This window comes from Hemicordylus capensis, chromosome 2 (assembly GCF_027244095.1).
Source record: "Hemicordylus capensis ecotype Gifberg chromosome 2, rHemCap1.1.pri, whole genome shotgun sequence".
In the NCBI taxonomy this organism is placed as follows: domain Eukaryota; kingdom Metazoa; phylum Chordata; class Lepidosauria; order Squamata; family Cordylidae; genus Hemicordylus; species Hemicordylus capensis.
Window position 1 is genome coordinate 326,759,637 of NC_069658.1, and position 255,952 is coordinate 327,015,588.

Below are 255,952 nucleotides of genomic sequence, written 5' to 3' on the forward strand. Positions count from 1 at the left end.
CATTAGCCCATGCGCTGGTTCTCTGCAGCTGGTGGTGACGGCAAGGAAGGTAGGCTGCGGTGAAGGGAGGAAGGGAGGTGGGCAGGCAGGGGGAAGCTAGCGGCAGTGGTGGCAGCAGTGGGAGCCGCCAAGAAATCTAGCTGCTGCCACTCGCTTCCATCATCGGGTGGCTGAGCAGTACAGGTGAAACTCGGAAAATTAGAATATCGTGCAAAAGTCCATTAATTTCAGTAATGCAAATTAAAAGGTGAAACTGATATATGAGACAGACGCATTACATGCAAAGCGAGATAAGTCAAGCCTTAATTTGTTATCATTGTGATGATCATGGCATACAGCTCATGAAAACCCCAAATCCACAATCTCAGAAAATTAGAATATTACATGGAACCAAGAAGACAAGGATTGAAGAATAGAACAATATTGGACCTCTGAAAAGTATAAGCATGCATATGTATTCAGTACTTGGTTTGGGCCCCTTTTGCAACAATTACTGCCTCAATGCGGCGTGGCATGGATGCTATCAGCCTGTGGCACTGATGAGGTATTATGGAAGACCAGGATGCTTCATTAGCGGCCTTCAGCAATTCTGCATTGTTTGGTCTCATGTCTCTCATCCTTCTCTTGGCAATGCCCCATAGATTCTCTATGGGGTCAGGTCAGGCGAGTTTGCTGGCCAATCAAGCACAGTACACTGTATACTTTTCAGAGGTCCGATATTGTTCTATTCTTCAATCCTTGTCTTCTTGGTTCCATGTAATATTCTAATTTTCTGAGATTGTGGATTCGGGGTTTTCATGAGCTGTACGCCATGATCATCACAATTATAACAAATTAAGGCTTGACTTATCTCGCTTTGCATGTAATGCGTCTGTCTCATATATCAGTTTCACCTTTTAATTTGCATTACTGAAATTAATGGACTTTTGCACGATATTCTAATTTTCCGAGTTTCACCTGTATATGTGTGTGTGTGTATGTATGTATGTATGTATGTATGTATGAAATTTATATCCCACTCTTCCACCGAGGAGCCCAGAGCGGTCTACATTGCTGTTTTGATCCTCGCAACAACTCTGTGAGGTAGGTTAGGCTGAGAGATGCCTGACTGGCCCAGAGTCACGCAGTGAGTTTCATGGTTGAATGGGGATTTGTGTATGTGTGTGTGTGTGTGTATGCCACTTTTGGTATAAGTTTATGAAGATTGAAAAGGCAACAATATTCATATTCATTCTCTTTTATCTTTTTCCTTTTCCTCATCAAATTCTTTTAAAGAAACAGCCTAGCTCCTATTAAACCCCATATGCCAAAGTGCATATTATTTCCCTCTACATTCCCCCCCCCCTTTTTTGACACTGCACAACATGTGTGCTTGGTGATGATGTATCTGCTGACGCTTCTTCATTAGTCCCCCCTCTCTCCTATTCGGGCGGGGGGCGGGGCGGGAATCTACCTCACAGCTCATATGTTGCAAATTGGCATCGCTGCCTCTAGTGTCCTCAGGCTGTGGCTTTAGGCACTGAGCACTCAGAGATGTTCCTTGCCATTGGCATCAAGCACCAGAGAGGCATCTCCTGCCCTCGGTGAAGTGGTTCTAGGCTTCAATCAAGAGGGGAAATGGGTTGCCATCCTTCTTAGAGTGCCTCTGAGGCGTCTCCTTGCACTTCATTAGGAAGGATGCTGTCCCTCCAACAGCCCCTTTTGACCCAGTTTGCCCATCTGGTTTGCCAATCCTGAGGCACTGAACTACTGTAGAACGTGCCTGGAAAGGGACGGCTCATTTGGAAATTGCTGGCAGGGCAAGGCACTTCTACCATAGGGCAGCAGAATGTGCTGAAAGGAAGGAAGGTGGAAAGATTCCCAGGCATCTTGGAAGAACATTCTGCTTACATCTGTTCCCGGGAGGCTTCTGGGAACTTCTGCAAGATTTTATTGTTTGTGGAATTAAAATAAATCCTCACCTGTGTTTTGCCTTAGGATCCTAAAGTACTCCAAGTCAGTGGGAAGTCAAGCATTATACTCTGTGTGTGTGTGTGGGGGGGAGGGGGTCGGCTGTGTTGTCAAAACTGTGTCAATCCCCCTGTATATGCCTACCTATAATGAAACAGACACATGGACAGTTGTCACATCTACATGCCGTTTTCATGCTTTCTCCCTACACAGAAAGGCTGGTGAAGTAATGGTTGAACACAGCAGGTCAGTAGCAAGGGAAATCAAAAAGAATAAAAAAAATCACTTCCAGACTGCCATGTCCATTTAGCACGAGAAACATGATAGAATTGGAGAAGGTGGATGAAAAACAGAAGTTGTGAAGGGAGGGTTATTGTGTGTGTTGCTTGTGCCCCAGTATTAAAACGGTTTGAAACAATCTTAACTTAGGCAAATTAAGAAAAACCAGGGTTGTGAAAGCAGAAGTTTGTTCCTACGTCTATCTATGAGCAATATTTCATCAGACACGAACACAAACCTCTTGGGTTCTGCCTCATAAAAACTCACGCTCTCTTTCAAAAGGAATCGAGTATTTACTGATGCATGTTTGCATAGAAAATTTCCTTGCAAGCTGGTTGTTACCCACGAGGGGTGTCTTGTCTTCATATTTTGGCTCGAGAGATAAATTTTTTAGTCTTGTCAGTAAATGCGGGGACTTTTTTCTAAAGAGTAAAAAGTACCAAAACATTTAACACCAGTTCTTTAAGTGATAACAACCAAGCTTTTTTAAAATCTCTCCCCCCACCGCCCACTAATTTGGCAACTTCCAGAAAAGGGCACACAGTAGAAACAGTTGAGACAGATGGACGATGGGTAGAGGCATGTGAGTGGCTGAGGACACTTGAGCTTGTGGGGTACAGTGATGTGCAAGCTGTGCACTGGGACTGGGCGGACCCCAAATGTGGCTTCATCTCTGAGTCACCTCCGGCTAGATAACCTTCTCTCTCTCAGTCTTTTGATTTCAGCTCTATAGTTGCAATATGGGGATCCTGATATTGGCCTATGTTACACATACAGCATCATGATTGCTGAAATCATTGATACAGAGCTCTTGGGACCACTGAAATGATGATGATCGTGCCAGAAATTCTGAGTTTCTATAGGTCTGTGTGCATATGAATGAAATGAAGGATGGGAACATAAATTATATCCAAGGTGTGAGCTAAAACTGATCACTGCCAGGAGATTACAGATAAACAAATTTGGAAGCTTCCCAGACTGAAGTTGGGATCACCACCTGTGAAGCGGAATTCACTGCCTGTAATCCTCATCTTGAAATCCGATTGCAACCAAGCCACAGTCCTAAAAAGCCTTCTGGTGCCACCTTGTGGTTGAGCTTGTAATGCTGCAACTTTGATTTATCCAGCCTAATAGATGAATGGAATACATGCAACTGTGCCCGGGGTGCAGCTATAATTGAGAGGATAGGTTCAAAGAACCCAGGCTCCTCAGCTCCTGAGGGCCCCCAGATCCACCCCTCCCTATTTTCTTCATTATCTCCCTCACTCCAAGGAGCCACCGGGGAGAGGGGTGAACACGGGCCAACTCTCCCCTAGCTACGTCCCTGACTGTGCCCCCATCCCTTCTTTTTTTAAAAGCTATCTCATCAAGTATGTAGCTTTAAAGCTACTTGAGCAAGTAAGAGTGGACAAGCCACGCAAAGTGCTTAACCCTTTCCCTGCCCTCATGTTCCCCCCACCCAAACACCCTTTGTGATGGCTTTTCATAGACATTTTTAGAATCCAGGGCTTCAATTGCATGTTTTTCTTCTAAAACATGCTTTAAAAACCCTGTATAGGGGGAAGTTGCAGGACAGGGCTGACCTCATGATGAGATGAACTGATGAGGTCACTTCAAAGGGTGTATAATCAGGTGGCAGTGGCTGCTGCCACTAATGCCCTTGCCATGGCACCTGTCCCTGTGTCTCCTAAGCCCTGCCCTCTGCCAACTGGCAGCAGCATAGAGAGCTTCCTTCTCCTCAGTGTGCTGGCTTTGAAAGAAGGGCGGGGACAGAGGAGGAGGGGAGAAGAGACACAGTCACTGGGGAAATGATGAGCCTCTTCTCATGAGCAGTGAGAAGGGCTAGTAGGCGGCTGCGGGGAAGGCGGGTTAAACCTATCTTCCCCGCAGACAATCGTCTCCCTTTCTCTGGGCAGGCAGATTGCCTGCCCAGATGAGCAGCGGCTCTCCCAGCAGCTCTGAGGGTTGGGGTGCTGGGATGCACCACTGCATTTTGCCCCGCCCCCCAGAGGTCCGATAATGCATTATGATGACCCCCCTCCCCTCCCTGAGTGGTTGCAGCCACGGCGGACGCATCAGCAGAAAAATGAGGTTAAGGGAGCACTCGCTTCCTTAACCTCATTTTCAAGGGAGGCTACTTAGGTGGGTTTGCTATTGTGTTGGCGCTGGGATTGGGCCGATCCCGGTAGTTCACACGCATGTGCAAAACTGCCCAGTTTTGCACGTGTGTGTGAATAGCCTCGATAAGTTCCATCAAGAATAGCACTTCTGTTGTGTTGGGTAGTATCATGTTTGTATGCATGTTATGGACATTTACTGAATGGTGCCTGTAGATAATTCAATATTGGCAGTTAAAGGTGGAGACTGCAGCTTAGCATCATCTTCTGGTTCACATTTCAAAGGCACTTCAAAAGAGGGTAACCTGGAAATCTTGCCTTGCATTTATTAACATCTCAGAGTCTTCATATAAAATGGTCAGGCTTGGAAGAACAATCACACCATTGTGGATTTATTCCTACAGTTCTTAGTCTGAAATATTTTATTTTATTTATTTATTTAAAATATTTCTACCTCACTCCTCTAGTACACTATTGCTCGTGGTGACTCACGACATGTACCTTCATGAAGCTCACAAAATAATGTTCTCTCATGAAGTTCACCATGTTCTTTACCGTGGGTTTCCTGTGAACTCAAAGTTGTACCAAAAAACTGACACAAAAAGTGGGTTTTTCCCCCCCAGACATGTTGGGCTACACTCTAACATGCAGTGAAAACCCTGAATCATGTGTGAAGTGCTCCCCGATAGCTTGCAGGGACTTTGGGGTAAATCTGCCTGATATGTGAATGCACACCCTCCATTCCAGAGGAGATGCAAGATACAGAGCTTTAAAAGCCCTGTGTGAAAAACGCCCATGGGTTATTATTATGCACCTTCTGGTTGTCCAGATCCAAGTCAGCCCAACTACTATCTAAAAGTATTCCTAGGTGGAGGGCTCTTTTTTTCTTGGTATGAGCTTGGTCAAGGAACTTCAAGGGGAGTCATAGCTAGGTGCCTATATTTAGCAGTTCTTGCAGTAGTAGCTCATCCCACTATTTATTTGTCCACACTGGGAGCAGAACCTAGGAACATAGGAAGCTGCCCTATACTGAGTCAGACTGTAGGTATATCTAGCTCAGTATTGTCTACACAGTCTGGCAGAGGCTTCTCCAAGGTTGCAGGCAGGAATCTCTCTCAGACCTATCTTGGAGATGCCAAGCAGGGAACTTGGAACCTTCTGCTCTTCTCAGAGCAGCTCCATCCTCTAAGGGGAATATCTTACAGTGCTCACACATCAAGTCTCCCTTTCATATGCAACCAGGGTGGACCCCGCTTAGCTAAGGGGACGGGTCATGCTTGCTACGACAAGACCAGCTCTCCTCTCCATTAGACCAGCTCTAATCTCCATTAGAAGATCTCACAGAAGCTCAGAAGAATGAGGAACATTGAGCGTTGGGGATCCCTCCCACTAATTTTGTTTGTTTAAGTTTTGTTCTTGCAATTTAGTGCACGTCCAGCTTAACAAACCTCTGCAGGTAATTTCCCACCCATCCCATCAAGATTCCCGTGGAGCTTAGAATGGAAGGAATCATATCTGAGTGTGGTTTTCAGTGTCTCCTCATCCTCTTAATAAATTGCTTCCTGAAAATCCCTCTTGATATATCGCTTCCTGAAATTGTGCTGAACTGATTCCCTTTCCTCCTGCCCAGCCATCTGAAATGACTTGACTGTGATCCTCTGCACACTTTCCTGGGAGGAAGTCCCACTGAACTTAGTGGGACTCCCTTGCAAGTTGATAGGCATTTATTCCGTTATTGCAAACACAATGTCCTCCATTTTATTATTTTCTTTTTTATTGCTGCTCTTGTGCTCTTTTGCTTGCAAGGAGAGATGAAGTGCTATAAGTGATATAGCACAAATATTGCTTATATATTATAGACTATAATGACCATAGATTATAAGGGGAAATCATTGAGATGCTTATTGCTGGTTTGTTTCTTGTCCAAAAGGGGTCAGAAGCATATGCATAGTAGACCCTTGTGAGGCCATTATATAATCTGAATTTCAGGCAAATAAGTTTTGGGGATTTTTGAGCAGAGATTCTTTGAAATTCTGAGGCTTGACTTCTGGCCATTTAAATTGCTGTGATCGTTACAATCTTGGAGGTGAGGGAAACAATGTTTTCAATGCTTCCCTTTGATACTGTTTTGAGTTCAACATTTGTTGCAACATCAGATCAAGAGCAGCAACAGCAATCATTTGGAAGAACACAGAAAGAGACATAGAGGGGGTTGAGGAGGTGGAGAAGGCTTCTTTCCCTAAAGCCTAAAGAACACAATAGCTTAAAAAATTAAAAGTGGATAAAAAAATATATAATATCAACCAAATAGCTTTGAATATATATCCTTCTGGATATAGAAGTACTTCCCAGACCTCTAAACCATTCTCTTGTGCTCACTTGCCTGATCTCATAAGGGACAGAGAGAAGGGCAGATTCATAAGGGAGGAGCATTCCAAAGACTATGGTGATGCAAGCAATATTGATGTGCTATGCGCTCTCCTATACCGGAATTATGTCCCACTTGGAAGTCAGATCCGCTATGTTCCTTGGGATTTACACCTAGGTAAATGTTTAGAGGATAGGAGCCTTAATTAACCTAAAGTTGTCCATGCTCTTGGCATTCCATTTCTAAGGTTTCCCTGCTTCCACTCAAAATTCCCACTTGCCAGCTCACTTGCCTAGCCTAGTTGGGCTGCAGCTAGGTAATTCTAGGTTCAGGACTTAATGGCGGCTCCCCCCACCCACATTACGGGGCCCCAGGGCAGATTTGAGGCTGTGCATGCTGCTGCTTCTGTTAAGATGTCTTTGCACATTCTCAGAGATTCTTTCATCCTTGGTATAGTTTCATGCCTTCCTTGTTGCTGTCTCTCCAAGCTGGAGAAAACTTTACCCAATTCACACACACACACACACACACACACACACACACACACACACAGAGCAATGTGTATGACTTCAGTAGTGACCTGCACAATGAATTGTGTATGTGTGGGGTGGGGTGCTGGTGCTTGCATGTGCAGGGGAAGACCCTAGGGGAAGGGGAAGGCCCTTCATGGCTCCCAAATAGTCACATATGAATTTCCCTGGTTTGTGCAACATAGATAAGAAACAAAATATGCCAGATGACTTGCAGATATACCTATTCGAGATAAGATATATACCTTGCATGATAGTTTGCTTTGGTCATTCTTCACCTGTCTGTGATCACATAGTAGGCTCATTCTCACAATGATGACTAGGGTAGGAAAAGAACAGGAGTGGATGCAGCTCCTGAATTAGGAGCTTCCCCTACCCTAGCTGTGTGCACTCCCATTTTCTGCTTGTTTCAGAGTTACAAACAGGATTGGAGGCACTGGCAATGATGGTGTGCTAAGCAGCAGCTGGGCTGAAATGCTTTCCCTCCGACCTCATTAAAGACTTGGGTTACGCTGCTGGGCTGGAGGGAGCCCTGCCTCAACTGACCCAGCTGCTGTTTAGCACACTGTCACTGCCAGCACCTCCGACCTCATTTTTAATTCGCAGAAGATCAGGAAATGGGGATGCATGTAGCTCCCAGACTAGGGTAGGACGCTTATCCTATCCTAATAAAAACAGTGTGAACAAGCCCATTTATTCAAATCTTTAGCCACACGATTGGAAGGAAATATGGCAATGGCATCATGGATTTTATAAATCCATGTCTGACTAAAGAAGCTTTGAGTGCTCTGCCTTCATTTTGGCTTAGCACCATTTCTAACCTTAGCTTTAATTAAGGTAAGAGAAGATGAGAGATGCAAGTGTCAGCACTAAACACTTTAAGCAAAGAAGCACGTCAGGAGGTATCTCTCCACACATAGCAATAAAACCACAGGGGGTTTGTGTCCAGGAAACAACAAAGGCAGCTGTTTTCTAGTGGCTCAGCCCGGCAGCCTAGCAGATCTGCTGGTGGGAATCAGGCCTCTTCATTAAGCCAGTGACAAATAAAGAGGTTCAAACATGGTTAAGGAAGAAATTACTAAGGTTTGCTCTAATATAGATCCTCCAAGGAGTCTGCAGATACTCCCAAGGGCCACAAACACACATTTGTTGATTAATCTACTGATTAAATCTTGCAGCACTGCAATACCCTCATATAATTCCTAGGTATAGCAAAAACAACAACAACAACACACCAAACCATTTATGAGCTTCCCAGAGGCATCTGGATGACCACTTTTAAAAGTAAAATGCTAGATCAGATGGCTCTTTGGTCTAATTTAGAAGGATCTTCCTATATTCTTACATCACCATTTATTAAAACTTCAAAGAGCAAACTAGGTAATTTCCCAAATGTTGCCATGTTTGTGTAGCTCTTAGTCTGTACTGATAAATCTCATGTGAATGTCTTATAGATTGAATAGAGATAGTGGGAAGAAAAGTCATTCACCACAGGTGCAGGATAGCTATGTGAGATCAGCTGTTGTTGGGATGTGGCCTTTGGCAGTAGCCTGCACACAGTGTAAACAAAAATGTCAGTTCTTGACATAACGTGAGGATTTACTTACAGTGTAAACAAAATGTCAGTTCTTGACATAACGTGAGGATTTACTTGCTGTCATTAGCAGATGTCTAAACCAGTGCCGCTTCCAAAGATTCATCATTACTGCTGCTAGTAGAGGTAAAAGCGGATGCCCAGAATGCAATTAAATATAAGAGGGAGGGAGGGGAGGATGGAAGTAAAAAGTTTTGAGAAAGATGAATCCAAGGCTTCTCAAACTTGGGTCTACAGATGTTGTTGAACTACAACTCCCATCATTCCCTGTCACATTCATTGTGGCTGGGGATAATGGGAGTTGTATCTGGGGACACGAGAGCCCCTGGACTACTCTGCAAATCTGGTATTGGCATCAGGAGGACAGCTCAAGCCCATTCCAAGTTGTGCCGCTGATTTGCTTTGTGACTTTGGACAAGAGACATCTTGTTTGTTTCTACTTCAGTTTTCCTTCTTTTAGGATTCTCTGCCAGATGCTTCCAGATGAATTGTCCCTCTTATTCTCTTTCTCTCATGTGCTGTGTTTTATTTGATTGTAAGCTGCAGGTAGAGCGATGTCTCCTTTAATTTTAGTATGGTGCCTAATAGTAGTAATATGTGTGGTATAAGTAATAGATGATGATGATGACGATGATGATGATGATGATGAGCTCAAAGTGCCAATTAATGTTACAAAAAAGCCAGAACAAAAGCAAAACACCATGTTTGTCCATTTGCCACCATCAGAGACAGGATAAATTAATTACTCTTTTTCTTGGTACAGGACATTGAATTATGTTTGGTCTCCTTTCCTTGGAAGGCTTTCTGAAAGTACACATCTGAAAGTCTTCAGTCTAGATTTAATTTACTGTAGACCTGCTTTAATGAGTGTGCTCTGTTAAAAGAGGACATGATGAATTCTATTTAAGTGTCCCATCTCACTGAAGATTTGGTTATGGAGCAGGATGTTTTGGAAACTGGAGATAAATGGTGATTTGAAGTATAAATTGTGGAGTTAGTGGGTTCCTCTAAAATCAAGGCCACATACTTCTGTGTTAATTTACTTGGCATTTCACCTTTACACAGAGAGATATAAAGAGTGAATTAATGGTCTTGGGCAAAGCTAATGTATGGAATTTTTTGTGACAATGAGGGAAAACTTACCAAGGGAAATGTAACAATACCTTATTATTATTATTTATTATTGTTCTTCAATTTATATTAATATTTCTATTAATATGTTATAGGAATAATAATGTTCTCATCTCTGCTGTTTTTGCATTGGCTTGAAAGAGGTGTCATTTCAGAATTGGGTGAAAATAGTCTAACCCACCGTCATGGAAAGCAATGGCAGAAAAAGCAACTGGTTTAAATGCTTCCAGTGTATTTTGTTCCAAGCATTTTTTGAAAGTTGTGTACCCCATGGGCAGGAACAGCTCTACAATACTACGTATCTCCAAATCTCTGGGCAGAGTCCCACTTCTGTTTATTTTATTGTATTTATCTATTTACATTGATATCCCGCTCTTCCTCCAAGGAGCCCAGAGCTGTCATGCCTCCCTTATCATAATATTGGGGATAGAAGTTCGATGAGAATGCTTTATTTAGATTGTAAGCCTGTGGTCAGGGTTTTGTCATTATGTTTCATACTGTATAGCAACTTGCTTTTTAGACATTTAACAAATAATGATTGTTGTTATATACTGAAGTGAGGGATTTACCATTATACTGGGCTTTAACTGGTTTAAGAGTAATTTTCTCACCCCAGGGAACCCTGGGAATTGCAATTCTATGATGAGGGCTAGGGGACCTCTAACAGATTAAACACAGTATAACAACAATTATTAGTTCTAAATCAGTTTAAGTCTCTAGATGATACAGCTTTGAAAAACCATCATCTCGGTTAGGGTTGCTTGAAGTGGGTCAAGAAAGAATATGTTAGCCAGCAGATGGCATGCTAGGTCTTCAGGCATGAATTAACATTGCAGACAAAACGTCCAGGGAAGTGTTATTTTTGTTGGCTGCCACTCTTTAGGGATCCTGCCTTGGAACAGGATTTTCTTTTTTGGAAGGCTGGACCCAGCCCATTAGGTCTTGGTCAAAGACCTGGGAATTTGGCATCTTGCTACACCTATAGGAGGGGGATTAAACTTTCTCCTATATTTGTCTTTGAACTATATTAATTATTTTTTTGGGGTAAACCTTCTGTTCAAGATGAGAATGAAAATGATTACAATTTTCATTTGTGCTCCAAAAAGTGTGGAATTTGCAAGTGGAGGCACTCTTAACTTCTGCACCATATAAGCAGTAAAGGCTTTGAATAGTCTCCTAAACTATCCTGTCTTTACAAATTATGCTTGATTCACCCATGCCCTGCCTTGGTCTTCCAGCTTGAAACTGGGCTGGAGACAGAGAGGGATGCAGCCAAGTAGAAATTCAATAAGTGCAGCTTCCCCATTCACTTGCTAAAAATGTACAACAACAAATATTTATATACCACCTTTCAACAAAAGCTTCCAAAGTGGTTTACAGAGAGAGAGAGAGAGAGAGAGAGAGAGAGAGAGAGAGAGAGAGAGAGAGAGAGAGGATGGATCCCTGTCCCTAAAGGGCTTACAATCTAAAAAGAGACATAAGGTAGAAACCAGCAAAAGTCACTGGAGGTATTGTGCTGGGGATGGATAGGGCCAGTTACTCTCCCTCTGCTAAATAAAGAGAATCACCACGTTAAAAAGCCTCTTTGCCCAGTTAGCAGGGCAAAGGTACCTGTTTAATTTCTGCCTTTCCCATCCCTAGAAGATACAGTGCTTCCCCAGAATGCCAACTACTATAGTAAATGTCCAAACAGAAATTCACCTTCAGCTATCACTCCTCCGCTGAGCCTTTCTCCCCACTCCATTTGGGATGATGATAATGCAAGGGCTTTCTTCTCCTTCAGCCCAAATGGAAGAGGGAGAAAAGGATTGTCAGGTTACTGCTCTTCTTGGCTTTGTGTTCTCTACGAATATACTTGAAAATTCTCTTCTTTCTACTCCACCCCCATACCAATCCTGGGCTGCATGTGAGCACCTCCATGAAAGCATGTGATCAGATACAGACTTGCCTTCAATGGCATTAGCTACAGTACATGACACTTTCACTCCTAGTTCTTTCAAATGACTTATCAAAAGCCACTTTAACCCCTTCTTATTCCTTCGTCCCCATATGCAACTAAGCATAAGCATATGCACAAGGCTGTCTTTAGAGCGCCTTGGTGGGGTGTGGGGCCCAGGGCAAAAATTGATGGATATTTCCCCATTTCCTGCTCCTCCTCTTTCCGTTGTCTCCTTGGTGCAATGTTTAAAATGCAGCTATTGGATGGTTTGTTTGCCATTTTGGATCCAGGTATGCATCCCCTAGTCCACTGAAATCAATGGAACTTAAGCATGTGCTACAGTTTGTGTGCAGGACTGTAGGTCAGATATAAACGTTGTAGTATATACATTCCTGAAACTCGCCCAATAATATGTCACTGAATTCAATTTGAAGCTCAGTGTTAAGAGGCTAACCCAGAATCAAAGCCTCACCTCGCTTTGAACTTTCCCCATCAAATACGTTAGAGACAGGGGCAAGTGTTTACATAGCCATTAATGAGATTTCCAGAAGGTTTTCTTTCTAACACTGTATCATCTTTGCTGCAAATGAAAGAAGACAGTCCAAGGTTGGTGGACCTTTAGATGACAGCATACTTCTCTTTCAGCAGGTCAGACCTGCACAACTTCTGATCATTAAGCTGTACAAAGTCATGGATGGTGGCCCATTAGGGGTGCAATAACCTCCTGCTTTTGCTGTATGCCTGGGACCATAAAAGGTAGGTGTGTGTGTGTGTGTGTGTGTGTGTGTGTGTGTGTGTGTAGTACCTGGCAAGTCATAGTACATAGCTGGTGCTTACATTCAGTTCAATGGATCATATTTGTAACTAAATTTCTTTTATTTTGTTGTTTTAGTATTTTAAAATATATATTTTATTGGAAATTGCCTTGATTGCCTTAGCAGAAAGATGGTATATAGAAGCAGTAAATGAATGAAAGAATAAATAAGTTGTGGAGGTCTACAGTAAATAATAATGGTATTATTATGATAGCTTTTTTCTTAAGTGCTCAAAGTAGATCTCATACTGTGTATCAGTAATCTTTACAATAATCTTGTAATGCAGGCCAACTATCCTGTATTATAGATGGCATATGAAGATGGTGTCTGAGAGAGAAAGAGACTTGCCTTAGTTCATGAGTGAATTAAGATTTGATCAACACCACTGTACCCCTCCCTCCCCTCTACTCTCTTTTTATGGTTCATCTGTAGGCGCTCTTATTAATAGGCAGTCAACAGCACAAGTAATATGTCGGGCCTAGAAGGGTCGGGACTAGGGATGTGCACAAAACTGGTTTGCCTGGTTCAGTTCGAATTCGAACCGGGTTTGAACCAGGAGGGGGTGGTTCGGTTTTGGTTTTGCTTGAACCTCGCCCTGGTTCGCTTTGAATTCAAACTGTTTTGAACCGGTTCAGACTGGTTAGGACCAGTTTGAACCTCCAAAAGTGGGTGGGGTGGTAGGTGACACCCATGGGTACCTGCCACCCAAACCCCAAAGCAATCGGACACTTGTATGATTTTTTATGTATTTTTGAAATATATATTTATTTTTTATCATAGGGTATAATGGGACTAGAACCAGCCCATTATTCTGTATTGTGGAGCACCCATGGGTGACAACAACCACCCAAGCCCTGAAGCAATCAGATGCCCCTATGATTTTTTATGAATATTTGAAATATTTTCAATTATTTTTCTCATAGGGTATAATGGGACCCAAACCAGCCCATATCCCCTATTATGGAGCACCTAGGGGCACAAAAGTGGAGTGGGTGGTAGACACCCAGGGGTGCATACAACCCACAAATCCCCAAGGCAATTGGACACTCCTCCGATTATTGGTGAATTTTAAAATTAGTTTGGAATTCCTCATAGGGAATAAAGAGGATTGCAGCAAATGTATAGCTTCATGTCGGGGGGAAAGGGGTGTCCTAGAGTGGAGTGTGGTGGGTGGTAGTGCCCAAGGGGGGGGGTCAGGAAGCTATCAGAATTATTTGAAAGGAATTGGGCAAAAGGCTGATTTTAAAGTGATTTTTGAAGTTTACGCGACTTTAAGGTTTTTCTCCAAAAAGAAGCATGGAGCTGTTAGCAAATGTATAGCTTCACATCGTGTGCAAAGGGGTGGCCTAGAGCAGAGTGTGGTGGGTGGTAGTGTCCAAGGGGGGCAAGGAAGCAATCAGAATTATTTGAAAGGAATTGGGCAAAGGGCTGATTTTTAAGTGATCTTTGAAGTGTATGTGTCTTTAAGGTTAGCAATGAGAGTGGATCCATGGTTTGTCATTGAAAATCTTATATGCTACCAAAGAATCTACACTCAGAACACTTCAGAAACAACAAAACCCAGTAACCCATGGGTTAGCAACCCATGGGGATGGTTGGCACCCTTGTTCTGGGCCACCCTATCACCCCCCAAGTGCAGTTATGGGGCTGCTGAAACCTCCATTCTTCCCTATGGAGAAAAACCTTAAAGCCACTTATGGGGTGCTGGGGTGGCCCAGAGTGAGTGGTGGTGTAGTGCACAGAGGGTGATAATCAGGTGTCCGATTGCGTTGGGGTTTGGGTGGCAGGTACCCATGGGTGCCAGCTACCAACACACCCACCTTTGGAGGTCCAAACCAGTTTGAACCAGTTTGAATCGAACCACCCCCAGTTTGGTTCGAATTCGAACCTGCAGCTCGAACCTGATGACTGGTTTGCTTCGAATTTGAACCATCGAACCACCCTGGTTCAAATTTTAACCGGTTCGAGTTCGAACCGGTTCGCACATCCCTAGCCGGGACAGCCAGGCTTCTGGTTTCAGTGAGGCAAACAGGGACCAAGGAGCTAGGGGTGGAAGATGTCAAAGACAGGCTGGTAGTCAGGTATCAGATTTGGCAGATGAGAAGAATCCGAGGACCAGAGGCAAGAGATATGGCCAAAGACAGGCTGGTGGTAGTCAGGTACTGGGTTAGACAAACAAGGCGTGGCAGTGTGAGAGTCGGGGCTAGGCGAGGTAAGTCTGTGCTGCAGCTCAGTCCAACAAGTTGATCAAACCGAGGAACCAACGCCTGATTACCTGAAGCCAGTTGGGTCCCTGTTAGTTCTTCCAGCTGGACTGAACTGAAGGGTTGTATCACTGGTTCTGGTCCCTGTGTGAATGGTGCTGCAGCCCAGCAGGGATCAGGCTGGTGATTCTCTAAGCCTGTCCCAGTGGACCAGGGAGTAAGCATCGGGGTTCCTGGTCCGAGACCCCTGGTGACTTGCACCATCGTCTTAACAACCCACTCCATAGCAGTGACCCCAATGCATGGATGCTTTGGATAGGATACCATTTTCTGCCAGCCACCAGTGCAGTGTGACAACTCGGGGTGCTTGGCTTGCACTGGCACAGCAGTAGGGATCACTTTTGCCACTTTTGTCGAACCGCTGTATAAGTAAAGGAGGCAGCGGCAATCCTGCTGTGCCACATCCCAGTTCTTCAAAAGAACAGTCCACGGCAGTACAAGTGAGCTTTTCTTCAAATAAATACTTAGGGGTTGGAAAGGGATTGCCCTGGGGGAGGGACGGCTCCATTGTTAGGTGGTGCTGGCCATAGTCTGCATCTGAGCAGCTAAAGTGAATCTTCAAGATCAAACTGTGTTGCTGCCATCTTTAGTCATGCCTTTAGTTCTTGTCCACAGTGTGTACAGAGTGGGGGACGTGTCTGCTTTTTAGGATTTTGTTTGAACAAAGCCTTAAATGAGTTGTGGTCACTCCCAGGTTTTTACTCCAGGTGTGGATTCCAATACAGGCTTGTCACAAGCAGAAGTGCACTTAGGTAATTTTGGAGCTTGGACCTAAAGGCCTTTGGAGCCCCCTCCCCACACAGTGTTTTTAGCACATTTTTACCGTGACCACATCACCCTGGACAGATTAAAAAGGATTTGGGGGCCCCCAGGGGGTGTGGAGGTCCTGGACTTCAGCTCGGAAGTCCAGGAGTAAGAGTACCTCTGGTCACAAACCCAGCAGACTTTTTCATTGTTGTAGTCAATTTTTTATTTGAAGACTTTTCTTCAGGCCAAAGCATCATGGCTGGGGATAGTGGTTTTAAGAACACAGGGCTTAGAGGGTGCCCCACACAAACTGGGAGTGTGCCCTGCATTGCAGCCCACAAGCCTGCTGCTCATTTTGGGAGAGGATTGGGAGTGATGAGCAAGATTTTGTTCAGGGAAGCTCAGCTGCTTTTATCAGTCTTCTCACTGTCTGAAAACCACAGCCTTAAAGCAACAGTGGCCCATTACAACCAGGGCTATCCTTTACGTGCCCTCCAGCTTCCAAGTCTTCTTGCTGAGCTTCTCACCAAGAATAACCTGCAGTGCTTGCTTGATCCTGGCTTTGCACCCCAACCTGAAGCACCCACATATTTCACTGGGCTCCAATAGTGAGTCTCCTCCCCCCCAGCCCCCGACTGTGCAATGCAGACCTAAAGGAGGTTTGCATGGATTGTATGATGAATGGGTATATAAACAGCAGTAGGGGCACAATATTCCAGTAATTTTTTTTAAAAAGCCAGTCTCTCATCTGATCCATATTCTTCATCAATCAATCATCATCATCATCATCATCAGTTTATCACCTGGAAACCCTGGTCTCACTCCCTGTCAATCCCCCATTTTTATGCCCCCAAAGTGAGGCCTATTGAGGTTTTCACTCTATAGGGAAACCTCTGCAAGGACCTGAGCACAGAGATGATTCCTCAGTGAGTGCAGCTAGCTTGCTTTCCCACAGTCCCTACGCTAGAATTGGCTCACACCCAACCTTGCAGCCAAGCACTTGGCAAAACCCAAAGTGGGCTGCCAGTTTAGCAGGAGTCCAGCTTTCCCCTCTTGGGTGAGAAGATGGGTTTCCTCATTTACTTGGAATTTGCTAGTGGTCTCCAGCCACTGTCCCTTCCTTAAAAAGCTTCTAATCTAAAAAGACTGAGAACAAATAAACCACAGGGAGCAGGACAGACTTTCCAAGGCCACACAATAGAGCTGTGAAAGATCTAGGGCTATGATTAGCAGCCTCTTTTTTTTTTTTTTTTTTGCATTTTAAATTTTATTGGCTTTTACAATAGCTTTACATTCAAATTACATTCATTTATTTAATTAAGTAAATATTGACTTCCCGCTTACCTATCTGCATGGTTCATGTTAACTATACATATAAACCATTGCTATAATAATTCAAAACATAGATACTCCACATTACTATTCAATTTTACCCAACCAACCCTGCTGTTATTACTATATTTCAGGGCTATGAGTAGCATCCTGGCATTTAAAAATAATTATTCTGTGACCAGAATATTCTGTTTCTGCAACTGGAATTAATGAGGCAATGCTGGCAAATTTGGGCCCGGCTTTATGGAGGTGTCTACAAGGGAAATGGAATCCGGGACTGGAGGCATTGATTCCATATTCAGTGAGTGTTGAGAATGGCCACAATTTGCAGCTCTTGGTCTGCTCATTGACACTCATGGGAACATAGAAAGCTGTCTTATACCAAGTTGGACCATTGGTCCATCTAGCGCAGTATTGTCTACACTGATTGGTAGAGGCTTCTCTAAGGCTTCAGGCAGGAGTCTTTCCCAGCCCTACCTGGAGATACCAGAGACGGAACCTGTGATTTTTTGCATGCAAGAAGATGCTCAACCGCTGAACTACAGGCCCATCCCTAAAAGAAATAGCAAACAGTGCTTACATGTAGTCACCCATCAAATGCAAACCCTGCTTAGCATGCTCATTACCACAAGGCCGGCTCCTTTTGGTGAGCTACTCCAGAGTCAAAAGACAAGGAGCAGTTTTGTCTTCCCAGGGTCTAGCACGGCCACACCAGCAGCACAACTTTCGTTTTTCCTGGTTCTTTTTCAAAGCTACAGTATTGAATGGGTTATTAGCTTTCATGGGTTGTCAGCAAATGGCCAGCAGATGGCACTAAAAAGAGCACAGTGTGCCTTGATGTCATGTGGGTCTGAGGGGTGTGTGTGTGTGGAATTGTGTGAATGTGAGAATAAATTGGGGAAAGCCCCCTGCCCTGGCGTGGCTAAAAATCTGGGGCATTGTTAGGTACTGAAAAGATCAGGGGCCCACAAACCTTCGCTCAGGCTCCAACTTCCAATCCCCATTAATATCTGTTCCCAAAATAGAAGAAGAAATGGAGGGAAGGTGTTCTATCCCTCCCTTCCTCCCTCCCCCTCCCTTTTCATTACAACATGAGGCTCTGAGAGGAGGAGGGGCACAGGATACATATAATGGAGGCATGAAAGGGGCTGGCATTAAAAACTTGAAATTCCAAGCCAACACATACTTCCAGCCACTTCCTTTACCATAGTCACAAGAAGGTCAGTGGGCGGGAGGGGGCACCAGGCTACCCAGCAAAACATGAAGTACATGTGCTCCAAGAGCCCAGGCCTAGCCACACCCCTACTATTATAAATGCTTGCATCTTTGGGAAAGAACCAGCTTCTGAACTTGTCTCTGTGTGACTCCCTAGTCAGTGAGGCAGTCAGTTCCCAGCTTCTGTGCCGATCTGCTTATTTTTCTGCTTGCTGGTGGCTTGCATCCCAGCTCCAGACTCCTTCAGAGAGACTTCTCAGCTGGCGTTCTGGTCTGCGATTGCTTCTGCCTTCCGATTGACCCTCTTGACCAGAGGTACTAAATTTATATGCCCACTTCCTAAGCTGCAACCCTCCTGCAAGAACTGCCCCAGAGTGCTCCCTCCTGGTTTCTGTCTCAATTCTGTTCATTTTGCCAAATAGTTTCAGTTGTAGTACATAACCCCCTGGCAAACAGACCTCTGTATTCGCCCTTTATCTAATCACTTATCTTCATAACTGAGTTACAGAAGCGTCACCCACTCCTTCATGTGACTTGTATTTGGTCACTGACAACTGCAGTTTGCTATAGACCTGAAAAGTAAATCTTGTGTTGGCTCCTGTTTCCCTCACTCGGGGGGATTTTTCCATTCTATATCCCTGCTGGTGGGTGCTAACTAGGGACACATTTGCACTAGCATTTTATTGATCTCTATCTGAAGAGATTAGATAGGCTGTGCTATTTAATGTGTACAATTTGTTTGTGGTAGTTCAGTGTTAAATATCATTGTAGATCTTTGTTCATTCTGAGCATTCCTGAGGTCAGCATTAATGTGATTATTTTGATGGTTTTATAGCTTCTGCCCTCCTGATCAGTGTCCTTTGCACATGCAGCATCCTGCTTCACAAAAAAATTGGTTATAGCCATAACATATTTCTCAGCTTTAAGTGTGAACCTGGGGGAAAAACAGTAATTACTTATTACAGAAATTATGTATATTGTGCGCTATTGAAGAATACTGAAGCACAATCAGACATTCTACAAGTGGAACTATACATACACAATTTGTGAGATTATGATAAGCATCAGAGTATCTTTTTATGGACCATATTAAAGGTGCACCTATGCTTTCTGTTCAAAGCTTAGTATTGTGTATGGTTGCTTTTGTGTGAGAGAGACAGACACCTGCCAAGAACATATATTTTATCTCAAATTGAGCTTTACTTTCCAAGCAAAATGAATGTCTGGTATTAAGCAAAGTTAATCTAAAGATTGTTCAAAGAAAAAAGTAGGATTTGTTCCTCTTCTTATGTCTCTTTTTATTGTCAATAACAAAACAACAAATGTCAAAATATCGGCATAGATCAGTGGCAAAATAAAAAGTGCTGGTTATTACCTATAAAGCCCTTAATGGCTTGGGCCCAGGATATTTATGAGAACGCCGCCTTCATTATTGTAGTGACCAGCCAGCCCTCCCCTAAAGAGTTACCTGGAAGTGAACCCTGTCCTGACTGACATACTGGTGAACTCCAGAGCTCAGCCAAACAGCACACCAGGTGGGTGGGACCTAGAGAGCCGTTGGGGGGGAAGAGAAGACTCTTTGTGAGAAGAAGCAGGGTGGGAGTGCAGAAAGGAGGACATGTGTCCATGAGAACTGGCTGCAGTAGAATGTCCCTTCTGCAAGTCCTGGGGAAGCCAGGAGGGCAGGCAGCTTGGATTCTCATCCAGGATATGGTGAGTTCAAGACAAAGGAAGCCGGGACTTTGGCTTTGGGAAGTTTAGTCTAGGGAAAGTTTGTTTAGTCAGGTTTAGCATTAGACTTTCAGTTTCTTTTGTGTGCATTCAGTATATCCCTGATACTGGTCTATTATTGTTTACCTGTAACATAACTAAACTAAAAAACACTAGCCTTTGCCCATCCAGCCAGGGAGTTGTAAAAAGACTCTGTAAGCTTTTAAAGGTGCGTTTGTATTTTCCTACACACCTGTTCCTTGCAACTGCATAACCACAATTTTTATAGTGTGCTGCCCCAACATCATTCAGGGTGCTTTTTGAAGTATTCTGGTAACTTACTGAGTATTTTTACCTGTAACTAAAAGCTGAGAAAACCTCAGACGGAAGAAGTCTGTGGCATTTGAATAAAGCTAGGTTTTTTTCTTCTTTGCATTTTACAAGCCTCTCTGAGTGGGTTTTTAACTCAGGAAAGGGGGAGTGGTTACGTTTTTTTTTTCCTCTGGTGCAAACATGCCTCAATCAGTCATTGGCTATCAGTTTTCGCCCATGTGTAGGTTTGCACATGGAAGGTTTTTGTGGGTGTTTTTTTTGTACTTTTCAAATAGCAAAAGAAAGAGAGCTTTTTCCTGGGATTTCCACCACAAGCCCAAGGAGGGTCAAACTCTTTAATAGAGAGGGGTGGTGGCAGCCATTTTTTAACCTACCAAAAGTAAAGAAGAATTTTAGGAGTAGCCTTTGCCAGAAAGCTCAGCAGGGATGATTCAGCATTTCTTTCCCTCATGTGAGCTTGCTCTGAGACAAAGAGGCTATTCACATGATGGGATAAAATTGAGCTAGCGGAGGCTAGTGCGATTTCCTCCCATCGTGAGAATCACTGGGCTTGGCTGCGAGCCTTGTGGTTCTTAAGCGGGTCACCCGCTAAAGCACCCCTTCCCTAAGCCCAGGTTAGCAGAGCAAGTGCTCCGCTAACCCAGGCTTTCTGATCGTGAGTTGCTGTGGCTCCGCGCCAACTTGTGAGTAGACCCCTGACTGGGAGGCTGAACAGCAGCCTCCTGGCTCAGGGGTCTCTCCAGCATGCCCTGTGTGCTTGCACAGGGCATGCTGAAGCTTGCAGGGGCCCCGATCCCCTGTGCAGCCCCCGATCCCCCCAGCAGCCACTGGCTCCGTAACAGAGCCAGCAGTCATGTGGGCGGCCAGTTCGGCTACCCAGAGCAGACTGTCTGCTTGTTTGCAGGGGGAGCGGGCTTAGCCCGCTCTCCCTGCAAACCTCATCCAGGCTCTTCTCACTAATCGTGAGAAGAGCGTCAAAGGCTATAATCCGCTACAGTTATGAACCCCACTGCCTATTAAGATCTTCAGGGTGCCACTTGCTCATCTGGTGACAACTCAGGGGCAGGCCTTCTCTGTAGTTGCCCCAAAGCTGTGGAATGCACTTCCTGCTGAGATTAGAGCTGTTGTTTCCTTTACCTTTAGGAAACAACTGAAGATACATCTTCAGCTAACCTTTTAGCTATTTAGTGGTTTTTAGCCATTTTATTTTGAACTTTTATATATTTTAAGTTTTGCTTTGTTGTTGTAAACTGCCTAGAGACTTTGGTAGTGGGTGACATACAAATATGCTAAATAAATAAATAAATAAATAAATAAATAAATAGGGGCCCTGTGTGCAAGAACTGAGCATGCTCCCCATTAGATAACTTCTCCAAAATGACCAGTGGAAACTTAAAAAGACTGAGAACTCCTGAATGACTGGACAGGAACTTCTGAAATTTCACATAGTGTTAATTTAAACTACTTAATGCTATCGTATGATGATAGCATCAACTGTATGAACTTTCACGGTTATTGGTTCATTCACTGATTTTTAATGATTTTTTAAAAAGTTCCTAGAACTTTAAAAGTTACAGAAAGACTTTCTTTCATGGCAGAAAGATGACAATGTACTTAGTGTCATGTGTAGTGTGGCCTTAAGTTTGTATTTCATCTCTCTTTTCTAAACAGATACTGGTGCTTAGGGACTCATGCCACATCCACTGGACAGGTGGAATTCTCCTCCTCCCCACAACTGACACATTCAAATTTTGGAGTGTGACACACACTAGACTTGAACCAGTTTGTTGTTCCCTCTCCACAGAGAACCTTGGGACTAACAACACAGCTGTGGGAAAAGGCTAGAGTGGGAGTTACCAAACAAAACTTCCATCATCCCCAACCACAATGGCCTCCATGCATTGTAGCTGGGGAGATCAGGAACCCCTGGGCTCAGGGATCTGAAAATTTCCAGAACTCTCTCCAAATTGGAACTGCCAAGATAGGACAGGCATAAAGCACATACTTGTTTGTAGTGTAGACAGGTGCCCACCAGCTACATCTCTCTCCAGTACTGTAAGATGACACTGCCCCCACCGTTGCAGGCAGCAATTTTGACATTGCCTGTGGTTTCTCTATTGTGCTGCGATCACTGTCTCCTTGGTGATAGCTAAAGTCTGTGAATGGAACTGCCCAGGGTGACTGGTCAGCACCCCAATGTCCAGGCTTTATGTGGGAATTAGCTCTTAATGGGGCAGCTCCATGTCAGTTTTAATTTGTGCAAATGTTTGGACTCAAGAAATGACTGGACTGAGACAAGATTTAAGTTTCAAAGATAAAAAAATTTTGATTGCAGGAGGTGGTACAAAGGAGAGAAATATGTGGTCAAATCACGATTACTATCAAAAACACATATAACTGCTATGAGGCATTTTAGCTTAGAATCCTAATTGTGTGAGTTCCCAGGCAGGCGAGAGAAAGAGGCTTTTTAGAGAAGGAGGGGATTGGATTTAAGAAAGAGGAACAGAGATAGATTCTGGGCCCAAGGAGGGGTGAAGACTCATATCACCTGATCTGTATGGAAGGCTCCAGGGACCCCCGATGAACTTCGCTCCTCAGGAACAGGTTGGGCCAAGGCGGGTGCAAGAAGGTTGGAGGGGTTAGTTGTTGGAGGCAGTTCCAAGAGGGTGCTTCCTCCTTTGACCCAGTTTCCCAGGTTAGCGAGGAAGACTGGGCAGATCAGGCTAGGCAAGAAAGCTGATCTGGAAAATAGCATGAAATACTGAAGACCCTTGCGTGGTGGCTGTTAGTAAATTGCCCAAAAAGCTGATTGAGCAAGCGATGGAGTCCCAAGTGAAGCATATGAGGGAGCACACAGGATCATGTAACTGGGGATCCTTATACCCAAAAACATATCCTGGGGGCAAATGCCATTTGACCCAGGTGTGTTGGGAGGGACTGCCAAGGATCCCTTTGTTGCTGATCTTTCTTCCTGAGGATAACAATGTGGGAATTGCCTAGGTATGCCAAGGCTTTTGTCATGAAAACAGAGTGCATAGACGTGAGAAGGGGGATCTGCATAAATGCAAAAGTCCAGTAACCTAAAGTCCAGTTTTTAAATTTTAATGTGTTTTTATCTATTATGATTTTTATCTTTTTATGAATTTTAAATGTGTTGTATTTTATGTTTTAATTCTGTACACTACCTAGGGATTTTTTATACTAGGTTGTATATAAAATAAATAAATAATCTAATCGTGCTTTTGATGGGTGCATCTCTTAGGTTCGTATAGCTTGCTCAACTTTCTTTGTGGGTTGAGGGGGGATTTTACTTCCACCAGGAAGTTATTCACACATGGCTTTATGCCTCAGGGTGTCTAAAGAGCGAATCACAGCAGATTCACAAGTTGTTTACTTCAGGGGATTAAATTGACAGTTCACATAGCTGTCGGTTCCTCCTCACACTCCCTGGCAGATTTTCACACCTACCTGGTCCAGGTTTCCCCTCCAACCACTCAGAAATCACACCACAGAGGAAGAGGTGAGAGAGCTTTTAAAAAATATTTTGACAGCTAAGAGCACAATACCAGCATAACAAGTTTCCAAACAGCTGGATCAAACAGCAGGACACTTAACCCTTGCCTTTGTGAGCGACTGCCTTCATCACATAATGTTTACGCCCCCCCCCAACACCGAATAGAATCAGCTTAGACAACAAAGTGTTTAGGTTACATCCATTCTGCATATCTAAAGCCTATGTTAAACACAGCAAGACACATTTTGCAGTCTGTGCTTGTGTTTAATTCAGAAATTTCTCCCTCTCCCTCCCCCAGCAATTTCTCCCTCCCCCTCTCTCAACAGAGTATCAGCCAATCTGCAACAACACTTACAATTACAAATCACTTAGAGCAGACCATACCCAAAACAGCTGTCAAACTCCCCTTCACTGAATTTTGAAAAACACTGATTTACTGGCATGACCACCCCAAACAGGGGTGTATCTAGGGAAAATAGCACCTAGGGCAAGCACTGAAATTGCGCCCCTGTCCAAATCGGGATGATGGGACTTGTAGTCAACAATATCTGGAAATCCCTGTTAAAAGGAACACTGTACCATCTAGACTAGAACACTGTACCATCTAGACATGGTTGTTGATCAAAACCTGAAAACGAGCCATTTCTGTTAAAGACTTAGTACAACAGTCAGGAGTTATGTGAGGATTCCAAGTGTCATTTTCTCTGTCTCCAGGGCCTCCACACCCCAGGCCCCCAAGGATTTAAGTGATATTTCAAAATAAGTATGCTGCCTGGAAATACATTTCACTGAGTACACACACGTACACTTCACAATATATAGTGATATACATTGAGTACTGTATATTTGTGCTACTTTTAATGCCTAGAACACACTAGAAACACTAATTATTAAAATGGCCCCCCTCACTACAGATTAGCAAAGGAGACTTTCAACAATGCAGTGTGAGCCTATGTTTGTTTTCTCAGAATTCTGAACAAATTCAGTAAAGTTTGATTCCAGGAAGTTTTTCACATAAGGCTTTTAAAGCCCTTTAACACACATCTCCTCTGGAATGGAGGTGCTGCATTCACAAGTTGGCCAGATTGACCCTGAAGTCCCTGCGAGTTATTGGGGAGCAGTTCACACATAAGAAAAATAAAATAAAATAAAATAAAATAAAATAAAATAAAATAAAATAAAAGCACAACACATGCTTCACAATTCTCACTCAGACCTTCTGGGTTGCCAAACAACTTGAACATAAGTGCATTTATAAATGAATGAATGAATAAATGAATAAATAAATATAATATCGTTTGTTCCTGAAGTTTTTGTAATTTTCTGCCATGAAACAAGCCATTTATAGGCCTTTTAAGATAGTTTTTGTTTTTAAAGCAAGCAAATTTTCCAATCTGTTTTAAATTAAATATTCCGAGATTTCTCAGTCTCTCCCCCCATATCAAAGCCCTATGGCAAGCAGATCCCTATATATGGGGTGGTGGGGGTAACCACAAAAAGGAATTCACATTCTATGTGGCAAAAGCTGTGCTGGATGGTCTGGGCAGAGGGTCTTCTGCTGCAGAGAACTCTGGCTGGCTGCCTCCTTGCTTGCTTGGGGCTTGCTGAGTTCAGGCTTCAGGGAGGCCTGCACAGAGGCCTCTTTGTAAGCACCGCCCACCCACTGATCAGCTGAGAGGTGGGGAGAGAAGGAGCTGCGTCCCAGTTTGCAGGCAGCTCTGATCCTAGGCTGGAGGGCAAGGCAAGCAGGAGGGCAAGGCAAGCAGGAGGGCAAGTGGCTGAGGGGACTTGGGGCTGGGCCGGTGGGCAGTGGGGTGGGGGTGGCAGGCACTGGCGTGGCGCCCCCTCTCAGTGGTGCCTAGGGCATGTGCCCTGACTGCCCCCCCCAGTTACGCCCATGAGCCCAAACATAACAGAGAAAACTGCTGGGCAAAACAGAAGCCCCAGGGTTTCCCCCCAAAGCCTCTGAAACTAGAAGATTTTAAAAAACTGGACATACTTTTGGCTAAGCCAGAATTCGCAGCCTCCATTCAGGGGGAAAAACAAAGTCCTGTCTGTCCTGGTCCCTGATAGCCCACACGGACCTTGGGGTAAATCCAGCTAATATGTGGACTGGCACACTCCAATCAGGAGTGGATTCAAAATAAAAGCCCTGTGTGAAAAGCCTCCAGCCTTATCTGTGGTCTTCTTGTTGAACTAATTGGCACATTTGCTAACTGCTATCCCTTTTTGTGGAAGGAAGGGGGAGACAAGGCAGTTCACCCTGAGTGCAGAGTGGCCTTATCAGAGAGTTCACCTGCTTTAGTTAATTTCTGGGGTCTACTTAGAATTAGGGGTGTGTGCATCTGCTCCCCTTTACAATTTGCTTGTTTAAGAGCCAAATCTAGGAGTGACTGGCCCACTGTCACTAAGTGACCTGTCCCCATGTGTATAAATGGAGAGCTCATGATGCTGTGAGACTCCTGAGCATATACAGAGTGAGATCTCCAAGCCTGGAGACTCAAACACGAACAAGGGGGCTCCTGGGAGCCCACAGAAAAGGCTTTGCTGACAACAAGCCAGTCAGACTCAGTGGATTGGAGGATGCGGGTGAAGAAGAAGAAGCATCTTACAAGGGCAGCTTGGTTCTCCCAAGAATAGATGGGATGACCCTGACAAAGCATTGTGCTCTTTCTAAATATACAAATGAGTGGGCTTCCAGGTAAGAGAGATATCTTTCTGTTCCAGAACAGGAATCTGTAATGACTGGAGGCAGTTTGAAACCCAGCAATCCAGCAAATGAAGCAAGTATTTCAGCATCTCTAAATGCCAAATTCTTTCACTTCTTTGCTTTGTTTGGCTCTGTAAACAACCTTTGCCCCAGCTTAATTCTAGAGACAGTAGGAGATCATGCCAAGGTGCATCACTTCAAAAGAGGCTGCAAGTTACAACTTACAGAAGTAGCACAGCAGATTTCAAAACTCCCAAAGCAAACACTCTCTCCTTCCCTCTGTCTTTTGGAGTAGCTTACTTTAGGCCATTCAAAAATGGAGCCCATACATTGAAGTGCATAATGGTCAAGGGTGGCTTGAAGTTCCCCCAGAGAAGCCTGTAAGGTAAAGTCTGCCGTCAAGTCGATTTCAACTCCTGGCGCCCACAGAGCCCTGTGGTTTTCTTTGGTAGAATACAGGAGGGGTTTACCATTGTCTCCTCCCATGCAGTATGAGATGATGCCTTTCAGCATCTTCCTATATCGCTGCTGCCCAATATAGGTGTTCCCCATAGTCTGGGAAACATGCCAGCAGGGATTTGAACTGGCAACCTTCTGCTTGTTAGTCAAGCATTTTCCCGCTACGCCACTTAAATTGGGTGGCTAGAGAAGCCTGTAGGGGAGATGTAAGTCACTTCACAAATCCACAATTCCCAGTTTCAGTGGGGAGGGAGCCATAAAGATTACATCATTACAGATTATGGAAGGCCATTCCTAGTATCTGATTGATGCTTCATCAATGGGAGCTAATAACAGCAGATTCTCCTGATTGCTAGGGATATCTCTTCTACTTCAGGAATGTAACACCTCACAAAGTGTGGAAGAACCTCCAGCAGATAGGTGGAAGCAGAAAAACATTGGAGCAGGTTTACAGTTTTGATTCAGAAAGGAAGAAATGGAGCTGTGAGTTGATGGAAGGTGAAAGTTGGCAGAAGCTTCTTATGGCTCAGGGCAGTGGAGAGTACATAACAATAAATATGGCTGTCTAGAAAGCTTGAAGTCCTATCTGTCTATCTATCTATCTATCTATCTATCTGTCTGTCTATCTAATTTGCACACTGCCCCAAACATTCGTCTCTGGGGGGTTAACAATAACATAAAACAAGTTAAAACATAGATAAAACTTAAACAATTTAAAAGTCAAAAACAGATTAAAACATTTCAAAAGCTGAAAAAGCTTGGGTGAAGAGGTGGGCTTTCAAATGCTTTTTAAAAATTGCCTTTTATGGGTCTCCTAGTAATTTCTCATCCAGGCAATGGTCACATGCACATCCACTTACGTTATGGGCTTTCAGACTACTCACTGAGATCATTCCTATAAAAACCATTTAAGTCTGATTCAAGATTCTAGTGTAGGATAACTGAGGGACGTATTAATATCTGAATGTGTTTCCAACATTCTTCAGATTCTTGAAAGCTGTTACATTTCACTGAGTTCCTTATCTATGAATACTAACTGGACTGGAAGCACACGCCACTGGTGAAGTGAAAGCATACCTTGTGACTCTCCAAAAAAGAGGGTCTGCACAGCAGTCTCATGAATGAGGGTGCAGCAAATTCTCCTGAGACTGTTTGTTTCATATGATAATGTTGGTAGATGGTTACGTTTTGTATCGGTTCTCTGGGTAAACTGGAACAGATGCATTGTAAATTAGCAAAGGGTGTGTTTACCTGTGTGGAAAAACTATTGTTTTTTCTTTGTACAAGTTGCACGTGTCTAAAGTTCTGGTTTACCATTGTCCAAACAGTTCTAATATCTGTACATATTGGCACGTCATGGCATCTAAATATCCTTTCCAAGGCCTTCATTACAACCCTACCACATGCTAGTCTGCAGCGAATTTCTTGACTGCTGGATCCTTTACTGTTGATGGTTGATCCTAAAAGGCAGAAGCTATCCACCACTTCAGTGTCTTCATTATCAATTCTGAGGCTGGTTGCTGTGCCCGTTGTCATTAGTTTAGTCTTCTTTACCTTTAGTTGTCCCATTTTTTCACTGTGCTCCTTGTCTTTCATTACTAGAACTTGCAGACCATTCACATTCTCAGCTATGAGCATAGCGCAAGTTATTGATGTTTCTTCTTCCAACTTTAAAACCACTCTCATCTTCTTCCAATCCAGCTTCTCATTAAACTTACTTCTCATTAAACATGCATAAGATCACTCCGGAAACCTACCAGATGAGTGCAACACAGAAATTGTCCAATTAAGTTTATTCTTTTTTAAGGAAAAGGGGGAAAAACCTACCATGTTTTTTGGGCAACTTATCCAACGCTCATCATCCTATCCTCTTTATGACAATATATGATCCCACCAGTTTTGTGGACATTTAATTTACTAAAACCTAGGATGCACGCTTTCCAAAGTGTCCGAACAGCTTTCAGAAAAAGAAATAAATTTACTTATGACAGCACTTATTCTTGCAACCAGTGTACTATTATGTGTTAACTGATAGGAAATAGATTCTTCCGAGGAATTCATCTAATTGAAACCATGAAGAATTTCTGTATGCAATCATACTGATTTTTGTGTGTCCTAACATGTCTTGCAGAAACTGCCTTAATAACCTTGTCATGAGATACTGTAATACATGACAGTTCTTCCTCCACCTCTTCCCCCATTTCAGCAAATTTGTATTTGAATGGGAGACAAGGAGCCGGGTCTCATGATCAGTGAGACCCAGTTTGTGAAGCTCAGTGGGGAGAGCAGGCTAAGCCTGCTCTCCCTGCAGATGATCAGGGCGGCTGCCCTGGGCGGCCGGATCGGCTGCCCACACGATTGCCGGCCCCGTGACGGAGCCGGTGGGGGCTGGGGAGTTCAGGGGCTGCGCGGCCACCAAAAGTTCCAGTATGCTCTGCTTGAGCATACAGGGCATACTGGAGAGAACTCCGGAGCCGGGAGGCGGCTTTTCGCCTCCCCTCCGGGGGTTTACTCGTGAGTGGCCTGGGTTAGCAGAGCGCTCGGTCCACTAACCCGGGCTTAGGGGAGGGTTAAATAAGCGGGTGACCCCCTTTGACTCAACCGGGCTTGGCTGCGAGCCCGGTGAGTCTCATGAGCAGTGGAAAGCGGGCTAAGCACCTCTGTGAGCACCATAAGATAATCCCCTTAGAGGACTGGGCCATAGCTTACTGGAAGAGCATCTTCATGCTTGCATGCAGAAGGTCTCAGGTTCAGTCTCTGCCATCTCAATGGAACATAGGAAGCTGCCTTATAACAAATCAGACCAGTGCTCCGTCTAGCTCAATATTGTTTACACAGACTGCCAGTGGCTTCTCCAAGCTTGCAGGTGGAAGTCTCTCTCAGCCCAATTTTGGAGATGCCAGGGACAGAACATGGAACCTTCTGTATGCAAGTGCCCCCAAAGCGTCCCCACCCCTTAAAGGGAATATCTTGCAGTGTTCATGCATATAGTTTCCAATTCAAATGCTAACCAGGGTGGACCCTGCTTAGGAGCAGGGACAATTCATGCTTGCTACCACAAGAAGACCAGGTAGGCCTGGGACTCCTGCCTGAAAACTTGGAGAAGATGCTGCTAGTCAGTATAGACAAGTCTGAGATAGATGAACCACTGCTCTGACTTGGTATAAGGTAGTTTCCTATGTTCCTACAATATAGTGAGCTCCTGTGTGTGTGTGTGTGTGTGTGTGTGTGTGTGTGTGTGTAACCCCCCCCCAATATCTCATATTCATATATATAGGCTTCTGCAAATCCACCACCCCCTCCCAATTTTTTGAGGCTGGTTACAGGCCTGTGTGTGTGTAAAAGGGTTTGCAATTTGCAAGCATTCCTCCAGATATAACCTGTTATCTCTCTCTCTCTCTCTCTCTCTCTCTCTCTCTCTCTCTCTCTCTCTGTGACTCTAGTTGTTTCCTATCCCTATGAGGTTTCATTCCCTATGTTTTCCAATGGGAGTGTTTTCCTGCATTTACTAGAAAGGTAAAATTTCCCAGTGCTTGGGGTTTTGGCGGGGGAGTCTAGACGAGGTGTGGACTCTTCCTGTGAAAACAACGTTTCTATCTTTTGTGGTTTGGTCTGGAACTTTCATGCCAGTGAGTGAGAGAGGCCCAAGCAGCTTTAGATAGATTAGATAGATAATAGTGAGTAACAGGCGTGTAACAAGGATTGGGCAAGGGGAGACAGTTGTCTGGGGGCCCCACTGCCTGGAGGAACCCCCCATAGGCACCTCAAGTGACTCCCCATTGCCCCCTGCCCAGCCCCAAGGCCCCTCAGCCACTTGCCCTGTTCGCCGTCTCTCCAGCTTGTTCTCCTGGCCGGCAATCGAGCAGCAGACAAGCTACAAAGAGCTCCTTTTCTCCTGCCTCTCAGCTGATCGGCGGGTGGGCGGGGCTTCCACGGAGGCCTCCGTGTAGGCCGCAGTGAAGCCTGAACTCGAGTAGGGCCCAAGCCAGCCAGGAAGGAGGAGGCAGCCAGAGTGGCCACCATTGTTCTCTGCAGCAGAAGATCCCTTGCTGCCCTGCCAAACACAGCATTTGCCAGGTAGAGTGTGAACTCCTTTTTGTGGTTACCTTCCCCCCCCCCCCCCCCATATATAGGCATCTGCTTGCCATAGGGCTTTGATATGGTGGGGAGGGACTGAGAAGTCTTGGAAAATTTGCTGGCTTAAAAAAAACCTATCTAAAAAGTCCTATAAGTGGCTTGTTTCATGGCAGAAAATTACAAAAACTTCTGGAACAAACAATATTACATTTATTTCATTCATTCATTCATTCATTCATTCATTTATAAATGCACTTATGTTCAAGTTGTTTTGCAACCCAGAAGGTCTGAGTGAGAACTGTGAAGCATGTCTTGTGCTTTTATTTTATTTTATTTTATTTTATTTTTCTTGTGTGTGAACTGCTCCCCAATAACTTGCAGGGACTTCAGGGTAAATCTGGCCAACATGTGAATGCAGCACCTGCATTCCAGAGGAGATGTGTGTTAAAGGGCTTTAAAAGCCTCCTGTGAAAAACCTCCTGCAATCAAACTTTACTGAATTTGTTCAGAATTCTGAGAAAACAAACATAGGCTCACCCTGCATGGTTGAAAGTCTCCTTTGCTAATCTGCAGTGAGGGGGCCATTTTAATCATTCATCTTTCTAGTGTGTTCTAGGCATTAAAAGTAAAACAAATGTATAGTACTCAGTGTATATCACTATATACTGTGACGTGTGCATGTGTGTATTCAGTGAAATGTATTTCCAGGCAGCATACTTATTTTGGAATATCAGACTTAAATCCTTGGGGGCCTGGGGTGTGTGGAGGCCCTGGACTTTGAGTGGGGCGGGGGCATTTTAAAATCTTGTCTCTGGGCCCACTCCAACCTTGCTACGCCCCTGGTGAGTAATATGAAGTGTGTCGTCAAGTCGATTTCAACTCCTGGTGCTCGCAGAGCCCTGTGGTTTTCTTTGGTAGAACATAGGAGGGATTTACCATTGCCTCCTCCTGTGCAGTATGAGATGATGCCTTTCAGCAGCTTCCTATATTGTTGCTGCCCGATATAGTACCAGCGGGGATTCGGACCGGCAACCTTCTGCTTCTAAGTCAAGCATTTCCCCACTGTTGGGAATTCCCTCTGGTAGGAGACTTTCTTTTTCATTATAGCAGAGTGCACAGAGCACAACACAGCGGAATTTGGTTAGGCATGCATGTATGCTGAGAGTAAAGTAACTTGGAGCCAGTTCATAGTTTCAAATCAATATATATGGTATTTATTAGAGAACTCCATTCTAGACAGGAAAGTGAGGACTTAGGATCTCTAATCTATCTATCTAGCTGGATGCAGATGGATTCTGCATCTCTGCACACATGGTGCAGGCGAGAGGAGCTTGCATGTTGCAAGGTAGAAGGAACAGTAAGGGAAGAGAGGAAGTGACAAGGCAGGCAGGCAGGCAGGAAGTGTCCCTAAGAGTAGCAGTCTACATTCCAAAGGGATAGTCTCAGAGCATTAGAGAGGGGATGACCAATGTCTTGACCCTCTAGCCCTCTGACTCACTAGTCTGTCCTCCACTGTCATTGAGACAAGAGACAGCGCAAAGTCCTTCACTTCCAACACCCAATGCACCACTTAAGGTGACTAGTGAGTAATATAGTGAGCTCCAAATACTTGGGGGAGGGGAGTCAAGCATTTCTCCACTGCACCACCTAAGGTGACTAATGAGTAATATAGTGAGCTCCAAATACTTGGGGCAGGGGGAGTGACTGAAGCGGCTGCAAGTGGGGCATTGGAAAGTGGGGGAGAGAAGACAAGGGATCAGGGGTGACCCTTATGCCTTAAGGGACCTGCCTGGTGGTTTGGCTTACCCCCTCACAAATTCACCTTGGGCTCTCTCCTCGAACCTCTCTGTCAGTCTGTCACCCACAGCTTGATTACGATCTTCCTGGGCAAAATGCTCTGTCAGATGGTAGAAGGGAGTAATGGTAGGGGGTGACAGAAGAGGCTGCAAGTGGGGCACTGGAAAATGGGGGAGAGAAGATAAGGGACCAGAGGTGACCCCCTATCCCTAAGACTTTCCCTTGGTGGGTAGAACTGCCGCTTTCCCCTCTCCCAGCAACACACACACCCCTTCATGTTTGAAACTCAAATATTCTCTCACACAGTTTTTCACATTGATTGATCAAAAAACCCCCCACAAATGGGTGAAACTTGTAGGCAACACAGTTCCCACCTGTGCCAGTTAGTGTAACAGAGATTTTTAAAAAAGAGCTCTCTTCACAACCTCAGGCAGTGAGAAAGAAAATTGTGCCACAAGTAAGTCCCGCCTACATAACTGGATGATCCAATCCTGGGCTCTGTCCTGTTTACAATCCAAGCTCTATGGTTAAGAGGGGGAAACACCACATTGCAATTCGGATGCTCATCTAATCACATGATAGTGACTACTCCAGATTCTAAATCCTACATTACATCTAGTATTTAAATCTAGGGTAGAGAAGAATGTGCGGTTTTCCATTCGGATGATCATTTGTACATGGGTAGTCCAGGAGGCCTCAATACCATTATCATGGATAGATCTCCATCTTGTGAAGTTTGAACTGAAGGTGGACCCACAACACCTCTGCAGGGGTGAGAGACCAATTAGGATGGTCCATCCTTGGAGGCTTATGAATCCTGATGGATTCCTGATGACTAGGGGGGAGTTTCCTGCTGAGGGCGTGGATGATCCTGGTCTCCCTTTGGAATTAGGAGATGGATCAGGCCATTGACATGATTGCCCCTAGGCGTCTTCTCCTGACCTGCTGAGCCCAAGTGACTCCCTGGTATAAAAGTGAGTTGCGGACAATGAAGCAGGCTGGTAGATGGCTTGAGCGTCGGCAGAAAACTCAGGATGAATGTGACCGAACACACGCTAGAGCTCACATTAGGGTCTACTCTATAGGGATGAGCATACAGGTTCAACATCAAACTGGTTCGATGTCGAACCATTTCGGTTCAACTGTTCAGGGTCGAACTGAACCACCCCCTGTTCAGTCCAACCCCGAACTGAACACCCCCTGACTGTTCAGGTGGTTCACAATTTTTTTTGGGCCCCCCAATTTTTTTTTAACCTGCTCCCCTTTGGGGGAATTCCTTGGGGTGACGGGTGTATGTGTGTGTCCGCAGAGGTTCTCCCTTTTCCCGCCAGCCTCCGTAATCACCCCCTCCGGCCGGTTCTTCAGCCTGTTTGGGCCTGCAGAGCTCGGTTTGCTGGCCATTTTGGATGCCACTGCGCATGCGCAAATGGCCTCTGTAAGGCCTGGCATGACTCAAACTTGAACTGAACTGGGCCAGCCAGTTCTATGTACATCCCTACTACTCTATGGTGGTGGCAAAGAAGAAACCCTACTTTCTCGCCACCATTGCGTCAGCTCAATGTTGTCCAGTGGAGCTTTTTCTAGTGGTTCGGGGCCTCCTAAGTGAGGACCCCAAAGACCATCAAACAGAACCCTCAGCAACCCATCATGACCAATTTTTGTTACATTTTGCAGATAAAATCACTCATATCCATTCTGACTTGGATGCTAAGATTTTTGTGGCACTGGAATTGTTTGTTGCCAATGCACCATCTGGTCTTGTTATATTGGATGGTTTTCAGACTGTGTTGCCTGAGGAGCTGGACAGGTAAGGAGACCCTCTCTAGCTACCTCTACTCCCAATGCCCCTAGTGGTCATTAGAATAGTCAGTGCAAAAAGTCAATGCACTGGAACTCTTATCTCCAACAGTTTTCTCAGAAGCAAGTTACATGAAGTCTAATGAGATTTACTCATTAGTAAGTGTGCATAAGATTGCAGCCTTAGAATTCCTGATCAACATGGGAAATCTTAAGATTGACTTTTTCTGATCCATAGGGAAATAGTCCAAGCCCAAATGATTAGACTCTGATAGACTGTGTGTGTCTGTTTTCTATGAGAAGCTTTAAAATGCATATCTTTTCAAAGGTTTCCTTATACTGGGAAATCTGTGGTTTACAATGTCTATGGAAGCAGCCCTCCCATCCTTTTCACTTTGTCCTCCCAATTTATTACTTGTGTGATTTATTACTCAGTTTTTGTTAGCCAGCTTTTGGCATCTTAGTAGAACTATACAAAAATATAATGTAGAAAAACCCACCAGTATCCTAGACAGTACCATGTAAACAAGTATCTAAAGGGTTTTATCATCAGGAAAAGAGGTCATAAATCAGATTGCCCAGCCTATCCTTAAAGCTCACATTTCCCAGTCTCATTTATCATGACAATAATGCTATGAAGTAGGCCACTACTATCAACATTTTATGCAAAGCAAGGCTCAGAGATAGTGACTTTTTTAAGGCCACCCACTGGGTCCATGGATGACATAATTTGAACTGGCATTTCTCTAGGCAGTTCAGGATTTAGGCTGCCTCTTTTGGTATGAGAAATAGTATTTCCTGACAAAGGGGTGTGGTGTGTTTTGTGGGAGGTTAAGTGGGCTTGCTTGCACAAGAACGGCTTGTTGGAATGAGTCTTGGACACCTGCACCTAGTAGTTCTTGTGCAAGTTTAACCCATCCTTTTTTTGTCCACACCAAGGTGGACTTTGTGGGTTGTCCCTCCTACTTTTGTGGGTTGTCCCTCCTACTTTTGCTGGCTCCTAAGGTGCTGCATGTGTGCATGTGCAGAAAGCAACACATTTTATTTTCAATGTAAATTTTGTCGTCATGAAATAGTGCACTTCCTGCTTATTGCAATTTCATCTTCTTGAACTTCTGGAGCCACTCCCCACCTCCCACATTCTTCTCTTGAAATCCCCATAGAGCTTGAAGCTTGGATTGGAATACATCAAATATCTCCTTGTTGTTTGGTTTGGTTTCCTGATATCTTAATATTTTTCCCCCTGAAAATCCACTGAATTGTTTCTCTTTTCTCCTGCCCAGTCATCCCCCTCTAATGACTTATTGGCTGGTTTATTTAATTAATGGGCTTATAGCTGGTTTATTTCTTGTCAGAAGGGGATACAAATCATGTAGGGAAACAGGAAGCATTCTGGGACCTTCCGCCATTATGTTGAAGTGAACATGTCACATCCTCACTGGACTAATCTCCGGCAGCTCCTGATCCCCTCTCAATCCCCTTTGCTGCCTAGAACAAAAGGAAATTGACTTCTTCCCTAGAACTGTCAACTTCCCATCTCACGGGGAGTGCACTACCTGAAATCCCCTTGAACTCAGCTTGGGTGTCAGACTTAAAGATTCTTAAATCTGCAGGAGATCCCTTGGTCCAAAAGCTGTCAATCTGAAATATGTGACTCAACCCTGACTGGAGGAAGAGCTCTTCCCACCACCACCAGGTGCTTTCCCCAAGTAAATGCTTAAAAGTTGTCTATGTTGCTTGCTTGCTTTGTCAGCTATCTTTCCAGCTATCTTTGTCAGCTATCTGCAAGCGGCACCACTTTGAGTATAATGCTTACCTGTAAGTACCTAGGAACATAGAGAGCTGCCTTATAGAAAAGATAAGCTGCCTTATAGGAAGAACAGCTGCCTTATAAAACATAAAAAGCTGCCTTCTACCAAGTCAGACCATTGGTCCATCTAGCACAGTATTGTCTTCACAGACTGGCAGTGGCTTCTCCAAGGTTGCAGGCAGGAGTCTCTCTAAGCCCCACTGGTGTAAGGAGGCCAGTGGTGGCCCTTCAGCCCGCTGCCAGTGGAGCTGTGTGGCTCCATTTTTGAGAAGCTTAGCCAGCACTGGCTTCCCAGCCTGGCTGGGAATGTGTCTCTCTACCTTTTAAAGCAGGGAGAACCACTCCCAGCCGTGCTGCAAATGCGCCACTGGCCGGAATTTCCTCGGAAATGGGGCACACAGCCCTGTTTGCGAGCGGAACCATGCCCCATGTATCTTACATCAGATACAGTGGGTGTGTCTGGGGCGTGAAACATGGCCCCTGAGCATGGCGGCCCAGGTTCTTTTAATCCGTTGCACAATGGTGACTCCACCCCTGCTCATCTCCTATCTTGGAGATGTCAGGGAGGGAACTTGGAACCTTTTGTATGCAAGCATGCAGATGCTGTTCCCAGACTGGCCCCATCCCCTAAGGGGAATATCTTACAGTAATTCAATTAGACCCTCAAAATAGGTGTTAGGTGTTAGAAATGATTTTTCATATTATCATCTTATATCTATCTGCTCTTCTTTAAGCTTTGTTCCTCTAGCTTAATAAAACCATCTTTTATAAAGAAAGGACTAGTCCTGAGTGTGTGGTTTTGGAGTCCTGGAGTCCTTTTGCCCCCTGTGTGCCAATAATTTGCCCAAGATATTTGCTCATGAGTAAACCTGTTGGAGGGGAATGAGGGCAGCCTTAACCGAGTTCCTGCTCTGTGGAGAAAGTGGGGGAAAGCTAATGAGAAGTTAAGATGCCCTAGAACTACGGATTCTGACGGGAAGGGAAGGGAAGGGAAGGGAAGATGTTCTAAACTGTCTTGAAAAACTAAAAACTAAAAATCAACAAATTGTCAGGGCCAGATGGCATCCACCTGAAGGACCTCAAATGTGAAACTGTGATGTGATCTCCTAGCAAAAATATGTAACTTGTCCCTACAATCAGGCTCTGTACCGGACAACTGGAAATTAGCCAGTGTAACTCAAAAAGGGACCTAGGGGGGATCTGGGAAATTACAGGCTAGTTAGCTTAACTTTCGTGCTGGGTAAATTGATGGAAAACATACTTAAGGATGAAATGATTAAACATATAGAAGAAAAGACCTTGCTGAAGGAGAATCAGCATGGCTTCTGCAAGGACAAGTCTTGCCTCACTAACCTTTTGGAGTTCTTTGACAGTGTCAACAGATGTGGATAAAGGTGATCTGGTTGTTATAGTACACTTGGACTTCCAAAAATGTTTTGTCAAACTTCCCCACCAAAGGCTCTTAAGTAAACTTAGCAGTCATAGGATAAGGGGACAGGTTCATGTGTGGACTGGTAACTGATTGAGGGACAGGAAACAGAGGGTAGGAATAAACACTGTTGATTCAGTGCACATGAACTGTAAGCTAGGGGTCATTAGGAAGAGGATTAAAAATAAAAATGTGAATATTATAATGCCATACAAATCTATGGTGAGGCCACATTTGGAGTGCTGCATACAGTTCTGGTCACAGTATCTTTAAAAGGACATTCTAGAACTGGAAAAGGAGCAGAAGAGGGCAACCAAGATGATCAGGGGCCAGGAGCACCTTCCTTATGGGCAAGGCTATAGCATCTGTGGCTTTTTAGTTTGGAAAAGAGGAGACTATGGGGAGATAGAAGTGTATAAAATTATGCATGAAGTAGAGAGAGTGGACAGAGAGAAATTTTTCTGCCTCTCTCAAAACACTAGAACCAGGGATCATCCCATGAAACTGAAGGCCGGGAATTTTAGGGCCAAGAAAAGGAAGTACTTCTTCACACAGTGTGTAATCAGTCTGTGGAATTCTCTCCCATGGGATGGGGTGATGGCCACCAGCTTGGATGGCTTTAAAAGGGGCTTAATCAAATTCATGGAGGACAGGTCTATCAATGGCTACTAGTCTGGTGGCTATAGGTTACTTCCAGCCTCAGAGGCAAGATGTCTCCAAATACCAGTTGCAAGGGAGCAAGCAAGAGTCCTCTGAATACCAGGCAGCTGTACGGGAGCAACAGCAGGAGAGAGGGCATGCCCTCACCTCTTGCCTGTGGGCTTCTCAGAGGCAACTGGTGTGCCACTGTGTGAAACAGGATGCTGGGTTGGATAGGCCTTGGGCCTGAACTACCAGGGCTGTTCTTATGTAAGAAATGGAGGTGGGTCATTCAGTGCTCTGTTTCAGGCTGCAGAATGTCATGGGCCAGTACTGAAGGAGGGCCTGGTATTCTAGCTCCATGTGCAAGCTTCTGGCAGTGGCTTTATTGATGAAACAACAGTTAGTGTCTTGAGAATTGAATGGTTCTTTCAAAAGTGCCTAGAAATTGTAAAAGGGATTTTTGTTACTCATTCCATCAAGGATGAGAATTTGTGAAAAGATTAGTCAAGGAGACATAACGGGGATTAGCTAATCAAAGAGAAAGAACTGAACAAATCCACACAGAAATCCTTAATAACCTTGCCTGTAGAAGAAAACTCTGAGACTGTTTACAACAATGTCAACTCACAGATCACTAGAATCTTTTATAGTTAATGACAGGGTTTCATAACCAAAATCTTAAATACAATGAATGAATCTAAAATGATTGCTTTCAAGTGTTCAATAATAAAAATTGATTGGGCAGGCTTAAATTGTTGTCAGTTGATGTTGAAAAAAAATTAAGTATGGCAGCAAATTGCAAAAGAATAACAAAGTGCTTGAAATGGGTGTGATTAGTGAGTCTCTTTGTGCAAGGACACTAAACATATGGAGAAATAATTTAAAAGCAAACTGATTGATTGATGATTGATTAAGTGCAGTCAAGTCGATGTCGACTCGTAGTGACCACATAGATAGATTCTCTCCAGGATGATCTGTCTCTCAGTGGTGCATTCATTGCTGTCATAATCGAGTCAATCCACCTTGCTGCTGGTCGTCCTCTTATTCTCTTTCCTTCAACCTTTCCTTCTTATTCTCTTTCCTTCAACCTTTCCCAGCATTATGAACTTCTCAAGGGAGCTGGGTCTTCTTCGCATCATGTGTCCAAAGTATAACAGATTGAACCTGGTCATTTGTGCCTTGAGTGAAAATTCTGTTCTATGACCCATTTGTTTGTTTTCCTGGCTGTCCATGGTATCCTCAAAAGTCTTCTCCGGCACCAAAGTTCAAAAGCGTCAATACTTTTTCTATTCTTGTTTTTTTCGAAGTCCAGCTTTTGCATCCATAGAGTGTCACAAGAAAAACCACTGTCTGAACTATTCTAATCTTCATAGTTATAGACATGTCATGGCATCTAAATATCCTTTCCAAGGCCTTTCTTTGCATTTATTCATAGTCCCATTTTTTTTCACTGTGCTCCTTGATTTTCACTACTAGAATTTGCTCCACATTCTCAGCATTTCAGAGTGGTGTCATCTGCGTAGCACAGGTTACTGATGTTTTTTCCTCCAGCTTTAAAACCACGCTCATCTTCTTCCAATCCAGCTTCTCTCAGTATATGTTCAGCATATAAGTTGAATAAATAAGGAGAAAGTATACATCCTTGTCTTACTCCTTTGCTGATCTGGAACCAGTCTGTTTCACTATGTTCTGTCTGGACTGTGGCTTCCTGTCCTGTGTATAGGTTTCTCATGAGAACAATATGTTCTGGGACACCCATTTCCCTAAGGATATTCCACAGCTTGACATGGTTGATGCAACTGAAGGCTTTTCTGTAGTCAATGAAGCACGTATTGACTTCTTTTTGGTATTCTTTGGCTTTTGTTCCTCTGCATTTCTTGAAAACAGCTTGAACATCCGGCATTACTCTTTCTATGTAGGGCTCTAATCTGCGTTGGATGATCCTGAGCATTATTTTGCTAGCATGTGAAATTAAGGATATTGTGTGATGGTTTCCTCAATCTGTTAAGTTTCCTTTCTTTGGTTTGGGTATGTATACTGATCTCTTCCAGTATGTGGCCACTATGTTGTTCTCCAAATTTGCTAGCAGTTTGGTTAGAGCCTTGATCGATTCTTCTCTAATAGACATAATGGGCAAACTGATGATCCTTTAAAAATAGCTTGAGGATAATAAATTGATAGATTTTAATTTTATTATATCAGTAAAATGCATTTACAGTGCCTTTCTGTTCCAGTTAGCTTTATGTAATTATGTACTGGGCTTGGTCCTTAATTGCACTGCTGCACACCAAGTATAATCAAGTATGAAGTCCCTGGAGGCCTCTGTGAGTTAAATCTTGCTCAAGGCATGCCCAGGCCATGCATTCGAGTTTAAGCGACTTTGGAGATGGATTCAGGGATGGGTCTTTTGAATCTGTGTACGTAACGGGAAAAGAGAAGTGGCCTCCACAGAGCAAGGTCAATCTCTTCCACAAGCAGGCGGGCAACCAATTGGTTTCTGGTTCCCAGGGGGAGGGTCAGGGTCAGAGTCCTGGAGATTTCCATCGATCAGTTCCTCATGTGGGGGCTTTCACAAGGACTGGCAGGAGTCCTGAGAGAGGCAGGGAAACAAGGTAGTGTGTGCAGTGATAAGTAAAGAACTCTACAGATGGTTGCTTCCCTGTGTGCAGATAGCAACTTTCCCTTTTGAAACGATATACCCCTTCTCTTAGCCAGTCCACACCAAGGACAAGTGGACCCACTGTTGTCACATTCAAGCGTCACACTGCAAACACACCATTATGATAAAGCAAACTACTGTGCCATAGAATGTGTCATTCAGTCTGGTTGGTACAATAATTTGCTGCATCAGAAGTGTCTTTCTGCAGTCCAAAGGCTTTTTACAGATATGAGCCTTCCCAAGTCCCCTCCTCTGCCACTAATCTTATGTCATCTTTTAAGAATGGATATAAAAGAGAAATCAAGTCCAGTTCTCTGACTTCTGGGGAATTATCACAGGCACAAAATTCTGTTCAGCCATCAGTTGATAGCACATGGATGCCTCAATGGAATCATCATTTGTAAGTCAAGAAGAAGGGGGGAGGGCACATACTCCCATATCTGGCACCTGGGTGGGACTCTGTATGATCCTATAATCCAGGGGTAGGCAACTTGGGCCACTCCAGCTGTTTCTGAACTACAGTTGATTGTGGCTGGGGATGATGGGAGTTGTAGTTCAACCACAGCTGCAGTGCCAAAGGTTGCCTACCTCTGCTATAACCCTAAAAACTATCATCACAATTGTTAGGTAATGCAAGTAGAATACAGGAACAACAAAGATCACAGGAGTGGCTCAAGGCATTGTGGCACCTGAGGAGAGATGCCAACTTTTGCCTTGCCCCACAACCCTAGTGGGGGCCAGATCCCTTTCAAAATCAACCTTTGCAAACTTTGAATATGAAGAGGGTGTACCATATTGTATGTGGGGTGGGTAGAAGGGAAGGTTGTCTTTTAGCAGCCTCTTCTCAACTTTGTACAAACTTTGCAAGGAATGCAAGGAGAGGTGCTCCTTGCAAAGTTTGCAAGGATCCAGTCATTCTCAAAGAGCTCCTCCAATCAATGGCAGTGGTGATCTGAGACATTTTGCTGCCCTGCTGGTGCTCCAGTCTTCTGCTTCCTTTGGTGATCACCTTGCTTTGCCTCATGAATGGGCCGTCCCTGCAAGGTAGGCCATACTGATGGTACTAATTAATTAATTAATTAATTAATTAAACAAACATTTTTATACCGCCCAAAACTTACGTCTCTGGGTGGTTTACAACAGAATGAAAACAAAGTAAAACATTTGTTAAGACAAAAATGGGGGGGGGGACCGCATTGCAAGACAAAGGCCGTAGTTAAGTCAAATGCAGTGCACATTTAGAATTTAGCTGAAAAACATATACAAATGGCGTAAGTAGGAGAGTTAAAGAACAGGGTAAAAAAATCCCCAAGGTCAAATCTGGCATAAGGGGAAATTGTTTCCCTTTCCATCCTCAAAAAAGGTTATCAGTAAAACTTAAGCATAAACGACAAACACAATTACCAGGATTCTGGAAGTTGCTTGATCTGGCATTTCTTCTTCAACTAAGTCTGCTACTTAAAGGAATTGTTTGTTTGTTTTTTAATTGGTTAGAAGAGCCCCTTCTTGATCTCCAATATGCTCCTAGTAAGTTTATGTGATTAAAGTAGGACAAGAGAATCTGCACAATTGAGTAATGGCAACAGCAGTCGAAGAAATATTGCTCTTTCTCTTTAAATCAGCTTCATTTGCTCTCAGTGACATCAGTGTGCAGCCAAATCTGATTGCTTATGTAGTGCAAACGTAACCAGACTCATTATTTAGCCCTTGGCTGGCATTTTTAATACTTGTGGGGGGATGGACTAGAAAATCTTTTGGTCCCCCCAAAATTCTATTTTTGGCCTGAAAATTGAAATGGGTGAACTTTTGGCACTATTGATAACACAGATTTCATAGATATATGACTACCACCAACCTGCCCCCGCAATGGAATGATGGTGTGCAACTGGGTACCAAAGAAAATCCTAGAGTCAAGAATAGCACACACTGCTCAAGCACTTCCTGATTAGAGAGCCAGTCACAGGAACATTGGCTAGGACATTGAACTTGGAAAGCAAAAGAGCTGGATTTCCTAGGTCTGACGTGATGCATGACCTTGGATAAGTCAATGACTCTCTTTTGGTCTTGCCACATCTTACCTCACCATGTGTATTCAGACTGTGAGCTCCATGGGGTACTTTTTTTCTTTCTGCATGTCTGCACAATGGGCAGAATCATGGAGGCTATGAGTTTGGTAGGCCTCTTTTCCTCACCACACGATGTGCATTTAGACAGACTGAATTCTTTGAGTGGAAGCAAATATTTCTTACCTCCTGTATCTGTGCTGCAGTCAATATATGAATGCCTGGAGGCTCCATATGGAGGCTTACATGAATGCCTGGAGGTTTACAGACAGCTTTTCTTCTGTATATACATTAATACAGATAATTCCAAGGTAGGGTAGTGGAAGAGATGGCAATTAGGAGTCCTCAAAACTGGCATCTGTTGGATATGAGGGCTGACTTTTTTGTTCTCCTCACCATCTAGAAAATACTCCCTAACACCTAGAAAATACTTCCAGGTTTGTATTTAGAGACATCTTGCCTCCGAGGCCGGAAGTGGCCTATAGCCCCCGGACTAGTCGCCATTGATAGACCTGAATGTTGGGAACCATGCTGGTTCTCTTGCAACAGGGCCTGTTCTTCTATATACTTAACAGTTATATCCTTGAGAATGCTTTCCATCAGTTTGCCTTCAAGAGACAGCAAGCTAACCAGCCTGTAATTTTCCGGATCCCCTCTGGATCTCTTTTTGAAAATCGGAGTTACATTACCTACTTTCCAGTCTTCCGGTACAAAGCCTGATTGTAGGGATAAGTTATATATTTTAAAAAGGAGTTGGCAATTTCACATTTGAGTAGTTTAAGGACTCTTGGGTGGATGCCATCGGGCCCTAGCGATTAGTTAATTTTTAATTTTTCCAGACAGTTTAGAACACCATCTCTAGTCGCCTCTATCTGACTCAGTTCTTTAGCCTCTGTCCCTGAGAAGCTCGGTTCAGGCACAAGTATTCACTCAGTGTGCTCTGCCATGAAGACAGATGCAAATAACTCATTTAGCTTCTCTGCAATCTCCATATCCTCCTTAATAATTCCTTTCACTCCCTCATCATCTAACAGTCCAACTGCCTCCCTGGCAAGTTTCCTGCTTCTGATGTATTTAAAGAAGTGCTTGTTTTCCCCCTTGATGCTTTTAGCTAAATGTTTCTCAAATTCTTTTATTGTCCCTTATTGTCTCCTTGCATTTCTTTTGCCAGAATTTGTGTTCCTTTCTATTCTCTTCATTTGGGCAGGCCTTCCAATTACTGAAGGAAATTTCAGAAATTTCCCCTTTATAACCTCCTTGACTTTACTTGTTAGCCATGTTGGCACCCTCCCGGACTTGATGGTACCAGTCCTCCTTTTTGGTATACATTTTAACTGGGCTTCTATTATTGTGGTTTTAATTAAACACCATGCATTCTGGAGCGAAGTGACTCTCCTGATCTCGCATATTGTTGGCATATTAGCATGGAGTTAAGTGCATAATTGCTTCATGATGCTCTGTAATTCCAATAGGAAAACTATCCATCAGTGTGGGGCCAATTCACAGCCAATCCAGGATTTTACATTGGTACAGATCTGCTCTATTCATTCATTCACTCACTATACATATTTATACATACATTCATACATATATACATTCAATACTACTGTCTGGAGAGAAACTGGATGGGGTTTTTAAAAAGAATTTCAACATGTTTTATGTCATGACAGTATTGTGAAATTTCCATAAATGGGTATAATCCTGTAAGTTTGTGGTCTGCTAATACATTTCATGCTCCTCAACTAGAGGGAACAGCAATCTTGGATGGTGTCTAATGCAGCTTAGAATTTGGTCACAAGTTGGTCATAAGAAAAAAGGAAGCTAAAATGTACGTTATGCTCCATGAAACAAATTAGCTACATGGGAAAGGATCCAAGGACACAAAGTGTTGTGTTTATGAATGGTGTGGATAGGATGACCATGTACTACCCAGGGAATGCAGTAGCTACTGCCACCAGCATACTTGGATCACAGTTAGAGATGTCACCATTCTGGTCTTCAACCTTCCATGGCTGGGCAAGGTAATTGAGAGGGTGGAGGCCTCCCAGGTCCAGACAGTCCTGGAGGAAATGGATTATCTAGACTCAATTCAAACTGGCTTTTGGGTGGGCTATAGGGTGGAGTCTTCCTTGGTTGGCCTGATGGATAGTCTCTAGATCATCTTGGAGAGACCACATTACTCCTATACTAAAAGAGCTACACTGGCTACCGATACATTTCTGGGCAAAATACATGGTGCTGGTTATAACCTCTAAAGCCCTAAATAGCTTAGGCCCTGGGTATTTAAGAGAATGTCTTTTTTGCCATGAGCCCCACTGCCCACTGAGATCATCCAGGGAGGTTAATCTGCAGTTGCCATCAACTCGTCTGGTGGCTACGCAGGGACAGACCTTCTCTGTTGCTGCACCGAGACTTTGGAATGCACTCCTTGCTGAAATAAGAGCTTCCAAATTTCTGACAACTTTCAGAAAGTCCCTAAAAACTCCCTTTTTCACCCAAGCTTTTTAACTTGACTGTGGTTTTAAATGGTTTTAAGGTTTTCATTTTTCATTTTGTTTTATGTTGTTGTAAACTGCCCAGAGGTGGAAGTTTGGAGCTGTCTACAAATTTGAGAAATAATAACAACAACCACAGCAGCAGCAGCAATAATAATTGGCTTCTTTTTATTATTAATTAATCTAGCTATAGCTCATTTTCATGTTTCAAGAGTATTTAAAGACCTACACCTTAAATGGTCCATTACTTACCATTGTAGCTAAGTTCTTTTAAAAAAACTTTTGAACTGGAGCAAGCCTGTAATAACTGGGTTGGCTCTGCACCAACCACATGAACTAGAATCTTGGACTTTCCTTCTTGGTGGTAGACATTTGCAGTGACTGGCATCAGAAACTTTGAAACCAATAGCATAAGAACACATAATGATAACTGAAGTGACCATGACCAAGCATGAAAACATATTGGATGGACATCTGGCAGATCCGTTGGAAAATGTGGAAGATTTTAGTGGGGCTGGCACAATTTTCCGAGCAGGATTTTGAATTGCTGGATCCACAATAATCAAACCAGATTCTTTCTTTCTTTTGTTAATTTCAGTTGCAAATTTCATTAAGAGTATTTATGTAGAATATATCCTCTACAGCCCCCAGTCAACAACCCTGTAGATGTCTGTAGATGCAGATTACTTTATGTTTCTCTCTGGACTCTTATGAAGATCCTCAGAAGAGAATTCGGATTCCATTTAGGCTCTAACTTAGCAATATCTGACTAGTTTGATTACCTACATTCTTTCCTATGCTGTTCTGAAGTCAGTCCACTTGTACTTCCATCTCACTTCTCCACCAGAATCATCTACCCAAGCCCTGTCTCAGTGGCTAAATATTAACATTCTATATGTCTGCAGAAACATAGGCCAGAGGTCAGAAAATGACATACCCCAGCAAGGTTCATGGATGTAAGCTTAATTTGATATGATGCCAGGTTGCATAACTCTGTTGCAGAACTGGAGATGGTGCTGCTTCCTCATCTCTGGCACAGTGAATTAGCAGGAGGGTGTTGTCTCAGTGATGAGTTGGGTGAATCATTCTGATGCTAGGCAATGTGGATCATTTTGGCCCACCACTCATACACAAACAGACCCTAACATTTCTTAGAGACTTCTTTCTCTCCTAATAGTCTAGGAAAAGAGATACAAGAGAAGATATATTAGATGGGTCCCTCTCACTGCGCCAGGAGCCTAGCAACAGGGCATGGAGACAAATGTCCCCAGGCTCCCAGTCCTGATGCAGGCTGGGTCACAGCTTGCTCTTTGCTCCCCCCGCCACCTCTCGGAAGACCCAGGGGAGGGGAGTGGCCTGGCCAGTGGTCCATCTTCACTTTTAGTCCCAGGGCCCACTTCAACCTTGCTACATCTTTGTACTGGGAAGTCTTGATATGGAAACATATGGTCACTTGTTGCATGGTTACTGCTTAAACCCTTCTTATATGGCAGTTCTGACTATGTATAAAGCCAGGAATTTGTAGGTTCTGGCCACTGACTGACCTGGGGACATACGTCCACTCTAGTCAAGTAGTTGCTATGCCACTGAGATCAGTCCCCAAAATCTGAAACTAGTGCTTCTCTGTTTTTCCCATTTTACCTCTACCTTGCCCTGATCCTGGAAAGATGGGAACAAGTTATTTTCGTTCAGTGATCAGGGAACGCCACTTTTCACATGCTCAACAGCTCTCTGTTCTTTATTGTAACTTGTCATATTCCTAGGCTGAGGCCTGACACCAAAAACAAGTTTCCAATCTTGCTGATGAGCCCTAGCTTGGATTAAGCACTGCATGAAACTTTCAGGACCTTTACAATATTTATTCAATAGTTAACATTCTTTTTCTGGCATTACTAAATTTGTCCATACCCTCTGAACCCCAGGGGAGAGGAGGGTATATTTCCTATTTACATTTTGTCAACGTGGAAAAAACAGACCAGCTTCTGAAGGCCAAACTTCATTTGCACAGTTCCTATTAGGACCTCCTTCTTAATTAATTAATTAAATGTAATTTTATATTTTAGAATCAGGAGATAAAGCCTTCAGTACAGCCACAAGAAGAGATTTACTTGATTTTTTTGATTTTTTTTTTAGAACAATGCTGTGGCAATCTACTCTCTCTGTGGCCTCATCTTCCTAGAAGTAAGAGAGTATTTGGGACAACAATGCTCAATGGAACATTAAGCTAGGATGCATTTTTGAGATCAGTAAGGGTCTGGAGAGAGCAATAAATGAAGACTTTTCCTAGAGATCTCATTTTAATTTGGCACTTTCCAGTTGCTGCTCTGCACCTTTTCCTCCAAAAGCCATGCCAATCAATCATAACAGGTGGAAGCAGGTCTGATGTTTCCACTCCTTAATCCTGCTCAGCTGTCAGCTCCAATTTCTTGGTAAGTACAGGTGCCAGTCATTGACCATGCTCTGCCACTAATTACAATCTGTGCTTTCTTTACTGGCTTCTTGTTATGGGATCTTCTCTTTTTAACATCTAGAAAGGCAGGAATGAATTCAAGTTTTGAGACTCCCTTGTGGATATCAACTGTATACTGTGTAGGTTTCTGTGGACCTTTGTAACTCAGGATCTCCCCCTACCCACCCACCCACCCAGCACCCTGAACCAGAGCCTCCTGCCCCTCCCTCCATTTGCAATTCCCCATCCTGATCTCTCTGAACTTATATAACAATCTCCTCACTCAGTTTTATAAGAGGTAAAGAATGGTTGTGTGTTGTATCCATCCATTCTGCAATGTGTCAGGGAGGCAGAGCCTCCTCGTTGTATGACAGGTTATTTGAGGCACCTCATGATAGAGCTTGGCTCTCTGGAAAGACTAAGCATCAAAGCTGCCACTTTGTGTCTCCAGGAAAAGCGGAAAAAGACATGTTTGTTATAGTCTAGAAGCAGATCTGGATCCGTTTTTTTCAACTGGACAGGAGGATGGTGATTTGAAGGGGGGTGGGTATATCAGCTATCTCCTTCTCATGGTCAGATCAATTCTTTCTGAAGTTTAAGACTCGTATCATGAGTCTTAGCACCTACAGCTCTCTGCAAGGGTAGTGGGGACCATTAGACTCCAATGGATTCCTGAGGGCTCTGGGGGATTTTCCAGCTGGTATGGCAGGTGCTTCTGTCAAAGCTCTAGTTGCTCTCTGGAATGGAGAGATGGCTCGGGCAGTTGACATGATCACTCCCAATCCAGACATGAGAAAAAATGGAATTTAATTTTGATATGGCTTAAATTAGTTTTTATTAATTACCCAGGATATGACTTCACAGTTGAAACGTATGCAACATCTGATGTCTGTATTAGAACTAATTATCCTTGGGATATTTACTATTGCTGATATTGTGCATGTAGAATTTGTGTTTTAATGATAAAGATGCTCATATTGTTTATTTTAAAAATATGCAAACTGCTAGGAGGGTCTACCATAAAAAGAACAAGCTTGTGAGTACAGGGCTATTGGTTTCCAGATTATTTTAAAATATGGCCTCACCTGTACCATTGATAAGGGGAAATCTAGAACCAAGTCCTGATGCTAACTCCAGTTCCATATATAAAGATCACAGTGTGTATAATCTCATTGAGCTGAATGAGAGGCAATCTCCCCTGGTTTGTAATAATCAGCAATATAAGGAGGATATGGAGTGTATAGAACTTAATAATTTGTTGCAAATTATTGTTGCAAGTTAGCAGTTCAAAATATAACAGAAGGTTTTCTTCCCAAAGAAAAAGCCCTTCTGAATACCTTCTTTACATCATCTGTACAGGTGCAGGATGAAATAATAAAAAGATTTACATTTTTGAGGGAAATTTTATTATTACTCCCAGAAAGGCAATGGCCTAAATTTGGAGGTATCCCTAGCCTTAAATATGTCCACTACTGCTGGTGTGGATAGGGAGAAGGTTGAAAAGCTCACAAGAACTGAGCAGGAAAATAAACAAAAGAGTAATTAGTGGACTGGAAAAATAGATAGCGAATCACATAGAAAATCCTCTCCCCCAAGATAATTTGATTTTACGTCATTTACAGCCATCCCGATTCAAAGTGAGGAGTGGTTACAAAGAAAAATTTTTTTAGAACCATCTGAGTTGAGTGAAATTACATCTATCTTAGAAAGACAAATCTGAGGTAATAAGGGTACCTCCAAAGAATAATGGAGCTATTGATGAGGGAGAAGAATTAAATGTGATTAGGAGGATGGATTGACAAACTATGACCTGGAGTCTTCAAGATAAACAACCATCTAAATCTATACAGTTGGTAACATGTCAAACAAGCCAACTAACAACATAACAAGCCAACTTGTTATGCCTGTCTCCTGTTGTAGTTTAAAATGGGCATCTATTGAGGCCTATCCATCTCTCTAGTTCACAATCTGTGTCTCAGGCCTCAGCCTGGACAGATACAAAGATATTACCACTTGGAAGTGCACTTGGGCCTGCTATCCCAGTCTCGAATGCTGCAAGTCTTTCAAAAGAAAATTATTTGCTTTTTGTGCATTCTGAGGTTCTGGACCTGGACTCGGATTTAAGAGCACACAGGATTATGGGTACTCTCTGGCCCAGGAGTTGGATGAGGCTAGACAGCTAGAATTACAAGAATCTGCAACCACTGCTAACCGATTACCAAAGTCTTGGGGTTATGTTAAGATAGGGTCCTGGAATATCTCTGGCTGGCAGAACACATTTGTTGACTTCTATTTTGAACAATATCTCTGAAGTTTTGATATATTTTTGCAAGAGATGTGGTGTTCACAATGCTCCCTTCCATATCTGCTGGCTTTTGTTCTTTTGTCAAGTCTGCAGTTAAGTTGGGGCAGTTCGGGAGAGCCAATGGTGGTCTGGCAATTTTGACTTCAGTGGATTTGGCGGGGTTCAGTGCTGCAGAGAGAGTGGATTAATAATGACCACATTTTAGTTGTACAGATTGATAATTCCTTTCTTGATTCCATTTTATGTATTAATGTATATTTCCCAGCAGGTTATTTAGATGCATGGTTACAGGTTTGGTCTTCTTTACAGTCCTTGTTAGAGAAAATTGAGCAATTGATGCCTGAAGCAAATATTTTGTTAGCTGGTGATTTTAATGTGCAAATTGTTCCAGGCATCAGAAATGTTAGTCCTGAAGTAGAGTCGTATTTACTCTGGGTCTCTATGGATCACGTGTTAAACAAACAAGGGGTGTTTCTCCTGAAGCTGACTTTCAGTTCAGCCTGTACATTTTACATGGTACTAATTATGACTATCCTTGTGGCCATTTTACTTATTTAAGCTCTACTGGGGCCAGTGTGATTGATCACTTCCTGGTTTCGCCTAGGTTTTTATCTAGGATTCACTCCTTTGATGGACAAGCCCGCCCTGAGAGTGATCATTTGTCTCTTGTGCTAGTGCTCCAGATGCAAAAGGGGCCTATTTCTATGTCTTGCTATATTTTTCAAAATCTTACTTAGGCTAGATGTCATCTTTGATGGAACTGAAATCTTAGTATAACACTTACACAGTTCTTTTTTTAAACTCTTCACATTTGTTAAATTTAAGGCATTTGGCCAAACAACTGCATACAAATATTTTTAGTATTTTTGTTGAAATTATCCAGATGTTAAATTTTCAATTAGCCACCGAAAACCTGCCTCAACATAAGGGGGAAAAGGGTTGGTTTGACCACCAATGCAGAGCTATGAGACGAACTTTGAGAAAACTGCAGATCAAAGCCAGGGCTGAGAAATCTGTTTCATCAATCCAGTCTTTAATACAAACCTGCTCACAATATAAACAGTTATTAAAATCTAAGAAATTTCAGCATGCTAAGGATTATGGAGAGAGCTTGGCCTTAGCATTATCCAGAAAAATGAAAGGAAATGTTGGGCTTTGGTGACAAGTGGTTCTTATGAGCACCACTCTTTGCCTGATGCTCATATTCCTGCAGAGATGTGGGTCCATTATTTTTTCAGCTATATAAGTCACTCTCAGAGAAATTTACAGACTAACACCACAGACTTAGTCTCAGAGGTAAATGATTTACCTGTATGGCCAGCTGTCACAGTGGCAGAGTGTAATCAGCTTATTACTACCCTGTCCCTTAGAAAAACTCCTGGCGAGGATATGGTGCCACCTGAAGTGTTCAAACTGAATGCCCATTAGTGATCTCCAGTTTTGACTCATCTCTTTACAGAAATTGATAGGACGTGCATTATACCACAAAATTTGAAACAAAGTATCATCTTTCCCATTTATAAGAAGGGAAATAGACAGGAACCTCAGAATTATCTATTGCCCAATTAGCTTGTTAGACATTTCCTCCAAGTTGTATGCATGACATCTTTTAAACAAGTTGGAGGATTGGGAGACCTCAGTCAAATTATTTTATCCTGAGCAGGCTGGATTTAGAAAGGGTCATAGTACCATTGATCACTGTGCCATTCTAAAAGCATGAATACATAAATATACAACTGGGCACAGTAGACAATTATTTGTTGCTTTTATTGACCTTTCTTCAGCCTTCAGTTCAATTGATAGACTTAGGTTGTGGGGTAAACTCACAAGGACAGATACTGATAAGCGCCTCCTTAGACTGCTGATTGAGTTGCATACTGATACCAAAGCTAGGATTTGGGTGGGTAGTCAGGGGTCCCTGTCTGAACTGATAGCAATAGAGCATGGGGTTAAACAAGGGTGCCATTTAGACCCCCTTTTATTTAATCTTTATATTAATGACATTGTTCCAGCAATGAAGTCTTCAAAGTTCTTCTCTCTCCATCGCTTAGTGGACATAAAATCTTAATTTTACATTGACATGTAAAATTACATTGACATGTAAAATTGACATGGCCCTTATTTCCTTTGCCCAAGTGGGGCTTTGTAGGATGTTCTCTAGCCTAGTTAATGTGAGAACAAAAAGTTGAAAATAAACTATGATTAAAACTCAAATGGTAGCTTTTGGCAATACAGTTGCCCCTCACCAACCGCGAGAGTTCAATTCCTGGAAAACTTTGCGGTTGGCTAATTTGCAGTAGATGAGCCATTGAAACCAATGGCAAATGGGGTTAGTGGAATTGCAGTAATGGAAAGACCGAAAATAAGGTAAACAATAGGTAGAATAGCCCCCAAACCCACCAAATTTTAAAAAACCTCACCAAACCATGGATACTCAGGTCACGGTTGGTGAGGGCGACTATTTCCCAGCCGCGGATACTCAAATCTGCGATTGGGAAAACCACGATTGGCGAGGGCTGGCTGTAGTAAAATCAGGCATAGGTGGTCAATCAATTCACATCAAATTGAGCAAATCCATTTGGGAATCCATTTTAATAAATATCTTACTTGGAAGAGACATTTGGATGCCACTTTGATAGAAGCATGTCATTGCATTGGGGGCTATTTTGAAATTCTTCTTTTCTAAAGTTGGACAGCTTATTGCCCCAGCTCTAAAGATCTTTCAGGAAAAGGTAATTCCCCAGATGCTATATGGGGTTGAGGGATGGGGGTGGGAAGCACAAATAATCACCCAGCTGGAAACTGTTCAAAACTCATTTTTAAGGAAAATTCTGTGCCTCCCCCAGGGTACCCCTGCTGCTTGCTTAAGAATGGAGGCAGGCCTCCCCTCTTTATCAGTTAGAATACATCTTTGCTTTGATAAATTATTTTAAGAAGTTAGACAACCTCTCAGATCACCTCTTAGCTAAATTTGGCCATACTTATTGTTTGGAAAAGAACTTATGGCCTGTGTGGTTGTCCCGTAGGATCAGATTATATTCTTTGCCTCCAATTGCAGAGTTACTGCTTTGGAGTAGAGAAAAAATTAGAGATTGGCTTTTTGCATGAGATGCTGGCAGGGATGCTGCTATGGTTCAACTTTTTGGCTTTTCCTCCTGGTTTCAACATGACAAAAAACGTAAAATCTATTCTCCATCTTTGAGGAAGGCCTTTACTGACATGCACTTTCAAACTACGTCTTTGGCCTATCTCTAAAGAAGATTTCACAAATTACCTGTGGAACAACAACTCTGCCCCTGTGGGTCTAGTCAGGCGGAGGACATTATTCATTATGTATTTTATTGCTCCTGGTATGAGACAATTAGAGATAAGACCCTAAGCAGATTATTAACAACATTAGGGTTTCCATTATGGAATGTTTGATATTTCTTTTGGCAGATGTATTCCCTTATGTTACCCACCAAGTTGCAATTTTTTGCCTTCTAATCTATGAAAACGAGGAAAATATTTAGCAGCAGAAGGTATTGTCCTAAACAATAATTTGTTTCATTAGGATGATTATTTTTGTGATATATGGTGACTGTGGTATGTACTTATTTGTTTTTTCTTTGTTATGACCTGTGGTTACAACATTAAAGTTTTGACTGACTGACTGTCTTGAAAAACTAAAAATTAACAAATTGCCAGGGCCAGATAGCACCTACCAAAGAGTTCTGAAGGAACTCAAATGTGAAATTGCTGATCTCCTAGCAAAAATATGTAACTAGTCCCTACAATGAGGCTCTGTATCAGAGGACTAGAAAGTAGCTAGTGTAACTCCGATTTTCAAAAAGGGATCCAGTGGGCAGGCATCCAGCAAATTAACTTCTGTGCCGGCTAAATTGATAGAAAGCATACTTAAGGACAAATTTGTTAAAGCTATAGAAGGAGATCTTGCTGAAGGAGAACCAATATGGCTTGGGCAAAGGCAAGTCTCACCTCACTAAGTTGTTGGAGTTCTCTGAGAGTGTCAACAGGCATGTGAATAAAAGTGATCTTGTTGACATATACTCGGACTTCCAAAAAGCTTTTGACAGTTTCCCACCAAAGGCTCTTGAGTAAACTTAGCAGTCATAAGATAAGGGGACAGGTTTAAATGTGGATTGGTAACTGGTTGAGGGACAGAAAACAGAGAGTAGGAATAAATGGACAGTTTTCACAATGGAGGGAAGCAGGGTCCCCCAGGGATCGGTACTGGGTCCAGTGCTCTTTAACTTGTTCATAAATAATCTAGAAGTTGGGGTAAGCAGCGAGGTGGCCAGATTTTCAGATGACACCAAACTATTTAAGGTAGTGAAATTCAAAAGATAATGCGAGGAGCTCCAAAAAGATCTCTCCGAACTGGGGAAATGGGCAACAAAATGGCAAATGTGGTTCAACGTAAGCAAGTGTAAAGTGCTGCATACTGGGGCAAACCCCCCCCCCCAACTTCACGTATACTCTGATGGGGCCTGAGCTGTCAGTGACTGACCAGGAGAGGGATCTTGGGGTCATGGTGGATAGCTCATTTAAAATGTCAACTCAGTGTGCGGCAGCTGTTAAAATGGCAAATTACATGCTAGAGATCATTAGGAAGGGGATTGAAAATGAAGAGGCTAATATTATAATGCCTCATATAGATCTATGGTGTGGCCACATTTGGAGTACTGTGTTCAGTTCTGGTCACTGTGTCTTAAGAAGGACATTGTAGAACTGGAAAAGGTACAGAAGAGGACAACCAACATGATCAGGCGAAATGTTACAAGGCAATAACATTCAATAATCAGATCAATAATTCCAAAATGACATAATGTCCAAGAAAAGCAGAAGAAATTTAACCGGTTCACATTTACTATGATTTAAATTTACCATATAAGGTCATTATACAATAAAATGAATAATGTTTGAAGTTGAAATCCTACCAATTTCAAACTGTTCTTTTACTTCTCTTTTTCAAGCACATTACGTTAAAAATCTATTACATATATTTAATTTCTTGAACACAGATATGTTTCCTTGGACAGAACTGTGGTCATATGTGTGTATAGTGACTGAATGTTATTGAATTAATTGTCCAGACTCATTAGCCTAATTTCCCTGCACTTCCTGTTGTTCTAATTTGGGGCAGGGCTGATTCCCTTGAATGCCAAGGCTGATTCCCATTCAATCTAATTTTTTACACATTTCACCCATGATTTAAGATTACCTTTGTCCTTGTTGGCCATTCATGTGATGTACTGCATCTGCATGGGGGCTTGGCGATTTACTGCTCAGATAAAACAAAACCCTTTCAGGCTGGTTTGCTTCTGGCAGGCTTCTACGAAGCTAATTGACTGAGAACTTCCAAGAACCAATGAATGAGAGGGGAAATCACAGTGTGTGTTCTATGTACAAGGATCATGCCTTCTTTTTTTGCAGCATTACCATTGCAAATTATGTTTTGAAACTACAAATTGTGGTTATTATTATACACCCCATCGCATTGCATGTGGCCACATTCTCAACACTGAAAATTGTGCACAAGGGCAAGTTCAACCCTATGCCCAGTCTGCACAACAGCAGTTAGAGGTACTTCTCCTCAAGTGGTACAGCTGTCTGTTACTGGTCCTGATAGTTCAGCCTCAGAAACCAAGGGCAAGTACTTATCATGCCAAACTGCCATCTTTGGGATATGTGGTATCCCTCCATCATACACAGATGCACATATCCAAAGCAACTATTACTGGTAACACACTTAAAGTAACATGCTGCTTGTGGGGTTTATTTCATTCATATACTGTCCACCCCCAAATAGGTTGTTTTTCTGTGATGAGTTACTGGAAATAAGCTTTAAACATGTCCTTGTATGTGTGGTAGGAAGCATCACACATACCCAGACCTGCAGATTTTAGCACAACTGCTCATCCAAAGCCACCTTTACTAACTTGGATAGGATGTGACTTGTTCAAGGCCTGAGTTCATAACTATGCAAGGGCTAAAGTAAAAGGTAAAGTGTGCTGTCAAGTTGATTTCAATTCCTGGCACCCACAGAGTCCTGTGGTTTTCTTTGGTAGAATATGGGAGGGGTTTACCATTGCCTCCTCCCACGCACTATGAGATGGTGCCTTTCAGCATCTTCCTATATCACTACTGCCCAATATAGTACCAGCGGGGATTTGAACCGGCAACCTTCTGCTTGTTAGTCAAGCATTTCCCCGCCAAGGACTAGGGTATTCTAAGTCCATCTAACAGGATATTGAAGTTGAACGTACTGGCACAATTATTATCCACAGCTAGTGGATTAATGTGCTCATTAACCAACTGCTGAATGGATAAGGGGCATATTAAAACACCTGCATTTGTGCCTATGCCAGCTCAAGCACACAGGAGATGCAATCATATATTGTGCCAGCTTATGTTGTTCTAAAAACACACATTTTTTTTAAATTAACTTGAACTTTTACTTTCTTACAGTCAGTTTTTAAGTGCAGAGAAAGATGGCACCAAAAATGAACTTTCCTTGCTATCCTGTCATGGCCTACCTAAAAGAAAATGTGATGTGTAGTTCTTGTGGACATAGGATTATTCCTGTCTTCTGTTCCCTGCTTTAATGAGAGGTGGCAAGAGAGATATCTGAAAGACTGTTGTTGGCATTTGGATGATGAAACTAATCAGATAGCTTATTTCTCAGAGGTACAATTTGAAACTCAGCATGACATAGACACATATCTTTGCTTCTTATTGAGAAAGGAGAAAGTGAAAGCATGATCTTTTCTCTCAATTGACAGATAAAGTGATTTCCAATTGTGCTCAACATAGAACTCTTGTTTCTAATACCCCACAACTGAGTCCCATTCAATCAGCCAAAATACATTTGGAGAACCATTCACTAAATCACTGTGCTTGACTATCCTATTGATCACAGCTGCTATAGCAGCTACTTTTATTCATTTGTGCATTCATTCATTTATAAAGTACCTAAATGTCCTAGATGCTGTGCATAGATTAAATAACATTACAGGTCTTTCCCGCAACTAGACAAGGAAACAAAGCTCTGACCAAGAATAAACTCCAAAAATCCTTATAACCACAGCCCTTTGGGGACAGGGATCCATCTTATTTATTTATTAGTTCTCTGTGTAAACTGCCCTGAGCCATTTTTGGAAGGGTGGTATAGAAATCTAATGAATAATAATAATAATAATAATCCTGTATTGATAAATGCAAAGAGAAGCACACTGGAGAAAAAAGAATTGCAATTTATATATTATTGTATAACACTCCTCCGGCATCTGCCGCCATTTCCTTAAGCACAGCGCTCCCCACAGCTATCAGAATGCACTGGCCGCCCTCTGCCCCAGCTGCACCCGCACCACACTGGCATGCACATGGCTGATTGCATGCATGGAGGCCATGTCTGTGCCGGTGTCGCATAGAGGCAGCTGGTGGAGAGTGCCACAGGCATGCGCTGATGATAGCTGGGGGGAGTGCTGTGCTTAAGGAAATGGTGGTGAGTGCTGGAGGAGCAGGTATGGCTCTACTCTCCTTCGTGTTAAAGGAGATGTGGAATCCCCCTCGTTTTAAAGTCATGTGGCATGACTTGGATTCCGAATCACAAATGGTTTTGTGCCCATCCCTACCTGGAACGATAGTTTGGGAAGGTGCTGAGCATTCTCTCTTGGTATGAGGACTGTGAAACCATATCTGTGTCTTGTGGCCTTGTTTTGCTGTGCCATAGAATGAGCAGGAGCATTGTGTTCCTAGAGGATATTTTGGGACTGTTCACACAAGCAGCCTTACCTAGGTAGGGCTGCTCGTGTGGAGTGCCAAGATCAAGCCTGATTCCGGCACTGCCCCATCAGGTAGCCCAGGATTTTTACCTGGGCTTTTACTGAGGTAGGAGGGCATGCACGTGCCCTCTTGCCCCAGTCCCTGGTCATGTGGCAGCACAGGCTGAATGCAGCCCCATTTGGGCTGCCAGCAGCCCGTCCTACCATAGAGGCCAGGGGAAGGAGAGTCCTGGCCTCTAGACTGCCTTCAAGGAACCACACGATCAGCATGTTGCTTTGTGGGCTTTCTGGAGGCTGGGCGTCCTTCCCACGGACACTCTCTTGCTGTGCCATTCACTGAATCAGCAATTTGTGTGGCCACATGGCACAGTGAGAAGGAAACTAACAGTTGGTCATGTGGGGGAAGGTAAGAATGCTCTTACCTCCCCGCCCCACCCTCCCTGACTCTGGGATTTATGGTTGTGTGAATGACCTTTTTGTGTTTGGAACATATGGAAAAAAGAAAATGGCATTTTCTTTTATTATGTAGACCATGCAGCTTTCAGGGATATATATTTTAGTGACACAGAGGGCTTCCTGGGAAAGGAGAGGGTATCAAAAGTAGCTGCTTCCCTGTTGCACTACCAGTGCAGTTAGTAGGGAAGCTCTGTTAGACTCCTCACTGTACCAGTGCATCCTTGCTCTTCACATTTTGCAAGGAGGTGATATTGAACAATGGCTAATAACTGGGAAAACTCATCTCATAATGAAAGACCCAGCTGTTCCAAGTAAGTATAGACCGATAACCTGCCTGCCAACCATGTTCAAATTATTAACTGGAATAATAGCAGATGAAGTAATGCAACACTTATTAACTAATAAGCAGCTTCCAGTTGAACAGAAAGGAAATTGCCCGAACAACAGAAGCACAAGAGACCAGCTGCTGATTGACAAAATGATTTTAGAAAATTGCAAGAGAACAAAAACCAATCTAAGTGTTGCATGGATTGACTACAAGAAAGCCTTCGACTCATTGCCTCACACATGGATACTAAAATGTTTAGAAACAACTGGTTTCAGCAAAAACATTCAGATATTTATTTTTAAAAAGCAATGAGCATGTGGAGTACACAGTTAACAATCAATGGCGAGACACTTGGACAGGTTAGCATTAGAAGAGGCATTTTCCAAGGGGACTCACTAACCCCTTTGTTGTTTGTAATCGCCATGACTCCACTTTCACAAATACTTTAAAAAAACAGGCCATGGATACCAAACATCTAAACATCAAGTAAAACAAACCATCTGCTCTACATAGATGATTTGAAGTTGTGTGGAAAGTTCCAATCAGAAATCGAATCACTACTAAACACTGTCCATATATTCAGTAGTGATATAGCAATGGAGTTTGGACTAGACAAGTGTGCTACATTAATAATGAACAGAGGAAAAATAAAAAAAAGAAGAAGGACTAGAACTGCCCAATGGAAGCAACATCAAGAACCTGGAAGAGTTACCGTAAAATCTAATTAAAAAATTAAGAAGCAAAAAAAAAAAAAATCTGGAACAGAAAGAACATTTCAAATACTTGGGCATTCTCCAGGCTGATAACATTGCACACACTGAAGCTAAAAGAAAAATTGGAAGTGAATACATCAGGAGAGTTAGAAAAATTCTAAAGTCCAAACTCAATGGTGGGAGCCATAAACACCTGGCCTATACCTATTATTAGATACACTGCAGGAATAATAGACTAGAGCCAGGCAGAGCTAGAGACGCTAAATCATAAGACCAGGAAAATAATGACCATCAATCATGCTCTGCACCTCTGGAGTGATATAGATAGGCTATACCTCCCTCGCAGCTCAGATGGAAGAGGAATGCTGCAAGTCCATCAAACAGCAGAGGAGGAGAAAAGAGGCCTTGAAGAATATATAAAGGACAGAGAAGAAGATGCACTTAAAATGGTCAATAATGAGAAACTATTAAACACCAATGAAACAAAGCAGGTCTACAAGAAAGAACAAGTAAAGAACCGAGCAGAAAAATGGAAAAATAAGCCACTGCATAGTCAATATTTGCACAATATAACCGGAAAATCAAACATCACCAAGACCTAGCAGTGGCTTAAGAATGGCAACTTGAAGAAAGAAACAGAGGGTTTAATACTGGCTGCACAAGAACAGGCACTAAGACACCAGCAACAGTCACTGGATATACTGTGCTGGGAGTGGATAGGGCCAGTTACTCTCCCCCTGCTAAATAAAGAGAATCACCACGTTAAAAGGTGCCTCTTTGCCAAGTTAGCAGGGGTTTGGCTTTGTTTGCTGGCTTTAATCCCTGCTGCTGTGAGGTCAGATGCTTCTGAATGCTTTACTTGTTCCAAACACTAGGTCTAACACTGTGGGAGGGGCTGTTTCATCTGCCCTAACTCCGGAGCACAGAATTTGGCAGTGCTTCAGAGTGGTTTTGATCCGCTATCATCATCGGCAGAAACAAAACTGAAATTTCCAAAGAGGGTGTTCTCCCCCATCCCAAATAGCTTACCATGGGAATAGGATAGAAAGTGAAAACCACACCATCTTAGAAAGCCTATTCACTTCTGGGGTGGTTTTTCTCCCAATTAACTTATAATGGGAATGGGATAGAAACCATGTCACCATAGGAATTCCATTCATTTTGGGGTACAGGTGGACCTTGGCACACACAGTCCCAGCAATCGCATTTTTGTGTATCTGCAGTTAGGCAATTGACACCTGACCTTGGTATATGCAGGGGGGAAGGTTTCAAAAGGGTTAATTTTCATGTATCCATGGTTATGGGGTGGCTGGAAATGACCTCTGAGGTCATTTCCAGCTACCATTTTGAAGAAAGGAGCCATTTTGTGAATCATTTGTGTGAAAAATGTTTTTATTTTCCACAATTTTTCATGGAAAAATAGGCAAAAATTGGCATTTGGGGAACATTGCTGGACAACTGGGGACCCTCAGAGCATGGTAGGGCACTCCCAGCCCAGTTTCTGCCATTTAAAATCTCCTTTTCACCTATTTTTCACCACCTCAGGAACCTAACCCACCCACCCCCAGTTCCCATTGCCTTAATGCCATTAACTGCATTTTCATTACCCACAGAAATCAGTGGAAATGCACTCCCCACAGATAATGGGGAACACCTGTTGTTTTCTACCCTGCCATATTTTTATTAATATAAATATCATACTTGTGGACATTTTGTGTTCCAGAGGGCAGGTAAGAGTTTGACAACACGAGTATAGCTGGGAGTGCACTGATTTGCTTGTTTATGCAGCTTTACACAGCTGAGGTGGAAATCCTCCCCGAAATCCCTATGAGGATTAAATTAAAATAGGGGGGCCGAGGATCATAATAGTGATAACAATGGCCTCAATTAAAAAAAAAAAAAGATCTGCAAAGGGCTATGACTGGAAGTAAAGAGGCAAAGGTGTGACCATGTGTGGAAGTGGAGGGTGGGATGTGCAGTTGGGAACAAGCCCACTGATATATTGTCACTTCTATATCAACAGATAAACCATTTTTCCTCAGTCTCAGACAAGTTGCGCTCTGGTCCATCTACACGAACGGAGAACTTGTTCTGCTCATGTTATCAAGTCAGACTAACTGAGCAACTAAGAAACAAGTGTTTCACAGCAGTAGGTCAAATTAAACAGAAATTGTAAAGACTGTTATCTGGAAGCCACACAAAATCTCGCGTAACAATCACTGTTCATGCTGGAATGAAGTTGAACCACTGCCTGGAAGAGTTATTTGAATACAACTTATGAGAAAAGAGAGAAAATGTACCATCTTAGACCATGGACCAAAAATGATAAAGAAATTTGATCTATGCAATCATAAGATATGTGGATGGACAAAGAGGGTAATAGCACAGGATCACCTGTGGGGCAAAGGTGATGCCAGAAATGGCGATATTACCTGTGGAACCAAAGTTGTTGCTTACCAAAAATAAAGAACGGGGTTTACATTGAAGTAGCAAGGTGACTGCCTGGTCATACACAGAAGTTGTCATTCCTGATGGCCAGTATATAGAAAAACAGACAGGATCTGCAGCAATTCCTAGAAATAAGAGTAACAAAGGCCACTGTACTGGATGTTGTCAGTACCTGTTGTCACCAACTTTTCAGAATTCTTTGAGAATGTCAACAAACATGTAGATAGGGATGATCCAGCAGACACTGTATACTTAGATTTTCAAAAGCTTTTTGACAACATCCTTTATCAAAAGCTCCTGTGTAACTTAGCATTAACAGTCCTGGGAAGATAAAAGATCCTGTTATGGTTCAGTGGTGTTGGGACTTTGGGATTGGTGCTGTTTGACTTGTGGAGGGCAAGGGTGAATAGCAAGGAAGCCATGTTTGTTAACAACAGATGATTCAGGATGGTGGAAATTTAAGCAGCTTGCAAAGAAATTTAAAAGGATCTCTCCAAACTAGATGGATGAACACAAAATGGCAAATGAAATTAGGCATACATAACTTAGTGTCAAGTTAGAACTGTAGTAATACCTTTACTAGGTAGCATCTAAAGTGGCACAAACCCTTATGCAAGCTTTTGGGTTCTTCTGAACTCTTCAACAGAATGAATGTTGAGCAAAGCAAAGCAAAAAAATAAAATAAAATTGCGGGGATGTGGGAGCTGGGAATCATGGAATAGCCTTAGAAGTCTATAACACCATAGTCGGTACGTTCTCACTCCTTCCAGGCTGGTGAGGAGTTTGGAAGAACTTGAAAGTTTGCTCACAATTTGTATTACTTTAGTTGCTTGTAAATTAAATATAATATTACTAGAATTTTGACTTCTGGATTTTTTCTAATGTGCCAATACATTCTATTTTTTGTGGCTGACATGATGAGGAAAATTACTCAAAGTAGTCCAATTGAAATTAAAAGGACATGTTAGGCAATACATATCCTCTTAATTTAAAAAGGACTGTTTTGAGTAATCTTCCTCATCATATCAGCCAGTATAATGTGATACTCACTGAAGCAAGAAACAACCAAGACCCTACCAATTTCTTTAGCTCATTAATGGGATTGGAAATCATTATTTAAATCATTATTATTGAAGATAATTTATATCCTATTTTGCCAGTCTCGGAAAGCTGAAGGTATCTTACAACAAAGATTAGCTTCAAACAAATAAACATACATATAACAAAAATAATATTTAAAAATTGCAAAAGAATAGTTCTACGTGCAAAAATTGCACTGATTGTGTGAAATGGTGGTGATTTCCACAAAAAAGATCTTGGGACTGTCATGCATATAGCTCAGTGAATGGTGGATATAGAATGTAGGAAGAAAATATCAGTGTGAGGCAATGGTGGGAAAAGGGCAAATTCCATGCCAAGTATTATTAGGAAAGGGATTAAAAATAAAACAATCAATATGATGACGCAATCTGTGGTGTGGCTGCATTTGAAATATTGTGTTGGAAAAGATGCAGAAAAGGGCAACCAACATGATCAAGGGATTGGCGCACCTTTGCTTTAAGGAAAGGCTAAAGTGTTTGGGGCTTTTTAATTTAGGTAAAGAAGAGTACAAGATGAAAGTGTATACAGTTATGAATGTAAGGGAGGAAAACTGAACAGAAAGAAAGTTGACAGATGCTCATCCATCCTCTTTTGCAAACCTCTATAAGTATGTGTATGTATGTGTGTTCACATGTGTATGCTCATCCAATTTCTCTAGAGCAGGGGTGCACAACTCAAACACCCCAGTGGGCCAGAACCAACCATGACTTGGTGTGTCTGGACCAAAGCCAATTATCAGCAATTATTACATTAAAAATTATTATTTAAAATATTAATGAAACTGAGGGGGCAGAGGGTTGGAGTCAGGAGGGAAAGCAAGGGGAAAGAGGCATGAGAGATAGAATCAGTGGTTTCTGGCCCAGGGCAAGAGGTGTCTGGTCTCCAGCAGCCAACTGCTGCCACTGCTGCTCATCAGCAGACAGGACAGGAGCTCCTCATGGCGGCTGCTGCTGTTGCTGCAAGATATTCCTACCTGCAGGACAACAAAACAGTCCCTCCCCAGGGGCCAGATCTGGGCCCTGGGCTTTATGTTGTGCAGGCCTGCTCTGGAGGATGTGTGTGTGTGTATGTGTGTGTGTAATTGTTTTGTCTGTTGGTGGAAAGGAGTCTACTTCCTGAGGTCTATACAGGCAGAAAGAGGCTGTGTGCTTGACATGGGTAACATGAAAACCAATATTAGCGGTACGTCAGATCACCTCCTGTTTATGTTAGCCAGGTACATAGGAACATAGGAAGCTGCCATATACTGAGTCAGACCATTGGTCTATCTAGCTCAGTATTGCCTTCACAGACTGGCAGTGGCTTCTCCAAGGCTGCAGGCAGGAATCTCTCTCAGCCCTATCTTGGAGATGCCAGGGAGGGAACTTGAAACCTTTTGCTCTTCCCAGAGAGGCCCCATCCCCTGAGGGGAATATCTTACAGGGCTCCCACATCAAGTCTCCCATTCATATGCAACCAGGGTAGACCCTGCTTAGCTAAGGGGACAAGTCATGCTTGCTACCACAAGACCAGCTCTCCTCTCCTCTCTCCTCCACATATAGTGAAGGTATACTTCACTATATGTGGTAAAGTGGTGGCAGCCATCCTTGAGTGAGTTGTCAGTGTTCAAGTAGGTTGGCCTGTTCCTGCTATTGTGTGCTAGAAGTCACCTTTGTGCAGGATCCGAGAATGGGTTGGCTCAACTGGATCAGTCAGGGGAGCTATGACCTAAATATTGCCTACTTGGTATGCAGAAGTACTCTCAGGTGCAGCCATGTGTACACACAGCCATGGATGCTTATATTCTACTGTTTGGTACTGTTTGTATTAAACATCATGGGGTAAGGGGACAGGTTCATGTGTAGATTGGTAACTGGTTGAAGGACAGGAAACAGAGAGTAGGAATAAATGGACAGTTTTCACAATGGAAGGAATTAAGAAGTGGGGTCCCCCAGGGATCTGTACTGGGACTGGTGCCTATTAACTTGTTCATAAATGATCTAGGAGTTGGGGTAAGCAATGAAGTGGCCAAATTTTCAGATGACACTAAACTATAAGACCATGCCCATGACTGTGCGGGTGGGCGGACAGGGATGAACCTACCTTCCCCCTAGAAAACAGTGGCTGAACCTCTGTGCACCCACACAATCCACAGAACTGCTGTGTGCCCACACGATCCATATTGCTCCCAGTAGCTGTGCCCAGCGGAGGCCAGGGCTCAATTTCCCAGCTTCTAGGAAGCACAGCATGATGAATGCTGTGCATTGGGGGATTCCCCCAGGAGCTGAGTGCTCTAGGCACCCAAAAATTAGGTGTCTGGTTTGTTTTTAGTCACTGTTGGCCATAACACAATTACCTTCCCCCAAAGGATAAAAATCAGTCAGTGCATTAACAATTATGTACATTCGACTTGATTTTAAATTTGACTTAATTCAACTTGATTTTTGCATTCAGACCCAGAATACACATGACCCCAGCACTGGGGCAAAGTCTAGGGTTAAAAGTCGGGCTACCTGGGATCAGGATCAATCTCGGCGGTGCATGTGGGCCTAGCCTAGGTTTGGCTGCTTGTGTGCACACGACCTCCATTTAGGGTAGTGAAATCCAAGACAGATTGTGGGGAGCTCCAAAAGAATTTCTCCAAACTGGGTGAGTGGGCAACAAAATGGCAAATGCGGTTCAATGTTAGCAAGTGTAAAGTGATGCATATTGGGGCAAAAAAACACCCCCAACTCCACATATACACTGATAGGATCTGTCGGTGACTGACCAGGGGAGAGATCCTGGGGTCATGGAGGAAAGCTCATTGAAGGTGTCAACTCAGTGTGCGGCAGTGGTGGAAAAAGCAAATTCCATGCTAGGGATCATTAGGAAGGGGTGTGAAAATAAAAATGCTATTATAATGCCCTAATACAAATCTATGGTACAGCCACTTTTGGAGTGCTGTGCAGGGGCATAGCAAGGTTTTAAAATGGGGGCCCACCTCACTGAAGCTCAGCTCATGAAGTAAAGTAATCTTAAATGAGGCTGAATAGTGGTAACAAAAAGCATAGTAAAATTGTGTGTATACACACACACACACACACACACACCCCTATGTGCCACAATAGAACATCATCCTGAATTATTTTTTAAAAGGTTTTGTAAATTGTGGACAATGCAAGTCATTTAATGGTACTAGAGAAAGACATACTGTTCTGGTAGCTCCAGGTCAACACTCACATCAGTTTCGGAGGATGAATACAACTGAAGGAAGCCCGGGCGGGTTGCCTCTGGGGGCCCCCCAAGGCAGTGGGCCCCCAGACAACTGTCTCCCCTTGCTCTATTATAGTTATGCCCCTGGTGCTGTGTACAGTTCAGGTCACTGTATCTTAAAAAGGACACTGTAGAACTGGAAAAGGTGCAGAAGAGGGCAACCAAGATGATCAGGGGCCTGGAGCACCTTGCTTATCAGGCAAAGCGACAGCATCTGGGGCTTTTTAGTTTGGAAAAGAGGCAGCTATGGGAAGACAAGTTAGAGGTATATAAAATTATGCATGGAGAAGAGAGTGGACAAAGAAATGTTTGTCTCCTCTCACAACACTAGAACCAGGAGTCATCCCATGAAAACGAAGGCCAAGAAATTTAGGACCAACAAAAGGAAGTACTTTTTCACACAGTGCAGAATTAATCTATGGAATTCTCTGCCATAGGATGTGTTGATGGCCACTAGCTTGGATGGCTTTAAAAGGGGCTTAATCAAATTCATGGAGGACAAGTCTATCAATGGCTACCAGTCTGGTGGCTATAGGCCACCTCCAGCCTCAGAAGCAAGATGGCTATAAATACCAGTCACAGGGGAGCAACAGCAAGAGAGAGGGCATGCCCTCACCTCTAGCCTGTGGGCTTCTCAGAAGCATCTGGTGGGCCACTGTGTGAAACAGGATGCTGGACTAGATTGGCCTTGGGCCTGATCCAGCAGGGCTGCTGTTATGGTCTTAAACATCCCTCCTGTATCAGGTGTCAGAAGGGACAGGTTGATTGATTTACTGATTAGGTAACTGGTTATAGGTCTTTTAAATTCTTCTGCTGCCTTAAGAATCAAGTTCTTTGTGATTCTCTATGACAGCTATCCCAATGTCAGGTCTCAGCCAGGTTCAATGGGGTTCAAGTCAGGTTTTGGAGCAGACAGAAAGAGACTGAAGGGGCTGGAAGGAGATAATTGAGTCAGGTCAGGCCGAAGCCGAGGATCAATTACAGAGATCAGTGCAGGGGAAGGGACAGAGGCAGGCTCACAGTCAAGGGCAAGCAAACAATTCAGTTCTGAAAGCCAGGTGACAGTCTGGGGAAAAATGGAAGTGGGGTGAGCAAGGCTATCAGAAGCTGAGCTGTGGGCAGCACTTTCTGGGGGTGCAAGTCCAAAGCCAGAACTGGGAAAGCAGAAGACCCAGAAGGTCAGAACAGGAGCCAGGAATAAGCCAAGAACCACAACAAGGAGACCCTGTCAGGAGGACAACTACACCAGCACAAAGGGAGCCTGATATTGAGGCAAGGCCTATTTCAGACCAGTAGGCTTTTATACTTCCTGCTGCAGGAAGGGCCAGTGGGTGATCTCAAAGGGCAGGGTCTGCATGGAGCCTAGAGAATAAAAATCCTGCTGCAGCGCAGCTGGTTGCCACAAGAGGTAGCATTGCACATGACTTTGGATCAAGTAGAACACAACAAAGGTTACTCCTAGCAACAAGTTGCTCACACTGAGGAACCGAAACTGAGGAATCAAAACTGAAGCAGCAGTTATATAGATCCAGACAACCCGTAATAGTTCTCCAGATCACCTAGTCTGACGAAGCTGATGAACAACAGCATCTTCTCTGGTCATCATTTGGGTGATGCTGCCGTGCAGTAAAGGCCATTAACTCCCTCTGAGAGCTATCCTGGTGGTGCAGGGAATAAGATAGCCGGGCTTGGCTGCCAGGGGCTCTGGTTCAAAACCCTTTGGGTACCTCACAATCAACCTCCTTGCAGCAGTATCCCAGATCACACTATGCCATTCATAATTCGGAGCTCTTGTGTTTATGGTCTCAAAATAGTTAATACCTCCCTGGCACTTTTGGTTTACTTAAAACTAAGACTTGCACAACTGATCACATGGCAGTTCTGTGAGTCAGCTTTTAGCTTTGTAACCAACCTTGAACTACAAAAGGCTTGATATTTAGATATTCTGGATAGTGCCAGTTTAGTTGTGATCACATTGTGCTGTTATTAGGAATTAACAGTAAGTGCACGTCTTTTGCGAAAGAAATGCAAAACAAGAGCAAAGGTAACATGAGACCAAGCTAGCGTAGGACAGAGGAACACAAGGGCAGATCTTGTGACGGCAACTTATTGAATATTTAACATCTTAAGTCTGTGTTGTGTTAGGGAGTTGCTGCTTGAGGCTCCATAGTTAAAGCTAAGTGTTGCTTTTGCAGGAGCGATGCAGCTCCCAAGGAAGAAAGAAGAGTGTCAAAATTGCAGCCTATTCCTTGAGAACAGAATGCGTGTCAGGGCTACAGATACAGGAAGATGGCCAGTAAGACAGTCGGCAACCCTATTTTCTGTTGAGGATAGAAAACAGCCTTTTCCAAATAAAAAACAGAACTTCCCTCTTGCAAAAGGGAGCTGTGATTACTTGTTGTTTCTCACAGGGTCTGAAACAACTTCCATTCGCTTCCTCACAGAGTTCATCCTGGCAGCATATGGAATCACCAGCCATGCCGCATGCTGCTTTGTTGGTGAGATGATGCTGACTTCTTATAGTAGTGTATTTCACAGAACCATCTGTATAGACTGTATTATATAGTCACAGACTCTCTTTGGACCCCTGGCTCATGTAGTGTAAAGGAATGGATACATAAATATGCAGACAGAAGTCTTACATCTGGCACTTCCTACCCTATTCAAGTGCTTCATTTTTTCAGTCTCCTTTATGAGCCTGCCCATTCACTTAGACTGTCTTTGGAAAAAAATATTCCTTCCCTTCCCATCTGCTGTGGCCCTGGCAATGTGAGATAGGACCTTCTCAGTGGTGGCACATACACTCTGACATTCCTTATGGAGGGAGGCTTGCATGACCTCCTCACTATTAGGGTTCACGGCAACTTCCAACCCTGCTTTTTTCAATGGCATTTGGACAGCAAACAACCAAGTGTTGCCTGTATTTCTTTACTGCAGCTCTTTCGTTTTATTGCTCCTACTGCTGCAATTGTTTCCTAATATTGATGCTCAGCTGCCTTCAGGTGGGTGGGGGATATAAATGTTTCCAATAGATAAATAAGTAAATTATAAATTGAGATTGATCCCATGTACAGTACTTTGGCTTGCAGAAGTAAGACTGCAGAAATCACTCTACACACACTGAATTGTTCATCTGCATCCTCTTAGTATGTTACAGTCAAATTTGCTCTGTTTAAAATTGCCTATCTTGTACTAAATTCAGGGAAGCTATTCAATGAAGCTATTCAGGAAAGCATGACATGCTTTCTTTAAGGTCCTGGAATTGCAACCAAAGGAAATGCTCCAACTAATAAATTTCTGTTCAGTGGGGGACAGGACAGAATAATTCATCCCCAATGTGATGCCATCCAGCTCTGGCTTGGTGCCTTTTGCTGCTTCAGGTCACTGGCCCCACCCCCAGGCTGGAAAGTGGTGCTGATGCAACTCTGATCCCCCTTGCTAGCCTTCCACCCTGTCCTTGTGCCTGCACGGCTGCTTGCAGGTCAGACAACTCCATCCAGCTTAGTCTGTTTCTCCGTCTGTTTCTTTGCTGCCACTGCTCCTGCAGCAACTCTCTCTCTCTCTTTCTCTCAGTCTCCCTCACTCCTTCTGTCTCTCCAGCACTAAGTGTATCCGCTTTGTCCTCTCCGTTTTGGGGGGCTGGGGAGGCCAGTGAGAAGAAGGAAACATCCCAGAACAGGGTCAAAATCAGCAGCAGAGAGGAGGCAGGGGTGACAGCAGCAGACAGCTGGGGTGGCACATGGGGGAGAGAGGAGCAGGGTGTCTGCACTTGCCAACCCACACTGTGTACTCCATACCTGAGGCCATCCAAACGGAGCTCCTAATGCAGAAAAACTCAAGAAAACATTTCCCTGGTAGGGCTGAATCAAAGCCACCCACCTATTTTCAAACTATGTTCACCATCTGCAAAATGCAGAGCCATATTTCAGCCTGCTCTCAAAATGTTCAGTTGCTTAAGCTAAATTTAGTGTTCATCACCTGGCATTTAAATATTTGACATATTACACTATGCAATATGTCAAACTGCACTATGCAATAAGTCACCAAGTAAATGTATTATTCATTTTTATCTGTAAACTGCTTTGAGAATTTTGGTTGGAAAGCGGTACATAAATATTCGTAGCAGTAGTGGTGGTAATTGTAGTATTAGTATTAGTAACTGCATCATGGTGTGGCATCTTTGTCTGTGATTTGCTGTTTTTACCCATGTGACTATGTGGTGATACATACGGCAAATATTTATATACTGCCTTTCAACAGAAGTCTCCAAAGTGGTTACATAGACATAAATACATTAAAAATATGGCTTCCTGTCCCACAAGGGCTCACAATCTAAAAAAGAAACATAAGACAGAAACCAGCAACAGTCACTGGAGGGATCCTGTGCTGGGGATGGATAGGGCCAGTTGGTCTCCCCCTGCTAAATAAAGAAAATCAACACTTTTAAAAGGTGCCTCTTTTGTTGAGTTAGCAGGGGACTAACTATATCATGCATTGTCACACAGTACTATGTAATTCCCAAAAGCATTTCTTTGCAGATTTTTAAATGGGGCACATTCTTGGAGAGCATGATTATGGGAACTTGAGATATTGATGAAGAACCTGGAGCACTATGAGAATTGTAGTACCTACCAAAGGTGTCAATCATTTAAACAAGGAGTAAGCCTTTCCACAAAAACTGGGTTTTTGTTTTTGAAGGATAGTAATACCCACTGCCCACCGAAACAGATCCTTGAGAGAGAGAGAGAGAGAGAGAGAGAGAGAGAGAGACAGACAGACAGACAGACAGACACAGACACAGACACAGAGACCTGTACTGAAACTCAAGCAGCGGAAAAACTTTGGAACAGCCTTAATTTTAAATTATTTCAGCACACAACAGAACACCTGCAAAATCTTCAGAACCAGGACCTCTTCCAATTGCAGAAAGCACTCAAACAAAGAAGAAGCACCATGTTAAATAGCCACAAAGTGTTCTACTTATCAGAATATAAGTAGACACCTGAACATTTTAGATAACCCAGCAATGGATAAATGGAATTCTATTACTCATTAACTATTTAAGTTGCAGGGTCGCATTGGGACCTTGAATTTAGATAACAATGACTGTCTGATGAAAGGGAGCTGAGAACCCAGGTTTACCCCAAAACATATTGTGTGCAATATAAACATCTCTGTTTGTATTGGTAGATGTGATCACTAATGAAAAATGAAGATTGCAGTTACATAAGACCACCATTGCTTATAATTCCACCCCATTCACTTACACAGCAGCAACACTGCATGACAACCTTCAGTGTCATGCTGCATTAAAAATAAAATTAAAAGCAAGCTTTAACTGCTCTCCCCACCACTTTTTAAGTAGTTAGATAAAGATAATCGGAATGCCAGCCAATAACGCTGCATGCACACTACACAAGAGGGGGAATTTTCAACTATCTTCCCTTCCATCTGAAGCCCACTTGCCTTCTGAAAATATGTCCCTGATGGTCACATGACCCCCAGAGACATAATTTTGGGAGGCACAGTGGGCTTCATAGGAAGCAGAAATAAGCAAGAAGAATTGCTCTCCCCTCATAGCAGCTGCACAACACTAGTATGGATATCAGCCACTGTGTTAGCAACGTTACAAGTGTTCATGGTGATTAAATTTGATCAAGCCATGAACTATCATCAGGAGGTCAAGAATGTGCCTCCTTGTTGCTTTGGCTACACTGTAGACTATTGTTTTACAACCACTCATTTGTATTAAGTTGCTGCCAGTCTGTGTAGACAATACTGAGCTAGATGGACCAATGGTCTGACTCAGTAGAAGGCAGCTTCCTATGTTCCTATTATTCTTTACATATAATTTGTGGATTGATCTAGCTTTTGAGCCACCTAGAAGCCACCTTCCTAGGACTGGCTGAAGACAGGACTGGTACTCCACAGTAAGACTACTATAACATTTATCCCTTAACCTTTCCAGTCAGTCTGTGCCCAATGAAAGAATTTTTTTCATAAAAGGTAAAGTAAAGGTAAGTGTGCCACCGAGTCGGTGTTGACTCCTGGTAATCACAGAGCCCTGTGGTTGTCTTTGGTAGAATGCCTTTCAGCATCTTCCTATGTCGCTGCTGTCTGATATAGGTGTTTCCCGCAGGGTGTCTTTATAGGGTGGAAAGTACATAGCATGCCATGTTTCTTCCTCTTGGTTTTCAAGAGTGCCTCACCAGTGGCATAATACAGATAGGTGTCAAAATGCTGGCAATGTGTTATGTAGCAGATAATCTGCCCAGCAGATGGCCCATAAGGATAATAATATCAGGGCCTTCCCTGTGGAAGAATATGGAGTGGCATTGGTCCACTTGGCTCCATCTCCACTCACCTTTTGGTGGTCAGTTTTCCAGCATACTTTCCAACCAAAGACTGTATTTTTCAAAAGGGCTTACTGCCTGGGACTGCTACAGGCTTTTCCCAACCGGTTGTGATTAAACAGATGTTTTTCAATTGCTGTTTTGTATTTTTATCATGGTTGGTTTGAGTGTTTAAATTAATTACCTTTTTTGTTAGCTGCTTTGAATATTTTGAAAGAGAACAGTGGGCTAGAAATGCAAGAGAGAAAAAGAAAAAGAAAGAAAGAAAGCAGGCCACATATTGTGGTTGGGAATCATGGTGGTTCAACAACAGCTGGAGAGTTCAGGTTGGCCATCCCTGCATTAAGTCTTGAGAAAGAGTTGTGTGTCCATGCTTTGAACATGTCTGTCATGTATACAGACAAACTAAGTGAATTAGGCTTTCATGGACAAATTTAGGAGTGCTTAGTTTTGCAAAGTTCACACTGTTTCACCCACATTTATTTTTTAAAAATCAGGGCAATTCAATTATTATTTGATGGACAGCACCTGATAAAATTAACATGCTGCCATGGCTGATCCATTCATTAGACAATATGAACATTTGTCCAGGGCAGTGGATCTATAGGGGGAGCTGTGGAGCTGGATTCCTAGAGCCCCCATTGCCTGTTTCTCTACTGGTCTTTCACTTTAGCCCTCCAGCTGTTTATTTTTTACTTCTGGGTCAAGAAACACAGAAGAAGCTCTTTGAGGTTGCCTGACAGAATATGCCCTCCAATCATTTCAAGGCCACCCAAAGAGAGCTGGTTGCTCATCCCAAGGAATTTCACAGGAAGCACTGAAAAGTGGAAAAGCAGGTGATATGTGTATTAATTTATCAAGCTTCCTGTGCCACTTCCAAAAGGTGAAGTGGCTCTACCCTGCAGGTGGAACACACACATTTTTACTCTTGCATCTCCATCACAGTGAAATGCATGGACTTCGGACACAGGGACATCTCATGTGCCTTTTAGATGTATACCCAGCAGTGTTAGAGCTGCTTCAATGTAGTGCAATTCCATACTGCTGGGATGTGGTTGTGAAGGATGTGACTGTGGGGGTGTCACCACCTACATATTCATGTTATCCGCTTGCACACCTCTAAAGTGTAGAAGGGTACCAGACTGATGCTGCTTCCACACTCAGAGTATTTGTATGATGGGCAGCTCACATAGCTCAGAAGTTGATGTACAAGGCATGCATACATCTACTACTTAGTCAAAGCCACCCTCAGGTTTACTTACCAACCATAAAGTTGAGCTGAGCTCACATTTTATTTGCTTTAGCCCTAGGCCATAGCAAAACACAAGATACATGATGCAGTTTAAATATGAGGCATGGAATAAAATAAAATCGTCTGTCCTCAAGATAGAAATGGAAGTTTATATATATATAGTCTGACCTCAGATAGAAACGGAAGTTTATTCCAGTTATTAATGAATGATGATTAACCATTGTTGCAGCAGGCAAGATTTCTGTTTCAGCTCTTACGAAAGCTAAAAGTGTACCCTTTCAAGCTCCCAATATAGTTCTTAAAAGAAAGAACAGAATTCCCAAAATCCTACTGAGATTTAACACATCATACAAGCCTTATATTTTCAATCCATAGAGCATTTGAGGATAAAATTTAGAGACCACCATTCTAAGAAAAGGTAAACTCGCAGCTCTCATGAGTCCTCCAGAATCTTAAAATGTCTGAGACTGGTTTATCTGTCCTCAGTTTGGTTGCATCCAAACGAATTTTACAGTTACTTGAGCTGATAAACAAAGCTCCAAAATGACAGTATGGCTGAACCTGCTCAGTCTTATTTGAGTCAATATGGCCAAAGATAACAACTTTAGGTTTTGTCGTAATGAATATTCAGCAAATTTCTGCTTCATAGGTTTTGCAGGATGACTAGCAATTTACACAGACCAAGCTGGATATAAGAAAGGAGCACCTTATCATCAGCATAAAGCAAGATGGAAAGGGGTTTTTTTGCTGCTAAGCAGAAGGGCCAGGAGAGGAGAAATGAAAGAAAAATGATGTGTGTGTGTGCACGCGCATGCATGCACCATTAAGAAACTCAAAGCAGATACATAACCAAAGGGACAAGAATACAATCCTGCTTAATCCTATGAGCATTGTTTTGGCTAGAAGACCAGTAGGGGTCTACTGCTGTCAATGGGACATGAAAGTGCTTAACTTTGGCTGGATCATGTCCATAATGTGAGCCAAATATTGGATGCACTCCTGACATTCAATAAATCAATCAGGAAGCACCCACAAGGACATTGATATGGGTGCTCTTCAATGAAGTTAACTGATGTCAGGTGTGCTGGTTAAGCACATCCCATATCCTCAAGCCACAGAACAATGTACAGTATTGATTCTTCCTAATCCCCCAAATGGAAGACCACAAAGCTCATGCGGATAGCACAATGGGTGCCTGCTCTGATCTGCTTTAAGTCAGGAACAAGAGCAGAACATTTTTTCTGTTTTGAAAAGCTACCCTTGAAGATGAATCATTATACCCAATGTACCCTAGGAATATTTTAAACATGCATATGGAATGACTATTAGAAGAACCTTGGACTTTGTAATGAATGAATGGCAGGAACAGTAGTTTTGCAATATTCCACAAAATATTGTACTCCTGCTTTCTGGCTAATGCTTTCTTCATGTTCTGTAGTAGATTCCCACTACATGTACATATTGCCCCAAATGCTTTCAGGAAGGCAGAGCAATGGATACATATTACAAATACACTATTTAATTACATGTATAATGAGCCGAGGGGAGGGGAGATGCAGTCTGGATGCAACTATGGAGAGCTTGTCTTATGGTAGCAACCATGAATTGTCCTTTTTGCTAAGCAAGGTCTGCCCTGGCTTACATTTGAATGGGAAACGACATGTGTGAGCACTGTAAGATATTCCCCTTAGGAGATGGGGCCAGGGGTGTAGCTAGGGGAGAGGGGGCCCATGTTTACCCCTCTTCCCAGTGGCAGCTCCTTGGAATGAGGGGGATAATGAAGAAAATAAGGAGGGGTGGAGCTGGGGGGGCCAGGTTCTTTGAACCCATCTGCTCAATTATAGCTACACACCCTTGGACGAGCTGCTCTTGTATGCAGAAGGTTCCAAGTTCCCTCCCTGGCATTTCCAAGACAGGGCTGAGAGAGACTCCTGCCTGCAACCTTGAAGAAGCCACTGCCAGCCTGTGTAGACAATACTGAGCTAGATGGACCAATGGTCTGACTCAGTATACGGCTGCTTCCTACGTTCCTGTTTCTCACCTTGCTTCCGGTGCTCTATGACTGTGGACAGCTCATTGAACCAAGGAAAGCTTGAGATCACAAGTCAGAAGGTGAGGCATTTGGCTTCTGAATGGCTTCACTGTAATGTGGCAAGTAAGACTGCCATGAACCACCGGCTCCCAGAGCATACACAGGAGCTTCTAGTGTCAGGACAGCTATACCAACATTGGACATGTCTTCCAAACTCCCCAGTTTGCACATCCTACCATATCCAAACCTGACATCTGTAACCAGGATTTGAAGTCGGTTATAGATGTCAGGTTCAGAACTGCAAGTACGGTAGGATATGCTGACACTGGCGGATTCAGACAATATGCCCAATGTCAGCATAGCCGTTCGGACACTGGAAGGCGAGCCTCCACGCTTGCTCCAGGAACCTGCAGTTTGCAGCAACCTTGATTCTTGTATTATGCATGAAGCCTCCCCCTGTTTGAACAAAGGGGCTTACCAATAGTCTTCCTGCATCAGATTATCTACCCAGGTATGTTTATGAGAGTGGTCTATTCAGGGAACACAAATGTTCCCAATCCAGTGCATAGTTACAGACACTTCAGTCTCACTGAAATCAATGGCTTAAACATGCCTGTCTGTGATGGGTTGTGGCTGTTACGCACAGCAGACACTTTTATGGCATACTCATTTCATTCTACTCATGACAGGAATCCTTGTATATGATATACCAGGGTGGGCAGACTTAAAGCTCCCTCCCACTTTTTTGCCAGAGCCTTAGGAAGTGACTACCAGCAGGACACAGCAGTCTGGGGAGGTGCAGTCAATCACAAAATGGCAATGTATACAAAAATGTACATGTGCAGACAGTGGTGGCCTATCTGGGTGGTACAGGGGGTGGGGGGTGGGGGTGTGGAGTTGCATTTCTTCCTTTGTATTAATTCGTTACCTTTGTGAACATCAAACACTCATCTTTACAGGGGTGCAAACAGGTGGAAAGCTTGAAGAACAACTCCAGATTTAAATTTTTGAGTGGGGCAAGAAAAGTCACTGGGGAGGGGGAGACAATTCACTTTGGGGATTGAAGATATGGGTTATTAGGTTTGGTAGAGTTTAGTAAAATGAGGGGGGATTCTTCAAATACTTAGATCTGCACCTGTTTTGCTGCTCAGTTAATTTCCGAAGCACGTTCCTATCTGGTTTAGGTTGAGGGGTGTGTGAGTGAGAGAGGTGGAGGTTTAAGTACAGTACTGTATAGTATGTTCTGGCAACTTAAACACACCTCATATGTATACATTTATTATGCAAAACCAACAGAGAGTATTGTGGCACTTTAAAGACTAACAAATGCAGGCTGCAGGAGTTTGCTGCAGCCGCCTAACAGGGGAATTTATACAATGTCTTAACTTCCAGTGATGACACTGAATGAAGATCAAAGAGAAGCGAGAGCCCCTTTGAAATCTTGCCGTCTGCAATCCTATGCATACTAATCTACGGGAAAGTCCTAATGAATACAGTGGGACTTACTGCTGAGTAAACTCGCGCAGAATTGCGCTGCATACCTCTGTTTCTACAGCGCCTTGCTTGCGCGATGCTTACTAAGAAGTCCTACTACTTCGTTCAACCGGCCTTGGATGCCCGCACTCCCTCCGATTGCATACAGCCCGCGCTGTGAGCAGGGATCTGATCGCGGTGCCGCCTTCTCCGGCACTCCAGGCTGTTTAAGGTAGCCTGATTGTCCGCCAAGACGGTTCTTCTGTGGCCAGGGAATCCGGCTCTCTCACTAAATTTAGACCGACAGATGAGATTAGAAGGACCAAAATAGGCCAGTGGCATTTAATCCACACTCTTCTTTTCACGAGTGAAAATGTCGGGTTGAGTTAAATGAACCCCTTTGAGGATCAGCAAAATGCTGAAGTATCGAGAGATTTGTGTAACAAAGACTAAGGTGTCTGACTCACAATTCCCTATGCGGAGAGTGCGAGTTTATTCTCGGAGGAGTCTGGACAGATTTACTTGTAAATAAACGCCGCGCTTCCCCATGGCGCTTCTTTCCACGCAAGGCTGCAAAATCTTCGACACACTTCTTAGAAGTCTATTGAGTTTCCCTAACTAAAGCGGTACGTTACACAAGTCACCATGATAGGGCGGGAAGCGACGGTGGGCAAAAGGGAAGGCTGGATCTACCAGCAGCAGAGAGGGAAAGACAGGCTATCTTCAGACCATGCAATGTATAACCTATACAAGTACCTTTGCAGCTCTCCCGGCCCGGCTGCATTCGAGGATCAGGCTGGGACTTCGCAAACTGCGATTGCTCAACAGGATTCTTTGGAAGCGAAGCCCTCGCCATTCGGCAACGGGACTAGGCTTCCCCTCCCCAGCCAGAAATAGTGCTTAAGTTAAGAGTGCAGTGTTAACTCGCGATCCACCGAGACCGCGTACTTTAGCGGAGTCCTTCAGGGGTGCAGTGGCGGGGGACGCGCAGGGATGGAGCGCCGCTACTTCTCGGCTTCTCTGGCTGTTGGGGTGGGCCTGGCCATGGGGGCAACTACATCACTGGTCCTCCTGCAGAAGGCCACAGTCAGTGACAGACCCTTCCGCCTTAAAGGACCACAAGGCAAGGGCACAACCACTTTCCTCCCAGCCAGGGCTGCGCGGCGCTTGGCCAGGAACGGCACGCTGCCTGCGCCTCCGGGAGCGTCCTGCTTCCCCGCGCGTGTGTGCTGTGCCCTGTGCGCGGTGTGCTGCTGCGGGCTCAGGCACGGCCTGCCCGCCGCTTTCCCTCCCTTTCTCGTCTCGCATGGTCCCCCTGTCCCGAGGGCGAGGGGGTGGGCGCGCGCGTGACGCTTCTCCAGCAACCGCGGAGATTGGAGGCGGCCGTGGGGGCGGGCCTGGCTGGCATTAATCTTCCCCTCCATTGGGGATTAGGGGCTAACACACTGTAATCTGCAAGCCGGAGGGACGGACAGGCGGAGCGAGGAGGACGGCGACGACGCGGGCTTGCTGAGCCAGCGCTGGAGAGACCGACAAGTTTTGCCCGCGCGGGATAGAGAGAGCGGACGGGGCACCGCCTGAACCCCGCAGGCAGGCACGTAAGTTGCAGCCGGGTTTGCGCCCCGGGAGGGACGGGCAGAGGCGGCCTCTCGTCCTCCTTCCCCCTGCTATTTATAAAGCCGCTATTCAGCGCGCGGGGGAGAGCCCCACAGTGTCTCTTTGCAGAGCGTGCAAGCGAAGGCTTCAACTTTCCAGCCGCCGGCTGGCCCGGCTCCGTGGCACGTTTCCTCGCTTTCCCCCCGGAATTTGCTGCCAGGGGCGTTTCGGTCTTTTTCAGACTTTTGCCGGATGTCTCTAAATAGCGCCTCGTCTTCGTTTTATGTTACTACTACGCCTAATACCTGCTGCTGCGTGGGTTGGGCTTACTGTGCCTTTGACGTACGCGCAGGCGGTTAGCAATAGAAAGAACCAGCCGAGGAGTCTCTCTGCACCGACCGGACTGATGGCAACTCGCGGATCGTTTTACGGTCCGTCTGATCGATTCTCCCTCGGTTCAGGATAGTAGGAGTTTGTGGGAGATCTTCTCGTGGGCAGAGGCTGGACTCTGCGAGCTCGTGCCGTCCGTTTCCATACTAATCTATGGATTCTTTTACTCACCTGTGCCTCCCCCCCCCCGCCACCTTCTTGTCGCAAACTTTTCACTATTCCTTTAGGTCCTAGTTTTATCAGAAGGAATGACGGACTGGGGATATGACATGCCTACTTTTCTTTTCTGGTCTGGGAAAAAGGGGCAGTTGTAATTTTAGCTTCATATCAGTAGTTTCTATCGAATAATAATAGTGTTATAAATTGTCAGATCTTTAAAAATATTTTTTTTTGAAGAAACAGTGCAGCCTCTGCGTGTCTGCCCCTTTGACAATTTTGGAAAGAAAGGTGGAAATAACTGTTTAGGCTCCAACCCTGAGATTTTATAACCTAGGGCATGCAAACTTGGAAGGAACACAAGTCAGAAGAGACTTAATACCTTGGCTATGGGTCCTACAAAGCCATAGATGTTCAGGAATGGCCAGCTTGATGCCCACAGCATGAATGTGTCCCTCAAAGCATTTTTATCTGGTCTCTGATGTCTTAACTTTCATAAACTGTGGTAAAAGTGTTGCCCACAACTTTGCTTGTGAGGTGTGTGTGTGTGTGAGAGAGTGTTAACACCTTAATGTTGCATTGCTATTTGAATTTTGTATTTAAGGCTCCACCATTGAAAACTTTCTTATAGAGCCTGACCAGGATTTGTAGCACAGTTGAAGAGCACTTACTATGCATACGGTCAGAAGGTTCCAGGTTCAATCACTGACATCTTCAGGTGTGGCTGGGAAAGGCCCCTTTTTGAAACCCTGGAGAACCATGTAATCATCACACAGTTGGATGAACCAATGGTCCGATTCAGTACTGGGCAGCTTGGGCAGTCAAAACTGTGAAAGGGTCCAGTTATGCAACAAAATATACTTCTGGGCTTCAGATTACTGTCCAGAGGATTAGAGAGGGCCCCAAGAATACAGAAACACACAGCACGGGAAACCTTGAAAAAGATGGCATCAGTATTTTGGTTTTAGGTATACCATGCCTGAGGCACCTGTGGGGGCAAGGAATACGTTTACACAAGCAAGCTGAGATGATTAGAGGAGGAGAAAGAGAGGAGAGCTGGTCTTATCCCCTTGGCTAAGCAGGGTCCACCCTGGTTGTGTATGAAAGAGAGACTAGAAGTGTGAGCACTGTAAGCTATTCACTTTGGGGGATGGAGCTACTCTGGGAAGAGCAGAAGGTTCCAAGTTCCCTCTTTGGCATTTCCAAGATAGGGCTGAGAGAGATTCCATCCTGCAACCTTGGAGAAGCTGCTGCTAGTCTGTGAAGACAATACTGAGCTAGACAGACCAATGGTCTGACTCAGTATATGGCAGCTTCCTATGTTCAATGTGTTCCTATGATGGAAGTCAACAGGATGTGCCAGTAGCTAGAGGGGAAGAAGATTCTGCAAGGACACTAAGGCAGTTGCCCTTGGAGCAGGGGCAACTTCTTCCCAGCCTCAAATTCAAAGATGGAACTTGCAAGCCAAACTGAGCTTGAGACAAGAGTTGCTCCTAGACCACACGCAGCATTAGCTTCTTCCTTTCTGTGTAGGAGGAATAGTTTTATGGGACAGATTGTACCTATTTAAGCAGGAACAGTATGTCTCCTGACACAGGGCATGTTCTGACTCCGTAATCTCATCCATCTGCAACACAAGTCATGTAGGTAGATGGTAGGGATGTGCATGGAGCTGGTCCGTGCACTCCCGGGAGGGCGGGTGTGTGTGTGTGTCATTTTAAGGGACAGGGAAGGTGCTTCCTACCTGCCTAGCCCTGCCCTGCCCTGCCGCTTCCCCCCCCCATCACTCTGCTAAACAGCGTGGGCACGGGGCTACAGCATTCCTGCTTGCACACACATGGTGACGCACACGTGTCGGCTATGAGCGTGGTGACACTGAATGTAGTGACACTGAACACTTCAGCCCCACTCCCACACTGCTTAGGAGAGTGCTGGTGGTGAGAAAATGGTGGGGCAGGGATGGGCAGGTAGGAAGCACATTTTCTATCCCTTAAAGTGATAGAATTTCTATAAAGTGATAGATTTTCTATCCCCGTCCTCCAAATCGGCTCGAACACAGGACCTTCAAACCTCAGCACTCTAGAAAAGGAGTGCTGAACCAGTTCTGTGCACATCCCTAAGTAGGTGGTGCATCAGCATGCTTTTGATGTGCAGCTGACCCATAAATATGTGTTAGTGCAACTACAAGCAGTGCACTTCTGCACCAATCCACCGCAATTGCTATATCATTTCCAGTTGTGATGCTACAGAAGAAACTAGCAACGTTTTAGAGTTCCCTAGTTTGTAGCTTAGGAGTGCTCTTGGACTGGGTCTCACCCTGGTGTCTTGGGTTGAGGCTGTGGCCAGGAGTGCTTTTTTGCCAGCTGCAATTGATTCGACAACTCTACCTGTTTGTTGAGGAGAATGACCTGAAAACAGTGGTACACCAGCTGGGAACCTCCAGGTTGGACCGCTGCAATGTGCTCTGTGTAGGACTGCTTTTGGATGTAATTTAGAAATTTCTGTTCAAAATGCAGCAGCCAGATTGGTCTCTGGGGTATACCACATTAGAGAGACCACATTACGCTTGTTCTTGAACAGTTGCACAGGCTGATATGTTTCCAGGCAAAGTACAAAGTCCTTTATAGCCCTGAATAGCTAAGCTCCGGGTTACCTGAGAGAGAGTATTTCTCTACAAGATCTCCACTGCTCATTGAGATCATCAGGAGGGGTCTATTTTCAGGTGCCATCGGTTCATCTGGTGGCAACCTGGGACCAGGCCTTCTCTGTTGTTGCCCCTAGGTTGTGGAATGCACTCCTTGTAGATGTAAGAGGATTGTCTTTCTTGGAGGCCTTCAAGACCGCTTTTTATCATAAAACTTATTTAACAGCTACAAATACTTTTCAAAGAAGTATAAAATACTAGGGATGTGCATGGACCCGGCAGGGGCCAGTTTGAAGGTGGCGGGTGGCGGGGGGCGGGACACATTTAAGGGTGTGTGTGCATGCGTGTGCACATGACATACACACACACTCATGCCAACATGCAAACGCGCACAGGGTACTTCCTGTTACTTCCAGTCTGAGATCCGACAAGGGAATGGGGCAGCGGGGAGGTATGCTGCCGCCCTGCCGGACAGGGGCGGAGCCACCATTGAGCAAAGGGGTTCAAAGAACCAAGGCCGCACACAGTCAGGGGCCGTGCCTTGCAGCCCTGACACACACCCCCCCCCGCCGCATATGACATCAGACGCGGGGGTGCTGGTTTAGCTCCTGAGCGGGGGTCACGTGGCCCACGTTCGGGAGTTTAATGGCTGCTGTGTTTGTGGTGCGGCCGGGAGTGCCAGCCCAAGTCTAGCTCCCGAAAGGGCTGCGCAGCCCCTTCGGGAGTTGAATGGCCAGCACTGCATTCACGGCAGCTCCTGAGCCACTCCTGGCTGTGCTGCGAATGCAGCGCTAGCCCCAGTCTAGCTCCCGAAGGGGCTGCGTGGCCCGCGAATGCAGCACCGTCTGGACTCTCCAACTCCTGAATGGAGCCGCACAGCTCCGTTCGGGAGCCAGACCATGCCCCCGGCGTCTGACGTCAGACGCGGGGAGTGGGGTGAGCGGAACCACCGCCATGGCCACATACGGACGGTTGGTGGTCAGGCTCTGTGCCTGCTGCCAGACCCTTTTACAGTGCAGCGCTGGCGGGGGAAGCATGGCAAGAGGAGTAAGGTCGCTGGTTGTTCAAACTTGTTTGGAGGCCCGTTAAAGGGCTTCCAAACAGGTTTGTGCACATCCTGATAAAAACTATGGCTGGCCCTTTAGACACAGCGAGCAGAACGATAGTTGAGTTTGGGGTGTTTTCAGCATGGGGGTCTGCTTGGAGACTTCACTCCTGAGAAGCTAGTTTCTGCATGACAGTTTCTCTCCTGACTCTGTATTTATGAAAGAAATGGAAAGATTGTGCTGTCAAGTCAGTGTCAACTCCTGGCGACCACAGAACCATGTGGTTTTCTTGATAGAATACAGGAGTGGTTTACCATTGCTTTCCTCCCACGCAGTATGCGATTATGCCTTTGCCATTGTCAGTGAAGTGAGCATACGCCTCCAGCACTTTCCTATATCGCTGCTGCCCGATATAGGTGACTACAAATATATATTTACTAGGCACAGTCTGGGAAGCACACCGGCGGGGATTTGAACCAACAGCCTCTTGCTCCCTAGGCAAGCTGCTTCCCTGCTGGTGACTCACCATTTATTGTGATAAAATCATGTTTCTCAGAAACAAAGATATACAGTACACTAAATAATTGGAGGGCAGGAAGAAATGGAATGAGAGTAGAAGAAGTTTCTTAAAGGAGAACTTGAAATTCTCATCACTGGGAGGTAAATATTAGTAAGGAATTATCTGAGTATTTTATTTCATGCTTTGGGGCTAGTGGCTGGACTAGGTGATAGAGAACATTCCCAGCATCATATTTTCACCATCCTGATAGAGAGGAGTGACTGTGGGCTGGGAAGTTACTGGTTCAGATCTCAATCTTGCAGGGTAGCCGTGGGCAAGCTGCTATTCTCACAGTCAGACCATCAGCTGTGGTGATGATAGCAACACTGGCCTTACATACAAGGCTGTTCTGAGGATAATAATAATAATAATAATAATAATAATTCGATTTCTATACCGCCCTTCCAAAAATGGCTCAGGGCGGTTTACAAAGAGAAATAACAAATAAGATGGCTCCCTGTCCCCAAAGGGCTCACATTCTAAAAAGAAACATAAGACACACACCAGCAACAGTCACTGGAAGTACTGTGCTGGGGGTGGATAGGGCCAGTTACTCTCCCCCTGCTAAATAAAGAGAATCACTATGGTTAAAGGTGCTTCTTTGCCCAGTTAGCAGGGGTAAGTTAGCAGGGGATTACTGAGAAAACTCATGTAATCATGAGTTCATGCATGTTAAATGAACTCTTAACATGTTTGATAATGCCATGTCGATTCTGTGGAAATTTGGGAGGAAATCTTAAATTCCTACAAATGTGTGCATGGATATTTTTTCTTATTCTCATAAAGTCCTCTCAAGTTCTGTAAAGCTGCGTGAGTTGCTGGACATGCCAATCTCATTAGTAAGACTACTTTATCCATATTTGAACATAATGCACTGCTTCTTACAGCAGCATCTTAGAAAGCGCTGTCTGCTGATGGCTGGGTTATCTAGGAGAATAAGGGATTGCCTGGCATTTGCTCTGCTGTATGCATTTCTTTTTAAAAAAAAAACACCTCCACTTTTTCCAGCTTTAATTTTTAATTGGGCATAGGAGTGACATATGTTTCCTAGCTCTGGAAACTGTTGCAGCATAGATCAGGTATCAGAACCTTCAGGCATAGACTTGAGCTGGGTTGTGCCAAGAGGATCAGGATAGTTGGTATTTTACAACCGCACAGAACTTGTCTGTTGTGATGCAAGCAAAGACTTTTTTCTTTCTGCTGCAGAGTATGACAAGTCTTGAGTTTCAGTTCCTTGCCATTTGTGGTGCAGCCTCACTGCCAGACAAGGAGACTTAAAGGTGTCTCTATGACTATAGACAATTTGCCATGCTGCCTGTCATGGGGGGAGTTGTGCAGGAGTGAAGACCATATAGAGAGACTGCCTGTGGTAAGCAGGTGGGACATGCCCACCCCACAGGAGAGTATTTATAGAGCTTGGTTTATGTATACATTTTGGCCACCTCAAGAAGCAATCTGCATTCTCTTGTAGGCTTTTTGCTCCCACTGTCAGCCAAGTCCTTCATCCACACGCCTAGAATTAGGGTACACAGTAAACAGTTAGCTACTCTGTATAGCGAGAAGAGAGGTGGTGGATGCCTGCAAAATCACATCTGCAACAACTACCTCCAAAAGTGGTGCATGCAACTGAAATAAGGCAGCCTTTTTTTTCCTGAACACTCAAGGATTAGACACGAAAATGAAATCTATTCCTTCAATTTGTTTAATACAGCATTGAAATGAGGTGTCCCATCCAACCCAGTACAGCATCCTCCAGGGGTTGTTGCTGGTGTCTACCTTATATCTCCTTTTAGTGGGGATAGTCACAGTTTTGGTGCTGAACTGGTTCGAACGAGGTCAGAACCAGTTTGGCGCCACCAGGGAGGTGGGGAGCGGTGAGTGGGATCTTTAAAAAGGAGGAAAGCAGGCCCTTACCTACTCTCCACTGCCCCATGCAGCTTCCTGATGTGGCGGCGCTCCTCCCAAGAACCCGCACATGGCAACTATGCATGCACACACACACGGGTTCTTGCGAGGAGTGCCGCCACAGCAGAAACTGCATGGGGTGGCGGAGCTGCATCAGTCTCCTTTTTAAAGGACTCCATTTGCTGCTTCCCCACCCAACCCAACCCAACCCGTCCCTGGCGGTACCAAACTGGTTCAGCGAACCTTGGTTCGTGCACATCCCTACCTTTTTGATCATGAGCTTTTGGGGAACAGGGAATCATTTTATTTATTATTTTTCTGCTTTGAGTGCTGTTGTTGAAAAGCAGTACAGTCTATAAATATTCATAGTACGGAATGGGGACATAATGGGATGAGGTCATAGCTCAGTGGGAGAGTACATGCTGTGCACGCAGAAGGTCCCAGGTTCAATCCTTGGCAGCAGCTCCACATACAGCTGGGAACGACTCCTGCCTGCAACCTGGGACAGCCACTGCCAGTCAGTGTAGACAATAATGAGCTAGATGGACCAGTGGTCTGACTCAGAATAAGGCAGCTTCCTAATTTCCTGGGTTCTTAGGAGTAGTAGGAGATTTATTTATTTATTTATTTATTTATTTATTTATTTATTTATTTTTGCATTTCTATACCGCTTTTCGTTAAAAGAAAACCCCAAGGCGGTTTACAAAAATTAAAACATACAATAAAAAGCAATAAAAACATCAAGCTAAAAACATATAAAACAAGCATAAAAACAAGACAACAGATAAAAACACTTGAGATGATGGTATTGTGGCAAATTTGACTGGGAACATAGCTGGTTAAGGCTTTTATTCAATGCAAACCCATATTTTTGGCAAGTGAGCTGTCATAAAGCCTACTATGAGCTGCTTGTTCTCTCTCTCTCTCTCTCTCTCTCTCTCTCTCTCTCTCTCTCTCTCTCGCTCTCTCTCTCTCTGTGTGTGTGTGTGTGTGTGTCCAATTCCACACCAGCCTTTTCTCCATTTCCAAAACAATCGGTTCATATAATTGCTACTGAGAATCCAGACATGCACATGTAATACTGTTGTATTTCTGTGTTTCCTTCATTCCTTTCCCACGTTTTCTAAGAACTGACTTGTGGTGATTGATTTTTTATCTGGCACAATTGCAGCAGGAAACTAAACGTGTGGAGAGGTGCTATTGCCATGGGACGCGGCATGGTCAGAGAACCAGCCAGTGACTTCATGATGCCCCACCTTTCTTCATGAAGCGCTTCATTCTGCCACTATCTGACCTTGATTTTTAGTGCAGGTAACCCCCTCAACTAACCCCTGAAGATATAATTCACCTTTTAGGGAAAATAGAAAATATATTTAGAATATGTATTTCTGTGCAGCACTGCGCACGCTCATCAGTATGAAATTTCTCTTCAGTCATCACTCTTTTTCCCTGTGACTGAATGGCTGCTTTTCCCGTTTGCCAGGAGAACATTGCTTTTTGGGCATCATTAAGGGTGAATTTTTAAGATACTTGGGGCAACTCTTTCTTCTCTGCTGTGCCTAGTGTGAGGAAGCCAGTTGCTTTTGGTGTCTCCTGGTGTTGAGACTGAAGCAGATAAAGTATGCAGCTGAAATGGCCTAGTGAACCTGAAGATGCCCATATGGTGGGGCTGGGTTTCTTAATATCCTTTGCAAAAAGCACCTAACATTTTCTCTCTATTTAGGTCAAAGTTGTAGGGACAACATGCAATGGGAGGATGTACATCTGCATATTAATGGCTGGGTGGATAGGTCTGGTTGCATGAAATACAGAGCAAGGTCTTCAAGAGAAAAGGAAGACATGCTTTTCAAGGGAAAGCGTAGATATGCTTCTTGTGCTCTTTCGCCCCTGCTCCCTGGACAAAGAGGCAGCTTTTAAATATATTTTATATTCAGCAAGGGAAGAGCAATTGTCCCTATTCTACCCCAGCACAGTGTTCCTCTAGTGCAGGGCTGCTCAGCTTCGGCCCTCCTGCAGATGTCAGTCTACAAGTCCCATGATCCCTGGCTTTTGGCCACTGTGGCTGGGGATTATGGGAGTTGTAGTCTAAAAACAGCTGGTGCGGGGCGGGGGAGTTGAGGAGGCCTGCTCTAGTGGCTGTTGCCCACCTTGTGTCTCTTTCATTTTTACATTGTGAGCCCTTCTGGGGCAGGAAAAGTTATTTTAGGTTTTTTTGCTGTGTAAATTGCATTAAGAGTCTTTTTTTGTGGGGGGGGGGAAGCAGTAAGTATCCTTACCCATAAAAGCCTTGGGCGTGCGTCCGTGCCGCCCGTGTCTTTTTCGCCCGATCTGGGCATGCGCGGAGCGCATGCCCAGATCGGGCGAAAAAGATACGGCCGCCCAGAGACGGGCGGCCATGTTGGACCAGGCGGTGGCCGCGGCGGAGCGACTGGCTCCGATGGCGGCCGCCGCCGTTACGGCGAGAGGGCCGGGAGGAGCAGAAGCGGCGGGCCAAGGAGAAGCGGCCGCCGCCAACGGCAGGAGGAGAGTGTGGCCGAGGCGGCGGCGGAGCCGCGGCCTCGGCCAAAGGTAGTTGTGGCCGCGGTGGGGCGACTGGCCCCGTTGGCGGCGGCTGCGACGCCACCGAGAGTGCGGGTGAGGCGGTGGCGGGGCGACTAGCCCCGATGGCGGCCGCGGCCTCAGCAAGAGGTGGCAGTAGCTCCCCTTAAGGCTAGCGCCCGTTATTACAACGGGCTAAAAATTACTAGTTCTAAATAATTAGTAACAACTTCATCATACATGGTTCTGAAACCATGGATGCAGTGGAAAGCAACCTAAAGGCTAAAGAAACTTCTTTGCTGTGTCTCCAGACTAGGAGTTAAGGTAGGGTTATCTTCTTTTTTCCTTGCAGGGCCGCCAAGTCTTTTGACAGCTGCATGATAGGCAAAAATTCAATAGGTGCAGCTTTTTCCTGGTACAGAAATGGAGATGCCTAACTTGTTGAATTTTTGCCTTTCATTCAGTTGTTAAAGGCACAGGAGCCCTATTAGAACAAATGACAATGTTCAAGGAATCCAGGGGCTGACTTTATGAGGAAAATTACTCAAAGACATTAGGCAATGCTTCACTTGTCCTCTTAATTTCAATGGGACTACACTGAGTAATTTTCATTGTGTCAGCAAGTTATTTTAAAAAGAAGCAGCATCTGCTGATCTGCATCATTCTGAGCTAGAAGACCACTTTATAGCCATTTAAAAAGTACACCAATAAGCAGTGGATTCACCCCAGGGAGGGAAGCAAGCTTCCCATGGTTTTCCTATACCTCAAGTAGATGGCCTGCTGTTAATGGGAGGCACTGTCCTGGTTCTAGCATGAGGCCAAGGTGCTCTTGATTTTGCCAAGGCTAGCGTGAAGCCTGAATTTGTCTGCTTTGCACCCGAACAAGGGCATAGTTGTTTGCAGTTGGAAACAATCAAAGGTTCGTGTTGGGGGACAGGACGGTTATTAGCGACTTCAAATGGCTCTTCCTGTGGCTCTTGTCATCTGATCATCATCTCAAAGAGCCATGTGCTCATTCATTCTCACGTCATCCCTTCAGGCATTGTTCTGCATCCCCATTTCACTGGCAGGTACTGAGGGATGGCGTGACAGGCACAAGCTAGGCAATGAGATGGGCAAGGGAAGGAGGACCTAGGCATCCTTGTTGTTTCAAATGTTGTATTCTCCCAGTCACAAGAAACAAAATGAAGTTCTCTGACCCAGGGGCTTTCTGCACAAACTGTGCATCAATGCACCTTTGTTCTTTATTGGTTGAATACAATCCACATGTCTTGCCTGGCATCTGTTGCAGTTAATGTGGCACAATATTTAATATATGGGAAAATGCAATTCGTTCCCTAGATAGTGCATGTACGAATTGTGACTATATGAGGATCATAGGGGCCCCTGCCATATTTTGTGACATAATTAGTGATGACCAACACAGCTACTCATCTGTCCCAGACCTACTTTGTTTCATGAACTGTGAAAGCATTCCATGGTATTTTATGAATCTGGTTTGGTGTGTTTTGAGTCTATGTGCTCCTTTTCTCCTGTGCTGAGTGCATACATAGCCAGATTTCTCAAGTGGATGGGGAGAAAAAGCAGCAAGGTGGTTTCTTCCTCCTCCTGCTGTCCTGTAATAGGTGGATGGGATATAGTAATTAATAGAGAACTTGTGGGAGGATGAGGTTAAATTGTGCCTGTAATGTAATAATTCTTTGGGGTTTAAATACATATGCTGTAGGTATACAATTATATTAGGCCCAATTATAGCCCCAAAGGCAGTATTTGACTGAACCTTCAAGTCTAGAGGCAGTTTGATTGATTGATTGATTGATTGATTGATTGCATTTGTATACCACCCTATACAAAATAAGTCTCTGGGCGGTTCACAATATTAAAACATTAATATGATTAAAACAATATGAAATACAATTAAAACTCTAAAAACCGAAGCTTTAAAACTATAAACTAAAAGGCTGGCTAAACAGGTATGTTTTCAGGTCCTTCATAAAAACAATCAGAGACGGGGAAACTCTGATTTCATTAGGTAGTGCATTCCAGAGTCCCAGGGCAACTTTCTAAAAAGTCTGGTTTCAAGTCGCCACCAACTGAGCTAGTAATCAGAATCTGGCAGTTTTTAAAAAGCATTTGAAAACGTACCTCTTCACCCAAGCTTTTTCAGCTTTTTAAATTTTTAGGTTTTAATCTGTGTTTGACTTTTAAATTGTTTCAGTTGTGTTAAGTTTTGTGTATGTTTTAACTTGTTTTATGTTGTTGCATTTCCCCATATATTAAATATTGTGCCACATTAACTGCAACAGATGCGCAATTACATCTTGCAAGGCAAGACATGTGGATTGTATTCAACCAATAAAGAACAAAGGTGCATTGATGCCCAGAGATGAAAGTTTGAGGCGGTATACAAATTTGATAAATAAATAAATATCTCTGAATACCAAAGGCTGGGATCAGACAACGGGACAGCCCGTCATGCCCTGCTTGTAAGATTTCTAGAGACATCTGGCTAGCCACTGTTGCAAACAAAATGGTGGACTTGATGGCCCCCTGGACTGATCAGCAAGACTCTTCTTATGTTCGCAACCTGCAGGTGGCTATGGAGGAGAGACCGACAGGGGACTGAGGAAGAGATGGTTGATTTGGGCAGTGTTTTGCCCTCCATTCTTTCCCCTTGCTCTAGAAGAGTGCTGGCACAGTTTTTTCCCTCTTTGACTCCAGACTGAAGCTCACAAGCTGAGCAGCATGGGGGCAAGCACTGAGTAAGCAGAGTGGCAGCAACGGACAGCTGGACAGAGATGCGGGGGGGGGGGGGACACAGCCCTCGCCATCCGCACATTTCTCCTGCTATTCCTGGACTTTGAGCCCCTTAAGATTGAATAATATTTCAGGGTTCCTCCCAAGGAGAATTTTCAGAGAAATTGTGGAGAATTTTTGGAGAAGTTTCTCAACATACCTTCTGGACACTAGGCATATAATTCCTGTTCGATTTGGGTGAACAACAGAGAGGTGGCAATTTTACTTCCTTTGCTTTGCCCTAAGGTTTAGCTCAGCCATAAAAGTGGCTTTTCTTTTAATCTTATGCTGATTTATTTCCTGGGAGGCCCCTTCAACCTATCAGGAGGCTGGCTTTGTGCTAGAATCTATTGCTGCTGTAGATTTGAACAGGGCTGTTTTGCCAGAATTGGCTGGACAGTAGCTGTAACATCATCACCACCACCAAACTTCATAATATTATTATATATATATATATAGGAGAGAATACTCTGTGAAACAAAGAAACAAACAAAAAGCTTGCTTTTGACTTTTACATAGCTGCTTGCCCTTGGTTATCTTTCTTCTTCTTACAGTGTCCCCTGGAATTGCTTCCCTCATAACAACTACTTGTGGAATACTTTGGTTCCTACTTTGAGTCACTATCAGTTCAGAAGTAAACAATGCACTTGCATCTTACTTGAGGGACATCTTTAAGAAGAAGAGGCCTTGTGTGGAAGAAGTCATCTAACTGGGCGGGCTACATTCCCACCCTCTAAGGTGGGTGGTTGGTTTTGCGTGGCAGAAAGGCCAACTCTCATTAACAGCATCCAGAGTATTGCAGCTGGAGGTACATAAGCTGTGGAGCAAACAAAACGGATCCAATTTGGACTATTTTCTTTGGCGGATGTATAAGAAGTAAATCTCTTAGCTCACAGGGTTGGTTTGTTTTCTCAGGGCATTGTTTTCAAAGCTGTGTTATGCCTGGCAAGATAGTGAAGCAATGCATGCTTTGCTCATTGTGCAGAAACTGGTGGCTGTACACGCATGCCCCCTGCTGCTACCCGTCTGTGCTTACCCAGATATTTATTTCCTGTCACCTCCATTTCTTTCACCTCAGTTTCTCTGTCAGAGCTCAGCAGGAAGTCCAATCACAGAACATCTTCAGAGAGAAGGATAGTTTGAAGTATTGTTTGAAAAAATATTCTTTAGGTTCTCATAATGCCTGGAAGTGCAGTGTTCATGTGTTTGGTTAATAAAGCCCATTGCCTCTTTACTAAAGATTAGTAAAGCCTTTCTTCAGACTCCAGTCAGTTCTCTTCATTAGCATTAAGAGTCACACACAGAGGAAGATTTTGGAGAGGGCACAGTTCAAAAACAAAATTGGCTAGGAAGAGAAGCTTGGGACACAGGGGTAATGGTTTGCCTGAACAGGACATAACAGCAAAGCTTTGGGAGAGCTAGGCTTGGGGTGGAAGATTATTTCCATGCTGTGCCTGGCACTTTGGCCTCCTGGTGATAAGAAGTTTTGGGGCATCCGTGTGGAACCTTTTCAACGGTGTGCGGTCCTTGGACTGATTGTTGGGTAGAGACACATGACAATTTAACCATACATCTGTATGTGATATGTAGTAAAATTCTCCTGACTGACAATTGGCTTCTCAGGTAATAAGATACCACTTATTTATTTATTTGATTTATATACCACCCTTCCTAAAGTGGCTCAGAGAGGTCTACACTAAAATAAAAAATAAAAATAAAAAACCCAATTAAAAACAGATTAAAATCACAGTTAAAAATAGATAACATTAAAACTAGATATAATTAAAAGTCAGGCTAAAAAGATGGGTTTTTAAGGATCTCCTGAAGGCCTCCAAGGAAGACAGTCCTCTTATATCCATGGGGAGTGCATTACACAACCCAGGGGCAACAACAGAGAAGGCCCTATCCCAAGTTGTCATCGGATGAACCAGTGGCACCTGAAAATGTACCCCTCCTGATGATCTCAATAAGTGATGGGGATCCTGTAGAGAAAGATGCTCCCTCAGGTAACCCGGACCTAAGCCATTAAGGGCTTTAAAGGCAATAATCAGCACTTTGTACTTTGCCTGGAAACATATTGGCAACCAGCATAACTGTTTGAGAAAGGCATAATATGGTCTCTCTGGGATACCCCAGAGACCAATCTGGCTGCTGCATTTTGAACCAGCTGAAGTTTCCAAACTGTGTACAAAGGCAGCCCTACATAGATTGCATTGCAGTAGTCCAACCTGGAGGTTACCAGCTGTTGCACCACTGTTTTCAGGTTATCTCAAGAAATGGATGGAGTTGTCAAATTGTTGAAATGGGTGGAGTTGTTGAACGGGCGGAGTTGTCGAGCGGAGTAGCAGCTGGTAAAAAGTGCTCCTGGCCATAGGCTCAGTCTGAGGCAAAAGCGAAAGACCTGGGTCCAAGAGCACTCCCAAGCTGAGAACCTGTTCTTTCTGGTAGGGTGTAACCTCATCCAGAACAGGAAGTTCTATCCCATCTTGCAGATTACAATGAGCACCTCCATCTTGCTTGGATTCAGCTTCAATTAATTATCTCTCATCCAGCCCATTACTGCCTGTAGACAGGCTTTTAAGGGGTTAATGCTGTTTCCTGATGTTGATGACAAGGAGAAATGGATTTGAGTGTCATCATCACTTAGTAAATGATAATTTGTAACTTAGTAAATGATAATCCTTAGTAAATGATAACTAAGTTTACTTAGTAAACTTAGTAAATGATAATCCTCTCACAGTGGAGCATAGCTGATATTTACATAAGGACATAAGAATAGCCATGCTGGATCAGGCCCAAGGCCTATCGAGTCCAGCATCCTTTTTCACACATTGGCCTACCAGATGCCTCTGGGAATCTCACAGGCAAGAGCTGAGGGCATGCCTTCTCTCCTGCTGTTCCTCCCCTGCCACTGTTATTTAGAGGCATCTTGCTTCTTAGGCTGGAGATGGCCTACAGTCCTCAGACTAGTATCTATTGGTAGACTTGTTCTTGTCTTCCATGAATTTATTTAAGCCCTTCTTAAAGCCATCCAAGGTGTTGGCTGTCATCACATCTTGTGTCAGAATTACATAAGTTAATTTTGTGTTGTGTGAAAATGTACTTCCTTTTGTCAATCCTACATTTCTTGGCAATCTGTGTCTGCTTGCATGGAATCCTTTATCTCTGCCTGTTCTATGGGCACTGAAACTGTCTTCTTGTGGTAGGCAATAGAATTGCTGCCCCTCCCTCTCTGTCTACCAGGAACTGCTGTGTTATTGGCCTCCTTAATATTCCTGTATTCCTAATTTCTAATGGGGATTAGTTTCTCTCTCTCCTACTCTTGGCCATGTACAACAAGACTTTCCACACAGGCAGTTGGGTCTTTCCATTGATTAAAATCATTCACTGTTGCATTAGGTACGTGTTAGTTTGGATGGAATTAGCACTAGTATGGGCAACCATAAGAGGTTTGGGGACCAAAATGCCTGGATTCTACATCAAAGTTTCTCCCTCATTTTGTAGACCCATAATATGAACAATAATTCTGTTCTCCTAATGGCTTGATGATGTGTATCACATTTGGTAGATGTCTCGTGCTTCCTCCTAAAGGGCAGCTTGGGACATATGAAGTGAGTTCCAGTTTCCAGATTGAGCTGCCATCTTGGCTCCCATAAGCGAGGAGGAGGAACTGGAGCAACGGTCTTGAACAAAATGCAGGCCCTTCAGCTGACTTGATATTTCAGCGTGGAAGTCACGCAGCAGCACAGGGTAATTAGCAACAGAAGAACTCTGCTTTGGGGCTGGGAGTCAGCAGTGCAGTCCAAGACCTAATTGCCAATCTGGTGCATAGTGTTTTTCCACTGTCAGTTGAATATCGAGAATTTGAATGGTGAAAATAAAGCACTTTTGTCCTATGAGTGTCCATCAATATATTTATCTCCTTGCAGATCAATTTATGTCTTAGGGGCATTCCAGAAAGCAGTAAAGTGAAGGTTTTTAAAGTTCCCACACAAGTTCCTAATGCCATCTTATTTGCTGTACAGACACTCGTATGGGCTTCCGTTCCTAGGGTGATGTGACTCTCTGGCCACAAGTGGAGCATGGACCTCATGCTGTTTTCACAGCACCACCTGTCGGCCAGTGCATGCATTCTGAAAAGAACCCATCCCTTTCTCTACTAAAAGGCAGGACTGCTCCCCTCCAGCTGCTTTTGGACTACAACTCCCATAATCGCCAGACACAGTGGTCAATAGCCAGGGATTATGGGAGTTGTATGCTAGTATCTGCAGGAGGGCCAATGTTGAGAAGCCCTGTTCTACTTTTAAGTAGTAGTGCAGGGTTTGACAAATTCCAAGCACCATGGAGCCATGGTGACTAGACTAGAATATTCCAAGACAGGTCTATTTTTTTAAAAAATCTTTATCCCAGATAGCCCTGTTTCTGTTCTAAGTATGTTACTTGTAAAGTAGACAAGGAGAAGCCCATTTAACCTCCCCTTCCACAATGTCCATCACAAAGACCTATACTTTTGTCAAGTGTCCATTATCAGGCTGTTAAATTTGGGGCTGGCTCCTAGATCCAAAGAAAAGTGGTCATGGGCTGAAGCAGAGCATTCCCTTCTTCTCACAGCACTACCTCCACTGCTGTTTCTCTCCTTCACAAAGCTGTTTTCCCCTAGAAAAAGTATGCTTTGAGGCTTTTATAACCTTGCATATGCATATAATGTGTAGTTCTGCTGTAAAATGGGAATAGATCTGAGAAGATGTATGCTTTCTTTCATACCTCTCAGTGGTTACATGCTGAGACCAATCATTATAGCCACAGCAGGCCAAGTGACCTCTGCTTTGAGATCAGGTGGTTGCCCATAAGTTTGTTTTAGGTCACTGAATAAATTGAGAAAGAAGGAAAACATTGTCCTAACAGTGTCCTTATTTGAGAGCAGGCCCATTCCACAATCTCTCATCCCTGACTCCCACTACACTTATATTAAGAGTCTTGGAAAACATGTCAAGATCCCTGATTTATTCACCATTTTCCCTTGGCGAGAGTTAAAGACCTCTGCCCCCAGGAACATGCCATCTAAATCACAGCCCAAGTGTTAGCAGGCCAGGGGAGCTTAGCAAGCGATGAAAACAGAAGAAAGAGTGTCATAGCAATAGGATGTTGAATTAGGACTCAAGGCATCTAATTCCATTTCCCCCCCTGCTGAAAATGCACAAGCAGGCCACTTACTCCATTTATCTAAGTTCACTATTTGTATAATAGGGATTATACAACTTTGTCCCCCACCCCCGCCAGCAAAATCTACTGAGACCAGAAGGTCCATGATGAGCAGGGAACTATCTATCACTATGTGATTATGCAGTTTCCAGCACAATGAAACCCCAGTCTTGTGACAGGTATGTTGATTTTACTTAAGCACTGCTCATAATTTATTTTATCCCTGCATATTACATTCTTAGCAGTCTTGTCCTAGGGGCTATCTCATGGCTTGCTCTGACATAGTCTAGCCTGGGTTTTGAATGGGCTCAGACCTGCACACATGCAGAGGTAATAAAGCGTATTCTTGAGTATGTACAGAGTTCTTCCTTTGTCATTGAGTTATTGCAACTGGTCCTCACATATTTTGAATTGGAGAGGGGATCACAGGCCAGAGAGTGTGACTTGCACAACCCAATCCTAACCATTCAGAAGAACCCTTTTCAATGAGACCCTACCAATTTCCCACTAATTTAGGCAGTTCAGTTCCAGCACAGCATTCCTCCAGTGGTTTCTGCTGGACTGGTTTCTGCCTTGTGTTTCTTTTTAGATTGTGAGCACCTTTGGGGACAGGAATCTTGTAGGGGAAGAATGGCAGTTTAGTCCCCAAACAGCAAAGCAAAACCAGTTTGGTGAGAAAGTAGCAAAGCAAGAGGTCTTGAGATGGTTCTTTAGTATTGAAGAACTACAAGGATTTATTTAAAGAAAAGGTTACAAACAAATGTGAAAAAGCCTGCAGCTTAATTTCAGCTGTAGCTCATGGCTGAAGAAAGAGACCAATACAGTCATCTCTGGAGAAACAAAATGGAGACTAACACTGGAAGAACCAAGAGGGGAGGAGTCCAGCACTTTTATCCATGACCCTAACCCCCCCAGTGGTCGCTATGGGACATTGCAGCTGCAAGCTGATGCTGCCAGGGTCCAGCAAATCTGTCTGTCTATGCTGCTTTGAGAACTTTTGTTGACAAGCAGTATATAAATATTCATAGTAGTAGTCTACTGACCTTGCCTTCAGCGCTGCATGCATCTTGCCTTACAATTTCAGAAAGGCATGTTTCTGTATGAAGAATTTTATAACGTATTTTAAAAATTACCATTCAAGTAAAATGTTTCCAGCTTCTTGGGAATCTAATCCTGTTTGTATGAACTTGTCGCATGTGAAGCAGCCCCTTGTGCTGAGTGTTTATCTGGTATGGATTTACAAGGGAAGAACCACTTAAAGTGAGGTCCTAAGCACTACTTATCTAAAATACCAAGAAGTGAAGGCTGCAGTCCTGTGCATGCTTACTCCCAAGTAAGTCACCTAGTACTCACTCTATGTATCTATACAGCTGCCTTTTGCCAAAGAGGCATAAGGCATCATCATATATTTATAAAAGCCCTATACAAATATAATAAAACACAATAGTTACTTCTGAGTAAGCAGGCATTGGATTAGGCGGTATGTACTCTGAGTAGCCAGAGCTTCACAAAACCAATGAGGAAAGAGCAGACATTCAAAGGCATGGGGGAAAGTGCCATGTGCACAGATACATATTTTCAAAAGACATTCTTCTTCTTTCCCCATTTCTAGCCTCCTTTCTTTAAGACCGGAACCATCACTCCCAGAATATCAGTCTGTGACAATAGTCAACCAGCCTACTCTTTTATTGCCCACAATTAAGCCTGAAATAAAGCAGTCTGCAGTGATAGACTTATTACAGAGTACAGTGAGCAGAGAGCTGGAAGGAAGGGCACTGTAATTGCAGAGGCTTCTGCCACAGAGAACTAATTAGTAGGATGTGCCCCGGATGACTCAAGACAGCAAACCACATGGCCACACAGTATGGAAAGTAGTTAAGCTTACCTTCTTATACCGCCCTGGGACATTATGCTCCAGTCTTGATAGGAAGTAGTGTTTTGTTTTTGTTTTTAGATGGGCAGGGTACCTAGACAAATATCCTGGACAGCAGAGTTGTGGCAAGTGGAAATAATGGTAGACTTGGTGGCAGTGCTGAGGGAAGATAGTGAAACTGAATTTGGTACATGAATCAATAAAAGGTTAGAAAATATATTAGGCAGCTTCTGATATTGGGCTACAGCTGAGTGCTGTTCAGTGTCTATCTCACTACAAAAACTAAAACAACTAAAAACAAAGTAAGTTTCAGTACCAAGAACTGGAGGGTGGAGAACCTTCTACCAGCTTTTATGTGGTGGGGAGATTAGAAATCCAGGCAATTAATGTGTGTCTAAATTTTTATATAGTCTGCACTACCAGAACTGGTGGAGAAGAAGACTCCAAATGGAATCCGTTTCTCCAAATGGAACTTTTGTACTATCCCAGCTATATTTCTAATGGAGTCCAAATTCCACTAAAGCATCCGAGTAAATATGACCCCTTTGGGAGGTATGAGGTTTCCTAGGCTGATTATCTAAACAGCTCCCTGATGTTTGGTATAGTGATGCCAGATGCCTGGAGTTGGGACTGACACAAGGAAAACTTTTATTTCTTCCTAGCCAAAAAGGAAAAAAAAGTGTGTGATATAACACTTTGTACAGAGGATGAAGAACCAAGCTAAGGTACTAGAAGGCAGAGTGCTGGACCTAGTACATGGGAGACGTGAGTTAAAATGTGGGGGTCTGAGTTCAGATCTCTGCTCAACCATGAACTTTGTAGATGGCATTATGGGAGATCTATCTCTTGGCCTCAGTTCCTCATATATATTGATTTCTGCCTCACAATGTTGTAATGAGAAACAGTAAGCCATGCTATGTATCTTGTGCACTGAAACAAAAAGCATCAAAATTCTGCACCAAGAACATCTTTATTTCCCAGCTTGTATACATTTTGCAAAATTGGCAAATATTTTGTGACACATTTGCATAATGTATTCAGCTTCTGATGGTAGCAGGAAGGGTCAAGGCAAGGATCTGCATAGGCAATAAAGTCCCGTAGCAGAATGCATTTAATCTTTGGCAATGCTGTATGATAGCTCTTGTGATGCAGCTTTTGGGGTAAGCACCCGCAAAAAACAAAATAGTTTGCTACCCCTTATCCTGTTAAGGGCCATTTTGTTGGCTTGGATTTCTGGCTTAAGCTTAAGTGTGGCCTGTGTTGTAGTTAAATCTAAACCCATCCTCTTTAAACATTGGTGAGATTTGCACTGTTTATGGTTGACAGCTCTGCTCCCTGAGAAGACTCCTGTACTTTAAAGAGCTCTCCAGAAGCAACCACACCAACTGGTGTGGCTTCTCTTCTCACTGCATCACTGCAAGGGCAAAAGGTGCATGTAGTAAAGTTATCCTTTCTATGCAAAGATGCAGGAGCCCTTGGAGTGGCAATGGGGCGCGCTGTGGGGCTCAGTGGCAGAGCACCTGCTCTGCACGCAGAAGGTCCCAGGTTCCATCGCTGGCATCTCCTGGTAGGGTTGGGAAGGACTCCAGCCTGAACTTGGAGAGCTGCTGCCAGTCAGTGTAGACAGTACTGAACTAGGTGGACTAATGGTGTGACTTGGAAGGTATAAGACAGTTTCCTATATTGCTAATGTTTGAACCAGGAAATTATTGGTGGGGGCAGAAGAGAAAATGGCACCATTTCTGTACTATTGAGCCCTTCTGTAAATTTTGTATCAGTCTTGGAGGAGCTCTTGAATGCCACGTGAGTGGCATCTTCAGAGTTATATCTATAGCAGAAAAGGAGCTATGAGACACAGACATAGAGGAGCTATGGTGCCTTTATTATGCTGAGGTAACACTAGCAAGAAACATGAGGTAAAATTCTGTCCAGAGTGGAAACCATGCTTCTAAGGATAGGCAGGAACTGAGAATGAGTATATTCTCATTTCATGAGAATGTACTTCCCCTAATGTAGTTTGGGACCAAATATCTAATTTATTGGATATTGCTAATTCTCACTAATAAAATTAAATGGTTCAAGGATATCAATTTATGGCCACTGCTCCTGAGCTATAGTTATACAGCCTCGTTAGCAGGATGAAATGAGAGAACAACTGAAGTCCTTATCACTGGTAGGCAGCATTGCCAGGGCATAACCTGGGGAATGTGCGTATAGCTTAAGTTTCGTGATGCCACAGGAGAAGAGGCAGCTGCTACTTTGCCCTCCCATTCTTTCCTCAGTCCTGATGCCTACCCTTCTCCTCACTAGCTGAAGTGAACAAGATTCCAGGTGTGCCTACATAGCAGGTAGAGAAACAGGTAGAGAAAGCTGCATTTGCTTCCCCTCTACTGGGGAGGGGTACTCTACTGGAGAGGGCTACAAACAGGTTGTCTATGTTGCAGCCTAGCAATCCTGCTGTTAGGTGTGGTTGCCACACTTTCTACAACAGGGCTCGTCCTCTGCTTTCCACAGCTGTATGATAGGCAGAAATCTGGATTATCTTGGCAAGGAGAGAAAGTGATAGGAATCACTATGAATTCTGATAGCTGTACAGCTGTTAAAGGCACAGTAGCCCTGGCAGAAACAAAATGTGGCAACCATATTTTTAGATTTCAAGTGAGGCCCAGGATGTGTGTTGTCTTTGAAAATAAACTTCACTTGGAAATCTTCAAAAAAAATTTTTTATTCATCTTTTAAAGTGTATTGGGACTACTTCTGATCTCCCATCTATAGGTCTGACCAGACCCACACCAGCTCATCTTCGGCAATAGCAGTGTCGAATACTCCCAGCACATTTACTAGGTCTCTTTTGTGAGTGGCATCAGCTTCATCCTAAAGCAAAGACTATTCCGTTCTAGGAAGTTGCAAAGGAAAAGGGAACTAGTGACAAAAGAGCAACAGTAGAGCTTTGCCCTTGCAGGTGCATGTAGAGATTGTAATGTGGAAAGTGCTGCTTTTTATTTACCCCACATCATGAGGAAGCCCTTACAGTTATGGGAACAAAGGCACATGGCTCCCTCTAAGGGTGATGTATAATCCCTCTAAGAGTGATTGCTCATCTCTTCAAACTGCAAAATCGAGCATAGGCCTTTACTAATAGGGTAATGTGGCCTTTATAGGAAAGGAAAGATTGTGCTGTTGAGTCAGTGTCGACTCCTGGTGACCCCAGAACCATGGGGCTTTCTTGGTAGAATACAGGAGTGGTTTACCATTGCCTTCCTCCCGTGCAGTATGAGATGATGCCTTTGCTGTTGTCACTGAAGTGAGCATCCATCTCCAGCACTTTCCTATATTGCTGCTGCCTGATATAAAAGGTAAAGTGTGCCGTCAACTCCTGGCGACTACAGAACCATGTGGTTTTCTTTGGTAGAATATAGGAGGGTTACCATTGCCATCTTCTGCACTGTATGAGATTATGCCTTTCTGCATCTTCCTATATTGCTGCTGCCCGATATAGCTGTTTCCCATAGTCTGGGAAACATACCAGCAGGCATTCAAACTGGCAACCTCTGGCTTGCTAGTGAAGTCATTTCCCCACTGTGCCATTAGGTGGCTGCTGCCTGATATAGGTGACTACAAATATATATTTACTAGGCACAGTCTGGAAAGCACACTGGCGGGGATTCAAACTAACAGCCTCTTGCTCTCTAGGCAAGCTGCTTCCCCGCTGTGCCAGTATTATATTGCACATTTCTTTTGGTTTGAATTAAAGGCCACCCTACAAAAAATCTGATTACAATAATATGCATAATCCAGCATCCTATTTCTGACAGTGGCTAGCCTCAGATGTTGTAAATAAGACTAGAAGCTATTTCAAGCAACCCTCTCGTGTGGTTGTTAATGTCATAGGATACCTTTTCTTCTTTCATGCCTATGAGTAGGTGTTCTAGAAATGTTATTGATGCAGTCATAATAACCTTAGTGGCACCAAGTTGGGTTTTTTTTACACTGAGGTTACCCCAAATTGTGCAGTTACACTGTGCAGCTCTGGGGAAATCCAGCAGTCTTCCACCATAAGAAGCAGGGCTTTTATTGAATAAGGGACGTGCTGCCAGGCATCAAGATGTCACTGTGCACATAGCGCCTCTGCTCTGTGACATTCAGCACTGAATGGGCTCCACTAAGGAGGATGAATGGTCCTCCCCTGTCCCCATTTCCTACTTCTTTAATCTTCCGAATTGCTTACCCTTCCCTGATCTTTTCTTGCCCTCTTGATGTGCTATAGCCCGTTGGACTCGCCCACACTGACCTCTTTGTGCCTCATTTTTCCAGAGCTCCTTCCTAAACCTTACATGGCCTCCATGCCACTGTGTGAAACAGGATTCTGGACTAGATGGGCCTTGGGCCTGATCTGGCAGGGCCCATCCTGTGCCTCATCTGCCAATCTACCCTGCCTCAACTCTTAGGTTTGCTTTCCCCACTGCCCCTGATGAGTCCCTGTTGCATGCCTACACTCATATGAGTGTTACGTATACTATGTCAGGTCATTCATCTATCTAGTTCAATTTTATTGACACTGAACGCAACAGCTCTCCAGGGTTTCAGGCAGGGGTCTTTCCCATCCCTTCCTGGAGATGTCAGGGTTTGACTTTCTGCGCTTTCTTCCAAACCACTGACCCACTACAGAACCTCTCTCCCATTGTCTGCTATCACCCATGAGACAGAAGTCATGTCTCTTCTGTTAATCACCATCAGGCCAATCCAGGCATGCTTAATTCTCTAACGAGCCAGTCATTAAGTACAGTAATAGAAGCTTTAACAGCTTAGCAGTCTCTTGGGAAAAGCAGACACACACAATTCTTTGGGGGAAAGGAAGGCAGCTGAGCTGCCATTTGTGGTACTGGTTCCTTCTTGCTTTGCTCTGGTAGTGGAGAGATGGAAACAATCCATCAAGCAAGGATGCTGAGTGCATTGTTCACAGAGAGGGTAACCAGTCTATAAAGATTGAAAAGGCACGGCTATAGAGGCAGGGAAAATGTGGTTACCCCTGCTAACTGAGCAAAGAGGCACCCACCAATGGCTGCTGCTGGTTTATACCTTGTGCTTCTTTTTAGATTGTGAGCCCTTTGGGGACATCTTTCTTTCTTTCACCCACCTCAAAGACTTTTGTGATAAGTGGTATATAAATATTTCTAATAGTTGTTGTTCACCACATGGTTATTATTCACATGATGATGTTACATAGCTACCTATCCAACCCTGTGGGTTCTGAATGTGGTAGGTATTAATGACAGGAGGAGATGGGAAAACTGAGTGTCAGGAGGGCAACGCTGGGTCGGAAAATGGACTATGAAGACAAAAAGCCTAGGGCAGGTGGGGGGGAGGAACAAATCAAAATGCCTCACAAACCAGTATCTTGCTTTAGTCATTCTGTTGGATAATGGCAAAATGGGTTTCCCACACTACCAAGGAACAGCCATCGTGTAACTGGGGTTCTAAGCTGCCTCATGAGCCTATCCTTGCTGATGCAGGGTGGGTGAGCGGAGGTGTGAGTCACTGCCTCCGTTCACTGTACCACGTAGATGGCAGCTGGCATACCTGACTGTCAGCACGCAGCTAGTACATGTAGCTAAAGCCGGATTATCATGGTTAATGGTGCTACTTCCCAGACTGCAGAGCCTGACAGTTAGCAGAGGCTCGTTTCTAAATGGGAAAGGGATGGGGAATTGTTACCTCTTTCAAGAAGCATCCACAGCAGCAAACTTTGGCCAAGAAGCACTGGATAGGAACCAGCCTGAGTGACCCCTCTCTTAGGCCTGGTATAGACAATTCACTTTTCTGATATAGGAAGAGTTGAATAAGGCAGAAGAGGACGACGACTCCTCAAATCTTGCTCCAGCTGTGAACTCATTTGGTGACTTTTCTCGGTCTCTGCCCCTCCATTTGCTATACTGGGGTAATAATACAGACCTACCTTATAGGACAGCAGCAAGGAATACTGAGGTAATGGTTAAGGATATCCCCATGCAGGGTAGAACATTGTTTAGGTCAAGAGATACATCTGTGTGGATGGGCCCTTTAGTAACCAGAGGTTCAAGCCCAGTCTGGAGGGCTTGAACTTCTAGTCTTGGAGCCCAGAACAAAAGTTCCACTGTTAACCAAAGGCTTGATCTTGGATTGCTTTTATGGCATATTTCGAAGGACTTGAGCACAAAGCCGGGCATTAGAACCAGAAGCTCGGTACCCTTTGGCTGGTAAATCCAGTTACTAAGGTGGTGTGTCTGGGGTGGCCATATATGTAGACTATTATGTAATTGGGTTACTAAAAATACTTCTGTTTGCAAAGCATAGCAGGAAAAATAGGGTTGCCAACTTTTTTGTCGGCAGGATTCCTTTGCTTTTAAAAGCTGCAAGCATGCGTTCAGTAAGGTGAAGCTTTTTCCTGCATGGAGGAAAATATGTCCATTGCTGAATTCCTGTTTTTCATGGAACTGTTAATGACACAGGAGCCCTGTCAGGAAACAAGCATCTCAGAAGAGTTGTTCCTAATAGATTGTCCCCATCTTGGCAACATTCAGTGTTTGTTTATATTTGAGGATTTTGGTGAAATTATTTTCTGCCTGTTGGTGTATTCTTCAGTTCTTGGAGCAGACAAAAGGATACAGTAACACCTGGGTTTTGGTTCTTTGTGAAACCTTGATTCTTGCTCTTTATTTCTCTGAGCCACTGTTTTATTCCTGTGTCACTTAAACTTTGCATTATAATGATGGATTTGAAATTATACTATTATCCAAAGTCCACCTTTGTAGTAATTTATCACAAGCAGTGATTTCACCATTACGGTGAAAGAGAAACATGTTTTCTGCATTGTAGTTAAGCACAGCTCTGGCTGGTTTTCTTTCATTTCTTTCTTTTAGTTTGCCTGTCAGCATGCTCTCTCCTTCCTAGTCCAGTGGGCAAGAAATACTGGAGGTGGGGGAAGAGAAGGTTCCGATTTCCTTTTGTGTAGCCAAAGGGGAAGATGCTGGCTGTTCCTGCCTGTGGACCTGGGCTATGAGTTCTCTTTTCTTTGCCAGATCTCTGAAGAGTGAGGGGTAAGCCATGGGGCTTAAATCTGGGACCCAGTCTTGTCATTTGAGCTGCTGGGGAAGCCTGGATGAACCCTTCTGGGGACCTCAGGATGAAAATCTGGCTTTGTAACTTAAAGTGTGTTGTATTAGGCAACTTCTTTCATCCTGGAAACATCATATGATCCTTTGTGATCTGTGCTGGAGGGTGGAATCTTTGGGGTTTTTTAGCCTACTTTTCAGTAGGCTTATGAGGTGTGTGTGTGTGTGTGTGTGTGTGTACACGCGTGTGTGCGCATGCCCATATCAACTTGGCAATGCCTGGACCATTATGAACCAAATTGGGTTCAGCTGTTGGGATACAAAGGGACATCTCAGCGGCTTAGTTTGTGATCAAGTCATCCACCCCGATGTGATGATGTGCATTGGAAACCTCCAATGGTGTAGTTTGTGATGATGTCACCACCCTGATTCAAGATGGCAGACACGTAAACATTTGAGGTGCAATTGAACTAACTTGTGAACTGCCTAACTGATTTGAACCAAATTTGCTACAGGTGTAGGGTTACATAGGTACGGTTCAAGGGCGTAGTTTGTGATGATGTCATCCACCTTGATTCAAGATGGTGGACACATGACCATTTGAGGTGCAAGTGGGCTAATTTGAGAACTGCCTAACCGATTGGGATAAAATTTAGTCAAGTTGTAAGGAGAAAGGAAAGTAGGCAGATTCAGTCTTACTAGAACAACTTATTCTTTTGTGTTTTCATTCATTCTTTGAAAATATTTGTAATTTTGAATTTACTGGAACTCTATTCATTTTTGTGTTTTTGTAAAATTAACCTTGTGTGCACATCAGTATGTTTAGTTCTCAGTGGAGGTACACTCCACGGAGAAGTCGTCATGACAGATACTCATTGAAATAAGTGGGAACTGTATGCTTCCCAGTTGTTTCGTTTCATTCCATTTCAGTGGGGTGTATGCAGAAAAACTTTCCAGTGACTTGTGCCTTATGTTTCTGCAGGTGGAGTGATTCACAGATACTTGTCATTAGGACTGAGTCAAAAGCCAGAGCACTTTGAGTTGTGGGGGGGTGGGAGTTGCACCCCTCCTTTTGCCAACATTTTTGCCTCCTTTGGAAAAGTGTTTGCACAGTAGGAGCATGGCTTTGTGTTCATTCTCTCCCTTGTACCTGGCAGTGGTGCAAAACTCCAGAATAAATGTCTTCACAGATTTGATTTGCTGCTGCTTCAGCATCATTCCACCCTCCCACCCATGCGTGTTTTGTTCATTCTGTCTACTTACTTGACACTGCTCCTAATCAGATATGGCTAGGTAATGACATCTTTAAAGGAAAATGAAGTTGATTGTGAGTGAGGGCAATGTCCTCAATCTCATGTCAGTGTTCTTAGACAGAGCAAGACTTATCTAAAAAGAAAAAGTGGCCCCAAAGAGCAGCTGACTGGAGTCGTAAACAACAGTGACCAGTGCCGAAAAGATATGGTGGCGGTAAGAATGTACCAGTGAATATTTGAGGCCCTAAAAGCCTCCTTTTTGGACTAAAAACATGTTTGCCCCCCCAAATTCGTAACAGCCCTACTTGTCATTTCCACTCATCTCTTAATCCCAGCCAGTGTCCAGAAGATGGGGCAGATCAGGCCAGCAGGAAACCATCATTATTCATCAGCTCACCGAGTAAATCCCCTCTCTGGATTTTGCTGCTTTCCTTTGACTTGCAAGGCAATTACACTGACCCTTACCTTGTGTCATCAGAATCAAAAACTCTTTGCAGGTGTTGTGGTATTGTAGACAGAAAGGGTTTTTCCTTCTAGCGGGATAAGCAGTCCACACAGAGATGGTCGGGGAACTGGGAAAGGTTCTTGTGTACAGAGAAAGCAACAAGGTAATACTGGATTAACACAGAAATGATCTAGCAGAACTATTTGGAAAATCTTTGAGATTCTGTCCTGTAAAATATCATGACATTCAACATTTAGGGACAACTGTTAATGCATATGTACAATGTAACATATAGACCTGCCCGGGTATTAAGATCAGCCAGAGAGGCCCTCCTGGTGCTGCCTCCCTCATTGGTTCGAGCGATGGGGGCCAATGAGAGGGCCCTCTCCAGGTTATGGAATGACCTCCCTGCTGAGGTGCATTATTATATGCTTTTCTTCATTATACGCTTCATTATATGCTTTTCAACTATTGGTGACTTAAAGATGCACCTCTTACTCTGGCCTTTGTCTTTGTAGGGTTGTTTTTTGTACTATGTTATGTTAATCATTTAGTTGGTTTTCATAGGCTAATATTTTTGAATTTTAAAATGTTTGTAATGTGTTTTAATTGTTGTAACCCACTCTGAGGCCATGTGGTATAGGGTGGAATATAAATGTAAATAAATACATTAAAGGTAAAGCAAGTACCAGAGGCCCACAGGCAACATTTTGGCTAAATATATTCCAGACCACACAACCCTTCCCTACCGCATCCGGACACCCATCTAAAGAAGCAGCTGACCCATGGCTCTGCCCCACCCTGCCACCTTCTCCCCTCTCTTAGTGTTTACACCCCATGTGTTCAGTCCCTTCTCATGCATTCATTCAGCATCTGAGGGGGGAGCATACCAGCCAGCCATGCCCAGCACTGACACATCCACAGACCTAGTTGCCATGCATTTGGTGTGTGTGAGAAAGCGCTTTGTATGCTATGCTCTTTGTCTTGTAGGGTTCCTCCACGATAGCTCAAACCTGATTGGCTAGGGTTTTATTTAGCACAGAAGAGCCCTACAGACTCACAGCTGTACATGTGCATTGTCTCCTTCTCATCCACACTAAACACACAGCCACTTGCAGGAGTGGGGGACATGGCCAGCAGGCATGTTGGTGCTGGGAGGCGTGACCAGCAAGGTTATCCTGCTTCCTCCCTTGCATGCCTGTGGTGTGAACACCCTTCTTTTTCTTGCCTGTGGCTGTTTTTCCCTCATACACGTGTGGAGACGTCTCACCTCCACAAGGACAATATGATATAGACTTGACTAAAAGGGTTACACATTTTTAAAGCAAGTAATTTGACCCTCCTGTGCTGGGGTGTTAGGAGCATGATCCAGACCAGGACAGCAGCACAGAAGGAGGGCTTTAGCCCTTTGTCCTTGCAACAGTCCCAAAATGGGTTGTGCCCCCTGCCCCATGCATTCTTTATTCCTTTAAAAATCAAGCCTTGACAGGTCAAGCTATATATTTAATGAAACATGGCGTTTGACTGTAGGGTTTCCCTATAGCACAGATGTCTTTTTGTAGGTGAGAAGATTGAGTCACAAGAATAGATGAACAGCTTCACATGCAGGTGCTCACTCTTGGAGGTACTGTGAGTGTAACATTATGGTGTTGGTTTCCCTAAATAAGTGGTCTCAAGCCTTCTCCCCTTATACTTTTCTATCCATAGTACTGAAGCCATGGCAAAACCATGCAACTAAACCTGCTTCAGCTGGCATATAATGTGGCACAAGCTGCTGGAGTGCAGCAGCTGGTGTTTTAGAACAAATTGGAGATTTAAATCACCCTGCCCCCTCTTAATTGCAGGGATGGTTGTCCTGTGGTGTTAGTCATGGTTTACAAAGGGGGAAACAATAGCAGCAGAGGTTTCCACTGGCTGTGTAGATCCATTGATAGTTGACATCTGGCTGAAGGTTATATACAAGGTCCATGACATTAATGAGAGTTTTGCCATTTTTGGTCAAGATTCTTCAATGACTTCTAAATTATTGGGGTGTGGTGTTACAGAATTTCTAAGCTTCTGCAACAGCTGTTCAGGGAGCAAGAAAGAGTTGTTATGAACCCAGCTGTTTGTGAAGAAAAAGCAGCCTTTTTGCAGCCTTCTTGAATGGCTACCTTTTGGAGTTGGGGTGTGAGTGAGCAATGCTAAGAAGCTTCTGGATCAGGGAGCAAAAGAAACATTAAGGAAGTGTAGAGTCTAAGTTCATCTGACTCAGATTTACTTGGCAGTAAATTCTAATAATTTCAGTGTCAGACTTTTAAGTAGGTAGGGTCAGAATTGCAATTCTGTTTCTTTCTTTCTAAATGCCGCAGGTATAAGAAATGAATCAAAAATCTACAAAAGGCCAGATATGTCACTTCAGAACGCCTTTTCCACCTGAGGGCTCTTCCACTTATTGCTTATTAGGCCATCCATCTCCAGAAAAGGCTAATGTAGCTTGCCTCCATATGGCATATCAATAAGATATCTGTTCCCCATGACCAGAGACGATGTCATATAGTGATGTTGCTGAAGTAACCATTTGTTTAATAGGAACATAGGAAGCTGCCTTCTACCAAGTCAGATCATTGGTCCATCTAGGTCAGCATTGTCTACACAGAGTGGCAGTAGCTTCTCCAAGGTTGTAGGAGTGTGCATGGACTGGTCCGGGGCCATACAAAAGGCCTCTGGACCAGTCCAGAATTCGGCCGGTCCGGCGGTTCAGCGGGGGAGGGAGTGTGTCTTTCAGGGGGGGATAGCACTCTCGCCCCCGCCGCTCCCCCCCCCGCCGCTCTCCCCTCTCCAGTGCTGGACTTTCTTAAAACGTTCTTGGGGCGGCAGAGTTCCTCTCTTCCGCCCCTGCCCCCGTCGTTGTCTTTAAAGTTAGCAAGCCAAAAAAACTGGAGCCACGTATGTTCCCTTCGCGGCGCGCGTGCTCGTTGTCACCACTGGCACGCGCCAGCAGCAGCAACAAGCACATGCCGCAAAGGGCGCATGCATGGCTCCAGCTTTTTCGGCTTGCTAACTTTAAAGACAACGAAGGGGGCAGGGGCGGCAGGGAGGAACTCTGCTGCCCCAATAAAGTTTTAAGAAACTCCAGCACCGGAGGGGGAAGAGCAGCGGGGGGGGGAGTGCTATCCCCCCCCTTAAAGACACACTCCCCCCAGTGCCAGCCCACGCCTCCGTGGTTCCGTGCATATCCCTACAAGGTTGCAGTCAGGAATCTCTCTCGGCTCTGTCTTGGAGATGCTGCCGGAGAGGGGGGAGGAACTTGAAACTTTCTGCATGGAAGCGTGCAGGTGCTCTTCCCAGAGTGGCCCCATCCCCTGAGGGGAATATCTTACAGTGCTCACACATGTAGTCTCCCATTCAAATGCAAATGTGGGTAGACCCTGCTTAGCAAAGGGGACAATTCATGCTTGCTACCACAAGACCAGCTCTCCTCCCTCCCTGATAATTGGGTTGGCATTTACAGACCTGCCATTGAACATGAATTAACTGCATCCTTCCCACCCACCCTGCTCTATTTCCTTACTGAAATTAAATGAGCTATATGATGTGGATTTTTTTACTTTTATGTTAGACTTCATGCAGGCTTGCTCAACTACCACCAGGTTATGCAGGCTTGCAGGATTTTACGCAAGCTTGCAGGATTTTAACCTAGAGAAAATCATGGCATCATTTGTCCAAATAGTCTGGGAAGGATTTTTAAAATATTCAGATAATTGGGCATTTGGATAATGGAGAATTGTTTGCTATGCTGATACTGAATTATAGCAAAATGTCCAGAAAACTCAGATAATTTAGGTAAATGAGGCTTAGTTCTGTTGGTGGAGTTCATTTCCTGATACCTTCTGAACTCTTCAAACTAAGATTGCACTTCTAAACTTTTCTTCCCAGCCAGAAAGTTTTGTTGGATCACATGACTCCAGCAGGAAAGTTTTTGTTCTTAACTACAATATCAGCATCTTGAGAGACTTGAAGGTTGTGCTGAAAACAGAATCTCCTTAATTTCTGATGGTGCCTGGAAAGATGGCATGATGTTTGTTTTTTTGAATTGCTCTCCATCTATTCTCAAACGCCACACAGGAAAGGAAGAGCTGTTCCAGTGTGTCTGTAAAGTCATTGCTTTTGTTTACCATTTCTCCCTTCTCTGCCCCCTGCCAGCATTGTTAGAAACACTGCCAGAAATGCCCTGGGAATAAAATGCTCCAAGCAGTGCCCATAGGAAGCTGTCTTACTCATTCCTAAGAAAGCGACTAAAATGTTGAAACATGAATAGCCACAGTCACTTAGGAGAACATATTTTTGCAAAAAAAATCTTAAGAAGGCTGGCATGGGCTGTTTGGTTGCTCAGGAAGGACAGAAAACAGGCTGGCCATTCCCTGGCATTGAAGTTTTGGTGGACTTAAATGCAAATAGGTGCAGTTCTCCCCAAAATCATTGCACCAGCCAGCAGCACACCAATTTAGCACCACCAAATCCCTTATTGATCACCTGGGCTTAAAGGCCTGCCCTGATTAAATATGGCCAAAGATTGAACTGCATGTTCCCAATCACCTGGCAATTTACTGTTGCAGGGGCAGGGATACATGTTGTTTGCAGAGGAGAATCAGTAAATAGGAAGGGAGCACATGATCCTTCCTGCACCCAGCAATTCTCACTGCAAACAGAGGTGCCCCAGGTAATTTTGGAGCCTGGAAAGGCCTTTGGAGCCTCCCCCTCAACACATACTGTGACACACAAACTATTTTTAACATGCCGGTTCTTGAGGGCACAAACAGCAACTGAGCTCACAAGAATTTAAGATTATAAAACAGGTATATTTATGCAAATATGCATTAGCAGAAACATTTCAACATGCAACTTAACATATTCCCATCCCACATATTTCTTTCCCCACTCCCCCTCTGCCTCTAAAGCAGAGGTCATGCTTGGCTGCCCAGCACTATGGTGGGCCAGTGCCGCCCAGGACAGGGCCAGTGCCGCCCAGGATTTGCGGGTCCGCGGGGAGGCCCTGGACTTCGACCCTGAAGTCCAGGGGTAAGAGCGCCTTTGCCTGAAAATGCCCACTCCCAGCCATTTTTTCTCAATAGCTGGGCTTCGGGCAGAATTAGTTGGCCTGACCGGAGGAAAACAGTAATGGGCAGGGACAGCATTTTGCGGGGAGGAATTTGGTGCATTGCAGAAAGGCTTAAACAACCTGGTGGTTTCCCCCTCCCCACTGCAAATCCCCTCTTTGCCACCTACGTTAGGGTTGTGAGGCAAACACAGGGTTGGAAGCCCCATGTTGCTTCCTAAAGTGTAGATCCACCCAATATAGGCAAGACACTGTATTTTAAAATGTTATGTGAATTGCCTTGGTAGGTCCCTATTGGAGCCAAAAGGCGAGAGATGATGAGTATGTGTAATAAACCAACTCAGAGTTTCTTTTGACCTGGGGCTTGCCTGGGCTCAGCTCATCTGACTGTGTTCATGCTGAGGCCTTTAGTCACTGGCAGTAGTGTCAGGACTAAGAACATTTAGTCACGGCCAGATTTAGAGAAAGAAACCACTGATTAAAATTAATTCTAATTTAAAAAGCCTGTGAGAACAGGTGAATCTTGAGGGTCTTCTTGAAAACAAACAGAGAAGGAGATATTGCTCTTATTTCAGCAGGGAGCATATTCCAAAGCTCCGGGGCGGCCACAGAGAAAGCCCGGTCCTGGATCGCCACCAAACGAGCCAGTGGCAATTGTAACTGGACTTCTCTAGAAGATCATAACAGGCAGCAGAGCTCACGACAAAGGAGGCTATATCTTAAATACCCTGGACTCAAGCCTTTAAGGGCTTTATAGGTAATAACCAGCACTTTGTATTTCACCCAGAAACATATCGGCTGCCGGTGCAGTTCCCTTAAAACCAGTGTTAGGTGGTCCCTTCAGGGTGTCCCAGAGACCAGTCTGGCTGCTGCATTCTGTACCAATTGTAGTTTCTGGACTACATACAAAGGCAGCCCCATGTAGAGTGCATTACAGTAGTCAAGCCTGGAGGTTACCAGCATATAGGAGTCAGGAGCCCCTGGTGGCGCAGTGGTAAAACTGCCGCCCTGTAACCAGAAGGTTACAAGTTCGATCCTGACCAGGGGCTCAAGGTTGACTCAGCCTTCCATCCTTCCGAGGTCGGTAAAATGAGTACCCAGAATGTTGGGGGCAATATGCTAAATCATTGTTAACCGCTTAGAGAGCTCTGGCTATAAAGCGGTATATAAATGTAAGTGCTATTGCTATATTGCTATTGCTATATGTTTTAAGGTCATTTGTCTCCAGAAATGGACATAGCTGTTGTATTAGCCGAAGCTGATAAAAAACACTCCTGGCCACTGCCTCAGCATGAGAAACCAGGAAGAGCTTTGAGTCCAGGAGCACTCCTGAGCTACATACCTGATCATTCAGGGGGAATGTAAGCCCATCCAGAACAGGCAGATTTAAACCATCTCTTGGGTCCTGACTCCCCCCAGTCAAGACCTCCATCTTATTTGGATTCAACTTCAGTTTGTTCTCCCTCATCCAGCCCAATAAAGTCTCTAAGCAGGCATTTAGAGAAGATATGCCATTTCCTGATTAGGTTGACGTGGAGAAATAGATCTGGGCATCATCAGCATATTGATAACATCCAGCACCAAACCTCCTGGTAATCTCTCCCAGCGGTTTCATGTAGATGTTAAAAAGCATTGGAGATAATATGGAGGCTTGTGGAACTTTAATTCTCGCTTTGCAGAACAACAATCTCCAAGCGATACCATCTGGAATCTACCAGAGAGGTAGGAATGGAGGTTCATAAAGGATCACGTTGTCAGCGTTCTCTCACAATCCCCCAACCCACCCCTACATTCAGAGAAGCTCATTCTCTGAGTGTCCTGGTGGGTCCCATAACCTAGGTGATTCTCAACAGAGACAGAAATTCTTAGTAATTCTTGGGAGCTCTAATATCATTTTTTCACGTAAAATTCCAAAGGTGCTTTGAGAGTGCCAGATGATAAGAACACTGCTGTAGTGAGATGATCAATGATCAGCAGGTGATGATCAATGATCAGCAATGATGATCAATGATCAGCAGGCTACTACCCTTTAGAGCAGAGCCCCAACCTTGGATACCCAGTGTGCTTTCCAGGCTAGCTGCTCAGCAGCAACAAAATGCCTCCATTCAGGCAAGTCACATTGGAAATGTAAACAGCAGGGGAAGCAGTCTTGCAGAAACTAACAGCCCGAAAAACAGCAACTTCTTTATGCCGGATATACGATGTCCTAGCTCTATATCGCAGTGACTAAATTCAAAACAAGGCATTGGAAATGTGAACGGCACCCTGCTGTCTGTGTAGGGACTGCAGTGTCACAACGTAGGCAGTGTGGAAACATACTTCCGAGATACGATGTGACTCCATTGCAGGGTTTAATCTGGAAAGCACCCAGATGTTGTTGGACTGTAATGGCCACCATTGCTTTGAAATAAGCTTTCTAAAGTAGTAGCTTTAATAATACTTGGAAATTCAGTAGCACAGAGCAGAAGAAATGGACAGAATTTTTTTGTTCAAAGGAAGAAAAAGAAAAACAGCAGAAGAGTGTTTTGAAGCTGTCTTACACGGAGTCAGACTATTGCCCCATCTGGGTCAGCACTGCCCACACTGACTGGCAGCAGGGTTTCTCCAGGGTTTCAAACTGGGGAATTAGCCCTACCCAACTAGCCCTACCTGGGGATTGAATCTGAGATCTTCGGTATGAAAGGAAATCCTCCACCACTGAGCTTCAGCCTCATCCTCAAATGACTCTTGGGGTGAAAAGAGTGTCCTGAGCTCCTTTAAGTTTGCCAACTGTGCCTTATTTTAAGGGAGTGCTTGGCTTTTATACCTGACGGACAGTCTTGGCATAGATGCTTCTTATTTAGCAGTGCGTTTCTCCACTTCACCCCTCTGCTTCATAGTACTTGACAAAGCATATCCAGCAGCCCCACAATATTCTTTGGTTAGGGATGTTGCTGCCCCATGAAAACTTCACTATCTGGGCCAAAATTGAAATAGCACCAGGAGCAGGAATAGCAGAGGGGAAAGGAGAGTGAGATCCTATCTTTACTTTGTAGAATAAAGAGAGTGTTTCATTCAGCTCAATTACAGTTAAAATCCTGTGGGATTTATCTGATTGAGAGCAGGCAGCAGAGCTAATTCAAAAAGCAAGAGTTTTCTCTGTCTATTAGCATCTGCTCAGATCTCATGAGGAAGGACTGGTCAGAGGAAAGGGAGGGTAGAGTAAAGGCCTCTACCAGCTAGGGCTGCCGGATTCAGAGCTTTTTAAAGAACTATGGAGCTGAGATCTGTTCTGTGGATTTGGAAAAGAAAAGGAATGTTCTACAAATAACCCTTTAAAATAAGGGACCTCTGGCAACAGCAGTACAGTGGGAACAAACAGCAAGGGACCCGAGTACTTGGGTTAATAAGAGTTTAAGCAGCAGGCTATTGGGGATTATCTCCTTGCTACACACCACAACAAACTGTGTGTTGTGTAGCACAGCGGGGGCGGGAGGCCATCAGGACGCCTGGGTTCTATTTGTGGCTCCGGCTCTGTGTTATGTCCTGGGACCTTTCTTATAATCCAGGTGATTCATTTCCTCCATTTCTCAATCGAGGCAGTCATATGGGTCTTTCTTGTGGAAGGAGGGAGCTGTGGGGAGTAAAATTCTAAAGGTGCTTTGAGAGCATCAGATGATAACAACACACTGTAGTGAGATGATCAGTAGGTACTATATGTGTGCTACTGCCTCTTTAAATCAGGGGTTTCTAGCATAGGTACACTGATGCTGTTAGACTACATCTCCCATCATGCTCAGCTGCAATGGCCAAATGTCATCTGGGGACCCAAGGCTGGGAACTCTTGCTTTACCTGCTGCTTTCTCTCTTAAAGGTAAAGTGTGCTGTCGAGTCGGTGTCGACTCCTGGCGACCACAGAGTCCTGTGGTTTTCTTTGGTAGAATACAGGAAGGGTTTACCATTGCCATCTCACATGCAGTATGAGATTGTGCCTTTCAGCATCTTCCTATATCGCTGCTGCCCAATATAAGTGTTTCCCATAGTCTCAGAAACATACCAGCGGGGATTCGAACTGGGAACCTCTGGCTTGCTAGTCAAGTCATTTCCCCACTGCACCATGAGGTGGCTGCTGCTTTCTCTCTTAGAGCCTAACAAAATTTTTCTCTTAGCAATGTAACTTCCTTGACAGCAAGAGGAACCCACTGCTTTTCAAGCTGCAATGGGATTGTTCAAAATATAATTGCAAAAAATAAAATAAAAAATTAACAATATCTAGTGTGAAGATAGATTAATCTATATCAAGAAATCAGTTCCATCTTGTTACCTATATGTCTTCCAGGACACACCTATGTGAAGTGGTAACTCATAGTTATTTAAATGATTATTTAACACAATTTCATGTCAAAAATAAAGGGATTTTTTATTCATATCATAATCCCACTAAAAGTTAAGATTTCCTTATAAAAACGAAAATAAAATAAATGAATCCCATCCAGTTTTCATCCAAGGGATCAACAAATGACCCTCAGTTATTAGAGTTTAACTTGACTTTCGAGCAGTATGCAGCAGAAGAGAATTTAAAAGCCCACACATACCACATCAGATCCCATTGTTTTGCTTTCTTTGTATTCTTCACACACAGAATTGCATGTTTTAACTTATGATTGGGAACAACTGCTATCTTTATTTATTTATTACATTTGAATCCTGCTCTTCCTCAAAGGAACCCAGAGCATTGTACATGGTTATTTTTATCCTCACAACAACCCTGTGAAGTAAGTTAGCCTGAGGATTAAGCCCAGAATTGCCCATTGAGCTTCATGGCTGAGTGGGGATTTGAACTCTGGTCTCCTTGGTACTAGTTGAACACTCTAATCACTACACCACAATGGCTGCATAGCATATCTCTACATCTTCTTTATATAGATTTCTCTTAGGCATAACCATCACTAATCTCATGTGTGGCAGCTCTCGCAAGAGTTCGTGAGCAGCTAGCAATGGGGATGGGCAGGAGGGAAGAAAATGGCAGTGGCAGCTGGCCGGCAGGGAAACAAAATAGCAGCAAAGGGCGGCAGTAGCCGGCTGGCGGGGTGAAGAGGGACAGACAGATGGACGGCAGGTGGATGGATGGGCAGAAAACTACGATGGTGGCAGCCGTGAGCAGGCAGGTGGGGGAAGCATGGGGGAACGGTGGCAGACAGGGAAAATAGCGCCTAGGGCAAGCACTGAAATTGTGTCCCCTGTCCAAACATCCGACACCCATATTTCAGATAACTTTACCATAATATCAGCTCAAAAATACAAGTCAAGTTCGTTAATCTTTTAATATTTCAAAAACTATTTAGCAGCGGACGTAGCCAGACCAAAAAATGCTGGAAAACTACAAATTTCAGTATGCTGGGGCTCATGAAATACCCAAATACTATGTGGAGGTGTACTTGGAAAACTAAACAGAAGTGCCTGTCTAATTCTCTACTATGCATTGTAGCTACTACATAAGTTTTAAAAATAAATGGAGAATTTGGTTTTCCCCAGATACTCTGAAACTAATTGAAGGATATGCAGAATAAACTGTGTCACTGATTGGAATATATGCTAGTATTTTAGAAAGACAGTTAAAATTTGAGAAAGAGAGCAAGAAACTCCCAGTGGGCCTTAATACTAAGGATTTCACATGGATTCAAAGACAAACTCACCATTAATAGCCATATTATTAAGACATCACATTTAACTCACTTATCACAAGAAGCAAAGTAAGAGCAAATGAATACAATCTTAGCTCATAAGCTTCAGCTCAGTATTCACAAGCCCTGATTCTCTGTACATAGTGCCAAACTGAATATGTGTACAGTGACTTATATTATATTAATTTTCTTAAAAAATTTTTTACCTGTAGCCCCTTCGGGTGGCTTCCTAAAGGCTGTCGGGGGTAGTGGTCTGCAAAGGTTCCCGCTCCCCCCGCTGGCCTCTTAATTCACCACCGCAGTCCATCCCACGCTGATTTTTGGGCCTGTTTGGGCCTGCAAAGATCGGCATGGTGGCTATTTTGGAGGCTGCCACGCATACTCAAATGGCCTCTGCAAGGCCTGGCATGGCCTAGGGCCTCGCAGGGACCATTGGAGCATGTGCGGTGGCCATTTAAAAAAATATTTCCTTTTTAAAATGGCCGCTGAAAACAAAATGGCCACCGTGCATGTTCAAATGGCCTCTGCGAGGCCTGGCATGGCCTAGGGCCTCACAGAGGCCATTTGAGCATGCGTGGTGGCCGTTTCCCCCCGATGGCCATTTAAAAAAATAATAATTTTAAAAAATGGTGCCCCCTTCAAGAGGCGCCCGGGGCACGTGCCCTGCCTGCCCCACTCTAGATACACCCCTGGTGGTGGAGGCTGCCAGGCAGGTGAGGAAATGGTGGGGGTGGATTTGCGGGGAAGAAGACAGTGATGGCGGTGGGTGGGGGGAGTGACGGCAGCTAACTAGAGGTACAGATGCTCTGCGCTCGGCCCAACTAAGTAAAGTGTGCTGTCAAGTTGATTTTGACTCCTGGAGCCCACAGAGCCCTGTGGTTTTCTTTGGTAGAATACAGGAGGGGTTAACCATTACCTCCTCCCACGCAGTAAGAAATGATTCCTTTCAGCATCTTCCTATATTGCTACTGCCCGCTATAGTACGGTACCAGCGGGGATTCAAACCGGCAACCTTCTGCTTGTTAGTCAAGCATTTCCCCACTGCGCCACTTAAGATTACCCCAGCCCAGCTAATATATCTATATTACGCTTTCAGAAACACATGCTGTTCTTTCCAATCTTTACCATGTCTGCTTAGTTTCAAAATATTAATACTCCTAAAATATGGGCCATATACCAGAGAGACTATGTTCAACAAAAAGAGATAAACAGACAATTTGTTAAATAGAAGGCCATTGGGAATCTGCTACATAAACAACCACAAGAAATCCCTGCTTTGCACATCACACTTTATCTTTCTTGATTTTGATTGTAAGGTAAAGTGTGCCGTTGAGTTGGTGTCGACTCCTGGTACACTGACCTGTGATACTTGAGAACCAAGAGCTAATAAACATTTCTTCTGATGTAGAAGGATTCTACTGTAAATTTGGGCAGAAGGTTGGTCTACATGACCTTCAGGTATACTATATATGTTCCAACTTATGATTATATTCTTTCTTATTTCTAATTGCCATTTCATATCATTCACATGCCAACACACACTTTACATTCGTTCATTATCCCCATTTGGCTTTTCAGTTAACCAATACAGGATTAGCCTATTTATTTATTCTTACCCACCCCCAAATATAAACAAAATCAGTTCATCTATTTCCCCTTTCATATTAATAAACTGAGACTCTACAAACGATCGGGAGAGTGGGCTTGACCTGCTCACCCAGGCACACGATCAGATGTCGAGCCCTGGGCGGATCGGCCGCCCACACGTCTACCAGCTCCATCTCGGAGCTGGTAGGGGTGGCAGGGATCAGTTGTAGCCTCCCAGTCGGAGATCTGCTTGGGTGTTGCTGTGCCACGGAGCTGTGACATACAATCAGTAAAACTCTGCTAACCTCATCTTAGGGGAGGGGTTCGTAGGTGGGCTAGCCGCCGTTGAACCACCAGGCTTGCCTGCGAGCCCAGTGGTTCTCACGATGGGGGAAAAACCGGCTGGGCTCCTTTTAGCTTGGTTTCTCTCCATCGTGAGAATCATTTCACTGAGTGCATGCGCAAGATCATTTAACACAGTCAAAGCTGATTAAGAATGAGAATATCCACACTTCATCCTCTCAGATTTGGGTAGGTGAACAATTTGAAAGTCTAGCAAAACAGGAGATTTGGGGAAACAGATTGTAGAAAAAAGGGGAGAATTGGGTCTGATAGGGTTCTCGGAAACGTAGGTAAACAAGGGAGAGGCATTCTTTTCTCACTTTTTTGTGACCCTTCTGTTGTTCAGTTCACTGGAAAGAAGTCTCACTTTACAAATAGCTCAGCTTATATCAGGGTCATCCATTGAAGATAAATGCTTGGAGATTCAGGACAGACAGAAGGAAGTACTTCTTTATACAATGAGGCTCTTCACACGAGAAGTGTGACAAGCCTAAAGGGGGTTTGCGGGGAATAGAATAAACTTTATTATGATCATAGACCAGACAATACAACAAAAAATGTTACATAAGACTCGAGCGTGTAATACAAACAATGTAGCAAAACCTAGCCACATTGAAAGTGATCTCTTTGCAAAAGTTAGATAACAAAAACTCTAAATAAAATTCATCAGAGTGACCCGGAAACTTCCCCAAAAGAGGAGAAATTAGTTTTGAATGAGCATCACTATAAAATTTACAGTATAAAATAACATGAGGGGTTGTTTCTACGGCACCCATTCCACAGGGGCAAATCCTTAAGAAACAGAATCCCTTTATATCTACCATCCCAGTCCAGCACTCTAACCACTACACCACACTGGCTCCATGCTTAAAATCTGGGTGAAACCTGGAATTTTGGGGGGCATGGCAACTCTAATGCAGTGACAGCCACCAATCTTAAAGAGGGATTAGACAGATTCATGGAGGATAGGGCTATCAACAGCTACTAGTCTTGGTAGCTACATACTTCCATCAGGATCAAAAGTGGCATGCTCCAAACCCTAGGTGCCAAGGAACACTAAAGCAGAAGGCTGTTTCCCTCTTTTCCCTACTTTCAGGCTTTCCAAGTGTGCCTGGTTGGCTGCTGCATGAGTCATGAATTTTTATTTACATTTACATTTATATCCCGCTTTTTCTCCGAGGAGCTCAGAGCTGTGTACATGCTTATGTTTATCTTCACAGGATGCAGGACTGGACGGGCCTTGGCCTGATCCAGCAGGACTTTTCTTACACTCTTTAGCCATCATGGCCATGTTTGCATTTAAAAGGAAATAAAGGCAGGAGGAGCAGCTCTCCCATGACTCAGGTTAAAGTGGTGTGTGCTCTCCCACCCCAGCCAGCGTCCCTCGAAATCTGAGCAATGTTGGATGCCATGAGCACATTGTTTCTTCTGTCTTGTAAGGAGAGTATTAACAGGAGTTGGTCGTTCACCAAACCTTCCTTTGAAAATCCCAGGCTCAGTTCTTAGTTGTGCCAGCATCCTTGCTGCTGCTTCCTTACAGAAGCAAATTCCTTACGTCCTTAGCTGGAACCAGGACTGCTGCTGTAACTAGTCACTGAAGGCAGTTTCACGTCTGGCTAGGATTCCCTTGGAATCCGTAGCTGTAGTCAAGACAAAACATGGCGTGTGAGAGACTAGAATCCCCACCTACTCTGTAAAAAGGGAGGGAGGGCCTTGGGTGGCCCATGAAGGAATGCATGAAATCCTGCTTCCTGGTAAAACCCAATCAAAACTTGCTTTGCCCTGGGGATTAAAGGGACAGGGAGGGGTTATGTTTATCAAAGCCAACATCAGTCACACAGGGCCCTGACGCGGTGGCCAGAATCTCCTTAGGAACATCCTGTCCCGCTGGGCCAAGTAACTCTATAACAAGTCAGTCGCACTAAAAACCTTTCTTTTGTTCCCTATGGCACAATAAGGGCCAAACTAAATGTGACAGCTGTATTTGGTTATTCATCTGTTTTGGCCCGGTCATGTTTAAAATGGGTTATGTCTGATGGTGGTTGGAAGGCCTCATTTTTACAACAAAAGGTGCATGTGAGTGTGGGGAACTGAACCCACCACCACCTTACCTTCTCTCACTCTGTCACTTCAAATACTTTCTTCCCTTAGCCTGGTTTACCCTGGTAGTAGAGCAGGGCTGGGGAGAAAAGTGCCTGCAGTGATGGATGATGGGGATGTAATGTGGTAGTGGTGGGAGAGGTTAGATCTCCTTGCTCACACATAAAAAGCAGAGGCCCCCCCCTTTAGATATAAATGAGGATGTGAACAACTAATTTGGGTGCTCCTATTGCATCACGTTTGGACCTGACTGCAGGCTTGTAGCTACTTGGGGCTGCTGCCAGCATTCTTTTCTTTATTCTTTGGCCAGATCCTAACAGAATAAGGGCTGTTGCAGTTTCAATGAGAATTAATAATGGCACCAATATTTGCAATTACCTGGTGTGGTATACAGATTTGTCCAGCTCATAATTCTCAACTGTATTACAAGTTTAGCATCATCCCCCCCCCCGAAGTCCTAGCTTGGAACAATATTATGTGCCTGAGTCAGTGCTGAGTCTTTCTCCCAAATTATGTGAATTCTATGCTGAGTCGGTATTCAGTGGAGCAGATGCCCAAAGCCAATTTCATGGACACGATTTCTTTCATGCTAACTAACCCCTTTCTCTCCAGGAAATAGTCATTGAATGCTGTGGTCTATGTCACTCTAGACCATCCAGCCAAGAAGCCTTTTAAAAATGAGAATCTTCTCTGTTTCGGTCATTCTAAAAATGGTTTATTGTAAATGTTGTTGTTGCCCCCCATCTGCATCTCAAACTCTTTGATCTACCCAAGTATGGTTTTTTTTGTGGAGGATGGATTTTTCAAGGAGCTCTAACCATCATTGGTGCAGGGAGAAAGGTAAAACCAAATTACAATTCCCAGACAGCAAGATGATGATGGTGACATGTGTATGTGCAGTTACATGCACACACCAGAGTCACAAGCCAGGAGAGAACTTTTCCCAAATGTTAAGCTACAATACCAAGCCCATTTCAAACTGAGCCATGTAGAGTTTGCCTTCACTAGTAAAAATAAGCAACTTTCAGGAATTGCTGTTGTACATTACTACTACTACAGTACAGATATTTATATACCGCTCTTCAACCAAAGTTCTCAAAGCAGTTTACATAGAAAAATAAATGTCCCCAAAGGGCTCACAGTCTAAAAAGAAACATAAGGCAGATACCAGCAACAGCCACTGGAGGAAAGCTGTGCTGGGGGTTGGATAAGGCCAGTTGCTCTCCCAGAATCACCACTTTAAAAGGTGTCTCTTTGCTCAGTTAGCAGGGGTATATGATGTGCCTGGTCCCTTCAGAGAAGATTGCCTTTTTGAAGGGACCAGGCAGGTCTCTTTTTCCCTTAGAAAGAAAATTCCCACCCACTGTTCATTGGTTGCTGAAAGCTCTATTCACACATTACATTCAACGCACATACAATCTGTGTACAGTGTATGCAGGTACAATTATTCATGTCATGTTGAATGCGGGTTCAGCAGTACATTACCTGTCTGTATCCTGAATTCCAGGGGGCCTGAACCCAGGTTCACTTTTAAAATGAACACAGGTACAATCATTTACATGCAAACAAGTACTTGTGTACAGACACCTGAATACAGTTCCAACATCATGTCTGAATAGCTCAGTTTTTATATCTGCAGATTCAAAGCTGACCCATTGATGGTTGAGAATGAGCCAGGAAAAAACGCCTTTTGAAAGTACCATTCATGTGAGTGTTGTTGGGGGGCGGGGGAAGAGAACTGGGTTAGAACAATGGGAGAGCTGTGGGACAGGAGTCACAGGACTGAGGAACACTGAGTGGGACAGCCTGAAAAGCAAGCTTTTATGTACTTGTCGGGATGGGGGAAACCAGTGCTGTAATAACAGAAATGCAGCAGGTTGGGTGCTAGGCCATATACAGTGCTGGAAAGAGAGGCTGAATATATACCCATTCTCCACAGCGTTCTATGGAGTTCTTCTTACCACAGATTGTTTACCTAGCACTGTTCTATGTTCTGTCTGGTTTTTCTGGACCCAGTATTCCCTGCTTGAATGCACACATGTGCCTACCCATACTAGTGCGGTACCCATAGAAAGATGCCACATCCAAACAGAATTTCCTGTTGGCACCAACAGACACACACAATGCACACTCAGTGGCACACAATGGTGAGCGCACACAAGTGCTGTCAGACACATGCAGTGCATTCAGGACAGCGCTCACCCAGCCTACATGTTATTGTTCATGTACACCCAAGAATAATGATCTGCTCTTTCACATCCTTGCATAAAGCTCCTTTTTACAAGCAGAAATATAGACACCAAGAGACTTCTAAGTACAGGCATACAGAACAATGGCATAAAGCAGAGCTTGCACAGTACATTTCCATGTAAAACAAATGATTCTGTGAAATGCAAACTTTTGCATACAGTAATGAGGACACTCGGACATACACATGCCCCTTTGCATACAAAGTTACATTTATTTTCTGCAAGACCTTATCTCCAAGCAAAGCAAACAGTTTCAGAAAGACTCTTCCTTCCCATTCTATCGATTTTATTTAACTCTCCCTAGTTCCTGCTGTCACCTCATTAAAAATAACGTTCAAATAAGTGTTTAAAAATCATTATCGTCTTGTATGACCGCCTCATTTCCACATTAATATCGCCAATCAAGTGCCTAGCTGAATTGCATTCTGGGAAGAATGCCAACAAAATGCTATTCCTGCCAGGTAGTGTCAGCTGTCAGCAGAGGCCTGCTCTATCTGTGAATTTCACAGAGAGTCAGGATGGAGGCAGAAACCTTTTCTGTGCATTAAATGAAAGAGCAGGGGAAATCAGCTTTAGTAGGGCACTTGCTATTCAGAAACAAATTTTCTCAAGTGCCTCATATTTTCTGAGCTGGATAATAAAAACCATGATTATTACATCACAGGACAGTAAGTCTTCTGAGCTAACAGCAAAAAGAAAGATAATCATTCCCTTGGGGGGCTGCATCTTATACAGCTCTAATATCTTTTGATAGCTCCAAGTATAAGGAAGGAGCCTTGTAGTCTAGAATAGCCCATTGATGGGCTTCCTGTGTAAATGCGTTGTGGCTTACTTTCAGATATACAGTTTTCTTGGCATTATTCACTTAGCATATATATATATATATATATATATATATATATATATATATATATATATATAAAAGTGTCAGTCGGGTGGGGCAAAAGAGTCTTATGGTTCAACCTACTTTGTTCTGGTAAAGTGGCAGAAGATGGAAATCAAATTATTGATATATATTATATTACAAATATTTACACACCACTTTTCAGTTAACATTCTCAAGTACCTTTACACAGCCAATAAAATGAAATGTGCTGGAGTCTCAAAATATGTCTCAAGTGCTGCAAGTATCTGAGCAGGGAGTTGGTTTTTTCAGTGAATGAGGACTGAACCTGAACCTCAGTTCTCAAGGTTGTTTGAACAGGAGCCAAACCCCTTTAAAAACACCCCAAAACGTGGTAACCAATAAGTGGTTCAGTTATCAGGAACTTTTCTCAGGAATGGCAAGGGCTCCTCTCTGCTCCAGCTTTATGTGAAGGAAATTGTTTTCCTCAGTGAGCCATTTGAATAGCAGCAGCAGTAGAAGCAGGTCCTAGGACTGGTGGGCTGGTGCTCAGGTAGAAACTGCCCACCCACAGACCATTGCTGTCAAGCAGCAATGAGGCCTCCTTTGACTCGGAGGCTGCAGCTGTCTGCAAGCGTCTCTCATTATTTCTTTCCCCTTCATCCTAAGTAGAGTAAGTTAAAGTTTTCCTTTTTTTGTTAAGTTAGGCTAGAGTCCTAACTGAGAGAGTACCTGACAACATGTACCTATTTCCCTATTCACTGAATTACTGGCAGGTATGGGACAGATTTTTAGATTCTTAATGAGGGAAAATTGATATAAAAACCTGAATAATAATCACTTTACTGCTTTTTGTGAGGCTTTCCCATTAGGGATGTGCACAAATCGAGGCTGGCACACAGGTTTGGCACTGAACCGGTTTGGGCAAGGTCTGAACTGGTTTGACACTGGGGGGGAGCAGGATAAGAAAGAGAGAGAGAGAGAGAGAGAGAAGGTCCTTACCTGCTCTCTGTTGCCACATGCAGCTTCCTGCTGCAATGGCGCTCTTCCCAAGTACCTTGCATATGGCACCAGCACACATATGGCGTCATTTACATGGTTTGCATGGTGTTGCTGACCACGCACATGGCATATGTGCATGCATGGATGCCACGTGCATTTTGGCACCATGTGCAGGTACTTGGGAAGAGCGCTGCTGCAGCAGGAAGCAGGTAAAAAGACCTGCTCTTCTTTTTTTAAAAGACCCCACTCCCCTGCCCGCAGTGCTGAACGGGTACACAGACCTCGGTTCGTGCACATCCCTACTTCCCATGATGGGCTTTCCTTTTGGACTGGACCCAAAGCTTTTCTGCTTTGGCCACAGATACCTAAGGATTCTTTCTTTTCATTGCAAGCAAAAGCATTTGATATTATTCTACATGAAATGTATCCTAAACCCGTTCAGAGTGTCTAAACTGCTTGCTGAACCACTTTTTAATTTTTTTATTAAATCATTCTTACACAGTTAATCACATACAATTTTCCCATAATGAAAATAAAAAGATTCCAAGGGGGAAAAATGCACAAAATAAAGAAAAATTTGGGATTAATATTGTTTCAAATTGTGCCTAAAATTGTAAATTTTTGTACATTATATAAAATAAAATATAAAATAAATAGACACCATTGGTAAATGAAATGATTGTCTGCTTGATGGCCCTCTCTCTGTCTAGCATAGTTAGTCAGCTTTACCATACATACTATATCCTATACCTTAATTAACCAATTGTTCCATGTTGGGGGATTAGGATTGTTCCAATTTTTAGTAATTACCAACTGTGCAGCCATAAGTAGATGTATTATTAATTCCTGATCCTCTTTTAAAACTGATGATCTAATATTACAGAAAAATATATTCACAAGGTCTGTGGGCAAACAATGCCTAGTCATTTCTTGAATGGAATTATGTACTTGCATCCAAAATGGTTTTAATCTTGGGCACATTCAAATGTTAACATATGAATTAAATCAGCCCCTGTATTGCCACACCTTACACATTGTTCTTGATAGGTTGAATATATATTATTAAGCCTTCGAGGGGTCAAGTATCATCACAACATGAGCATATAGAAGCTTTCTTTCAGATTTATTTATTTAATAAATTTGTATACCGCCCAATACTGAAGTCTCTAGGCAGTTTACAGCATAAAACAAACCAATAATTTAACAGTTAAAACATATTAAAACCATATTAAAATATCCATAAAAACACTAACTAACTAAAAAGCTTGGCTGAAGAGATATGTCTTCAGTTGTTTCCTAAAAGCTAACAGGAATTGAACAACTCTAATCTCAGCAGGAAGTGCATTCCACAGTCTTGGGGCAACTACAGAGAAGTGTAACTAGTTTAAGTAAATTTACCCTCTTATATGGGTTTCTCTTTATAACTGACAGTTCCTGTCATGGTGTCACAGCATATATTTTAGAGGAACATCAATACCATCTTGCCCTAAGACAGTAGCATTGTCTTGCAAATTCCAAGACAAGACCTGAACCAACAAAGCCAACTGATAGTAATTTTTTTATTGGGAAAAGCTAATCCACCTTCATTAATAGATCTAAATAAAGTTTTTGCAGAGATTTTAAGGGGTTTATCAGCCCATATAAACTTCAGTAGCATATCTTGCTATTCTTTTATAATTGCTATATGTGTTGCAAGGAGAACACTTTAAAAAAGATTTGTGAAAACAAGATTTGTGGAAGAATGCTCATCTTTACAGTTGATATTCTGCCCATCCATGATAGCTGCATCTGAGATCAGAGGCGTAACTATGGGGGGGCAGGGGGGGCACGTGCCCCGGGTGCCATCTTTTCTGGTCACGTGGGGGGCGCCGCCATGACAATTTTTTTTAAAAATTTTTTGTTACTTTTTTGTTAATACAACTGTTTCCTGCTCAGTGCAGCAGCGCTGCAGCAGTCAAGGGAGCGCGTCGGCGCCCCCTCCCCCACGAGCGGTTCCTTCTGCGCCGCCCGCCCCCCCCCATTGCTTTGCTGGCACCTGGCGGCCAGTCAGTGGCCTGGCTTGGCGGCGGCGGTGGGCGCTTGTGAGGAAAAACCTAAGTATAATGTAGTATGTTGGGAGGGCGGGGGGCACGGGGGGCGCCATTTCAGTGCTTGCCCCGGGCGCCGTTTTCCCTAGTTACGCCTCTGCCTGAGATCATTTTAATTAATTCCTTCTTAACCTCTTGTACCAATTTGTTATGATTTAGTCGAACTAAACTGTCAGTACAGTATCTTGCATGATACATATTCCTAAATATTTTATTGATACTTCCAGGGAATCTGAGATAACTGTGTTAGTCTGTTTTTAATGACTCTGGGTATATTAACAGCTAACCATTCAGATTTATCAAAGTTAATCTTTTATGCAGACACTCTTGAGAAATCCTTTATAATGTTAATAACATGTAATAAAGATGTATCAAGTTCTGTTAAGCAAATCACTACGTCATCAGCGTATAAACCACTTTTTAAAGTTATTGACTGAACCAAAACTGAACTGGAGAGTTAAAAAATGTTGAACCTGAACTGGAACCTAACCCAAATTTGGTTCGACTCCTTGAGCCCTTTGTCATGATCAGTGAGAAGGGCTTGAAGGTAAAGTGTGCCATAAAGTTGATTTCGACTCCTGGCACCCACAGAGCCCTGTGGTTTTCTTTTAGTAGAATACAGAAGGGGTTTACCATTGCCTCCTCCTATGCAGTACGAGATGATGCCTTTCAGCATCTACATATATAATTCTCCTGGGTGTGTCTTGGGATGTGCGTCCCAGCGCCCAGCTGATTGGCTGGGCGGCGGATGCGCCTGATTGGCTGAGGCGCACCCAGGAGGATTGGTTGCCGCGGTGGCGGACCTGGCTGTGGAGGCCAGAGGTGGCGGCGGGCCCAGCCCAGACAGGGAGGCAAGGACCAGGAGTGGGGAAAGAAAGTGGGGGGGGCACTGCACACGATTAAAGAAATGGGGCTAAAGGAGCATTCTCTCCCTTAACCCTCTTTAAGAGGCTGGCTCCACAGTTAAACATTTCTAAATACATATCTCACCTCATTTATCACTGCAAAAGTCACACCACACTCATACCTAGAACGTCAGACGTGACATCTTATGGAAATTCATAAAGTCTGTTATTAAAGAAGGCTGAGTTAAGTAAAAAAAAAAAAATCAGAATTGTATGCAGTTTCCTAGAAGTGAAGAAAATTCTAGTTGTCATGGGCGGTAGACTTGCTATCACTTGCCATTTTCGAAATTAGAGGTTATTACTGTCTTTCCAAGAAAGATCCTTTGATCCTGCAATAACCCAGAATGCATTAGATCCTGGAAGATCTATTATTATAATTGTCTATTTTGGATTACATATAGATTTATACCTCCTGCTTGGGTTCTCCCCCTTCCAGATTTTTAGCAGTGGGATAATTCAGAGACAGTAAAGAATTAAGGAGGTGAATGTATTGCTGAAAAAAGCCTGTTGGGCTTGTCTGTCTTTTGAGTGTGTCATGGATCAATGCGGTTACGTCATCTTTACTGAATTTTTTTAGTATTGATATAGGTCCACTGAATATTATGTTTACAGGATTTGATTAACACTGATTTGAAGGGGCAAGCATTCCTACTAAAATCTAATAAGAAAAGGGTGTGTGGAAGCATTCTGGGGAGAGTTTGATTCTTTTTTAAGTTACATTTTTATTGAAAGTTTTAAGTAGTTACAAATTTAACAATAAAAAACTAGCAAATTGAAATATAATGATGAAAATATAAAGATTAAAAGACCTTTTTTCAATAAAGCATTTGAGGCAAAGACACAGTTTCATGTTTTCTGTTTGTAAAACAATTTCTTGTCCTTCTGACTCCCCCTTTTTGGTAGCAAGCCTTACTCAGTCCACTTAACACAAAAGATGGCCATGTACCATGTAAGGTTTTTTTGCCTGAGTCAAAGAGATGGCTGGGGAGGGGATGGCAGGCGGGGCGGTGTGGGGTGGGGGGAGGTTATAAGAGAGAATCAACTTCTAGGTATACTTAAGATCTGCTTATGCGTGAGCAACAGTTTTAAATGAATATTGCTAATTGGATAGACCAAACTCCCAACTAATTTGAGGGCTGTAGTCCTCTGAGGTGAATGCTGAACCCTTAATTAGAGGAAGATATTGTACACATCTTTCAAGCAACTAAAAGCTCATTCTAACATTGCCAAATGAGTATTTTATTATTATTATTTTTGCTAGACCTATGAATTTCCTTCAGCTTGAAATATACATTTCATAAATAATATAATTTCAAATAATGTACTTTGAAGATCGTAAAACACCTAGAGATAAGTGATTGGGCAGTATATAAAGATAACATATGAATAAATAAATTCAATCATACCCTGGCTTTCAAAAATCTGGAGGAAGACTTTAATAAACAGAAGTAAGAGTTCCTTTTTATTTTTCCTTCACCCTGAGCACCTCACAGGAATTGAGCTATTCTGAGCTATGGACAATTTGTGACTTCTGAGGAGGTGTACAAGCTTCTTGGAGGACAGGCCTACCGCCTGTCCTCTTGATCCATGCCCAACATGGCTTATATCATCTAGTAGGGAGGATGTTAGAGATGGCCTAGTTGACATCAAAAGTGCCTCACTGGGAGAGGGTAGGATGCCTCCAGGTGCATAGCTAGGGAAGAGGGGACCTGTGTTCGTCTCCCTTCCCGGCAGCCCCTTGGTGTGAGGGAGATAATGAAAATAGTGAGAGTTGGAGCTGGGGGACCCTCAGGAGCTGGGGAGCCCAGGTTCTTTGAACCCATCTGCTCAATTATAGCTACACCCCTGGATGCCTCCATGCTTGAAGGAGGCAATTGTGAGACCTTTACTTAAGAAGCCTGCTCTAAAGCCCTCAGTGATTGATTGATTGATGGGGCCAACCTCTCTTGGTTGGGCAAGGTGATTGAGAGGGTTCTGGTTGATCAACTCCAGGTAGTTTTGGAGGATACTAATTATCTAGACCTATTTCAGACTGCCTTTAGAGCAGGCTATGGGGTTTATCCGCCTGATGGATGATCTATACCAAGGAATTGACAGAGGGAGTGTGACTCTAATGCAGGCTTCCCCAAACTGTGGCCCTCCAGATGTTGCTGAACTACAACTTCCAGCATACCCAGCCACAAAAAATTGTGTCTAGGGATGCTGGGAGTTGTAGTTCAGCAACATCTGGAGGGCCGCAGTTTGGGGAAGCCTGCTCTAATGGTTCTCTCTGCAGCTTTCAATACCAATAGCCATGGTATCTGTGGTGTTTCTGGTTAATCCATTCCTTGATGGAGGCCAGCTTTTGAATGAGGCTTTAGTTACTTGTATTCCAGTTCTAGAGTAGATGCTCTGTGGCTGGCGCAGCTAGTAATATCTTTTTCAATAAACTATTATTGAACTGGACAAACAGCCAGCAGCAGGAACACTGAAAGCAGACCGCTCTTGCTTCTCGGTAAATCTATGTATATATTTCTCTAGGGCATACCCGTCGCTGATTCCATGCATGGTAGCTCTCTTGAGAGTTTGTGAGCGAGTTGCCGGCAAGGGAAGAGGAAAGTGGCGGCACCGGCAGACAGGCTTGTGGGTGAGGGGGAAAAGAAAATGGCAGCAGGGGGGCATGGAAAGAAAACGCCAGCAGCGGACAAGTACGAGGGGGGGAGAAAGCGGCGACAGGTGGGCAGGGAATGAAAATGGTGGCAGTGGGGGCAGGCCTCAGAACAGAGGGAAAACTGAGAGGGAGGGGGGAAGGAGGGGGAAAACTAGAGGCGCAGGTGCTCTGTGGCTGGCGCAGCTAGTAATATCTTTTTCAATAAACTATTATTGAATCTGTGATGCCTGATGACGTGGACAAGCTGCTTGGGGCAGTGCGGCCTACCACTTGTTCTCTGGATCCTTGCCCAACTTGGCTGCTTTTATCTAGCAGGGAGATTGTTGGGGATGGCTTAGTTAATATCATTAACTCATCGCTGAGGGAGGGTAGGATGCCTCCTTGTTTGAAGGAGGCAATTATTATACCATTTCTTAAGAAGCCTTCCCTAGATCCCTCAGTGATGGACAGTTATAGGCTCCAATCTCCCTTGGTTGGGTAAGGTGATTGAGAGAGTGGTGGCTAACCTGCTCCAGGCAGTTTTGGAGGAAACCGATTATTCTAGACCCATTTCAAACTGGCTTTAGAGTGGGCTATGGGGCTGAGTCTGCCTTGGTCGGCCTGATGGATGACCTTTACTGGGGAATCGACAGAGGGAGTGTGACTCTGATGGTTCTTTTGGATCTCTTGGCAGCGTTCGATACCATTGACCATGGTATCCTTCTGGATCGCCTGGGGGAATTGGGGATAGGAGGCACTGCTTTGCAGTGGTTCTGTTCCTATCTCTCAGGCAGATTCCAGATGGTGGAGCTTGCTGACAGTTCCTCTTTAAAACGGGAGCTATTATATGGAGTCTCTCAGGGCTCCATTTTGTCACCAATGCTTTTTAATATTTACATGAAACCGCTGGGTGAGGTCATCAGGAGATTTGGTGCAGGGTGTTATCAGTATGCTGATGACACCCAAATCTATTTCTCCTTATCATCATCTTCTTCTTCTTCTTCATCAGGAATTGGCATTCACTCCCTAAATGCCTGTCTATGGGCAGTAATGGGCTGGATGAGGGATAAAAAATTGAAGCTGAATCCAAGCAAGACGGAGGTGCTCATTGTGGGGGATCGGAATTTAAGCGATGAGTTAGATCTTCCTATACTGGATGGGGTTACACTCCCCCAGAAGAAACAGGTACGCAGCTTGGGAGTGCTCTTGGATCCAGGCCTCACCCTGATATCTCAGGTGGAGGCTATGGCCAGGAGCGCTTTCTATCAGCTTCGGCTGATTCAACAGCTGCGTCCATTCCTTGAAGAGAACGATCTCAAAACAGTGGTGCATCAGGTGGTAACCTCCAGGCTTGACTACTGCAATGCATTCTACATGGGGCTGCCTTTGTACATAGTTCGGAAACTTCAGTTAGTCCAAGATTGGTCTCTGGGGTAACCCGGAGAGACCATGTTATGCCTGTCTTAAAACAGCTGCACTGGCTGCCGATACGTTTCTGGGCAAAATACAAAGTGCTGGTTATTACCTTTAAAGCCCTGAATGGCTTGGGTCCAGGTTTACCTTAGAGAGCGCCTTCTTTGGTATGATCCTCATCTCTCGTTGAGGTCATCTGGAGAGGTCCATCTCCAGTTGCCACCGGTACGTCTGGTGGCAACTCAGAACCGGGCCTTTTCGGCAGCTGCTCCTGGTCTATGGAATGCACTCCCGGCAGATATCCGCAGTTTAGGCTCGCTGTTGTTCTTTAAGAGAGCCCTAAAACCTGTTTATTTGGCTTGGCCTTCCAAGGTTTATAAAGTGTTGTTGTTTTAAAAGTATTTTAATTGGTTTTAAATAGTTTTAATCATTTTTGAATTGTTTTTATATTGTTTTAGCATTGTTTTAATTGTGGGTTTTATGTCTTTTTAAAAGTTATTGTACACCACCCAGAGCCTCTGGATGAGGCGGTTTATAAATGAAATAAATAAATAAATAAATAAATAAATTTGATATTCCTGATTCTATTCCACTGCCTTGTCCTTGCATACCACAACTCTTTCCTCTGGATTCTACAGTATCCTTCTGAATCGTCTGTGGGATTTGGGAATGGGGGTAGTGCATTGCAGTGGTTCCGTTCCTATCTCTCAGGCAGATTTCAGATGGTGTCACTTGGGGATAGTTGCTCTGTGAAACAAGAGCTATTGTATGGTGTCCCTCAGGGCTCCATCCTATCCCCGATGCTTTTTAACATCTACATGAAACCTCTGGATGAGATCATCAGGAGATTTGGAGCAGGGTGTTATTAATAAGCTAGGTTGATGACACCCAAATCTATTTCTCCATGACATAATTATCAGGAAATTGCATAGCTCCCCTCAGTGATGGATGAGGGATAATAAATTGCTCCCCAATGGGATGGATGAGGGATAATAAATTGAAGCTGAATCCAAACAAGACAGAGGTACTAGTGGTGAGGTGTCATAATTTGAGGGATGTGATACAATGTCCTGTTCTGGATGGGCCTGCACTCCCTCAAAGGAACAGGGACGTAGCTTGAGAGTGCTTCTGGACCCAGGCCTCACCCTGGTGTCTCAGGTGGAGGCTATGGCCAGGAGTGCTTTCTATCAACTTCAGTTGTCTGTTCCTTGAAGATAATGATCTCAAAACTGTGGTGCACTCACTGGTAACTTCTCGGCTTGACTACTGTAATGCGCTGTATATGGAGCTGCCTTTGTATGTTGTTCAGAAACTTCAGTTAGTTAGTTCAAAATGCAGCAGCCAGATTGGTCTCTGGGGTTTCTCTGAGATATATTGTACCTGTTTTAAAACAACTGCACTGACTGCTGATATGTTATGTTATGTTATGTTATGTTATGTTATGTTATGTTTTATGTTATGATTATGATTATGATTATGATTATGATTGATTATGATTATGATTATGATATGATATAAGGAGAGGAGAGCTGGTCCCCTTAGCTAAGCAGAGTCCACCCTGGTTGCCTATGAATGGGAGACTTGATGTGTGAGCACTGTAAGATATTCCCCTCAGGGGATGAAGCCACTCTGGGAAGAGCAGAAGGTTTCAAGTTCCCTCCCTGGCTTCTCTAAGATAGGGCTGAGAGAGATTCCTGCCCTCAACCTTGGAGAAGCTGCTGTCAGTTTGTGAAGACAATACTGAGCTAGATGGACCGATGGTTTGACTCAGTATATGGCAGTTTCCTATGTTCCTGTGTTTCCGGGCAAAATACAAAGTGCTGGTAATCTATATATATTATTCTCTTAGATGTACCTGTTGATAATCCCATGCATAGCAGCTCTCTCTCTCTCTCTCTCTCTCTCTCTCTCTCTCTCTCTCTCTCTCTCTCTCTCTCTCATTCGTTGAGTGAGGGGAGGGGGAGAGAAAGTGGCGGCAGTGGGGAACATAAGGCCAATGAATGGGCGGGCAGGGAGAGAAAGCAGTAGTGGTGGCGGGTGTGGGGGGGAGAAAGTGAAGGCAGCGACAGGGCGGGGGAGAAAGCAAAGGTGGTGGCAGGAGAGAGAGAAAATGAAAGCAGCAGTGGGGGGGAAGAGAAAGCGGTGGTGGCTGGGGCGGGGAGAAAGCGGCTGGTGGCCAGAAAAAGTGGCTGGCCAGGTGGACAGCCAGAGCTAAAAAACATTGGAGGGGAGAAGAGAGAAGGGGCGGGGGACTGAGAACAAGGGGCCGAGAATGAGGGAGAACTAGAGGCGCAGATGTTCTGCGCCCGGGCCAGCTAATTACCTTGAAAGATCTAAACAGCTTAGGAATCGGTTACCTGGGAAAGCACCTTCTTCAGTATGATCCCCACCAAACTTTAAGGTCATCAGGAAAGGTCCATCTCCAGCTACCGCTAGCTCATCTGGCAACAACTTGGGATTGGGCCTTCTCTGTAGCTGCTCCTGGGTTCTGGAATGCACGCTCTCTATGGATACTAGAGGCTTAAGAATTAAAGCCTTTAGTGCAGAAATGGAAAGACTAAAATGCCCCCCAAAGAAGACTGGTTGATAAAAAATTTGGAATATGCTGAGATGGCAAATCTTACAGCACTTATACAATTTGGAATGTTTCAAAGAAGATTGGGAACCATTTTTACTTTACTTAAAGAACTATTTTTCTAATATGGACTTTTCAGCAGGGTTTGAAATATAGTAATAACAGCAGGTTGGTTTGGGTAAAATCGAGTAGTAATGTGAAGTATGTATGTTTTGAATTATTATAGCAATGGTTTATATGTATAGTTAACATGAACCGCGCACATAGGTAAGCAGGAAGTCAATATAATTAAATAAATGAATGTAATTTGAATGTAAAACTATTGTAAAAGCCAATAAAATTTAAAATACAAAAAAGAAGAAGAAGAATTTAAGCCTTTAGAAGAGCCCTAAAAACACATATTTTTTAGCCTGGCCTTTAGTGATTTAAATGATTTTAAACTGGTTTTAATTCTGTTTTAATGAGTTATTTATTAGTTTTTAAAATCTGTTTTTATATTTGTGAACTGCCTGGAGCCATCTGCGCGAGGCTGTATAAACGTCTAATAAATAAAATAAAATAAAATAAAATTTGGAACTTTATATTTTTGTGCAATAGTATGATGGCAAGTGCTGGAACTTTAGGAATGCAGTTTTAGGTCAGCAGTAAATTTTTAATAAATATAATCACTGTGTTGGTACATTCTGTGTTATAACAGTATAAATGTGTGCATCTTAATATGCAGATAATGGCTTCTAAGATAAAACAGTGTGGACTCAAAGCTCAGCAGAGCCTTAGATTACAGCAGAGAGCTATTGGGGAAAGCTCCCTAAATCCTGCTCACTCCTCACACAAGACCACCCTTGAAAAAGCAATTATGGCATTAATTGAGATTTGCTGGATATTGAACTTGGGTTCAAAAACCTGTCATTGCATTGCTTTAGCACATCTGGCTTTTCCCCCCTCTTTTTTTTTTTGAATGCTGAAAACCTGGCTGGAAAACGCTTTGGTGGTAATATTTTATCTGTAGCATCAAGGTGGTGCACAGGGAAAGTGTAATACAAAGCTCTTCTCTCACACCTCTCATTGAACTGTTAGCACTCCTCGCACATGTCGTCTGGAGTCCCATTGTTTGTTCTGACTCCAAAGCAAAAGTACTGAACCTGAAACCAGAGATCTGATTCCCCCTTTGGATAGGAGAAATATCAGATTATACTGCTACAAATATTTACTGCTACCAATATTTATATACCGCTTCTCAATGTAAGTTCCCAAAGCAGTTTACATAGAGAATTTTTTTTTTTAAAAAGGCTCCTGGTCCCCAAATCTAAAAAAGAAACATAAGATAGACACCAGCGATAGCTGCTGGAGGGATACTGTGCTGGGGCTGGATAGGGCCAGTTGCTCTCCCCCTGCTAAATAGAGAGAACCACCACTTTAAAAAGGTGCCTCTTTGCTGAGTTATCAGGAGATTATGGGGTCCAGCTTGGTTTTTAAAAGTGTTTAATACTTTGTTCAGAACTTTAATACTTTGTGCAATATAAATTGTACAGGTGTGCTTAGTTTCCATTGAAATGGATCACAGTGTTTACAGAATATAGGACTTGGATGAGGTCATGGGATAGGACTGTACAGCACTGGAGGTATGGACCGTCAATGTAATGCTTTCTCTAGTGTCTGAGCTGTCAGCAAATATAGCACATATGTTTTAATGCTTTCTCTTGAGACAATGAAACCCAGAAGCTGGCTTTTATTTTAGTGAGGCTGATGTTTTTAAGAGTTCAAAATGAGAGGATATGGTTAGAATTTAATGGCATGAACTTAGGTATGCAGATGCTAATCAACCATGGGTAGGCTCCAGTCTTGCATTGCCATTAAACACTCATGGGACTCACCTCAGAGCTGGAACAAGAGAGAATAGCACTAAATATATTGCACAACATTCTCTGATCCCTTGTTCCCTGGCATACTGCACCACATCCTAAAAATCTCAATGTAATTCACCCATGAAGAGCCAACAAATGAGTTATAGGGCCTGTGGATTATGTGCAGATATTTTATCAAAGACAGGGCCCAGCAGGGCTGTGCCTGGAGTGTATGTATATAGTGTCTCCAGGTAACCAGTTGTCCCAATTGTGCTCCGCTTAGGGACATTTAAACGCTTCTATGTTCTGCCTGAGTACCATGGTAATTACCTTGTCTTCTACCAACAGCTTTGGCTCGGGGTCCTTGAGCAATAGTGAGAACAGGTCCACGTAGTCCCCACACCATATCTTTTCTTTGATAGCTTGCAGCAGTTGGCAGTTGAGGGGGCCCGAAATCTCCATGTAGGGGTTGCAAGCCAAGGACCAGTTCTCCCAACCCAGTGTTGTGGCCCTGAGCCACAGATTGCCACCATCCTGCTTGCCTGCGTCCAGGCCCCACACCCCCATCATGCCCACACTGGTTGTACCTTGTGCCTGAAGCCCCTTTGTGTCTACAGCAGCTGGCCCAAGTCCTGATCGTGCTTCCAGCGTCTGCTGGGGGCCAGGCTGCCCTCCTCCTGCTGGTGCTTGAGAGGTGACTGAAGGCCAGGCAACGCAACTTGGAAGGCTCCTACTGTGACGTGCAAGGCTGCCCTCTCTCTCTCTATGGCACCCACCTGCCTTTAGTGTGCGCATGATGAATGCCTGCTCATCCTTCCCATTGATTGGACCCTGGTCAGAAGCCTCATTCCCTGTGACCACCACTGGTCCCCAGGGGTGGATCTATAATTGAGTGGATGGGTTCAAATAACCTCGGCCCCCAGTGCCTGAGAGTCCCCCAGCTCCACCCCTCCCTACTTTCTTCATTATCTCTCTCACTGTGAGGGGCCACCAGGCAGAAGGGAGAACACAGACCCCCTTTCCCCTAGTGATGCCCCTGTTGGTCCCTCTGCAGCCTCCTCCATAAGTCTCTCTTCCGAGTCTTCCAAACGCACCAGGCAGCTGCATAGATAGCCAAAACCACTTGGAGGAACTTGTAGGGGATGCCTGAGCCCTTGTCCCACCACCTCTGCCAGTGTGCTTTTTTCCTTCTTTGGTGAGGCCATGCCTTCCAATACACTGCCCATTCCAGCATTATGCAATCAGCAAGCTGAAAGGCAGTACTTTAATGTATATCTGCATAAGAGAAACAAATCTCCAGTAATGGCACATGTTGCAAAACCATCAGGTGCAGGACTGTGGCAGTACGCGTCGCGAGTCTCTTCTTTGTCACATAAGCTCCAGCTCTGATGCAAGTAGTCCAGCTGTTTGTTCAGGCTTCTTAACAGAGGAAAAGACTTATGGCACAGAAGAAATATTCCAGAGGAACGTCACATGGCAGATAGCTGGCAGCCCAGAACCCGGGATTATAAATTTATATGAGGCAAACATAATGCTAGATAGATAAGATGACTCAGATTACTTGTTTAACAGAGCAGGGAAGTTGCATGTATAGTCCCCTAGCAAGTCACTGAAGCTGAAATTGATGTAGAAAGTGTTTATAAATGCACTTCTCTATTTTAAAGAATAAGCTTGTCATTATTTTAAGCTATGTGCCTGTTTAGAGATTTGTGCTAGTAAAGATGAACGATGGACTGATTAGAAATGGCAGGTCTCTGTAGAATTCTTCCAGGCCCTCCTTCTGTGTCAAGTGATAGAAATCGAATTAATAACAATAACAATAACAAATGAAGAAGAAGAAGAAGAAGAAGAAGAAGTGGCCAAAGAGAATAGGCTAGCATGTGAGACACTGCAAAGTCCTTCATGCTGAAAGTGCAAATTATTGACTTCTTGTTTTGTAGAGGGGGAAACAACACAAATAGTGGCTTGCAAGGATGATGCTTTGTTTTACATTAATGAATGGCTGTCATTCACTCCTAGGGGAAAGTACTACACTTGGGGACATGGCTGCAACCTACACCCCGTTGCACCAGGAGGCTCATCCTCGATGGAGGGAAAGCCAGTGAGTGTGATGTGTGCAGAACTCACAGAGATGCCTTGGGCCCTGCCCAAGGATTCTGGTAGTAGATTCTCCCTCTCACAACCCCATCATAACTGACAGAGGAGCAAATGGGGTGTGTGTGTGTGTGTGTGTGTGTGTGCAAATATTCAGATCTGCACAAAGTTCAACAAGACTGTTAGTGAGAATGAATTTGCATCTCACCCCATCAGTTGCTAAAGAGGAAAAGACAATTGATTCTCCTCAATTGACTCTGATTCATTTTTCAGCCTAGGCTGGGAGGTAGCCTCCACTGCTTAGGAATGTGTTGAAGTGTGGACAAGACCTCAGGGCACTTCCAGATAGGGTGTTTAATAAGGGATTGTCATCTTGATTGTCCACGTTTTACCAGGAGGTCGTACGATATTGTCATCCATCCATTCTCCACTTGCTTAAATCATTGCATTTATTACCACAGAGTATCTCCCTTTCTTGAAAAGTGCAACACAGCGGCGTATACCACCCACTAGTGTGGGCAGCACATAGTACAATGAAAGCACCCCCCAAACATACTATTTCTCCGGCAGTGTGGCAGGAACACTGAAATTCCACTTGTGCCTGAAAGTGAAAAAGCAACAACTGGCTGGTGCTATAAGGGGCCTGTCTGGGAGTGCCCTGATTTCCCCTTGTGCTGGGGAGGGGGGGTAGTTTCTACAAAATGCAGAAAGAGGGCCAGAAAGGACTCTTACCTGCATTACCCAGAGATGCTGAGAGAGCAAAGCAACCTGCCCATGGCCACGGAGTCTATAGCAAAGATGGAAACGAAACCCCTTTGCACGTCAGCCCAGCACTCTTGCCTCAGCATTATCCTCGTTCTGGCACATGACTTTCTCTTCTGTTGTTCCAACATTGGCGTTGTGTTTAAAAGAGCACACCATACTCTCAGGAGCCACGGGTGGCAGAGGAAAGAAAGCCAGAGAGGTTTGGTGGGGAAGAGAGGCTGGGGGAAAGGCCCTAATTACTCTGGGCATTAGCTGCCTATAAAGATGCTCTGTCTTTGGAAGCCACTTCCCAGCTATCAGCAGGGAGGGGCTAGGAGGAGCCCCAAACAGAAGGCACTTTGTGCAGTCTGCCAACACATCCGGCGCTCAATGCTTTCAGAGTCTGGCAAGCTTCCTCTGCCGGGACCTCACTTCCAGTCTCCCTGGCTCCCTTGCAGACTTCAGCATGCTCCTGCACTGATTGGCACTGGAGCAGTGGCTGCCAGCCCCAGGTGGGCAGAAACTTTGTTCTCTGAGAATGCAGCACAAGGACAGCTGGGGAGATGCTTGAGGCTGGGGACGGAACCCTGGCTTACTGATGAGGTTGAATGCCTGATTCTCCCACTTAGCCTGCATTGCTGCTTCCTTCTTTTTCTTCCCACTTGGTCATCCAAATGGTTCTATGAGCCAGAAACCTAGGAAGCTGCCTCATACTGAGTCAGACCATTGGTCCACCTAGCCCAGTAGTGTCTGCACAGATTGGCAGCAGCTCTCCAAGGTTAAGAGCAGCAGTCTCTGCCAGCCCTACCCAGAGATGCCAGAGAGTGAACTTGGGACCTTTTGCATTTAAGCCTGCAGGTGCTCTTCCACTGAGCTGTGGCCCCATGAGCAATATCTTATAGCCTTCACATGTAGTCTTCCATCCAAATGCCAACCAAGGTGGACTCTGCTTAGCAAAATGGACAATTCATGTTTGTTGCCACAAGACTAGCTCTCCTACCCTAAGAAAGAAACAGCCACCCTCTATGCGTCCTGCTCCTCATAGCAGGGATGGCCCAAGGTATTGTGGTGTCTCGGGCGAGCTGCCAAAAGTCCCCTTGCCCTGTGGCCCTAGTGGGGGTCAGCTCCCTTTCCACACTGACTCTTGCAAGCTTTGCAAGGGGCATGGGGCGGCAGGGAGGAGGGAGGTTGGTCAGTGCCTCCTCTTCTCTCTTTGTACTTCTTTCAGACTTTGCAAGGAGTGTGAAGAGAAGTGCTCCTTGTAGAGCTTTTAAGGGTCATATCAGTTCCAAAGAGCTGCTCTGATTCGGCCGCCCACACAACTACCGGCTCCGTCATGGAGCTGGTGGGGGCTGCGGGGATCAGGGGCTACTCAGCCCCTGGAAGTCCCAGGATGCCTTGCGTGAGTGTGTGGGGCATTCTGGGGGGATCCCTGAGCCTGGGAGGCTGCTTGTAGCCTCCCGGCCGGGGGTCTGCTTATGTGTTACCACGTGTTGCTGCGGCACACAAGCAGAAAAACAAGGTTAATGGAGCACTTGTCCTATTAACCTCGTTTAAGGGGAGGGGGAATTAGGCAGGCTAGCCACCTTGGAACCACCAGCCTTGCCTTAGAACCTCCCTTAGCCCGCTTTCTGGTGATGATCAGAATAGCTTCATAGGGTCTTTCCATATGCCATACAATGCAGTAGTAGTTGTCATCCAGTTGCTATGGACATCATAGTGTCATTCCTGGAGGTTACAATTGTGTTACAAGGAGATTGATTTTTCTAGGCAATTGAATCCCAGTAATCTGTACCTGGGGGAAAGTGCAATTTGCCTACAGAAGTTGAAAAAAATTTTGGAGGTTTTAAAGGAGAATCTGGATACCCTAATAACAATGGTGGGTAACAACCCCACTGATGGTTAAACCCGGGTAGTTCTTATCTTAGTAGAGAACTTTCTATGTAGTTACCTCCCCCACCCCAGCCAGCTCAAGAATTCTATGACTCTCAGAGCCTATTCTGGTATGTGGTCTCCTGTAATTAATAAGAACTGATTCTGGAGAACTATTCACATGACCTACTGGGCGGCTGTGGGGAAGTATATGAAAACCTGACCTTCCCCCTGGACAATCAGTAAAAGTGTGCTGGGAGTGTGGAGCGCACTCTCAGATGATTGAGCTCCAGAGGGCTGGGACGACATGTCTCAGCCTCCAGGAATCCCACAAAGATGGTCAATCCCACGCACTGAGCGTGGTGCATTGTGAGATTCCCCCAGGAACATTTGTCTCTGTTTCTCCTCGGGCTGCGTGAGGAGCCTTGCAGCCCAATCACAAAACCCAGGTTAAGGGCACACTTGCTCCTTTTAACCTCAGCTGAAAGTGGGGCTAGGCGGCGCTGCCCTACCAGGATCAGCCTGATCCCAGCAGTTCTCACACGCAGCCTAACCCAAGCTGGGCTTCCCTAGCCTGGATTAGGCTGCATGTGAGAACAGCCTCAGGGTCTCTTTGTCTTTATCTTTGGAGAAGATGGACAAACAAATACAAAGAGCAAAGAGAAGGTACTTCCTCAAGGTCTCACAGAAATGTACTTGACACCATTAGGGACAAAACTCAGCTCTTATTGTGGCTTATGTCATGTATTCTGTGAGGCACAGGACTTCAAAAAGATATGCAGCCACAGCCTTGTGATGTTGTGTTATTTAAGTTGACAGCTTTCATCTGAAAAGGGACAACTAGACTATGTCCGTTTGAGAGAAATCCCACTTACTGAACTTAGACTGAGTGCTTGAGATCCTGTGTACGTCCGTCTCCTTTCCTAGATTTTCTTTAAAGAAGCCCTTACTTGGGCCTTCTTGTTCCTTTTCCAAGTCTCCTTCATCATGCTGATGCTTTTTTCATGGCCTGCCACCGATATTCTGCACCCTTTTGCATTAAATTAAGCCCACTCGGGGTCTGCTAACGGGTTTCCCATACTGTTGCCTCTGCCTTCCTCTTTGTCCATTGCTGCTCCCCTCTCGCTTCCCTAGAGATGCTGCCTGTGCACCAGGCCAAGTGCTTTTGTCAGTTCTGGTTTAGTTGAGTCTGTGAACTCCCAAGGGCCGGGGCCTTCTCTGTTTACAGTGAGAGATTGAAGGAGCTCAGTCTCTGTTTAGCATCTAAAAGGGAGGTTAAGAGGTAACTTGGTTACAGTGAATAAGGAGAAAGTGCTAACGGGTATGGATGGGAAACTGCAATAGCAACACCAAACGGCTGGAAGTGAAATCTGCACAGGCTCAATGAGAAATGAGGCACACAGTTTTAACAGTAAGCGTAATTAAGCCTTGACACAGATTGCAAGAGACTGGGATGAAGTTTCCACTAAAGCCTGTTTGGACACAGGATCCTCCTAGGCTTTCTGCCTGTGTCTGGTGCGCAGTGGTGCTGGGCAGCACCGTGCTGAAGATCAGACACAGTTGCATATTAGAAGATCCCTATGCCTCCAACTGCAGTGCCAAGTTCAAATGCACATCATAATGCCTGTCTGGATTTTCCCTACCGCCTGAGGGCCCTAACTCAGACTCTCCAAAAACTTGCCAAGCAGCTAGGTAATAGGGCTTGTTTTGTGTAGCTGAATGAAGTCCCAGAAAAGAGGGGGATCCTGAAGATGCCAGGAAGTTGGTGTGTGGAAAAGAAGTGTTCTTCTGGGATTCAGATCTTGCAGTTATTTTCGGGAGCATGCCATTTCAGCAGTTAAGAGAACCTGAACAAATGGAACCAATCTTCATGAAATACCGCTTGTTGCCCCTGAAGGTTAGGAGTGGATGCACTTATCCAGAGCCAGGAACTGTATAATCCAAAAGGCCAGGTAGATCTCTCCTTTACTGTAGCAGTGCTTCTATTTAGGGAGTGAAGAACAGAACATTGGTTGTCCTGTGGAGGATAGTGAGTTGCTGCTGGGAAAATGGACTGATTACAACATATTCCCATTCTTTCTTCTGCTAAAACTAGGACAACACATGCCTGTCTTAAAGAAAGGTTTAGCTAAGATTTGCTGAGTTATTTGCAAATGTCAAAATAGAAAGGCTAGAGCAGTGGCCAGTCAGCCTGTCCAAGTGAAGGGTTGTGTGGCCCTCAAGGATATATTCCTAGCAGCCAAAAAGACATTGGGAGAGAAGGCAGAGAAGTAAAGATTGCAGGGGCATCTTTAGATCCGAAGCTATCTTTGGATCATGCTCAAAGGTTGTTCAGTTTCATTCATATCATTAGGACTTATGCATAGTTAATTACAAATGGTCCTAGTTAAGGTTAGCCTATCTTTGGAAGAAGACCACTTCTCAGGGTGTGATACCTCCAATAACAAAAGCAAATTAGACATTGTACTAGCACCCTGTTCCATTCCTCCATAATGGTTTTTCTGGGGCTCTGTGCTTATCTGTTCCAGTTCACTTTTGCAAAGAAAAGGATGAGCCTGGGAAGTTGGAAATAGTCACCTTGCTGGATTTCAAATAATACAATGGGCTGAATCAAGAACTTGGCTTCCTGAAAACATTGCACTGGCACATTACTGCTTCAGCTATTGTCAACATCTTTTTGATATCTTAAAAGTGGGTTGCTATTATGCCACCTGAAGTGAGTAACTGGCAGTGTTGAATAACAAATGAGCTTAGAAGAAAAAATTGTTTTGGTCTTCTCTTCTATTGAAAAACAATTCTGTGACGCTTAGGGGATCTTTTGCCAGCAGAGGGTGGTCCCACACTTATTGCTTTACTCAGTCATTCATACTTTTCTCTGGCACTGAAGCTCTGTACTAAAGAAACAGAATGGAGGACTGTGTGGGTGAGAGTGTGGGAGGGAAGAGAAGTAATCATTGATTGACCTCTTGGAGCAAGAAATAGCACTGTTTAAAGCAGGCCTTGACAAAATGTCTTGGGGCCTAGGAGCCAGCCCAACAATTTAGTTGCCAGACACTTAACAAAATCACCAGACTTAGTTCCAGGCATTTTGGATGGGGAGCATAAATGGGCTTCTACTTATTCCCTTTACTAGTAACATACTTAGAACAGAATCAGAGCTGCTTGGGACAAATGAAGATCTTATGAAATAACTCTGCCTCTAAAGATCCTAGTCTAGGTGCCATGGTTAGATTTCTAAGTGCCATGGCTCCCTAGTTCCTGGAATTTTGTCAAACTGTGGTTTAAAAGCTGAAGAGAGATATTTTTGTAGAGCTGGTTCAACGTGTCTTCAGGAGTTTTCGGAACTACTGCTGACTTTTGTCACCCGGAGACAGAGAAGAATTCCAAAGACAAGACACCGAACCTTCTGCACTGAACCTCTCATTTTATAAATTAAGCACTGAGTCAGGTCTTTCCTACTTCTGAGCTGCAGTGATGTAGTCAGACGTATTGCTGCAGGCTGGTATGAGGTCATATCATTGCCAAGACAGCTTGTAAGCATTACAGCTTAGACCTAAATAAAGTTTAGTAGGTGTAAAGGTAAAGAGTGCCATCAAGTTGATTTCGACTCCTGGTGCCCACAGAGCCCTGTGGTTTTCTTTTGGTAGAATACAGGAGGGGTTTGTCATTGCCTCCTCCCGCACAGTATGAGATGATGCCTTTCAGCAGGTGTAGAGGCAGTTTATCAAGGGGCCTCAGAGACCCATGATCTGGTAGATTGGCAGAGCATGGTTCGGTTATACTATCCTGCTCTAGGCGCTGTTGTACTGCAACAAGGATCAGGGAGGCTCCAGACCATGGACAGCTCCCAGGGCACTAGATCAGGATCACACACACAGCAGCAGATCAAGCAGTTTTTAGAGCTGGGTGTTGCAACCAAGTAGGAAGTTGCTCCAGCAGTGTTCCTCAGCCAATTGCTGGGTTTTTGTAGCCTGGCTTTACTGCTCAGGTTGAGTGGCATGGTCCTGCCACTTTCAGGAGCAAGCACTAATCATGATTTAAATCAGTGATTCAAATGGCTTTGCTTTAAATCAATCTACCCTCTGAAAATATGCTTGAAACCAACAAACTGGAGTCTGCATGGAAAGGACCTTATGTGATTAGCAAGAAGGTTGTTGTTTTTTTAGGTGGTTTAATATGAGGCCTGGCAGAGTTTGGGACCTGGAGAACAAGAGCAGTCTGTTGAAGCAGGAATGGGGAATGAGAAAGGAGACCAGCAAAGTGCAAGAAAGGCAGCAGGGGCTGGGAGCAAAGAAAGAGGTTTTATCAGCTGAGGCTGCAAGTCCGAAGAGATACAGTGACTAACCATACCCTAAGAGGTGAGGGAAGAAATTCAAGGGGACTAACTAGGGTATTTGGAAGTCATGTGGTCTACAAGGGAGAGGCAGTGAAGGAAAACCTGAGAGAAACGTTTGGTATGAGGTTTTTGCAGCAAGAGATCCTGACACCCTCACAGCATCAGGCTACAGTGTGGATCAGATTACAGTGGGGAATTGTGAGCTACTCACATCAGTACTGCCATTGATCTCAGCCTTCTTGGGTTGTTTGGGCTCCCAGTGCTCAGAACTTGAAGTGGAGTTTTGTCCATCTCTTCACTGTGCAATTGGTGTGCCTACGGGCTGCCTACAGATGACATCATTATTGTGATTAGCAAGGTTGAAGATTCCTAGTGAAGTTGTTCATGCACTAAGTTGGTTGGTACACTTTGTGCGAGGAAAGGAGTATGAGAATCTCACTGAGATACACCAGCAGGTGGAGGAGTGGGAAGCTGGCCAGTCCACTGCTGCTCCTGAGCAGTGCCATCTTACAAGGTGACCCATTAAGGCAGAAAGGAAGATTCCCCGTAGCTCAGAGAAGGTCAGATGGCAACTCATATTATCTCTCTGTCCACCCCTCACTGCTCCCAAGCCAGCATCAACTATGGGGAATGTGTTGCCTTTCCAGTTACCAAAGGAAGAGGCATGTGGCTGGTTGTCAGCAGTTTTCGGCAGGATCTGATGTGATCCCAGTTGGATTTCCAGACTTCATGTGAACAATGACTGAATTTTAGATGTGAACATACAGGTGAAACTTGACAAATTAGAATATCGTGCAAAAGTCCATTAATTTCAGTAATGCAAATTAAAAGGTGAAACTGATATATGAGACAGACGCATTACATGCAAAGCGAGATAAGTCAAGCCTTAATTTGTTATAATTTCCCCCCAAAATTCATTTTTTATTAATTTTAACAATAGCAAAAGAGATGGACTTCCCGCTCACATTTCTTCGTGAATCATCAACTATAAAATTTACCCTTGCTATAATAATAATTCAAAACATAAGTTCAAGCCCTTACGAACATAATTAAACTAACCAACCTGCGATTTATACTAAATTTCAAACCCTGCTGTCAAGTCCATAGTAGGGAAGTAATTTTTTAAATACAACAAAAATGGTTTCCAATCTTCTTTAAAACGTTCCAAGTTTTGATCTCTTAATAGTGCTGTAAGTTTTGCCATCTCCGCATATTCCAAAAATTTTATCAGCCAGTCTTCTTTTGAAGGCAGTTCACTAGACTTCCATTTCTGTGCATATATAATTCTAGCTGCTGTAGAGGCATACATAAAAAATGTTAAATTAGTTGTAGAGATAGCTCCTTGTGTTATTCCCAGCAGGAAGGATTCTGGCTTCTTAGGAAATGTCATTTTAAATATTTTCTTTAGTTCATTATATATCATATCCCAATAGGCTTTAGCCTTCCCACAGGTCCACCACATGTGAAAAAATGTGCCTTCAGAATGTCCACACTTCCAACACTTGTTTGAAACATTTTTATACATTAAAGCCAGTCTTTTTGGTGTCAGATACCATCTATACATCATTTTATAATAGTTTTCTTTGATAGCATAACATGCAGTAAATTTTAAATCCTTTTTCCATAACTTTTCCCAGGCTGCCATTTCTATATTACACCCCGCATCTTGAGCAAGCCTTAATTTGTTATAATTGTGATGACCATGGCGTACAGCTCATGAAAACCCCAAATCCACAATCCCAGAAAACTAGAATATTACATGGAACCAATAAGACAAGGATTGAAGAATAGAACAATATCGGACCTCTGAAAAGTATACAGTGTACTGTGCCTGATTGGCCAGCAAACTCGCCTGACCTGACCCCATAGAGAATCTATGGGGCATTGCCAAGAGAAGGATGAGAGACATGAGACCAAACAATGCAGAATTGCTGAAGGCCGCTAATGAAGCATCCTGGTCTTCCATAATACCTCATCAGTGCCACAGGCTGATAGCATCCATGCCGCGCCGCATTGAGGCAGTAATTGCTGCAAAAGGGGCCCAAACCAAATACTGAATACATATGCATGCTTATACTTTTCAGAGGTCCGATATTGTTCTATTCTTCAATCCTTGTCTTCTTGGTTCCATGTAATATTCTAATTTTCTGGGATTGTGGATTTGGGGTTTTCATGAGCTGTACACCATGATCATCACAATTATAACAAATTAAGGCTTGACTTATCTGGCTTTGCATGTAATGCGTCTGTCTCATATATCAGTTTCACCTTTTAATTTGCATTACTGAAATTAATGGACTTTTGCACGATATTCTAATTTTCCAAGTTTCACCTGTAGAGCAATAGCAGATAATGATCATCTTGTGTCTAGGATATGTGCTGTTTTATATGCCTGCCTGCCATTCTTGAGCATATATAGTAATGTATGCTCACATTTCTCTCCTACGCTGGACATGTGCAAGTCCTCTATGCGCTGAGCCTTTGCCATTGTTGCTTTATCAGGACATGTGTCTGACTTACTCTTTCTTTGCAGATTCAGCATCACTAAGGAGACGACCCTCAGCTGCTTACCTGAAAATTAACTGTCAGGAAAGAAAAAGGGAAGGTGCCCACTTCAAAGCGCAGAGATGAATTCCATGGAGATCCCCATCCAGACGGAGATGGTAGAACTGGTTCCAAATGGGAAGCACTCAGTGCTGAATGCCTCCTCCATCCCCTTGGTGGGAAATGACAGGTGAGCCAGAACTGACACAGAGGCTCTGGACTCCTTGATTAAAAGCCTGGTTTCTGGACTGAAGTTAGAGTGGTTTCCCTTGATACAAGTATTTGGCATGTATCGAGGAAGTGGGGCAGTAGAATCATGGTTTTCTAAGCCTATAAAAATTGTATCAGTGCCCCTATTGCCAAGCTGCCTGGCTGTTGTTCTCCAATACTGAGCGCTCCCTTTGGACCCCCACTGTGCAGATATTTCTGAAGCCTGGCCTGCAGGCCCCTCCCCTCTGAAATTCAAACATAGGCTCTTTCTCCTAACTATCCATCTAAACCACCATTCCATAATCAGTGGCCCATGAACTCCTAACATGTCTGAGTAATCTAAATTCCCAATAAATGGAATGCTGTATACATAGTATAATAGCGGTGCAATACCGCACAGAGGACAAATAATGAATCTGGATAATTGGACATTTGGCATATCTGAGGCTTTGGAGCCTTTCTCCACAATCTTTTTATAAATTCGTTGTTTCACTTTCTGTGTGGTGCCTGAACATCTTCCCTTAATATTGCAACTGGATATGAAACTGTTAGGGAAACTTTGGTTATGGGGAAAACACACTTTCCCAGCATTTAAAGTACATTACATTGCACTTGTGAAAATGTAATTCCTCCCACAGACAATGCATTGTGCTTGCTCTCTGGAATTTTCAAGTGGCAAATCTGAAAATCTGGAGAGCTGCTGCCAGTCAGTGTAGGGAGTATTCAGTGAGATGAATCAATGATGTGACACAGCAGAAGATGAATTCATATGTTCAACTCTGAAGTACCCACACCATGCACAAGAGTTGTGAATAGGGACATAATCAGGAGGATGCTAATTACGCTAATAGAAGCTGCCTTTTCCAACCTTGTATTCTTCCAGATTTGATGAGAATGCAGTGAACATGCCAGAGAAGGAGGAGTTCCTTCCACATAGCGCTGAAAAGAAACAAACCCATTTCACCGACGTAAGTTTTAGTGCATGGATTTGCTAATTAGTTGCATATTCTCACAGAGACCTTTGTACAGTACAGAGGCTTAGACTTGTATGTGCATTTGGTGGAGAACAATCTTGCAAATTTATTCCAGAATTTAATCTACCAACAATAGCTTTCTCTCAGAAACAGGCAGCCCTGGACCAAATTCAGCCTTCTGCAGGTAACCATTAGGCACCACAATCACCAATTCAGAGGTTGGGTTGAATGGAAGAAGTGGTGGTGGTGGTGGTGGTAGTGGTAGTAGTAGTGGTAATGGGGCTTGCAGTGGGCCCCAGAGGAGTGTGTGGTTGAGGAGGTTGGGCCCTTCTCAAAATGGTCTCCAGCAAAACTAGTTATATACCCATGTTCTAGGAACTGCATCTGTAGTTCATTCCAGGGAAAGCCACATTCCAGACAGGGCTTTTCTTTTCATGGGTGTCCATCACCTTATGTCATTCTAATTAACTTATGAGTAAAGGAAAGTGGGAGAGAGTGGGGAAGAAGAGAAGGACAGGTAGCAGCATCCTCTCCTTCCCCAAAGCTTCTGAGTGAGGAGAGTGGATTAACTCACGGGAAGAGAGTTTATGCTGATGACCTCACACCACATACTCAGATCCATGTGCTCTCTCTCTCTCCTCCCCCGCTTCTCCTCCTCCTCCTCCTCCTCCTCCCCATTCATTGTTTATGCTTATAGTTTGAAGGGAAGACCTCATTTGGGATGTCTGTTTTCAACCTGAGCAATGCCATCATGGGCAGTGGGATCCTTGGTCTAGCATATGCTATGGCCAACACCGGTATCCTTCTCTTCCTGTAAGTATTACCCAACACTCGAAGGTCTTAAAACTGTATCTACCCTTTCTCCACCTAAATATCACAAGTGGCTTGAGCAGTTGTCCTCTCTTGTCCTGCTCTAAATGCTCCACTTCTAGAATATTTTGAACTAATTGTACTAGCTTATAAAACAAGTAAAGCAATAATATTAGTGCTATGAAGGACTGTTTTGGATGAAAATGTCACCATTCTTTTCCTCAATGCTGTTGTCCTGCCCCTGCTCCTCCCTTTAGTGGGGCTTCCTATAACTATCTTCTGCAGTCTGCATTGGTTTGAGTTGGTATTACACATGGCCATGAGAGCATAGATACTCTTTATGTGATCCATGTAGCAAATTCCTCTATATGTTACATCTGCCATGTGGAGAAGCACCACATGGAGATGGTTTCCAGGCCTACCCATAATGTATTGATCATCATCAGATCAGCTGCAGATGGGAAATGATCTGTCAGGCCAGAATGGATGCTTACATCGGCATAGTTCCAAGGAAATTGCTTCTCCATCATTGTAACTCTCAGTTCATAAGCACTGGCTCCCACAGGAAATTGGATTCTAAGCAGATATTGCCCAAATTACTTCTCAGAAAGGGAAAAATTGCCCTCCCTTTTAGGAGAAATGCTCTCATTTCAAGTAATTAAAGAACCTGGCAGTTGTGAACAAACACAGAAGCATTTTAAGTCCATAGAGTTCAAAGTCAACAAATTCATTTTGAAGGCCTTGTGCCTTCAAAAGTATTGCATTTTAAAGATATAAATCAATTTTGCATGTAGAGTTGATCCTAGCGGGAGTCAGGAGAAGGGAATTGGGCTGAAACCCCTAGAATCCTGTCTGCACACAGTCCAAGGCAACAATTGTATCAGTCTGTAAATTTACCCGATGGTTCTGAGGTTTTTGAGATGATAGTAAATGGCTTCTATTTGTCAAGAGGGTCACCAGGATTAATATATGCAGAACAGCATGTAGCTTAGCTCTCCAAAAGGTATATCAAATAAAAGTTGAAGATATTCATTTGTATTGTCCCAGGGCCTAGCAGTTCTATCATATTTCCATTGCCTGACCCAATGTACACACATGTAATTAGAATTACCACTCACATCTAAAGGCGTTTGTAATTTAACATTCTGTGCTTGAATGACCTTAAGTAAATATGTTGTATTGTCCTTTCTGCCATCTCAAGAAGCTGCCATGCCATGGATTGGGGTGCAGTTGGACACTCGGCTTTATACGCAGCAGGGCTGGGAAGAGAGAAACAAAGGAAGTTTGTTAGACTTATACTATGTGGGTAGCAGCAGGTGGGCTGGGGCAGGTTGGGGTCTCCTGGCAAGGGGCAAGACAGACTGTAGTCTATTGATGATTTGGGTGGCGGGTTGATACTGAGGCAGTCAGGCTCTCCAGTGTGGGCTGCTCTCGTGGTTCTCATGTTCTTTCCATCCTCCTCCTTGAGTCCCAAGGTCAGGAGGGGTTAGGGCTTGGAGAACAACACAGAGTGTGCCTTTTCCCCATAGGGAACTATGCAAGCAGTCTAGCCTTCCTAGTGGTTGGAGAAGGGAGCTTTGGCAAGCTGAGGCTCCAAAGAGGCAGCAGGGACCATATAACTCAGGGATAGGCAACCTTGGCTCTACAATTGTTGGTGCACTGCAACTTCCATCATTTCTAGTTACAATAAATTGTGACTAGCAATGATGGGAGTTGTAGTTCTGCAGTAACGGAGGAGGCAAGGTTGCCTACTCCTGATATAACAAGTAGAATATGTAGCATGCTGTTCATGCAAAGTTAGCGTAGAGGCACCCGTAATTCTGGAGTGGGTGCCTATATCCTGGAAAGAACAGCAGTTGGAGATACATTGATGGAAAAGAGTCATTGCCCATAGTTCTCAGCCTTCTCTGCGAGTGGGCAGCACACGGTTACTTGGTGTATATGCACCACTCTTGTTTCTTGCCTGTGTCCTTGAAGAAAGGGGAAGGTTTTTTCTCATGCTGTAATGGGGTGCATGATGACATATCCTTGCTGAGTGATTTTCCTCTGGCACTTGCTTTAGGTCAGTACACACTGTTGCTATGTGGGGCTGGAAAAGCTAATGGGATGGAGGGCAGGGCCAACTCCTGCCCAGCCATGAGACATTTTGCTAGGTCGGATTAAACCTTTCATTATGTTGTTTGGCAACTCCTAGAGCACTGCCGTCATCAGCAGGTGTTGACTTTCCCCTCATTTGTTATTGATTCCCCGCCCTCCACCCACTTCTAGGGTATGACCACCACTCACAACTATGCAAATAAAGCAGCAGGCAGAGGCATCTGCCTCCAGCAGAGACTGAGAAGAAACATGCTGTTATTTGCTTGATAAGACTCTAGCAGCCTCTGGAGAGGTCAGGAAAGATCCATTCATAGCTATTGGGAACAGAGAGTGATCATTCAGAGAGAAGGCCCTGTCAGATGCAACATGGAGCCAAATTTTATTTTAACTGAGCTTCTAAAAACAAGCAGAGACTTGCTCCACAGACAATCAGCAACAGCATGGTTTGTTTTGGCTGACAGTTTGGCCCCTCCCTCCTCCTGAACGCAATCCCAGAGTTCCAAGTCTGCCCAACTCCTGGGAATGCTTTGCCCCATCGCTCCCTCCCTTACCATTGGATGCCAGCTTGGGGTGGGCATGGAAAAGCTGCATGGGCTGCTTTGGCTCTTTTCACCTGTCCTAGGCTGGTTAGAGCCTAGCCATGGCACAGCTTTACAAAGATGGGCAGCCCACAGCTTTCCTGTAATCATTTAGTAAGAAGGAAAGGAGGACACCAGCCCACACCAGCCCAACACCGAAAGCCGCTCCTGGCTTGCTTTCAGCTCCTGTAGTCACCATGCCCCCCTGCCTCCCCCCCCCAAAAAAAATCCTGGCCAATGTCTGCACTCAGCACACAACAGTATAGGAGAATTGCTGTTGTGGACCGCTTATGGTAGCAGTACCATCAGTAGTCACTAGCAGGTTTCACCTGAGTACATCTGGAGGAGAAGCCATGGGGAGGCTGCTTCTTGGCTGCTCTGCACTGTGGGTGGAGGCAGAGCTCCTGCAACAAGCGAAGAATATACCACCAGGGTTGGTTGGTTCAGAAGCAATGTGATAGCAAACTAAAGCATAGTTAAAACAAATAAGCCAGCTACAAATTTTGGTTGCAAAGGTCAATTTGTTGGGCTAAATTGAACCTTGGTTGAAATTTCAGACTCTAAAACAAGGAATGCTGAGATTCAACCGAGCTTTCACATTGTGTATGAACAGGCCCATTGTCAACAGTCTGGCATCTTCACCCTTGTTAGGCATACAAAAGCAAGCAGTAGAGACTCCCAACATCATTGGCCCAAACACTGCACATGCAATTCAGGGAAACTTGAAGCTCCTTTATTAAATAGTGCTGACTGGCAGCATGGCTCCTTCCTGCTCTGTTGGGCATTGGCAGTTGGTACCTCCAGAAAGGTGGGTTGCGACAACTCCCAGGAGCAGGAAGAGAGAAGGGGAGGCACCAAGGGAACTGGAAACCACAAAAGGGGGAGGTGAATCATCCAAGATACTGGAAATGGAGAAGCTTAGTAAAAGTAACAAGTGTCCAGCATGTTTTAGTTTGTCACCTTTTGTAGAGACATTTCCCCCTTTTCATTCCACTTGTTGTGTTCCTTCAGATTTCCTGATTCATAGTTCAGTCTCTTTGGCATTACGCTACACCAGTTTTATTTAATTGGAAGTGAGCCCCTAAGCCAAAGAGGTGCAGTGGACCATGAGTTAGATTTGAATTGGGAAGAGGCGGGTTGACATCTTTGTTCACTCTTGGAGCTCACTGGATGATTTTGGTCACATCACTATCACTCAATCCAACTTGCCTCACAGAGTTGCTCTGAGGATAAAATGGAATAATTTCCTATACATTCCTTTTAATTTGTATCTTAAAGGAAGGGCAAGATACAAATGGAATAGAAAAATAATATGCATACTTAGATTTGCTAGTGCTTTGCTTTGGGTTACCTTTAGGATGCCTGTTCTGACTATCCTGCCCTGTCTGTTAAGCAAAGGAGCTGGCCTGAGGAATCCTTAACAACTTCCTGTTCCTGAATATGTCACTTGTAATGTAAACCAGTCCTCAGAGAGTACCAAGCTATAGCAGATGCCAAGGGTGCATACAATGTTACCTTCAGCTGAGACAGAAGGCTGATGCCGTGTCAGTCTGATTATGTGAATGAGAGTTGGGTGTAAAAATCTCTGCATTCCATAGTTAGAAAATTTGCAATCAATCTGGCAACATTTGCATTTATTACATAATGATCAGAATTCAGATTGTAAATCTGGTTGTGTTTTTCAGAACAAGAATCTTCAAGGTTAGGATGCAAAAAGAAAAAAGGAGAAGCTTTACTTTGGGTTAAATAATTAACATTATTCAGATTTCAGCCCACGTGTTTTATACTTGGTTTCTATTTAAAACAAAATATAAGATTGATTGATTTGATTTGATTTGATTTGATTTGATTTCTATACTGCCTTTCCAAAAATTGCTCAGGGTGGTTTACACAGAGAAATAATAAATAAATAAGATGGATCCCTGTCCCCAAAGGGCTCACAAGATAGACACCAGCAACAGTCACTGGAGGTACTGTGCTGGGTCTGGATAGGGCCAGTTACACTCCTGTTGCTAAATAAAGAGAATCACTATGTTAGTGCCTCTTTGCAAAGTTATCAGGGGTTATATATTGGTTATAAGACCAGAGAATCAGCACCTACCCAATGAAACTAGTCTATAGCGTCCTCCACAGCATCCTCAATAGCATCCTCAGCAGTCCAGCTAAGCAGCAAATGCCTGTTTACAAAGCCAGGTCTTGACTCTTAACCAGTTTCCCAGAACAGAATACAGATGAGCCTTATAGAGTTCCATAGCGAGTGAGTTCCACAAACAAATGTGCTCCACCCCCCCCCCCAAAGCCATTTTTCTTGTACTTATAGTCCCTTCAGAAGGCAGGAACACAATGAACTGGGCCCCCACAGCTATGCTAAGGAATGTGGAAGTGTATATAGGACCTATCCTCATTCAGGAGCCCCGAACAGACCTACAAGCCACAAGGCTATGAAAAACAAAAACTCAGGATAAAGCATCAAGTGCTGCCACACACACCACAGCACCACTTCATTTTTAATTGAGTTTGTTCTAGAACAGTGCCATGTGGGTTGAAACCCTGGACTTCTTGCTCTCTGTGAAGCTGAGATTCATGCTATTCTGCGTCTGATAGTGGATGCAGCATCAGACTTCTGGATCTTGTACATTTAGATCTGATTGTCTGATCTTCCATCTTCTCTCAAATTCTCAGGACCAGATTAGGAGTGTGCACCAAACTAGACTCGAACCAGTCTGGGCCAGTTCGGTCCGGCACCCCTTCAACATGCCCCCCCCCCCACCATGGTCTGCACGGTCCGGTCAGGGGTGGGGTCCGTGGACCTTTTAAAAAAAATGTTTTTTTAAACATTGTTTTTGGCTACTTACCCCCTTCAGAGTAGTTGTTGGAGGCTGCGGGGGTGGGGTCCACGGAGGTTCCCCCTCCCCCTGCTGACCTCTCTTGCAGCCCAAACTGGCCCATTTGGCTGGCTCTTTGGCCCGTTCGGGCCTTCCCCCTCCGGCACGGTGGAGTTTTGGAGGCCGCCACACCTGCAGTTGGCCTCTGCATGCCACTCAGAGGCCAACTGTGCAGGCGCAGCAGTCTCCAAAATGGCCGAAGAGTCGTCTGAACAGGCCAGTTTGGGCTGCAAGAGAGGCCGGCAGGGGGAAGGGGAACCTCCGTGGACCCTCCCCCCCCGCCATCTCCAACAACTATCCCAAAGGGGGTAAGTAACCTAATAATAATAACAATAATAAAGGTCCGTGAACCCCCAGTCGGGAGTGTTTGGTCCAGGGTTGGACCAAATGGGGTGGTTTGGTTCGACCCCGAACCTTCGAACCGAACAGGTTCGACGTCAAATGGGTCAAATGTCGAACCTGTTTGTACATCCCTAGACCAGATTACTCAGTCACACATTTTTGCAGCTGAAATGCATCTTCTCTCAATCTTTCTTCCCCTCCTCCCATTTTGGGAAAAACTGCTGTGTGGGGAGGCAAGTCAGAACCTCAGCATGCAGAGAAATGGAGGATCACTCTTTTCTTATGGCCTGAATTCCCACCCCAGATCTCCCACCTAAAGTGGCAATTTGCCCTGAAGCAGTGATATCTGCATCCTTCTAATCTTCCTGTTCTCAAGGCAAGGCAAACTAGAGCTTCTGCCCAATGGTGTTTGGAGGGAGTTTGTTTGCTGAAGTGATCTGTCTTGTGCTTCAGAAGCTATCTGAGGCTGACACACTGAGCTCTCTTATTCTTCCCAGGCTGTTTGGCTGCAAAGGTGGAGCTTAGGCCTGCACAGCCATCCTAAAGCTTGGGGAGCATGTTAGTGCTCACATATCCTGTGGGGACTCTCTGTTTCATTGCTTGAATTTGTATGGCAAAGTTCAGCCGGGGACAGCACTGAGGCAACCAGTCTGTCTGCCCTCAGCCTGTCAAGCCACAGCTTCTTTTGCCAGGACACAGCACGTCTCATTCAAAACAAAAATGAACATGGCACTGTTTCTGAGATCTTGCTCAGGAAAATAACCACATTCATCCCCTCCCTCCCCTTGGGTTGCTTGATGCCACCTATTTTAAGGAGTTCCTAATTTCAGAATATGACTGTTCCATAAACTCGTTGGATGTCCCATATTTCAGAACATTCCTCAGATGAATGTGCTTAGGAGCATCCTGTGCTCTCAGCTTGGTGCTTTAGACTTAAGCCAGAAGCAAGTGAAGAGCTTTTTCTAGCATGAGAACCTACGTCAAGACAGTACTGCATGTCATGTAGACCACTAGCCTGGTGCTCATTCTGTTTCCACCCTTGTCTGCAATGAAGATGGGCAAGAAAGAATCAAAGAAGGCTGAAGGTGAGGTGCAGTGCAGACCATAGGAGCAGAGGTGATGAGAAATGCATCTGTCAAAGCAGCCTAGGTTCACAGCTCTGCAAATGCAACTTCACAGTACTCTTTATCTTAAACTGATAAAATTTATCTTTATCTTAAACTGATAAAATATCCATCAGTTTCATGGACCATGTTTTTGGCCTTTGGCCAAGCATTCACCTCTTTTGTGGGAGGGTGCATGCTTAGCAGTTAAGATCTGCCTAATAAAGGCAAACCTCGTTATTCGCGGGTGTCAAATAGACATCCAACCTCCTTATCCGCAGATATGAAAGGGTTAAAACCCATGTATCTGCAGTTCCTAGAAGGCTGGGAATGATTGCGGAGGTCATTTCCAGCTGCCATTTTGTCCGCGGGAGCCATTTTGTGGCTCCTTTCATTAAAAAAAATTTAAAATGAGAAAAAATCTGTGACTTTGGGTGGGGAGCATTGCTGGATGCCAGGAGACATCTGTCATTTTGATCTATCATTTCTGCTTTACTGTATTTTACTCAACTTTAAGATGTGGAAGCTGAAGCATGGAGAAATGAAAGATACAATTTACCATCAGTGCCAAACTCAGTAGTTTTATGGAAGAGCTGGAGATAAACTACAATAATCCAACATTAAAATCCCTGTATGCAAGACACAATATTTACTGAAGACGAAATTGGCACATATATAACACTTTCATTTAGCAGATGTAGCCAATTTGAGTGCTGTGAATATAGCCTGAAAGTTCTGTAAAAATTCAAAATAGAAACATTCTTTCTAAATGTAATTGGTCAATGAACTGGATTTCTTTTTTAAAAGGCAAGTTTTCAGCGTCAGTTATGCTTATTAAAGGGGATTCTTTGAATAGTATGTCATCTCAAAGAATTTGCCAACCATGTTTGAGACCAAGACATTCCCTTTTAATGGATTTATCCTTGATAATCTTTCTTTTGGAGGTATCCCATGTGATTTTTTTACTCGCTTTTCTAAGATTTCTGGACTCATTTTCCCAATACCTTTCTTGAGGCCTCGTATCTCTGCTAGGCATGTGCACGATTTGCAATTTGCAGCATGATTCAAAACACATACCTGGTACCTTTTAAAATGGAGGGCAGATGCATACCTGCTCCTCTTCCACTCGCCGATACTTCCTGTATTGGTGGTGCCACCCACCCCCAGCTATCACCGTGCACCAGCGGTGCTCTCCCCAGCGGCTCTCGCATGATGCTGGAATGCACATGGCCTCCATGCATGTGCAGTGGCCATTTGTGTAGTCAGCAACCATACTGACCAGGCAAATGGCCACCACACATGCGCAGAGGCCATGTACATGCCAGCGTCACACATGCAGGGGAGAGCACCACTGGTGCACAGTGATCGTTGGGGCAGGGAGCACCACCGATACAGGAAGTGGCAGTGAGTGGCGGAGATGCATGTATGCACCTGCTCTCCTCCATTTTAAAGGAGCCAGGGATGTGTTTCGAATCATGCTGTGAATCACGATTCGCGCACGCCCCTAATCTCTCAAATCCTCTTTCCCCACTTGCTGGAAAATTTACACCTTTCTTATTCATCTAATTAATAAGAAACTTCCTGGATGAATGTGATTTGGGAGGCATCTTCTTGGGCTTTAACAGTTGGAACTTTCTCCTAGGCACTGGGGTAGAAGATTTTAATGAGCTATGCTTTGATGAAGGAAAGACGGAAAAGCACATTCCCAAATAACATTGGGTCTGTTATCCTGAATTACTTGCATCTTGACCCTTTATGAACAGGACCAAACTACCTGAGTCAGCAAGTCCTGTATCACAATGAGCTGTACAGTAATAGAACTAGGATAAGGGCACAACTTGCAGAAATGAACCTCAAATGTCATGTCACATTCAGGTATTAAAATAATGTGTAATTGTGTTACTTTTTTCTTTGCAGTTTCCCAGGTAGTAAACAAAAAGCTTAATATTCGCTTGCTTGAGGCCTAGTGAGGGCAGCAGATGAGGCTGTGTGCTCCCTACCATGCAGCTTCTCATTGGCTGTGTACCCCACAGCCTAACACAGTAAAGAACATTCAGTCATTGATTCCCTGGACCCTGAGGTCCTTGACAACTGTAGGCCGATCTCCAACCTCCCTTTTTTTAGTGAAGGTGTTAGAGAGGGTTGTATGTGTCCAGCTCCAGAGTGTTTTGGAAGAAACTAGCTACCTCAATTCTTATCAGTTGGGTTTCAGGCCTCGGCATAGCACAGAGACAGCACTGGTTGCTCTGATAGATGACCTTCTTCGAGACCTTGACGAGGGTAGTGTTCCTCTCTTGGTCCTTTTAGATCTCTCAGTGGCTTTTGACACTATCGATCATGCTGTCCTTCTTGACTGTCTTCATGGGTTGGGTATCGGGGGCACTGTCTTACAGTGGTTCTGTTCTTACCTTAGCGGGCATGTCTAGTCAATATGCATTGAGGACAGGTGCTCTGACCCATGGCCACTCCTTTATGGAGTTCCCCAGGGTTCAGTTCTTGCCCCTGTCCTTTTTAACATCTATATGAAGCCACTGGGTCAGGTCATTTGCCAGTTTGGGGTGAGATTTCATCAAGACACTGATGATACTCAGCTGTATATTGCCATCCCAGACCACTCTGGGGATGCTGTTTCTGTGCTTACTCGATGCCTGGAAGCTGTTATGGTCTGGAAGAATCAAAATAAGCTCAGACTGAATCCCACTAAGACTGAACTACTTTTATTCAGCCCTCGTACAGTTGGATGTGAACCTTTTTTTGGATGGGGTGGCACTTCCCCCAAAGGAGCTTGTCTGTGACTGGGGGTTCTTTTGGACTCATGCCCCCTGCTTGAACAGCCGGTGGAGGCTGCAGCCAGAAGTGCTTTTGCCCAGCTTCATCTGGTTCACCAATTACACCATTACCTTGATCGGAAGGCACTAATGACAGTGACTCATGCCCTTGTTATCTCCCACTTAGATTATTGTAGTGCCCTTTATCTAGGGTTACCTTTGAAGATGATTGGGAAGCTACAACAGGTCCAGAATGCAGCGGCTTGCCTACTTACGGGTGCCAGAAAACAGGGTAACACCTCTCCTGCTGTCGCTGCACTGGTTATTTAATATATTAAATAGCCACCCAGAGACGTAAGTTTGGGTGGGGTATAAATTTAATATGAATGATTGAATGAATGAATGAATGAATGAATGAGTAAATAAATATTTTGGGGGGATAAATAAATAAAAATAAATTCCTATGAGTGAGGGAGGAGAGAATGGAAATGTCTCTCCTCCCTCACCTGTAGGAGTAAATTGCTGATCGGACAACCTTAGTAGGATTTTCATACCAGAGCTTCTGAGCTAAGTGTAGAGCAACAGGCCACAAGAGCAGTTGATCAGGGCAGTGAGAACTAAGGGATTTCACCAGCAATCCCCTTAAGGGTATACAGCCATTCTTGACTTCTCCCAAAATTTAACACACACTCATCAAAGGAGATCAGTCTAGAAGGAGCTCCTGTTTTTCACTTTTAACTTATCCTGGGTAGTAAGATCATCAATCTGAATTTGTATAATTCTGGGCCTTGGGCAGGTGGGGGATGAGAACTTGGAGCTTTCCTCCTGCGTGCTTTCAAGACTGCGACCTTGAATGTGGGAGGAAGTGGTGTAAAATCCTAACTCTAACCGGCTTCAAAATGGGAATAAACCAATTGTGGCCAGAGCTGTCTGAGGCTTTGAGTGGGGAGAGCAAGAGAAACAAGGAGCAGAGGAAACAACCCCCACACGTGAAGCAAATCGGAGAGGAAGATTGCCGGTAAAGCTGGGGAGTTGTGAGGTGGCAGGAGAAGAGAATGAGAAAGATAGAGAGGAGGAGGAGGGGGCGGGTGACTTGACGGTTTACCTCTCCTCCTTTTTAATTTTTTCCTCTGTGAATTTGCGCAACAGGCTCTTGCAAAGAAAAAGAAAAACCTGGCCGATTGCAACTGAAAGAGGTACTGCTGGTACTGTTGCACCAGAGCGCTGAGGAAATTGGTTTTTTGTTAGGTGTTTTTTTTAAGCTGATAGGGGAAACTGTGGGGTGTGTGTGTGTGTGTGTGTGTGTGTGTGTGTGTGTGTGTAAACCAGTGACTATTTTCTCACACACATACAATGCATTAAACTTGAAACATCAAGATAAGATATAATTACAGGCTGGGGCTGTGCGAACATTCCCATATGCAAGACAGTGTCAAAACCCAGATCGTACGAACGCACACCAAGCCTATCCATTGTGAAGCATTTTTAAGCTGTCATCTGGCAAGCACCCTGGTATAGAAATAACTAGTTATGGCACTGCAACTATGTGGAAGAGATTCTCTGCAATTTCCATGAGAATCACATATATGAAAGTGCTTAGGATTGTGGCTGAGTAACTAATGCCCACCTGACTGTAGAAGCAGTTCAGAGCAAAGGACTGGAGGTGGGGTGTAATTCCAGGCTCGTGATGTAGTTTGTGGCTCAGGTGCTTTACACCTGTATAAGCCTGGTTTTGGAGATTTTCCTGTGCTCTATTAAAAGGAAAGGTTTTTTAAAAAAATGAAAAAGAAGAACTAGAGCAAAAACATGATTCAAATAGATACAGAGAAGAAAAACATGCAGCTAACAAAAATAAAACAAACAGCTATTCAGAAGAGCTGTGATTCAAACTTGGTGTAACCCAAACACCAAGCCCTCCCCTGATTACTCAGATTTTCAGTGGGAGGTCCTCCCAAAGAAGTGAGCTTAGGATAGGATTGCTGCCTCACATTTGCATGAACAATGGAAACATTCACTCACCCCAGATATCATTTACTGTTTATGACACAGTGAATGGCCGTGCAACTGTAGCAGCCATGCCTCCCTCTCCTTTTCTATAACCGGACTTGCTTGGGATGTTGGTCTGGAAAACTTGAAGTTAACACTTTTTCAAGTTTCAGGAGTGCAGAACTTGAGGCTATATATTTTGGCATTTCTAGTTCTGCAATGCATTCTGTTTTCTATTTTCTGTGCAAAATGAAAGCACATATAGAGCCTGTTAGAACCATTTTTCTCCTCCCCATTACCTCTGTGTGCTGATTTTAAAAGGGGACACTTTGTAATACAGGACCCTGGAAAATTAACTAAACTGCTAGAAATCTAGGGAAATAAATGTCTGCCACTGGGAACTGCTGTCGTTACTTAATTTGTCCTCTTGTGCAACATAAGAAAATTGCCTAGCAATCATATTGATTGATTTTCTCATACTTGTATCCCACTCTTCCTTTGTGGAGCTCAGAGTATTGCACAGAAGGTGATTCCATGTCCTCCTCACAACAACCCTGCAAGGCAGGGAGGTTGGGCTATAAGAGAACAGCTTGCCCAAGGCCACGCAGTGAGCTTCATGGTTAAGGAGTGATTTGCATCCTGGTCTCCCAGTCCAAGGCCGGCATCCTCTCTCCTACACCACCCTCTTCTACCTGCTCTTCCTATTCCCTTCGTCACATGGATGAAGCAGGGAAACGTAGCTTCATTATTGTTTTTCTACACAGAGGCGTAACTATAGGGGGGGCAGGGGGGGCACGTGCCCCGGGTGCCATCTTTTCTGGTCACATGGGGGGGCACCACCATGACAAAATTTTTTTTTAATTTTTTTTAAAAAAATTTTGTTAATACAAATGTTTCCTGCTCAGTGCAGCAGCGCTGCAGCAGTCAAGGGAGCGCGTCAGCGCCCCCTCCCCCATGAGTGGTCCCTTCCGCGCCGCCCGCACCCCCCCCCCATTGCTTTGCTGGCGCCTGGCGGCCAGTCAGTGGCCTGGCTTGGCGGCGGTGGCGGGCGCTTGTGAGGAAAAACCTAAGTATAATGTAGTATGGGGGGGGCGCAGGGGGCGCCATTTCAGTGCTTGCCCCGGGCGCCGTTTTCCCTAGTTACGCCTCTGTTTCTACACTACTGCTGCACAGCATAGTGCTGGCTATTGTATGCTTTTTCTGCATCCTGTGCAGAGTTTCCACAGCAGCTTTGCCCACAGAAGCATTTCTAGACAGTAGGCTTTACTGCAGGTTTACAGCAAGGCTTTGCTGTGAGTTCGAATTGGCCCCCCAAAACCAACACAAAAAGTGGATCTTTTTACCCCGGACATAAATCGGGCTATGCTCTAATGTGCAATGAAAAACCTGAATCATGCAAATGAAAATCCTCGCCCCCATAGTGCTTCCCGATAGCTCGCAGGGACTTCAGAGTAAATCTGGCAGATATGTAATGCACACCCTCCATTCTGGAGGAGAAGCAAGCTATAAAAGCCCTGTCTTGAACTGCTCCTGCTGGGGTAAAAGCAGTTGTGGTAACCAAACCTAGACATTACAAATGCAGCACGGAAAAGCTGTCCTGTGGGGTCATTTCCACCTGACAAAAGAATGTATCAGCTAACTCTTTGGCATCCTTTAGAAGGGCATCTAGAACACAGTTATTCACATACGGCATTTAACCATGGAACTAAATCATTGGCCTAGGTAGCCTCTAAGGCAACGAATTCAATAAGATTCAAAACACTAGTTCAGTTTTGAAAGAAGAACAAGGCTATCCAAAACTAATGCTGGCAAGGCATTTCTCTCCCAGCTGGACAGGTGTTTGATAACTTTTAACTCTCCCTGGCAGGAGAAGCTCTCACTCTAAGCAACCATTTGCTTCCTTCTACTACTAAAGCATGATTCCATATCTCTCTCTCTCTCTGTGTCTTTCTCCCCCTGCATATGCCAATACATTTGTCTGTGCTTGCTCCACTGCCCTGGCTCTGGCCCAGTGCATTACTCTCTCTGCAGAATTGCTCACCTTTTTTACAAATTGATGATTACATAACAACATGGTATTACAGTAGCTAGTAATTGACAAGGGCTTCTTCCTTATATGTACATCTTCAGAGGAGCCGAGGCACGATAGTTCCCCGCAGGTTAATGCTCTTATGGAGCCCTACTCACATCTCTCCCTCCCCCACACCCCACTCTGAGAGCTTAGCATCAGAAAATGGCAGGAAGCAACATAAGTGGGTGGTGAAGCTGCAAAATAGTGTGGTGTGTTTATATGTGAGGAGGAGGATTTTGTGCAACAAATGCACATTTGTTTCTCATTTGTTGTAAGGAGTTGTGCTTCTGCTGTGAAGATATCCCATTAACCAGGGATATTTTGTACCTGTGACTTTGTATCTATTTTGCTGCTGTGGTGGTTGTTTGGAGTGTGGTTGCACAAGTGTCATAGACTGTCATTGGGTATTGTTTGTGATGCAGTTGTAATACAACTCCTCTGTCCTCTGTTAGCACTATGTTGTGAATCCCTTTTTAGTTTAAAATTATTTAGAGGCTGTGTGCATCATGACACAAGCATACACTTGTCTACCCTGCCTAATCAAACTGCAGCTCTCACAGATACTTCTCACAGAAATACAAAACAAAATACACATTACAGGGTAGCTTTGCTCTTCGGATGACGGACGATCCCCTCCTGTACACATCTAACCACATTTTTAAAGGAACAAACAGCAGCACAGTTATCCCTCTGCAAGAAGGCTGTGCCTCTCAGACCCACTCGAACTGATATGACTGGATCATAGTGCACTTAGAACAGAGAAGGACTTATGAGCAAATTGCACAGTGATTAGGATATGGTTCAACTGATTCTGTGGAAAGCCCTCAGAAGTCTAGGCTCCATATGTCTGGAACTATCCAGCATACTGTGATAGAGAAACTCTCCAATCTCCAAGATCCTCTCTCCAGCCTTTCTTCCCCAGCTGACAGTTTCTTTGGCCATGTAACAACAGTATCATTTCTTTCCCCCCTCTCTCTTTTAGATTCCTCTTGACAGCTGTAGCTTTGCTGTCTAGCTACTCCATCCACTTGCTGCTCAAATCCTCAGGGATTGTGGGTAAGTATTGCCAACCTGGGTCAGGCCCTTTAGTGGGCTTGGAATACAGCCACCTCTCATATCTTTGCCAGTAAATTCTTTGTGTCCTAGAGTCTGAGAGCAGAATGGAGAACCTTTTTAGTCCCCAGTCACATCACTGAATCTATTTGTTTTCTGGAATTTGTTTTCTGGAAGAGCCAGAAGACAATGGAAGTGGTGCTTATTCTGACTGAGGAGTCAACTCAGTTTGCTCTGGTTATCTGCTTTTACGATCCTTCTACTCAAATAATGCTTGGATCAATGGGAAGAGTACCAGTGACCTCCACTGGAATAAAGATCTATCAAGACAAAGGGTGTGGCATCATCAGGGATTTGGGATTTTCAACTTTGCATTCTCCATCTTAGATATGTAATTTGTACTCAGTGTGCGTGCATGTACACACAAAAATTGTGATTTTTTTGTTCAAGATACTTTTATCATGGGGTGTTGGTGTTGGTGAGGATTGATAGAATCTTCAAGGACACTAACTGAATAGGGCCATGGAAAAGCACAATGCTAGGTAGGGACTGACTCTCCGTGCTAGTATTTCCCTGCTACTCTAGCACATCTAAAATGGATCATGCGGTATGTTAGTGCTGAAAGTTCCCACTGTATTACTATCATGGGAATGATGTAATGATTTTATTCTTCTTAGGACTAATAGCTTTAGTGTGTGGTTGCAGATTCACTGATTAGCATTTGTCAAAATCACCCATTGGCAATCCAATTTGTTCCTGCTGTGCTATCTGAAATCTTACATTCTTTGGCAGCAACATGTCTCCTACAGATGTAAGTTGTTTCTTCTCCCCCCACCCCCTTCATCATTTTCCATTGATTTTTGGTGCCCTGTAGGAATCCGAGCCTATGAACAACTGGGCTACAGGGCCTTTGGAACTCCAGGGAAATTGGCAGCTGCTGTTGCTATAACACTACAGAACATTGGAGGTAAGGAGGACATGGACACGATGAAGCTGCTGAGATCACGTCTTCCTTTCCTATTCTGTGAAGGACCACCTTCTTGTATAGGGAAGAATGAAGCGGGCCAAGAGAGGGATCCCAAGCATCTTTCCCCCACAATGGGACTTTGCCCCCTGGTGATTTCTCTCTCTCCCTCCTCAGCCATGTCAAGCTACCTGTACATTGTGAAGTCCGAAGTGCCTCTTGTCATCCAGACCTTCCTCAACCTAGAAGAGAAGACAACGTAAGTGGCCTCCTATGGTTCTTCCTCTTGTCTCTCCTAATTGTCTCTGGCCTCCTTGCCATTCTCTAAACTCCAGGGCCATCTTGCCATTATTGGTGTCCTTGGCAGAGGCCATGTGGGGTCAGCACTGTGGTTATGGGGATGGATATCCCATATCTCAACTCTCACAAGCACTATAGAGGGAGGGGAAGGGACATTTTTAATAGCCCTGCTCAGGCAAAGATTGTTCCCTGCTTTGGAAATGCTTATTATTAAAAAGTGACTAAAACTAAATTAAACAAATGAGCCTCCAAAAAAGAGCACTAGTGATAGAAACTATTGTGGGGTGGGTCGGCTTGGCAAGAACCAAAAGGCTTTGCTCCTCCCAACCTCCAAACACTCTGCTTTTCTTTTTTAAGATTATCCAGAGCCAGGCTGTATGACTTTATGTCTATTCGTGCATTTTTGTGGGCGTGAGAGTTGATCCCCATGGCTCTAGCTGCTTCACATGTTAAATGATGGCAAATGCTTGTTTTCTGCTGCATGTGCACATGGCAAGAGGCCCCATGACCAAATCCAGTTCTCTGGTCCATGTACCTCTGTCACCCAATGCTGTTGAAAAAAATGTGTGTTATCACATGCACATGTTGCTTTTTTAAGGTACCCACTTAAAAACAAAAGCTAATCCATAATTGTCACAGAACATTTTGAAATGCAGGAAAGGAGAAATGATTCATCTAGTCCATCTCTTTGCATGAGCAGGATCACGTTTCTGTCCTACTAAGAGATGAGATTATGTCCTTCAGCTTATCCATGGGGTTGGGTGGAGGCTGTAGTGGCTGATCAGCCATGCTGTCTTGTAAATTGTTGCTTGGCAAAAGATCTGGAGAATCTCTAGCTAGTTGTGGCTGCAGGCAGGGTTGCCTGAGCAGCTGGTCAGGAGGGAGCTGCAAGGCATCCACAAGAGCTCATCCAGTATGAAGTTGCCCTTTGCTGTTCCTGGAGCAGGAATGGATGTACCTGGTAGAATTCCACAGACTTTTCATTCCTAAAGCCCCCTCCGTGGGCATCCTTGCCTCTCGAGCACCCGTCTTTCTTCATTGTTGTTCTCTCTCCCTCCTCCTTCTGACTCAGTTCTAGTTCACATCTCTTTCTAGTAGCTCAGGGATTTGTCTCCTGCTGGGCAGCCTGTCACAGGGATTTCATGGCATTAAGCCTCTACTATTTTTGATTGACGCCAGTGCTGAATAAACCCCCAGCATAGGATTAAACCAGAGTGAACTTCCAATCCTTGTGCGACGCATCGCTTCCTCCTCAGTTCCTGCCATGGAGGCAGCTGCCTGATTCGTGCTTTCCACTCATCCTGGCTGGGCTCCAGCACACCTTTTGCCTTACAGTGTTTAACTGCATACAGAAAGCAGGGAGGAGAGAGAGAGAGAGCACATGAAAGAGAGAGCCAGCTTCTCTGGTTGCTGAGGGGTTAATACAGCCAACTGAGACAGCTAGTCATGGACATGTCCAGTTCCTAAGCAAGCTCCCAGCATGTCTGCCTCCTTGGATGTGATGGGTTGCTGTCAGTGCAGAAGGGTGGCTTTATGCTCAAAGCAGCCTGTCAATTACGTGCTGTAGTTGCTGGCAAGGAAGCAGTAACCAATTGGTTAGTTAGTAGTAACCAGAGCCCTAATGGCCTGGCATTCAGTTCCTTCTCTGCCATAAACAGGTTGCCTAGTCTCAAGGCTAGTAGGGGTGTGCACAGAACCGGGAAGCCCAGTTCGATTCAAATCGAACTGGACTCAAACTGAACTTGACCCAGTTTGGTTCTGTGCATCTCAAGCCAGGCCCAGTTCAGCTTGAGGCCAAACTGGTTCAGGCCTGACTTGAGTAGGGGGCGGGTTGTAGAAGTTCTAGAAGTTGTTTATATTTGTATTTGTATATATATATGTGTGTGTGTGTGTGTGTGTGTGTGTGTATAGAGAGAGAGAGAGAGTTTTATATATATATGTGTGTGTGTGCATATATATATATATAGAGAGAGAGAGAGAGAGAGAGAGAGAGAGAGAGATAGTTATATATATATATAGTTATAGTTTTATAGTTATCGTTATATAGTTATAATTATATAGTTATATATATATTTTAAAATTTACATCCGAGTCCAGCCATTCACACATTCCTAACGGCTAAGGAGTCTGAAAAAAATCCATGCCGATTCTTGTGCCAGAAAGCACATAATATAACATTAAGAGAAAAGCCATTAGTGGAGAATGTCATTTAAAGAAAATCACCCATCTAGGCCTCTTGTTTGCAGAAAGAAGTCCTGAGTGGCCATTGGCAGTTTGTGCTGATGTAAAGGTCTGACTGAGGGTTCCAGTGGTTTGGAGAGATCTCTCTCTTTCTCTGTCACCTGGGTTCATCTCTCACACTCACACCCATGCAGCTGCCATATACGGAGTTGGACCCTTGGTTCATCTCACTGAATGCTGCCTACACTGATTGGCAGCAGCTCTCCAGGGTTCTAGACAGGAGGCTTTTCTTGCCCTCCCTGGAGATGCCAGGCATTGAACTAAATACCTCCTGTGTGTAAAGCATGTGCTCTACCCTTGAGCTCTGTCCCTGTCCCCAGACATGATACTGTGTTCATCCTTCACTGGATGATGTCAAACTAGAACCTTCCAGTTTAAGAGAGGTCTGAGTAGCCCAATGGAGAGAAAGTGCTGTGTCTGTTCCAGGTGACAGGCAGAGATGGAATCTGAGAGGCAGGCCAAAGGCATAGGAACATAGGAACATGGGAAGCTGCCTTATATTGAGTCAGACCATTGGTCTATCTAGCTCGGTATTGTCTACCAAGACTGGCAGCTGCTTCACCAAAGTCGCAGGCAGGAATCTCTCTCAGCCCCGATTACCTGATGTGCCTTTAAATCCCCACCTCCGAGTTACAGTACTACCTGCATATACTTCATAACCTTGTGGGTTTCCAAATCCTTGTGTGTAAATCTTTGTAGATACAGTATATGATGTACAAACAACCACTTTGTATATAATTGTGCTTTGGCAACGTACTGTATGCTTTGGTAGTTTGTTGGTTCAATTAAAAAATCTTGTCCTATAAAAATAAAATAAAAAAATCTTGTCCTATCTTGGAGAAGTCAGGGAGGGAACTTGAAACCTTCTGCTCTTCCCAGAGCGGCTTCATCCCCTGAGGGGAATATCTTGCAGTGCTCACACATCCAGTCTCCCATTCAGATGCAACCAGGGCAGACCCTGCTTCGCTCAGGGGACAAGTCATGCTTGCTACCACATGTAGGCCAAGCTGGGTTAGCATTCTGCAGGGTATGAAGGTGAGGAGGCAGGGACAAAGTCAGCAGTTTGGATAGTGGGTAAGGCAGGGAAGCAGCTGGCTTTCAGGTTTACACATCATGTTTCTCGAACTTAGAACCAAAGGGATTGTAAGGCACTGTAAGTCAGAGAGCATACAAGTGCATAGGGGCAGGGGCATAGCCCCTTGGAGTGAGGGAGATAATGAAGAAACTAGGGAGGGGTGGATCTGGGGGGCCTGGGTTCTTTGAACCCATCTGCTCAATTATACCTGCACCCCTGCATAGGAGCCAACCATTAGACCTTGCTGTCTCCATGGACTTCCTGCTCTAGGAGGCATTTTTTCTTTGTCACGCTGCACTGGACTGAAGTAGCTGCAACCCGCCCTCTGGATTTCAACCACAGTGGTGCCCGTTCTCTCAGGATCCTGGGTTATGAAACCCACCGTGCCTGGCAGGGAGCAGGATTTTTTAAAAAAACTTAATACAGCTCTCAGCAGCTCTTCTATGTCCTCTTGAGTAGAAGTGGCCACCCTGAGGCTCTCCAGCTATTGTTGGGCTACAACTCCCATCATCCCCAGCTGCAATGTATTGCAGCTGGGAATGGTGGGAGTTGTAGTCCAGCAAAGGCTGGAGAGCTCCAGGGTGGCCTCCTGAGAATACTCCCTAGAGTATACGCTCTCCGCCCTTTAAAGACATCTCCTTAGGAATTTCCATGTACTGCCCTGTTTTCTTAGCCCTCCCAAAATAAAATATTCTGAAATCATGAACGCAAACTTCAGTTTCATCAATAGAATGAATTGTGTACAGCATGCAAATCAGGCCTGCTTCTATACAGATGTGCTTGACTTTGAATAATTTATCCCCCTTGTAGACTCTGGGCTTTGTGATTGTAAGATGTTGGACAGGGCCGAATTCTGGAGTCTCTGCTCCAGACCTCCTCCATTGCCTCAGTTTCCACCACACAAACAGATATGGCCAAAGATCATGTTGGTCGAGTCAACAAATGGAGGAGGAAGCAAAAGAGAAGTGGGGAGAGAGATCAGAGACTCAAAACAGTCTGCCTTGGAGTCAAAAGCAAAGCCATCTGATCTCGTTGTGGTTTTAGCCAATCTGATTTTATCAGTTCTGACAGTCCAAGCGTCTTTCACAGGAAAAGGGAAAGATCCATCAGGATGAACAGAAGTCAGTAGGGCAGGCTGTGTCCAGAGAGGAGGAGGAGGAGGAGATGTTGAAATGCATGTGTGCAGCCAGAGCTGTCCCCTCGGGTCAGCTTTGCTCAGTCCGTAGCCAGAGAAGCTGGTGCTGCTTGAGCTCTGCTGAGATAAAGGGCTCATCAAAACCTGAAGCTGGCCTCCGGAATCCCAGTGTTCAACATACAGAGTCACTGCTGTCTGCTGTGCTTGGCTGGTGTCACGGGCCAATGTGGGAGCTTGGGAGAACATCGCATTACACTGTTTACATATGCACCCAACCTCTCCTCCAGAGAGCTGATGGTGGCACGTGTGGGGTTTGCAAGCAGTCTCCCATCCATGTGCTGATCAGACTCAGAGCTGCTGAGCTTCGGCATTGCTGAGCGTTGTTTCATGGGCCTTCCGGCCATAGCCCTGCCCCCTCCCCAACCAGATGTTTGAATTGATGGTTCAAGGGCTGAGACCTAGAGGCCACCCGCAGAGGAAAAGAGCAGCATTCAGCTGTGTATTGCCACCTAAGGAGGTGAACAAACCCTGCAGCCCTGCCCAGAGCACTCTCTAGAAGGCCTTATTGCCACATAGGACCAGAGTATTGTCCCAGAGCTAGCCAGAGCATTGGTAGCAGGGACCCAGAGTCTACAGGAAAGGTCACAGAGAGAGCAAAACCCAGTATGTAATTTTAAAGTGTGGGGTAAGCCGGAGGGTCTCGCGTCTTTTTCCAGGCATACCAGGCTCAATGCCTATTAGTTTAAAAAAAAAAAAAGTTCTATGCAGGGCTGTGAATATCCTGTCATAACAATGTTCACAATCCTGTGCAAAAGAACAGTCAGCATGATACGTGCTTTCAAAAATTTCAGGTTTTCAGATTAATCTGGAATGTCTTGGAAACCACTCAGTGGCGGAGGTTAGGGTGGGGGGTGAGAGAGATAATGGGATGATGGGGGAGGATGATCGATGGGAAAGAGCAAAGATGAGGAGTGATGAGAACAAGGCCTGTCTAGGGCGCTGGGAAGATCCTTTAGCATCTCCCAGCAGCTCCTCATTCTGAAACCACACATATTGATCATTAGATGCCCAATGTAGCCTTTTTTAGTTCCTAAGACTTGATGCTTCCCATAAATTTCAGCTGAGAGATTATTGAGACTTTGTGGCTGTGGGATCTCCAGAGCAGCACTAGAGGCTCTCTGTGGATATTCAGGATGGGCTGGGGCTTGTTTAGTTTCCAGATTGTGCTGTTGTGAGGGGACCAGTGGACATGACCCTAGAATTCCAAGCACTCCAACAAGCAAATGCACATTCTTAAAGCACTATATGCACTATGTTAGGTATTACACATAACTGTGTTGTGCAGTACTTAGACTTGAAGTTGGCATGTGGAAGCATGTGGGCATCTGAAAATCTGAGGAGCTTGAAAATTAAATTTTGACTTGATACTGGGAATTTAAGGTCTGAGTGACTTTTCAGATTTAGGGATAGTGCTTAAGAATCAATGCTCAACTTTTGGCTGCAATTTTGGTGTTTATTGTTTCATACATTTCTAACTAGTACCAAAATCAGATTTTGGAAAGGAAGTAACTTTTTGCTTCAACTGTCCAGTTTTAATACTGCTTTGCCCTAAAATTCAAATGTATGTGAAGTTTCAATCCTGTTCCATATCATGACAGTGAGACTATAAAGAATTATGCCTTTACTATCCCAAGCAAAGCTCTAGTATTGTAGAATCTTTTCCTCCAAAGTGCTACATAAGATGTAACTTTGGCCTGTGTCATTCCAGGGACTGGTACATGAATGGCAACTATCTGGTAATCATGGTCTCTGTCACCATCATCCTCCCTCTGGCCCTCATGAAACAACTGGGTAAGTCTCCCTGTTCAGTGGGTGGAAAGGAGCCTTCTGGCTTAAACATATCAGGACACCATTTTGTCTGGCCTGCCATCTAGGAAGGGTCACTTACAGCCTGGCAGCTGCTTCCATGGGTACAGTGGGAGGAAGGAAGCTGATGGGGTAAGAAAGATCCATGCACTTAGTCCCACCCATGTAGCTTTGATACTCACATTCCCAGGTTGGCCTAGGCCCCTACACCACAAGGAAGCAGCTTTCACTTTCAGGATTCTGTCTCTCAAACTTTCCAGAAGCCTAGTGCTCCTTGTGGACTACACAGTCCAGAGAAAGGGTCGGAGAATGAGAGAGCTCTGTTGATTCCGGAACCTCAAAATTCACCTTTACTCCATGGCAGTATCTGTCCCCTAGAATTCTGCCCCTGGACTATCACTAAGATCAGGGTATGCTGACCCCAAGAGAGTAGAGATCAGCAGTTTTCAGGAACACTTCAGTACCAGTTGCAGGGGAGTAACAGCAGGAGAGAGGGCATGCCCTCAACTCCTGCTGTAGGCTTCCAGTGGCATCTGGTAGGCCACTGTGCAAAACAGGATGCTGGACTAGATGGGTCTTGGGCCTGATCCAGCAGGGCTGTTCTTATGTTCTCATGCAACTTTCTCTTGTGCCTTTTCTCAGGTTATCTTGGCTATGCCAGTGGGTTTTCCCTTAGCTGCATGGTCTTCTTCCTTATTTCGGTGAGTTGTGAGATGACGAGTAATTGCTTGTGTTACAAGGGCCCTGTTTGTAATACTGAGTTAGTTAATTACATTTGTATCTCACCCTTCTTCCAGGAAGCTAAGGGCAGCATGTATGGTTTTCCCAGCGTGGTGTAGTGGTTAGAGTGCTGGACTAGGACCGGGGAGACCCAAGTTCAAATCCCCATTCAACCATGAAACTAGCTGGGTGACTCTGGGCCAGTCACTTCTCTCTCAGCCTAGCCTACTTCACAGGGTTGTTGTGAGGAGAAACTCAAGTATGTAGTACACTGCTCTGGGCTCCTTGGAGGAAGAGTGGGATATAAATGTATTAATAATAGTAATAATAATAATAATAATAATAATAGTAGTAGTAGTAGTAGTAGTAGTAGTAGTAACAACAACAACAACAATAATAATAATAATAGCATCTCTGCAACAGCCCTATGAGGTAGACTAGGCTGAGATAGAGAGACTGACGCATTGAGCTTCAGGGATTTGAACTCAGCTCTCCCTAATCCAGCATTCCATCCATTACATCACCATGACTTCACACCTGAATATAGGCTTTGGGGGTCACTCCTGTCCGCTTCCCACTGAAATTAATTGCCTGAAAAGCCCCCTGACAACCTTTCTGCTCTGAGAGTAGAAATGCTTATGGATATTCTCATTTGGATTGTAAATGTTTACATTTTGATTTTGGTTCTTTCCTTCTGTCCAGTTTCCAAACTGCAGTGTTCATGAGAAAAAGAAGATCCTTGTTGACAGGATTTTGCACTTCGCTTCAGTGTCAACAAAGCTTTGGCGCATGTTGCCTGGTGTCAAGCCCTGTCCACTCACAGGCACCTTTCCCACTAGAACCTCCCCTTAGAAACCCTTAACCTGGTCTAGCCAGCCCTGGCACCTGGCCTTGGAATGCCTCTTCCAGGCTCCCCTCGCACTGGCAGGCTGGCCAAGGAGCAGCATTTTGTATTTGCTGCTGCTGCTGCTGCTGCTGCTGCTGCTAAGCGTGAAGGGCTGCAGTTTTTGCAAGTGCTGCTGGGCTGTCACACTGAGCAGCAAGCCGACTGCCCCGGCCATTTCGGCAACAGCCAGAGAGACACGTCATGGCACTCTCGCTCCCTTGTCAGCAACACTGATCTATTTCTGGGTGACGAAGCCTTGTGCCTTCATGGGGGTGACAGGAGAAGAAGGCTGGGAGCAGAAGCGGAGACCTCTGTGAGAGTAGCTGTGCCCATGACTCAGAGACACCCTCACAAGGACACCCTGGGAAGGGGCTGAAAGCAAAGCCGGAGGGTAAACGTCTTTCTTCGCTTTCATGCCCTTCCAGGCTGCCCACAAACCTTTGAGACAGGACAGGTTTTTAAACTGAAATAAATAAATTGCATACGGATTGCCGCTTGAAAACTGCTTAGCTGGAAGTGTTCATAGCTCATAATAATCACATCCTTTATCCTGACTCCTCATAGGGCATGCACTAAAAGAATCAAACGGGAAATCAAGCTTTTTTCTAACACTCCAGTCCTATAAATATGTGTGGCTGTGATATCCTGCAGAATAGAGCTGTAGTGTGATTCACGCTGGGGCAAGTCCACCCTGCTGTGCTATTTGTCGCTTGTAATCCTTACTGTGAAGGGTTGCAGCCAGATGTTGGGCATGTAGAACTGTGCTTACATTGCCAGCTCTGCAGCCAAAATGCCTTTCGAGTGCCGTGTTTGGGAGTCTTCTCCATCCTTGCCTTCACCATTCCTCTTGTCATCCAATTCTGTGCCATGTAATTGCCTTGCCAATTGTGACTGCATTGCATCTGTCAATGGTTGCTCTGCTGTTACAGAACTATAGGTTAGCTTGTTATGCAACACTATTTTTTTAATGTAATTTCTATCCCACCTTTTCAAACAGATTTGGGCACTTAAGGCAGCTTCCAATAAAAACACACAATTAAAATGCAATATGATAAAATGTCATTGCATCAATGAAGCATACCCTGAGCACTTATTTGCTATGGCTGCAGCATTTCGGATTAGGCTGTTAATTTAGATTGCATTGTACTACTGAGGCTTCATATATGCAAAGATGGCAAGTTCTTGGTGTCACTGATATTGGGTACAGGGTCAAGCCTTTTGAATGAGATTGGCTTGAGAATCATAAACTTGGAAAACAGAATAAATGCAAGCCATTTAGAGCCTGCTTACTGAGTTGCCCAGGCACACTGCATTTGTGGTTTCAATCACATTTCAGCTGGAGATGGGTGGGGATAGGTGTGTAGGGTATTTGCCAGTGGAACATGCAATTCCTGGGATTCTTAGATAAGCCTGCGGGATTCTCAAAAATGTTTTTAGCAATATCTTTATCCTTGTGGACCTCATGTTAGCCATGTTTTCCTTTGATAAGGTATGGACAGCACAGTCATTTACAACTCAGTCCTGTGCATGTCTGCTCAGAGTATGTCCCATTGCATTTAGGATTGCAGACCAATCATCTCATCATGCTGAGGCTAGTCCAATATAAGGAAAAGTACTGTATAGGCAGCCTGGGTTAAAACAAAAACAAAAATAAAAACAGCCATGGTACTATAATAGCTGAGAGGTTGCTAGAGACCAGCACTGATGGTTTCTCATTCCCATCTCAGGTCATCTACAAAAGCTTTCGGATTCCGTGTCCACTTCCTGACCAGGTCAACACCACAAGCCAACTGAATTACACACCAGTCAGCACCAGCAGCTATCAGAATGACCCTGCAGTTGCTGAAGAAGAGATCTGTTCTTCAAGCTTGTTCACACTGAATTCTCAGGTCAGCTGGGTGGAGTCATGATCCAGCTAGTGGGAATAACAAGCACATCTTTACTAGCATGGATTGCAGACTCCTGTCGAGAATGCTAAACTGTATCTGGTTAAACCAAATCTTTACAGTTCTTTTGAGACCAGGCACAGTTCAGGTTATAGATATGGTGTGCTCATGGGACATTCAGAAGGGACATTCAGACATTCCCTCAAACAGCAGGACCTACATTGTTCAAGGGGGTGGTGACTTGGTGACTCTTGAACCCACTTCTTCAGGGCATGGGAGTCACCAGTCCTAATTGCCTAAAAGCTCAACTGCCCCATGTGGTAGGCACCTTGCTGTGGGTGGCTGAGGGGCTGAGAGAACAGACTGTAGGGACAGAGGCCTGCCCCATTGTCTCCTCTCACCCTCTTCTCTTTACTTCACCGTTTGCAGACAGCCTACACCATCCCCATCATGGCATTTGCTTTTGTGTGCCACCCTGAGGTTCTTCCTATCTACACTGAGCTGAAAGAGTGAGTATTCAGTCTGTTGCTGATCTGTTGCTGCAGCATGACACTGAAGGGGTGCAGGAGGGAGAGACAAAGCATGAGGGGAAGCAAATGTAGAAGAGTGGAGGCGTTGCAGGATCAAATTTTAAAACACAAAATGTGTACACACACACAATGCACATTGTTTACTTTGTACATTGGGGAAATTCTCCATGGCTTCCGCTTACACTTGAGAGACCTCTGAGCCCCTCAGTCAGCCAGCAAATGGCCTGTTTTGTTTTGTTAAGGAGCAAACATGCCCTTTGATTAACGCCACTGATAAGACCCCATGCCTTTGTGTTGCCCGCACATCAATTCCCAGTGCTCAACAACAAGAAATGAACCCCACTGAGCTGACAGACATGTCCTCAGAACTTTGATGGTATTGTTTAATTTGATCCTGCAGGAGGACTTGGGAAGTTGGGACACCTACAGATCTTGGATCTCTTTATTATAACTGAGTTCTTCTTTGTCTTTAAGGCAGTGATCTTCACTGGTTTATGCAGCAGGGACTACCAGTTTGTGCCCAGATCCCCCTCCCACCACCAGCATGCCCCCCCCGCCCGCACCTTCTGCAATGGGCCTGTGCTTGGCCCATTGCCCCCCACCCCACGGCGAATGGCGGAGGTGCGTGCTGAAGGTGCTCACCAGGCACCTGCCTGTTTTTCCCACCTCTTGCCACTGCTCAGAAGGTGCAGGGGAGCAGAGGCAAGTCAGGGACTGCCAGCAGGGGCTGCGTGGGCCACGCAATGAAGATCACTGCGTTAAGGGTTGTGTAGAAAAGCCATTGGGAAGGAGATTCCAGTGTGCCAGGGCTTGAGCTTTTAAATGGTCTGGGATTCTTACCCTTACCTTGTGTTTCTGGATGTCTTTTAGCCCGTCCAAGAAGAAGATGCAGTGTATCTCCAACATCTCCATCACTGTCATGTATGTCATGTACTTCCTGGCTGCTCTCTTTGGCTACCTCACTTTCTATGGTAAGTCTTTTCCGCTCTACCCAAATGGCGGGCAGTGGCTGAGAATGACTTGAAGGAGTCTCTATGCTTACTTCCTTAGGGCCTAGCACCCCACTAGTATGGCATTCTACATGGCCCTTCCATGTTCTTCTGGTACCCAAATAATTCATCAGAATAATTCATCAAAGTGCCAGGGCTTTACCCAGCCTTCCCAGTGTGTCCAATTTAGCCTCTAGTAGGCCTCATCCCATGCACTCACAAGAGAATTCCTTAGTAATAAAGTCTTTTGTCCTTCCATTGCAAATATGATTGTATTTTAATTTTTGTAAACCAACTTGGGATGCCTTATGAAAGGCGGTATAAAAATGGAACAGTGTATGTACATACATACATACACTGAGCTACATCCTCCTTCCTGATTGTTTGTCTGATGATGCATGTGCATTGGCAAGATGCAGCCATTGCCCCACACTAGACTCATACACATAACCATGAAAAAGTGGGTTAAGGACAGTATAAACAGGGAGTCATGGCTGTGAAAACACCCAGGAATTCCTACAAGACAGATCGTGAAAATTAGGGTAACCCATCCCCTCTACCTAGCCCTTAACCAATGTAGGACAGGAATAGGAGTCCCCCTACCTCAGAGTTTTGATCGCATGGGAGCATTTGGCATTTTTCGGTGTTCCCAGCAGCCGGCCTCCGTGTTTGTAATTGTGTGTTGTGGCTACAGAGGCTGTCATCTCTGAATGTGCCGCTCTGCACAGGACACTTTATGATCCGTTGCTCAAAATGGCTTGAATAGCACTGGCCCCATCTCCTCCACCCTTGCGGCCAATCAGAGGACAGCTGATGATGCCATGCGGTTTTCCTTTCTCCTGGCATCATGATATGTGCCAGGAAAGTTCTCCTTGTCCTCCGAGGACCTTCTGTGTTTCAAGCTTGGGGCTGCCATCATTGTGTGTGTGTTGGGCTTGCAGGGCCAAACAGGGCTCTGCTCATCTGTCAGGACCAGAGGACCAGGGCAGGAACTCTTCCCCCTGCACAAAGCCACTCCCAGATGCTTGTGTGAAAGGGCTCACAGTCTTCTTATCTTGATGTCCTAGTTAGGTGCAGAAATGGCTAGCACCTTCACATCCTTCTCATCTAAGACACAGTTCTGTTGTGCCCCAAACAAGAACCTGCAATGGCAACAAACTGCTTGCTAAGTACGAAGCCTGATCAATAGTGATGTGGTGCTTTTGGTTGTCCCCTGTCCTACAGGCCAGGTGGAATCAGAGCTGCTACACACCTACAGCAGAGTGGACCCTTTTGATGTGCTGGTCCTGTGTGTGCGAGTAGCTGTCCTGACTGCCGTGACACTGACAGTCCCCATTGTTCTTTTCCCGGTAAGTCCCTTTCTCAGCAAACTAATGGAAGGGTGAATGGAAGGATTTGTGAGTCTTCCAGTGCTGCGCTCTACAAATCAGACTAAAATTTTATACTTGGTCTTAAGTCCATTTCCTTGACTGTGTGCCATCCTTGTCACTGGTAACTGAACTGGAGAATCAATGGCAAGAGAGCCCAAAGTGCACACCATAGATGTTAGGGCCCCTAGTTACTCAAGAACTATGTAACTCTGGCTGTGGGTGCAGGTAGGAGGAAGGAGTAGACAAGATCTAAATAGCTCTGAAAAATCAAGGGAGAGAGAGAGAGAAGGCATGACTGTCTCATGACTGCAGTGGTGGAACTAAGTGGTGGCTTTGTTTATGTACTAGCTCCGTTGCACATTTACTGCTGGGGATGAACAGCATGAGCATAGTTTCCACATGTTTAGCTCCCTGTGTGAAGTAGTGCCCATGTGGCTTGAGGGCAAGTTTAAGCACACAAGTAGCACCATTATAAAATGAGGGGCTTAATCCTGATCTACTCACATGATGCGTCACGCAATGGACTAAGCATGGAGAGTGGGATCTACATGGAGCAAGTCATGCTGCTGGGGGAAAAAATATGTATTTGGCTTCCATTTAAATCAAGACACTGTAGAGTGTGTCGTGGTGGTTGGTAGGTTAGTGGAGGGCTGGCTGGGATGTGAACAGAAGAGAGCCCACCTGAAGGCAGACCAGGAGTGGACACTGGAGTCCAAAATCAGAACATTAGGCCAGAAGACTGTGACTACCCAGTGGAGCAAGGAGACTGGGACAAACTAGGGTAGTTGTGATGAGGTGGGAGGCAGTACCAAGAAAGGCCTAGTGTATGTGAATTCAAGAGCTGTGATCTACTTCTGAAGAGGAGAGTCTGACATTACTTCCTCCTGCTCTCCAGGTGCGCCGTGCCATCCAGCAAATGTTGTTTCAGGACAAGGACTTCAGCTGGATTCGGCATACTGTAATTGCTGCTGTGCTGCTGACATCTATTAACTTGCTTGTTATTTTTGCCCCCTCCATCCTGGGCATCTTTGGCCTGATTGGTGAGTTTCACATATCATTATTATTATTATGTATTCAATTTTGATTTTGATTTCATATACCATTCAGAGAATCTCTCTGTTTTTTTCTGGCCCTAGAACAGTCTCCATTTCATCTTCAACACTGTACAATTTCCCACTGATCCTGGAGAAATAATGGATAACTTTCCCTAAATTCCCTATATTTCATTTACTGCTTGGTTCCCCCACCAAAAAAACCCCACCCATATATCAACAAAAGTTTGTGTTGACTAAGCTTGACATTTGTGTGTGTCCATGTCCACATTATTACAGCAATACAAAATATATAACATTTTGAAAACTTCGAGCAAAACCGCTGGGTATGTGTCCTGAACAGATCAGTTTCTCTCCTTCTCTTCCTGTTTTCTGGTTGCTTTTATTTTTCAAAAGTGATTAGTAAGGTTCATGAAGCTAGCCCCTCTATGGTTGTGAAAACAGCCCTGTATGGATTTCCCATGCACTCTGATAGAGCAGGAGCCTGCATATCCTTAATTCACCTTGCATAATATATATTTGTTTGTTTTTATTTGATTTCTATACCTCCCTTCCAAAAATGGCTCAGGGCAGTTTACACAGAGAAATAATAAATAAATAAGATGGATCCCTGTCCCCAAATGGCTCACAGTCTAAAAAGAAACATCAGATAGACACCAGCAACAGTCACTGGAGGTACTGTGCTGGAGGTGGATAGGCCCAGTTACTCTCCCCCTGCTAAATAAAGAGAATCACCACGTTAAAAGGTGCCTCTTTGCCAAGTTAGCAGGGATGCTTAGGTAGATAGGTTTGCTTCATTGGTTCTTATGGCCCAATGCATGGATCAGAGGAGAGAACTCGTTCAACCCAGTTCTCTGTCTCCACCGTGGCCAACCTCCAGTATTCTCCAGGAACGTTTAAAATCCTTTCTGTGGAAAAAGCAGGCAGATATCTACTCCAAAGGACCAATTACAGTATCACATGTCCTCTATGAAAAATGGGCTTTGGTGACAGAACAAACTTCAGAGGGGCGGCAGGGAGAGAGACAGAGAGGGACCCATGCTCCCCCACTAGTTTCTCCTGCAGAAAAACAGAAAAGGCTATGCTGGCAGTGCTCTTGGCCTTGCCCCACATCCCTGTCAGAGGGCAGACAAGCTATTGATTTCCCACCCTATGACTGGCATTTGCGTCTAAAATCAACAGTGGTTGGGTGCCTGGGAGGAAAGAAATCCCTTTGAAATTGCACAGCAAACAAACATTCTGCAGGCAGTGGCCTTGATCCTTGGAAAACAGGGCCCCAGCTTGATCATGGGACCATAGGTTGAAGCACTTCAGGATTAGAATGACAAAGAGCTGGAGGGCTCAGGCAACAGGACAGAAAAAGTGAGCTGGGGAATTTCATCAGTGTCCTCAAAGAATGGGGAGAAATATCTATGTTCTATCATAGCAGCATCTATCATCAGACTAATCTAGAGGCTATTTTTTTAAAGAGCTTTGAATTGCTCTCCATTCAGTGTTAGAGCTACCTCTGAGGGATAGTTTCAAAGTAAATAAATGCCTCCACTGATTACCACCCACCACACACAATATGCCAGAATGTAAAATCTATTCTCTACTGGTCTCTCTCAGGTGCTACATCGGCCCCCTGCCTGATATTTATCTTCCCAGCAGTATTCTACATCCGGATCATGCCCAAGGACAAGGAGCCCAATAAATCAACTCCCAAAATCCTGGTATGTGCCTCTTAGAATCCAGCCTGGTCACAGAGAAACCTAGATCAGTTGTGGGGAGTCCAAGGGGATGAAATGTGCTGTCTTTGGGGCTCTGTGAGATGCGGAAACAAGGTCCTCTTCTTCAAGGGTCCTCCTCTTTTAGTCAGTCATGGCTGATACTGTAGGGCAGTGGTTCCCAACTTGCAACTCCATCATGGGAGTTGTAGTCCAGCAGCATCTGGAGTACCACAGGTTGGGAACCCCTACTATAGGTAGTACCAGTGGAAGTGACAAGCGGGCTGCACTCAAGGCTCGGATTTGCTGGAATGCTTCCCATTTGGGGAGTTGCCAGCTGTCTAGAAAGGCAAAGGCCCCACAGTCTCTGGGGCAGTAGTCTCTGACCCATGAATTCCAATGCCAAGCATACAGACAAGCAATCTGAGCAGCCTCAACTCCACCATTGCAGGTTCCCCCTCAGCACTGTCTGGAGATGGAGGGTTGCAGTCATGGGACAGTGGACCAAGTCACATGATCAATGGCAGTGATAGCTATGGGGTTATTAGCTGCCTTGATGAATATTTTGTTTATGTGACCATAAGGCTTTCTTGTTGACTTGTAACTGCAGTGTTAGGCCACCAAATTATTGTGATCACAGTAATAAGCTTGTGGCCATTTAATAATAATAATAATAATAATAATAATAATAATAATAATAAAATAATGAACAACTAAATTGTTCTCTGGGCGGCTCACAACAGAGGATTAAAACATACAATAATTTACTTGAAATAAGGGAGGGGCAACTTCTGATTTCTCAAGAGCCACTCTGACCTCCTCCAGACAGTAGTCCATGTGCCTGAAATGCATTTTGCAGCACAAGCCAACCCCTGCACAGGTGGTGAGGCTCTTTAGGTAAAGCCAGCACTGCCTATGAATAAGGGGTCCGCAGTTACAGGGCACCTGCTCTTGGATGCACCTGGGGCAGCACATATGAAACCCAAAGACCGATGAAGTATGGAAGTGAAGTACGAGACAAAATAGTTCCATTCTATTCTGTGCTAGTCAGACCTCACTTGGAATACTGTGTCCAGTTCTAGGCACTGCATTTTAACGACATTGATAAACTGGAATAGTTTTCAATCAGTGGCTGGCGGCCACTGCTATACCAACAATGGTATAGCAGTTTCCTTTGCTGAGCAGGAGAACAGGCTGGACTAGAAGAGATCAAAGGAATCTCTTTCAGCTTAGATATATTCCATACGTAATATCACCAAACCGATTCTATCTCCTGCAGCAAATGAAAGGCTTGCCGTTTTTTTCAGTGGCATAGAGAGGGCATAGGTGACCCATGTTCTTACGGGCAGCCCCCGCCCCTGCCTGCAACAGTGGCGGTATGCTCCTCGCCTCATTCCCTTCTGGCAGAAGCCAGCTGAGCAGCAGGGGCAGGACAGCCTCCTCACGGGCTGCTTGGTCAGGGACCCCGCCCACGGTGGCAGGGGTAGGGGGGGAGAAGAGGTGAGTGAGGCAGCCCCAGAAGGAATGGAGGTGGCCACAGGGGGCAGCAGCATAGGTTCTTGGAACCCATGCACACTATTACTGCTCCGCTCCTGTTTCCCCCCCCCTGTCACACTTGGATTACGATTTGGTAGGGTGGCCAAGGGCCAAATAAAGCTGCTTTGAGGGCCAGACCTGTGGCCTGCCAGTTGCCCACCCCTGCTGCAGATTTTGGAGAGATGAGGAGCGGGGCCAAAGGCCTGAGGCCAAAAGTCCCTCTCTGGTGCTCCTTTCGGCTGGTGACCCTCTCTTTCCCTCCTGTCTCTCCCCACTGCAGGCAGCCCTCTTTGCGTGTCTTGGTGTGCTCTTCATGATCATGAGCCTCAGCTTCATCATCATCGACTGGGCAACAGGGGGCGGGAAGAGCGGAGGCAGCCACTAAGCAGGGCCTGGAGCCTTGTGACGCGGAGCAACGCCTGGGGAGACTGAGCTGGCTTTGACACATTTCCTGCCCCCTACCTCTGCTAGTACTGTACCGTCGTCTAGTCCCCAGCTCCACACTGAGCCAAGGGGTGCTGTTCCGTTACTCAGTCCACACACCCACCCGGAGCCAGGGGGCACTGCAGGTCAGACCACACCAGAAGCTGCCAATTCTTCTCACTCTCTTAGTGCTTGGTTTTCTCTCCCAGTCTGGGATGGCCCAGGCCAACGGCACCTACTGGAGATCGCAAGCAGGGGAAGCGGCCAGTTCAAAGGGGTGAGGGGGCTGCCATGACATATCTGTTCGGCCCTATGGGTCCAGTGTGTCTGGCCCACATTGAGGGGCCTGAAAAACTCGGGTGGGGGGTGAGCAGGAGGAAGTGGGAGGCTGTAGCTAAAGAGCAAATGTGTAGCGCTCTCACCTGAGGTTGACCACTGATTGGGAGATGTGGGGCACATGGGCTGCCCTTCTGCATACCTCAGCTTTCATAGAAAATCATTCTATTGGGACTAAAATTGGAAGTGAATGCTTTTGCACAGGAAGAGAGGAATGAAACAAAGCATATTCCTTGTTTTAAAAAGTCTTAATGGCAACCCCTTTCCCCTCTCCTGAAACCGTAGGTGTTTTCTTCTCAGCCCTGATTTCTCAGTGGGTTTCCCCCCTCAGACTTGCTCTGCTCCCTGTCCTGGGTGTGAGCTTTGTGAGCCTCATGGTCAACCTTCCTCTCTCAGGACAATGTGATGCTCCGTGGTCATTTCCCAGCTGAGCCTTGCTGTTTCCAGCCTCCAGGCAGCTCTCTGTCCCTTTCCCAAACTTCATTGCTGTTGTCATGCTAGCCGCAACTCTTGGATGAGGTGGCTGGTGGGGAAATGGTTTGGAGACGCAAGTCCTTCTGATGGAAGGTGGCTTGTGTGAGCTTCCCGGGTCCAATGCACCATATTGACTGGTGAAGCGGAGAAAGGAGGCAAAGTGGCGAGGTTGGCATGGAGGGCTGCAGGCTTGTTGTAGGGAATGTAGCTTTTCCTGGCTTCGTGGGGAGGACTCAGCTTGAGCTGGGGAGGTGAAGTGGGAATGTGCCCGTGGCATCGAGTCCCTCTTTCCGCTGGGAAGCAGCAGGGAGTAATCCAAAGGTTTTCTGGCCGTGAAGCTCTTTGGCTCTATGTCTCTCATCTGTAACTAGCTCCTTCCGTCCTGGAGACCTCCCCTTCCCTCCAAGGCACCACAGTGTCCTCTCTTCCCACCCACTGGCAGTTGCTGTTCATATTGGGAAGTGTAGCCCTGCCACAGAGCCTGTCTGCAAACCTAACTGGTGGCTAGGACTTGATTGCTGCTAATTCCAGTCGCTTAGGAGAATTTGCATTCATTTATTTTGTACATACTGATGTTGCTTTTTCCTCCAATGTGTAGCTGGGATGAGATTCCAATGGAATTGTATTTATATAGCGGCTAGCTTTCCTGGATTTGGCAAGGAGATGCCTACCTTTGAGTCCCTGCTTTTCCTTAACTTTATATATGTGGGATTGGTCACAGATTCAGTGTGCCTCTGAATTAGGAGGGGAGGCCTTGTGTGGTAGCGGCTTGGGGGCAACGGATGGATCTTCTCCATCTTTATTCTCTAATTCTGTCTAGACACACACACACACACACACACACACACTGTATATTCATCATGGCTTCTTCCTAAATCAGGGACTGCCAACAGGGTTTGCACTTATTTGTAGTGCTCTGAAACTTTTCATGCCTCATCATCTGGAAGTCAGCCTGGGCCTGGCAAACATGAGGAAGGGGAAAGGATAAAAGAAGCCTTTGGGAACATGGTACTTTAAATTCCTCAGTGGCCGAAAACCTAGGCTTATGGGAAGGGAAGGCAGAGAACCCAGTTTGTTCCAGTTGGGGACATATTAGTGACTGTCATTATCCCTTTGCTCCCAACCCATGTAAAGGGGGAAGGTTGATGTCATAGCAGAGATAATCTTGGTGTGGCACAAGCTGCAGTAATGTTTTAGCACAAAAGGAGCATGTACACCACACTGGCTCAGACTCTGTTGAAAGCCAGAAGTGAGAAAGAGTCAAGCTGGCAATAGGAACATAGGAAGCTGCCATAGACTGAGTCAGACCATTGGTCCATCTAGATCAGTCTTGTCTACACAAACTGGCAGCGGCTTCTCCAAGGTTGCAGGCAGGAATCTTTCTTAGCCCTATCTTGGAGAAGCCAGGGAGGGAACTTGGAGTCTAGCTGTTCTTCCCAGAGCAACTTCATCCCCTGAGGGAAATATCTTGCAGTGCTCACACATCAAGTCTCCCATTCATATGCAACCAGGGCAGGCCCTGCTTAGCTAAGGGGACAAGTCATGCTTGCTACCACAAGACCAGCTCTCCTCCTAACATTTCACCTAACATTCATTAGGTAAGAGGGGGTTCTCTCATTTTACAGTAAGCAAAGGAGTTGCTCTTTCATACAGGGCTGTTCAGCAAGTGAAATGAACATGCTGCTTTCATTGGTCCATGAGGCTGGAATGCCTCATTGCACCTTTTTAGAAACTTCAGATATGCACTTTGCCCTGTCACCTACAAAAACATATTTTTGCACTTGTATGTAGCAATGCTGGAAACTCTACAATAGCCATACCAATTCTAGAACTTAGCAGTATTTCAGAACTCAGTGTATACCAGCAAAATCGCATTTGTTCTTGTTCTGTATCAGAGAAGGAAATCTGGCACCCTAAGGGCTATCCCCATCCCTTCCAGGTCCAATGAGGATCAGAATCTTCAGAAGAGCTGACAGCCTGTATAGGCTGCATTTCTGGGAATAAAATCTATGATGCTGGGGCCCATATGTTGAATCACTCTTTTCCTCACTTCCACATTCACAGATCTGCAGCTTTGCTCTACCAATCGACACAGGTTTCTTTGTTACCCATCATGGCAGGATCCTGTGCAGATTTTTGTGCATGGAAAGGCTAAGAGTAGACCTTTCATTTTCCATGCGGAGTGAGATTTTGTAGGGCAGAATCTCTGTGTGCATCATAGCCATTTTGTGCATGCAAAATCCCTGCTGTGAATGGAATGGGGGGGTGGGGGGACTGCAGGATTGGGACCATTATGCATCAAAATGGTGTCGAAATAGAGCTTTTGGCCAGTTTATGTGTCATGGTGACCTGGTCTGTAAGCTACTACTACAATTTGATATTTTGCATCAGTTCTTCTGTTAGGCACTAGGTGAAGCTACATTGCCCCCTATTGTTGCTTGGCTGTTGCTCTGCCTTTATTCCAATATTTTTATTTTCATTTGCCCTTTGACAGCCTTTCTTGATTGTCATTCAAAATACAGTTGCATGGAGCCATTACCCCATGCTTCTAGAAGTGGCCTCTGTAAGTAGGTGAAAGGGGGTTAGAACAATATACTATCTGCACATAGGGCTGGTTCAGGCGACGTATGGAACTGCAGGCCCAGTGGACCCATGGTTCCGCGCCCCCTTCCCCCTGCTGGGGGGGGGGGGGGAGTTCAGACCTACTGCCATCAACGAGACTGCAGAGAGGCGGGGAAGCTGGCTGAGCGGGCTTCCTTCTTTCCTGAAAGACAGCCCGCACAGCCAATAGGAGCTGAAGCGAGGAGGAAATTCCTCCCTCAACTCCGGTTTGAGGAAAGGCAAAGGAAAGGCAAACTCCAATCCCTGGTTCAGACATAATGGAGGTACTGCCGAAATGCAGTTATCAGCAACATAACTCACTACAAACCGAAGGTAATTGGAGTTAGGGGTGGGGAACCACGAGTCCATTTTTTCTTTTAACTCCAGTTCCCAGGTCCAGAAATTCAGCTAGCAAAACTGGAGGTGAACAGACCTCCAGTTTCATGTTTTGTCTAAATCCGGCCATAGCCTTTTAAAGGGGTGAGGATAGCTTTGGTGCTGTTTGCCACTTTGTGCTCCCATACACAAATTAAGGGGAGTTTCAGAATTCCATACGTTCTTTAAACACAAACAAACAAATATTGACATGGTATGATGGAGCAAATTTCTTTTTAAAAAAACATCTCATAGGTATGCATTCTTGGGTGGAAACTATACAACAGGGAAGCACATTAAAAACATAGTTTGAGGAACGTAGGCTAAGGAGGCCGCACCTCTGCAAGCAAGCAGCTACTAATGCTGATGTCAGAAATGACTCACACTCAGACATGCAGTGACTCTGGCCCTAAATCCTTTGCAGACTCCTCCTGTTGCCATAAGCATTCTGCTTCGGTACCATGTGATTGGTACTAATTCTGACAAAAGCAGATGAATATGGTCTGTGATCCTAAACTGGTTTGCTTGGGATGTATGCACAAATGGGATTTACTTCCAAGTAAAAATGCTTAAGATTATTCACTTTATTCATTCCCACTGGATGGCCTGAGCTAGGGTGGCCCAACTTGTAGTGAGCACATTTCTCCCAGCCTTCCCCATTACGTTGGCCATCATTTTCTCCCTTCATGCCTTCAATAATGCCTTCAACCTAGCATTATTTCAGTGCATTATGGAGAAAAATATGGTGCCTTCCCAAATGGGAGCCACCAATGGGAGCTGCCCTTTTCCCCACAATGCCCTAGAATGACCCTACATTGGAGGCTTTGTAGGGTGGAAATGGTGAGTTCTGTTGCTGATAAAAGAAAGAAAGAAATATTTGCCACCAAGTAAGCCCACTTTGCAACCTTAAGGTGACCCACACATGTAGGAGAGGGCCCCCTCAGGCCTGGAGCCAGCTCTGTCTTGTCACCAGCACTTAGAACTACCCCTTCTTGCCAAAAGCCATATGGAAAGATCCTCTTTTTCCTTCATCCATGGCCTTCACCATCTAAATTTCAAAGCTGTGGTGGTGCGTGTGATTAGGAAGCAAACCAAGATGAATATTTTTACAGCACTGTGGTTACAAAAATCATTTTAAAGTCCATACGTAATTATTTCTAGAGTTTAATAAATATACTGTAATGGACACAAATAAGAGACATGTATTTTTGTACTGGGGTGGCGGCTGGTCAATTTACTTTTTATAAATACTGTATATAAGAGTAGATTTTTTTAATGTATTGGTTGTTGCACTCAGTAACCCTGTATAGTGTATATATTTAATATTCACAGTAAAGAGGGACTAGATACCAGAAGACTTGCTTCTTCTGAGCTATGCAGAAAACTTAACTACCAGCTGTGAAATACTGGATAATTTGGCTGTTTATACAGCTGGGTGTCCAGTTGGAAGAGAAATGGAGAGGGCAGAATGCATTTGCAGATAATATTTGGCTCACACTACTAAGAATGACCTTCTTACCCAACCTAACCTATTGGGGGGCAGTTAGAATCTTCCCGTTGATTTCAGCAGGTGCTGCAGACCAAGGGCCTGGTCCACCACGCCACTGCATTGCACAAATGCCCCCCCCTTCAGTGCTAGCACAGGCAGCCAAACCCAAAGCATGTCCATGGTTCAGAAACTGCATGGCTCACTGGCTGTGCAACCACCAGTGGAACGACTTGTGGCTAGCGAGAGTGATTGCCACCAGGAGGAGGCCCATGTGACTGCAGTGCTAAGCTGGGAGCTGCTGTGTCTGCTCCCGCCAGTCACAGTAGCATTGTCAGGTGTCACACAGCCTGTGGGTTATAGGCAGCTTTCAGACTCTGTGTGTACTGCTTGCGGTTTGCTAAGCAGAGGCCAAGGATAAGGAAGCTGGCAGTGTAGCACAGCAAGTCTGTGAGTCATGGCCCAGGCTCCCAGTATGGGACGTGGAAGGAGGAGTGAAACTACACAGCAGCCACTTATGTCAAGAGATCATTTTTGCGGCATGTCTGGCCCCACCAGAAGTGTTACCTTAACTGGTTATTTTTGCCACTTGATCATTTGTTTGTTTATCACTTTAATTCAGCGTTAGGCCATTTTAATTATCCCTTCGGCTTGGAGTGAGGAACAATCTTTTATATATTTTAATATTTATTTATTGTCTGTTACTTAAATTATATGGAGGGAAATGACAAACCATGCAATATGCTCAAAAGATCAAATCCAAAATCAACCATGTTAAAACACAGAAGTTAAAATGTAAATAAAAATATGGATAATATAAAAATACAGAAAAAAACTGAAATTCCCTGTACCAATCCTCTGCTACTAGAAACTGCTCCCCCCCCTTTTAAGTCTCATATCACTTTCAGAAGATCTGTGTACATGTAAGATTGACTATGTTTTTTAAAAGTAACAATTCATGTTTGTTCCTCCCCCCCCCCTTTTTTTGAGAGATTAAGTAGCAGCCCTTCATGTTAAGTGGAGATGTGTCCAGATGTCTCCTGGAACAGCAAAAGTGGCTAGCAAATCAAAAGCTCAAAAGGAAGTACCTGACTGAAATGACCCTTCCTACCATGAGGCTTCACAGCTACCTTTACTGTTTGATTCATCAGTAGCTCATTCTAGTGATGTTTGGCACCAAATCCGTTTGGACGAGATCTGAACCGTTTTGGTGCCGTGGGAAGGGGAGCAGCAAGTGGGATCTTCAAAAAGAGGAGAGCGGGTCCTTACCTGCTCTCCATCACCGCATGCAGCTTCTTGCTGCAAGAGCACTGCCCCCAAGAACCCGTGCACGGTGCTGGCATGCACATGGCGTTTGCACGCACATTTGCATGGTCAGCATGGTGTTGCTGACTATACATGTGGGCTAGCACTGCACGTGGGTTCTTGGGTGCAGCACCAACACAGCAGGAAGCTGCAGGCAGTGGCGGAAAGCAGGTAAGGACCTGCTCTCCTCTTTTTAAAATATCCTGCTCACCACTCCCCTCAAAGCTCACCACTCCCCTGAGCAAAGCGGCTCAGATCTTGTCCACAATGGTTCTGCGCAGAACCAGTGCACGAAACTTGGTTGGTGCACATCCCTAATTCATTCTCCCATGCTAGTCCTGATAGTCGGTCTGAACTAGTTAGAATGATAGTAGCAGTAGTTAGAATAGGGACTGGCCTCTCCAGCGTCTGGACTGTGGATGATTGCTTCTCTGGATTCAGACTGCCAATCACCCACCAATCCATTCATGGGGAACTGTCCTGCACTACTGGCTTCCTTCCTCCTCATACAAATTGGCCCTTAACTGTCTCTGCAAAGACTGGCATGTGACTGGAGGGGCCGCAGTGAACCCACAGGGCATGCATGGGCAGCTTCTTATTTCAGACCAGATCAGATAATCATTTCAGCTGTGGTCCAGAGAACTATTTTACACATGCCTAAGCGCTTGCATACAACCAGATACTATTTGGGCTGTTTGGAGTGCCTGTGCTGATAGGTAAGATAAGTGGGGTCTATTATGTTGAGAGAAAGAGGAGATCATAAGGGGTGGTAGTAGTATATCCAACCAGCACAGTGACGAAAGTATGGCACAGGATTTTCTTTGAGCAGGCCTCTCCTCCTTCCTTTCTTTTCCCCCAAAAACACAACTCCCTGGAAGTTCCTAGTGGATGGCAAATGTCTGCCTTCTTTGATTTCAGACAACAGGCACAGTGTGCTGCCTAGCTCCAGGCAGGTCAGATGTCATTCACCACATCTGATAGAAAGCTTTGTAAAGAAACTCAACTGGGTATATCATAGGGAATGTATTTCCGGACAATGTATCTCTGTTGGTTCCCCCCTTCTTTATTTGAGACCCTCCCAGCTTCCCCAAGGGATGCAGATGAGTGGTGTGCATCAATCCTGCCCTCTCCAAACCTCTGTCATGGTGTCCCAAGTCAGTCTATGAAAAGCGGGGAGGGTTTGTCTGGAAGAGTCCTATTTCTGTAACGTGTACTAAGGGTCAGTTTTAAATTATATGCTGAAATTAGATCTATATTTCAAAATGAAATCGATCTTTTAAAAATAACAATAAAGAAAATGTGAAACCTCAAGCAGTATTGTGTGTGTGTGTATGCATGTGCGTCTGTTAACTGAATATTCAAATTCTGCAAACCAGATTGAGATTGGCCACCTGTAGAAAGAACTATAGGCAATTCCACAGTGAAAACCAAACATACCATATGTCCTGATTATAAGCTTCTTTACACTGAAATATGTCAGTTGGGTTCAGAAGCTCAGTTAAGATAAGTATGCTTAGGATTGCACCTCAAATTAAAGGTGGGTCCTCCTTAATAAAACACTTGAAAACCAATGAAAATGGATATGTTGAGTTCATTTGCAGTCTCTATTTCCTGCAAGGCTATACAGAGCATAGTTGTACTCAATCAGTCTCATGACTGTATAACTGTATTCAGTCAGTCTCAGCAAACTGGCACAAACTTCAAATGAAATTGAAACATGATCAAAAAGTCCTAAATATCCCATGATTCTCCATAAACATTAATTTTTTTAGAAAACCTAAAGCAATGGTCAGCTACGAGTATATGCTTGGGGGAGGGGGGACTTGAGAAAGTATCTTGACCTAGTTGTTGTGCTTGCCTAGCTCAATAAGAGTGCTGCGTATTGGAAACTATTTAAATGTTCTTCACACAAAGAGGCCCGGTTCATATGTAATGCAAAACTGGAAGTTGGCAAACTTGCGGTTTCAATTTGGAACTGTAAATCACATCGCAGACGTTCATCAAACTGCGGCCAACGAAACTCCAGTTGCAGTAGAGGGTAGCCTTTCCCTGCTATTCGGCTGCCAAGGCCGATCCCAGGGAGCTCTAGAGCTAGACTGTGGGCAAAGCGTTGGCACGGCAGTGGAGCGGCTGCAATTGGCCATGACCTCGAAGTGGGCGTGCCAAGCGCAGTCATGCATTTTCAGAGCACACCACCTGCCCTCAAGTGGGCAATGGCATTTAAATCTCTTTCAATGCCCTGCCATACCATGGCAGTGCTTCTTCTGGCAGCAATAGCACCAGTGGCCCCCAAAGAGCCCCGCACCCTGTTAGTCCTGCACAAGCATGAATTCGGCGGGGGGGGTGTGTGTGGCATCCAGGGGGTATTGCCCTGTTACTCTGGGAGGGGAGGGGAACATTGAGACTTCCTAGGAGGGGATATGTAGATGAGGGAGGGCAAAGGATGCTGGGGAGGTGTGTCTTACCCTAACCTGGGATGATGTTGCAAGGGGTCACCCCGCCAAAGCAATCCATCCAGACCCAATGAACATCCTGTTCCACCAGATGGGCCAGTCTTCCGGGGAGGCCAATTCAGCTGTGAAGGTGCTGATCAACCCACAGACTGTGAGCTCACGAGTTGAGCCAGGCCACCCACCCTACCCAAGGGCCCCTTGCTTGTGTGGGGCCCCCAACGCTCCAGGGTAGAAAACAGAACAGAATCTCTGCAGCCTCCCCACCCCCAGACTGAGTGAAGACTTGCACGCACCCAAAGGCCTGGCTGTGTGTGCAGAGCAGGAAGACACTGGAATGGATGTTTAACCCCATTCAGAACTCAAGTGCACCATGATGGATGAAGATCTGCTGGTATGGGGAATCATGGAAGAGGGGAGCCCCCATTTTCAAGTGACCCCAGGACATCAGGGTTGCTGTTTCAAGGCACTGGCAAGGGTGCCCATGTCCACATGGATGTAGGGACTGGCAAGGGGCATGCTCTGGACAGCTATTTGGTGGCAGTTGCCAAGACAAGGAAAACAGTCTCCGGGGTAAACCTCCACACAGCAACCTGGTTCGATATAAAGCCCCCATGGCCTGTCACTCCTGTGAGGGAGCAACCCGTGGGGAAAATGGCATTCCTTTCTCCTCCCCTCTGATGGTACTTCTCATGAGTTGTAAGGGGGAGCAGTGACTATATCTTTGCAGCAGTAGTCCACTTCCCTAAGACTGAAGCACTACTGACCCTGGTGACTGGCCCTGCTCATGAGTAAGCCTAGAGCACAAAACCCCAACAGGGAAGGGGCTAGGGCCCCTTTCCCCAACCTTTCCGTGAGAAAAATAGAACTGGGCTGCTCCAGAATCCCTGCTTGGGGGCTGCCCTTTACACCCAGCCAAGAGCACGCTCCCTCAAGTATTTGGGCTGACAGGGGAGACACTGGGTTCTGGGAGGGACCTTTAAGCCCATTCAGAATTCCCGGGTCCAGTCTGCTGTTGCACCGTATGCAAATCTGTTGACATGGAATCGTGGAAGAAGAAAGCCCCTGTTTTCACCGACCCCGGGACAGCAGGGTTGACGTTTTGGGGTGCTGGCAAGGGTGCACATTGCCACATGGGTGGAAAGGCTGGCAGGGGGCATGCTCCAACAGCTGTTTGGTGGCAGTCACCAAGACAAGGAAAGCAGTTTCTAGAGTACCCCTCCCCACAGCAACCTGGCTTGCTATAGGGGCAGCATCAAGTTCTGGAATGGATCTTTAAACCCATTCAAAATTTCCGGGTCCATTCCAGCTTTGTGCCATATGCCATATATACCCTAACCCTAACCCCTTGCTGGCATGGGGATTCATGGGAGAGGGGAGCCCCAGTTTCCAGGACAGTGGGGTTGCCCTTCACTCATGCAGGCAAGAGTGCATATGTACACATGGGTGGGCTGGCAGGCAGGGGGCACTGTTTGACAGCTACTTGGCAGCAGTCACCAAGATTTGGAAAGCAGTTGCTGAGGTACCCATCCTCACCGCTTTCCTCCATAGAGCATCCTGGCTCAATTTAGAGCCCCTACAGCTGTCGCAAGAGAGTTGTCCGTGGGATAATGGGAGGCATGTATGAGAGTATCACCTAGTACATTTGACATTAGTGCTCCCAGACTGCCCTTCTCATGAGTCAGGCTAGGTAGCAAATTCCCCCCCCCCCAACCAGGGAAAGGGTCTGGGTCCCCCTTCCCCAAAACTTCTGGGTATAAAATAGCACTTGGCTTCTCCAGAATCCCTTCTTGGGGCTGCCCTTAACAGCTGGCCAGGAGCACCCCAACCCAAACCAGCCATCCGCGCTGGGTTCTGGGACAGACCTTTAAACCCGTTCAAAATTCCCAGGTCTGGCCCAGTGTTGCGCCATATTCAGCTCTGCCAGCGCGGAGATTTGCAGGAGAGGGGAGCCCGTTTCCCGCTGCCCCAAGACAACAGGGTCGCCCTCCAGGGTTGCGGGCAAGGGTGCACAGTTGCCAGGACTTGCTGAGGTACCCATCCCCACTTCTTTCCTCCATAGAACATCCTGGCTCACTCTCGAGCACCTGGTGGCCTTGCACTCTCATGAGAGAGTGATCCATTGGAGAATGGGTGGCAAGCACTTGAATACCACCTACTAAATTTTAAATTAGTGCTCACAGACAGGAAGGGTTGCTGAATGCAACAAGAGCACCTCAGAGCCACCGCCCCCCTACTCCTCACAGATGGTTCTTCTCATGAGTAAGCCGAGGGATTGATAACACCCAAGGGAAAGGGGCCCCCTTTCCCCAACCTTTCTGTGGGGAAAAATAGATCTTGGCTGCTCTAGGATCCTTTCTTGGGCAGCCTTTTAAACCTGACCATGGGACCTCCCCACCACCACATGCCAAATGTTCCCCTCCTGGTGCTGTGATGGGGTGCCCTGCTTATGTTGCCACCTACAGTGTTTGTGCTTGGGAACATACAGCACTGTTGCTTACTTCTCGGGGCGCAAAGCACTGGGTGCCCCTCCTGCTTGCCAGGTGGAGGGAGCAAGGGACAGAGTGGGAAGAGGGTATGCCTGTGTTTGACTATGCTGCTTGACAGGCTAACAAGGCTGTGATGGGGTGTCATGGCGTTCCTGTTGCCGGGCAATTTCATAGCTGCATAGGTGACAGGAGGGGTGGGGCTGGTTCTCGGCCAGTGAGAAGTGCCACTGGCATAGAGCAGCCACGTCCCAGGGCAGGTCTACACCGCCACCTCTATGACTGCGGTTTGAAAATCGGCATAAAATCACGGTTACGGCGGCATCCAGAGTTGGGTGTAATGCTTTGACAGTCAAACCGGAGGGCTTAACGACTAACCTTTGTGCAAACCAAAGGTTCGAACTGGAGTTTGCCAAGGCAAACCAGAGGTCACTTTTGCCATGAAACTGTGGTTTCATGTGTGCGGACACTACGTATGAACCTGGCCTTAGATAGGCTCTCCAACAATTGCGGTTAAACTATAAAGTAACAGGCCTTGGAAAGTAAGACTTCCACACAGAATTCAAGTTTTCCGCTTCAATGAGTTTCATATTCTGATGTGCAGTGCCACCTTGTGGACACATGAATGGAGAAAAGCAGGATTGGGCTGGTAACAATTAGGGAAGTGCATGGGACCGGCAACTGCCGGTTTGAAGAAGGGGGGATAGCTTTAAGGACCAGGGAGGGATGGACCCACCTCGGTGCGTGGTGGACCGGAAGTGCCTGGTGCATGTGTGCACATACTGGGCACTTCTGGGTACTTCTGGTCCACCACATACCAAGGTGGCAAGGAAGTATACTGCCACCCCGCAGGACTGTTTTAAAGCACAGCACCAGCGGGGGAAACACGGCAGGCAGGGGGAAGTTCCTGTTGCCTTAAAGCTATGCCCCCCCACCCACCTTCGAACTGCCCAAACTGCCAGACTTTCGAACCAGTTTGAGGGGGGTCTATAAAAGGGCCTCTGAACCGGTTCATGCACATCCCTAGTAACAATGCAGAAAGCAATTTTTGAGCTCCTGACTCCGCTACTATTGACTGACTCAAATCTATTTAATGGCTACTCTTTGAAATTATACCTTCCTCTCATGTGGCTCCCCTATAGTTGATAGATTGTCCTCGTTATCAGGTTTCCAGAAGCCTGTAGGATTATGGCCATTGTGTACTAAATTCAGACGAGCTCAAAGTATCTGTGTGCATATAGGAGGAACTTGGAAATCTCAAAGCAAAAAGCACAAACAGCAATTGGCAAATAGGAGGCTCATTCACTTAATAAATGTTCTATAACACTCCAAAACTCGTAAAACTAATGTTTGTGTTAATTGTTCCTTATAGGTTCCTTGAATCTTGCCCAAATAAGACCCCCCTGCATCCCTTGCTGGTGGTCATAGTATTCATATTTATATCTTTTTCAGTGCCTCAAAAATCCTGCCAGAATAATCTTCTTATTTTTTATTGTGTTACTAGCTTAGTGGATCGTAGGATGTAATTTATCTTCATTTCAACAAAGCATTTGATAAAGTTCCCAATCATATTTTGGTTAGTAAACTGCGCAGTTGCAGGCCAGCTTATAATATTGTCTGGTGAATTCACAACTGGTGAGAAAACCGTATTCAAAGAGTGCTCATCAGTGACTCTTTATCAAACTGGAGCGTGGATTTGACTCTGACATGGGCCTGGCACTCTGCAATATTTTGAGAAATGATTTGGACAGATGGGTGAAAGGAAATTTCATCAGATTTGTAGACGTGGCAAAGCTGGATGGAATGGCTAACACCTCAGAAGAAAGAGTAGCGTTCAAAATAGAAATCTTGATAGAATGGAATACTAGGCTGAAACTAACAAAAAGAACTTCGAGAGGGGAAAATGCAAAGTCCTGTCCTTAGGCGAGAGGGAGAGGGAGAGAAAGTATCAGAATCAAATGGCCCTGGGAGATGTTGACTTGGCAGAAGCACACATGAAAAAGATCTCAGGATTGCAGTTGATCCCAAGCTGAGCAGGAGAGAATAATTTTATGCAGCTGCTAAAATACCACAGTGAATGAATTTTTAGGCTACAACAATAAAACTACCGCTTCCAAAGCACATGGTGGATGTAATATTTTCACTTAATTGCATGCTAGTCAGACCTCATCTGCAGTACTGTGTCCAGTTCCGGGCACCACGCAGTACAAAGGATGCAGCTAAACTGGAATGGGTTCAGAGGAGGGTAACAATTGTCAGGGGTCTGGATGCAAATACTTGTTTTTTACTGCCTCAGAGGGTGGGGCTAAATCTAATGGGCTTAAGGAACAGGAGGAGGGTAGATTTCATCAGGAGGAGGGTAGATTTCATCAGCAGAACCTTAGAAAAACTTCTTAATGGTAAGAGTAGTGTGTGGCAATGGGACCCATTACCTAGGCAGGTGTGTGGGATCTGCCATGCTGGAGAGGCTGGGCAGCCATCTGTGGGAAATGCTGTATCAAGCTGGAGAGCCTAGAAGCCCCCCTCCAACTCTAGGATTCCATCAGTGAAAACATCGATGCTATGCAGGGATGATATTAAAAAGGACAGACTCTTGCCACCTTTTCATAAAATGCCTTAGTTTTGTTTTGGGGTTTTTTGGTTGGTTGGTTTTTTACATCCAGCTACTGGGAAGGATGTTCAAAACCAAGAGAGTTACTGGAGCTTCAAACTTCAGCATGACAGAACCTGTGTATGGTTGGGCAACTCATTGGGTCAGTAGTAAAAAAACAAACACATTATTATAAAATGGTTAATTATTATGGGGGTGGATCAGCACAAGCAGAGCATCCCAAGAGGTGGAGAGTGACACAAAGTGGAGAGAAGAAAGAGATTGATGGCAGGGGAGAAAGCAGGAGAGGCAGTGATGGCTGGTCTTCACTGGGGTGGGGGAAAGCCCAGTCACTCACAGAGGCAGCCCCCACTTGCTTTCTTCTGTGGCTTCGATAAAAAATGCAATGGAGGAATCCAAGCCACAAGATCCTTTGGCAACCAGTCTTGTTTTCTGTCACTGGATATCTCCCTCTGCATTCCGCCTGGTTGTGAATACCCACTTGCTTCTATTACTTTCCTACCTTCAGGTAGCTTTACAAGAGCCCATGTTTTGTTCTTATGGAGTGATCCAGTCTCTTCCTTTGCTGATTGCAGTCATTTATCTGTTTCTGAATCAGGCATTCCTTCAATGTTATGGCATTTCATAGGTTCCGGTATATTTTCTTCTCCGATTGCCAAAGACAGTATTTTAGGTGGGACCTGTTTATTGTGTCTACTTGAGCATCTCACTTCTGGTTCCATCTCAGTCTCCCCTTCTAGATTAGATCTCTCTACTAAATTGTAGCATATTATTACTTTCTCATTTTGTTGTTGTGGTTGCTGGTTGATTGATTGATTAAGTGTCATCAAGTCAGTGTCGACTCTTTGCGACCACATAGATAGATTCTCTCCAGGATGATCTGTCTTCAACTTGGCCTTTAAGGTCTCTCAGTGGTACATGGTTTGCTGTCATAATCGAGTCCATCCACCTTGCTGCTGATCATCCTTTTCTTCCCTTTCCTTCAACTTTCCCTAGCATTATGGACTTCTCAAGGGAGCTAGATCTTCATATAATGTGTCCGAAGTATGATAGTTTGAGCCTGGTCATTTGTGCCTCGAGTGAAAAATCTGGATTGATTTGTTCTATGATACATTTGTTTGTTTTCCTGGCTGTCCACAGTATCCTGAAAAGTCTTCTCCAGCACCAAAGTTCAAATGTGTCAATGCTTTCTCCATCTTGCTTCTTCAAAGTCCAGCTTTTGCATCCATAGAGTGTCACAGGAAAAACTATTGTCTGAACGATTCTAATCTTTATAGGTATAGTCATGTCATGGCATCTAAATATCCTTTCCAAGGCCTTCATTGCAACCCTACCAAGTGCTAGTCTGCGGCATATTTCTTGACTGCTGGATCCTTTACTGTTCATGGTCAATCCTAAAAGGCAAAAGCTATCCACCACTTCAATGTCTTCATTATCAATTCTGAGGCTGGTTGCTGTAGTGTAGTCTTTACATTTAGTGGTAGTCCCATTTTTTCACTGTGCTCCTTGACTTTCATTACTAGAGCTTGCAGGTCATCAGCATTTTCAGCTATCAGAGTGGTGTCATCAGCGTAGTGCAGGTTATTGATATTTCTTCCTCCAACTTTAAAACCATGCTCATTTTCTTCCAATCCAGGTTCTCTCAGTATATGCTCAGCATATAAATTGAATAAAGAAGAAGAACGTATACAGCCTTGTCTTACTCCTTTGCCAATCTGGAACCAGTCTGTTTCACCATGTTCCGTCTGGACTGTGGCTTCTGGTCCTGTGTATAGGTTTTCATGAGAACAATGAGGTGTTCTGGGACACCCATTTTCCTAAGGATACGCAATCGAAGGCTTTTCTGTAGTCAATAAAGCACATACTGACTTCTTTCTGGTATTTGGCTTTCTCAATTATCCAGCGTGCCTCAGCAATGATGTCTCTTGTTCCTCGGACTTTTCTGAAACCAGCTTGATCATCCAGCATTTCCCTTTCCACGTAGGGCTTTAATCTCTGTTGGATGATCCTGAGCATTATTTTGCTAGCATGTGAAATTAAGGGTATTGTGCAATGGTTTGCACAATCTGTTAAATCTCCTTTCTTTGGTATGGGTATGTAGACTGACTTCTTCCAATCTGTTGGCCAATGTGTCATTCTCCAAATTTGCTGGAATAGTTTTGGTTAGAGCATTGACTGATTCTTCTTCCATTGCCTGCCATATTTCTGTAGCTATTCCATCAATTCCTATAGCCTTCCAACTTGATAATTATAATTATAATTATTTTACATTTTTTATCCTGCTCTTCTTCCAAGGAGCCCAGAGCGATGTACTACATACTTAGGTTTCTCTTTTACAACAACCCTGTGAAGTAGGCTAGGCTGAGAGAGAAGTGACTGGCCCAGAGTCACCCAGCTAGTATCACGGCTGAATGGGGATTTGAACTAGGGTCTCCCCGGTCCTAGTCCAGCACTCTAACCACTAACTGCATCTTCCCGTACTAGAGGTTCTTGTAGGTAGGGAATATCTTGGATGTTGACATCCCTGCTGTCCAGATTTTCAGTATACTCCTTCCATCTCTGTTTGATCTTCTCTGAATCAATTACTATCTGTCCTTTGGCATCCCTTAACATACCAATTCGAGATTGGAAGCTCCCTCTGAGTTCAGAGATCTTTTGGAAAACTTGCCTTGTTTTTCTGTGTCTATTTCCATCCTCAAGGTCTTTATAGATGTCATTATAGTACTGCTCCTTATCTCTTCTAACAGCTTTCTGAAATTCCCTATTAAATTCCTTCCTGAGGTCTTTATCTTAAGACCATAAGAATAGCCCTGAAGGATCAAGCCCAAGGCCCGTTTAGTCCAGCATCCTGTTTCACACAGTGGTCCACCAGATGTCACTAGAAGCCTACAGGCAGGAGTTGAGGGCATGCCCTCTCTCCTGCTGCTACTCCCCTGCAACTGGGACTCAGAGGCATCCTGCATTTGAGGCTGGAGGTGGCCTATAGCCCTCCGACTAGTAGCCATAGATAGACGTTTCCTCCATGAAGTTATCCAAACCCCTCTTAAAGCCATCCAGGTTGTTGACTGTCACCATATCATGTGGCAGATAATTCCACAAGTTGATTATGCATTATGTGAAAAAGTACCTCCATTTGTCAGTTCTAAATTTCCTGGCAATCAATTTCATGGGATGACCCCTGGATCTAGTGTTATGTGCGAGGGAGAATAATTTATATCTATTCACTTTCTCCACACTATGCATGATTTTATAGACCTCTATCATGTCTCCCTGCAGTTGTCTTTTTTCTAAAGTAAAAAGCCCCAGGTGTTGTAGTCTTGCCTCATAAGAAAGGTGCTCTAGGCCCCTGATCATCTTGCTTGCCCTCTTCTGCACCTTTTCCAGTTCTACAATGTCCTTTTTTAGATGTGGTGACCAGAATTGTATGCAGTACTCCAGGTGTGACCGCACCATAGTTTTGTATAAGGGCATTATAATATTAGCCGTTTTATTTCCAATCCCCTTCCTAATGATCCCTAGTATGGAACTGGCCTTTTTCGCAGCTGCCGAACATTGAGTGGACACTTTCAACAAGCTGTCCACCATGACCCCAAGATCCCTCTCCTGCTCAGTCACCGACAGCTCAGATCCCATCAATGTATACTTGAAATTGGGGTTTTTCGTCCCAATGTGCATCACTTTACACTTGCCAACACTGAACCACATTTGCCACTTTGCCACTTTGTCACCCACTCACCCAGTTTGGAGAGATCCTTTCGGAGCTCCGTTTTGGATTTCACTACCCAAAAGAGTTTGGTATCATCTGCAAATCTGGCCACCTAACTGCTTACCCCTACTTCTAGAACATTTATGAATAAATTAAAAAGCACCAGTCCCAGTACAGATCCCTGGGGGACCCCACTTCTTACTTCCCTCCATTGTGAAAACTCTCCATTTATACCTACCCTCTGTTTCCTGTCTTTCAACCAGTTAGCAATCCACACATGTACTTGTCCCCTTATCCCATGACCGCTAAGTTTCCTCAGGAGTTGTTGATGAGGAACTTTGTCAAAAGCTTTTTGGATGTCCAGGTATACTATGTCAACTGGATCACCTTGATCCACACACTTGTAGACACTCTCAAAGAACTCCAAAAGGTTGGTGAGACAAGATTTACCTTTGCAGAAGCCATGCTGGTTTACTCCCAGCAGGGCCTGTTCTTCTATGTGCTTTACGATTTTATCCTTGTGTCATGCCCTCGATCTCAGACAGCAAGGAGGAAGGGGAAGCTGTCAACTTTTCAGCCAATGCAGGGGTGTCTGAGGGGCAGAGCCCAGCTGTCAGTCTCCAAGAAACGGCTGAGGCAGATCCGGCTGATGATTCAGAGCAGACACAATAACCTGAGACAGCAGAAACCGTGACAGACCAATCGGAAGAGGAACTATGCAAGCAACCTCCACTGACTCCTCAACAGAGGCGTGTTACAAGACGAAGAACACAGCTAGAAACTATCAGGAGGAGTAAACGCCTCTTGCAGAGGGCTGATAAGCCTTGAATTCCTGCCAGCTGGGAGCTCTCAGCTTGTGCTATAAATTACGTCACCAGCTTTCTATTCACGGCTGGAAAGCAACGTTTGTCAACTTTCGTGTCGACAGCTTGCAGCCAAGCCCGATAAAGAAGGACTATTCCAAGCCGTATCTTGTTCCTGTAGCTCCGTTTGGTACTGTGAACTTCCCTGCCAGGTGGCCAGATACTGACACCTTTAGGATGTTTTCCATCAATTTGCCTGGAACGGTCATTAAGCTAACCAGCCTGTAATTTCCTGGATCGCCCCTGGATCCCTTATTGAAAATGGGTGTTACATTGTCTACTTTCCAGTCCTCTGGTACAGAGCCCGATTGCAGGGATAAATTTTATCTTTTAGCAAGGAGGTCGGCAATGTCACATTTGAGTTATTTGAGGACTCATGGATGAATGCCATCTGGCCCTGGCGATTTGTTAGTTTTCCGTTTTTCCAGACAGTTTAGAACATCATCTCTCGTCACTTCTGTCTGACTCCCTGGCAGGTCCAACCGCCTCCCTGGCAGATTTCCTGCTTCTGATGTATTTAAAGAAGTTTTTGTTATTCCCCTTGATGCTTCTAGCTAAATGTTCCTCAAACTCTCTTCGCCTCCTTTATTGTTGCCTTGCATTTCTTTTGCCAGAGTTTGTGTTCCTTTCTGTTCTCTTCATTTGGACGGGCCTTCCAATTTCGGAAGGAAGTCTTCTTCCCTTTTATGTCTTCCTTGACGGTACCCGTTAGCCATGCTGGCATCCTCCTGGACTTAGTGGTACCTTTCCTCCTTTTGGGTACCTTTCCTCCTTTTGGGTAACTGGGCTTCTAGTATTGTGGTTTTGAGGAAACTCCATGCACTCTGGAGAGAAGTGACTCTCCTGATTTTCCCTTTCAGCTTTCTTTTCACCATACTCCTCATTTTAGAGAAGTTTCCTCTTCTGAAATTCAAAATGTCTGTGTTAGACTTTCTTGGTGATTCTCTCCCCGATGTATGCTGAATTTGATTGCACTATGGTCACTGTTCCCTAAAGGGTCAATGACACTGACATCACACACCAGGTCCTGGGTGCTACTCAGGATTAAGTCCAAGGTCGCCTTCTCTCTGGTTGGTTCCAAGACCAACTGTTCTAGGGCACAGTCATTTAGCGTATCTAAAAATTTGACCTCTTTATCATGACCTGACTGTGAATTTACACAGTCTATGTGTGGGTAATTGAAGTCACCCATTATTACAGCCCTGCCTCTCTTTGACGCCTCTCTGATCTCCTGCTGCAACTCCCAGTCACTGTCAGTGTTTTGATCCGGAGGGCGATAGCACGTCCCCAGTAGCACATTCCCTTTCAGGCCTTGTACTGTCACCCACAGGGTTTCTGTGGAGGACTCCAGTCCTCTTAGGTTTTCTAGCTTGTTAAATTCTATGCCTTTTTTAACATACAGTGCTACTCCACCTCCAAGGCACCCCTCCCTGTCCTTTCTATAGAGTTTATATCCAGGGATAACAGTGTCCCACTGGTTCTCACTGTTCCACCATGTTTCTGTTATGCCCACTATGTCTATTTCTGTGTTAGCAACCAAGCACTCCAGTTCACCCATCTTGGCTTGGGGGCTTCTGGCATTGGCATATAAGCACCTATATGCTGAATCTCTCACCTGATGTATGCTATCTTTCTTTTGACTCTTTGACCAGCTGGCACAGGCTCCTGTCTGCTCTTTATGTGGTTCTGCTCTGTCCCCTTCTGTTTTATCTGAATCCTTTGCACCCTCTCACTTTAAAGGATGGCTTTTGCCCAATGGGATACTGCCCAGCTCCCATCAGCTGTTCCCCAGGCATCATGTTAAAAGCTGCTCTGCAACCTTTTTGATTTTAAGTGCCAGCAGTCTGGTTCCATCTTGGTTCAAGTGCAGCCTGTCCCTTTTGTACAGGCCTTGCTTGCCCCAAAATGTATCCCAGTGCCTAACAAATCTAAACCCCTCCTTCCAGCACCAATGTCTCATCCACGCACTGAAACCCCTCAACTCTGCCTGTCTCACTGTACCTGCATGTGGAACAGGTAGCATTTCTGAGAATGCTACCTTGGGGATCCTGGACCTCAATATGCTACCTATCAGCCTAAATTTGGCTTCCAGGACCTCCTGATTACATTTCCCCACATCATTGGGGAAACCACGACAGCTGTCTCTTCTCCAGCACTGCCTAAGAGCCTATCTAGAGGCTGTTTGATGTCTCCAGCCTTCGCATCAGGCAGGCAAGTCACCATGCAGTCAACATGCAGATCACAAACCCATCTCTCTATACCTATAATGATCAAATCACCCACTACAAGGAGGCCCCCACCCCCCAGAGGAGTATCCCCTGTGCGAGAGGATATGGGCTCATCTTCCATGGAAGGGTCCCTTCTAAAGGAGCATTTCCCTCTTCCTCAGACCGATGTCCTCCTTCCCCAAGACCTGCAGAGGAGCTATCTGTTCTGGAGTGGGATGCCCCTACCACGTCCCTGAAGGTCTCATCCACATGCCTTTCTGACTCTCTGAGCTTCTCCAGATCTGCCATCTTGGTCTCGAGGGCATGAACTTGTTCCCCAAGATCCAGGAGCTCCTTGCACCAAGCACACACCCATGACTTCTGCCCATGGAGCAAATAGTCATACATGTGGCACTCTGTGCAATACACTGGGAAGTGCCTCCTCACCTGCTGACTTTCTATCTTCATATTGATTTTGTTGGCTGTTTACAGTATTTTGAGAGTTTATTAGAAGGATTGGTCTCAACTGTAATGGTCAGCTATTTAACTGTCCAAACAGCCTTTCTCAAGAATATGAGGGAGAGATCAGTAATTATTTGAGGAAGGGATTTGTACTTACCTTCTCTTCTCCACTGGGCTCTTTGTGATCACAGGGACTTGTTCCATGCTCCCACACACACTTCCTGCAAAACTCCCACAAAACTCCAACGTCCTGTTTGCTATCCTCTGTTTGCTATGCTCTCGGGCCTTCACCTCTTATGTAGAGTGTAGGCTTCAAACTGAGACACAGGATGTGGGTCAAAGGAATGTGGGGCCTCCCACAGCCCTAGCTGATTCCACCCCCTCCAGGCAGGGACAAACAAAAACACTGGCGTTTGCTAGCCCTGGCAAATAACACACACAAACAGACTAGGACTTATCCCTTGAAGAGAAACCAGCCCCTCAAAATCTCCCCTCCTCCTGTTAGTTAGTTTGAAGGGGGGAAAGCCTAGATATTAGAAAAGCTTGCTCACCTCTTGAAGCTGCTTCTGCTCTTCTCAGGGTAGGCTTCAAACTGAGACACAGGATGTAGGTCAAAGGATGTGGATCAAAATCTTTCTTGACTATGGCTTCTCTTCTTTTCTGGGCAATTTCCACCATCTTTTCTGACATCCATTTTGCTGTCTTCTGATTCTTGGTCTTTGGCAATCTCTTTTCACATTTGTCCATAACAACTTCTTTGATTTCATTCCACAGTTCCTCTGGTTCCCTATCAATGAGGTTCAGAACTTCAAAGCGGTTCTTGATGTTTTCCTTGAAAATGGTGGGTACATTTGCGAGATCATATCGTGGAAGCTGGATAGCTTTGTTTTTCCACTTTAGCTTGACTTGGAATTTGCACATGAACATTTTGTAATCTATTCCACAATGGGCCCCCAGCCATGTCTTTGCTGTTATAACTGAGCTCTTCCACCTCCTTGCACCAATGTAATCAATCTGACTTCTGTGTACTCCATCTGGTGATGTCCATGTGTATAGGCACTGCTTTGGTTGTTAAAGAATGTGTTAGCAATGAGGAGACCATTGGCTTGGCAGAAACTAATAAGTCGTTCTCCTGCTTCATTTCTGTTTCCTAGGCCATATAGTCTGACAGTGTTTTCCTCCTTACCTTTTCCAACTTTGGCATTCCAGTCTCCAACCACCAGCATCACATTTGCTTGCATGTTCTGTTGATTTCAGACTGAACTTGAGCATAAAACTCATCAACTTCCTCTTCTTCTGCATCAGTCATCTTCTGCATCAGTCATGGGGCATAGACATGAAGAATTGTCATGTTCAAGGGTTGTCCATGAAATCTAATTGATATTAGTCAGTCACTGACTGCATTGTCGCCAAGTACTGTCATTGCTATATCCTTCCTGACTATGAAAGCTGGTTAGCCTCCTCACTTATCAGAAAGACTGAGTCACAGTTTGATATTGCATTGGCATTTGGCCTTGGTCTCTCATTAAAATATGCAACACTACGCAGTTTAACAGTTTCTGAGATAGGGTCAAGTATTCTGTAGCTTTTGCTACCCAGTTCACAACCTATGAATATCCCTTCTTCACTTCTGCAATCTAATTTTCCTCTTTGTTCTTTAAGAACACATGCATACGCCTTACAGCCAAACACTCTAATATGTTTTAAGTTATGTTTTGTTCCATTCCACAACTCAAAGTGTTACTCTTTTAATTTAGTGGGTAGTCTGTTCCGCAAATAAGTTACAGTCATTACAGCTTTCCCCCAATATTTATTTTCCAGACCTGAATCAAGGAGTACATTTCAATCAGGGTTTTGTTCTTTCTCTCCACTACCCTGTTTTGCTCTGGAGTATAAGGAATAGTTTTGTTATGCTTAATTCTTTGTTCCTTTAGGTATTGCTCAATATCTTTCTCAGTATATTCTCCAGTAAGGTTGGTGCACAAGGTCTTAGATTTTCTTCCAAACTTGTTGCTTATTCTAGTCACATATTCTTTAAGTTTTAGCAATACCTAATTTTTCTCTTTGAGTAGATTTGTAAACGTAACGAGAAAAATCATCTATGAAAGTCAGACACTAAAGATTATTTCATGGTGTTTTTATTGAGAAGGGCCCATAAACTTCACTGTTAATCAAATCCCATACCTCATTAGATTTTGTGGCTGATGCATATGTGTCCCTTGTTGCATTTGCTTTATACATTCAATGCACTTGGCTTCAGATTTGCATGATACCGCCTTTAGGTTTGTTGCCAATTGTTCTTTTACTAATTTTGAAATGCATTAATTGCTTCTATGCCCAAATCTGCAGTGCCATAAATTCATGCAATGTTTGTGTACACACTCATTTGCAACATTAGCTTGTTCCCTTTTGCAATCTATTTCATATAACTCATCATCCCTCAGCATGCCTTTCATTAGAAGCTTTTCTCCTTTGTAAACAAAGCAACAGTCCTTTCTGAAAAGAACTCCACATAAAACCCAGAGTACATAGTACTCTGGAATATATACTTTACTCATTCTATTTGCACCAAGATTACACTTCAAATAAATTGTGCCTTTTTCTTCTGCAAAAATTTGCTGTAATTTTGTCTTCTATATAATAAATTAACTGATCACTTGCTGTAAGAGATATGTGTCCCATGGCTTGTTTGTTTGCAGAATGCCCATTCTAGTTGTTTCCTTTCATTCTCTGTTGGTCTCTGTTCCTCCAGAACATAAGATAGTCCAAGTGTATTTAGCAACATCTTGACTCTGAACAACCATTTCCTGTAGTTTGTATTGTTCAGCAGTTCAATAGTAGGATGCTTCCTTACAAGTAGAGTCAAAAGTAGTCATCTTGTTCACCACTCAAAACTCCTCATTGCCTCTGAGATTGTTACTTCAAAAAGAAAATATGTATACAACTGGGCAGTCTCTTATATGCAAGTGAGAGAACCTCTCTGTCTGAATTCTGAACAAGTAAGAAGCTTAACTGAAACTTTGACTCCACCCACCAAGCAAGCCTGAACAGATATAGACACATACACAAGCATGTCTAGAACAAGGACTGAGACAATGCTACACAGTAAATTCCAACACTGAGTCAACATTTCTTCACCTCTGCTGATGCCCATCTGGATCCACACTGAAATAGCTGGGTGTTTTTTTTAGAATGTGAGAATGTGTATCCCCAGTTAGGGTCACCTCTAGAACTAGTTGTGCCAAACTGGAGCCAGATGGGGCCAGTGTTCCTTTTAAGGTGTGCACATATGCATGCATTCACAAGTTTGTAAATGTCAGCTCAGTTAATTTTAGATCCCACTAAGGTTGAATCAGGAATGCCCTGTTCTGTATGCATATGCACACACACTGCCTTGATACTGCCGTTCAGAACAAAACTCATTTTTTCAGCACACAGATGGAAAAAAATAGAGAGAACACTGGATGGGGCTGATGTATATTGTTATTTTGCTGAAGGCACGTGGGGTGGTTCATAAGGACACACCAACAATGCAAGGAGGTCCAAATAAAGGACTAGCTATCCACTGCATTCACACACTCACTCACATGAAAAGTTTCCCGTCCCAAACCAATCATGTTATGTGACATGACATTACATATCACTGTATTTACAGTTACCCGGTTTATTCTTAGAACAACTCTCTAGGTTAATTAGGTTGACAGTGAGATCCAGTGGGGAGCTGAACCTACATTTTGAGTGCTAACAGTCTAACCACTTCACTGTATACTAGCCCCTTGCATAATTACTGTATGTTCATTTAGTCCCCAGTTTAGTCCTCTGCTGAGTCAGACCACTGATTCTTCTAGCTCTGTATTGGCTACACTGACTGCCAGTGATTCTACAGGGCTTGAGAATGGAGTGTTTTTTAACACTGCCTGGAAATAACAAGTATTCAATTTGGGACCTTCTGCATTCAGAGCTTAATGTGGTCCCTCTGCTCTCCACTGGGCTACCCTGGGGGAACAAGATTGAGTATAAGGAGGTTAGCGTATAGCTTCCTTATTCTCCTAGTATAGGAGTAGAAGGAACAGCCCTTTCTGTGTCGGCAGAAATGGGCTGGGACCTCCTCCTTTTAGCACTATTCTGCTAAAACTGGCCCATACTCCAGTCATCACTCCACTCCATAATCCATCATGGATATAAGCATGATGGTTAGATCCCTTGGCTGGCTCCCTCTTGCCATCAGCTGTTGCTTGTTCTTAAGGCTTTCTTTCTTTATGCCCCCAACTCTGTTTCCTTTTCTCAGCTCCTGCTGTTCCCTGGCTTATACTTTTATTGGCCCTTTTGATCCCATTTCCCCCACGCTTGCGACTCCACTTTCTGCTGTTCTGCTTCCTGTGCTCAGAATAGCATTCATAGACACGCACACAGACACACACGGGATGTGCCTGAAGTGTGGTGTGAAGCGCGGTTCGAGCACCTTTTGGGAGCGGTGTGCAGGGGCTTCAAGAAAGAGGAGAGCAGGTGCTTACCAGCTCTCTGCCACCCCATGCAGCTTCCTGCTGAGGCAGCGCTCAGCCCAAGGACCCCTGCATGATGCCCACATGCCCATGGCCTCCGTGCATGCGTGAGCACCATTTGCACCGTCAGCATGGTGTGTGCCCAAGCATGCACAGAGGCCATGTGCATGCTGGTGCCACGTGGAGGGACTTGGGCGGAGTGCCACCTAAGCAGGAAACTTGGAAGCGGCTCTCCTCTTTCTAAAAGCTCCCCTCCCTCGCTCCCCAAAGGTGCTCGAACCATGCTTCCAACCACACTTCGGGCACATCCCAAACAGAGCATTATGTTATTTTCACATATTTATGTTACATATTTTTAATTTACAAAATTCTATGCAAGCTTCACAACCACCCTGTAAAGTAGGGTTTACAGGCTTAGAGCTGCAGCTTTCTCATGGAGCCCAAGTGAGTCCATGACAGAGGAGGAACTTGAACCCAGCTCCAGGACCAAGTATCGATCCTCAGACTGCACCACTTCTCATCACAGCTTTACCTTTTCTTCATGTTCTGTTTTATGTCACCATCTCCCAAACCTTCCTTCCTACTTCTTTTTGGGGCTCTACTCTGTTTTCATCTCTGTTCTGTCAAACTGAGGGCAGTTTTGCACCCACACTTTGGATTAGCTGCTCTCTTGGTGGCGTGCCCCACCACGCAGAAAGGTGCATATACAAAGAAAATGCTACATTTTATTATTTTGTTTATTATTATTTTACATATTTTTATACCACCCAAAACTTATATCTCTGGGCGGTTTACAACAAGATAAAACATTAAAACATTAGTTAAAAACTAGGAATTTAAAACAAACAATATTTTTAAAACAATATTCTAAAACAACATTAAAAACAATCAAAACAGAATCAGTTAAAATCCTGGGTGAGCAGATGCATCTTTAAAGACTTTTTAAAAATTGTCAGAGATGGGGAGGCGCTTACTTCACTAGGGAGCGCATTCCAAAGCCTCGGGGCAGCAACAGAGAAGGCTCGTCCCTGAGTGGCCACCAGACGAGCCAGTGGCAAATGCAGACGGACCTCTCCTGATGATCTCAATGGATGGTGGGGTTCATAACAAAGAAGACGTTCTCTTAAATACCTAGGGCCCAAGCCGTTTAGGGCTTTATAGGTTATAACTCACACCTTGTATTTTGCCAAGAAACATATCGGCAGCCTGTGTAACTCCTTCAATACAGGAGTAATATGGTCTCTCCTAGATGACCCAGAGACCAGCCTGGCTGCCATTTGTTCTTTGTTCTTTAAGCAACTCTGAAAACAGCAGGAATGCACATAGAAGTCCATTAAACTTCAAAGAAAATTGGACTAGTACCCAGGTGCACATGACTCACTTTGATTGTTATAGTACACCCGTCCCAAATATTGAGAGGGCAGAGCAGAAACTGGCATCTATTATAAGATCAAGAGTAGCAAAGCTGGCATGTATGTCCGGAGATTCCTCCTGAGCACGATTTCTCCAAGCAGAGCAAAGTGAGCTGATGAGGTCCTTTGGAGCAGTTCCATTCTAATTCAGTTCCAAAAATAAGGGCTGTTTTTCAAAGAGTTGAGCAATCGTCAGCTTTCTTTGTATGTCCCTTCTGAGTAGATTTCCAGATTAACCAGCAAGCTCAGGTAACTGGATCCTGGCTTCTTGGAGAATCAGACCTCTCTTTGGAAATCAGGTTTACATAATGCTGGCCTGTAGGTGGCACCAATCACCTATTCCAACTCAAGTGATTGGAAATTTACAGTTGCAGAGGAAACAGAGAGCAATGTTGGATGCATGGTGAGGAGAAACCACATGATGTTCTCAATGGAGAACATCCAGAGGCCCAGATTGGGGCTGAGGTAGCAGGAAAAACTGTTACATCAAATCAATTATTTGGCAGAAATGGAACGAGAGAGAGTTATTTCTGACACTGTCTTCCAAGTTCCTCAGGCAGGGTGGTGGTGGTGGTGGTGGTAGTGGTGGTTGTCGTCGAGGTAAATTCAATCCCTAGCATTTCCCGGAAGGACTGGGAAAGACTCCTGCCTCAAACCCCAGAAAGCCTCTGTCTGTTGATCAGTGCAAACGGTACTGAGCTAGGTGGACCAACAGGCTTACTTTGTATATGGCAGCTGCTTCCTATGCTGGGTCTAACTCTATGTTTGCTTGTGGCTTTTGCTGCTTCTAATAAACTGGATATCTGTTATAACCCAAGCAGAGTGTTGAGGAACTACTTTCCTAAAAAAATGAGGAATATTGGGTCCCCTCCAACTGCTAGGGGAAATTAGCAACTTCTCCTTTCCACTGTGGCTGAGTGCAATTCTCTCCCACTTTGCCTGCTTGCAAAGGAGAGCCATCCATTCACAACAGGCTGAGCTGACTTCCTCTCCACAGTGAATATAACTCAAAGCTCAGTTCTCACTCTGGTAGTTCCTATGAGATGAGAATGAGCGCCAAAGGATGCATCTCCATTAAAATTAATGGGAGTTCTGACAGTGAGCTCAGAGGAAGGTGAATTATACCCCAAAGCCCTAATCCAGTTACATGTGTATGCAGTAGTGGACTGCTTCGTGCACATTTGCCCAGGCTGAAAATCCTAATTTTGAGATCTGGTTGTTGCAGTAGCACACACAACCATTCATAGGAAGCACAGGAGAGGAAGGCTGGATTCAAGTTCTCCCTTGCTTCAGTTCAGTATTGCACACTCAGCTTTTCAGCCTGAAATTAGGTCTACACATGCAGCAGAACCAAGTAGTAGAATTCAGAGTGTAGATGGGGAATCACATTTTTGAATGTTCCCCTACATTCAGAGAAAACTAGCACAGCAGGGAGAGATCTAAATGAGAACTTTCCCTCCCTGGTCTGCTAGTTTTTCTACTTGCAGGGTTTTGGTTTTGTTTTAATGTGGGGGAGCACTAAAAATGATAGCTCCAGTCTGCTGTCTCAAGTGGTACTATGCTACCATCTCAGCAATCTACCACCTTTCTGGTGCATGTATAGACCAAACCGGTACAGTTTCTCATGCAGTTAGCAATGTGGATACATGGAAGCTTGCTACTACATACATATGACCCTAGCTGGACTGGGGACCATTGTCTGAATCAAGACATAGGCAAAGGACATGCTATCAGAGTTAGCTCCAGGTTTAAGAGGACCCTTGGCAAGGAGGTGACCTTCGGTGGGGGCCCTCCTACCTGAGTGCCCCCTCCCATTACTGTGTGGGCAAACACAGTAATGTGTCTTTCATTCTTGGTGGCAATAGCAACAGCACAACTGCTGTATGACATGTTCCCTCCCCATTGCTACATGGGGCACTGTAGGGGGGAAGTCTAAAGTGGTCAGCAGCCACTAGCTAGAACACTGTTGGGGTTGCTGCTGCTTGCATGCCGATAATCCAATTTCACAGAAAGGGAAGGGAGCCCAGGGGTCCACCTGGCTGGTGGCCACCAGTCAGGGATGACTCCAAGGGGTAGCAAGGGGTTAATTATTTCTCCTTTTGCTCCCCCATCCACCAGACTCAAAGTTTACAGCAAAGAGTCAGACCACACAGTGATTGCATATTATGGTCCTATAGCTAGAATTATTTATTTTTTTAAGTCTCTGTTGCTTAAAGAAGCCTCATTCACTCACTGCTCTACCCAAAACAAGCTGCAGAAGCCAGTGCAGCCCAGTAGCTTGGAGACTTAAGTATTACTTAATTACATGGATATTTATTTATTTTCCACATTTACATCCCACTCTTCCTGCAAGGAACCTAGAGCAGTATACATGGTTATGCTTATCCTCACATCTACCCTGTAAGGTAGGTTAGGCTAAGAGATAAGTGACTGGCCCAGAGCAGTGTTCCCTCCAAGAGGGATTCCCCGATGTGGTTGACTACAACTCCCAACATCCCCAACTGCAATAGCCTTTGAGGATTATGGGAGTTGTAGTCAACAACATCTGGAAATCCCTCTTAGAGAGAACACTGGCCCAGAGTCACCCAGTAAGTTTCATGGCTGAATGAGGATTTGAACTTGGGTCTCCCTTCTCATGGTCCAACACTCTATCACAGGGGTTCCTAACCTGTGGCACTCCAAATGTTGCTGAACTAAGATGTTACAAACTCCCATCATCCCCAGCTACCATTTATTGTGGCTGGGGATGAGGGGAGTTGTAGTTCAGCAACATCTGGAATGCCACAGGTTGGGAACCCTTAATCTAACCAATACATGAATTAACTTACCTCTGTAGGTATTTAATGTCTAGCAAAATCTTCACTCCCCTAATAACGTTCTTTGCTACTCATTTTGTCCGCCAGACTGCACTCCATCCACCCATTCCGGGGAGCCCAATCTTCCCAAGGGTTGCATCAGAGGTGGGCCTCCCTGGAGCACTGGGCAGCTACCTCAGAGTGGCTTGTACTCATCCCCCCCCCCAACCTCCTATTGTGTGTGGGAAAGAGCATCACCAATTTAAGCTTCAACATCTTTATATTTTGGAAGTGCAATTCCACGTAATGAGTTTGTTAGTGGCACAAATTAAACCTTTCAGTTGTAGTATCGATAGCATTTCTTGAGGGTAAAGCAACTTGGGCTTCAGAACAAGCATTCCCCTCTCTCTGCAAAAGCCTGCCCAGCCTCGCGTTCACAGAGAGCCCCTTGTATCTTCCGGAGGAGCAGAGCACCCTCCCGGAGCTGGCCTGGGCTGACCCTGCTAACTAGAGGAAGTGGAATCATCACACTATAGAAAGAAGCAGCAGCTGCTGCTCCATGAACACAGAGAGCTGGTGTGGGCAAGAAAAAGCCAACTGGAAGGCTGCAGCAGGGGCAAAATAAGCTCTTTCTCTTCCCTCTCCTCCAGTTCACTGCATCGCTGCCCTTTGTTGCTTCTCTGCCTGTCCTTCCGATTTCTCCTCCCACTGCTGTTGCTCTCCCTCTTTCCCCATTACCATTGACTGCCTCACTTCTCATTCTGCTTCAGTCAAACTCTGTGTTTGATTGGGGCTTTGACTGTTTTTAATTTGCTGACGGCCTGTTATCAATTGAGCAGAGTCTCTTTCCCTCTCTCTCTGTCCTCTCTTGGGGCCATTTTTCATGAGATGTTTTCTGCATTGGCATCCCCATCCTCAGCTTAGCAGATGCTTTTTCTTTCAAAAGGCCAGCGAAAAGCCACCACTGCTTACCGCTGGTGTGTGCTTTGTAAGAAAAAGCCACAATTTATACAGCTCTGACGACATTCATAGCAGCAGGCAGCATACACATGTAGGTTGTACTCAGATCATGCGAACAAAGCCTCTGCCATTATACCAAGTCAGACCATGGGTCCATCTAGGTTAGTATTGTCTACTCACTGAGGCTGTTCACACGACACGAGCTACCTGGGGTAAACCAGGCAGTTCGTGTCGTCTGGAACCCTTGGCTCCCGGCTGCTCCACAATATTTTAGCCCCACTTTTTAAGCCGGCATTTAGCGGAGGTTAAATGAACCCGTTAAAAGGCTTCCCAGCAGCATGCCATAGGGGATGAGCCGCTGTGCTCATGCCGCGCGGCACTCTGAGATGCAGGAAGGAGAAGTCTTCCCACTCCCAGCTCCTGCCATCGCTGTGCCGCTGCTCATGTGGGTGCACGGAATGGTGGAGGGGAGGGCAGCCACTGCCAGTCTGCGGGGAAGTTCCTGCCTTCCCCACAGCCCTTAGCAGCCGCTGCCACAACCTCACTGACTGGCAGCAGGTTTCCAGACAAGGGTCTTCTCCAGCCCTACCTGGAAATGCCACAAACCTTGAATCTGTGGAGAAATTCCTCCCAAGGGGAACTTCTCTACACATTCCAGGGGCTGACATGCCCTGTAGGCTCATGAGGGAGGAGCAACTAAATATCAGCGTTCCTCCTATGGAGGCATTTCGGAGAATTTGCTCAGATGGTTTCTCCTCATCCCCACTTCAGCCTGCCAAGCAGGTCTTCTGCCATTGAGCTACAGCTCCTCCCCATCGGATAAGAAGCTGCCCTTTGGTTGCATCCTATCCAGTAATCTTTTGGAGTTTGTTGGTTTGTTTGGATATTTGTCCTCAAGCGGGGGGGGGGGGGCGCCCTATGGAGGGTGTGGGGGAGGTCAGAAAGGAAAAGGGAGGGGAAGGAGAAGGAGGAAATGGAGTTGTTGCTGAATAACCCCTTTAGTTCAATCTAAATAATATTCCCTTGTATGTATGAGAGAAGTAGCTATAAAACACCTAGTAGGAAGCAGGGCTTTTAAAAAGGAAGATCCATAGCCACACAAAGGCATGTGAGTGTAATTTGTGGATATAGCATGTGCTGCTATAACACACACCTGTCATTTTCCTTATCTGTGTACATGCACTTTGTTTCTAAGAGTCATGCTCCATGACATCTAGGAGCCTACACAGAGTGGGAGAAAATCCTCAGAACTGGGAAATTGACAGCACTGTTGCAGAAGAGTGTTTTCATTGGTGAAGGCCCTGTGGGCAGTAGCAGTGGAGTCTCTGGGCAGCGGAAAGGAGAAATGGGTACACTTGCTCAGGGTCTGGTTCTAGGGGAGGCTGGACTACTCACCTTTTTGCTTTGTTGTTATTAATCATTTTTGACATCATCTACAACTTTTGCTTGACTTGGATTTTTGAATTGCAAAAGTGTTATTTTAGAACTTAACTTTGGGGTGGGGGGAGTCGGGGTGTGTAGAAATGCACATTTGGCAATCTGACAGCACATTTTTAAAAGCCCTGGTAGTAAAGGAGGTTAACAAAACATTTGTGACTTTTCCCTTTCCTAAAGCATTCATTCACAAGAGTAGATGTATCAAAACAACATCATAATGTATCCATTCATGTCATCAACCCATCTCACTAACATCAGGGTCTATTTTTTCAGATCAGCCTCTGATAAAACTGCAGTGAACCCAATCTCTTTACCTAAGTCTAGGATAATGCTGCATTCACTCTCCGTCTTTTATCCCAACATACTCTATCCCAGCATCCTAATGTTTTAAAGAGGACAAAGGCTACATACAGGAGTTCCTCTTGAGGAAAAAACAGAGCCCAGCAAAAGGGTTGGACAAACATGATGGAAAAGGCAACCACCTTCAGTTTTCTTGAGACTTCATCTGGCCATTCCTCTATGATCCTATGCATACCTGCCTGGGAGTAAGCCCCATGGAATATGCTGGGATTTACTCAGAGTAAGCATGCATAGGACTGCAAGTGCATCTCAACAGCTACTGCCTCTATCCCTCTTGCTTTGTATACTACCAAGACTGTATTGGCCTAATTGCCACTTCTTCCAGTCCTCATTACATTCCTGGAACTTGGATGCATCCAAAGAATCTCTTTTCATGGTTAACAATAGGGATGTGTGAACCGGTTTGAATTTGAACCAGGGTGGTTCGAAGGTTTGAATTTGAACTGAACCACCATCAGGTTCGAGCTGCAGGTTCGAATTCGAACCGAACCAGGGGGTGGTTCGATTCGAACTGGTTTGAAATGGTTCGAATTCGAACCGAACCAGGGGGAGGTTTGAGCAAAAACAAAACCGAACCACCCCTTCCTGGTTTGAACCTGGTTCGAACTCGAACTGAACCGGGCAAACTGGTTTTGTGCACATCCCTAGTTAACAATTGTGAATGATGCCAGTGAGGACCTCCTGCGAGCACAATTTAGGACTTCAACCTCCTGCTGCAACCCTGATTGCTGTGTGGCATTTGAATTCCTATCAAGGAATTCACCTGCAGTCGCCAACTTTGTCTCTGGGCTAGCTCTTGTGTCTTTAACAGCTACGCGTGGAGGGAATTCAGTAGGGGAAGCATTTCCTGGAACAGAGGTGCCGTAATGGGAAAATCTCCCACCACTGCTTTTAAGCAGCTGCTTAAAAATGAAAAGGTCACCCTGAGTCTGACTCTTCTTCACTGAGCATGTACAGGGGGTGAATGTTCCTTAGCTAAGGCACACACCAGCTGTGGAAAAAGAGGGGTGAGGGGAAGGATGAATGTCAACCAGTTGGGCACTTTGTTGAGGGCTATGAGGCTTTAGCCTGAGTGTGCGCACTTGTGTGCCTGATGATTGTGGTGAAGGCTGGGTTCTGGATCCAGTACATCAGTTGAGATAAGAAGAGCTTTACTTCAATGAAATGGCTTGGTATTTATTTATTCATTTGTTAGTACATTTCTATACCACCCCATTAAAAAAATGTCCCTGGGTGGTTCACAATCTAAAAACAACCATTAAAACATTAATATGACTATAACAATTTAAAATACAAATAAAAACTCTAAAACCTGAAGCTTTAAAACAATAAACTAAAAGCCTGGTCATACAGGTATGTTTTCAGGTCCTTCCTAAAAAGATTCAGAGAAGGGGAAAGTCTAATTTCATTAGGAAGTACGTTCCAGAGTCCTGGGGAAACTCTAGAAAAGGCCCAGTTTTGAGTCGCCACCAAACGAGTCGGTGGCGACTGCTACCAGACATCCCCAGGTGATCTTAATACAGGCAGTTTTGATGAAGAAGAAGGTGTTCTCTTAAATACCTCGGACCCAAGCCATTCAGAGCTTTATAGGTAATAACCATCACTTGGTATTTCTCCCAGAAATGTATTGGCAACCAGTGTGGTTCTTTTAAAATGGGTGTAATGGGATCTCTTTGGACAACTCCAGAGACCAACCTGGCTGCTGCATTCTGTACTAACTGCAATTTCCAAACTGCGTACAAAGGCAGCCCAACAGACAGTGCATTGCAGTAGTTAAGTCTGGATGTTACCAGCATATGCACCACTGTTTTAAGGTCGTTTATCTCCAGAAATGGATGTAGCTGGTGTATCGGCTGAAGCTGATAAAAAGCACTCCTGGGCACTGCCACAACCTGCGAGATCAGGGAGAGATTCGGGTCCAGAACCTCCAAGACTATGTGCCTGCTCTCTCCAGGAGAGTGCAACCCCATCCAGACCAGGCAGATCTAAACCACTTCCTAAGACTCGACCAGTGTTCCCTCTAATTTTTTTCATCAGAGAATGGAATGAGTTTTGTTCTGAGCAGCAGTATCAAGGCAGTGTGTGCACATGTGCATTATTATGTGCCACTATAGGTACAACACACACACATACACCATAAATATGGAAGGAAAGACATGTACTTTACAATTTATTTATCTGTCATCTATTTTAATAGCAATCGTATTTGCCATTGGTAGTTAAAAGTGGCCTATAAAATATAGAAAGACTTGTCTAAGTTTTATTTTAAATTTGAGTTCATCCTTGCTTTCTTGCGCTTAGCTGTAAAATGTTGATTGCCTGAGTGTTAGTTGCCCCTACAACTGGATAGTTAGTCACCATAGGCTTCCCATTTCCTGGAGACTGGAGCTAACACATTCCTTAGATTAACCAAATTAGATGCTTGCCAAAGTCAGAGTATTAAATTAGGCCTTAACTGTAGATTTATTAATTTGTACATTTTTGTCCCATCCCTTGGAGCTGATTCAAACCTTCAAGTCAGGTAATAATATCAGAAATTTAAAGATCGATAAACATGGGAATATAGGAAGCTGCCATACACTGAGTCAGAACTTGGTCCATCTAGCTCAGTATTGTCTACACAGACAGGCAGCAGCTTCTCCAAGGTTACAAACAGGAATCTCTCTCAGCCCTATCTTGGAGACACCAAAGAGGGAACTTAGAACCTTCTTCATGCAAGCATGCAGGATTGAATCCAAGGCTTGGGTCTACAGGGCCTGGCTGAGCTGAGGCCCACAGCCTCATATATTCATAATTAAACCCTTTTGTGCTCTCTAAAGGTATACAATGTCACTATCCTCCCCACAAGTTTGCTTCACAGGGAAGCAGAAAGTCATTATCTACTTACTTATTTACTTAATATACCTCCCTTCCAAAAATGGCTCAGGGCAGTTTACATCAAAACAAAAACAATTACAATCAAAACTATCAAAACAGCATAAAACCAATTAACAGTTAAAACATTTAAACAGTTAAAAATCCTGGAGAACCAGGCGGAACATTTACAACAGTTTAAAAACCCTGGAAGGCCAGGCCAAACAGATGGGTTAAAAGGGCTCTCCTGAAGGCCAAGGAGCCTAAATTACGGATATCTGCTGGAAGTGCATTCCATAGACCAGGATCAGCTAAAGAGAAGGCCCGCCTTTGAGTCGCCACCCAGTGAACTGGTGGTAACTGGGGATGGACCTCTCCAGATGACCGCAATGTGCGATGGGGATCATACAGAAGAAGGTGCTCTCTAAGGTAGCCCGGACCCAAGCCGTTCAGGGCTTCAAAGGTAATAACAGCACTTTGTATTTTGCCCAGAAACATATTGGCAGCCTGTGTAAGTGTTTCAAAACAGGCATAATATGGTCTCTCTGGGTTGCCCCAGAGACCAATCTGGCTGCCACATTTTGAACTAACTGAAGTTTCCGAACTACGTACAAAGGCAGCCCCACGTAGAAGGCTTGCACAGGGCGTACTGGAGCTTCTGGGGGCAGCGCGGCCCCCAAACTCCACAGGCCCCACCAACTCCATCATGGAGCCGGCAACCATGTGGGCAGCCAATCTAGCTGCCCAGGGCTCCTGCCTTGCTCATGTTCAGAGAGAGCCAGCTTAGCCCGCTCTCCCCGCTTCACTTCCCAAATCGGGTCTCACTGATCATGAGACCTGGCTCAATATGTACATTATTTATATGTGAACTGTTACAAGCAAAAAGCAAAATACAATATTTATTATAAGGAGAAACATTGCAAAAGAACCATTTTCTCATATAAATTGCTATTTACGCCATTATGAGAACTTTGTTGCTAAAAAAAAAGCAGCATTAAAATATTTTAAATAATAAGTATAAGACAAAGACACAAGGGGGAAAAACCACAGACCACCAGATTAGAGTTTGGTGTCTTCAAACTTTACTAAACAGCCAGCACAAGCAAATTGCCTTTCAAATGCACACAGCCTGGGAGGAAAGAAACACATACAATAATCAATGGAAATTTTCAAGTGGGAGGACTTCTCTCACATTTTGCACACACATAGTCCATAAAGGGTGGGGAAAGAGAAAGACAGTGGCTTAAGCAAGGGGAACAAATCAAATAAAACAAATATAACATTGAGGCTTTTCTGTTTTACTTCCCTTGAGAGACATGTTCAGCCAACCCAGCATCATCCGCTTCGCATTCAGCTCCTCCCCACTCTTTGCACATTCAAATGCTGCAGAAGAATGCAGTTGAAAGAGTTAGGTTGCTACTAGTGCTAGAAGAGGGCGGGTCTAAGGCAGAAAGGCAAAGGTTAACCCTTGTTTAACCATACTACTGCAGATCTCGCTGCTGTGCTACTTCTGCAATGCCGATCTCCTTCCAAATTCATAGGGACTGCGTGGGAACTAGAATCAAGTAATCCCTAGAAGCAGCTAGAAGCAGCTAGTCATCCCCCCCAGCTGGGGTGGGGGGTAGAATTGACTGTGTGGGTGCACAGCCACTTAGATTAGAGGGAACAATGGTCTTGACCTCCCACAATGAGGAAATCCATCTTGCTTGGATTGGATTCAGCCTCAGTTTGTTCTCCTTCATCCAGCCCATTACCGCCTCCAGGCAAACATTCAGGGAAGTTAGGTCATTTCCTGATGAAGGTGACATGGAGAAAGAGATTTGGGTATCATCAGCATATTAATAACACCCTGCACCAAATCCCCTGATGTTCTCTCCCAGCAGTTTCATGTAGATGTTAAAAAGCATTGGAGACTTGTGGGATTCCATACCAGAGCTCTTATTTTGAAGAGCAATAGTCTCCAATTGACACCATCTGGAACCTACCCAAGAGGATGGAGCAGAACCACTACAAAGCCATTGGTCCCACTCCCAACCTCTTCAGGCGCCCCAGAACCATACCATGATCAATGGTATTGAAAGCCACTGAGAGATCCGAAAGGATCAACAGAGTCATACTTCGCCTGTTGATTAACAAGTAGTAGGAGTGTTGTAGAGCGGCCATTTGGATAAAAACAGCTCCCTACACACGATAAAGGGACATGCTGGGAGTATATCCCAATGAGGATGCCCCAATGAGCATGCTTTTGGTGCATCCCCTTCCTGATCATGTGTGCAGGGATGGCATAGTCTGAACTGGCCCTGTATATACTCAGATCATAGAACCTCTAAACGTGCAAAAAGGAATCAAAGCGTTTAACACTGACTTCTTCTGTGACTGACAAGCAGTATGAAACATCCAATTTAGTAGACTTTTGGGGAGCCTTGTCTTTTGCTTTTGCTTGATCATCAGACTAGTACTTCCGCTTGGCTTTTCTCAGGTGCTAACTGCTGACCTAAAGGTTCCAGCAGCCAGAGTATGATTTCAATGCTGACAGCCCCAGCCTGATTCTGACAGATGTTACGGGGGGAAAGACACTAATATAAATATGGTGTTAGCCAGAAACTGAAAGAAAACTGACTAATGGATTTAGGTCTAAAATCATTTTGAGTCTGTGAGAGCAGAAAGTGTTTTTCACTGACTGCTCTAAAAAGGACAATGTGGCTTGTGAAAGAATGTAGGTCACTTGCTGCACAGGAAAGATGGCTCACTGGTTGCACACATTGTCCCAGAATCTGGCCTCGGGCAATGGAGGACTGCTGGGGAAAGAGAATATAATAAATAATCTGGTGCTGCCAACCAGCAATTAACCTCTCCCTCTGAGGTCCAAGGCACTAATGTATGCTCTTCATTCTGTTCCCCCGCACTCCAATTATATGCTTTGGAGCAGCCACCAGAGAATCCCTTACTAGCAAGCATAAGCAATGGGCTTTCAGAGAGCCAGTTCTTGCTAGATGGCCACCCTGCGGAGACTGCTTCATTTATTTTAATTTATTTATTCGATTTCTATACCACCCTTCCAAAAATGGCTCAGGGCAGTTTACACAGAGAAATAATAAATAAATAAGATGGATCCCTGTCCCCAAAGAGCTCACAATCTAAAAAGAAACATAAGAGAGACACCAGCAACAGTCACTGGAAGTACTATGCTGGGGGGTGGATAGGGCCAGTTAAACTGGCCTCCATGCAACAGTCCATTGGTGGGCAGCAGTTCACCATGTGCACTGAGGGTCTTCCCCCTCCCCTCCCCCCGCATGCCACTGTCACATAGGAACATAGGAAGCTGCCTTCTACCTAGTCGGACTCTTGGCCTTCTAGCTCAGTACTGTCTACACTGAGTCTACACTGACTGGCAGTGGGCGGCTCTCCAAGGTAACAGGCAGAAGTTGGAGATGCCACGGATCGAACCTGGGACCTTCTGCATGCAAAGCAGATGTTCTACCACTGAGCTACAGCTGGTGTGGTGTAGTGGGCAAGTGACTGTAGTGGCCAAGTGACTGAGCTGTGAATCAGAATGTCCCTGGTTTGAATCTTGCTTCTGCCATGAACTCACTAGGCATGACCTTAGACAAGCCATTCCCTCTTGGCTGCAGCTGCAATATGGGAGTCATAATACTCCCTTACCTTACAGAGCTGCTCTAAGGATTACATCAAACAAATACATGTCAAGTGCTTTGTGCGCTCAGATAGTATTCAGAATATTAGACTAGCTGTCGTCTTGTGTTTTTTCACAGTTAAAGACAAATAATTGGCCGCAGGCCAATTATCATTGGCTACTAGTCAGAGGCCTATAGGCCATCTCCAGCCTTAAAGGCAAGATGCCTCTGAGTATCAGTTGCAGGGGAGTAACAGCAGAAGAGGGGGCGTGCCCTCAACTCCTGACTGTAGACTTCCAGCGGCATCTGGTGGGCCACTGTGTGAAACAGGATGCTGGACTAGATGGGCCTTGGGCCTGATCCAGCAGGGCTGTTCTTATGTTCAGGTAGGGGTATGCATAAAACCACCTGGCCCAGTTATGTTCAAGTTTGAACCAAATTTGAATTGCACCAGACCAGTTTGGTTTGGGCCCTGTTTGAAAAACCACCCCCCATTTTGGTTCAGTTCAGGGGGTGGGGGGTTGTTGAATATTTTTGAAATTTCTTTTCTTTTCTTTTTAACTTACCCCCTCGGGGGGGGCTTCTCCATGATCATGACCCGGCCACACAGGGTCCCATTGCGCAGGCGCGGCAGCCTCCAAAACGGCTGCCGCACCGTAGAATAGGCCCAGAAAGGGCTGTCAGCTTCCAGCAGCTGTAGTCTTCCAGTGGCATCTAGTGGGCCACAGTGTGAAACAGGATGCTGGACTAGATGGGCCTTGGGCCTGATCCAGCAGGGATGTTCTTATGAAGATGCCTGAACCAAGCGATTTTTACAAAATGGAAGGCCAGCGGGGGGAGGAGGAACATCCGTGGGACCCACCCCCACTCCTGCCATATTGGAAAAGCCCCCTGGAGGGGATAGGTTTTGAAAAAAGGAATCCCCCCCCCAAAAAAGGTTCGACAAACCCCTGAACTAGGCTGTGTGTGTTCAGTCTGGGGTCAAGTTGAATTGGGGGGTGGTTTGGCTCAACCCCAAACCTTCGAACCAAACCGGTTCAGATTTGAACCTGTTTGCACACCCCTAGCCTCACACCCTTCTAACTTGTAAAGATGCAAACATCTTCCAAAATACCACAAGGCTGTTCTTATGGGCAGCATAGCCCAGGGTAGGGATGCTCGTGTGGGAGTGCAGAGCACACTCCCACCACCAATCCCTCGATCATCTGTGGGGTAGGTAAGCTTTTTGGAGCCTTCCCCACTCCCCCTCCTTGCTTTCCGAGATCGTGAGAATCACGCCCACATCTTTGAGCCAAAGAGTGACCTGTAGTATTCCATAAATCATTTAAATGGCCCTCCTGTGCCTTCAATAGCAGCCAAACACACATAACTTAGGTGAGTGAAGCTTTCTCCATAATGTTACCTCCATGGCAAAAAAAATAAAAAAATAAAAAATTCACTTGCCAATTTTCTGCATGTGAGACTGCTGTTAGTGTATAACATATAGAAGTGGCATCCTCTATACATTATACGAGTGATTAGGGTCATTTCACAAAATTTACCACTAGTGATGGTATCCAGACAGCCTTACAGGCTATTTCTCCATATGTTTTCTTAGAAGTAATTGCTACTGGGGTCAATGAGACTTACTCACCAGAAAATGTGCCTACAACCAGTGTTCTCGTTCTCTCTCTCTCTCTCTCTCTCTCTCTCTCTTTTTTCATTTGGGTGTGGAATGAGTTTTGTTCTGGGCGGCAGTATCAAGGCAGTGTGTGCACACATGCGTTCAGAGTGGGGCCTTCCTGATTCAACCTGAGCGGAATCTAAAATTAACTGAGCGGACATCAGAAAACTTGTGAGCGCGCACATGTACACACGTGCCTTACAGGGAACACTGCCTACAACTGCAACTTCAGAGGGCTTTATGAACGCTGTTCTCAGTGATTTACTATACACGCCTTTTCAGCTCAAGCAGTGGGTTTTGTCGGTTTTCTTTCAGTGTCATTCCCGAAGTGCCACCACGGTCAGGTTTTCATAACAGCCCGCTTGTTCATGATGTTTTTACCCTCAGCATAGTTATGAGCATTTTTGGAAAGCTGCTTTCAGGCAATGGCTGTGGTGTAGGAATATCTGAAGCGGGCATATCCAGCATTCCAATCCACTTCTGCTACTTACATCAAAGGAAACGCCTTATTACATAGCAAATAGCCCTAGAATGGAAAATGTTTGTATTCCAGTTCCAAGTTAAAATGCAGTGATGTCAGTCCTTTAGGTTTCCATATACTGATAGGAAAGATTTCCAAAGTGTGCCAACTTCTGAAGACTTTTTCATTTAATTGGCTACAGGGTATTTTAGACTTCATTTGCCTTCTTACAGACAATTTCCCCCTGGCCTTCTTAATGTGTTAAGAACTGCCAGTGGATGCCTACATTTACCAAATTTCTGACATTTGTACAAAATGACAATGTACAAAAATAGGTAAATAATAATAAAATAATAATTATATGCATAACTCCCAGTAAATCTAAAAAGATAAACAGAATGGAACAGCAGAAACTAAAATGTGGTATGATGAAGAATTTGAGGGTTATATCTAATCAGCTAAGTTATAAATCAGGTTTTGTCTTGTATTACAGAGTGACAAATATATGTTTGGACTGAAGTCACCAGACTAGTTACATCAGGCCAGTTTCACTGCTGCTTGCCAAGGTCTTTTCTATGAATCTGTTCCAACCAAGAGACCTTGGCTTTATGATGCTGACCTCAACACTATAAGTAATTTTGCCACCTTTTCCAGCATGGGTCTGACCAATAGGTGGTTTCTTCTGGGGACAGATGCAGTGGCATCTTCTTGCCTCCAGACCATGGTCAGCCCACTGTAATATCAGCCCTGACATGGTGATCCATTGCATTGCAATAGGAAGTAGGTGTGCTGAATTCAAATCCTGATTTTTGGGGACCTGGCTAGAATTTCTTCCCTTCAGAGTTAACACCTGTGGCAGCTGGTTTATTCCACATGAGTCAAAAGCTATGCTTACGGGCATTCTTTCATTACTGTAAACAGAGGTGCATGGCAGGATTCAGGGAAAGCAAACAGTTAAGGAGACATGGGGATTAGTATTGACAGTAAGAACTGTCACATGGTGGCATATAGTTGGCTCGCTCATACCCTTGTAGTGTCCAGTAGGGTTGGGCCACTTTCCTGGTTTCTTTGTTTTTGTACCCATGCATGAATGCTTGCACCTGTGCAGTTCTGGCCCAGTTTGATGGGGCCAAGACCATTGGTTAGTAAGAAAACAAAAGCTCTATTTAAAGAGGCTGTTCACACACACACAGCCAAACCCAGGCTTGGGCATTCCTGCCTGGGTTCAGCTGCCCTCGTGAAGCACCAGAATCGACACCAAACCTGGCAATGCCTGCTCCATAAGTCTGATAATTTACCCCAGGCTTTAATCTGGGTTAAAGGGTGCAAGTGTGCCCTTTACCCCAGGTATGGTGTCCTGTGTATGCACAGGCTGTGCGCAGAGTTGGGTGCCCAGAGCACCTGACTCAGGGGGAATCCCCAAATGCACCATGCTTGTTGTGCAGTGCAAGTTGAGCAAGGGTCAAGAGAACAGGTTGTAGGGCGTACACTCTGAAGCAATTTGTCCACATCCTCAGGAGTGGAAATTGAAAGTGATCCAATCTAATCCTATAGAGGAGTTGCTGGTCACCTAAGTGGAGCGGCTAGACACCTCCACAGTAGACTCTGCAGTAACTATGGAATCCAATTCGGCGAAGATGTCACAGTGAGTCATTGAAGGTTCCAAGTTCAAATTCAAGGGGAGGACATATACTAGCCCCCTCACAACCCTAGACAAATCTGCTGGATGTGAATTTGTGGAAGCAATGTGGGCAAAAAAGAACTGCTTCTTTGCCACCCACACTGCCAGAGCATAGATCTTCAAATGTGCTCTGTGTTGTGATATGTTGGATTCGTGCAGAAATTCCTCTGCTTGTGCTGTAGTAATCTACCTCACTGCTTCAGCTCCCAAAGTTCCACTGAATACCATGGGGTTGATTTTGAAGCAGGTCGGAGAGGATACTTAGGAGCAATTGTGTCTACTGCTTTAATGAGTTCATTATTCCATGTTTGTATCAGAGCGTTGAAAGAATCACTAGCAGAGCCAACTCTAAAGTCTTCCAAGGCTTCTTGGAATCTTCTTGAGTGGAGCAACTTAATAGGTCTTTCGCCCCTGGAGAGGTGGGTTGTGGTTGCAAGTCCTACCTTATGGTAGTCTGTCCGTGACAATGGGGAAATTGTCCCCACCCATGGAACACCACCCTGATCAGAGCAAATAACCAAATCAACCATGTGACCAGTATCATGTGTAGGTCCAGAGCCCACTTGGGATAGGCCCATAGTTGTAATGGCAGCTATGAGCTCCTGAGCCACTCCTGACAACCCAGTCCCAAAATGAACATTGAAGTCCTCCACCAACAACAACCTGGGCAACTCTAATGCCAACTCTGTCAGCTCAGTTAGGGACTCTGTTGGGCAGCGTGTGATCGCTGTTGTTTTATCTTCTAGTTTCAGCATGAGCTGTTGTGGATCAGCAATCCCATACATCAGATGCCTGTGATGCTGCAGATTCTGGTCCACAAAAGTTTTATGATGAATATGTGGGTTTGAAGGAGTGACTGATTCTTTAGGGCAAAAGAGAGAACTCCACAGAGTGGAGCAGAGTAGCCTGCTACATATTGTTTCTCTGTAGAAACAGCCATTTGCAGAAAAAAAGCCATGTGTTAGTCCACCTGCCACATGGCTGTACTATAGCTTCCTATTCTGGAGGAGCAGAGTTTTAGGGTGATGTTCTGTGACTATTAGGTATGCTAAGCCATACCTGCACACCACTCCCTTGGGGGGGGGTTACGGCAAGTGATAGTTATCCACACCTTGAGGAAATAATGGGTTTATTTTAATGGAAAATTACTACTTTACACTGAGCATTTAGCAACCACATTGAAATTGTTGCTTTGTTTTTTCAGATGTGAGCACAATCTACCCATGGGCTTGGACAACGCTAAACTATGATATGGAAATATGCCTTCTCAAGTACATACACTACTGTGTCTGACACTCTATGTAGAATATCATATTCTTTATACTTTACAACTCTGTATTCATTTGTGTTCTTTTATGTTGTATGTGTAACTTTACATGAAACTTTGCCCTTTGTGTTACTCATTCATTACTTTCTCCAGTGAGTGTGGTGTCAGAAAAGACATATAATAACTCTGACTGCCCTGTGTTCAAGAGCTAGCTTGTTCTTTTGCCTGGTTCATAAGTATTTTTACAAGGCCTCTAGCTCTGCATCCAAGTGAACAGGTTCTAGTTTTAAAAGCCGTGTGTAGAACATAGATTTCTAAAATGTGTGTTCCACCAGTGTTTGAAAACCCATGGTTTTTAAGATGACTGTTAGAAAGTTATTAATAAATAGAATTTTTCCACATGCGCAATGGATAGCATAGGGTATTTGTACAAAAACACAACCCATGGTTGTGTGTTCGTGTCTCACCTGGGGGGCACTAGTTTTAAAACATTCAGAATTTTTTTAAAAAAACTTGGTGTTTTTAGCAACCCTTTAAAAAATGCATACTTTTAAAGAGGGTGTAGTTTTGATAGTTGACTTTCAATTCAAAACTTTAAAAATTGTGGTTTTAGTCTGGTCTTTTAACTTGTTTAGTTTAATTTGTTTAACTTTATGAGACTTATTTTACATTGTAGCTGTTTTATTAATGTTCTTGTTCGCCTGCGGCTTCCGCCAACTCTTCTGGCGGCTGTTTGGGGCTTCTCCGATGCAGTCCCTGGACTTGCTCCCTGTTGAAATGATCCCTGTTGAAATAAGAGCCTCTGATACACCCCGAGCAGTAGAGTACTGCCGGGGTGGGGGTATACTGTACATATCTTAATAAAATAAATTACAACCACCTTGTCGGGGGGAGTAGTGCAGGGGTGGGGGTATACACATCTTAATAAATAAATTACAACCACCTTGTGGGGCGGTCTGTTGTATAGTTTTCTAACTTTATCATGTTCTTGTTTTTTAGAACTGGCTGATGAGGAGCTAGGCAATGCTGACGCTTCACCAAAGCTGATGGTGTGTGGGAAAGACCTTGATGAATGGCTGTGGGTGATGGCTAGTTTTCTTTATGTCCTTAACAATGTTGCTGTGCAGATTTTTGAACAAGCCAGAAGACAGAAGATTACCAGAAGACAGTCCTGACACTCTATAATGATCTGTCTGAGGCCTTCAAGTTTCAGAAATAAACAAAAAATGAGTACATGTATTCCTGTGCCACCACACATTGGGAGGGGAGGGGTGGGGTGGGGACATGCACACGCGTAGGGGCCCAAAGGCAGAGGGAACACATTTAGCAACCAGCAAGGAGGGCATAGGAATGCTTCTGATTCTTCAGATGAATTTGAACCATCCGAGGAGTCACCTAGTGGCCCCGGTCCTCAGAATGCTTTTACTGAACAGTGTGAAACCCAGAATGGGTCCTCTCTAAGTGAGGCTTCTGATGTTGGCCCGAATGCCACCCCCAAAGAGCAGGCTACCCACAGCGGAGCTTCTCGAGGAGGCTTGGCGTTCGATGTTGGACCTGCAGCGGGTTCCCAACAGTTCTCTTCTGAAGAAGCAGCAGGCATTTCTGAAGAACACCCACCCCTGTTCGGGGGCGGGGGGTTATCTGTTTTAACAGTACACACATACACACCCGCTATGTGGGCAGCGTATCCCAACCGGCCCCAGTCCCCAGGAAGATCCCGGGGGCCTTGCTAATTGGGTAGTAAAGGCCCCAACCTGTGTTATTGCTAGCTTTACAGGTGAGGGTAATGTAAAGTTACCTGTCACCCTTTTATAACGGTTCCAGGGATGCGGGGGCGGGGAGGACAAAGTGGGCACCGTCCACCTGCAGATGGCCTGTTACCCACCTAATTATAAGTTGCAGGCATCATTTTGAATTCAGTAACATATGCACTCCTCTGTCTCTCAACTTTACTACTCCAGGATCTGCAGTTTGTGTGGCTATGGTGGGGGTCCAGCTTTTGCTGGGAGCTTTTCTCTTTTCGTTTCCTTTTCCTCATCTTCTAAAATTTCACTAGCAAATCTTAGTAACACTCAGAAATCTAGAAAAGCCTGTTGCGAGCTTCCTCAGCTCTCCTCTCGAGAGGGTGGTTTAAAAAATAATAATGATATTTTAACTGAAATTACACCTTGGATAATTTCAAACCTACCCTGTCTGAAATGGGTCTTTAAAACAGAAATACTTGTTTTTAATTTTTAAGAAATCTGACATTCTTGCCTTCTATTTATGAGCCAACCTAACAGGTATAGCTTAGAAACCAGGCAAGTCCAAAATATTTAAGTAGCTGCACCTCTCTCTATAGTCCCTAATTATTCTAAGGGTTTTTTTTGTGTGTGTGCGTGTTTTGCTGTTGGCGGGTTATTTTGTTGTTTTTTTAAACTTTGGTGACTGTAGTAGTATTGAAAGGAGAGATCTTCAGCATAAATTCTCTCTCAGAGCTGTGATCTATATGCCTTAATTTTTCAAAACTGATAAAGTAAATGTTGCATAGAATTGCAGCTGGGGGTTGATAGAAAACAATGATTTTTTTTAAAAAAATCAGATTTTAAAATTTAAATTGGATTTTTTTCCTTAAACCTATTTATTTATTTAAAGAACATAGGCCAAAGATATCATGAACAAGAGTATTAATAATAACTCCTAATTATATTCTGTGAACTTGTTGGTCCATTCACACATTATGTTCAACAATTGTACAATGAGTGTATGCACAGGTACAAATCTGTGCACACGTACAGTCATTCATATGTTACACAGGTACAGCATTATACTTCCTATCTGTACCATGCACTTGAAGGGCCTGTATCCCTGTTTGAATTTTAAAATGAACCCAGGTACAGTAATTCACACCAACTTGTGTACACCTCCACAGAACAGTGTCTGAATCGGGATAAAGAAGGCCTAGGAGATCTGGGGAGGTTGGAATAGATCTGGGCAAGCAACAGGAACATGGAGGAAACCTTTTCCAGCTGTATCCTCCATTTTAGAAGGGAAACACCTATCAGGGTTGCACGCTTAAAAGAGACCTCACTTGGGAGTATTTTAATCAAGTTTCTGTACATGTGGGTAAGTCAGGCATGTGTGCAAAAATGCAAAGAGTGCAACAAAGAAATGCAAGGTCTGGTTGCCCGAATGAAACAGCATTATGATCTCTGAATACGTATTACATCTCTGAATACGTACTAAGGTTATATTAGACAACAAGAATTTACTTTTACTAGGGAATGGTGCTTTAAATTGAGATTTAAATCATTAAAACTAAGTTCTGTGAAGTGATTTAAAGCATAGCAGCCCAGATTGCAACCATTCTATACAGTTTCTAACTCAAAGCCTTAATGAACCCATGAGGGCTTACTTCCCAGGTAACCCTTGTGTGCTTAGCTTTGCAACCAAAGAAGGCCTAGGAGATCAGGGGAGGTTGGAATAGATCTGGGCAAGCAACAGGAACATGGAGGAAACCTTTTCCAGCTGTAGCCTCCATTTTAGAAGGGAAACACCTATCAGGGTTGCACGCTTAAAAGAGACCTCACTTGGGAGTATTTTAATCAAGTTTCTGTACATGTGGGTAAGTCAGGCATGTGTGCAAAAATGCAAAGAGTGCAACAAAGAAATGCAAGGTCTGGTTGCCCGAATGAAACAGCATTATGATCTCTGAATACGTATTACATCTCTGAATACGTACTAAGGTTATATTAGACAACAAGAATTTACTTTTACTAGGGAATGGTGCTTTAAATTGAGATTTAAATCATTAAAACTAAGTTCTGTGAAGTGATTTAAAGCATAGCAGCCCAGATTGCAACCATTCTATACAGTTTCTAACTCAAAGCCTTAATGAACCCATGAGGGCTTACTCCCAGGTAACCCTTGTGTGCTTAGCTTTGCAACCAAAGGATATATATCCCAGAAATGTTGTGTGTGTGTGTGTGTGTGTGTGTGTGTGTGAGAGAGAGAGAGAGAGAGAGAGAGAGAGAGAGAGAGATGTCTTGCTTTTAAAAAATGTGTGCATGTGTGTATTTGTGAGAAGAAAGGAAATTAGGGGACTTTGGTGGAAACTTATCATCATCAGAACTTGTACTAATAGAATGCTTTCTCAGGCTAGGGAATTACAATTGTTTCTTGTACCATATCCTCCAAGAATCTCTCTGGGGAACCCATGATCGCTCAAACCGTGGGTCTGCAAAAACAAAGTGGCTCAGAGAGAAACGGTGTATTCCTACTGAATCAGGATGGCCAGGCGTGTTCGTAGAGGGCTCACTTGACTCCGTTTCACCCAATAAAGTTACACAAAATGGCCGCCCGACCATTATCATGCCTGCGCACCCGGGCCTTTCCAGACCCTGAAACCTGTTCCTATTGGTCCAGGCTGACTAGGCGTGTTCGTAGAGGGGTCACATGTCCACCTTCGGACATGTCTGGACATATTCTGGGGTAGGGGTGGTAGAGTGGGTGCCAGACTTCCGGGGTGAGGGTGTACCCCTACTTCTGACCCTTCCCGACCACGTGGGGTCTCCTCTGGGCCATTTCACCCAATAAAGTTACACAAAATGGCCGCCTGACCATTATCACACCTGCTCACCCGGACCTTTCCGGAGCCTGAAACCTGTTCCTATTGGTCCAGGGTGGCAAGGCGTGTTCATAGAGGGGTCACATGCCCACCTTCGGACATGTCTGGACATATTCTGGGGTAGCTGTGTTAGGGTAGGTGCCAGACTTCCGGGGGTAAGGGCGTCCCCCACTTCTGACCCTTTCCGGTCACGTGGGGGTCTCCTCAGCCCCTTCTGGTGACGTATTTCCGGTGACGTAAGCGCATTTTGACAGCTGCATGCCCCGCCCCCCGTGACGTCACTGTGACGTCATCCTCCAGCCACGTGCTTTTGTTTGTAAACAAAAGCACATGGTTTTTGACAGCAGGTATGCCCCTATACTACTGCTGCCCAACAGAAGTCCCAGTCTATCCCTGGTCCCTGGACTTAGGTACACACATTCAATATAGGCCAATTCCCTGACAGGGGATCCTGGTGAGGGAGATAGTATTCTTATAGTCTACAGCCACTCTACCTCCCCACCCACATCCTCTCACCTGCTCCACCATGGAGTAACCCACCAGGAGAAGCTGGGACCAAACTGAACAAGTAGCCTCTCTCGACCAGGTCTCCGTAATGCATACCAGATTGGTTCCTTTATCCATAATCAAGTCATGGGTGACCTCAGACTTATTTTGGACTGACCTGGCGCTACAGAGAAATAAGATGAGGTTCCATGGGTAATTGACACTGACCTCCAAGTTCAAAGAGGTGGTGGAAAGAGGCTGGAAGGAGAAACAGCAATTAAATTTCTGAATTCCCTTCCCCTGAAACAGCCCGCTGACTTACCAGTGCTATATCATTGCTGATTCCCCACGACCACTGGAATAGTTGTCCCAGAGCCATCCCCCACCTTTGGACAACCCAAGACACATGCCTATACCAGGCCCAATCAATTATAGGCAACAATAACATCGTAGTAAGCAGAAGTTCCTTTTAGGAGTCCAGAACAATACATTTGACCCCAGCCCTCAGTGCCACCCCCAAAGGCCGGCTCCCTGCCTGTTTCAGCAGCTGTGCCCTTCGCATTGCTCCCCTTTATAAGGGCCACAAGTTTAAAAGCCCAACAGGTGTAGCTCTCACTCACCCTATCAGGCAAACTCGGCCCAGGTGCAAGATGTTACAGCACTTACAGCGAGCAAAACAATACACCAGATAACAGATAGCAGCCAGAGGGAGAAGTGCACAGAAGCCGCAGCCAGAGTCCCTCTCCCAATCCAGAAGGGGCAAGGAGCCAGATGAAACAAACTCCTACCCCACACCATCTCTTCCAGTAATTATAAGCATTACTTATTAGAAGGCATGCAGTCAGCTGCTCATTATACCAGCAACTGTTATAAAAATATTGAGATGCTGCGCTCTAGAGTGGGAGACACTGGCTTGCATTCTGATATCCATCCATGTAAGAGAGAATTCATTCATCCATTGGGAATGAGAGTAGCATCACAACTGCATTTTTGCAACGCTTAGTAGGCATGCAGCAGGCTCGCTTTCGGAAGCAGCAAGGATGTGCTTTTACCACGGCTTGCAAGCCACATGTGTCTATCTCTCTTACATGGATGGATATATCTGTGTGGTGTGTAAGCCATAGATCCTAGTCCCATTCTAGCCATCTAGTGATTGAATTTCTTCACTTCTGTGGCTTTCAATTAAAGATGATGTTTACTAGAGAAGGGCAGAATGCGTATGTTGTATATGGAAGATCTTTAGTTCCATCCTTGGCACCCGCCATGATAGGATCTCAGGTAGCAGCAGCAGAGCCAGGGAAGAGCTCTTTCTCCCTGCTTAGAGAGCCTGTGAAGGTTGCCAGTATTGTACTAGATGGCCCAGCTCACTCTAAGGCACCTCCTTATCTCAAGCATGATCACTACAACAGAAATACAGCCTTGTATATAGGACTGCCGAGTCACTCGAAATACAAGCTTCCTTTGTGCTTTTCTCTGTTGAACTCCAAACCTATTTTCCCCAATGTCACCCCTAGGGGACACCCTGTATCCTAGCTTGAGCTGTGCCATCATGAAAGGGCCTGATGATCTCCAGTGTGAGATGTTTTCATAGAGATTAACAGAGCATGAAAACATGCTGGGAAACCATGCCAACGTTTGTTTTTGTTTTTTTAATGGGAAGGATATATTCCAATGACAAATAAACACAATTTACATTCAGCAGTATTTTCAGTCTTTTGCAATCTAGGGCTGGTGGATTATTTCTCCTCTGCTTTGTGGGAACCTGCTCTCCCACACATGATTTATGGTCTTAGATTCATTATATTTGCTTTAATGTGTTACTTATTCCATCTGCTGATATTGTTGCTAGATGGGTTCTTCCTGTCTCTTCCAGTTCTATTGAGAGTGGTAGACTGATTCAAGCACACTCAAATTACTCTGTCACAGCAAGGCTAGCTAGGAACAGATCCTGCTTTCTGCCAGGGACTATGAGCGGCTTCTTAAGCCATGCTGCATGGTTTGTTTTTAATACCCAACCCATAGACCATAGCAAGACTTACCCTCACTTTCATGCATATTCTGGTTTCTTCTCCTCCATCAAAACAATGGTTAATTCCTGAAGAGAGATGGAATGGCTTAAGTCCATTTAGAAATCTTACCCTTTGACCTACAAGTGCTGAAACTGGGATATTCAGTGGCCACGGAAATGCATCCTGTATCCACACTGGCTGACATCCTAACAGTGAGGAGTGGACATGCCAGGAAGGTGTACCCACACTGCAGAAAGTTTCCCTGCTATTGCAGTGCCCATGAGCACAGTGCGGGTGGAATTTCACTTATCTTCTCTGCTTCTGGGGGTGCCCTGTGTTACTCAATAATCTGGACCATAATAAACTATCACTTACTCAACAATATAAGCCTGAGGGCTGCACAACCATCAGAAGCATGTTTTATGGGTGGTGCAGGGCACTTCTGAATGCAGAGAAGATTGACGAAATTTGACCCCCTCTCCTGCATGCCCAACACTGAAAAAAGCTCTTTGCAATGCAGATGCGTCTTCCTAGTGATGAATTCATGCTGTGTTAGGATGTCAGGCATTCTATTCTTTATTACTCTCTGCATGTTTAAGTGTCCAAAATCCCGCCCCCCTCGCCCCAGTTGAATCCTGGTTCAACAGTGTGGAACCTACAAGTTGAGCACTGATTTTCATGTAACGAAAATGACTTCTGTGACAAAGCTTATACCAAGTGGAATATTTGTACATATTCAAAAGATAGTCCAAATAATTTGGAATGCAAAAAAAAATGTTTGTGAAAGGCTGAAATCCTAGAACTCAGTTGAGATTTTAATAATCAAGCATAGAGAGTTATTGAACAAAGTGTTGACCAAATGGCTTGATCATAAAAACAGGATTAGATGATTTTGCTATCGTGTTTATCCTTTCATATTAGTAATTGTGTTAATTGAATATCTGTTAATTACATTGTAGTCAGATTTGTATTACCAGGCATCATGCTGAACATCCATAACTCATTTAAAACTAATGGCAGCTAATTCTAGAACAAATGGGAAGGTTTCAAATGTAACGCTGAGCTCAAATTAAGCCCTGCATGGACATATCTGAGAAGGCCACGGCTGTAAGGCAAGCCTTCTGCTAGGTCTGGTTCCTGCCTTGACTTTCCCTGCTTGTCATATATCGGAATGGGAGGGTATTTCCCCTAAAGTGAGACTGACTCACGCCTCCGGGGAGGTTTTTTGTTTCTTTCATTTGCTTTCCCCTATGAGTTGGGAATGTGGCTTTCTGACATCATCTGGTTTCTAGCTTTTTTTGTCCTCCACCTCAAATAGTCCAAAATCTTATTTCTTGTCTCACTGCTAAACAGTATTACCTGAGCATCCCCATCTTTAGTTACAACAAACACTTGTTAAAATAATTTTGAAATATAATAGGTTCATACACACCTATGAGAGGCAGGGTGATACAGTGGTTAATGTGTCAGAATGCAGGATCAGTAAGACTTTGGTTCAAACCCGTGCTCAGCCATGAACCTATTTATTTATTTAAAATATTTCTATACCACCCAAAACTTGCATCTCTGGGAGGTTTACAATTAAAATCATTTTTTTAAAAAAACATTAAATCAATTAACAATTAAAATCATTTAAATGATTAAAAACATTTAAAAGCCAGTATTAAAATTATTTAAAACTATAAATCTAATTAAAAGCCTGGGTGAATAAATGTGTCTTCAGTGCCTTTTAAAAAGTTCCCAGAGATGGGGAGGCTCTTCTTTCAACAGGGAGCGCATTCCAAAGGCCAGGGGCTGCAATGGAGAAGGTCCGTTCCTAAGTAGCCGCCAGGTGAGTTGCCGGCAGCCGCAGGCGAACCTCTCCAGATGATCTCCAGATGCTCAATCTAATGGGTGGCTTTGGGTCAGTTGCTAACTCTCAGCCTAACCTATCTTGCCACGTTGTTGTGAGGATAAAGGGAGGGCATATACACTGACCTGGGCTTCTAGGAGGGAGGGCACGATACAAATATAAGGAGTAATATCAATGTATTCATTTTTCAATGTATATCCCTCAGTTTGCCAATGGCCCAAAGGCAGCGAATAAAAGTTTAAAGCATAACACATATTAAAATACAATGAAAATATACTATAAGATACATTATAAAACTCAGAACATAAGACAAGCAATGAAACCAATGAATAGCTGCAATATCACGTCATAGAGCTGCCCATAGGCAAAGTATGGCCCTATAAACCAAGGCAATGTTTCCACAGCGCAAACCTTTTCCTTTTTACCCCTCACAGTAAATCACCTCATGGTCCAAGAACAGATCATTTTAGGTGGTACTTTTGATATCTCCTAGCAAATGTACATGCAACTTACTTGGCTTGCCACCTGAGCATGTGTGTGTCTACGTGGAACTAAGTCCTGCTGGGTTCTTTGGGACTTACTCCAAGGGAAGTATTCCTAGGCTTGTAATCTTGGAAACCGCAGTTACTCACAGTCCATGAAATTTCCTGCTGTGATGCTCAATTCATTATATTGCACCGGGAGCCTGGAGTGTCTGCAGTAATCACTTGCAAATTGGTTGGGAGACAGCTATGCAAATTCTAAGCAGCAGCACTTCGTGTGACAAGGAAAAGGCTTTTTGACCCAGGGGCCAGTTATTACCTAGGGAAGCACATAAACTGTCACATCGCAGAGAAAGTGCATATGGAACCTGAGGAGGTAACATCTCCAGGAAAAGGAAAGATTCTTGACAACAAAATTTTATTTTATTTACCACATTTGTATGCTGCTTTTAACACTTGTTCACAAAGCAGTGTACAGAATAAAATGTAACGGATACCAACAAACATAAAACCAACAATCAACTCAATAAGAGATCAAAATAGTAGACAGCAGGGGCTTAGCTAGGGGAGAGGGGGCGGTGTTCACCCGTCTCCGGGAGGCCCCTTGGAGTGAGGGAGAAATGAAGAAAATAGGGAGGGGTGGAGCTGGGGGGCCCTCAGGAGCTGAAAAAAGAAATTCCTTTTTCTCAATTATAGCGACACCACTGAAAGACAGATGCTCAGACCTCAATCTCACAAAGACCTCTCTCAAAAGCCCTTTTTGTTGTTATTGTTTTCTTTCTATATGTTAACAATCTCCTGGGATGACTGAATAGATGCACAGATACACACACATCTGGAAGCACTGCTATTTCATCACCATTTAATAGAAGCAGGCTCCTCCTGCTCTTAGACTGCATTGGAATCACGCAGATCCATCTGATCTTTTGTCCAAATGCGGCACTAGTTCGGAGGATGTTGTCTTTGGTAGACCTTTGGAAGCTACTGTTGCTTCCAAAATTATAACAGTATGACCAGCTGCAATACAGATGAGGGAGATGCAAGCAGAAAAGATGCCATGTGGCCCCATTTAGGAACTAAATCAACCTTTGCAGCACGGAGTGACTCTCCCTTTTAAAGGCAGGGAGAGCCGCTCCTGGCCGTGCTGTGAACACGGCGCTGGAAGATCTAGCTCACAAACAGGGCCGCCCGGCCCCACTTGGGAGCTAAATCCAGCCAGTGCCACGTTTGCCTGCTAAATCCAGCCAGTGTTGCATTTGCTTTGAACACATTTGCTCAATGGTGGCTCTGCCCCTGGGCTCTCCAATATAGCCCCACACAGCTACAACCAGCCCAGTGGCCACCCCCCCCCCCCCACACTTAGATAGATGCAAAAAAAATGTGTGGGGGAGGGTCATAGGAACATAGGAAGCTGCCATATATGGAATCAGACCATAGGTCCATCTAGCTCAGTATTGTCTTCACAGACTGGCAGTGGCTTCTCTAAGGTTTCAGGAAGAAATCTCTCTCAGCCCTGTCTTGGAGATGCCAGGGAAGGAACTTGGAGCCTTTTCTTATTCCCAGAGCAGCTCCATCCCCGGAGGGGAATATCTTACAGTGCTCACACATCAAGTCTCCCATTTATATGCAACCAGGGCAGACCCTGCTTGGCTAAGGGGACAAGTCATGCTTGCTACCACAAGACCAGCTCTCCAATCTGATACAAGAAGTCAAGGATAGTTTCATACACTTACAGAGCTTGAACCTCATGTGAAGTTCAAGGTTTACAGAGTTTGAGTCCCATTTTATTTATTTATATCTGTATAAGCCACTTTAGGAACTTTTGTTGAGAAGCGATATATACATATTTGTCATATTCATCACCTGGGAGAGAGCAGTCTAGATTGTCAACTGCAAAGGGTGGAGAATACTTCTTATAACAGAAGACAGGAAGAATGGTAATAAGTTCAAATGTAGTCTGACATTCAGTTATGTAACAAACTGTTGGAATAACAAGAGCAGCATATTATTTACATTTAGAAAGCAAGGGCTTTGCATCCCTGCTGAGACCCTGAAGGAAAGAAAGTACTGGGTCTGCATCCCTGCAACACCACACCACTGCTCATACATGTGTTTGTGTGAATGAATGTACTATATCCGGGTTCGTTTTAAAAGTGAACCTGGGTACAGGTCCCTCAAATGTATGGTACAGTTTACTGCTATAGATGTGTTCAACGGAACGTGAAAATAACTGTATCTGTATACAGATTTCTACCTGTGTACACTGTACACTCATCATATGAGTGTTCAGTGTAATAGGGTTAGAGAAGTTAAACCTTTGGAATAAGTTAGAGTTCTTTTTTATATTCATCAACATTTTGAGGAGTTGAGACCCGAGATCTTGAAAACTTACATTCTATTTTATTTATACAATTATATTAAAAGTCCTTGTTCCTTGATTGTACTTTCCTCTTACTGGAGCCATGCACAAAAACTGGGCTGAGAATCTCTGTAATCTATGCCTCTATATACACCTGGTCATAACCTGTTCCTTTAAATGCATTTACCGAATATAAATGTTTAGTAGTAGCAGCAGCAGCAAGGACTGCTGATGTCTGGAGCCATTATAAACAGAATTGCGTGTTTTGATTTACATCTTGCCTTGCTATTTGCATGCAAGGGAAATGAAAGCTGCGTAACTTAAGGGACTCTTGCATTATAAGACACTTTTTCTATATCTAGAGGTCATTCACACAATCAAAAACTGTATTCTACTTGGGTTTGGGAGTTGTGTTTGCTCTCAATTTTTGGTTGTGTGGAAGCAAGGTTAGAGGAAAACCTGGGCAGAAGTGATTGTGTGGAAGCAACATGGGGGGGGGGGAAGCTGCCTAGCTTTTCCTCCTACCTTGCTTCATTAGCGGCCTTCAGCTCTTCTGCATTGTTTGGTCTCATGTCTCTCATCCTTCTCTTGGCAATGCCCCATAGATTCTCTATGGGGTCAGGTCAGGCGAGTTTGCTGGCCAATCAAGCACAGTACACTGTATACTTTTCAGAGGTCCGATATTGTTCTATTCTTCAATCCTTGTCTTCTTGGTTCCATGTAATATTCTAATTTTCTGAGATTGTGGATTTGGGGTTTTCATGAGCTGTACGCCATGATCATCACAATTATAACAAATTAAGGCTTGACTTATCTCGCTTTGCATGTAATGCATCTGTCTCATATATCAGTTTCACCTTTTAATTTGCATTACTGAAATTAATGGACTTTTGCACAATATTCTAATTTTCCGAGTTTCACCTGTAGATGAGAGACTATGGGGCTATTCTCACGATCGGCAAAAATCGGCTAGGAAAGCCTAGCCCGATTTTTGCCAATCGTGAGAACCACTGAGCTCGGCTGTGAGCCCGGTGGTTCTCGAGCAGGTAACCCGCTCAAGTACACCGCCCCTTATCTGATCATGTGTAGCCGCGGTGCGGCTCCGTGCCGTGGCTACTCGTGAGTAGACCCCTGGAGGGGAGGTGAAAAGCCACCTCCTGGCTCCGGGGATCTCCCCAGTATGCCCTGCGTGCTCGCGCAGGGCATACTGGGGCTTCAAGGGGTCACGTGGCCCCGAGCTCCCCAGCCCCCGCCAGCTCTGTCACGGAGCCGGCAATCGTGTGGGTGGCTGATCCGGCCACCCAGGGCTGCCTCCCCGCTCGTGTGCGGGGCTTAGCCCGCTCACCCCGTGCACTCGAAGAAACCGGGTCTCACTGATCGTGAGACCCAGTCCAATGATTAATATAGCCAACAATAAAACAACAAATATACATGTAGCATAAACCCTTTTTATGAAAGAATACATTAAAAACTATAATAGGAGAGCAACAATACAAACACAGCACAAAGGAGAAGCTAATAATGGAAAGGAAAACTATCTTCAAGTACTTCAAGAATTTCATCTGAAAGTGAGCAGAAAGAGTGTCACATGTATATCTTGTGAGAGGAAGTTCTGCAGAGTGAGGACTATGACCAAGGATGTCTGTTCTTGCATCCCCACCAACTGAGCCTCTGCCACTGGCAGGATTCATAGGAGGGCTTCTCCAGCAGATCCTATGTCTATGAAGCATGCTTCTGTCCAAGTGGCATAGTTTCCAAAATATTCCAGCAGGTACCTCCTAGAAAAGCAAGTTAAATGTTAAAAGGGAAGTCGCAGTGGGCAGGAGCAGACTTGTCTGTAGACCATGTTACTTCATGTGTTTCATGATATCTTCTGCTTTTGTTGAAGGAATTTGTCCTCCCCTGGTCACCAACAGTGCTGACTGCTTACGCATGCTCTGTAGCAAAATTAATTTCATCCAGGTTTGTTCTTGCTAGCTGTGTATCTATCACCAGCTTCTTCAATATGTTGTTTCTCCAGAGACTTAACAATGATTCAAGTTGGGGCCATGACTAGCAGAACATTTCTGCTGCAGGCAGGGACTTTGTGCACAGCAAGGAGAAGGGGAGAATCACACCCAGGAGAGAAGCAAACAAAACAAAACAAAACCAGGAGTGGGAATCTTCTAAATTGTTTTCTTTACAGATGTGGACATACAGATGGTGAGCCTGGCAGAGGTGGTGCTGAATTGGTAACAAAAAGAGTTGTTCTTCCAAATGTGATGATTAGTTGTCAGGAAACAGCAGCAACAATACCACATGAGTCTGAATTTAAAACAAAATTCTATTTCAGTTTCTTTCCTCCCATTTTTGCACCCAAGCCCAGTTCACACATAGAAGTCAATACGCACTACACCAATGCAAACTTCAAAACAAGAAGTTCTGGAAAGAACTAATCTGCCTACTCTCCTTTCACTATAATCTCAATTGATAATTACCATCTTCACAAATTAGCCCACTTGCGCCTTACATGTTCATGCACCCATCATCTTGGATGACACTATCATAATAAACTGCGGGTGGATGACACTGTCATAATAAACTACACCTTTGAGGTGTCTCTAATGTCCCTACAACTGTATCAAATTTGATTCAAATCAGTCGGCATTGCAAAGTAGATAGGCGACATATGGACACACACAGAGAAAGCTCGGTGATCTCATAAGCTAAGCTAATCAAAAGGGGGAGGTTGTGGTGATGCAAACAAAATGAACTACATAGCGAACTTCTTCATACAAACAGCATACTGTGTGGGAAAGTCTCTGCAAGGCACTAGCTACAGTTTGCATGGTAAATCAGCCCTTGACCTCCTCTACCTTTCTACCTGCACACCTTGCCTTCCCTTGACTTCCTATTGGACAAGAACTGCATGTGCAATCCAAGCAAATCTTCTCAAGCAACCTTCCCAAAGCATTGACTTGTGATATCATGATTTTGTGTGGGCAACATCAATGTCAAGGATCACCCTAGCAAAGTTTGGGATGGTGTGGGACAAGCAGCACCCTGCCTGGCAAGTAACTCATCCCCACATTTGCCCTCTATTGCTGAATGATAAACTGGAAATTACAATAAGCTTGCAATCTTAAGCATGGTTGGTTGGTAATTAACGCCATCAAAATCAACAGGATTTACTTCAGATAAAGTATTTATTTATTTATTTATTTGTTTGTTTATTATTTACATTTATATCCCGCTCTTCCTCCAAGGAGCCCAGAGCGGTGTACTACATACTTGAGTTTCTCTTTCACAACAACCCTGTGAAGTAGGTTAGGCTGAAAGAGAAGTGACTGGCCCAGAGTCACCCAGCTAGTTTGTTTATTTAATTTATTTCTTTATTTTATTTTTACATTTATATCCCGCTCTTCCTCCAATGATCCCAGAGCGGTGTACTACATACTTGAGTTTCTCCTCACAACAACCCTGTGAAGTAGGTTAGGCTGAGAGAGAAGTGACTGGCCCAGAGTCACCCAGCTAGTTTCATGGCTGAATGGGGATTTGAACTCGGGTCTCCCCGGTCCTAGTCCAGCAATCTAACCACTAAACCACACTGGCTCACATATGTTTAGGATGGGAGCAATACAATGTGAAACATAATGGGTTCCCCCCACCCCATTTCAGAAATCTGATATGTGGGATGAATCTCAACCTTCCAATGCAGTTTGCTCTGTAGTGAGGAGAGCTGGTCTTGTGGTAGCAAGCATGACTTGTCCCCTTAGCTAAGCAGGGTCCACCCTGGTTGCATATGAATGGGAGACTACATGAACATCTATGTTCCAAGTTCCTTCCCTGGCATCTCCAAGATAAGGCTGAGAGACATTCCTGCCTGCAGCCTTGGAGAAGCCACTGCCAGTCTGTGTAGACAATACTGAGCTAGATGGACCTAAGGTCTGACTCAGTATATGGCAGCTTCCTATGTTCTAAACAGCAACAAAAATTGTATACATGGCAAAAATATTCTGCCACCATATTAGGATGATTGGGGGATGGATTCTGGTTACAGTCAAGATTAATGTGTGTGGTGCACCCTGAATTTGGTGCAAGGCCATATACTCTTTCTTGATAATCCGATCACCTATGTGGAGACTGAACAAAATAATTTCATGGAGCTGATAATTAGAGAGGAAAAATCTCTTGAGTATGACTATTATGCTAATCGCTAATCCTAGCCCTTACTGAGGCACATGAAACTATATCCTACCCTTCAGCTATGTTTTTATGAAGGATTACACATGAACTCTTTACAGACTTATACACCTTCCCATCAGCTCAACAGCATTTCATCTGCTAACTGGGCCACTGTATAAAGAGCTATGGGCAGAATATTACGAAAAAGGAATCGTTTGTCTGCAGGTTTACAAATGCTACTGGTCTGCCAAATTAGGAAATGATCAGAGAGAACATTCTAAACTATGGTTAAGAGGAGAAATCTATGTCTCTCTCATAGAAAAAGGCTGGTCTCTTTTCTGCAGAAACAAGTAATATCACTCAAGGATACTGAACAGTTTTAATCAAAGGCATTGCATTAAACAAAGAAGCAACCTCTTAATATCAATACTTTGTAATTATAGCACTTTCCTAAAAGCTCAAAGTGCTTCACATAGTCATTATCAGTAATTTTTACAACCTTCCTGCAAGGAAGCTATTCCATGATTTATTATTCTCAGAAGAGAGGTGGGGGTTGACACTGAGAGACAGTTGCTACCCACCGTTTCCAAGTATCTGAAACTAGCATGAGCCAAGTCTACTTTAGCTGTGTAGAGTTACACAGACCTATTAATTTGGAGCAGGTAAAACATTTATGGCACCAGGTAAACTGGGGATACTTACACGCTGATTGAGAATGATAACTTTTGAGGTAATATCATTATCTCAGCTTTCATCACTGATGAAAGATTTTGAAAAAACAAAGAGAAAATCTTGTGGCACTTTAAAGACAAACACATTTATTGAAGCATTTGTGATTTGTCTGGGGATGAAGGCGGCCTAGTACTCTAATACCGACTTGGCCTAAAAAGTACAATATTTAGTGTTTGGCCACAGTTGGTATGTTCTACAGCTGCAATGAATAAACAACTTTTTAAAAAAACATGGTTGGGAGCTCTGGCTTGCACTCGACAAAACTGCATTTTTCTCATTTGAGGCTAAGAGCAGCTTTGAGCAGCTGGTAATAAAAGAAGGTTGACCTTCTTCTTCACAAGCCAAGGAAGGGGAAGACTGGTATAGTTACTCACACCAGTACAGGGGGACGTTGTTAATGCAAAAATGCATGCTTGGATAGACTGGGGTGGGGTGGCGTCAACATTACCAAATTTAAATGTTGAGTATGAAGACAGCCTCTGCCTACACAGTGGTTTTTGCTTAACCACTCCTTTCATTTCCAGTCATAGATGCACTAATGTGGGGCCGTTGTCTTTGTGCCTTAAACAGCGTTTGTACCTTAAAGAGCTGTGGGACAGGCAAACACTGAAAAGGTAAAGCTATTTACCTTGTGGTAATTAACCTGCTAACAGCCAACAACCTGGATGGCTTTAAGAGGGGTTTGGATGACTTCATGGAGAAGAGGTCTATCAATGGCTACTAGTCGGAGGGCTGTGGGTCACCTCCAGCCTCAAGGGCAGGGTGCCCCTGAGTACCAGTTGAAGGGGAGTAATGGCAGGAGAGAGGGCACGCCCTCAACTCCTGCCTGTGGCTTCCAGCGGCATCTGGTGGGCCACTGTGTGAAACTGGATGCTGGACTAGATGGGCCTTGGGCCTGATCCAGCAGGGCTGTTCTTATGTTCTTATTTCCCTCGCACTGCATTTTTTGTCCTGAGAAACATTGCCCCTTTCAGATGTTTGTTTGATTGTTTGAACCCAGGAACCCCAGCTTCCTTGCTGCTTTCTCGGACAGGAAGTGCAATACCTCACTGCTGCCAAGCACACAAGAGTGACTTATCTTGCTGCCTGCCTGGGGCATTCTGCTGCTTCTACCACATGCTGATTCAGACCTTCTGAGGTACTGGATGTGGGGGAGAGCACTGGGGAAGCATCGCGCCTCCTCATCTTTTGTTATTCCATTTGTGAGTACTTTTGTGAACCACTTTTCTACTAGAGATCTCCAAAGCAGTGTACAACATAAAACACAGGTAACAGAGGATGCAAGCCATAGAATAAAAGCCATATCATCTTCACATTAAAACCCAAGATGGAGGCATGATCCCATCCATCGGAGACACGGCACCTGCATGTGGAAGCTGATTTGGTTCCCGACAGGGGCATAGCTATAATTGAGCGAAAGGGTTCAAAGAACATGGGCCCCCAGCTCCTGAGGGCCCTCCAGCTCCATCCCTCCCTATTTTCTTCACTATCTCCCTCACTCTGGGGGGCCGCCAGAGAGAGGGATGAACATGGGCCCCCTCTCACCTAGCTACGCTCATTCAAATGATTCCATATGACCCATTTCCATGCCTCTCTTTAATGTCCAAAGTAGAACTTTTGCACCTCTTCCATGGGGAGAATGCATACCAGTACCCGACAGTGGGTACTTTTGCATCTTACCAACCAGAAAGTTCCACTTTAAAAAATAAAAATTAGAAATGCAAAATTACAGTATACAATATAGAATACAGTCACCTCACAATACCCTAATAGAAATTCGGACATCCTTAAATAGAAGGCTTGGTGCTGAACTGGTTGGGACAAAGAAGTGGCAGGTGAGAAGTGGCAAGCCAGATCTTTGAGGAGGCGGCAAGCAGGTCCTTACCTGCTCTCCACCACCCCATGCAGCTTCCTGCTGCAGTGGTGCTCATCCCAATAACCCATGCATGGTGCCAGCATGCACATGGCATCTGCACATGCACGGACACCATTTGTGTGATCAGCAACACCATTGTCAGCGTGGTCAGCATTGTTGCGTGGACAACAACACCACATATTTATATACTGCTTTTCAACAAAGGTTTCCGAAGTGGTTTACATAGAGAAATAATAAACAAACAAACAAGATGGCTCCTTGTCCCCAAAGGGCTCACGATCTAAAAATATATATGATAGACACAAGCAACAGCCACTGGAGGGATGCTGTGTTGGGGGTGGATAGGGCCAGTTGCTCTCCCCCTGCTCAATAAAGAGAATCACCACATTTAAAAGGTGCCTCTGCCCAGTTACCAGTATAAACACATTTATACTGAATATTACATTCAGTATAAATATATTATATAATGAGATGTGCAAAGGTTTAATTAAGTAAAATACAGCTGCTGGCATTCTGTCTAATAAACCGTGCACACTCCTAGCATCAGCCCCTGGTGGTGCAGTGGTAAAATGAGCCCCTAGTGGCGCAGTGGTAAAACTGCCGCCCTGTAACCAGAAGGTTACAAGTTCGATCCTGACCAGGGGCTCAAGGTTGACTCAGCCTTCCATCCTTCCGAGGTCGGTAAAATGAGTACCCAGAATGTTGGGGGCAATATGCTAAAATCATTGTAAACCGCTTAGAGAGCTCTGGCTATAAAGCGGTATATAAATGTAAGTGCTATTGCTATTGCTATTGCTATCAGCATCTACACAGTCTGTGCTTTCTGAAGCGCAGGTACACCTGAGGAAGAATGAAAATACTTTGCGTAGCTCACCTGTGCTCTATAACTGCTCTTTTTCAGTGGAAACATGTCACTTGAACCTCAGTGGAAGCTGCCTTATACCGAGTCAGGCCATTGGTCTCTCTAGCTTAGTATTACACTGACTGGCAGCAGCTCTTCAAGGTTTCACGTGAGGATTTTTCTCAGCCCTACCAGGAGATGCCAGGGTTTGAACCTAGAACCTTCTGCATACGAAACAGATGCTCTGCCATTGAGCTATAGCCACATCCCCTATTTTACAGCAGACAGAACTCACATGCAGTCACCCATACAAATGCAAACCAGGGCAGGCCCTGCTTAGCAAAATCAACAATTCATGCTCACTACTGCAAGACCAACTCTCTTCCCTACTTACAAAGTGACATGTTTTTGCTCTAACAGAGCAGTTCCAGAGCGTGGGCAATCTCCAAAAAGTATTTGTGTTCTTGCACAAGAGTGCCTATGCTTTGGAAGGCATAGGGGCTAGCTTTCCATGGGCACTGGTGTTAGGAGTGTCCCTGCTTCATTAGTCAGGATGTCAGTCATTAAGAAATACCTTTTTAAAGAAATCAATAACTCACTGATTCTATTAAATAACCATGGAGAAACTACTATATTTATTGACATCTAAATCATATATATGTGTATATATTGTATTTCGGATTATGTACACCACCTAGAGATACATATATCAGACGGTATATGAATATGATGAATAAATATATCTCTTTCATAAATTCAACAAATAAAGCCAGTATCTCAAACTATTTTTACTAATATCTCTCAAATGCAAATATTGTCCGTATTCTGTCAAATGCATATATTCAGTTGCAGTCATTTCTGCAACTCTACAAATGTTAGTTAACTGCTCTCTTTGCAAAGAGGCACACATCCTGTGTAGCGGATTAAAGCCTTTGTCTCAGAGCAAGCTCACATGAGGGAAAGAAATGCTGAATCATCCCTGCTGAGCTACCTGCCCAGGCTTCACCTAAAACTATTCTGTAATTATTAATGGTGTGCATGGAACCACAGAGGTGCTATTCGACGCCGGGTGTGTGTGACTCCCTTTAAGGGTGGGGGAGGGTGCACTTACCCCTCCTGCCGCTTTCCCCCCACCAGCGCTCTGGTTTTTTCAAAATCCATGGGGCACCAGCGTACCTCCCTGCTGCCCCTTCCCCCATTGTTGCCCAGAAATCGTCGGAAGTATGGGCTGCACATGCGCCCGCCACCTGTGTGTGCACCACACACATCGCATGTCACATGTGCACGTTGTGACGTGAGCCGCGACATGCAATGTGTGTGGCGGGTGCGCCGGCGACCGCACACACAGCCCATACTTCTGCCAATTTCCAGGCAACAATGAGGGAAGGGGCAGCAGGGAGGCATGCTGCCGCCCCATGGATTTTGAAAGAAATGGAGCGCTGACAGTGGAAAAGCTGTGGGAGGCGTAAGTGCACCCTCCCCTGCCCTTAAAGGGAGACCCCCCGCCCGGCATTGAACCGGCAGAACCACTGATTCTTTGAACCGGTTTGAAGACCCTTGGACTGGTTCCGTGCACATCCCTAGTAATTATTGGTAGGTTCAATATGCTGTCACCAAGCACCCTAAAACTTGCAGAGAACTGGGCCAGTGGATTGGGTGTTGTAATCCAAGGTTACAACACCCAAGGTTACTCTGTTAACTGGGTATCGGGCAAATCCAATAAAACCTTCCACGTGTAAGCTTACATGGGATGAGAAAACTGATAGCTGCTGAACGTCTGAGGACGTGCGCTCGGAGAGGCTTGTAAAAAGAAAAGACTAAAAAAAATTCTATTTCAATTACTGCAGACTGCTTCCATCAGAGACTTTCTAGCTTTCTTAGATACAGTTAAGAATACTTTGTAGATTGCAAAGTCTGACTAAACAAACTTTTCCTTAATCTTCCTGAATCCAAAGTCAAGGCTTACTTTCCTTGAACTCACCAAACTCCAGCTGAGAATTCAAGCTTCCTGCCCTCCTCTCTTTCATGGATCTGCAGAGTCATTTTCCTGCAGCCATCCTGCATGGCCACATGTCCTTCTCCTCTAACAAAGACCTGCCCTCCTTGTTCCCATAATTCCCCACAACCACTCTCTAGGTCCCACCTACCTAGTGTACTGATTAGCTGCCCTGGAGTTCACCAGCATGTCAGTCAAGACAAGGGTTCACTCCCTGTTAACTCTTTGGGGGGGAGGGGTGGCTGATCACTACACCACATCTCTTCACATTTTTGTCACCAAAATCTTTCCTGTGGTCAACAGATTCCAGACCAGTTGTCTCTTCTTGGGTTCAACTGTAAAGTACAATACTTGTACTTCCCTTAGTCTCCAAATAAAGCCAGTCCCAAGGCCAAACTATACGTTATGTTAAAAACCCAGTTTGACTGAGTGTGTGTTTAGCTTAAATATCATCTGGATCATGATAAACTTTAGGCTTTCCTCTTCTACAGGGGAGTGCTCAGCATTCTCAGGCCAGGCTGTCAGAATGTGAGCACTCTCACACTATGTCATGACTAAGCCAGACAGAGCTCTTCCTCCACCAGTCCAATGAGACAGAATCCAGCCCCGCTGTGTGATTCCTGTGAACCACTTGAGTTAGACTCCCCACTACCCAGCATCTCCTGCTCTTCCCCCTACTAGAGCTGAAGGGTGGCTTACCTTGGGGTACAGTTATTTTGGATTCTGACATTGCTCCAGATATGAGGCAAGTTTATTAACAGTTCCATTGGTTGGAACCATTAAAAAACTTCCAGTGTAAATAAGGCTCTAAGGCAGCTGGGATCTTTGAGGTGTGGCAGGAAACTCTGACAGAAGAGAGTATCTGACCAAATCAAGGCATGGGGGGAGGGGGGAGAAAGCCAGCCAATCACCTGCCTAGCTAGCTAGCTAGCTTAGTTAAGGAGAGATCCTTCCTGGGGAGGGACATACCGAATGGATCTGGATAAACAATTTGGCCGGATTCAGACATAATGGGGAACTGGAGGAAGAGCGGCCAGAGTCGTTCAGCCAAACCTGAATGTCCGAATGCAGGAAACTGCAGTTCAGACCCTAACGCAACCCCAGACTCCAATCACTCACCAAACTCTAATTTGAACCCTTAGTTTGAAGCGAGGTCTGTTGCTTGGGCCTCTGGTTTGTGGCTGCCTCCATTATGTCTGAATTCAGTAATGGAGGCAGCCTTCTCTGGGCAGGGCCGACGAGTGATGGGGAAGCTGGTACAAATTACCAGGGCCTGGCAGTCCGGAAGGGGCCCTGGGACCCGACTATGTTGCATAAGTTTTTGTCTTGCCTCCTGTCACCACCCTGCACCTGCCATGAGGCCAAACTGCCAATCTTTAAAATAATTCTAGCCGCCATGTGCATGCCTGGGGGTGGGTGGGGGTGAGCTGAGCACACACTTCATGGTGGTGGGGGCAGGCAGAGTGGGAGTGGCCGCTGAGCCTGACCATCTGGCCCTGTGGCTACTCCCGCTTGGCCCACCGCTGCCAAAGGGGCATGCTCAGCTCACCCCTCACCCCCTGGCCATGCACATGGCAGCTAGAATTACTTTAGGGATCGGTGGTTTGGCCTTGTAGTGGTGGTGGCAGCAGCAATGGCAGGGGCCTCATGGAAGTGGTGGTGGGGGCCTCAGGGCAGCAGCTGGGGGCCTCATGGAAGGCCCCCCCAATTTTTTTCCATCGGGGGGCCATACCCGCTCTCAGCGGTCCTGTCTCTGGGACTGGAGTTGAGGGAAGGAAGCTCCTCCCTCTCTCCATCCTGCCATGGCTGTCCACCAATCTGGCAGCCAGCTCCTCCTCTTCTCTGAAGTCTCTCAGACTGCAGAGTGGAGGCCAGTACTTACGTCTGAATTTGGACAGATATGTGGGGGGGGGTTAGAACTGCAGGTCCATTGGACCCTTGGTTCTGTGTTTTGTCTGAATTTGGCCTTTGAGGAAACCAGACTACCTTCTTCAGCCAGGCACAGAGATAAATAGTGGAGAGAGCCTGGCAGGGGGATGATGGGGGGTAGGGGGAAAGCGGCCTTAACAGAGGTAAGGGACAAAATAATGCCCCCAGTAGCTCCCCTCCCAATTCCTTGTAATTTGAGCAGCTTTAGGGGAGCATGTTCATTGGGATTGTAGGACAAGGGGAAAAGGTTAAATACTCCCCCCCCCGCCGTGTGCTGCAAGTTAGTTCTGATAGGGACCCTCATGGCTTTCATTTAGCACACGTGTGTGCACACGCACACACACACACGGACAAACCATGTGCTACATATATGTAACCTGTAGTTTGGCATTCATTGTGAAGAAAGCTTGGCAAGCATGGGGACTGGCTGAGATAATTGCTCCTTGGACCAAAGCAACCAATTGCCCAAACCAAGATGGAGCAGATTAGCTGCAGAAATATTCGATCTAATCAATTGGGAAGTTTATTATTGGAAATCCTATTCTTTTCTTTTTTAAAAAAGTGTGTTTCAAGAGGGCATAGCAATGGCTTTTTTAGCTTCAAAACTGGAAACATCAATGTGCTAACATTGTGGCGACAACCCTAAATGCACTTGCAAGGGAGGAAGCCTTGCTGGACACAGCGTGGGACTTACTCCTGGGGACTTAACCTTTGCATGCACAGGACTGTGCTGCACGTCTTTTTGAATAGTCTGTAATTCTGATGACTGTAAAATTTGAAAATCTGAGGGCAAGAAACCCAAGGCGAATCTCTTGTTATCTTTGCACATTCCTAACTTTGTTGTCTTCCTCCTCAAGTCTAAAATTAGACTGTAAACACCTCAGGGCAGGGGCTTTTCTTCTGTGTTTGTTTCTATGCAAAACGTTATGATTATTGATGGTAATCTATTAATAATAATAAGGGATATTTTTCACATGGACATGCCTGCCTGTCTTCTTGCCTCCTCTGTATATTCCAAAGTTCTGATCTCACCAACTATAGCTCTGGCCTTGTGCCTTATTAGTTTTATCTAAAAAATTAATACCCTGTCTTATCCCCTTAGACTCAAGACGGCTTACAATATAAAAGCATCCTAGTAAAATAAAACTCACTGTCTGAAGGCAATAAAGCACAATAATCATCATAATATTATAGCAGCCATAAAACAAAATAACCACCAGCACATAAAATCTCAGCAGCCTATGCCAATCTTTCAGAGCTTATCTGTTGAAAAAAACAGGCCTTATTTTGCTGTATTAGAGCCAATAACATGCCTCAGCAGGGAGCCCAGCACATTCCATATTTATTTTACTACATCCCATTCCTCTTCCAAGCAGCTCAGAGGAAAGCATATTATCCTCACAACAATCCTGTTAGGTAGGTCAGGTTCAGTTCAAGCCTGAGGTGATATTGGTTAATGTTGGCAATTGTGGGAAAGGCCTTGCTCTGTCCCACATTCATTCTTATCTCCTTTCTAATGGGAGGGTGAGCAGGACCTCTTCTCTAGATCTGAATATATGTACATATGAGTGTGTGATGAGTAGAATCATATCGGTAGAAGCTTACTCTGAGATATGCACTGTTGTTTAAAATGTTCATAGATAGTTTAAGATTTGTTTTAGTAGCTGTTTTGACAATCTTTCCACATCATCATAGGGATTTCCAGTCTTTCACCCTTTCTTGCCCTTTTTTTGTCTTAATGACTCTTTCAGATCATTAACATATGTCATGAAAATGGAAACACCCACAATAATTATCCAGTACAGAACAAACATATCTTCCAAATGCATGTCTAAAACCCAGCCACTCATCTAGCATTCAACATAATTTGTGGAGAAAGTGGAGAGAAACTTGTTTGTATGGTGTACAAACATAAGGTTTAATCTACATTCATCAGTGAATGTAAGAGTTCTGGAATAACATGTTGAAGAAAAACACAACCCAGATTCATAGTTATGCACAACTTAAATAATTATCTTATTAAGGAACACATTTAAGTATGTACCCCTGAAATATAATTCCTATACTGTGGTCTCCTTGAAAATTTCATTCACCCTACACTAAATGGCCACAGTCTCCCAAAGTTCTTAGCATCTTCCCACGCCTGCTAAATTATTATTGTATTTATTTGCTGCATTTTTTCAGAGGTAATTTTCCAGCTAGGTAATTTTGGACCCTGGACCTAAAGTGCTCCCAAAGTGAAGTGTGCCATCAAGTCGATTTCGATTCCTGGCACCCACAGAGCCCTGTGGTTTTTTTTGGTAGAATACAGGAGGGGTTCACCATTGCCTCCTCCCACGCAGTATGAGATGATGCCTTTCAACATCTTCCTATATTGCTGCTGCCCGATATAGTACCAGCGGGGATTCAAATCGGCAACCTTCTGCTTGTTAGTCAAGCATTTCCCCGCTGTGCCACTTAAGGTAGCTTAATGCTCTCCCTTCCACCCCACAAAATAAGCATCCCTATATATATGTGGTTACCAGGAGTTGACAGTGACTCAACAGCTATAGCTGTTGAGTTAGTGTCAACTCCTGGTGACCACAGAGCCCTGTGGTTTTTCTTTGGTAGAATACAGGAGGAGTTTAACATTGCCATCTCATAGGAATATAAGAAGCTGCCATATACTGAGTCAGACCCTTGGTCCATCTAGCTTAGTATTGAATGTCTTCACAGACTGGCAGCAGCTTCTCCAAGGTTGCAGAAAGGAGTCTCTCTCAGCCCTATCTTGGAGAAGCCAGGGAGAGAACTTTCTTCCCAGAGCGGCTCCGTCCCCTGAGGGGAATATCTTGCAGTGCTCACACATCAAGTCTCCCATTCATATGCAACCAGGGCAGACCCTGCTTAGCTAAGGGGACAAGTCATGCTTGTTACCACAAGACCAGTTTTCCTCTCCCACGCAGTATGAGATGATGCCTTCCAGGATCTTTCTATATCGCTGCTGCCCGATATAGGTGTCTCCCATAGTCTGTTCACATCACCATAAACCCACAGGTCTGGGCCTGACTGCATTTACCAAAAAGGAAAAGGAAAAAAGTGGGAGGTGGAGGGAGGAAGGCTACGCAAGCCCCAATGGATTCACATAACTTCTTGGCCATTCACAAACTAATTAAGACACTAGTTAGTTTAAAATCTATTTTAGTAGCTGTTTTGACAATCTTTCCACATCATCTTGGGGATTTCCAGTTAAGGACAGTTAGGACACTGTTTCTTGCTCCACAGTTCAAACACAAAAGCAACGTGGACATATAGTTAGTTTATGTGGAACAACTTGTTAGTTAGTTTACTTGAACCAAAACCAACTTGGACATATAGTTGCCCCAGAGTTGTGGAATGCACTTCCTGCTGAGATTGGAGCTGCTCCATCCCTGTTGCCTTTTAGGAAAGAATTAAAGACATCTCTTCAGCCAAGCTTTTTAGCTATTTGGTAGTTTTTATGGGTATTTTAATTTGATATTTTTATATGCTTTAATTGTTGAAATTTCTTGGTTTGTTTTATTGTTGAAAAC

General features: G+C 44.5%; 1 protein-coding gene across 10 annotated transcripts; it reads left to right on the forward strand.

Moving 5' to 3' along the window:
- The first annotated feature begins 30,989 nt into the window (after nucleotides 1–30,989).
- Nucleotides 30,990–230,311, forward strand: SLC38A3 (solute carrier family 38 member 3). Of its 10 annotated transcripts, none has more exons than XR_008315959.1 (17): nucleotides 79,157–79,305; nucleotides 149,119–149,319; nucleotides 150,223–150,307; nucleotides 151,011–151,126; nucleotides 165,936–166,009; nucleotides 166,881–166,973; nucleotides 167,148–167,229; nucleotides 173,490–173,572; nucleotides 174,230–174,288; nucleotides 176,921–177,082; nucleotides 177,509–177,588; nucleotides 178,480–178,580; nucleotides 179,823–179,947; nucleotides 180,864–181,008; nucleotides 182,629–182,732; nucleotides 229,010–229,076; nucleotides 230,072–230,311. XR_008315959.1 is itself a non-coding variant. In XM_053295179.1 (17 exons), the coding sequence occupies exons 3-17, from the start codon at nucleotides 149,213–149,215 to the stop codon at nucleotides 184,645–184,647; spliced, it is 1,521 nt and encodes a 506-aa protein (XP_053151154.1). In that variant the 5' UTR covers nucleotides 79,157–79,305; nucleotides 91,892–92,075; nucleotides 149,119–149,212; the 3' UTR covers nucleotides 184,648–192,573. The 10 variants fall into 10 exon arrangements, 9 of the variants coding, with proteins under 9 accessions (XP_053151156.1, XP_053151154.1, XP_053151158.1 ...); XM_053295179.1 differs by lacking the exons at nucleotides 229,010–229,076; nucleotides 230,072–230,311 and adding exons at nucleotides 91,892–92,075; nucleotides 184,543–192,573; XM_053295182.1 differs by lacking the exons at nucleotides 79,157–79,305; nucleotides 229,010–229,076; nucleotides 230,072–230,311 and adding exons at nucleotides 88,791–88,865; nucleotides 91,892–92,075; nucleotides 184,543–192,573.
- Nucleotides 230,312–255,952: the final 25,641 nt, after the last annotated feature.

Coding starts and splice junctions, on each gene's coding strand:
- SLC38A3 (XM_053295181.1), top strand. CDS start 149,213: ATGAATTCCATGGAGATCCCCATCCAGACGGAGATGGTAGAACTGGTT. Junction 150,308..151,010: donor AACAAACCCATTTCACCGAC/GTAAGTTTTAGT, acceptor TTATGCTTATAG/TTTGAAGGGAAGACCTCATT. Junction 182,733..184,542: donor AATCAACTCCCAAAATCCTG/GTATGTGCCTCT, acceptor TCCCCACTGCAG/GCAGCCCTCTTTGCGTGTCT.